We start from the raw sequence: 287,251 nt of genomic DNA on the forward strand, positions 1-287,251 counted from the left end.
GGGTCTGCGGAGGGAGCCCACCAACCTGTGTGACATTTTGGCTGGGGCACACATGCTCTGATAGAGGCAGGCACTCCTTAATGCTTAGCTTTATCCCTTTCATTTCTCTGGGCCTCCTTGACCTGTCATCGGTGTGAACATGAAGGCACAGCTCTGATCAGCTCTTCAGCACTACTGTGTCCTCTACAGTTGTCTATGCCCATGCTTCCCTGCGGTCTGCCCAAGGAGGGAGTAAATATATATGGTACCACTACACTACCATGCTGACAGGCCAGAAATTTAGTGGCTGCAATGTGGAGTGGGGGTAAATCTAGATACCAATTGGCGTAGGAATTCTCTCTCCTTTTAGCAGCAGCCCCTGGGGAGGCTTTGGTTTACAAGCTGCAGTCTGTTCTTTGATCATTGTTCCTCCTGGGCTGCCACTGCTGCCCATCCAATTGAAGGGCAAGTAAAGGGGGAAAAAAATAAAACCCAAAACCAAGGAGGGGGAGCTGCAGAGGGCTGAGCTAGAACACTTGCACAGCTCGTGGTCCTACGTGGCACTTGGAGCATGTCAAAACCACCCATGGATTAACCCTGGCAAGCCCCTTGAGATGGGTCTGTCTTACCAGCCCGTGTTCACTGCTGCTCCTCAATGGAAGGGAGGGGTGGCAGAAGGACCAAGCCATTCATCTCCTTGGAAAGGAAGCAAAATGGCAATGGATAATCAGGGAAGAAGAGTCTTGGGGTGTCCAACCAGGAAGGACAGAGGTAATCTCATCGGTACAGTAATCCTTCAAGTCAAACATTGCAGTTTCTGCTTTTCTGTCCAGCCTTCCATTTCCCTAGCAGCATTTGAGAATTACATTTGTGAGACAGGATCTGAATTAATTTTTCTACAGTTAAAATAGCTTTTCACAGGGTGTTGCAGCTATAACTCAGCAACATACTATGCTATCTACACGGTGTTAGTAACAGATTGAATACACTTCTGGGCGCAGGCTTACCAAAAGGGTTCAGGACACTTGTGTGAGAAGGCAGATGGCAGTTCTCTATATGCTGTTACTAGCTGGCAAATTAAGGAAGACAGTGGGAAAAAAAAAAAGTGAGATCTTCACTGCCAACACTGAATACAGCTCCCAACAGTTCCCTTTTGTTGTTTGCAGGAACAAACAAAAACTGATTAAAACAATCCCAGCACACTTTCTGTCTCTAACAAAGATCAATGGTTAGAAAGAGTAAAAAAAACCCTATTCTGCACTGCCATAAGGCACATCCTAAACAGATAACAACTGACCATCTGTGTAGTCCCTGCTTCTCTGTTACAACATGCAAGAGGCCTAGACCGGAATACCTTGGTTTTCACACTATAGTGCACTGTACAGCTCTGCAAGAAACATTGCTTCAGTAGTAGAGGAATGTACACTGATTATTTCGGCAAAGAATAGTCTTCACAGACTAAGTGAGTCTTTGTTCCATGGTCTTTGGGTTAGACAGTCTCTAGCTATCTCACCGCACTTAACAAAAAGCAGTAGCTCATCCCCATGACCACTGTGGTGAACTGGGACATACTGCATTGTGTTTCATCCTTCCATAACCAATAGACATCAATACACACAGTAAACAAGATGGACCATGTCCAAAAGTAATAAAAGATACAAAAGACAAACATATACCTGTCCACTCCTCTGGCAACATCATAGCTCTTCTGCTCTCTCCTGCGATGTCTCGCATCTCCCTGCTGTAGCAACCAAGTTTCCATTCTCTTAGTTCACAGATCCTTATCTTTCTATCCTGCTCTGAAGCTTTGCTGCTCTGAAGATCAAGGCAGAAATACAGGAGGTCTCCAGGCTCAGACTGCTTTGTAAATGAAATCACTATAGCCATCCCATAAGAGAAGAGGATACATTGCAATATCTTATGGCCAGGGGTCCAACGCAGGGCATGATCAGTACCACAGGGTGAGCAGGATGCAGTTCTAGGGCCAGCTCCATTGTGAAGAAAAGGTTTCTTACCCAGAAGTGTTTCTAGTAGAATGCAAAACATGAGCTCTATAGTACTGGGTTATCTTCTCTTAATACGTACATTCCTCTACTCCTGAGTTGATTTAAAGGCAATGAAATCAATCAGGTAAATAGTTTTCAACACATATGGAGCCAACAGTGTGATATCTACACACTTGCAAAACTATACTGATTTGTGGCAGTGCAAAATAATATGTATATATTACAAAACATATGTGTAGTATGGGCTGCCTAAAACCTATATTAAATGCAGTTTAGAGTAACAGCAGCAATTTGGATACAGTGCAAATTTTCTATGCCTTCTAATTCTTTAAAAATAACATCTATTAATTTTTTTTTTATATAAAAAGTCACTAGAATATATTGGTCAAAAGGTGTATAAAATTAGTAACCAACATGCATACTAACATGGTGTTTAGTAAAATAACATCAGGACTTTAGGTCTGCTTTACCAATATTTTCTTTTTCTATGTAGGCAAGTAATTTAAGCCCTGATTCATTTTTGATGCAGCTCTAGAAGTGACAGATGGAAGCAACTAAGCTCAGTGTCTTTTATCCTCCTTTGAAGAGAGACTTCAGATGCCTTGTACAAATGCAAGATCCTTTATCATGCAACAAGTCAACACAGAAGAGATGAGACAGTTTTACTCATAGATTGTCTTAGAAATGCATTCAGATACATCAAGAAATACAACAAATGAAAATGCTTGATTACTAGTTGTCATTCTCTTACTTCTCTAAATGACAGTAATGCATTTGAGAAGCCATTTATGCCCATAAAAAACAATATGGTACGGTACTTTTGTTGTCACAGTGTGCTTCCAGGAAAGACTCATTTCAAAAATTACAGACCTCAGTTACCCAGATGCTTTAGAACATCCTTATATAGGGCTAGGTTGCATAGGGAAGATGGCAGAGATGGTCTGAAGGCATTCAACTAAGTAGCTGTGCCTTTTCAAGTACTGGGCTGTGATTTGATGGAAAATACACTTAGGGATACGGACCTTTACATCTAGTACAGAATAGAGGTTTCTTTACAGCTGTGGTTTGCAGCACACCCCCTCTCCCCCATTATTGGTTTCCCACATCCTGCAAACTTAGTGAACAGCTTTCAGACAGAAACTCTGTCCCCTGTGGTATATGCTGGCACTGTTAAATTATACCAAAGAATGCCAGTCTTTCAGGCGGCATCTTCTGAAAACCAAGATTTATTTCTCCCTCTTTCAGGGGAATATTGGTCTTTGTGCAGGGTGATATTCTTCATGTCTCATTTCACTCAGCTGGCTACGCAAGATGATACCTCATTGCTGTCCAGAGACCAGTGCAAGAAATACTTACATGTAGGGGTTATGCATGTTGCAGAAAGCAAAGGTGGCTTCATTTTGTGGGCTGCCAACACTCAGACATTTCTCACTAACTGTTCACAGATATTCATTCATCACATACAGAAATCAGCATGAGGCATTGTAATAATATATCATGGTCTGCACGTACATCACTCGATGAAAGAGCCAGTTGGGTTACATCTTACCAGAGATTTCCTGACATTCTTCAGGAAGGGTTTCTTGTTTCTCCTGAAGTTAGTATCCTCTTCAGGAAGCAGACAAAACAAAGATCTGCTGTGCAGCCAGGGGCAAATCTTACAGGATTTGTGCAATGCACGAAGTGTAATGACTGGGGAATGTCTTGTTAACCATGTTCTGGTCCTTTCTCAGAACGAAAATTTATGGTCTTCTGAAGTGCTGAAACCCTCTTGCAGGTAGACCAGATGCCTGGGAGATCTCCACTGTTTTCAAGGATTTGTAAGAAATTCCACTTGTGGGGGAAAGCAGTAGCAGACAGCCTGACTTGCAACAAGAGTCTCTGGAAGCAACAAGCTGCTTTGCATGACACAATTTGACATCTGCCCCCTCTAAGGACACTTGCTACAGAAATCTCTAAGATCTGAAGATCTCATCTGGATACTACCATTGTAAGTGCTCTGTAGTGCTAATATGAAGAAGCAAAATCAAAAAGATGATGGCAAAAAACCTCAGGGAGATTTGGTGTGGCAGCAGTTACAGTGTGCTGACTACACATTTGAAATTGTCTTTAATTCTTAGCAATTTCACCTGCTCTCACCCAAGCCATCATTCAAAAGACCTACGAAACTTGCAAAGCCACAATTTGGCAGGAAAAGCCACCAAGTTTATTCTTCGGTATTTTTCCTAAGAAAGTTTCAGTAGACAAACGGAGACAAGTTTTGTGGGTCTGTGGATAAGAAAAAAAAATATTCCCAGATGATATTATAGACAAAATGTATTCCACCATGAATGTCTAGAATTAGAAATAGTGGAGAAAACACACTTTCAGGAGGGAAGACAATCCTGATTTGAATGGAGGGAAGCATCAGGCAACTGGAAGTGTGAGTACTGTAAATAGTGGCACCAATGGGATGTTTACAATTGCATTTGCCCTCCCAGAAGATTCACAGCTGTCCATCTCATACCTTGAAGAATGACACAGACATCCTATGTGTATTACATATATCTAACACAGCACGACCTTTTAAGAAGGTCATGCAAATAAAGCAAAACCGGTTGAAAAACATGAGGTGAATCCTATATAACTATCACTGAAAACAGGGAAAAATCCCTTGTTGTTTTCCTTCCCCAATCTCAGAAAAATGCCCAAATTTTATAGTAGAATGAGGGAGTGATGACAGTCAAACATTTGGACTTGGCAGTAGAGGAACTTTTCAAAGACCCATTCCTGACTTTTAACATGGTAGTACTTAAGACAGAGATCAGATCAATAACCACAGAACACTTGTTTTTTGAGACTGTATGCCTTTTGAACCTAACCACACTGACTACAGTAACGTGTCTCCTCTTAGTCTGGGGAAAGGAGACTACACTTTACCAATGCTATAAATACGGTGAAATGAGATTTTCTAAAATCCTCTTGCAGGGACATCAAACTGAACTGATATTCTGGGGTTACCTTCTATTCAACATCCTGGAACACCACTAAGCAAAAGACCAAGCACGATGCTGAAATTGCTTTTAGAGATAACAGCACCTCTTCCACCTGCCCCAAACAAATAATAAAAGCTCTGGTAATAAAAGATAGGTTTTGAATAGCCCCCAAATTCTTAACAATTGCATCATTTTTTTAAGGCAAATTCTATCTTTTTTTGTCTGATAGGTCAGATAAAGAAGCCACTGCTTTGAAAATAATAGCTCATTTTGTGCACTGCAGGCATAGACATGTAGAGAAGAGGCCCTGTTAAGTCTACTTTTCTCACCAGGGAAATACTATGATTCACTGAATACCACTGGCAAAGGCTTTACACCAGGGTCTCCACAGTGATCGGTGATTCTTTCCTTTAAATCGGAAATGCTTTTTCAACAAGGGCCAGTAAAATCCTTTTTTGGTAAGGTAACGGACAGAGCAGACTCCTCAGGACAGACTTGGTGTCTTGTTTGTCACCTTTAGTTCAGTGGAGTTTGTCCTCTGTGTTAAAACTGCACAGCAAGGCTATTTAAAAAACTCAAAATTCAGTCATTTTGGAGATCAGCTTGTGTTTCCAACTACTCATCTCTAAGGCAAAAGGGAAACTTAATCTCATTCTTTGGAAGAGGACAGTAGCGTTCTAAAGTGGGGAAAAAAGCAGTTACCTGGTACCATAGTTCTTTTAGATGTGCTGTGGGTGTTCACACTTACCAGGATGGTTCTCTGCACTTAAGCACTTCAGAAGACAAAGATGATGAGAAGTGAATGAGTAAGATAATTTAAGAGTTTCAGTTAGTAGCATTTTTCATATTTAAGCGATTAACCATTTACAAACATCATATTATGGATTCCTTCCACACAGCAATCTACTTTCCCTCCAAATCCCCCCTATCTAGAGGTGAATTATGGTGTCCCTTATGCTCTTGTAAGAGCTTCACCATCCCGAAAGCCTCTGCAATATATAGTGCCCACTCAGGTGGAAGTGTAGATAAACTGCATGTGACAACTTGGCAGATGTTAGCAATGGAGACTTTTCTTAGAGAACCAAACACCACAGAGTGAATTCTGGTGGAACATGCCGCTGCCATGGAAGGCAGCTTTGCCTTGGCTGTTCTATCAGGCTGTACTGCAAGTGTCAAAACATCCAGACTACAACACCATTTATCTCACTTCTCTGACAGTGGTCAACAGCATGTCTGACAGACAAGCTAAAATTTGGAAAAGCCCATTGTGCCACTTCCCCAGAACAGCCACTTGAAAAGTCTTAGAAATTCCCCACTTGGTTTTGAATTTTAATATTTAATATGCCCTAGTAATTAACTTTTCCTGGATTTGTCTACTTCTCTTTTCATACCACTTTTGCACTTTTTTGTGTTCACAATAAACTGACACTGAGTTCCACAGGTCAACTACACACTGTGGGCAAAAAGAAGAAAAAATCACACACTCCTTTTTCTTTTTTCCTTTGAATCTGATCTCTGTTAGTTTCATTTGATGCTCCTACTTCTAGTGGGCAAGACTGTGAATAATTACTTCCTTTTCACCTTCTCCCTTACAGTCCTCCTTGCCCACCTCTTTTCCAATTAACCACTTCCTGAATGAAGAGAACTATGAATGTTTTGTGCTCTATCCACCTGTCTCAAGGACTGTTTGACCCAATTCTGTAAAGATAAAATAAGGTCCTCCTGATGGTTGGCATAAACAAGGATGTCCTAGCTCCAGAAACACGAGGCTCTAGAAAGAAGGACATCAAGTCTCAAGTTTAAATAAAGTTCAGAAGTTTCTTTTGAAAGAAACTTAAGACAGATCCACAGAATAATGTGTCCAGAAAGGAAACAGTAGGAAGAGGATCAACCAGCCAGTTACTGCAACTAAAAAAATCCAACTATTGAAACACCAGCAAATAACCCATCCAGATTCAAAAGGTGAGTCCAGGATTATCATAAGCAGCAAATGTAGGGAAAAGAGTCTTTGGCAGTTTGATCAAGTAAACCTTAACAAAAATAAGTCAGAAGCCAGGTTACTTTTGTTTCCAGCAAATAATCCAGAATGACTGAACTGTTGTATTAGTAGAAGATACGGGCCTGAAAGAATGCAAACTGAGAATCCAGTCTGTTCTGTAAACTCATCTATAAGTCAATGATCTCCTTCAGAGGTAAAGAAGAGGAACGATCCAGCACTGCCAGCCATTCAACTCCATGCACATGGAGATTATCCATATTCCAGTATGAGGAAGAGGCACAGCATTAAAGATTCCTACTAGTAAACCTAGTAAACCAAAGCCTCTTGCCGCAGTGTGGAACCAGTATCAGAGACGCATGTTGATCTTCCAGGCATCATAATGACGAGCATTTCCAACAAACAATGATCGTCCAAAAGCATATCTTGTCTTGAGAATAGAAATTTCAGTATTTCTTGCTGGCATCCAAGACTAAGTAGTCTACCTAGTGTCCTAATATGATGTCCCACTGATGGCACTCACACGACTTGTGAGGCTGTTTTAAAGGCCAAGAGGAACCATGTAAAAGTGAACTTGATACTTCATGTACTGAGCACAAGTCAGCTGCTTCTGGAGAGCATAAAATCTAGTATCCTCCCTTAATTTTTATGTTGTGGTACACTCATCACTCGAACACAACACAAAATGTTTGTATGAACTCTGCATTACCTCAGCCTTCAGAACTCTGATGTGGACCTTACTCCTTTCAAGACTGACAAGACTGATTCTCTGTCATTGGAGACTCCTTAATGTAGAAGTGATGCAATCATCACTAAGCAGGAGAGAAGAGGGGGACCCCATGCTTACATTGTCCAGTCTCACCACTAAAGTAGATGATGAGAGATGTTGGAAGTTTCGTTTGGTAATTTTCTCACAGTGAACAAAGGCACTTTCAGTGAAACTCACTGATAAATACAGGGAAGTAAATCTCATAAAACAGAGATAAACTAATCCCCACTTGAGAAGCACATATATAACTGTACTCCCCTTGTGCATCTATTATAAATCCAAAGTGATTTGCTAGTCTCCTTTCCTCCCTTGTACTAGAAAACATTTTACATTCCTGTAAAATGCCTTCTGTCTAAGACATCCAGAAAACAGTTCTATGCCTCCCCATTAAATCTCTTAACTGAACCAGTCTCTTTTGAAAAGGGACAGACATGAAGGTAGCAGCTGCAATGAGACAAAATATGTATGTTATCCTTCAGTACACCATACCCACCATGCACAAAGACATACATGGACTCCAGGCTGAGATGGAAAGAATATGAGGCTGAATCACAGGATTTTTCCTCATTCTCTATTGCACGTGCTCCCAAGGTAACAGCATTTGTGCGCAGAGCTGGGATCAGCAGATACACGAGGCAAAGGAATACTGCTATTTCCTCTGATGCTCTGGCTGCCCTAAAACATCCTGAAGCTGAACAGTTCAGCATCTAGGTGTTTGGCTTGAGGTAAAGGACCCATCTTGAGATCCCTGTTTTGGTTTGTTGTTTTGGTTTTGGTGTTGGTTTTTTTTTTTTTGGGGGGGGGGGGGGGGGGGCGGTGCTGGGTTTTTGGGGTGGTTTTTTCTGTTTTGTTTTTTTTTTTTTTGTGGGTTTTTTTGTTTGTTTTTGTTTTTGTTTTGTTGGAAGCAGAAGAAAATTTTTCCAGGGACAAAGAGTGCAAGACTTCACTGCTCCTGGAGCTGACAAAATTCATCCCTTAAACATGAGGGTCTTAGACCACAATGTGCATTTCTCCAAATATTTCAAAAACCTTAGAGACAAGATGTCTGATACACTGATACGCAGTCACCACAGTCACAGATGTGGTGCTGGCTACATCCAACATGCAACGCAAAGTTCAGAAAACATGCTGGCTATAGCTGAGTACAAATCTATCCCAAAATGAGTGGGTGGGAGACTCGCAAAGCTGACAAAACAAGTAACCTGTGTTCATAATAAGCCAGCACTAACCAGTAATTTGCTAAACAAAGATGTAGGAATACTGTTTCTAACAATTATCCTATGAAGACAATCACCTTTCTGGGCTGTGAATTTAAATCTCTATCCTCCAAATCTCCTTATAGTTTTCAGTGGTGGCTATGACAACCTGAATGAAGAACCTAGAGGACAAAAACAGAGATGAGAGTTCCACAAGGATGTATATTCTACAGTTACTTAATCCTGCACATAAAACCCAGTAGAATAAGGATAACCCAGATCCCCCTAGGAGAAAGAAAGGAATGGAATCTGGCACTCAGTGAAGCTAAATCTTAGAGGGAAATGGCCCCATCGACAGTTCTGGAACAGAGCTGGAGGCTGTAGCCAATACCACATGTAGCAGTAGCCTGTGAGAAGTCAGACCTAAGGTCTTGAAACCCACAGCAGCTCAGGCTGTGCAGAAGTTTGAAGTAACAGCTTCTGCAAGTAACTTTTCACTAATCATGAGCCAACAACTTGGTGCACAAGTAGAACCACCTATCTCAGAGCATTCCATGAATGGAATTCAATGATTACAGACAGAAGAGACATGATCTGAAAGTAACTTCACAAGATTTTACAGATCTGTTGGTCACTGATGATATGTGATGGTCACACAGGCAGCAAACAAACGCTGTGGAGATTCTTGAAGAACATAGCTAAAAAACACAGAGAAAGTGAAGGGGAACGTGATTGTCTAGGAAATTAAAGAGAAACCAATGGAGTAAGAAAGGGAGCAGCTACATCAGAGAACTGCTTTTTGGACAAATGAAGTATTCAATGTCTGTCATACGCATGACTGGAGCAGAAATAGAAAAATGCATGTTCTGTCCTATGAATTTATGCCTGGAGCAAGCAATAGTGAAACTAATGGAGTATGAACATAATTATTTAATCTTCTCACAATTTATCTGGTCTGGGATGACAGAAAATATGCACAATCCAAGAGTGAACATGAACACAATCATTTTAAGAGAAAACACTTTTCTCCTGTAACACTGTTTCTTCTGTCAGCCACATTATCTACTTGCCAGCCCACTCTTAAGTACACTGACTATGCAGGCTAGAAACAACAGGGAAGCCGTGGAGTAAGAAAACAGATCAAACTGTTAGGATCCCATCTCTGAGGGCCCCAATACAAACAGCAGGAGATTCTACGCCCTTTGAAAATTACAATCATACCACTTGCTGTTTGACAAGGCAGAAGCTGCAAAATACTGATTTTTCCTGTAACCTGGCACCAGCAAAAAGCCAGAGTTGAAGCTGCTTCCTGTTCGTTTTAAGGATGGGTGGAACTTCTCTCCAATACATTTTCCAGCTGCTGATGTTTTCTAACGCAAGCAAATTTTAACTGGAGTCCTTCACCAAGCCACTACTGCAAGTGATAGGAGCCACCTGGGCCTTAGGGTTCAAGCTTGGGTCTGAAAACATCAGCCAATTAAAAAAGTTTATAAAGCCTAAACAGAAATCAAACCACAAAAATAAGCCACACAGAACATAAGCATCCACCAATGAAGCATAAAGACAGATTTAAAATCCCGTCTAACATAATGACAGCAAATATTTTGGGGGTGTGAATTAATAACCGAAATTATAACCAAAACAAACAAATGAAATGACTTGATTCAAACCAATCATTTCTATGGCTCTGTGCCAAAATTTAAGATGGCAACCAACACGGATGTCTCCAGTCATATGTTCTAATATTTTTCTCTGTTGTTGCCATGTGATGACAGCAGAGAATCTTGGCTGTTACCAAACTAGGACAGACGGAAATGGCTGAGCAAATGAGATTTTATGTTCAAACTTGGATCTTAGGAAGAACAATACAGACAGCTGGAGGATCTCTGTCTCATAGAAAGATCTCACAGTTTGTGATCAGGAAGAGGTCGGAGAAAGGGACCCCACGACTCAGCAGCAGAAGCTCTCAGAGGCAGTCATTCACCTCAGCTTGCAGATGTATAACCATCTACAGATGTTCAGATGCTCTCCTCTGTGGGTTGTCCTCTCACCAGGGCCTCTTCTTCACTCTTTCCTGGGTGTTTGGAAGGGTGGTGGTATGAGGTCACTGCTGCTTCTTCCTTTGCCCCATACTTGAAGCAACCCCCTGGATTCCTCACCTGGTGTTCAGTGTTAGTCCTCCTCTTCGAGCAGAGGCTGGAAAAAACCACAAAGCAAAGATTTTGAGTAATCACGGGGGGGCTATTTTGTGCACTGCTCTGGAAATCTCAGCCATCAACAGAAATCTGTATCTCCCTATCACACAACCTTTCTCTATGGTAATAGATGAGATCACAGATCAGTATGATAAAACCTAACTGAATAAGCTACTATGTGAAGAGTACTCTTGGCATTCATTTCAAGCCCTAGAATGCCTTCTTCACTCTTTGCCTCTCACTCATGTGACTCATCTCTTCACAGGCTCTTCCTGTAGCTCTTAATCCTTCTCCCGTATCAGTAGGCTTTGTCTTTGTGTCTTTTACTTCTTTGCTTACATGGGAATCTATTTTCCCACTCCAAAACATGCTGAGGACCTTGGTGCAGGAGAGATGGGGGTGTGAAAAGGCTGATCTTTAAAATAAACAAAATGGGGGCAAGGAAATTAAAATTTCTTCCCATTATTATATAGATATATTTTAATTCTACATACTGAGACACTTTCCTGCGTAGATAGGTTATGGGAAACAGTCAATGTCATCTTCACTTCTTTACTTAAAAAACCTTAGACAGTCCCTTAAAAAGAAAAACCTAAACAACTTTGAAATGTGCCATGTTTATTTTGGACAGTTTGCATTTTACAGCTAATGTGGTAGGTAAAGCTTGTCTTGTGTATCTAGCACATCAGCTTGCTTCTAAATGACAGTGTCATTTGTTGAGAGGTGTTTATTAAATGTATTGCTAAATTTAAAAATACATTCTCCTTGAAAGCCCAGCATAGAGCCAAACATCACATAACACAGAGGCTCTGGAAAGATGTTTAGAAAACATGATTGCCAGCTATGTCACTGCACAGAAAGTCTGGAACCTGAAATGGGAACCAAACTGTCAGGCATGTGTACTAAGATAGGATATACTAGTCCAGAAATCTATCCCTTGGCAAGATGCTAAAATTAAGGAAACAAAGGCACATGAGAAAGAAAGCCAACTTCAACCTCATCTTCCTGTTTTGAAGAGACTTTTGAGCTTTCCTTTTCCTACAGAAATGCACAGTTCAGTGTTTGTCTTTTCTCACAAACTCAATTAAAATCACTTTGTGTGAGTTCCTCTTGTATGACTACCTTGATGTCTCAACACAGAGAGGGGCATTCCTATGTCTACAAGTAAATACGCAGGTTCCTGCCATGAGTGCAACTCATGGCCAATTCAATCATTTCATAAATATTCATGTATATAATTCCATGAAGTTTTGTCACTTCAAAACTACCGGTGAGCATTCCACCTCCTTCTGGTTGAGTAGGCTGAAGCTCTGGTTGAGTAGAGGGGACAGAAAAAACCCTCACTGCCTACAGCAGCCAGCTTTGAGGGTTGATTTGCCCTTGTGATATGAGGCATTGTAGTGAACCACCACATACAACAGAAGGAATCTTTATTCTCTGCCTGCCAGGAAACGTTAAAGTATCTGCCTGTATATCTGTCCACATGTTTACATACTATTATGTCATCCATGACTGCACCTCAAAAACTTCAACACTTTTGTATTTAGAACAGCTACAGAGGGGGAAGAAAATTATTACCTCCATTTTACAGATACAATTCCCAGTCACAGGGAAATCACTGGAGTTATATAAAGTCTTCTACAGGATACCTGCACACTAAAATTCAGTGCTACATAGACTTTCCCAGCACAGATATACACAGCCTTGGTCAGACAGCAGCACCTAATCTACCCTGCTTCCAAGCTGCAGGAATGAGACAGAGCCGTACTAGGGCAGGAACCCATGCTAACGTTTTTTTAGAGCTACTTTGGGCTGTTTCATCGTACCCACAGCAAGTCTGTGACAGAACTGAGAAGCATGTCAAAGACCCCTGAATTTAGTGTTGAAAACAGGAACTTTCTTTCTCCCTGAAAAGCTCTGATAATCCTAGAAATTCAGACTTCTTTATCCCAGAGTAGAAGGATCTTAGACTGATGTCCAACATTCTCTCGATAACATATAGTGCAACTAAGAAAGGCAATAAATAGATGACGTTTATTTATATCCATGGTGACTGATACTAGCAAGCCAGGACAGCTGACAACTCAAGGCCAGCCTTCCCTCCCCCATCTTTTGGGCACAATTTCAAGTTGGCTTGCTGGACTGGGAAAAAGTGGCAGGGGAAAGCAGCAGTTCCAACTCACAAAAATTTACTTGGGAGTATGGAGGGTGGCACAAACGGTACACACGACTGCATTCAAGTGCAGTCTCCCTGCATGAAAAGAGCAGTGAGCGGCCTCATTAACAAGCGGAGGAATAGCAGTGAAAGCCAGCATGAGCCTTTCTGCTCCCCATGTTACAGACAAGACACCGGGTGGGCTCCTCACCCCAACTCCTAATGCCCTTCTGTACTTGACAACCTTCATTCTGATATCCCTTATTCAGCTCCCTATTCCCTGTTTTGTTCTGTCTCTTTCTTCTCTGGCTCTTCCCCGCATTTCATTTCATAACTTCAGACACTCCTTTTACCCTATTCACACACATTTTGGCATCTATTTTTAGTATCAATAAAATAATTCCAGATTAAAACAAAATCCAATTTGGATGGGCAAAGTTATCCTGGCTATAGGTAGCTTAATACCAAAGGGCCAGATGTGAGACAGAAGTAGCCAAGATATTATATAACCTCTCCCTAGTCTTTGCGCACCTGATCTGAAATGACATTTCCAACACAGCAAGGAAATACAGGCGGTTCGCCATCACCTAACTACTGAGAACAAGCAATGCTCAGCCTCCAGGCAAGCGAAAATGCCAACTGCCTGAAGTCATTATTTATCCTGTTTCAGAGTTTTCTTTGAGCCTGTCAGAAGTGAAGGCTCCTAAAATTCAAGCTGGGTTCTAGTTCTTCAACAAGGGAAGCCAATTTCTAGAGACTGACCTTTTCTCTTTCTCCTGCTTTCCCAGTGGTCCTGAGACTCAGAATATCCTTTCAGTGGCACAAAACCAGTATCAACAGGAAAAAGTTCATTCCCTTCATAAAAGAAAAGCAGAAGGTTGACTAAAAGTGTGAGAGGTAGGCTGCTCTCACAAGTTAAGGAATAAATGTCATTTCTGATCATTACAGGTGAACACTGACCCTCAGCTCTAGCTGAAAGGCAAAAGCTGAATTGGATATTATCTTCTTAACATCATCTGAGAAGGTCCTGGAATTTTGGCAGAGTTCTACACTCTGCTGGGATTTAATGAGACTTACACATAGCTTTCTGATAACTGGATAAACTCGAACAGTCATGCCCTGTTGATGATTTATATCTATTTTAAAGGTATTGGTTAGAGACATCAATGTTTACTCATTGCAAACATAATGGTTTACATAACATAATGGATAATGGTTCCTTGCTCCTTCAAAGAGTACCAAGAACTGGGGTAAAGAGAGGTCTTTCTTTACCCTTCTCATTTCCCTTCTGGCCCATCTGGTACTACAGCTTGTCTGTCATTATCTGATGTGGGACAGTTGCAACAAATATAGCAGGGAAAGAAATTATCTTTCCCTCCCCACTTCCTGTTTGCCCTCTTTGTGAAGCTGTGGAAGTCAGCAGGGGAGAGAAGATCCAGGATGTTTTCATGATGCATGAAAGAACAATGGCTTTAGTAGGATAATTCTAAGAACAAATGTGAAACCAAATATCCTCTGCTGTAATGGGTTCCTTGCCCTCTCAAATAGGGAGGCACAGTAGTAGGATTCACATCAAGTTTCACTGCTTTCCAAAATACACTAAAGTGGGCAGATTCCGTTTCTCTTTAACACTTTCTCTGCATGGAAACAGTACTAGAGAGAAAGATGCTGACAGAATGTCATTGCTGCTGTTGACACAGGCTGCACTGCAGTGTGAGAAGCTGCACTGGAAAAGTTTGATTCAAGGTGCTGGGTATCACACTGCTGTTCCCTTTCAGTGACCCATCCCAAGCTTCTCAGCCAGACAGGGGGTTCTAGAAGGATTTATGTGGAAGATGTCATCATTACTCCATTCCTGGAATAGGATAAGCAATCAGATGACATCAAAAGTTGTTCTTTTGTATCATAAGGTACCTTGTGCCTGAGTAGCCAAAGTAGTCTGAGGTAGAGGTTACTCATTTGAAGGTCACCATTTGAAGGTCACCTTTCAAAGTCAAGACCACTTGTGCAGTCAGTCACAGCAACAACAGAAAACCAGGAGGATGGCAAATGAAGGCTGGAATTAAAAGGATTAGTGGGAGGCAGGAGGCGTACCAGCAATGTGCTGTGCAGAAACCTGAGTGATTTCTTTCCCCAGCTGCTCCTGATGAAGGATTTGGATAGTGTGGTAAGACCAGCTGAAATCATAGCCAAGGTTCCTCTTGGGAATGTGGTAACAACATAAAAATAAATACATTGGTGTTCAACAATCTACTCCCTTTTGAGGCTGCAGGGGAGCCTGGCAGAAGCTGAGGGAGCCTGGACAAGGCTGGGCAGCTGGGAATTCCACACTACTGTAGCAAATGGCTGGGAGTCTGACACAGGCCATGTACAGTGGCAACAGTGCTTATCCCATCCCACCCACTGCCTTTACACTCCAAGAGAGTGGAGAGACACTGGCTTATGAAAGAATCCCCAAATCCCAGGCATTTTCTTCGTTTAGCTCTGGCAAACAATACAGATTGATTGTATGTGTCTTGCTTGAATGCCTGTTGTTTTTACTTGCCTTTTGTTTTGTTGTTTTGTTTTTTTTCCTTGCTGGTGCAGCACAAATTTGAAGCTTGTACTTTCACATACGTACTAAAACAATCTGTTCTTTCTTTAAGCTTATCTAAAAGCAGCTGCATTTCAGGAATAATATTAATTGAAGCAATGGGCAGACAACAGCCAGACACAGATTAGCACCTCCAATATTAAATCTTATTTCAGGTCTCTGATAACAGGACATACCTGACCTTCTTAGGAAGGACCATACAACAACCTTGGATATAAAAAACTTTAGAAATACACAGCCTACCTGTAGATTTTCTGTAAAATGAAAAAAAAAAAAACCAACACCACCCAACCCTGGAGCGTGCTACATGCAGAGAAGAATAAGTGCAAAAGTGTTCCTTACTACCACTAGTTTGCAAGCAGACTCCATTCATCGCTCTATACCAGACCACACTGCTTGCACATTCATCTTATTTGGATGGCATTCAGACACTGCTCTCCACCTTAGCCTAAAGAAGGAAATCACTAGAAAACTAAGAACAGCAGCCTGCTTTCTATGTGGATCAGATCCAAACCAGCTTATTAATCCCCATATTCTTTAGGTGGTCTCTTGGCAGTTCAGGATCTAGTTTTAAGCCCTTACAGATGACACACTATTACAAAGAGTTGCATAACTTCAGGACATGGCATTCATGCAGATACTGGGGCCAGGTGAATGTCAGAATAAACAGACAACTATGCATCATGCTGAAACTAAGCTGAGATACAGACCTGGGAATCACGGGGAATAAAATCAAGTCTATTCCACCTAGCTCAAGAAGTTTCCTCTCTAGCTTCAGACTGAGTTTTGACATTTACCTTCTGTATGAAGTATTCTCAAGCGAACTAGAATACAAATAAATTAGTTATGCTTTAAACAAGAGTAGGTAGAGATCCAAGACATTGAATGAGTTATTGGTCTTCACTGCTGTCAAACTCAGACAGCATATTACTAACTTTTACCTCCCCTAATGAGTAATTCTAATGCTATTTTCTTCTCCCAGCACATATAGCAAAAAAGCCATATGGACACTAGTAATGTAAACATTAGCACAATAAAACTACATCACTGTTAATCAGTCTATGAAAAGGTGAAAGTCCTGTCAAGTCTGGAGCCAGGCATTAGTCCTGCCCAGTTTTAATCATGATTCCTATTTGTTTGTAATTATACAGGTTATTAGCACATTATATTTTTGCAATAGCAAAACAGAATCCCAGAGGCATACTGTCTTCTGAAGCTTTTAAAATAAAAGTTTCACAAACTCTCTAGAAGTTGGCAGCAAATGAAAGAAAAAAGCACAAAGACAGAAGACATATTTCACTTGGAGTTGCTGTTACCTTTACAAACCAAACCAAACCAAATAAAATCAGCCAGGGTTGTCATCTTGTGCATCCACTCCACAACTGCACTGAGAGGTTAACTACATTTTCAGATTGTTCCTGTCTCCAGGCTCCTGCAAACAAGAGTCCAGCTCAGGAACAGAGAATCTGCCTGGGACTATGCTGTTGCATTTTCATAAAGTTCCCTCCATCCTCTATTCTCCCTAAAATCTGCTGCTTTGTCTTTACGTATTCAAAAAGGAAGAATAATAAACATAACAAATTTTAACTATGAGGTCTCCCATGTAGGTACGTAGCGTCCTTGATGTTTCTTGCCTGTTCTTCAAAAGCTAAAAACATGTAATGTTTTTTTAATCTAGAACTTCACTTTCTTGAGAAAAAGGATTCATGCACTGTTCACCTAATGCCACTAGAGAGGAACAAATATGGCAAAATGTCTCCATACACCTTACACTATTAATACATACAGCACTAAAACGATCAGCCTGTAGGTTCCTTCCTTCATCATCTGAACTCACCATATCAAACACAGCCTCATAAAGACAACCTGGAACTGGATAATCCACCATGCTACTTAGCTTAGCTGTTACTCAGCAAGCTATATTCTGAAGCGGACTTGGAAAAGAGAATTGATTTCTTAGTTCACAATCACCCTATTTCACTAACACTAATTGAACTGCTAACTTCTGTGAAGCAGGAAACAATCAATCAGTGTAATGTGGAAGGACTCTCAAAGTAACACAGAATAAAAAAAAGCAATGTGATAATGGTTGTATGTTCAGAATGACTGACAACCCCACTAGTAGCTAGGTGTTGAATTTCAGTGAAAAATCAAGTCAGAATGTTTCCTAGAGGTACATATTCTCAGTATTTCTTTAATAGAATAAATCCTGTTAAACTTTCAGGAACTTTGATAGGAATCTGACTGTTTAGACACTGCAAATAACCCCAAATGATAGCTTTCAGATTTATGTCCATAGATACTCATGAGAATCTCTGCCTTCTTTCTCATTATGCCAGTGGCACACACCTCACACACAACTTCTGCCTCTCCATGAAATGAGGATGAGGCCATCTGGATAAGAGACAATCACACTTTCACTGTAGTCACGGCTTGTTTCAGAATCCTGAGCTGCTTTGCAGATATGCTGATTTTTATTCTCCCTTTTACTTCATCTCAAAGAGATTTGTCCTCAAGATCTTCAGCCCACTGCACAACACTGTCTACAACTGGTGCTCTTTTACGGCTGTAGTACTAACCACCAGCGAGCTGTTTTCTGGACAATCTGGTTAAAAGTCTGCATACTGGCTGACTCTCTCTTCCTTTGATTATCATCCTTACTTTTGGTTAGACCACACCTTTATGTGGTTTCTCTGCAGAGCTCAATGGCTATCCTCAGATAGGTTGCTAGAGTCCTATTCAAGCTCCTCGGACATTTTTTAACATTCATATGTGTGTTTATACAAAGGTTCTTCCTGGTTCCTCTTATCTCTGCATCTTTTCACAGCCTTCTTTCTTTAAATGTTTACAGCTTATTCTGTAATCTGCTTGCTGACTTGTGTCTCCAACCCCTCTAGTTGGTATCTAAGATGCTAAATACATGTCAAACAGCAACCCCAAATAAGTTGCTGATGAGGGGAATCAGGGCCCTAGTATAAGTAATCAATGGAGAGAGTGAAGAAGAAAACCAGCTGTTCCTACAGGAAGGACCAGAGCAGTTTCTGAGATGCACAGACTGGGCACAGCAGCCTCTGACGCATACCAGCGGCTTGGTGCAAAGCTGAAGAAAGTATCATTCCCCAGTTTCCAAGAACAAACGTTTTCCTCAAGTTAGTTAAATCACTGCCATATTTAGCACTGTTCTGGGAGCGATATACCTCTTCTAGCAACAAGGAAGCTTTGGGTGACCCACCTACCATGGTTCTGCTAGCCTGCTCCTAGCCAAACTAGGTTTCTAAGTCCTCACATCCTTTGTTTCAGCTTCAGAGTGCAATTTCAGTACAGTGCAGCTAGCCTAGTCCTACAGAAGGAAACATGAGCGGATATTCTGAGTACTCACTGGATTACAAGTATTCCCAGAGAGGATGACTACCCTGAACTAGGGTTATCTAGCCTATATTCTTCCTGCTGCTCTGGCTGTTGTTTTTGTCATTAATGTTATGAACGATCTACATGCATGCTCTGCATAAATATTCACAGAAACAGCGAAGGATAGAAAAATGCTACCTACATATATCACAGAGATGATACATTACAACAATACCCAGAGGAGATGGAGAGACTCTCACAGAGGTTAAAATTACAGGGGCAACTATGAAAGTGGTCTTAAAACTGAAAAAGAGACAGAATTCAGAGCACAATCGCCTTCCTGTAAGTCTACTCAGCAAGCCAGTTTGGTCAATATATTCAGAACTCCATTTTTACATTTACTTCTAAATTTATGTGTAAACTTGCTTCATTTACTGTACTAAAATCGCAGCTTGATTTTAGTCTACACATTAGACCAGAACTTTTGCATCAACTATACATACACTACACTGTTGACAATTTTATGTAATTTTTATAATCCCATTATACTCCATTCCTATACTGTCATGTTCCTATGTGCTGTAAGGTCTTTTACTGACTATGGCCATTCACCCTATAAAATTTTTGGTAGGATAACTGGAGCTCTTGGCAGCTGTAAAGTGTGGGAGGCAGTTTGGATCTGTATGATAAGTGCATTAACTGAATGTTTGTGCTAGAGGATCAGCAATAAAATCACTGACATTAATAATGGAAATGCCATCTTTAAGTTTCAGAGCTAAACACTCAAGAGAAATTGGGTAGTTCACTCCTATGCAAACTTTTCTTTCAGCCTGTGAAAACACAGAGATCATTGCATTTTAGTAATACTCAAATCATGCTTTCAGGATTTTCACAGCAAAACAGAAAGTAAGAAACATTTTTTTTAAAGCATTCTAGGCCATAATTTGTCCATATATTCTATTACAGCACTATCATAAATTACTGTGGGCCATGGGTAATGCAGGTTCATCAAAACTACACTTTACCTGCTGATAGGTCTGCATCAATGAAAAATGGATTAGGTGCTCATTGACAGCAGATAAACCTGTTTGAATTAATTAGCTACTATGGAATGATGAAGAGTTGGTTCTACAAGTCTCAGTGATTTTCCTTTGGAAACTTTCACCTCTACTGATTGACTTTACTATGCAGCTGATTCACAAGTGTCAACTATGTCTTTCTGAACTGTGGGGCTTTTCTGCAAGACAGAAGAAAAATGTAAAGAATGTCCTGGCCCTTTATTACAGGCCAGGCTTAAACAACAGAGCATCTTTGAGCCAAAGCCTAAAGCAAAGCAGAGCCATATTAGCCAAGTATTTTTTCCCAGCCACATTTTTAGGGATCTTACTCTTCCAACTCTATGAAACTCAGCCTTTGCTCCCTTCTATTTAGTCTTTTTAATCCCAGGGGGAATAAATTCCCTGCACAGCTGAACCCAGACTGTTACCTAGGAACCACTACATGCAGGCTAGGCAGCTGTGTTTCTTCTTCTTGCTGAGAAAGTTTTTTCCCTGCCAGTTCTTGAGAAAGTTGAAAGCATCTCAGCATACCCACCCCCACTTTATTGGTCTTTGGCACTGGGACTCACCTGTGGAATTTGTCCCTGGCTCACAGGATGCATCACTGTCCTGGAATCGGTTCAGCTGCCTTTCAATGGAAGATACCCTAACAGATAAAAGCATCAAATTAGAGAGAGATAATAAGGGACACATCAAGGAAGAATAAAAGTCTCAACCAAAAAAAAAAGAACAAAAAAGAGAGAGAATTCTCCTGGTTTACATAACCTCACTGGGATTGTAGCTACAAAGCTGTGCCTCAACATGGTATGAAAAAGGCAGTGACAGCAACTGACTCCAAAACAGCAGAGCAAGGCAGATGAACGCTCAAGCCACGAGTGTAAAACACTTAATTATCCCACATGCCTTGGAAGCTGATTCTGGAGGATAAAAGAGATAATAAATGGCACTGGACCACTGAAGCACAACTCTGCTAGTAATGCTGTGGTTACCTTATTCCAGTGATATGAAGTAAAATGATTAAGCAACCTTAGAACAAAAATGCACACGCTGGCAAAACACACTACATTCAGAAGTCTTTGCATCTTGTCTCAGCAGAGACAGCTCATTTAGGAAAGATTTCTCACTTGTCTTGGAAATTGAGACATTGCATTTAGTCTCCAGTAGTCTAGTGCCAGTCCTCAAGCAGACGCTTTATGCAAAATCTCACCATTTGAGTTACAGTAAAACTATATTCTGTGGAGTACAACTGCACTTCCTTTAACTCTTATAAAGATTCATTACCAAACTGAGACCATGCCCTCCTACATAGAAAATGGTTCAAGGCAAGGTCAAGTTATATAGCTACAATGATCTATTATGTCCTTAAAATCTAGATAACTGATCCATCTATTCTGGTTTGTTCTCTCCTCCACATCCCTCCTGCCTTTCTTCCTCCCTGCCCAGCTCTACAGTGATCAATCCAGACTTCTGCGTGCACACTTCTGCCTCTCTGCCAGAGTCCTTCTTCACTCATGCAGCTCTACAGCATTACAGTTACTGTGAGCTTTTCTCCAGAAGAGCACCATACTCTCCAACCCCCATGGGATGCCCTGATGACTAACAGACCCAGGCACACATGTGCACTTTCTATAGTTTTGTCTAAAACCTTTTGCTTCCAGATTTCAAAGTCAGCAAGCTGCCAGAAATCCAGGTGCTCCTGGCAGCTAAAAGGCCAGTGAAGGACTCCTGTATTTTATATGTCAGTTGGATTTTAATGAAATAAATTGGAGTCCATACCGGAAGGGAGGGGGATGCAGATATAACATTTGCAAAACACAACTCCTTACTTCAGTCAGTCGTAAGTTGCAATGTTATTGTCAAATGAGGTGCCTGTTTCTATATTTGTTGTCTCTCAGAGAGAATTTTTGATCTGTACTTATGGTTTCTTTTGCTGCTGACACCACATGGTCCTTCTGGGAACTGAGAATCCAGATGGATCTTAATGCTTCATACATAGATATTCTATGCTCATAATTAGCTTGTCCACTTTGCTAACACAACTGACAGTCAAATTAAGCCCACCCTTTTGCAGGCAGAATATAAGACTAGTGGTTGAAAATGTCATCAAGAATGCCATCAAGTACAACAACAACAACAACAACAACAACAAACCCAAACAGGGAACAGTCACACTTCTACTTTGGAAGCATAATTTATGTTTAGAAAATATCTTTCTACAGACTTGCCCTTCTTCTTTCCTGCCTACACAGAGTGCACCTTGATTCTTGCAGTTGCAACCTGCAGCTCCACACAGCTCATCCTTAGATCTGGTTCTCAGTCACTGATCTCCCACCACCCTGAGCTTACCTGTCTTCCATCTCTGCTGGCCAGATGGAAGCTCCAGTGCCAGAACATACTCACTACTCAAACTGAGTTGGTCCCTTTCCACTTTCTTCCTCCTTGGATTGGCTGAAACCCTACTGCCTTTCTCAGTTTCCTGCTTGTAATATCTGTGTTGTTTTTGCTTCCACTCCTCTAATGCAATCCATTGTTAAAGTGTCCATTTCTTCTTCAATACCAACAAAAACAGCCCCCAATGTCTCCTCCACTTAAATATCTGTCATTGCCCTTTTCTCTCTATACAGCTATCCCCTCCTTGAAACTGATACTGACTTCCTTAATTCATGCACTAAACCAGCCTTAAGCTGCCCAGCCTACTATAAATTTGGAGGATGCTCTTGTTCCACAGGTGACAAAGAAATACTTCCCTAACTAAAGTTTGAACACCTTTGTTTTAACAGCCTATTGCTATAGGATGCTACCAACACATCTAATGGTCCACGGGGGACAGAACTGACACTAACAAATTCACATCACAAAACCCCCAGGTTTGACAAGAGGACAGCAACAGATGTGAACACCCAGAGCCAGGGAGGCTTGTTCCTCTTTGTTGCTCTTGGACGAGATACGTCTGCATGTGTATCTGTGTGTATGATCTGAGGCTAGCCAAGGGCTAAGAGCTACAGGCCCAGTGAGCCCAGCTGTGTCAGGGTGTTAAATCAAGGCATGCCTCTCAGATGCACTGCTTCTGCTGCCAAAAAAGTCTAAGGGTCAGGCAGCCTGATTAACCCAGATGCTCAGGAGCTAAAAAAACAATTGTGTCGCAGTACAGCAGTAGCAAAGAAGTGAAAGGGGTCCCAGTAACAGTTACATGCTTGCTCTCTTGCTGCCTGTCCTCTTTTCAGTGGGCACTCATTCTGTATGTGTGATGCACCCGGCTCACTTAAGACACTTCATGCATGCCCATGAATAAGTACACATAGGCAAGACAGGATACAAAGCAGAACCATAGTATTTTACAGGGCTCACTCTATGGCCATCATTCTACTTTTGGCACAACTGCCAGGCTTAGCCAGCCTGTCCTAGAACAGCTGGCTATTGCCACATCCAATTGCAGTCGGGACTCCACCCTGCCATGGGACTGATTTCCTGAATCCTGGAGAAATGCATCACGTCTACCCTATTTCTGTACTAGTTACAATAGAGCAGAACTTTGGTTCTTCTGCTGATGCCACCATGCAAACAAAATACACAAAGGAAAAACAAGGTAGAAAGATTTTGTGCTGTGATGTTGGGACTTGAAGGAAATATTTCTTTTGAAAGTCTTCCTCAATAGAGTCATTGGGAATGACATTTACAGAGAAGTTCAGTACATGAGATTATGCCATGTTGATCAACATTCCCAGTAGTCTGTGATGTTCCAGTCTATTGCTGGCAAAATCTGTGATCTTATTAGGCTCTCTGTCTCCCTCATAACATTTTGAACTATGGTGATTTTCTCTACCTGGCATTTCCTCTCTCTATATGGAGTGGTCTAATGATAGCTGAAGTTCCCTGACATCTTTCCTTTGACTGATAATTCTGTTCACAGGCTGTTCAACTTTGCTCTCCCTGATGCTGCTGTAGTTTGAGAGCAGGTTCCTTAAAAGTTACTTTAGGAATGATAGCACAGAAATGTGTATTTATTACAACTTACCCATTCCTAAAACTAGCAAGATTTTCTGTCTCCCACCTGTACCAGTTCACTCTGGGTTCTGACAGTTGAGCTAATATATTTTTCTACTTTGCACGCTGTCATCTGTAACGTGAAGTTTCAGTACACCAAATGCTACTTCTAGAGACATGTGCTTCATTCTACAGCTTATGAATAATGTATCTGTGATCTCTGTCTCAAAATGTTGCTCTCAGCAGGTCTCATCATGGTTCACAGACCTGCCAATAGTAGTGACAATACGAGCAGTGGAAAGAACCTAGTCTGACTCTTGGAAAGAAAGAAGAGCTTGTCGTGTTAACTGTTCAAAACACTTTCTTTTTGCTTGTGATACGAGCACATTTAATCAAAACTATGGAGCCCCATGAGACCATTTTGTCGGGCTACATTTCAGTGTAGAGCAAAATATTAAAACATTTCTCCCAGTTTGTCTTTTTCCACACCTTAACACAGGCCTCAGTTTTCCACTCTTATTAGCTTAAGCAAGGAGCCTGCTTTGGACACAATCCATTATAAAGTCAACCTACTACCTTTTACAAGTTGAGAGACTAAGAAAACAAGAGAGGCCAGGAACTGGAAAGACAAGACTGAATTGTCTGGCTGTTCCATTACTTTTTTGCATTATGTTTTAAAAAGTCCAAGTTAGTAGATAGTTTTTGAATTAGTCAGTAACGTTCATCTTTAGCATCCCATTTCTGTTTGTAGCTGAGTTTTCTACTTATTCTTTTCTTCCTCCTCTGGAAGCCATGTGTGCTGGCTAGGGGAGAGGTGACAACACATGCAAGAAAGGGAGAGGTCAAAGAGACAAACTTGATCTTAGCTTGTCTTCACAGTCCAGTCTCTGGAGAAGTTCTACAAACAACTTTAAAAAGATGATCTTTATTAAGATGTTAAATAAAAGCCAGGCAGTGCAAGAGCAGACAGAGAAATAAGGTCTGGCTTACTGAAATAAAGTGGGGGGGTTGGGGGGGGGGCAGGGGGAGAAAGAGATGGGGAGAGGGAAGAGAGGCACAAAAGCTTTAACAACAGAATGGGATTAGTTTCAGTGAGTCTTGTGGAAATACTATATAGTACTGAGATCTTCTTTGAGGAAAGAGATCAGGAAAACAGCCAACAAGTATTAGGGGGTGAAAGTGGGCAGCAAATCAAAAATGACCTGACAGAGAAATGAAGCAGCTAAACAGCCAGAATTAGATTAGATGTTATGGAGAGGGATATTTGCCATCGTCATAACATAAGGATACGGTAGTCTCACACTGAAAAGGACAATTCCAGGTGCCACAATGCAAGAACTCTGACAAACTGAATAAAATACAGTAAATTCAAGACAAAGTGTTAGCAAGTGGAACTACTATCTGAGGTTAACAAAACCTCGACAAGTCTAAGCAATGTTAAGATATTCCAAGAAGTAGAAGGATATTAAAAAGATGGAAAGTATTTGCAAGGGAAAGTGTTTAGGGTGGCTCAGAAAGGAGGAACAAGGTACAATAGGATGAAACAAAGGAAAAAATCAGATTACACATCAGGATAGACTTTCTGAGAATAAGGCTGTCTGGATTCTTAAATAGTCTTCCATAGTACATGGCGTGGTTTGTGCCACTGGAGGTTTTTGAAAGGAGGCTACACACAATGCCTGAGAATACTTCAGACAGAATAACAAAGAACTGTAAAGAACGGGCTGGCACATGCAAGACATCTTTTTCTTTAATCTGTATTCCTTTGACTCAGAGGCTTTTCTCCATTCACTCTCCTTTGTCAATGCGTCTCTGGTCTTTTCCTGACAACAATGAATGGATTAAATTAGGCTGAGACATAGCAGTTTTTAAACGATATGATCAGCTCTCAGTATGCTGGAAATATAGCTGGGCACTGCTGTTTTCCATGTAAGTGAAAAAATGTTACTGTAAGATCCCATGAATGGCAAGAATGGGTTTGGAGTCTTGTGCTGGAGACTGAAAGGCAACTTGGAAAGTATTTCCGGAGTGGCTCCTTGCAGCCTTCAATACTTGGATTAGTTTTCTGAAATTCTAAAGGAATCTTTTGCTTTTTTTCCCCCTTCTGTGCATTTTTGGTGCTGAACTTTTTCCGGTTTTCCCACACTCCTGCCTGTCACAGAGCAGAAACCACAAAAATGCAGCAAAGTAAAGTCTGTCCAAGGAGCTGCAATTCCATCTCACAAGGATAAACATTTCCTCTGCCAAGAAGTGAGCACAGCACACCGGCATCTTCAAATACACATCTCTGCTGCCCGGCAGAGAAACCCACTGACATAGCCTGTCACCTGTACTAACATGAGCTGCCCAACATAAAAGAGATCAGATAGCAAACCCACCAGCATATACCTGCCAGACCTGATGCTCACACCTGCATTTGCTGAGTTGATGAAGTCTACTAACATCTTCTTTTCTTTTTAAATAGTTTTTGGGGATTAATCCACTGTGCTATCTCTTAACATAGCAAGAGTACAGGCAGGAAACACACAAGCTTCCCCAAAGTAGTTCTGTCCAAGCTCCTTAAATACACTTGCAGTTCCAGATTTGATCCACACATGCTGACAGTGCCCTAGCATCTTCATAAGACGTCTTTTAACAGCAATCTTTTATGAAAACTTCTCTTTTTAGACAGGAAGGGAGCACAGAATCAGGAAATCTCACAGGAACCTGCTCTGAAAGCTTTATAACTCTTCTGGCTGTAGATGAAGTACAAGGAAGGAAGTTATGAATGCAGTTTTTACTCTTCAGTATTCAGGGATGAAACAAGTCTGAGGATATATGAGGAAAGACCTGATGAAGGATTTAGTCTAAAGCAGTTCTGTCATTTAAGAGGAGGTAATTGTTGAGGAAGCTACCAAGAAAAGTAACGGATAAGAACAAAACCCAGAAGTATTGTTCACATTCTCTCATAATGCACAAAAGAGAAGACACACCAAGAAATGGAAAGGAAGGAAACTTACAATCAGTAAGCAACATTTCGTAGTGGGTTGGGTTTTTTTAAATATAACATATGCCAAATCCATCTACCTTAGAATGGCAAGCACTATATAACTAAAAGCTGAGTAAAAGTTAAAAGCAGAACTTCTACAGATAATGAGGAAAGCTGTCAGTACATTAGGCACAATATAAACACCTCAAATGAAATACAACACTTGTGCTTGAAGCCATAAGTCAATCCTTGTGTGTTGTTTTATTTTTGCAGCCTCTTCTGAGCCATCAGATTCTAGGCCCCATCAAAGATTAAACATGGAGGGAGTGACTCAAGTGCCTAAACATAGATGTCTAGTACCATACTTGGTACTCTCGAATTATGTGAGACATCTGCATGGGACTGGCAGACACAACACAAGATCTACAGAAGACTTGTGCTCATCTGGAACAGCAGCTGGAAGGTCAGGTGGAATAGTCCTGGCCATCTAAACTGTCACTAACAACATGTATTCAGGTAACTGAATCCCACCTTGGATCAGATACTTCTCTGATTCAGTCTGGTAGTTCCTATGTCCTTATGTTTGTATGATGTTACCGTCTTACCTACGTTACCACTGTGAAATATGAAACTACACTATAGGGCACACCTATTTCAGTGCACACAGCTCAGGTTATTCTGAGATTTATCTTGGACAGCTTAGCTCAAAAGATCTATGTCAGTCACAAGTAGACAGGTTCTTCTCTGATATTCTTTCTTGAGGGAACCAGTGCCAGCTTGCTGCTGTGAATGGGAGGAGATAAAACTTACTTGGAAATCCTCTGGGCTGCAGCCTTGCTGACCACTGCCTGCCTGTGGTTTGCTGGAGGCTTTGGAATCAGCTGAGAAGGCGCACTCTGGGACGGCATCACTTTGTGCAAACTGGGTGTTTTCTGGATACTAGAAGTGGCACTTGATGTCTTGTGGGCATCAGAGCCAGCTGGCATAGGTATATGGCTGGTGCTGAATTGTGAGTAGTTGGCAAAGAGAGTCTGGTAAGAAAAGAAAAAAAAAAAAAGGGAAAATACCACAGTAACTGGTGATTACCTCTCTCAATATTGCTGAGAGCTGACAGAGGGGGTGACATTTTTATGAGGGCAACCCAGGGCTCCAAGGACAGTCCTACACATAGAAAGAAGAGTTAAGAGGTCAAATCAGTGAAGCAAGTTTTAGAGCTGAATTTTATACCCTTAGAAGCTGGGACTAGCTTCTAGGAAAGCAGACAAGCTCACTATTGCCACAGAATGGTACTATCCTGGATTAAAAAAAACCAAGAGATCCTATCCTCAACCGAATCTTGCAGTGGGCTCCATCCTCAAAGAAGTAAAGCTTTTCTTGCTTTGACTAACTTTCTGCATTTATCTTGCTAAATAATTCTCTGTGTGGGAAGTGGGATTGAGACAGTTCAAGGAAGGAAAAGAATAAGGTTATGGGGAAGATGCTACAGTGCCAGTTGTTCAGTTTAACCCTGTGGGTGCTTGGAATAATGAAAGGCTCTTGGGTGCCTTCTCTAAAAAAGGGATGTTAGGTCAGCAGCTGATACAAAGGAAATCCCCAGTAACACCAGGGAACAGAAAATATTTCTGTTCCTATAGCAGATGGGAGAGTATCTTGGAGACCTGTCACCAGGAACAAGAGAATCCACATGTTGAAACACTGGAGAACTGAGCAGTGCACTGTCAAAGCAGTGAGTGGAGAATGGTTCCCACAGGAGTTCTGCAAACTGCTCAACTCTTTTCAGAAAGGAGCAACCTGCTGGGAGTTCTGCCTTGTCTTTCCTCGAAGACAGTCAGATTCCGAAGGCAAAGAGGCAATAATACCATAACCATGCAGTTTGGCAGCTAGAGGTCAGTGACAGGAGATGAAGGGAGATGGAAGATGAGGGGAACAGCTGAGTGCTCACCAGTCACCTCAGCATGACCCTGGGAGCCTTGCCCTTTACTGCATTTGTCCTCAGTTTCTTCTCTGGTGAAAAATATACAAAGCCACTGTGAGTGGGCTCCAGGCTCCAGAGAAAACCACAGTCTGAGGGCTGACTGAGATCTCAGCACACAGACAGGAAAAGCCCCTCTCCCCCGCAATTCTCTGGCAAATGGCAGGGCAGTGGTGTGTGGGAAGGCGTTTCTGACAGGCAGAGCTCTAAGGAGAAAAGGAAGTGCAGGAGCCAGAACAGGCCTGTTTCCTACCTAGAGCTCACTGACAAGATGCCCTTGGGCACCCAATCCTTCTTAACCTCTCCCTTCCCTGGAGCTCTAACTTTATCAGAGATTTCAGATTTGGAGTAAGTAGCTCGTACAAATGCATAAGTCTGGAAAACAGCAGTCACACCCCACCTCACCCTATCAAACCAAACCAAACTGGAACTTGGTTTAGTCTCTTGCATCTCAGAGTCTGACACATGGGGTTGGGACAGAGACCTTCAAGTCACTGCAGCCCTTTCTTTTCCAGGGGTACATCTCATTGTGCTCTGTTTGATATTATGCTATTTCCTGTAAGTTCTTTTTCTTGTTGTTAAAATCACTAAGATGCCAGGGTCCACAAAGCATACAATCTTAACCCCTTCCCTGTGCTAACATGCAATGACAAGGAGGTCCATAACTAAAGAAACAGCAAGCATGGATGCTCTAACAAAGTCTGATCAGCAAAAGCTGGGCTGAGACCTACCTAAAAGAAGGTCATGGATGTTTTTCTTGGGGGCAACGGACTTCCAAAAAGGCCTTTTGTCTCTATGCTGTGCTGAGATTCTGGCTGCCTTCCAGGCAAGGATGGGGAGACTGAAAGCTGACACACACCATAGCTTCTGGATTCAGCTACAAAGTATACTGCCCCGCTGTGAACTCCATGGGGACAGGACAGGAAACCAGGAGAAGCTACTGTGCAAATAAAGAGGGCAGCTGGAGAAAGCAGAGCCTGACCACACGAAGAAAGGGCTGGGAAGATATTTCAGCATATTCAAAAAGTAGGAGACAGACCTCATCACTCAGGATTCTGAAGGGTCTAGGGAGAGCAGAAGCCCAAACAAACCCTGAGGCAGTCCTGAAGCAGGTAGCACCCTACATGTATTGCTGCTGCAAGTGCATTTGGAACCACGCTTCCCAGACTGGCAGATCTAACTTGATGTTGAAGAGACATTTGCTTCCCCAACAAGTTCTTAGGGCTACAAATCTGAAAAATAATTAGAACACCATGAGGCTTTTTAGTTTAAAATCAAGTACTGCACTAGTGAACTAATTATCCTGCACAACTTTCTGGGGAGGCAGGACAGCATTAATGCTGCCTTGAACATTATGAATGTTAGCACTGACACAGAAAGTGATTTCCCCTAAGCCACAGCAATATGAAAAGCTAGGTTGAGAGCTCAGAGAAGATCCTGACTCCCAGTCTTGTATTTGCCCCATTAGCCAGCAGCAGCTAAGCTCAGGCTGCTCATGATTAAAAGCAGGGTAGTACTTTGAAGACCAGCTGATATATTAATGATCTTCAAAACCAGAAAGAATGTTCCTGGCACTTACCATCCCTGTATCTAACACCCATCCCCAGCACAGTAATGGAACAAATGTTGCAAGCAAAAACATGTTCATTCTGTGACCAGAGGAGGTAATGAAGCTCATTTCCTGTGAATCTGTCTTGGGGCTGAATCTTACAGTATCTAATATAAAGCATGCCCCAAATTATGCCTCCTTTCATGGGTCTGGGGCATTCTTGGGTTGATTTTCTGCTGTCTAATTAGGAGTGGCCTCAAGCTGCAGCCTTTGCCTTAATCGGAGCAGTAGTTGAATCCCCTTTCCAGATACATGGCTTGTTATTTTCATAAAATTTATATGAAACATAGCCTTGAGATTACCATCTCAGTCATTCAGTTTAAACTGGATCACGAAGTCTGAAAACAAGGAAAGACTCGCCAATGTATGAGAACTGAAAGACAGATGCACACACGTGTATTGCATAAAGATCTGTGCAGCTAGTTCCAAATCACAAGCACTGGGAACTGAAATGTTTATAAGCAATAAACAATGATGAGGATTTAAAAAAGCAAAGAAAAAGCAAACCAAACAAAACAAACCCCACAGCTTTTAGAAAAGCAACTGTATTTCAGATGACACTGCAAAAATACAGAGAATTAAAAGGCTTGGAAGACCTTGGGGGTCATGCAAATTGTTTAGTGATTATTTTGAACACACATTAATGCATTCAGTTATATCAGTTTGGATGCAATAATCAGTTGAGTTGAAAATTCACAAAGCGGCAATAGAGAACAGGCTCAAAATTGACTGCAATGGTGCTAAACCGCTGTAAGAGGAGCATCTTGGGTCATCAAGAAATTTAAAGAAGAGGAAAAAATTCACGATATGCACAGGTTGTCCTGAAGCATGTCTTCCTTGGTAAATTCTTTAAAATGAGACTAAAATAGACTATAATGAGTTGACATGGTGCCTTCTCCTTTGTCTCTCTTTTGCTGCTGGGACCTCTCTAGGGCAAGGATTGGACCGTATCATTGTATTGGAAAGATACTTAACTCATGGGTGTTACCATAATTCTAATAATAGTGACAGGATCAGAAACTTGGTGACAAAATTTCAGCTGGTATAAATCAGCACAGACTACTGCTTTCAGAACAGTTGTTCTGCTTTACTTAGACTGAGACTTTGACTCACCAGTATCACAAGACTCAAATAGGAAAAATGGCAGTTAGTACATTTAGTGGGAAAACAATCTGAGGGAGAAAGCTGCAAAACAAAAATGAACAAGAGACTGAAGAGAGACTGCAGATCTGACAGCAGTCTAATATATAACGGTTTAGAAAACAGTTTAATGATGCTTAAGGCTGCATTCAAAGAGGCCCTGTGTTTTCAGGCAGGAATAATACAGTTCTAGGAATACTAGGAATATTACCCTGAATACTCAACATTCCCAGTCAGATCTAAATAAACTGCAAGGAATTCAGAAAAAAGTCACATACATTAAAAGAACACAATTTTGCTGAACTTCATAAAATGAGGAATATTTCAGACAATACACCATTTTTAAATGACTGAGAGAATTATTTAAGATTAATTTAGCCCTATGTTTTCTAGCATGAAATCTACTTAAACCCCTGATTGAAAATGTGATTGTGACTGACCACACAACTCATTAACATGATGCATGTATGGTTTAACATAAGCTTTTTTGATACAAGCAGGACTGATGGGGATCATTCCACTATATGACTGCCCTTTCCTTGTTTTAATTTAGCTTTTTTCCCATGCGAAACGTTTGGCATAAAATTCTAAACCCTGTACATGTTAGGCTAAGCAGACAGAACATAGCCACACAGAGAAGGAGGGACCTCCCTAACAGCTAATGGCATCTTTCCAGTACAGGAAACAATTAGAGAATAAACAATGATGGTATATTAGCTGCCTTGCCAACTGCAGCAGCGATACTAACATCTAGGTCATAATGTGTCACATGAAGTCTCTTTTAAACATTAAAATACTGCTATGAGCCCGTTTTTCTTGTCTTTTGGTTTGATTTTGTAATTCTTGTTCCTTGATTTTGTTGATCGCAGATCAACAAAAGCTTCTTGCCTCCACTTCCAAACTCTGCCCCTTTCTATTTTTGTCTCTTTTCTCAGATTCTGTATTATCTCTGTTCTTGAACCTTATCACTGCATCCATTTGTTTGTTAGGTTCTCATCCAGTCAGTTTGGTATTTCTCCTTTTGTCCAGGCAATAAAGTACCTATTCTGGCATCTGAGATCTATTTCCACCACACTACACTGCATGGACTAACTTGCACATACAATGAATGAAAATTGTTGGTTTTTATTCCTCTTCCTCCACCTACACGATATTTGCTACTCTGTAACATATTGAACTGGCTAATGTACAGGCAGAAGCATTTGCCTATGTTATTAATCTTGGTGCTTCTGTAATCTGTTCACATGCTATGCATATGCATATGACTCATACATTTGTCACAGATAGAAGACTGGCATGTAGTCATGTTGTATGGTCATGTCATATTCAAGGTGTGTCTTGAGATAATAAAAGCACTTCAGCTACTGACAAATAGCTAGCCTGCCTTCCAACAATAACAAGAACTTGAAAAGTCAGATGGAAGAGGCTTGGAGATATCCTGCATGTACTCCCCTAAGTAGAGAGATCATGACACTCTTTCAAGTGATAGGCTTTCTCTTTTGGGGGACAGATTTCTTCCATTGAGAGCAGGCTGAGGAACTTCAATATAGCAGGCAAGACAACAAAGGATGGAGTAGATCCCAATACATGGCAAGGAACAGAAGGGAAAAAGCAGGCAACAGGAGACAGGTAGCTTAGGTGACACTGACTAGGAAACGTGGTAAAGCCATGCAGGCCAGGATAAACTACATCAGCTGTGGCTAAAAGAAAACAAGGACAAATGATGGCCAGCAGGAAAAGGTGGGGCAGAAGTCAAAGCAGTGTTAGTGGGAAGGAGACAGATGTAGAGCAGGAAGTGTGCAAGCAGCAGCAACAGAAAGGCAGCTCTTGGGAAAGGCCAAGTCAAAGAACTGACATCTGAGAAACTAACTAGCAGGAGGAAGAGGTCAGTGACAGAAAACTAGAGGGAGCAGGGGCAGACAGATAAAGATGAGGGCAGTGCAGTGACTGGGAGAGGCGTCAGAGGATCGGTGCAACTGTGACTGGAAGGGGATGTCTGGCTGACAGAAGTGTCCAAGAGACAACCATTTTATTTAGAAGTTTTTCACTTCAGAAAGTCTGAAACTCCCCATGTTCAGAAAATACCTTTCTTCATTAATGGCAGCTTCAGTGCAGCCTGAGCCCTGCAGCAATGGCCTCAATACTGCAACTCCAAACTGCTTGGCTAAGAAGGAGAAGGGAGGGAGAGAAAGAAGAGGGATGTTGTGGGGGTGAGAGGAGGTTTAACAAAGAATCATTTTAACAGAAACTCCTGAGTAATGGCTCTGCCCCAGGCCAAGAATAACATCAGCTCAATGTCAGCAATCAGAAGAGGGCTCAGCCAGGCCCCGTGGCCAGCTCCAACCTCCTCACAGGCACAAGCCAGCTTACAGCCTGAACTCATGAACAGCCACAGCTGCCCACCCAGAGCCCCCTGGATGGAGATGAAAGGAAGACCTGCTCAGAGGAGGGGCAAGATGCCTGTAGGTGAGGGAATTTGGGGATGGAAACTGCATGGCTAAGTGAGGGCTTGAAGGAAGGAGTGCAAAGAGTAAAGGCAGAAGGGCCTCTTCCAAGACGCTCCCAGAAAAGTATGAGGGCAATCTGCCTATAACCTATTCTCAAGGACCCTGACTAGTGACTCATTTTCTTCACAGGAGGGAGAGTGGGTGTTCAGACCTCCACATGTTAACTCTGTTCTGGTTTTGTTGGAGTCCAGTCCTGCCAGACTGCCCAGCAAATAGCTCCTTCCTAATGGAGACCAGTCTTTTTTGAGTGAAGGTTTGTTCACTCAAAGACTTCCTTGCCTTTAGCGGGGAAGCTTTTTGGACATCACTCAGAAGAAAGAACACACATCCCTCTCCATAACAACAAAGAAAGGTAACAGTTGCATCAATGATCTCATTGTAACCTTGGAAACTTCCCCACACAGGATAGAAATGCTGTTCCAAACACAGTGGTCCACTCTTTGAATGTAGGTGTCATTCAGAACATGAATAATACAAACCTTTTCATATTTCCTCCAGTTCTTAGATATTTAGCCCATCTTTTATCCTTGCAATTATGACAAAGGAGTCACATATCCTTCAGACAGTTCCATGCAAAGAAGCGAAAGGAGGCCTGAAGAAGATTTTCAGGGTTGCAAGGAAAACCTGCATCTGGCATCAGGGTCAGTGGCTATGCCTTCTGCACAGCGAAGGTTCTTAAAAGAATTTAATACAATTCTTAAATAAATGAAGATTCTTCTAAATAATTTTTCAGTCCCCTTAGCATACTCCTCCTTTGATAACTGCTCTTTCAATAACTGAATCAAATCATATGAGAAGACACTAAGGAAGAGGAGAATTTACTCAAGATGAAACCTTGATAAGGTCTGTTTGACACAGGACACAGTTGTCAACACAATTTCAAGACCTTATATTTAGAAACACGGAAATACACCAGTGACCCAGTCTTAAGCACTTCCCAAAAAGAACTCGGGTCAAAGCAGGAACACATCATCAGTGATGAGATTAAGTGACAAAGAACTATGGAGACTGTAGACAGTTCTAAAACTGAGGGACTATAAGAGGATGCCCTGAACTGGTGCACTAAAGTAAGCAGCATGTCAGTAGCCAAATGAAGGCAAATGCCAGTGCAGTGCAAGAAGCCATTGGGAATTAAAGCATAAAAATATTATCAAAATCAGCGCAGATAATACCAGCTTTATTCCAACCCGCTCTAAGAGCTACTTCTTCACAAGAGCTGAGCCATATGTACTGGCTCTGGGTTGATTCTGCACATCTAAGGCTGTGGCTGTGCACATCTAAGTCAGCACTGCTACATCCCAGTCAGGATTGTTTTCTTAATTACCTGGTGCCTGGCCTGGCTTTGGTCCAACAGCCGTTGTGACTGAAGTTTAAGCTCCTGAAGTTGTTGCAGAGCAAAATTGAGATGGTAAGTTCGATGTGCCAGTGGACTCCGGGTCACCTTGTTGTAGACACTGTCCTCCATCTCTCCTTCCCAGGCAAAACGATGATTCTCTGGAGCCCTGAGAAAAGAAGAGCTATCGCTATCACCACTCTTCATACAAGGACTCCTGCTTACAAGGCAGTGCTGCTTCCTGAAAATCCCTTAATACTTAGCCAGCTAGGAATTTGTATTAAGTGGCTCCAGCAAGCGTATCACCTGCTAGAGGTGCCATGTGCCAACTGCCATCTTGCTAAGGATTTTCTTGAATTCCAGGGTGGGACTATATTACTAGCCATAACAACGTGCTTGAGAAGAACAAAGGAAAAGAGAAGAAAAACTCTGAACTGGAGCATGTCTGTGGCTGATTAGCATTGAAGAGAGACAGAGCTGCAGCAGGAAAAGATCTAAGGATTCCAACCACTAATGAGATAATTATTTATTTGGATTTGTAAAGGTTTTATTAATACACTAACATAAAGCTTGCACCAAGCACATACATGCTGCAGTGAGAGTGGAATAGAAGACAGACATGCAGTACAATATTCACAGAGAGGATAAAGGACTGGTAGGGTGAGGTTGCAACTAGAGCACATATTGACTTCATACAGTTACAACCCAAAAGACCCAAGGGGTCTGAAGACAGGCTCATTTCTTTCATCATCAGAGAAAAGTCTTTCCCAGAGGAGAAAAGACCTCCTGCAGAGAGGAAGGAGCTCTTACAACCCAGGCTTATATACTGGGAGTTCAGCTGTGGCCTGCAATGTGATAAGTACCAACAGGGGATCACTGGCTTGCTTTGAAGTTTGTAAGCCTTGTCAAGAAGGCAGCACCAGCACACTTCTCCACAAGGCTGAGGGGCTTTGCAGAGAGCAGGTGGCAGACTGACAGGACCACAAGGTGTCCTAAGAAGGCTACAATGGCCCAGCAGCTCACACATCCTCTGCTCACAAGACAGGATGCCACAGACCCACTGAATCCAGACACCGTGGCTAATAAAACCTCCAAGCTTCAATGCCTGAGCTTCCCAAGTTTCTACTGATCTTTGTCACATTTCTCTCAGCCACTCTTTCCAAATGTTTCTTTTGGATTCCCATATTAGACTTCCCCTTTATTTCCTATGCATGTCATAAGTAACTGGGATGTAAAAGACATTTGGTGTCTTTCATGCCACGACTCAGACTGCAAGCCATGGTTTCGGCAAGGGAATTAACTACAATCTACTTCTTTCAGGATCCTATCAAAACTCACAACCTAGATTCTTGGAACATGTCACAGCTTCCCTCTAATGTGTTGCACCTTCCCCCACAAGCTTCATCATCACAGGAAACCCCTAAAATTTTAGGAAGGATGTTTTAAACAAGATCAGAAGCAACTACCAGCCTTATGTTTTCTCCCTCAAAAATAACCTAATGCATCCCTTTCAAAGCAAATTGAGGTCAGGGACTCTAAATACTAAAGGGTCACTCTCCATGATTGGCTCCTCAGCAACAGAGTAGTAAGACAATCCATTGGGAAAGGAGTTCAGCTGCCAGCATCTCCATTCTGCATCCTCTGAGCCTCCTTCTGCTTGAAGCACCACTCTCTTACTGGCCACTGGCTGTAGGTAGCCTTCTCTAGACTACTTTAGAGAGTAGAGATCCCACCCATGCTTCCTCAGTCCTCTGCTTCTCCATTGTATCCCAGTACAACACCAGATAAATGACTCACTCCCTGCTCCCTTTTGCTATAAGATTCCCAGTCTCAGTTCTTTCCCTTTCACCAGTGGTTAGAAAAGTGACAACTGTAATGTTGCAGATAGTACACAGGCCCTGAAACCCAAACTGTATAGGTCCAAATGTGGCTCTGGGTTAATCTTGGGAGATCTGCTTCCTGCTTCTGAATCTGCTTTCCCCCTTCTGACTCAGTAATAGGGTGATGATCCTCTACTGCTGTGGTTTTACCTGCAGTTGGCTCAGCTCTGGATCCATGAATATACGTGTGTGCTGCTGGCCTCCCAGCACTGTTCCCTGTGCACAGGATGCCACAAAAAGCGTAATTCAAAAGGAGGAAGGGGCACAAGGAATCTTCAAAACGAAGCTGTCTCGTCTCCAATCCCACCAGTTCACCACATGGATTATCCAGCAGGTTCCTGTCACCTGGACTAAACTCCCATCCCATATCTAGTCCTTCCCCTGCATAAATACAGACTCCACCATTCATTCTTATGTTAAAGCTTACTGGACTTTCTCCTGTGTGAAGCAGATGGAGTCTCTGTTATGTTCATTCCCCCCATTTCCATGAAGTCAGCTAATGCTGCAGATCAGCCCTTGAAACAAACACCAGATACAAAGGTGAAAAGCATTCTGGAGCTCCATCAAAGTCATATTAGTGCTCAGTAAACAGCCTGATTAATTCCTCATCAATACTATTGAAAGATTATGATCTTCAATACATCTGTTTTGAACTAAACAACAATCGTATTTGTCTATTTGCCTGGACTAACTTCTTCATACTATCAGTGTTTCAGTTGATAAAATTTGGTACGTTCATTAAAAATGCTTCTAAATAAAGTAAGCCACAGTAGGATAAAGGGGTTACCTCTCATGAATTTCCTAACTAGTTAAAACACATGAAACCAGAGCTAGAATAAATGGGCAATTCCAAAATGGACGGAGATTACTGCTGGGGTCCCACAAGCATCTGAGCTATGGCCTCTGCTGTTCAAAACATTTATAAGTGATCAAAACATTTATAAGTGATCTGGGAGAGGAGAGGAAGGGGAGAAAGAGAGTGAAATAAAAAAAAGTTTGCTGTTGAAAAGCTGAAAGTCACTGTGAAGCATGAAAAAAAAATGCCACTACTGAATGATCAGAGATTAAATTGGTAGATGACATTCAACCTAATAACTACGAAGTCATGTACCCAGAGAAACACAATCCTGGTTCTATGTAGTGATGGACTTTGAACTACTTATTTCTGTTCAGGAAGGAGACCTTCTAACTACAATTATAATAGATTTGTCTATGACAACATCATTAAAATACTCTCAAAAAGCAAAGTCAATGTTAGGAATTATTAGGAAAGACTCAGGGAACAAAACCAAGAACACTTCTATGCTAGCATATAAGCCAAAACTGATCACCCCTTGCATACTGAGGATAGTTCTAACCCCTGTGCCTCCTACCTTCTCAAAAAGCATACAGTAGAACTGGAAGAAGTCCAAAGAAATGCTGTAGAGATGATCAAAGGTATGGAACAGCTTATATATTGAGCAATGACTAAATAAATAAGGCCTCTTCAGCTTGGAAAAAGGACAACTGACAGGAAATACAAAAAATATCTATAAAATCATGAGCTTCAGGAAGGAGAACGGGGAACAATTGTTCACTTCTCATGATACAAGATATAGGAAAACCCAAAAGTAGTCACCAGGTGGGCAGGTTAAAACAAACAAAAAGATGTAGTTTTTCCTCATAACATGTAATTAAACTGGGGATGTCTTCTTATTACAGGAAGTTAAGGACGGCAAAAATTTACAGGGGTTCAGAAATTATTAGACAAACTCGTAGAAGCAAGAGCCACTGACACTGATACCATCTCCTGGCCAGAAAATCACTGATTACAGAGTCACAGAGAGTATTTGCAAAGTATCACCATTCCATAACATCACCTAATGCTCTTCCCACAAAATCTTCCATGGGCTACTGTCTGAGCAGGACATTAAACCAGATAGTCCATCTGGTCTGTGAAAATGCAATCAGTCATGTATATGTATCAGGGGTCTGTAACTAAACCTATTTCAGGACTCAGTCAGAAGTTAGAGAATTCAATTAAGCATTCTTTAAGGTATTCAAATTATATGCTTGAAAATAATGTCTGTTCCAACTTCTGCCATATCTACCTCCAGCTCAGAACCTGCAATACATAAAATTTATCCTTTGAGCCAAAAGAATGCTTGGGAAGCTAAAGATTGAGTGAATTGTTCCAAAACATGAAAGTCAAGATGAAATGGAGGAGATAAAACTCTGCTAAAGTTGGATCTGCTGATAGCCAAACTGGCTTTGTGCCACAGAAATGATGTGCAGTGACTGCAGACTGTAGTACTGTGAGGGCCACTAACTGAAGGGCAAAACTTTAGTATCATTTCCCTTATCCTCATTTCTTTTGTTTGACACATCTAGCAAAGGACTTATTATGGAAATACCTATACTGAAGAATGATGGTCTAATTTTTAAAATGCACTGGGATTGCTGCCTTCAACCTTTGTCTACTTCAGTGAACTCTCAAATGCTTTCAATGGGTTTCTAACCTGTTTCAATCAATATATGACCTATAGGCCAAAATAAATTCTTTAGGATATATCACCCATATAAGGTTGGTTTAAACTACCCAGGAAAACCACTGCTGAAACTACACTTCTAAATCTTTAGGAAGAACTAAATAAAACAAACAAACAAAAAAGCCACAAAAAAAAAAAAAAGAAAAAAAAAACCCAAAACACCACAAACAAAACAACAAAATGCACACACAAAAAAATCCCAAACCAAAAACAAAACAAAAAACCCAACCAAACATCAAACAAACAAACCCACAAAATCTTTGGCTAACACTTTCCTGCAGCATAGACAGTCTTGTATACAACTCCCTGCAGTTCCAATACCACCTTCTCCACACAATGCAGCACTTAGTTTTTTCTAGATATGATACTGAAAACAGTGTTGCTTGCCTGAGTAGATTTTACTCTCATGGCCTGCAGAATCCTTCTGGATTGAATATGCTTCTGTGGCTTGTTTCTTTATAGTTGGAAATCAATAGAAATTCATTATACATAACTTCAACCTTTTAGAATATAAGCATTAAATATTTGACAGCATAAAGCCTCCATATTAGCAAGTCTTCAGATCACCTTCATGAAGGGATGTTCAGCTGCAGTTTTGGAAAGTCCTCATGTAATGTGTTGTCAGGTTGGTGATACTATATCTAAGGCAAAGCTTGCTGTGGTACAGGAAAACAGGGCTTAGGATCTGAGACTCAATATGCTGCTGCCAGAGACATGCTCCAACTCTTACTCTATTTGTCATGCTCACAGGAAAGCATCATGGTGCAGCTCCTAGTCTGTCTCTGCCTGTCAGATGATTTATCAAAGCATGACAGCACATTCACACCCTTCCTGAAGCTAGCTTTTTTGCTTAAGGAATTCTACAACAGGCTCAGCGCAGTATTGAAGGCTGGAAAAAAGCTGTAGAGGACCTCACACCTTAATAGATACTATGCACTTCATATGGTAGACAGAATATATAAATACCCCAAACTGAAAGAAAAGCTTTTTCACAACTCACATTGCTTTTGGCAAAGCCAAAAATAACCAGAAAAAAAACCCCTACACCCTCCATGGAAATGAGGATCATTGCTTGTTTTCAATTCAGGATTATTGCTTGAACATTAACAACTGACTGAACATTCATTTGTTCACATGTACAGACAACAGATACAGCCATAGATGCATGACAGATATAGGCACAGATGCACACGCATGCAAATGGGAAATAGAAATTCCTGCCTGTGCCACCAGAAGAGATTGGGTTTCGTTCTGTCAGCCAGGCTGGTTGTGAGCAATCTTCTCACAGTTTCCTCAGGATTATTTATGAGTTGCTTAGTTTAGAGACCTGGCCAGGATTCAAGCCTTCGCTATGTACAGGAAATCTCAGCCTTGGCATTACGGCCCATCCTTTGTAAGCAAGATTCTGTCCTTCCAGCAGCTCTTAGGGCTACTCAGCATTTTTGGCAAGAAACCCACTGTGTTCCTTTCTTTCAACTGTAGCTTTCATAAAGCCTGGGCCAAAATTCCCTCTTTCTTTTCACTGACAGTGCAAGGCCTCTCTGCTGCAGCTTTTGCACCACAAAAGATACAGGTTTGCCTGGAACACCACTTACAAAGGATCTCCACGCTATTATGATTACAACTCAGCCTAAAAGTGCTAGAACACCATGCACTCATCTCCAGATTTTCTGGTTCCAAATTCCCTTCTGCTCTAATTCTCTTTTCCAATGTAAGCAACCCCTATGCAATCAACTACCTACACCTGCCCTGGGACCTAATGCTAATGTACTAAAATACTAATAAAATGCTAATACATTTGTTTGTTGATTACAGAAAAAAAGTCTCAATGAAATCCAGCCTTCATACAGAAAGGATATTGTTATCAGCTCTTAAACGAAAGCAGAGAAATGGCTTCTGTTCCCACTTCAAACAGATTTGAAGCAAATACCAAGGATTGAAGCTGCAAACAAGACCAGACCACAGAACACCACTCACTGAGAAGATCACACTTACAAAGAATTATGTGCAAGTCTATACTAAAAGAATGACACCAGCAACTGCTACTGATAGCCCATGCTTCTCCTACAATCCATCATTCCTAATTAACTCATTCAAACACCTGACAAAGCAGGGTCTACTACACCACCACCACTGCTGGGATGGGTAACACTGCACTGTAAAAGACAAAAGCAGAGAACAACACAATCTTTACTAAAGTGAAACTACAAGGAAATAATCAGTAGAGGGGAAGACAATGCCAGAGTAGCAGAGATTTGGAATATAATTTTTTAGTGCGTAGCTTGGATAGAAATTAGGTCAAAAGCTTCCAATGTCCAAAAAAAAAAAAAAACCCAAAACAAAACCCCCCCAAAAAACCCCAAGCCCCAAACAAAACCCCCCAAAATTTAAGGATTTTTAAGTATCATCATATTACAAGTGGGGCTTTCATTTATATTTCAATTGAAGCCTTCTTCCAATGGAACAGCTGGGCAGTTGTTTGATACCAGCTCCTGTGTGGCAGGCAACAATATCAATTCATGAAGTATACTTGTGCTTTCTACATATCACTGACTGAGTAGGCACTTTTGAAACATTTGAAAAGTGCCTACAACTCATTGAAAGGCAATGCAACTAAGTTCACATTACTTGTGAAAATGAAGCTTAGCATTAATATTTAACCTTGGTTATGCTCTATATTTAACCTTGGTGAGAAGCAATAGGATGATGGCAGGAGTCAGTATAACTGGAGACCTAGCAAACTGAGAAAAGAATTATCCTCTTTTATACAAGGCAACAAGCTGACAATGAAAGTATTTTACATCCGTTCCTGTAAAGGCTGGAGCGAAGGATGAACAAGAGCCATGCTGGCAACAAGGGAATAGAGTACATTTATAAATTGGTGCTCCCAGCTTCCCACAGAATGCAAGGCAGTCTTGGATAGCAGTTCCTTTCCCACAGGGCATTCAGGTGGTATGACAAGTTCAGGAAGCTTCTAGTACAACACCTTGGTGGACACCAGCTGCTAGAAAGTAGTTGGCATAGTAACTAATGATTCTAACTAGTGTGGCAGCTCCAAGCATCCTGCTGACTTATGTTCAGGCACTCGGAAAAACACAGAACATTTTCTTTGGCACACTATACACTTCTTCCATCCCTAACAATAGGCCCTAGATTGGCTATGGAGCAATGATAAACACAGTGGGACAAAGCCCAGGACGCTGGGGGCCTGGCTGGGATGCAGGACTGTTGGGCTTCTCACAGTGCTACTTGCCTCAGGGCATTTCTTTGTGTTTTCTCCCTCTTTCCCTCCCCTCAGCTTCAAAAGCAATAAATTAAAAATTGAAAAACAGAGCAACAAGCCTTTGAGAATGGTTTGCTCCTGGCCTCTGCTGTTATCAGGAGTGTCTGTGAGACAGTGACTTTGGTGCAGTTTAGTTAGCAAGAGTCTACATTTTAGCATGGTCCATAGCTCTGACTGCTGCACCATACATGCCCCCAAAATATGCAGCAGCAGAGGTATCAAAAGGGAGCCTTCCAAGCACCCACAGGTGAACAAAGCATTTTTAATATTTCTCAAATGGCTCAGCCTGTGACTCTTGAGATCTGAGGCACAGGAGCTGTCCAGAACTCCCCTCAGTGCAGGTACTTGGAGACAGGGAAGAGGGAGGAAGCAGCTGGCCTGCTTAAAACAAGGGTGCTGTCACCTGGCCTGCAATCTGCTTTTGAGCCTTGCAAGAGAAGCCAAGGAAAAGCTTTTAAAGTTAATAAGCAGCCTGTCAAGGCACCATAAACTTGTGGAACTGCATTTTGGATTCACATCCAGTTCAAAGTGACAAATACAATCTCTCATGGTGAAGGTGCCACAAAGATGTGGGAGAGTTACTGTCTCAGACAGTAACATCCCTTCTTAGGGATGAGGCACAGATGCAGGCATCCTGTAATAGTTTCAGCCTTTGTTTTTCAGCTCCCCACTTTGCCAGCAGCTGAAGCTACTTCTGCTTACACAGGAGGCTCTTACCATCGGTATCTTTGTGCCATAAAACAACAAAAGGTCTACAAGGTACATGTTAAAAGCTTTAAGACTGAGATGGCTTAAGCAAAGAACATGAAAAGTTCTGTGGATTTAACTACAATTTCCAGATCCATTCACAGGTTAACTGTAATAGCTACCAGAGGCACAGTTCAAGCATCCCAGGACATTTTAATGTGCGTAATTACTAGCAAATGTCAGGAGTCCCCCTCTGCTATTCTCACAATTCCTCCTTTCAACTGAGAGTTGATATTGTTACAAGAAATTTATTCAAAAACAAAGATGTGAACAAAAGCATCCAACTCATCTCCTTGTGGTACAGAATTAACGCGTGTTTCAGTGGCTGGAGGAGTCCATGTGTCACACTTCGGCTGCACAACTCCTCAGGTAGGTACACATTCAGCATCAAAAATTCTCCCCTGAGATTCCCAATTAAACTTCCATTTTCTCTGTTTTATTGCATGAGCTTCACTACTAGAGCTATGCCTCTTTTGAGCTTAGCCAGCCTTGGCACACTTAACTCCCTTCATCTTTTTCCTCTACTTAGTCCCTTCTGGCCTTTGATTGTATTTTGCTTTTCACTGAACTTTTTCCACTTTATCGGTATTTGGGGCTAGGCAAGTGCTCAAAACTGAGCGCATTATTCCAGATGTGCATGCACAATAGCTGTAAAGGGAAAGCCCCCTACTTTCTTGCTCCTTTACTTTATTCTACAAGTAATATCAAAGTTCATGGGCTTCCTTCTTTTCTGGTATATGCTGCTGTATAATTTATTTCCTGCTTCTGAAGATTATTCCTGCCATTTAGAAACCTGGGGTTTAGAGCAAAAATATTTTCTTACAGCAAAGGCAATGTAGTGCCCACTCAGTTCCACTGTAGATCAGGAATAAAACGCATTTTAGATCCTGGGTCCCTGTATAAAGGCAAGGTCATGAGCGTATCAGGCTAGAAATGAAGTGCATCAGAATGGCCTCTAGCAGGGGAAGGCCAGGGTGCAATTATGGAGCACTGGAAAACCTCTGCAGGCAAGGCCTGATCTACTAGTAAAGCCCTTCCCCAGTCTTCGCTTGTGAAGCCAAGCCATCAATTCCTGGATTTAGCAGGCATTATCAACTTCTTACTTTCAGAAGCACTACACATGCCAGTCTTAGCAAATGAAATATTTACCTTTTGGGGGAGCCAGTTTTTGTTGGGCCTCTGGTAGCATCCTTGACTCCATGCCAGTTAGAAAATACTGTCAGTCTTTCTGAACTGGGGAATACTTGGCAGGTAAACAACACTGTATTTTTTATTTCTATTTACATATGGCAGCTTTGAAATTCACTAGTAGGAAGGCTAAAACAAGAAGAAGGAAACTAACAGCCAGCTGGCTGCAAAGCTCAATGCTTTCATCCTATTGTGGTTCATCAGGTCACTGGAGAAGCAATGAAAGCAACTGAGCATATCTTCTCCATGTGATCTAGATTAACAAAATCACATAGCCTTTCTACCCTCAATTAGTGCAAACATAGGGGTGAACTTTACTGAGTAGAAGGTGGTTCTGGCTTCACATTGCTTCCATATGCTTCCACACCTGCAAACACAGTCAGGCCCTGCAAAAACTTTTTAACAGTGAGACATACATACAATAGGACTAACATAGAAACCTGGTATCATTTTGCTCTCATAAGGAAGTCTTGGGGAAGATTACCTGCTTAAATCTGGCATGTGACTGCCTGAACTGTGTCATGTCATACCTGTCTCCCCCCAGTTTTAAAGTATTAATTAATGAAGTACAGACAGGGGAGGTAGACTCTTGAGCAAAGTTACCTCACTGTACTATTGTCTAGCTCCACTTTAAATCATTCAAACTTAGATGTGTTATGTGACACCTTAAATTTGATCACTTGTCCTAATCCAGACAGAGTTTCTAAAATGAATATATCACTCAACAGGATTCAAAGTAACAGAAGCTTAGATGCAATACTTCACCACTTAAAAACATGGGAAAGGTATTGCTTGTTACAGAGGTTTCACCGTAAAATCCTAGCATAGATCAAGTGGATCAAAACAAAACATGACTTGGACATACATTCTTTTCCTTTATCAATGTAGGCAAGTCTATTGAAAACCAAACTGGAAAAGACTGATGGACTTTATTTATTCCTAGCTATATATTTGTGTGTGTGCTTTATGCAAGCAGATTTTGCATTTTATGGGTGGATAACAGCAGTAGCATATGAGGATGAAAACAATAAATGGGCACCGCTGTCTAGAATATGCTTATGATTGGGTTTGTAATTAAAGTCACTAATCTCCCCTGGGAACACATATTCCCTACCTTTCTCCAGAGAGGTAAGGGTTAAGTCAGGACCAGTAAGTAGCTCTGCACCCTGTAATGCCTCTTTTGAAAAGCCGCTCACAGAGTTTACAGGGAAAGAGTGAGAGTGTAGCTGCTGTCCCAGCCAACATTTGGTTCCTATTACAGTGAATAAATGTCCCCCTCCCCCTTTTCTTTTATTTTCCCCCTTTTTATATTAAAAGTCCATCAAACACATTTTTTTCCTCCATATTTTCCATTAAGTTTCTTCCTGCGTAGCCTTTCCCAGAGTGTGGTTCTCTTTGCTATATATGCTCAAAAAGCAGCTGCAAGATCCCAACTGAATAAGAGAATGGGGAATAAAGCAAGCAGCTCAGGCCCCTTGTTCAAGTCTCAAGAAGCAAGTGAAAAGTTAAAGCTGGGCTAAACTGGTGAAATCTGGAACACTTAAGAATAAACAAACAAACAAACAAACAAAAAGCAGGCTGTTGAGTTTTGTAGGGTTAGGTCTTCTAACATAGGAGATAACAGAGCGCTCTGCCCCTGCCACCATCAGCCTCCCAAAAGATACAGCACGTTACAACACAGGGCCTTAAGTATTCCTCCAGGGTTGCGCTGTTCAGGTCTCATACCACTTGAGGCCCAAATAACTTTTTTAGTTGTGCTGTATGATTCATGCTCCTAACTCCTGGTATTTTGTTGTCTAAATACTACATATCAAGTACACAAAGAAACCTATAAAGAACATTAACAAGCTGCAAAGTTCTCAATTCCACAAAGTTTGCACTGAAGTTCATGAAAGCAACTGACTTTGCTGGATATCCAGTATGCCAATTATCTTGTTACGTTGTAGATGAAGATAACTCTGATGGAGTGTCTGTTAGAGGAGACTTAATCAATCTGACAGTTTAGACGGTCTGTCTATAGGGAAGAAGTATACTGAAGTTCCCTGATATCATGCCTATAAATTTCAAGTTCAAGAATTATAGCCAGATAATAGAACCTCACAGAAGTAGCAACACTTCTACATTTATAAGCTATACACCTAGAGGGAAGGCCAGAATCTGTTCTGCACTTCCAGAACTAAGATGTGCAAGTCCACCTATTCAGGGATTGTGGAAAGTGTCACCTGAAAGCTAGCTGGGCCACAGTCATATTAGGAGAAATGCTCCAGGTTAGAGAGGTAGAGTAGCAGCATGGCACCAGCAAGATGCATCTGCTGCTACCATTCCGTAACAGAGCTAAAGCTGTATACCATCTAGCTGATGAAATACAGTTAAATAAGAAAATAAAACACCACAAAACACAAACTGAAGGTCACTTCTCTGAGTCCTTGCTGTGAGTCTGTACGCTTGTGGTTAACAGCCTCTTGGATTTGGATAATTTTTCAAGCACTGATACAATGGCAGAGTAAAGGTCCTCAAAGAGACCTTTTCCCTTAAACAACTGAAATTTACCAACCCAGCTTCAGTGTAATGAAGCTAAAGGAGTTTCCCAGTACAAAGAAAACAGACTTAACAGTCCCCTAAGCACAATGGCACTTGTGTGCTGGCCAAAGCAGCATCTCTAGCATTCTTCTCTTCCCCATGTTATAAACTTGATTCTGTACGTAGTTTCTGTTTTCCTTGTCCCTCAAGTGAAATTAGATAAGGTAAAAAGGTATGACAAGAAATATACTGGGGATTTGAGAGTGATCTACCACCTGTTAAATAGAATATTCTCCTTCCTCAGGTTCTTTATGCAGTTCTATTAAGCTGGAGCTAAGAGGAAATTTCTTACCTCCACCTCCTGTACAAATCAACTCACATGCTGTGGCTCCCTGAACATTTAACAATGGTCAGAGAAAGAATAAGAAGAAGTGACTGTGTCTGTGTCACCATACACTTTCTAAAATTTATAACAAAGCAATTACATAAAATATAATTTGGGAGGGAGGGGGAGAAGTGTGGAATATGCTCAGATCCACAGAGAGAATACTAGCATGAGCAATTACCTTTGCAGAAGCTGACCCAGTAACCATAAGACTTCCTTGAGATTCCTTCTGTCCTGTTGTTCCCCTTGGTATCAGTCCACCTGTTTTCATACTTTTTTTTAGGAGAAAAGCTTTCAGATGGTCACAGAACTTTGGGGAAAGTTAGGACTTGTTGGAGCAAGTCCAGAGGAGGGCCACAAGGAAATAAGGGGGTTGGAGCAGCTCTTGTATGAAGACAGGCTGAGGAAGTTTGGGCTGTTCAGCCTGGAGAAGGCTGCATGGAGAATTCATAGCAGCCTTCCAGTATCTGAAGGGAGCCTACAAGGATGCTGGGGAGGGACTCTTCATCAGGGACTGTAGTGACAGGACAAGGGGTGATGGGCTTAAAGTGAAGCGGAAGAAGTTCAGGTTAGCTAAAAGGAAGAAATTCTTTACTGTAAGGGTGGCAAGGCACTGGAATGGGCTGCCCAGGGAAGTTGTGAATGTTTCATCCCTGGCAGTGTTCAAGGCCAGGCTGGACAGAGCCTTGGGTGACATGGTTTAGTGTGAGGTGTCCCTGCCCATGGCAGGGGGGTTGGAACTAGATGATTTTAAGGTCCTTCCCAACCCTAACTATTCTATGATTCTATGATTCTATATATACTGGATAGATGAGAGCACCCTATCACACACATTGCAGGGATTAAAAAAAACCTACTTATACAGAGACCACAGATAGATACTACACACAAACCATGAGATACAGACTTTCAGCCATCCTAAGAACAGCTTGGCACCAAAGCAATTCCATGGTTGTGGTGGTAGCTGTTTACAGCTAGCTTTTTTTGAATTCCTGCAAGCCTCACAATGGCCACACAGTGCTGTATTTGTACTGTAAAAGGTAAGTGCTATTTTTGCCTCGTTCCACTGGTTACCCAACTTTCTAAGACATAATGGAAGATACTTTCTGGAAGTGCTTATTTCAACCAAGGCAGCACAAATTCCTAGCAATGTTCTTCTCAAGCTAAAGCTGACAGAAGTTTTCCAAGTCAGTAGTGTTCCTTCTAAGAAACCTCCAGAGATACCCTACTTGCAAAAACTACTTTTCAGAAAAGAATTCTGCCCTAAAAATGCACAAGGTATTTTGCAAGCAAATTTGCTGCGTATTTTATTGGAAGCTAAAATGCAGCCAAAAAAAAAACCCAGCTTCAGAACAGAATGGCAGGGTCCGCTTTGAATTACGTTATCAGTATTTAATATAGAAAGAGAGAAAATTTTAGAATAACCTATAGCCAGCACTGATAAAAAACAAACAAAAAAACCCCAAAAAACCCACCCCAAACCTCCCCGCAAAAAAAACCCAACAAAATACTCCAAACCAAAGCAAACAAGAAAACCCAACAAAACCAGTGCACCTCCTTCCCAAAACCTCTTATGCATCTATTCCCCTCTATTGCCTCCAGAAACTGGTGAGGACATACCAGGACTGGATTATAAAGAACTGCAGGAAAAGAGTGGAAAGACTTGTTTTTACAAAGCTTCGCCTGAAAAAGCAAAGCTTTTCGAGTACTGCAGAGCAAGAATCTCCCCGTTTTTTGATTTTTTGGCACTTTTTCCTCCAAGGATTAATATTACAGAAGCATATTGCCTTGCCAGAAGAGACTATTCCAGTTTACAATTTTTGCCTCCTTCCTGGTCTTTTGTTTTAAGCTACTCAGAATACAGTCACCATTCCACTCCTGTTACTGTTCCACCTCCTATTGGGATCTATCTGCCTCTTTGCTGAAAACAGAGCTCAGCCTGCAGCATTTCCAGTTACCCAATATTTCAACAAGAACTATCACAGAGGAGGTCACATTATCACAAAAAAGTTCAATATTCAGTGGAATAAACTCAGTTAAAGCATCTTGGTTTTGGCAGAGAAGCTTTAAGTGAGTCAAGTAGAAGCTCCCAGTTAATTGCCTCCAGCAGATACAGCAGTGAGTGGTATCTGTTCTGGCATCTGTTTAACAGAGACCTTACATGAAGCTTTAGTTTAGCTACCACATTTCTGTGTCTCTTCCCTTATTGGAAAGATCATCCGGTCTCTTTAGTGTCAGCAAGGAGTTCTGGGGAATCACAAATGTAAATCTTTACCTATTTTATGTGCCCATTACAGAACAAAAGATGAAAATTACTATGATTATTTTGGGAAAGGACTTAAAGCAGAAGAGAGGTGAGGAAGCAGTAATTAGAAAGGCAAAGAAAACTGAAGTGAAATAGATATACTACTCTAATTGGCCTAAACAAGTGTGAGGTGCTTCACTGACATGTGGCACAAGGCACAAAGGGTAAAATATAATAAAGTAACGCTATTGCTACTGCCCACACTCTTGGTTTAATTAATTTTATTTCCCTCCATCCTGGCACTGTAAAGAAGAATGCAACACATGAAGGCTGGGGCAGAAGTGCTGCACAGGGCTAAGGCAGCATACCTGGCAGCTGCTAAAACAGAACTTCAAAGTCTCAGCTCCCTTTGAAAACCCATCAGGCAAGAACCACTCCTCCCCTCGAGCTTCTTTAGGAGCTGGTACACTTAACCACTTCAGCATGTTTGGCAGTTCTACAGCCACTTCCAAAGCAGGTGGTGGAGTGGAAAATTGTGGGAGAGCCCCAGATCACTCAGTTGTCTCCTTTCCCCAGCAGGCAGCAACTCACGTGCTGACCAAAGCAGGTCAGCTGACAGACAATTAAGCATAGGGAACAGGGAACTTGTGGTTACACCTCTGAAACTACAGAAAAGGCCCCAGCTTACTTCAGTCAAGTGGGCCAACTAACTCTTTCTTCAGGAAACTGCTAACTCCAATGACTGACAAAGGCTGTCATTAGAGGAAGATGAGTAAAAGGATACTCAGATAATTATATTGTACAGTACAAGGAGCTGGCACACTCTTAAAGTCAATTCCCAGACTTGTCTAGGATTTGTTGAAATCCTTCTCTGTCATCTTGTCTGCAAAAGATGGTCAAGTTGCACAAAATTTACTTGGATCACCTAGAACTTGAAGTCTTCCACATGAGATTTCTGCCTCTGCCTACAACTGCAGGCTAGAAGGTAGAGACTATAAGCACTGTTTTTATCTGCAGCACCTAAAAAAAGAGCTTTTAGATTCTGATTATTTGAACAGGCACCATATTTGTGATGTTTCTTCCTCCAGCGTGGAGAGAAGAGTCTATGATGCATAGGAATTTCATAGGAATTTGTGGTTAAAGATGAAAAAAAGTTATGCAATCCTATATTCCAGTCCAACCCAATCCCTTTTTCTAGAGCCAAAATGGAATTGTTTCCTACAGTGTACAGAGAAAATTGTATAATTAGTATGAAGCTCCCAGACTCAGGAACACAGATGGGAACCATGGAACCACTACCTCAGGAATTTCACCAAGTGATTGCATGTAATGCTAAGCATGAGCACATCAAAGATGCAGCTGCAGATGCTAAACTAAAAGGGCAGACTAAAATATCCCAGCCACTTAGAAGAATAATGCCCTTTCAGAAGTCCCCTCCTAGTATAGATAAGGCACACCAAGAGAACCATAACAACAGTGTCCAGTGTCTGATCAAGAAATCTCCATTCTATGCCACTTCTTTGTACTTGATGCCTTTTGTGATGTTTCAGCAAATGTTCTACGTAGCGTTGACTTTTCTTAAAAAAGCCAAAACCGATGCATTTAACAGAAAATGAGTCTATAACAGAGACAAGTAAGAGCCCAAACATGGCCTCCAAATGGCTTGCGCAGTGAGATTCATGTTGTGTACTGTGTTTATGGCTCTCTAGAGACTAGTTGGAGTACAAGACAGTAATCAAGCTCTCCCATAAAGGCAAATAACAGGCATCAGAAAAAATCTGAAAGTAAATGACAAGAGTAGTTGTTACCTAGTTTTGCTGTCTAACCATATACACCGTAAACATCAGTGACATATTGATAAACAAGATGCAAACAACCATACATTCTGTAGCAAGAAACAGAACAATTCTCAGGCTATGGAGTTACAAGGTATCAGGAATTTAGTTAATTTCAGAACAGACTGGGCAAAGAAGAGATTCAGAGCAGCCCTGCAGAGAAGGACTTGGGTGTGTTGGTCGATGAGAAAATGAACATGAGCCGGCAGTGTGCGCTCGCAGCCCAGAAAGCCAACCGTATCCTGGGCTGCATCAAAAGGAGTGTGACCAGCAGGTCGAAAGAGTTGATCCTGCCCCTCTACTCTGCTCTCATGAGACCTCACTCGGAGTATTGTGTGCAGTTCTGGTGTCCTCAACATAAAAAGGACATGGAACTGCTGGAACAAGTCCAGAGGAGGGCCACAAGGATGATCAGGGGACTGGAGCACCTCCCATATGAAGACAGGCTGAGGAAGTTGGGGCTGTTCAGACTGGAGAAGAGAAGGCTGCGTGGGGACCTCACAGCAGTCTTCCAGTATCTGAAGGGGGCCTATAGGGATGCTGGGGAGGGACTCTTCATCAGGGACTGTAGTGACAGGACAAGGGGTTATGGGTTAAAACTTAAAGAGGGGAAGTTTAGATTGGATATAAGGAGGAAATTCTTTCCTGTTAGGGTGGTGAGACACTGGAATTGGTTGCCCAGGGAGGTTGTGAGTGCTCCATCCCTGGCAGTGTTCAAGGCCAGGTTGGATGAAGCCTTGTGTGGGATGGTTTAGTTTGAGGTGTCCCTGCCCATGGCAGAGGGTTTGGAACTAGATGATCTTGAGGTCCTTTCCAACCCTAACTATGCTATGATTCTATAATTCTAATTTTAAATACCCAGCACCACAATTCTCTTTCCTTTCGCTGAACTGCTCCCTCAGTAACACAGGCCTAATGTCTACAGCCAGGTTCTGCAATGCTTTAGAGGTCACAATATGTTAAAAATCTGTTCTGCTTAGAAAATACCAATGCAGCAAACAACTGCACTATATGAATTGTATTCTGTCTCCATGCTTCATAACAACCTAGAAATTCATGCGTAACTTCCATTCTCTTTGCACAGATAGTAGAGGATACTTTCATATTTAAATCATTTGGGTTAGCATCAGCAGCAGGAAAGTGGAATTTCAGAAACAAATGAAAACATGACTCTCACCTTTGAAGAAGAAAAACCAGTTATACAAATAACGTCCTGAATGGGACAAAATATTTAAAACACTAAAAAATGGATCGGATCCAAGTTTCTTAAAATATGCCAGAATAATCCAACTATTAAAACTGGGCTTTCAAAAACTATACCAGTACCTATTAAGTTATTTTATTTAATATATAATAGGTGTATTTATTTATATAAATTAAAATAAAAAATTAAAATATTTGTGAACTTTGGTAGCTGAGAAAATTATTGTTCTTTTGTTTAATTACATTAATTCCACCCTAAAACACAGCTCCTTCTTGAGGGTTTTCAAATTAGAAGAAAGATTATCAAGTTCTCAATATTCAAAACCAAACCCTATGAAAGGCAGCTGTTCCAAAAATATTCCTAGGCAGCCTTTGTTGGAACTGTTCATATAGGATAAGCTCTGAATTTTCTTGATTTATTTTTTTTTTTAAGGAATTTTGAAACCAGAAGGCTAGGGGAGTGCTGTCAGCAGTCACCAAGATCTCACTCCTTTGGAGAATATTCTGGAGATATACGCAGTTCTCTATCAGAAAGAGATGTGTTATCAATGCACCTCATCGTAAGAACCGCAAAGTCTCTGAAGAAACACTTTTGGGGCTGTCTTATTTTCAAAAGCCTGTGCTTAGAACTTCCACATGCACTGTTTTTCTTGTTGATTTCTTCACAACAGATGAGGTTGTGTTCCCTTTGCCATGTTGACTGCCTGAGTTGAAAAGCCTTTAACCACTGTTCAAGTTATCATCCACTAGATATTTACAGAGAAGCAAAAATTTTTAGCATCATGAGACTGTCAAAGAATCTTACGCCCAAGTATCTTCTAGTGGAGCTGAGATTAGAAACATATTGAACAAAACATTCTAACAAGTTATTTCAAGTTTTCTCTAACACCACAGTTTGAGATCTTCTGGGAAACAGCCATGGGAAGTAGAAGTCACTACATTCTAGTAGTGACATTCATACATTCTACAGTATATTGTCTTTAATGAGTACTAAAATGTTTTTGTTTGAAATTCAGAATTATTGTTTATAAGTGATAGAAGCCATAAATCCTAGATACTTACTCATCAGTACCATAGAAGACCAACATAGGTGTCAAATCTGAACTTCCAACTAATATGAAGAATATTATTCTATTTATGCTGTTCTGTAGCTAAAATCTCATAAAAGAAAAATCCCAGAAAATGCTGTATTAGTTGTAAAAATAGATATGGATCTGGAAGTTCAAACAGTTTCTAGGAATGCCAAGCCTTCATTGGTGTGATTGTTACTTCTTTGTGGATCTACACTTGGTCACCACCAGCAAGAAACAAAAGTCTTATTCAAATTCAACTCTCGGCATCTGCAGCTTTTAAAATGCTAAGTGAAGAGAAGCTGACACCTCTTTACTCATTAGCATCTTTATCCCAGTACCAAAAAAAAGAAACAGATGGTCCAGACTGAAGGTGTCCTCCTCCTCTTCACATAGTCTACCAAACTGAAAGTTTTCTGAGCTAAGTTTCAAAGAAAACTCGATTTTGAACACTGAAGACATTCACAGCTCAACTTGGCTACATTCTTCACGGGGAATACTTTTTTTTTTCCCAGCAACAAGCAAATAAAGAATTCTCTGTGCATACAAAAGGTTAAGACCACATAATCTACAGCCCTTTTGCTCCAAAGTGTGACTCTTGCCCAGGCTAAGCATCCCTGACAGACAGCTGCCAAGCAGCATGTGCAGCACTGCCAGACAACAATCACCTTACACTAACTTTTCATTTAATCCCTTGTGCCAGATAGCAGAAGTATAGAAAGGGCAATGGAAGACATTTAGTGAGCCAGATGCAATCTGAAATTTGAGCAAAGAAGCCGTGCACCATCATGGACACCAGCAGCTGGGACATAAACAGTGTCTTTGATAAAGCTCTCTCATTTTGAAATTCCTTTTATTAAAGCTTGTTGTCTCAGGGCCAGTTTTCAGTAGACTTGGATCAGTCAGGCTGCCTTGGCCTCTCCCCACCTGGTTTGCTGTGGACAGTAATTGGATGAGAAATCTTAGTAAAAGTTCAGTGAGTGCAACAGGACAGTGTCTGGAAACTGCAGTATCCTTAAGCACTCCCTAGCTTTTTTCTCCCTTTTTTTTTTAAGGAGGATATCCATCTTTCAACTATTGTTACAGAATTAAACCCTAGAAATAACTGCTCGTGATAAAGGATGTGGCACTGCAGAGCCTACCTTAAACAGTGCACTTAAAAATCTTTGTAATTAGCACTGGCTCTGGACAATCCAATAACCATGTTTCTTGAGTCACCAAAATGTTTTCTTGCTCATTACCAACCATGTCCTCTTACCCAGAGCATTTTGATCAAACTGCTCACTGGCTGACAGTATACAGTGTTAGGTGAAGACTGAGAAAGTACTGCTAACTACAAATGTTACTCATTATTGTAATTCACACAGTTCCCTAAACAAAAAACTGGTGTTCCACTGTGTTGTGGCTGCCCCATCTTCACACTACATAATATACATACACTTCAAAAACCTATGAGCTAATGAAGAGGATCGCCACGTGCACAGGGACAGGGAAGTGCACAAGGAAGGTGAAATACTTCCTGACTTTTTTTTTTTTTTTTTAACACTTCCCTCTCCCCCTTTTTAAGGAGGTTTTTCTTAAACATTGAAGCCCTGCATGGCTCACACAGCTGCTGCTTGATACCTGCAGCCCAGAGAAGCCCAGGACAATCACAGGCTGTCATGGAGCCAACAGCATACAATTCACAAACTGTTGCGTCAGTTGCAAAACTTCCCTGTCTGAAAGGTGGGGAAAATTAGGTGACAAAGCAGGATCTTCAGAGGAACAGCTGACTAACACTTTCAGGGACAGAAAAGGGGTTTGTGCTTTTGGCAGGAAATTCCCATTATATAACAGGATAAAACACCAAAGAGTGGCATGCTTATCCTGAGCAAGCCAAGCTAAAGCATGACCTCAGGCTGGGCAGAAAATGTGAACGTGCATTGGTGGTGGAGCGTTCACTGTACAAAATGGAAGGTAGCCCCAAACCAAAGCCTAGCAGGAAGGAAACCCCTTTGGCCCCTTTTGCTACCTCCTGCTCTGGCATTTTTACTTGGTCACTGAAACCCTTAACTCACCTGAGCTTGACTCAAGGTCTTTTGGCTGTTGACTTCAAAGAGCTGCCCAGATACTACCCCACATGAGGGCTGCCTTCTGGAAAGGCTTTCCGCATGGATCTCTGATCACACTGTGCTCCCAACATCTGACAGGTTTACTAAAACAGCAAGATAATCCTAATTCAGCTTCTATTTCTCAGCTGTACAGCACCAATGTCTTCAACACAGATGTTTAAAATCTTTGCTTTCACGAGTAGCCAAACTTCCTTTCTAACACTACCCTGTACATAACATTTCTTGAAGTGAAAAGGTAGAGAACAGACCTGGAAATCTCCAAAATATGAGTTCAACTTCAGGACAGCACTGGAGAGCATAAGGCAAATGAAGAAAAAGTTGCTAAGCTGTTCTGTGCTTCATAATCCTGGCTTACAAAGGGGATTTCCATTTTTACAAAGCAGCATGCTGTTGTGTGTCTGGTAGGGAGGATATACAACATGCAGCTCTGAGATTTCAAAGTGCTTCGCTGTGACCCACAGGAATAGCACAGTTCAAAGATGGGACCATTCAATCCCTCTGTTCTTAGGCCAGATGGACCTGCCCTAAGATCAATGCCAGAAAGGACGCTCTTCTGGGAAACTTCCCAATACCCTCTCAGCTGCACAACTGTAATTCCAACAGCTATGGCATGGTAGCACAGCTTTCATCTCTACCTCACTACCTGCAAGATCAATCAATGGACAAAACTTGAGGTCTTTGTGTAGGGAAGAGTCAGGGATGGATAAAAATACTGCCAAAAAAAAAAAAAATTAGGAAAGGGGAGAAACCAGACATTCGTGGGATTCCCTGACAGCTCTGTGCAGAAGGAAGGGCTGGGCTGGAAAAAACAGGGCCCCAGGTTCCTGCCAAGCTGTCTGAGGCCCGTCCTTTCCAAATAGCTCAAAGAAACAGCCAAGGCTCCCTGGTAACCCTTTCAGAACTCCTCTAGAGAGAAAGGCTACTGTGACCAGAGCTGCTCTCACAGAGGTCCAGACTACTTGGTCCCCTCATTCCTAGAAGGCTGTAAGCATCAGAGTATATTTCCCCCAGAGAGTTACTGAAGTAAGATCTAGGGCCACATTAACCCTCTGAAAACCACTCTGGAAAGCAATTGTTTTAACGGTGATTGAGAGGTTTAAATAAATACAGAGGAAAGCAAGATCTGGCGGTCGCTTTGCAAATGAAATATCTAGAACCTATATAGGATATTTCAAAGAGATCTTAGATCAGGGATGGGTGTAGGGAGGTTATGAGTCAAGTCTTGCAAGACACTAAACTCAACTTGTTCTATATTGAATGAGATACTTATTAGAACAGACACCAGCACATGACTTCGGTCACAGCCAACAAAATCCTCTGGTGACAGCTGAAAGCAGGAAGAAAGGCAAGGAAGGAAGGAAAAGAAAGAAATGTATCAGCATGAACTGCCTATACCTGTTGCTCAGGTTTACATTTACTGCAATAATCAAAGAAAAACAGCTGCATATTAATAAAAAACTGAGTGTTTACCAAGGTCAGAAGCCAGCAAGATACTAGTATATGTAAGCTATGAGTTAGAAAATAAAGATACTACAGTGTTACGTACATAAAACCAGTGTCTTACTCCTACTTGATGTACTTTCTTGTCATTTCTATAAAGACAGCCAGACAATTATGAGAGGGCTGGGAAAATTTCCATTTAGAATTTGAACAGAATGGGACTGCTTAGCTTAGGAGAGACAAGTTAGAAGGGAGATGATAGAAACATAGAGAATAAAGAATGCAGAAAATAGATCAAGCATTTCTGTTTGCCTTCATGCAATAAGGGTGCAGAGACTTTCAGCAAATTTGAGAAGAAAATTAAAAAAGAAAACTTATGCCTAACATATGATCCAGCTGTGGAACCTCACTGCTACAGCTCAATGAGACTACAGTTTTTCCAGAAAGTAAAACTACATGATTCACAACAGCATCCACTCTAGGCTATGGTACAACAGAAACTATTCTGAGAACTACAAGCCAGCTGCTAGCAGTTGAGGGTAAAAAGCAGAGTAAAAACAAGCTGCCCCCCACCCCAGACAGGGAATTTCACTGCTGCCCACCAGAATTTCCGCTCTCTGTGCTTCCATTGAAGATGGTGGTGGTAGTTGCTCTGAAGCACATGACAGGAGAACTAGTTATATTTGTAGCCCAGTCCTGGATGGCAAATCCTATGTTTATGTTAGGGAAAGGTCAGTTTGTAGAGGCAGCTAAAATGAAAAAATACAAAACCATTACATAGTATTGACTTGGGGGAAGCTATGAAACCCCTGTCACTCCCTCCCACCTACCAATATGGGCTACTTGATAAGAATAATGGGAAAGATCCTTCTCAGAAAGGAAGTCATGCAGTGAAAGAGAAAACTGCCCCCTCAAATTTTGAGGGCTATTTGCAAAAGCCATAATTACTCAAGGCCAGCAGGCACAGGTAATGCAGACATTGTGACCCCTTGCTTAGCCAAAGCCAGTCCAAGGCAGGCCCCAGGACGCAGCTCCAGCCAAGTTTCCCAGAAGTAGCTGAGCGGAGACGCCACACTCGCACAAGTCCACTGGTACCCACTCTGCCCCACTGCGAGGCCCCAGCTCTCACCTCCAGCAAACAGACCCAGCACTGGCTCCTATGGTCCCCCTGCACACAGCCCAAACCCCCTTGGCCTCTGGAAAGGGTCCTGCGATTGATCTCACTTATTACCTCGGGAAAGCAACAGCGCAGCGGCTGCCAGCCAAGTCCGACTCAACAGCGTCTGGGGAGCCGAGGCTGCAGGGCCAGGCCTCAGACTGTCTGGGCAAGTCACGAGCTTTCCGCCTTTCCCCTCCTGGAGGCTCCAGGCAAACAGAGCCAAGGCCTAGCTGTGGGAAGCAGGGATCCTACAGGACGGTGCCAACACATGGTGCTGAGGCTCAGGGTGATTTCCGAGCAGGATGGAGAGTAATTGGACTTGCCATCACAAGTTTCTTCAGCGTGACCAAAAAATATATGTATAGAAAAATAAAATAAAATACAAATGCAAGCCATGTATTTCTTAAGTTTAAGTCAGCAAATTCACTCCCAGAGTTAACAAGTTGTCACCAGTGACGCTGTGGGATGTGTAAAAAAGGTTGCCAGGGAAGGGTAGGGGAAGGCTGCTACAGGCACAAATATGCACTGAGAGAGGAAGAATATGCACAAACAAGACACAGGACGAGTTGCAAGAATGCACAGTTGCCCAGGCAGTACTTCTATTTTTCGCCTGTCCTCAAACCTTCTCTGAAGAGAAGGTAGTAATAGAACAAACCCCAAATTCAGGGCTGTCAGAAATGCTGCTTATCAAGGACCACAGGCAGAATCATCAGAGCTGCTGAGGAGCTGGAGACAGGAGATCAGTCATGGAAAAATCACTGTACCTACCCTCAATTACTCCTCCACTTCAAATAAAGAAATTTACCATAATGCCTAAATTAATTCAACAGCTAAAGAGAAAAGGACAGCAGTATGAGAGGCAAGGAACAGACACGTGGCTATGCTGGCACAGGGCTGAACTCAGTGCTGTTGGTCTGCTGCTGCTCTGGCACTTCTGTGCTGCTTAGCTAAGGAGGTGTTAAGGTCAATGCAATCTGCTCAAACCAAACTGAAGGCCTATTGTACAGCCCCCAATGCCTGTTGCCTTCCCTCTTCATTTCCTCCAGAAGCATCAGTGCAGCAGTCACCGAGTTAGCTTGCACCTAGATACTGCACAGATAGGCTCTGACCACATGGCAAGTGCTGCACAGGACAGTAGTCGAGCAGCTTCTACCTTGCAAGAGACTGCAGGGAGCTTGAAACAAATGATTTGGAAGAGAATAAAGTCACTATCAACCCTTAAGATGTAGAACTACATGGCAACACATATGTAACTAAGAGAAACAGATTTATTCTTATTAAAACTTGGTGTTAGCTGCAAAGAACCCTGGGACTTCTCCTTACTTCTAGCTGCAAGCTCATATGTAGCTAGCTCCTTCCCAGGGCCCCTACTTTAACATCCATGCTGCTTCTGCAATAATAAGCCCACCCTAGCCTAGCTCCCGAGTCTTGCAAAAAATTACTGTCCCATCAGCTGCTCACCTTTCTACCACTCTGAGAATCACCTCACATATTAGCACATCTCTTGGCTATTCTAGTATCACTCTTCTAATAGCTCTAATAGCTCTTAAGATCCTGTCTAGTCAGGGTCCAAGCCTAATTTCTTATTTTACATCCCACACCTCCAAAATTTAAAATATAAACTGGGCAAACAATGAAACCACTTTCACATTCCCTTTGTATCAGTAAATCACAATTGCCCTCTGATATTTGTCTGGGGTCTTTCTGGCAAAACTCAGTTTCAGTGGAAACAGAGAAGCCGCTTACACCAGCACAGAACAAAGTCTCAAAAGAGATCAGAGACTCTTCCATATCCTCACATGTCCAAAGGATATATACTTAGCAATATCAGAGCAGAACATCTGAAATCTGGAACACACAGTACATGTACCCCTAACAGTAAATGAAACTGGCATGAAGCAGTGACACAGCAGTTGCAGATACCAGTGCCAGAAGCTTTCAGGAATGTCTTTTGTCCCCTCCACTAGGGTTTATGCAGCTATTTGCCAACAGGTACTCAAAAGTTAATTTAGGTTCCAAATCAACAAGCTTCATTCTCAAACACCCAATATCTTTACCTTTATTTTGCAACTGAGAATGCTTTCAAGAGAATGTTCTTCCAAGAGCAGTTCTGGCAAGGTCTTGGCTTCAGTGATGAAAAATTAGTTGCACTGAATAATGAGGAATCACTTCCATATTTGTTGTCCTTATATTACATTCATAAATAGATAAAACTTAGATATGGGATTTTAGATACTTTTATTACAAAACATACATACACACATTTACATACAGCAGAATGTGAAAGGGTGATAATCCCGCCTGATGGATAGAGTGAGAAGTTGAGATTGAACTGAAACAGGGCACTGAGATAGGACTAGTGTTAAAGTAGGAGAGCAGATACAGGACAGACTCAAAGAGCTGCAGAGGGCAACAAAGACAGGGCTGCAGCAAACACGGCAGAGACTGACAGTCATGTTATGGTAGTCAGAAGTAAGCTCATATATAACCCAGAACACCTCACCTCTTATGTAGTCCTGTAGGCTTCTGTGTCTGGGGCACAGTGAAAGTCTAAGCCATCACTGGAGTGGGAATAGCACCAATGCTTATACAAAGCAACAAAAATCTCAAAAGGCACAGCAATGCATATTTATAAAATAACATTTTCATGTATCCAGAACTGTTCTCTATCTCTATATTGCAAACTCAAGATCTCCTTTGCCTTTTGGCTAGCAGACTACTGATTTGGCACCTCATCTCATACAGCCAAAAAAAATCAACAAAGAAAGAGATACTTTGAGAAGCATTTAGGTAAGGCAGTTCTGGGAGGCTGAGAATTAGAAAGGAGGAAGAAGATTTGTCAGTAAGACTATGTTGAATCCTACAGATTGCAAGCATCAAAACAAAATTTTCAAATAAATCTCAACAGCAGTAAAATGGCTTGGTTTTATCACAGAGCCGTACAAAAACTGTAAGGACTGTGTTTCAGAGGCAGATGTTTGAACTGGAGCCAAGCACAAGCCAGATAAGAGACCCATTTACAAAACATTTCCATCCTTGCTGAATTCTACAACTGGTAGACCAGAACCTTAATGGAACAAAAACAGGAAGCTTTTTTCTTCAAACAGCCACCCAGCACTGAGCACAGGCTGACACCCACCAGATGACCCTCTATGAACTGCTTGCTCTAATGTGACAGATCAAGTAGCAAAAAAGGCATTTAGAATAGAAGATAGCCATCTCCATATATCGTGACCTTGGCATTCCTTTTGGAATTCTCCCATTAAATGAAAGTTCACAGCCCAAGTAATTCAGCACTGAAAAGAAACCTTTTTTTTTTTTCTTTTATTCCTAGGTTTACATGAAGCTTTTACCCCTGGTATTCTCGTCATTTAATACAAGCAGCCACAAAGATAATGTAATTCAGTAAAGTCTTAAGTTGTCTTTCCATCTCTTGTTCTGAGGATTAGAACAGAACAACTGAAGTACTGAAAAACTAAATGGTTCATAAAAGGTTTGAAGATGGGATCTTGTGCCAGTTGTGACCAGACAATTCTGAAGTACTTTTGGATTACTGTACAAAATAAAAGAGAATTTCTAAAGCCATTAAACTATGTGTACAATGCTAGATGAGGCACAGCCCTCGAAGTCATTCAGAGTGGAGTTCCGGGTATTAAATGATGGGTTCTTAGACCTATAGGTAACATAACTGAAATGGTTTCAGAGCAACATGGTAATTACAGTGACTCCTGCAGAGTTCTGCAACAGAAGATTTTGAGCACGCGTAATCCTTTTCTAGCTATGTGTGTGAGTCCATGCAGAGGTGCGAGCAGAGCTGAGAAAGGAATGGAAGCTCTAGGACAGCCTGCATTCTGCTGCCTCTCTCAAGCTATGTAGCAAGGGAAGGTAGTTTACACCTGCTGGATAGGTTCTTTATTTGGATTAGGTAATAGCTTGCCTGGCTGAGCTCCAAGAGCAGAATCACCACCACCTCTCTCAATAACTCAAAACCCCAGAGGCAAACATAATACTGGAACAGAAACAGGCCAGGAATTCATTTCTTGCATTCCTCTTCTTTAGGCAGGATGAAAAGCAGTGACTGATGAAATAAGAATAATTTTACTTCAGCTTGCCAGGTCCCATTCCAGTCCCTCTACTGAAGGACCCATTTGGGAAAGGATGACCACTCAGGTCACATGCCTCCTCTTCTGCACTGTGTCTGACTCTCCCACCTCCCTCCATTTTCTGGTAGTATTCAAGCAGCAGTGACAAGAATCAGTATTTTCATGTATACAGTGCTTTCCAGTCCTAAACTCATGTGCTGGAGAAGCTGTGCCTCCTTATTCTAATTTAAAAGACAAAAATGAAGGTTTAGACGAAAGAATAACGATATTTACTGAAGTGGCAAGGAAAGAACTCAAACCCCCAGCAGTTCTGGGCTGGTATTCAGCGTAGCTCACCCTGCTCCTATATCTCTCCTTCCAAGATCCATAATCCTTGGGGCAACCTTGCTGCTCTTTCAATCCCATCAAGAATGGTTTTAGTGCAGAATCACAGCCTTTGCCCTGAGTCCCATGATATTGGCAATAAATATAAATTCCAATATCCAAAATTAATAAAGACCATAATGAAGCCATCTGAAAAAGAAACTTTATAATATAAACACTGAAAGATACTGCTCTATCTTTGAACAATCTAAACTTGACATTCAAGAAAGAAGCATAAAGATGCAGCCTTACTGGAGATTTTTCTCAGTATCAGGTATAAGTTTGCATTCTGCACGTATGTCTCAGCACTAGCAAACCTAAACTTGAAGATGCAGGGATGAGAAATGGTCAAATAGACATTTCCTTTTCATTATAGATGTTCATCCATCTCCTTATTTCACCATGAACCCGAGAGCTCTGGGAACATAGCTCTATTTTGATAGGCCTAGTTTCTAGGATAGTCCTAAGAAGACGGGCCCTTACACAGAATCATAGAAGCATTTAAGTTAGAAAAGACCTTTAAGATCATGTATTTTAAATACCTCCAGGTATGCTAACTCAACCACTTCCCTGGGCAGCCTGTTCCAATGCTTGACAACACTTTCTGTGAAGAAAGTTTTTCTAATATCCAGTGTATCCTATCTATCCTATCTACTCTCTCCTCGAGCAACTTGAAGCCATCTCCTCTTGTCTTATTGCTTGTCACTTGGGAAAGAAGAGACTGACACGCCTTCGCTACAACGTCCTTTCAGGTAGTTGTTGAGAGCAATAACGTCCCCCCTGAGCCTTCTCTTCTCCAGACTAAATAACCCCAGTTTCCTCAGCTGTTCCTCATCAGACTTGTGTTCCAGGCCCTTCACCAGCTTTGTTGCCCTTTGGACATGCTCTAGCACCAGAGCAAGAAGCCACATACAAGTTACAAGTGAGCTCCTGAGTGCACTGCATTTTTCTTCAAAAAGCTGGAGCAGGAATTTAAACTTACCTGACAGCTGAAGAGACAGGCCTTTTGTCAGCTATATGGGCGTCTGACTGCACAGCCAACAATGACCCTCTTTTGTTGAGTGATGACTGGTAGCTCTGTGGGGTGGCTGCATTCCCCTTGCTTATAGCTCCACTTGCCAAGTTCAGGTTTGTTAACTAAAGGGGGTGGGAGGAGGAGAAGAAAAACAAAAACAAACCCAAACATCAGAAACAATTAAAAGCCAAGAAAAGAGCAAAAGGTGTCACTAAGTAAACTGGATAGACTATGTACTAAGAGGAATAAGACTACTAGAGTAAGCAAACATTCAGATGCAGGACTGTGCCAGTTGCATAAAGCAGTGGGAGAGATGACACCAGCCTCCACCATGCTTGAGATGAATTCAAGTATCAGCATTAAAAGTACAACCCTTCCATTCATAGAAGAACAAAGGAGGAAAGACAAAGATGGATCAAAAATCCCAGAGTAAGAAAGCAACATCACATTCCTGTCATGTGAAAACTTAACTCTACATGAACTAATCAAAACCTAGAAACTTGCATTAAACTGAGCAGTTTACCCAGTCAACATAAGCTGTTTCACTAAGCCAGCCATATACATTTGTCCTCTCTCTACCCCTCTCTATGCATCCATACAGGCATAATCCAACAGCATATGTACCTTGTATATATAATTCAAAACCAAACTCTATCACAAATGAAAGAAACTTCTCACACAACCACTTCCAATCTGTTTACACAAGTAAATATGCTAGCTAATGACAGGTTAAAATTGTGTTAGGTGCGTGTTTGTTATACCAAGCTCTAAAGAAATTATCTATGTGGATTTAAGCATACAAAGTGTATTCCATTGTTTGTCTCTCTGAGCATTCTTCTTTCACTAGTTATCTTCTTGACAGATCAAACTCTGCAAACAGACACTATCTGTTGGTTTATTGAAGAGAGCCTAAAAAACGTAATGAAGTGGTATCTACTACAGTAGGATAAGTATTAGTTTACATTTGGGAAAAGAAAAATATGATGAAGCTTACAAGACACTACAAAGCTTGCAAAGCATGGATTCTCAGTCAGGCATTGCAAGAATTAAGTTTATTACTACCTTCAATTACATGATCACATGTTGCTTTTTAGGAGCACAGAACAGAGCTGGGTCTGCACCAAGACAAAGGCCATATGGTAAGCAAAACTTATCTGTATGGCCCCTGCTTGCTTCTGTGGCAACTGGAAGACATATAGCCAGAGAGACACAGGACACAGAAGAGTCTAACACCTAATCCTACATCTGCTCCAGATCTCAAAGGTGATGCTTGTTAAGCCACTTAAGTATGACTTAAGCATAGCTCATGAATTCCCAGCTTTGAGACCTTAACAATGCTCTTTCACCAGAATTTGTGTGCAATACTCAAGTGCATACCAGCTTCATTGCAATACACTGCACTCATACCTACAATAGACTTAAGCAGGACTGCAGACTTCACTGACTGAACTCTGGCATGAGCTACTACTGCAACTGGCAACACAGTAGATTCCCACTTCTCCTATGGTTTAGTACTATGAGGCATCTAAGCATTTTGTAAATTCAGAAATCTTGACTCCAACTTCAAGTTATAGACAGGATTAAATTATAGCAGTTATGCAGTGGCCTTCTGCCCACTGCGCCAAAAGCAACCTTTTTTGTCTCATCCCTTCTGAGCCTTATCCTTTCCTGTTCTTACTCCTTGTCTGTGTCTTGTTATTCTCAGTCAGTCACAGCTTCCATGTTTTAGGTGTCATTCTCCATATTCTGCTCAGTTTCATTCCTACAGACTTCCAGCACTGGCTTCCCCACTACTTCTAGCCCCTGAGCCACACCATTTCGAGGCCAGAACTGTCCACGGGAGCAGTTGATTGATCTGTCTTCCCACACTTTTGTTCTTTGTTCCTCTTCCAGCTGCTCTTATGCCCTAGAAGCAAGCTTAGCCACAGGCAGTGCTACCCATCTTATATGGAAAATTACTAAAGGTGTCATTTTGGTGCCTTGACCTCACCCTTAAATGTTGTTGTCTTCTGTAGAATCTCATTAAAATTTAAAGCATTTCATTGCAAGAACAGAAAGCTTCAAATTAGGTTTAGTTCCAGTTGTGCCAGGCACTATACAAATACCTAAACAATGACAGTTTCTGGCCACAAAGAGGTTATTGTCTGAAAAGAAGCAAGAATGGCAAATGAGACAAAGACAAAGGAAATAGGATGTATACAATTCTTAGCTTGTCAGCAACAGTGATCACAACTTTGCTAACATATTCAATGTGTGAAATGAAGATGACTTTATCCATTTTTTTTCATCATCTTGATACTAAGAACCATTTAGCCTGATGAATTACCCCCTCACCCCTGCTCTATTAATGCAATCTGCTTTCCTCTCTAATACTGTATCATTGTTTATTTGAAAACTGTCTTTCTAAGCAAAGCACGTGAGCAAACAGCTTAGTATGGTAGTAGGGACATTTTACACATTCCACATAGACAGGTGTTTAAACTACAGCAGGATTAAATACAGACAAGGGATTCAGAATGAGAGAGAGAACATCAGTAAGAGCGTAAGGTTTAGCTGCAGCCAGCCCACCCATATAGGTGTAACTGCTTGTTACTATGCCGTGGGCTGAGATGTTTCAGCTGCTACAATTAGCTTGCCAGGATGTTGCCTTGGTGGATTGCTGGGACACCCCCAACATATTCGTGCTCCACAGAGTAGCTTCATTTTCTAGTCAGTAGTCTTCCTGTGCACCTGATGAAGCCATATTCTTCCCTTTATGCAGGCAAACACTTGGTAGCAAATCAGTTGTTACTTTGGCTTAAGATAATGGATAACACTTGGACCAAAGGACGTAACAAAATCTCCATAAATAAAATGTGGTATTGGGAAACAAAAACAAAACAAACCACCTCACCCTACCCCCAAAACCAAGAAAGGCAGGTTAGTGGGGCTCAGCAGAGAAAGTGATTATTGGTGTGCAACTACAAGAATTAAGCTAGTTTTCACAATGAGCTGTATCATGATGGGTTCAAACTCTCCTGCTTGGTAAGATTCCTGGTTTTCACTGGCAGTCAGGGACTTCAGAATATTTTTTCTGACAGAAGACCTGTGTGTGCTGCACTGCACTCTTCAAGCACCCCTATCTTCAAACATCTCTGCTCACATTAAAACATTTTCTGTGGAGTCTGTAAAAGGCAAGATAATACACAGCTAATACGTCTCATAATAGAATGATTCATGAGGTTTTACCACAATTTTTAAACTGTTGGGACAGCTGAAAGGAACATGCTGAGTGAACAACACAATGGGACAGTAAATCCCAAAGAGCTCTCATGGAAAGAGGAGAGCCCACTTTATGTAATTCTAGTTATCTAACATCAAGAAATAGGGGAGGAAAGAACATGTGGGTTGTCCCAGCCACATTGATAGAAAGAGCCTATTGTTAGAAAGCCAAACAGCATATATATGTACTGTTATAATTAGTTCAATACTAATAAGCCAAAAACCAAAACATTGCATAATGCCAAATTACTTTTACTGGGGTTTTTTTTAATTATTTTTAAGCATTGCAAGGTAAGTTTATGACAATACACTTGCCTTCTTGAGAGCAGGCCCACATAAACTTAAGAGAATTTGTCTCTACGGTTTTGCTTTATTCAGAGAAATCTATTTCTAAATAGATTTAAGATTGAAAGCAAGGCCACAACACAGAATGGTGTCAGAAAGTGCCAGATATAAGAGTTGAGATTTTTGGTTTTGTTAATCTGTTTTATAATTAAAATAGGAAAAATGAAATCTCCAAATACAAATAGGAAGAAAGAAAACTCCAGGATAGAATTTGGAATTTGTTTCTAATGAATAGCATTCTACAGACAAAGACCCATTGTATAGCACCTTTAAGAAATCACAGGTAAGAGTCAAAAGAGGAGCTTAATCTCTTTCATGTTTCTGATCTACATTATACTGTTCTTTCAATGTTTCTCATTATCACACTCAAAAATCTTTTTTTTGTATAATGTTTTCACTTTGAACTTGTCTAGTATTTCAAATAAGCTAAAGCAGAAAATGTCAACGGCCAAAAATTAAAAAGTATATATATACACATATATATTTATATGTGCTGCAGATCAGCCTCAACAAATTCAGTAAAAGCCTCTAAAAAAAGGCTCCTAAAAGCCTAAGTGTTTCTCTCACTGGTTTGCAGGAGTCAACCAGGGTGAACAAGGACACATCATCTCTAGAAGTTGCCCTCTTGGCACAGAGTGGAACAGTGACTTAAATTTTCATTACCAATACTTTGAACAGCAGATCCCGAGTTCCACTGGTCAGTGTGTTACAACTCTGAGCAAGCAATGCACTACAAAACCCTTAAAACTCCCCAGCTGGCAGTATTTTTCTACTAGAGGCCAGTCATAGCCTCTTGCCTGTAAAGTGCTGGGGACTGGAGAACTACAGTCTAAAAGATGACCAATTCTCTTACTTGGAGCCACACTTGAATCCTTTCCAGTTCACACATCTCATTTCCATTTGGATCTGACTGGTGAGGAGAAGAAGGAATCCAAGCCATATTTCAAAGATCAAGACATGATCAAAATGTGCCAAAGGAACACAGTGATCATAGGCCTACTTCATTGTTTCTTCCAAAAAACCTTCAATATGATAAGTTCACAGTCTGAAACAGGAGGAGACCTAATGCCACAAATGTACCCTCAAGAAGTTTCAAAGGTATATATGAACACTAACAGCTCACTGAGAAACTTTTGTCTTTAAAGAAAGATTGGACATGGATCACTTTAAGGATGTAAGATCATTTTACTGGTAAGATCACTCCTCCTCTGCCTTTGACCAGACCAGAATCTTTTGGTTTTGATACTTCATATAGGACAAAATGACACTGTATCATAAGCTCAAAGGAACGAAGCATTCCATTAGAAAACTGAAAGCATGCAAAATGTCTCATCATTTGCAATATATTCTCCTTTACCTTTTCATCTGTTTTTTCCTGTGTGGTCTGTTTGACTCCTTCAAGACCCTTCAGTCAATCCCTAATTTTCCATTTTAATACTGTTCATCCAGCAATGTCATCTTTATCCAACAGCTGTAAAAGAAATGTCTTTTCTTCCATTACCTTGCTTCCATAGTCACTGTATTTTCACCTGCCAAGCCTCCCTCAGACACACGTACCCCTGGGGCTTTTGACATCAGTGAGATATTTATATTCCCAGGAACAGAGGGGAAGAGCTAACAACTTGTCATAAAAAAAAATAATCTATAAATAAAAAATTGCAGATTCTTTCAGTTATATTTTTCTTCTTTCAGAGGTGACTGTGACTAGGTGCTAGACCAATAAAAATATTCAGTGTTAACTTGTCATCTCCCCAGTCTGCAGGCTGCATGTTTTTGACTTCACCACAGAGCTGCCATGTACATCTGTGATCTAGTGCACGCTAGCAGGACTTGGTCTAACAAAACAGAGCTCCCAGGTCTTCCAGTACTACTGGAAACAGTCCACCTGCCTTGCCTTACTTAATTCATCGAGATACTGGAATCCAACAGGCCATCCCAGTATGGGAAACATCACAGGATCTTAACCTGCCTCTTTCCTTAAAAGGCAAAGGAAATCCCAAACCGCAAATCTCACACACACACACACACACACACTTTCACTGCCTGAATAGCGGCACAAAATATACCTACTACAAATTCCTTGAAGAAACCATGTAATACAAGCAGATTTTCCTAGGACCACCTTTTTGTTACCCAGGCCAGCTTTCTGACCACACCCCATACTAAACCACCTTCATTTTATGTACAGATTTGAATTTGCAGGAGCAACCAGCCAGAAGGGAAAAACTGGGGCTAACAGCCTGGGAAGTGTGAAATCTGTGTGCGTACCAAGTCTGATCTGGCCAAAGGCCTCTGACATTCCTCCTCTGCTCGTGGAGCTTACCAGCTTACAGGATATACATATGCATACAGAGCACAAATGTTCCCGTCTCCAGAAAATGTTCCAGACAAAGACCTGCCAGAGACATTCCTGGGAAACCTGACAAACTTAAAAATTCCTTTGTAGTGTCTCCAGCATATGCATCCATTTAACAACGAAAAAAAGGAAAAAAACAACAAAACCAAAGTTAGTGCTGCTGCTGTGGATGGCTGTACTCCCTTCTTCCTTCTCCTGAAAAAGTCAAGCTTTCATTTAGATGCTCTCTGACTCAAAAGCTCCTAGTGGGAGTGATTTTGATAAGACACAGTCATGCCAAACATTTGATGATCAGGGTGTAATCTTTCCTATAACATGCATTCTATTTGCTCAGCCTGGCCCACTTGGTGACTCTCTACAGATGTTACTGCATCCTAAGAAAAGCTTCTGCTCCTATTCCCTTTGGAGCCTCAGAGCAGAAGGGGTTCAGTTTGAGCACTGTCAAAACTGCATTGCCATTTTCACTTCCTACAGCTTCTTCTGAGACATTACTGCTGATGCTACAAATCAGTAGTAGTAAAAGTAATTCCAGCTCCTGTGTGAACAGCCTGGAGCTGAGGAGGAGATGATACCCTGCAGCAGTGCAGAGCTGTGTGAGAGGAAAGAAAAATATCCCTTAGACTTCATCTCCCACTTTCTTGCTCCTCTTCCTAGTCACACTGAGATGCCCTCTTCCTTTACACTTCCCTTCCCCTCCATCAGTAAAAAGGTAAAAGCCAACCAAATGCTTAAATGAGGAAAATAAATCTGATTAAGATTCAGATAAAATTGTTCCAGTCAAAGCAAGGGACTAACACTGAAAAAAACTCCTTTGTTAGGGAAAATATCCTCACTAAATTTCTGCAAATCCTTGCTGCACCCTGAGTTTGTGGTCTTTTTGCAGTCACCATGTTGCACTGCTCAGTTCTAGAACTAAAAGAGCTGATGCCCACTGGGACCAGTACAGTACATTCTGGCATTTTGGCCATTGGCTTTGTGGCACTTTTCCTCTGCTGAGGACAAAAGAAGCCAGGGTACCACACTGCATAATTGAGACAGATAACTGAGGGTTACTGTGGGTTCATATATTGTTGTAGCTGATATTAAGCTGAAACTTGCTATTTTGCCTGTGGCATATTATTCCCACAAGGTCACTCTGGGGCACTGTAAAGAGCCCATTCCAATTGCTCCTCATTCCTTCTCCCCTGTCCTAAGGTTTAGGAAACTCATCTGCTTCTTTCTAATTCGTACCTTCTGTCCAAATGAAAAATGTAGAGTGAGAAAGTACCCCACCCTCCCATGGATCTATCAGCATGTTTGCAGGAACTCTGGCTGCTGGATCTTGGGCACTGACTGGCTACATAGCAGAGATAGAGGCAACTCGGTATAGCCTTTGTCTGGGTGGTCTGATGTTATCCCTGTGATTAAACTGGCTGGCTAGAAAAACTGGAGCTATTCCTAATGATAACCAAGTCCTGAAATCTCACACTCTCCCTCACAGAGAGGAGCAGAGCTCCCACCAGGCTTCCCCTCCTCCTTCTCTTCCTCCTCCTCCTGGTGAAGCTGGCCAATTCAACACATTCTTCAGTTCACTAGCAGCAGTAACTACAAAGTACTACAGCCTGGTAGGTATCAGCTGCAGCCCCCCACGCCAGTCAGTGATAGGGACCTCACACAGATCCATTGCAGAAGAAAACCTTCTTTTTACCTTAGAGCATATTTCAAACATAAGTAGCATGCTATCCACAAAGAAAAAATACATATCCAGGATCCAGCCCTCTGGCTCTGGATCTACACATATGCTGTGCATTTTACTATCCTCCCCATAGCAAGTCCTGCAATACAAGCACAAAGAAATATTTTAAGCTAAGCACATGTGAAGTAAAGACTTTAGGATTAATGCCTGGTAAACAACACAGAGGGAAAAGAAGTCTGGATTATTTTGTTCACAGCCTTCATGTATCTATCCATCAGGAAAGACCAGTGGCTAACAGTAGGTACACACATAAATATCTCTTCATTTAGCTGTCCAGAAATAATGATGTAGCCAGTAAGGTCCCCATATCATAAATCAAGACAAGAAAGGCAACTATGTCCCTATACAATGAAAGGGGTTTACCAATCTGAATTTTCAGGCTTTATTCCCCAAAACACCATCAATGTATATGCCATGATTCTTCAATAGTATCATTACTATTTTATACTCATGCTAGAGAATGGGCTAACTGAACAAGAAAATTTCAGGACAACTGAAAAACTAAGTATCATTAACACATTGACAACACTGCAGCTGAAGCACCACAAATACCAACAAAGACATCCCTCTAAAAATAATTAGCAGTCATTTGCATGCTATAACTAGGAAAATCACTATTTTCAGATACCAACTCCCCCACAAATGTCGCAGTAAATCTCTTATCATAAAGGAAATACTTAGCTTGACTACAGAAACGTAATGCGGCAGAGAAAAAGTCATAAATATGGAAGAAGCAGCATGGCACACATTCCTCAGTATTAAAGACAACACATCAGTTCAGAGCAATGGATCAGCAAACTTGCTACCCTGCCTGACACAGTTCACAAAATGAAAGGAATCTTGGTTTCCATGCATCTAACTGAAACATCTTATTGATAAGAAAAATTAATTTGATATTTCTGTATATTAAAAGCTAGGGGTTTATCATTTGCAAAATGCTCATTATTCAACTATGGCCTGTTAAGTTATCTGTCCTAATGCTATCTTACTGCATGAAGTTTCAGAAGTCATGTGATTATTCTTGGCAAGGCAAGTCAATATTCTGTGACAATAACTATTCACTTTTATGATCAGTTTTTGTTCTGATGTCTTCCTACCAAGATGAGTATCCCCTTCTTACGAGAAACATGAATAAGTCTTTATTTACCTGGTCACCCATTGTTCTATATAATTCCTTCATACCTATCTCCTCCCTAAACAAACAAGCCTAATATTTTCACTTCCTTATTAAAAATGTATTTTGCAGTTAATTGTTGTAGTCACTCAACTGTGAATCCCAGTTATTTTTCCTGAATTTGCCTTAGAAATGACAACCAGAACTGAAAACAGCTTTTCAGTGGAGGGCCTGTAACTGATGCTTACATGGCTACATACCATTTCTTACCCTGTTCTTTAAACATACTACTAATTTTTCTTTGTTGCCTTTACTACTTGACTTAGAACAGGTATCTCCACTGAGCTTTCTAGAACAAAACTGATTTTTTCTTCCCTGGATGATTAAAGTATATTACTTCAAGTGGTTAAAATTATTGCTTGTCACATAATCAGTTATTTATAAACACTGAACTTCATCTGCCATTGCTTTTCCCAGTAAATGCAGTTGTTACATTTCTCTTAGCTTTCCTCATGATGATCAACAATTGTACTGACAAATGATCAGGAGGTAGGCTCAAGTTTAAGTTTATAGCTTAAACACAACTTCACAGTAATGGAACATCTGGACACTTGTAGACTACATTACACTGAATGTAACAAGAAGTTACCTCATGTAGTGAACATGAGCTGCACAAGTATGTATTCACATGGGTGCACACTGTAAAGGAGTTAATCTACTGTAAATTCACAACCCATGTTACTTTGCAATAACTTGCTTTCATATTCATTCTTTAGGGAATAACACGCCAACCATTATGAACCTCCTCCTTTCAAGCCTCTAATTTTACAGTCCATCATGTTCATTCTGCATTCTGTCTTCAGTTACACACTTGCCGTATAGCAAACCAGATACTCCTTTGTTTGCTTTCTGCCTGCTTTCAATCTGTAACAAAACTTTACCTCTCACCCTAGAGATACCTGTCTTGCCTAACAGTAATTCTGAAAGCTTGTAAAAAACCTTTTTGTAAATTGGAAGAACAAGAACCAGTTCCACTAGATGCTATTTTTCTCAGTTCAAAGAATTCTAATAGATCAAGATATGGGTTGGGTGTTCTGGGATTTGGTGGGGCTTTGGGGTGTTTTTTGTCTGAATTATGTTTACCTGAGTGAATTAAAATTCCATTTTTATTTCAACTTAATATATATCTGCTAACAGAGCAACGCCATCTGCTTTAACTTACAGGAAACTTTAGGGTCCTTAATTACACCCAATGCATTTAGAATCATAGAATAGTTAGAGAAGGGTTGGAAAGGACCTTAAGATCATCTGGTTCCAACCCTGCTGCCATGGGCAGGGACACCTCTCACTAAACCATGTCACCCAAGGCTCTGTCCAACCTGCACTTGAGCACCGCCATGAATGGAGCATTCACAACTTCCTTGGGCAACCCATTCTGGTGCCTCACCACCCTCACAGTAAAGAACTTCCTCTTTATATCCAATCTAAACTTCCCCTGTTTAAATTTTAACCCATTACCCCTTGTCCTGTCACTACAGTCCCTGATGAAGAGTCCCTCCCCAGCATCCCTATAGGCCCCCTTCAGATACTGGAAGGCTGCTATGAGGTCTCCACGCAGCCTTCTCTTCTCCAGGCTGAACAGCCCCAACTTTCTCAGCCTATCTGCATACGGGAGGTGCTCCAGTCCCCTGATCATCCTCGTGGCCCTCCTCTGGACTTGTTCCAACAGTTCCATGTCCTTTTTATGTTGAGGACACCAGAACTGCACACAATACTCCAGGTGAGGTCTCACAAGAGCAGAGTAGAGGGGCAGGATCACCTCCTTCGACCTGCTGGTCACACTCCTTTTGTTGCAGCCCAATTTACAGTTGGCTTTCTAGGCTGCAAGCTTACACTGAAGCCATTTCATGTTAAGTTTCTCATCGACCAACACCCCCAAGTCCTCCTCTGCAGGGCTGCTCTGAATCTCTTCTCTGCCCAACCTGTAGCTGCACCTGGGATTGTGCCAACCCAGGTGTAGGACCTTGCACTTGTCATGGTTAAACTCCACAAGGTTGGCATCAGCCCACCTCACAAGTGTGTCGAGGTCCCTCTGGATGGCATCCCTTCCCTCCAGCATATTAACCGGACCACACAGCTTGGTGTCATCGGCAAACTTGCTGAGGGTGCACCAAATCCCACTGTCCATGTCAGTGATGAAGAAGTTGAACAAGACCGGTCCCAACACCAATCCCTGAGGGGCACCACTCATTACTGGTCTCCAGCTGGACACTGAGCCCTTGACCACAATTCTTTGCATGCAGCCATCCAGCCAGTTCTTTATCCACAGAGTGGTCCATCCATCAAATTGACGTCTCTCCAACTTAGAGACAAGGATGTCATCTGGGACAGTGTCGAACGCTTTGCACAAGTCCAGGTAGATGACATCAACTGCTCTAATCCTGTCCATCAGTTCTGTAGCCCCATCATAGAAGGCCACCAAATTGGTCAGGCAGGATTTCCCCTTAGTGAAGCCATGCTGGCTGTCACCAAGCACCTTGTTGTTTTTCATGTGCCTTAGCATGCCTTCCAGGAGAATGTGCTCCAAGATTTTGCCAGGCACAGAGGTGAGACTGACTGGCCTGTAATTCCCTGGTCATCCATTTTCCCCTTCTTGAAATGGGGGTTATATTTCCCTTTTTCCAGTCATTGGGGACTTCACCTGACTGCCATGATTTTTCAAATGTGATGGACAATGGCTTAGCAACTTCATTCGCCAGCTCCTTCAGGACCCGCAGATGGATTTCATCAGGTCCCATGGACTTGTGCACATTCAGGTTCTTAAGATGGTCTCAAACCAGATCCTCTCCCGCAGTGGGCCTAAGGTCTTCATTCTTACAGTCCCAGAGTCTGCCTTCTAAGACTTGGGTGGTGTGATCAAAGCATTTGCCAGTGAAGACCGAGGCAAAAAAGTCATTCAGAACCTCAGCCTTCTCCCAGTTGATTGTAGCCAGTTCTGCTGATAGCTTCTGGAGAGGGCCCACATTGTCCCTAGTCTGTCTTTTATTTGCAATGTACCTATAGAACCCCTTCCTGTTATCTTTCACATCCCTAGCCAAGTTTAATTCTAACTGAGCCTTAGCTTTCCTAACCTGGTCCCTAGCTTCCCAGACAACATCCCTGCATTCTTCCCAGGCCGTCTGTCCTTGCTTCCACTTTTTATTTGTTGCCTGTCTGTCCTCTATACCAGCTTTACCACTGACTCCACCTTTCAGCAGAAACTTTGTCACTTCACTCGCATTTCTGAACTCCTGAAGGTAAACCATCCAGCCATGGAAGTCTCACAGAACATTTTTTGCTTATCTTTTCTTCTACAAGTTTAACTTCATTACCTGGGAAGAAAAATGTATCCCCTCTATACCCAGTATAGTGAAAAATGCAAATTACACATCCTCCAAAAATTGTTTCTACATACCTAGAATATATCCCCATTGAATTAACAAATTAATCTATCAGTAGCATATTTAAGGAAATCTAATTTCATGTGGCATTCCCATGTGTCTCCCTGGCCAATAACCACATCATTCACAAGTCTGCTGCCTATGATATAGTAAAAATCTTCCCTCCCTGAGTTCCCTTAAATAACAAGCAAAAAACAGCACATACTGTAGCTAGTTCCAAATTAGCAGTGAACAGGCGAATTTATACATGCACTCTCACTGGATAGGCAGCAGTCCAAAGAGAACAGAATATTCTGAACTCCATTTGAATTTCACCCTTGACTGAAACAGTCACGGGTCTTTCACTTCTCTGCCTCTAACACTTTTAATGAAAAAGGTAAGAGCATATTATCTTCAAGACTAATTTAGTTGAAACTTGGGGAATTTGGATAGGAGCTTTCTCTTTCTTGTTTTCTTATGACCTTCTGAGCTCAGATACCTCCCTTATTACCCTACTTAGCCATGAACTCACCAGGTTAATGCTGGATCCTCAAAGGCACACATGTTCTATTACAGATCTCTCTCTTGCTTTCTCCCAAATGTATGGGGTAGTTCAGTTAGAGGAATATCTTCTTGTTTTTGAATACTATGGGTACTACAGCTCTTACGGACAGAAGCACATAACTCTACTGTTTGTCATAACCTCAAAATCAGTTTTACTATTAGATTTTATGTAGTCACAAAAACATTGTAAATACGTGATTTTAAGTAAATAAAATGGAATAAAATCCCTCAGAAGTAAGAGCCAACATTCATCGTTACAGCTATATTAAACAACGAAGATTCTCCCTAGCAGCTATGCTGTATTAATTTTTAATGCTGAATATTTATCTTTCATAACCTGAGATTGTCCTACTCAAGTGTGTCCTTAAGATAAGTGCAGGAAAGACATTGCCATTAAAGACAGTTACAGAAGTAAATGCTGCTCCTTTTCTAGTCTAAGATACAATAATACTGCGTCTCTTTTCTCTATACATCTCTCTCTCATTCCTGCAACTAGGCAGTAAGACATCATACAGTGATGCAGGGGATTAAGTGATGATTTTCATGGGTTCTAGATCAGTATTTCTATTGTATACCACTGTGAAGGCACCCTTGCTTTCTCAATCTTGCAAGCATGAAGATACACTGATGAAATTTTATACCATATAATGAAAAATATTTTTCAAAAATACAAATTAGTGCAAGGCAAAATGTTCTCACACACCTTGTGAGACAACTCAAAAGTAACCGTACAAGGGAATGAAATCACACATCAGTAATGCTTTACCTTTCTACCATCTCCACCTTCCATATCACAAGAACTGTTCATTTCATGAACATTTCCTGAGTATCACCATGAAATTGCCACCTGGTGTTTCAGAAGAGAATGGAGAGGCCTGATAAGACAGAAAGCTGATGTAATCACAAAAATCTTGTTTTCTTAAAATGACAGATTTTAAATACCTTGTTCCATGCTCATAAAATACTTAGGTGTAAAATTTTCCATTTGAATATTGTAATTTTAGCAGCCAATTGGCTTAACAAATTAAACTGACTGAAGAGTCAAATTGAATTGAATTTAACTGACTGAATAAATTAAACTGATTGGAGTGTAAGAGAGAAAAACATGAAACAGGTGCTTTAGGCATAGGTAGGAAACAGCAGGGATTGACAAAGGACAGAGGTGGACTCCCAGCCAGAATGGCAACATCATTCCAAGCACAGCTGTTGAGCCTACATTCCTGGGTACCCCAGAGACCCCAGCTAGTACACAGATACCAGAAGCAATTCTCACAAGAACAGGAACAGAAAACAAGCTTCCCAGCTGCTCTTGGAAGGAGGTAATGTATTCAGAGAACCTCTACCCCCAAGACACAGCTGGGCATAACACAGAAAACCAAAATACAAAGGCATTCAGCTCTCACATTATAGTTCTTGCCCTTGGAAAAGAAACAGTCCACAGCAATAACAGTCTTTTCAAAAGTCTCTTGCTTATACCCTCCCTAAATCAATAGCATAATCTTGCCATTAAACAGGATTAAATTCAACTATCAGGTCCCTTTAATACCAGCCAGGTACTTTCCAACAAGGTAGACTAACTCCAAGTTTCTGGAATAGTTTTAAACAATTGTACTATTTTTATTATTTAGGTAACTGATGTTCCCTACTGGGGGTCACGTTATCATAAAGGAAATATTTATATGTACAAACACTGTGTTGCTCAATACAAAATCTCACTTGGAAATAACCTACGTTGTTTGCTAGGAGCTGGGACGTTGATTGTTTTCTGGTCACAAAGAATGGAATTAGCACTTTCTTTCTATACATTTCCCACTCTTCTGTGGGGAAAGTATCTTCAGAGAGCCCAGAAACAAAAAGCAATGCAGACACATTTAGCATGACCAACATATTGCCAGAGCTTCCACTGCACTTCATAGCCACTTCCAGACTTGAGTATACCTGCACTGATAGGTGACTAAACACACTTCAGCCTCCACCATCTGCAATTACCAGAGGATGCTCCTCTGTCAACCAGCACAGCTCTGCTCAGGAAGCTACACAGCCCTTTCCTCATAAAGCTTTGTGAATTACTCTCTGGATTCCCCCTCCTATAATTCCTAATTTAAGCAGCAGTAACTAGCTGTGGTAGGAATACAGAAGTTTATATAGCTATTAGATGATTTTTAAATGGCAGCAATAGGATAACTTGGTTCTCTAGATGGACCTAAGAAACCACAGCAGTTGGAGCCAAGCGGGAAATGAGTGGGTTTAGGGAGAAAATCTGTTAATTTATTTTTAAAGTTCTTTTCAGAAAAAGACTTAGATGAAATAGATACATTTCCTTTTTCCCCAGATGTTTTTTTAGATGCTATTTTTTTATTCAAGGAGGCAGCTTCCATCATATATTTAGCTTTCAACAAGTCAGCATTTCCTGAATGAATGTTCGTTTCTCTACTAGATTTTTTTTTTATAATTTTACTGACAAAGTCTAGCTTTAAAATGCTGAATTCTGATTTCACTAAGAGAACCAGACTGACAACTCAGAATATTACTGGACAAGCAAACAAGCTTCTCCCAGTGTTCCTCATACCACTTCGGGCTTTGAAAGATCAGATTCTCTAAGCAGGGTCTGGCCTGATGCAAGATCAGGCCTCAGCATCACTGGTATGTTCAGTGTTCACATTCTCTGCTGCATCATCAGCAAGAAGGCACTTTGGTTTTGTGACTTACCCTTTAAAGTACAAGACCTATCTACAAAGACCAAAGTGCCTGTATTAGTTTTGGAACTGCCCAGGCTGAATCAAAACCTTGAACCAGATGTAGAAGAGTCCAAAAAAATCAGTTCAGCTTCCTAGACTTACAAATGCACCTCACCTTTTAAAAAAGAGATATTGCCAATCATCTAAAAAGATATTCAAAATCCAAACAGAACAATAAAATTGAAAGAAACAAATAGCACCAGCTACTGCAACTATTACAGATGCTTCAGAAAACTTAGCAAAAGACCACTATTAAAACAATATCTCCAAAATCCAAGTATCAGAGCAAAGATGACAAGTGCAGGGACTGTGAGAATGAAGCCTGTGACAGCCTTTTCTGTAGTGACAGGGACTCCAGCTTTACTGCTTACATATCTGCTGTATAAGGAGACTGATGCGGTGTGGTGGGGAATGCTGACATCCTACCTGCTTTTCTGCCACCTGCTGCAGTTCTGCTGCTACCATACTGGGGTTATTACTATTGTCCTGGGAAGAAGCATCTTCTGCATCTTTGTGCATCCTGGCTGAGCCCACATGCTGTCCACTTGAACTGCGATTGCACAAACCTTCCAAACAAACATTGGATATGCTTAGTAAGTGGTATATCAGACTCTCTCAGCCTGCTGATCACAATACAAAAGCAAATATGATACATTCTGCATATTCAAGGGAGAATACAGCGTTCTATTCTGCATCATGGCAGGGGGGTTGGAACTAGATGATCTTAAGGTCCTTTCCAACCCTAACTATTCTATGATTCTATGGGTATTGCCTACATGAGCTTTTGTCAGTTCAAAACCCATATTCTCTTCATCATAATGTATCTAATGACAACCAATTCCAGACAATATTAGCTGCTGTTACCCAAGTTAAATCTATAATTCTTTTCCTTAAAAACAAATGGATTAATTTAAACGAGCTATTCAATTAGGAAGTCAGATTTATTTTAATGCCAGAAAGGTGGTCAATATACATACATATCTAGACAGCAACCCAAATGAACATGTGCTGACCCTGATACACAATCTAAAGCAAATGTATATCATTAAAAAAAAAAATCAGGACCACAGTTGTTAGCCTGTGTGTGGCTCCCAGAACTCTCTCAATAAAGTACAACATGTATCTAAAATTTCTATAGTTTCTTCTACTCCCCAGATTTGTTACACTCTGAAGTTGCATTGCTCAACTATGTTCTACCCCAGCATGGTAAATGAGAAGTCTCTAGATCTTGGTTTTAAGATACACTTGTATAAGTCCATGCTGAAAGGTCCTGAAGAAAGAGATACAGTAATGATACATTCAGATCGTTTGGGTTTGGAGGTCCTTACACACCTTTAATTATTCAACAATTCTGAGGTTTTGTTAAAGGATTTCTTTGCATGATAAACAGAGAACTAAGAAAACATGGACTGAGACAGGACTTCTACTAACCAAAACTAGATTAATACTACTAAAGATTAAAAAAAAAAGAGCTCAGTAATAGAATCAGGTAAATATATACAACACTGTATTTCCCAGCTCTTTTCAAACAAGTTCAACGGCTGAGTTCAAGGCTGAACTCTCTACAGCTACCTGAAAGGAGGCTGTAGCAAGATAGGTGTGGTCTCCCAGGTGAAAGTAATAGGAAAACGGCATCAAATTGCTCCAGGGGAAATTTAGACTGGATATTGGGAGAAGTTTCTTCATCGAAAAGGATGGCAAGCACTGGAACAGGCTGCCCAGGAAATGGTTGAGTCACCATCCCTGGAGGTATTTAAATGATGTGTAGACATGGCAGTTAGGGACCTGTTTAGTGGTGAATTTGGCAATGTTAGGTTAACGGTCAGACTCAGTGATCTTAAGGGGCTTTTTCAAAGTAAGTGATTCTATGATTCGCTGTTCATCTGTTCAATGAAAGGGCATCTTTAGCGAACAAGGGCTGCTTCCCACACTCGTTTCCATGAGAAATTTAGCACCATTCAACAAGACTCATAATTCTGGAAATGTAAAATTTCTACCTACTCCAGAACAGAAATTACATGATCTAGCAGGTTACTATGCACCCCAGAACACTCACCTACTTTTGCAGAGTACGGTCGGGACAATCTTTGGCTGTAGATCTGCGCAGCAGTCTGAAAAGACGAGAATGAGCCAACAGTGTAGCTACCAGAATGACAGCAATGTGATAGTGCAAGGCTAGACAGAAGCCTCATTGGGTGCTGGGTTTATGAAGACAGAAGAGCTGTCAGGAGCTGTGCTCTGCAAGGATGGTAGTGGGGAAGGGGCCTGAATCAGCCTGGGACCGGCTGGAGAAGCTGGCAATGGTGACCAGGTACCTGTGATTTTTCAGAGGCTGAAGGCTGAGATGGTGTCCAGGAACTGCTACTTCTCTGGAACATGGCACCATAGGTATAGGAAGAAGCACTAGAAGGGCCACACCGAGGTAATTTCACTTCAGGGTTTAAGGAGAAGATGGGTTCTTCTGAAACTACACAAAGATAATGAGAACACTAGATGAGAAAACATTCCTTTTCAGGTCCTTTGGATAACATTAACACACCAAAGATGCCTCTACCCAGACACTCTGAATCCAATATGACCTCATCTACTGGCAAAGACAAGAAGAGGCTGTACATGATGAATATCCTCTTCCAAAGCTTGTTACATATCTTGATATTTCCCCACAGTAGAGCAGCTAACACTTTCAAACCGATGGCTCTACAGTACCTTCTCTTGGGTTTATACAAAAAAAACAACAAACACACACACACCCCAACCCTGAATAATCCCCCCCCAAAATTGGGCATTTGAATCCCTCAGTATGAACCCAAAGGTTCCAATCTTTGTTTAAAACAGCAGATGCATTCATTATTTCTTTATTGATGATGATTTAAGCCAGTTCACTTTACAGGTTGATTTACCTTCTTTGGGTTTACAGCCTTTTAATGTTCCTTCTGCAGGCAGATCTGCAACTGAAGTTTTGGACTGATCACCTTTTATTTTTTTCGCCAGCTCAGGATGCTCTAGAAAAAAAAGAAGACGTTCAGAAGGAGAACAATGCAAACTGATATCATTAAAACAGGACTGCAGAATTTAAAACCTTGTTACAATGGATTTTCTTACTAATATTTACTGTAGACCATGCAACTCTATTGATCACAATTGTGCTGTCATGTACAGTAGCACAGACTACTGAATTTATGGCTGGCACTGCATATCCTTCCATGAACACCTTATTAGGCTCAAATAGACAGACTCTGCCCTCCAATAGGTATGCTGACTGTAGGCAGCACAATTTAACAGGCCTTGATTTCTCTCATCCCTTACTTTGATTTTGGGATCCTCTGCTCATTTCAGTGCCTTCAGTTTGCACATCATTGTTTCAGTCATGACCCACCATATCTAGCTCCTTATAAATGCTAGTCCAGATTCATCTCACTTTACTTCTTTCTATAGACTTCAGCTAAATTGGATTTATCTGGCCAAAGCCATCGCAGAACTGCCTGCAAAACTTACGCTCTGGAGGCTGTTTCTCTGACTCATTACTGGTGTTGCTGCATTTTCTGCTTGAGGAGTTTTTTCCTCGGGAGACATTTGCTGACCTGTTTTTCTGTGTGTAAAATGTCAGCACTTCCGCCAAGTCACTTTCACTACAACAGGGAGACAAGAATGGGTATAAGTGAGGATTCTAAGCTTTTCTGCATACACATAACGATGAAAGACAAGGAGCAACAAGGAGACTGAAAAGGGGAGTGGGAGAAAAGGTGAGGCCAGACAAGTTAATAATTTCCTCAGTTCTGCAGGGTAAGAGCAGAAAGACAGGAACACAGCTTAGTTAAACCCGAGATTCCCACTGAAATGCCATTTTTCTTGTACAGCAGAAAAAACGAGGCATCCAGGAGCCTTCCCAGGACAAATAAAGAGCAAGTGAAAATTGCAAACACATTTTTGGGGAGATTCAGTTCACAGCTGAGTTTGTCAATCTTCTCCAGGTGCTCTCTAGAACAAGCAGTTATATTTTTCACGACACAACTCAGCTCAGCCTCTGTTTTATAGTCATCTTTAGTAGTTTTAATTCAGTAGTGGGGGGAAAAGAGGAAAGAAGAGGAAAAAGCTTGTTAATTAGCCAAAACTGCAGGACAAACAAATAGAACAGCCAATATTTTCATGAAGCTCACAGAACCACCACGTATTTCTCACTTTCTTTACAACAAAAGAGTTTAACTGCTCCAATGTCCTAAGCATCTATTGGTCCCAAACCAGTATCAGTTACTTGGCCACTCATATTAAAGAGCTTGTTCAAGCTGTACTTCTGATTGTTTTGGTACCTAATATGCTTTCCTTTTGCTTTATAGTGCTGCTCAGAATTAGTGAGTGGGTATAAAGCAGAGCAAACACCAAAAGCAGGAAGTATAGTGAAAGTAACAATACAAGTAACAAAACATAACACAGGAATATAAATTAGCATAGCAGCAGCTATAATCCTTCAAAATGTCTTCTGCACATCACACTTGTACTAGTCTTAGCTAGCCTGAGCTTTGGCAAAAGCAAAGTATAAAGTTGGAACATGCTACACATCCCAACAGAATATAGACCTTGAGGGTATGCTGCAAAGTTCACCCTTTCTCCCAGACCAATGACAACAAAGGTGAAGAGGAAATGTAAGATTAATAGTTGTTGGTGGAAAGGTGCTTTAAGCTTTTAAATGAATTTACCAGTGTAAATATATACTTCTACATTGCACTGAGGATGTTTAGGTGTAGTTGTTGTAGCATATGTATAACTAAGTACAACGCTAACCATGCGATAGCGAAGTTAGAAAGTCAATGAGACAACCCCAATTATTAAGTGGCAACATTTATTACCTGTTTTCTCTAGTGTCGCATTCACGGTACAGCAGAACTACTTAAAGTGAAAATCTATACCCTTTGCTTGGCTCCAAATGACTAGTTCACTGATTTAAGCTTTAAGCACAGTGCAAAGTACCATCACCTTATCAGAATTTTCAAACGTACCTGACACCTCATGAGAAGCAGAATGATCATCACTAGAAATTGTCTGATCATTGGCAAACTGGCTTTTATTGTTCTTTATCACACAGATGATCAGATGATCCAGCAAAAATCTCCAGTTCCAGCCTAAACTGTGCATCAGGCCATGATGGTATGGTAGCCAGTAACATAGAAACAGAAGAGTTCTGATCCTAACAGGCATATCTTGGCATTTTTTGCAAAAAACAAAATGACCTGATCTAGGATGCAACAGCCATTTTAGTGGACAAAGATGACAGAGTCAAAAGCACGCTGTGGGCCCATGTAACCTGCATTTCTAGTGAAAGGAGAAGATGCTATGGTATAGGGCAGTCAGACATCTTGAGTATCACTCTTTTACAGAACTATCTGAAAAGCAGTGAGATTCTTCTTGGAGCCTGTAAATCTGTTGCAGTAATAACTCCATCAATTACACTAAAATGTAAAATTAATTGGTTTAATGAGAACATAGCTCAAAAAATACTATAAAGCCTCTTGAACTTAGTTAAAAAGCCTCAGCTATAACTCACTTTTAATCAGTCACTAAGAGTGCTATCCAAACAGAGAAAAAGAAAAAACAGTTTCATAACTGATCATGAAAAAGAAGCAGTGACTGTCAACCTCCACAGAGAAGATAGAAGGCTGTTAAAAAGGCAGGTGAACACTACCTGTCCACATACTGACAGGGGTCCTTGCCCATACAGGCATGTCGTGCATATGTAAAATAAAGCAATCAAAATTAATCAGGTTTTGTGCTCAAGAATCAGAAACTTTGAGGGCATAATTCCAGTTCACTGAATAATTTCAGACCTCTCCATAGTTAGATAGCTATAATACCATTATTTTTCATAAAATGCTATAAGGCCATGAAGAATATTTATCTATTTTCAAAATACATTTCCTGTTAGACCCTTGTAAGTTTAAGACACACAAAGTTCAAAGCATGCACAGCTATAAAATGCTAGTGTTTCATTGTGAAAGTAACTGCTTGCCCTAAACTGCCTTAGCAGACCAGATAAGAGGCTAGGATGAAGACAGAGAGTATAACCCCCTTCTTTCCTCATCTAAGAAAGTCTAAACCTGGAGAGTTCCTGAAGATGGGCAGCAAGCATGAGATTTGTTTCTGAGAGCAGAAACTTGAGAGCCAGAACCACAACAACTGTTCAACCTTAGCAGTTCAAGGCCATCTGAGCAGCAGCTCTAGTTTCATTCTCCTTCCAAAATTAACTCCACATTTGCTCCAGCATCACAGGAGGGACACCATTAACTCACCAGCATTGCTTTGAAATGTACAGAGAGCAGGGCAACCATTGCTGCCCTTTGGTAATCTACTTAATGGTGAAAACATCTCTTATATGTCCTTCTCTAAGCACCAGATGCGGATGCTACAAATGTTTGGTTGCTGGAGGAAAAGATGAAAGACAAGCTTTTGTCCCCAGCAAGAGCAGGAGGAAGTGCTATGATCAATAAACGTATTTAGAACCCTTTATATCAATCAGATCATCTTTAGAACAACCCCATCACTTTCAGGGCTGCAAGATCCTTTATCAAAAAGAGTAAAATCCATTCCTACCTTGCTTTGCTAATGAAGTTCTGAAAAAGTCCAGGATCCACTCCCTCCTCCTCTTCCTGTTTCTGTTTTGATTGCTTCTGAACCATCTGCTCTGTTTCCTGTTAATAAGCAGTATCAGTAAGCGTCTCTGTGTAGTGACTTTATGTTCCATGCATAGCTACAGCTCAAAGACAAAAACCCAATTCCATGGCATCTAATACAAAAGAACATCAACTCCGAAGAGCCAAATTTTAAGTATTTCACTGTGGGCAACAGAATAGATAAATATAGATAGCCTGAGAGGCAGCATGCTGAGTATACACTGAACCTGATATAACTTATTAGAATTGATTTGCTGAGAAGAGAGTAGTCTTCACAAATACATGCTCTTCTCCAAATGTAGTCTTTGCTTGGACATAAGGAAATAAGGAAAGAAAAAATCTTTCTAGTTTTGTTGTTTCTGTCATTTACAGAGTTCATCAGAGTAGCTTTTATTTTAGCATCTATCCCAAAAGGAGTTTTTCAGAAAGGACAAAACCCACAAAATTATACTAGAAGAAACTCAACCAAGTAGGCCTGCTGAGGGCATCCACACTTCCTACTGTAAACTAGGAGCTCTCCTCTAGAGTTAATTTCTTTTGTCATGCAGTAAATAGCCAACCTACACATCAAAAATATACTGCTTCAGCAGAAGCAAAGAAAGTAAAACAGTTCAGCCTGTGGCAAATATGCATTTATACACTAAAATATACCAGTGTAAAAGATGGTGAACCTTTGCGTGTTAAGAACAGGAGCAAGTTCTCAGATGTAAATGATCTTTCTGTTTCACACCAGTGGAACTTGTTGACACTAGCAACTGTATTAATACAAACATTTTTGTTAATTAAAATTAAAAAAACCTACAAGCCTGTCTGAAATACCAACACTAGCACACAAGCTTTATCTGACCAGATTTCACCTCCACTTCATTACTTCCTTCTGCTACGCTGAGCATTCCCAGGACAAAAGGGTCAGATAAATATTTTGAAAGATAATTCAAGAGGGGGAAGAAAAAGCCACTCTGGGACATGGTTCCACCCTTCATTACTTAAGTAGAAGTCTGGACAATATGTGATCTCTTTTACTTAGCTTGCTGGAGGTAGTTTTTCTGATTCTGTGTCATTACAGAAGATACATAATGACTAGTAGGAGTCCCTACTAAATCTGAAGTTACAAGTCAGTGAAAGAAGTCTATATGATTCTAGCTGGAATCAGACATCAAAAAAACCCTGCGTAGCCAAAGAGTCTCTCAGTGGCTTAAACATGTATGTCGTAAAACCTCAAGTGATCTGTTGTCACTTGTTTTAACCTAGAAAATATGTTTATGCACTGATATATTACCCATTACACAGCTTTATTTTGTGAATTTACTTTAGAGTTAGCAGAAAATCCTAATGTTTTAATATAATTTGAGTGGAAATTATATTCAAAGCAGCTGCATTCTTCACTCACCACAGAGCCACCCGAGCGTTTTGTGGTTACTCTTAACACAGTATTTCAATGAGCATTACGCATAGAAGACACGCCCTGGAACAGATTTAGTTCAATACCAACCTTGCTTTGACAGACCAAGTTACTAGATGCCAGTTCTGACAAGGTAATGTAAGTGAACAACCTCTGCTAATGAGAAGGAGCTCAGAGGCCTATTTACAGAGCAGTGTCTGAAAGCAAAATTTAAACTACCCTTGTTCCAACGCTAAAGAAATGTTAGGAGGCAAAGGAAAGGGGAAGCTGTTCTTGCAAAACAAGGATTACCATGATACCTCTATGCTAAGAACGGCATATTCTATATCTAAAGAGGTGAAAATTATTAAAATTAGGACCTGCTTCTTACTGAGCATGCAGAGTCCCATACTGCAGACAGGTAGCAGTTCCTCAGTATATCAAACACGTGGTAAAATACATATTTCGTATTGTTCTACATGAAGAAATATTATCTCTAAAGAAGCACCATAAAAACAGGGAGAAATGGGAAAAGGCATTACAAAACACTGGAACTGAAGACTAGCCAAAGAGAAAAAGCAAACTGTCAATTAAATTCCACTTCAACACTTCTTTTTACTTTCATGCACATGATGACCAGACTGCACATATAATTCAGTACTACTGTAGTCTCTCTGACAATTTGAGCAGACAAACTACCATTACCGGATGCACAACTGCAAACAAGCTAAGTAAATTACACAACAGAGCCTTTAAAACACACTGTAGTCTTGACTACGACAGCAACCAGCACAAGATACTTTAGAACAGAAACCAAATGAGCTATCAAAAGAAGAAACAAGAAAGAATTAGTCACCTTGTTATAACACGTTATGAATTTGCCCAGCTGGTAAGCCAGGATACGACGACGATCGTTTATTCCTAAATGACGTTTGGGGAGGAGCATCTTCAAGGACTGCTGAAGATTGCTGGCAGCTCGCCTTAGGAAGTGTACCACAAGCTCCTGCAAGAAAGAAAGATGGCATTAAGAATGGAGCAGGTGCAAGATGTGGTGAGAAGAGAACAGAGGTACTACAGGAGCTACTGACTGGCAAGAACTAAACATACAGTCCTGAGAAAATGAGAACACTTGAGGAGGATTTGTTTAAAAAGCATGACAGATGAAAACAAAAAACAAGCAGCAAAAAGCAACAACAAAGAATCTCCTGTAAAGTCTAATACCTTATGAGAACATTTCCAAAAAACAATCTGCAATCTGATACAGATAATCTGCAGTGTGTTAAAGAAAGCCTGTGATGAAGCGCACTGACATGAAACCCTGAGCACTATCACAGGGAAGGGGATCTCGGTCAGATATCTCCACTACAGTGATCTAAGCCCTATTTCATCACTTTTCATGTATGCATACTATTGCCACAGTCTCTCCACAGCAACAGATGACTACGTCTATAGCCATGTAATTCCAATCCCCCACCATGTCTGTCTGATGCATCCTGTGGGTGTTTTGAACCCTTTCTGTCTCCTGTCGGAATTTGCTTTTGGTTAGGAGCAATGCTAACGCATAAATGAGCAGCCTCACAGCCAAACTATTGGATTTCACAGCTCGCCTCTCACTGCCGTTACTCCAGGCTGGTTTGATCTGTTATTTTAAACATTATTTTTCACAGTACAGCAGACAAAGTGACTCTCAAAAAGCCAGTTTTAATTTCCACTTGGAAAGGGCAGGGGTAACATTTTCCACTGAGTCGACTGATTATTCTTGACACACAATTTTATCTCCGAACTGCACTGGCTCTTTCCCTGCAACATGTATTCAGCAAGAAAGCTCAAGAGCCTACTGTACAATGCTGGTTTAGGAAGGCTTGTGAGGGGATCTGGGCTTGCTGCACTCTTGAAAATGTATATACATCAAATATAGAGCCTTAAAATACAGCCCACAAAAATTAATCCCATGGTTTTAAAATAAAAAATAAATACACAAATAAAAACATCTATGCTAGAAAGTAACTTTCTATCCTCAGCAGTTTTTACTTTCTTCTTTTTCTTTTCCTCTGTCTCAAATACAAAGAAGATTCCTAAGTGCAGATGCCAGCAAAGGGTAAGACAGGACACAAGTGAAAAAGCTTAACTGGTTACCTGTTCTATTTGAGTAGATATATACTTTAATGCAACAGAAACCAGACACTACCAAGCTATCTTAAAAACCTTAGAGAGAAGAATTCAAAAGCAAGTAAGCTCAGAGATCAGTGAACAAGAATCAGTGAAAAATCTGAGCAGCTTGAATATGAACCACATTCTAGCCATTAAGAGCTGACTACTCTTACTGCTGCTTAGATGTCAGTCAGCAGCCCCACCTTGTCTGAATATTAAGAATACAGCACTGGCAGCTGGACTACAATAGACAACTATCATCTCAGTCAGACTTCAGCTCTTCCAAGGATGGGAACTGGCTTCAGAACTCTCAAGGGAGATTATAGCTTGGCATCTCAGTCTGGACGACACAAAGCTTCTTACCATTTGCTCATCTTCTTTGGCAGTCCAGGCAGAATTCTGGATCTGGTCACCAGCCTCCTTCATCAGTCGCAACTGAACATGCTGTAGATAGGCAGAGAAAGCCCTGCGAGCTTGCACTTTGCTGTGGACCAGAAGAATCAGTCAGCTATCTTCAGGGTAGTAATGGAAAGAGTTATAGCAGTCAAGCACAGTTTATGGACAAAAGTACAGTCAGCAAGGACCTCCTAGATGCACCAATGTTGAAGCTCAAGGGAAGGAGGACCCTTTCACCCTGCCAGTGTTTTCAAGTCCTTCAGCTCACCAAGATGGGGTAGGTATTGCAGGATACACAAAAGACCAGACACCCTCCAAGATCATCTCTAGAAATTGAATGGTCTCCGTGCTTTTCACAGCCTTAGCTACTCTCCTCGAAAATCCAACAATGTGAACATCAGCAAACTGTGTATTTTTAAACCAAATTCAAGACACTCTTGGGCCTCTGTCTTCACAAGCATTTTGAACACCGCAACAACAGACCATAAAACAAATAAATGGCTTGGTACTGGTGCCAGAGCTATAACAAAGACCCTGCAATTCCCATTGGAAATGAAGGAATTAAATCTGTGAAAGTGAGCTCTTCCCTGCTGGCCCAAGGACACAAGCCAAATTTCATTGAGCAAGGCACCACTGAAGAATGAAAGAACATCAGCAAAATCTGCTGTGCAGCTGGCTGAACATGTTAGGAAGCTGTGAATGTGAACTGAGGAGAGTTCACTGGGGTAGGACTGGGTGGGACATACTGCTTCTCAGTCCCTCACAATGGTAGTCATTTTAGTGTACACATCAACTTCTCCAACTGCCAAAAGCTTTGCCCAATTCTGTTCATTCTCATCTTGGCCTAAACCCCCTCTTCCAACATTCTGCTCTCCCAGTCTCCACTCTTCCTCATAGTTTTCTCCATAGTCACTACCAGCTGTCCCTTGAATTGCAAACATAATTTCTCCTTCCCTTTTCGTAAGAATGTATAAGTAAATGAGCTTTAGTGTCAGCTACTCTTCCATCACAGGCAATGTCCTAATCTTTTCTGTAAGATTACCAAGTTTCATCTTAATACAGTTTTCAACTCATTACTTTCCTAGAATATTATTCCTATTTTAATTATTAGGAACTTTCCTTTATTACCCAGCCTAACTTCCCTCATGAGCAGTTTATATTTGCTTTTTCTTTCTCCAGTGTTGTCCTGTATCTTAAATAATTTCATCCCTCATGGGTCTCCTACCTTGAACATATTTATCAGCGATTACAGCCTTCCTTAGTTTTCATTTTACTAGTGTGAACTATCCATATCTTTCAGTGTCTTCTAACAAAGCACCCACACTGGTGACATGATGAGACTAGCAGCTCATCTCCACCTGTCCAGTCACAACTTACCTTCCATGAACACATGCCATAGCCGCTGTACACAATACTACACATGAAATCTCAGAAGTATCTCAAGTGATAAACCCTAGACCACATTTGGTGTTTTCATGCATACACGAGCTAGAGCTTCGCAAACCTCCTGTGATCAGAAAGCTTATATTTTTCCTTATAATTTCCAGTTGATAAACACCCAGTTGATAGAATTTCTGCTGTAAATTATTAGTTCTTAAAAGCATGTCCTTGAACTTTGTGCTACTGAATTTTATCCTGGCTATATTATTCCTATTCTCAAGTTCATCCAGCTCTTTCCATGTTTATTCCACTACATTTCCCTCATGGTAATACCTTCCAAATCTTTTCCATCAGCAAATAAAATTTGCACATCTCTACATTTTGTGTCATTCTTGAATCACTTATTAAAATCAGCCTCAGACCGATTCCTGAGGAACCTCACCATTTTTTCCTCTACTTCCTCTCTGCACCTTAGGATTATTCTCAGATACTTTTATGGTCCTCATGACTCCAGGTACACAAGCGTCTGAAATTTTATTAAAAACTCAGTTCACAAATTGTCTTCTGTTTTATATGTCTGTAAATTTAATGAGCACTTTGTTACAATGTTACATAGTAACATACAACATAGTAACACTTATAGAGAACAATGTATCGATCTAGGTAAGAACTGAAATTAAAACCAAAATAATATACATTAAAAGTATCCATGCATCTACTTAATCATTAGCTTTTGATGCTTCTGAAAGACCATGCCAGGCCCAAAGGGGGAGAGGGGTGAGCGAGTGGCTGCATGGGACTTATGTGACCGGTTTGGTTTAAACCACAACAACCTGTAACTCAAACATCTTGTGACCAAGAGATCAAGATTTGTGCTGGTAAGAATTAAGGACCCCATTATCAATATTGGCACAGTAATAGTTCTTTGCCTGCACCTAATACTTCTGTGATTACAAAATGGGAAACAGGGGAAGTTCAGGTTAGATATTAGGAAAAAGTTCTTCACTGTAAGGGTGGTGAGGCACTGGAATGGGTTGCCCAAGGGAATTGTGAATGCTCCATCCCTGGCAGTGTTCAAGGCCAGGCTGGACAGGGCAACATGGTCTAGTGTGACGTGTTCCTGTCCATGGCAGGGGGGTTGGAACTAGATGACCTTAAGGTCCTTTTCCAAACCTAACTATTCTATAATTTGATGAGGAAAGCGCTTGTCTAACACTGCCTCTCCTTTGGTGTGTGGAATATTGAAACCTGAGTAACTCCCTTTTAATTTTATTTCCCTGGTAATGGCACAGTTAGGGGAACATGTTTCATTCGACTGTCACCTCTTCACCAGTAACACCCAGTGTGTGGAAGGCAGAGAAACTGCCTCATCAGGCTGACTAAAAAGGAGAGAGAGGTGTCCTATCACTTACAACACCTGACTGGAACAAGCCTGGTTTCCTTTGGATGAAAATTTCATCACTTCAGCTCTTCTATACCTGTAGCTTTCACCAATGACAGATCAGATTGACCAAGCCAAGCACAATCCTGGAGCATGAGGTCACCAGAAGCCTTACTTCTGTGGGGAATCGCAACAGTACTGTGTCCTGTGCAAGATTCTGCCACAAACACCAGAGAGAGCTTACATTCTTGGCAGAAGTCAGTTCTGTATATAAGTATATGACAGCACTGCTATGTTCATCCTCAAAACAGGTTTCAGAATCTTCCCTGTCACAACAGCAAATGTCCTTGCCACAAGAAGACATCAGAACAATTCCAAAATCCATTTGAAAAATCATAAATCCTCTCAGAAACTAAACTAAGGAAGAACAAGCAACAATCATTTTCCCTACCTTTGGACATTTTTCACAAAAAAACAATGCTGCTTCTCATCTAGAAGATGTAAAATCCTTCTGTACAGATTACATATTATCACTTTCCTTTTGCCCTTCCTGTCCACCTGCAAATAGATAGTTTCACTATCCATATTTAGTGGGAGGATCATGCTTCCAAACATCTAGTAAGACCCTCGTTGGTGTTATCCTATAGAATGTCCTCCAGCACTTCTCTTTTTTTCAAGCACCAGAGCCGTGCATCAGAACATGATCCGTTCCACACTGTCATACTCAACAGCAGGCAATAAGATGTTTCAGTAACTTGTCACTCTCAGATGACCTCCTACCTTGCTCTCAGGAGGTGATTGAGCAAACGTTATTATCAGAGGTAAAAATGCTAACACCATAAATAAGAGCACAAAAATGAGACAACTAATGTTATGGAGAGGCAGCCAACATTTCTTGGATAGTTTAACTTACGTTTATACTCACTTCTTTGTAAATGCAAAGAAAGAAAGATGAATTTTAGAATTCAATAGCAGGCATCTTGCAGTAAGACAGAGAGGCATTTAAGAAGCCTGATTTGACCAAAGAACAGCTTGCAACACCAAATTGAAGAATAGCAATGGTAACTATGGCTTATCCATTATACTGATCCAACATGTAAACTGTCAGTCTTTGCAACGAATCTCCCTTCTGGGCCAACTAGTTAAGGCAGTCCACAGTTAAGACAAAAATCCAGACCCCTTTCTCTAGGGTCCATTTATCTCCTAACACTCAATCATAATGTGGCACTAAGTGTACATCCCCCATATTTTAACCAATATTAGCTGCAAGTCAAAATTCAAGGCAACATGCAGAAATCTCTCACCTCAGGTTTCCATGCTTCTGAAGAGTTTGCAGCAAGTTGATCTGAATGTTTTTTTGAGGAAACGGCTCTCCTCCATCTCCAGGTTTCTTGTCAATTTGTTTCGGCAACCTCTCCTTACTAGCAGCTCTCACCAAGTCAGAGAGCTTTGGCTTACTTTTCACCTCACTGTCCAAAACAGAGCCAACAGTTCTGTCTAGCTCATCTTCATCTGTATCTACCTCCTCTTCTTCCTCACCTTCTGCATCTGACTTGAGGGACAACTTTATTGGTTCTGATGTCCCTGTAGTAGAAGAGAAATCACCTATGCTTGTTAAAAAAAACGTAAAAAGTTGGAAAGACTGTCCTGCTATTTATGCCCTTTGGTTTACCTCTAAACTCTTTCCTGCTAGGACAGAACACCACTAGTTTAGAATAGCATCTTAACTATCGCTGCCTTTTATTATTCTATCTTTCTGCTTGTGTATCAAAGAGTTGAGAAGCCCCTTTTCACAATATCAGAGAAGACATACCACAAGTCTTGTCTTAAATTTACAAATGAAAAAATAATTAAAGAAACAGGCATTTTCCTGTATTTTATACTGATTCTTACGGATGTATCGAAATGTATAGACTCATACTTGATGTATACGCTAATTTTTTGTAATTTTGTGTGTCAAAAACACCAAAGCTATGAAATCTAAAACTTCCACAATGTGTCAATATGTGTCAATATTACGTGTCAATAAAGATCACATACATTAACACAGCACCAAAATAATTTTATAACATACAATCTCTCTCATTGCAGTCAGTATCACATAGCTACTAGAAAGAGTTTAGATAATGGCTTCAGGAAGAGCCGCTTCTGAGGATTATTTGCCTCTGTACCATTTTAAGTTTTTCCTATGTCAGACTGGGTAAGAAAGACCTCTCTTTCCAACAGCTTAGAGACACTGCTGTGTAGGAGAACCAGCCTTGAAGGTGTCCCCTGTTTTCATCTTTTTTGAAAAGGTGGAGGACTGTAAAGGCACACATACTGTTGAATTCTTGTAACCAAAAACGCAACTGCAAGATCATCTTCAAGAAAATATTGATTATCTTTAGTCATTTACATGGACATGTGGAATCATGGGAATGAAATTCCAGGCACTAAGGTGGCATGAAGCTTGTAAGAGAAATGAAGTGAAAACTATTAACACTTGACATGAGAACTACTAACTTCAACCTCTGAAACCCTTTCGGGACTACAAAGGCCACAACAAACCCATTCACACACATTTCAAATGAAAAAGTCCTTGTGTATTTGGTTTTGACTGGCTGCTCATCTAAGACTTAGCCATGCATACCTGGTGATCCTGTCTGTGCTGCTTTAGACTTGCCACTGCATCGCTGGCGCTTCCGTAACTCCAGTGAAACAAGCTTTCTCTCATAAAAGAGAGCATGAGAGTCTATAGCTTCCAGCCTCATATCCAGCTTTTCATTAAGACCTGCTCTGGGAAGTATAATACAGAGACATCCTCAATCTCCCTTTACTCTTCCTCATGACAAGAGAGACTTAATAGATTAATTTTCTTCAAGAAACAATTTTCCTGACATGGGGAAGAAGTAATTATGATCAGTCTAACTTTGCTGTATTTAAAGCCTGCAAATGTTTGAAGTGAATTTTGGAAGTACTTTATAGAATATCATCTCAGAGCCTCATGATCTATTGTCATGCTTTCATGATTGAGCAGCTTCTGTCCATCATGCAGCTCAAGCACAGTTAATAAGGAAAACTGAATTTGAAGAGTACAAAACCATGGAGGGGAGTGGGAAGACAGCAGATGGATCCCAGTCCAGCCTTCCAAACCTTTTATGTAGACAGCTTGCTCTTCATTGTTTGCTCAGAGTTAAGAATTTTAAAACAATCTAAATGAAAACTTACAACCTTTCCACAAGTTCTGCCTAAACCAAGGGAGAAAGAGCTCTGACAGATTCCTTAAAGGGAACAAACATAACCTTCTGCCAGTGCACAAAGATCCAGCAAAGTGCTCTTTATTATGTAAGTGGGAACATCCCCAGGAAAACCCTGTTGCTCCATTTATCTTTCAGATCTAGCAAAGTGAATACACGGGTAAATGAAATCCAAAACCCGCATGCATTACAGGATCTTTAGAGAGAACTCAGTGATGAGGTTTATCAATACAGTCGGAATGCCAAAGTAGGAAGCCTAAAAGGAGCAATTTAATGATCCACTACATAAAAACTTAAGCTCTCCACATGCTGGGATCCCCTATGCTCACTGTATTTACTTTTATAAAATTAGTTTGATAGATACCAGATAGAAAAAGTGTTGACCGAAGACTTGGAAAATGAAGCTGTAAAATCTAAATTTAGAATAAATCCTACAAAGTACAAATTATTTAAGAAGCGATTTACCGGCATCTCCCAGTGGGGAAGTCTCTTTTCATCTTGCCCCTACAAAGGGAAAAATGGCAAAAATTACCTTCTGACTGGATTAAAAAGCTCCAAAGTCTTTCATAAGTACAATGAAAAGGTCACATTTACAGAATTCCTTGTGAGTTCCATCATAAAAAAAGAAAAAAAAGAAAAAAAAAGAGCTCCAAAAGAGGAAATCTGAACAGCTCTTCTACCACTGATGCTTTCATCTGTCTGGCTTAAACTGAAGAAGGTGTCATTTGGAGCTACCCTCCAGACACCTCTCTGATACTACATAGCAGAAAGAAAAAAAAAAAAGTAAATTTCGGTGCTTACTTTACATGAGGACAAGCTCTAACGTGATTTTAAATTTGAAACAAAAGGTAAGCAAGGACCACCTATAATCCATTCATAAAGGAGCATAGGTGCTTGAAGGTTGTTCATGTCTATAGTAATATTTTTTGTATTGTTCTCTTTGCCCTTGGATTCAGAAGTGCAACACATAAAACCTCCAGAGTCACTGGCACACAAGAGAAGAGATGTGCAACTATGACCACTCCTGTAAATCAGAAGCTGGTGTTTATAACATTGGATAAGTGAGAAATCAATCCTTTTCACGCTGTTTGTGCCTTCTGCTTCCATCCCAAACAGAAAAACTTTCTACCTGTCCTTAAACAGATGTGTAGCCAGCATGTAGTTCATTGATGTCTTGTACTGTAAAAAGGATCTAGAAAAACAAAATACAGGAGGTATCAAAATAGAACTCCACACAATGAAAGGCAGCATAATACAGAAATAATAATCTACTAAAAATATCCCAAAAGTGGATTGAGACAATATGCTGTACCATAACAGAAAAGAGGAAAGGAGGAGACCTATCACTTCTCAGCTGAAGATCCTGGTGAGGCAAGAGACACAGAAAAATATTACAGACTGGAAAGAATCAGAAAAGCATAATATAGTATCATTCACATGCTGAGTCTTACATTGAGCTTATGGCCTAAGGACAATACACAGTATGTGCAGCTCTAGGATGTAAAAGAAGATAGCAGGAATGGAATATCTGAAGTGAAGACATTCTTATTCTGACAGAAAGGCAACATCAGAAACAATGCTTGACATGCAGTTAGGCAAAGCAGCAGCAGTTAAAAACAAGGGATCAGGAAAAAAGCAGAAAAAAAGCATCTTCGACACTGAAATAAACTCTATCAGAACCCTCAATATGTGTCTTTTCCAACTGCTAAGTTGGTTGACCTACATGCGTCTAACACAGAATTTCCCTCAACACAGAGTATTGGTGCAACACTAAGTCATCCTATTGGATTCTTACTCTTACCCATAAAGTCCCCATGTTAATGGGGTAGGGAATATCCGGATGAAGCCTCCTCTCCGTTCATTCTCCTCTCTCACTCGACAAAGAACTTTTATCTTCAAGTAAAAAGAGACAAAAAAACAAAAAAAAAACCAGTAATCTAGCAAAATAGATACAATGAAAAATGAACCCTAAAAAAACCTCTGAGTTTCAGAGGACAAGACTATTACTGCAGTCATGGGAGTGGGTTGGGTACACATGATATCCTTAAGCAATTTTAATTCTGAAGGAATCTCTCACTGCTTGGAGCTCATATGGCATGACTGAGGATAAGGGAAGTACCAGCAGTGAAATCCAACAGTTCTATTTCAAGAAATTCACTTCTGTCATGTTTTTCATATACATGCACTTGCTCTTTGCTGAGCAAATAACCACACATATTGCTTGAAAGCCAAGGTAAATAAGAGAGATTTAATAGCCTACTTACCTCTTCCACCGAGAGACCTAGCACAGAGGTGCCTTGCCTTCCTGTTACTTTTTCCCTGCCTGAGGGTATTGGGTTTTTCACTTCAGCATCACTGGCAGACAGAGGACGGGTACGCTGTAGAGACGGTATGAACCCAGATTTTTCCCTTTTCCTCTCTCAACTTACTTTAAAAAAACAAAAGTCACATTCAAATTCCAGGACCCCATTCCCAGCAGAATCTACACTCCAGAGTACTACAGCCAGAATTCACAGTTCCACACTGCAGTGTTGAAAAGTCCACACCCCAGTGCGCACTAAGTGTGACTATTCACATTCCCAGTTTTCAGCACAACAGGACTCATGATTCAGGCAGCAGTGCCAATATTTACACCCCTGGCCCCTTCTGAAAAACGTGAAACATACCCAAAAGCACCAAAGCCAGAATTTCATACAGAAAAATCCTCACCCAAAGGACATTAGAGGCAGCATTCACACAGGCCCCAGATACACTTGGATTAACACCTCAATGGTACCAGAACCACGACCCTCTGTTCCAGTTGTTTTGCTACACTAGAACAGAACTAGAATTCAGTGATGAGATAAAGCTGTACAGAAAAAGTGAAAAATTCAGTTCACCACCTGTTATTCTTCTGTTACTATACTGCTGGATCTCAATTTGCTACTTCTTGCACTTAATGGACAGATCTGCAAGATCATGCAAATTTAATAAATAAGAAAATACTTTGCAGACAGTCTCTCCGAGGTCATTCTTAACCTGATGAGTAGTCCTATTCAATTCTAACAAAAGACAGGAATACAAACTGTCTTCAAATTAGCAGGATTATCTTAAAATCCTAGCAAGACTGAAATCTTTGAACAAGTTCTTAGGCACATTTTAGCTGGTCTTAGGCCCAGTTCAGATAAATTGCCTGTTAATACAATTAGAAGAGCCTAGCTAGGAAGGTCTTGTGACTTTATACAAAATTTAAGTTTTCTTTTAGTGTTATACTGAGCAAAGAACACAGAAAGAGCCTTCTTAATCCAGAAAGAAACGAAAAGCATGACAGAAACCTTAAACTGGATAAATCCAGGGGAATATCCCATGCTGCTCAGATATGACTAATTCACGGCAAGATCCGACAGTACCTTTATTTGTAAGAGCTGTTTCATTAAAAATTGCACATAGCTACTCAAAATCTTCAGATGAAGCAATTGCAAAAGCAACAAGCATTGCACTAGAAAAGCAACAAACATTACACTGCAATGACCAACACAGAAAGGTCCAAAGAGAAAACAGATACAGCACGCGCCAGCTCAAACATTGTTAAGCATTAAACTTCAAGCTTTTTGGTCTCCTCCTGCTCAGTAAACTCCTGCTTGGTAAACTACTCTTCAAAAACATTTCCTGACACTATGATAACAATCATCATGTGAGAACTGCTGCTCAAAGATAATATCACACTAAAGTTTCCATCTTATCAGATGATCTCTTTTACTAGGAAAACACCCCAATGAAATCATCTCCAGAATCTCAATACAATGGAGATAAGTGCATTGATTACAAACAGAAAATTTATGCCTATGTATTGGCAGCTGTGGTTCCTACAGCTGGCAAAGCTCCGACTCCTACCTGAAAGTAAACTACACTACTGTCAAAATGCTAGAGAAAAACTAACTTTACGGAACTTCCTGCACAAACAGTTTTTTCAGTGTTTCACTACAGAATCCTCTCTGGTTGTAGTACAGAAATGTCTCTAACTTCACAAAGATTTTGTTCCCTCTTTGACCCAGCTTATCTTTAGAAGTACAGATAAATCCAACCACTTTGTTTTATCTCCAAATTCTGCAAACATCTCTGGTTCTCACATCACCATTCTAATTATACTAAGCACTGACAGCAGTTGGCACAAAGACCCTTCCTATTCTCTATGAAACCTCATTATTCAATAAGACTCTCTTCTCAGCTAAACTGTCCTCAGCTAAACTTCCACAGAATGACAAATGGCAGTGCCTAGAATTAATTAGGTTCTCAAGACGATTCCATCTGTCCTACCTTCATTCCTGCTGAGAAACCTCAAAAAAAGTCAGAATCATCACTATTACATTCCTACAGAAAGCCTAGCAGCAAAATAATGCCTACTGTGTCCCCACACAGCCAGGTGCTTAAAATTGTAAGCTAACATTTATTTGTTCATATGGCTTGAAAGGAGGGTGCAAAATATAACATTTAGAAAGGTGGATCAGTTTGAATTATGCTAACAGTAGTTCTACATTTTCCATTAGCTTCAATAAATCATGCTTATCTTTATCTATTTTGACCCAGCTCACTCTCAAGTTTTTGCAGTTTCCTGCAGATGACTGCCTCACAGAAAATAATTACTTCTCTTATGGGGCCTCCTAAATTCTGTCAATACAGATTCACCTGTGCCATCCATATCATTCAGTCTCATTTCATTCCCTGTAGTACACAAGACAAAAATTCCTCCTCCCATTTGCTGCGACACTCTTATTTGCTGCTGTTTTCATCAGTTTTTGCACTTTCCCTTTCAGTGACCTACCAAATCCCAAACACTGCTACCACTGTCTTCATCATTTGATGACCAAAATGGCAACTTTATCTTTAAACATTTATATCCAAATTCTTCAAAATGCGGTTCAGAAATACTTGTAGGCTTAAAAACTTTAAGGGATTTAACCCAGCTGATCTTGGCTCTCAGCACACATCACCCACTCTTTTTTTAAGTTGCTGGAACAGATGTAAATATTTTTCCAACCTTTGCTCTTGCCACATGGAAACATATGCCAGCACCCAGCCATCTCCTTTCTTCTTCCTCCCCACCCAGGCTACTTAGCTGAAAAATATATTTTGGGACCAACTGCACTGAAAGTATTGTACAAGGTAATATTTGAAACTGCATCCCTTATCCTGGTGAAGGGAGCTGAAGGGCACTTATCAATTTAGTATTTGCTGTTTGTGATTGCATAGACACAGGACGCTGCAAGAGACACACAAAGAGAAATAAAAAACTCATGTTCTCCAAGACACTATCATCACTGCCCAAATTGCAGAGGAGTGATGAGTACCCTAAAGTAAAAGGATATAACTGAAGTTTAGTGCGAGGTGTCCCTGCCCGTGGCAGAGGGGTTGGAACTAGAAGATCTGTAAGGTCCCTTCCAACCCTAACCATTCTATGATTCTATGAACTTTTCTTTTGGGACAGGTATCATCCTTACTTACAGTTACCAGTCACAGGCTGCTAATCCAGTGATAAAGTTTTATAGCATGTTTTTGACATGTTTTTTGCTAAATGCATTTTATCTCAGATTTTTGAATCTTTGATAACTTCTGTTCCCATTCTCAGTTGCAAAGGCTGCTTTGAACCTCTTGTTTTTCTTACTCCTTCATGATGTCTTAAGTTTTGGTCATTCATGTAGGGCATCTTTAATGCCCAGTGTTCATGGTCATGAGATAGTTATTCTGTTTTCTGAGTTTCACAAGACTGGACTGCAAGTTCTTTGTGCAATTTCTTCGATTTGACCCTCTGAGCATTTCTCCCTCTAGGGAAATTAACAATTTGGCTGTTTCCTTTGTAGCTTATTGTTTGTTTGGGTAGGAGCTCTTTCAATTAATCATAAGCAATACAGAGACCTCGACCTCTCTTGTATAGACCAACTGTAGACAAGAAGTTGGTAGTTCTACAGCTTTATCTGAAAATGATAGGCTCTGTACAACCTGGCCTTGAAGTTAAACCCATCTCATAAACACTGTTCTGTCATATGTATCTTCGCATATTTCAACTGGCCAGGCCTTACACCTATTTGTGAGAGGTTTTTAAGCAAAGTAAAAGTTTAAAGCCACATTAAAATTCAATGCTTCCCAATGGCTTCATTTTCTGAGACTTCATTTTCAGATAAAACATGCAATCAGATCCCAAAGATTTGTCATTACTCTAAAAGAGAAGGTTATTTTTTCTATATGGTTCCTGATTTATCTAACATACATTTTGTCTGCCACAAAGAAGATCTTTAAGGTCATAGGGATCTGTATGAAACCATATCTATTAAAATGGCCTTAGAAGCTTTGGACTCAGCCATGCATCCTGTACTCAAATCTCAACTTGCAAACTATTCACCTCTCTCACTGTGAGTCAAGACTCCGAGTTTTAAAAGAAGCAAAATGTTGCCATTTCTGTGAGTTTTCCCTGTACGAAAATCGACAATATATTGGTACTCTGTCACTGAAAAAATTACTTTTCATTTCCTAATTGAACTTGAGCTACACAGCCATTATGCATGTCCCTCACAGTAACATATTTGTCAGCTGCAGAGTGTGCCGAGATACGCTGTTTGCCTATTTACCTGAGAAGAAATGCATTTTAAAGTCCGACACAGGAATTTTCCTACTTTTTCATGTAATCTCAGACTGGTTTGGGTTGGAAGGGACCTTACAGATCATTTAGTTCCAACCCCTCTGCCACAGGCAGGGACACCTTCCACTAGACCAAGTTGCTCAAAGCCTCATCCCACCCAGCCTTGGACACTTCCAGGGATGAGGCAGCCACAGCTTCACTGGGCAACCTGCTCCTTATATCTAATCTAAATCTATCCTCTTTCAGTTTAAAGACATTACCCCTTGCCCTGTAACTGCTTGCTCTTATAAAAGTCCCTCTCCAGCTTTCACAAAACAGAAGTGGCTGAACAGCCCATAGCCCAGGTGGATCCGCTGAGTCTCTTCTGTAGTTATGCTAGAAACCCAGATAACTTTACTCACTCACCTTTTCTCCCACCTGTGAGCCAGATCCAATGAGAATAACTTCCCTGCTATTCTCCTCAGCTCTAGCTGAATTAACTTACCTGCAGCTTCTGATACAGATTTCTCCTGACAGATTCAGATGAATAATTGTCCCGGCTTGAGCGTTGGCTTGGATCCTGGCAGACGAAGCCTGTGGGCATCAGAGGAGCCATGTAAGAACTTCAAGTCAGGCAAACCCTGAGATACAAACCTAGCATTCCTGTTAATTTATATACATGACCTTCCTGTCCAAGGACCAAAAATAATACTACTCCTTTTTACACCTTGCTTTGTTTAATCCCAATCTGTAAACTGCATCACACTTTCTTGATTAACACTGAAACTTTCTCTCAAAACCAAGTTACTGAATAGCAGCATAGAGATGGGGTCTGTTTCTTAAACTGCTGAGCAGGCTACCTTATGACAATTCTGCTTCTTTCAGTATCGGGGCAAATTGCATCAACTAACTGAACCAAAATGTACTATGGATGCCTAAAAGGTGCTATGCACTAGCCAGTCATGCAGCTTTCACAATCATGACTCCTCTTCTAACATATGCTAACCAGAATCCACACAACCTACCTAAAAAAGAAAAATATACCCAACCCCCCCCCCAAAACACCAAAACAAAAAACAAAAAAAAAAAAACCCACAACCAAAACCCACCACGCTAATTAAAGAGAAACAAATACTGAACTAGGGACTCTATATACCACCTAAACATCACAAACAGACAGATTATTCTGAAGCAGAAATGTCCACATACGACACCCCAGTGCTAAATACAGATGTACTCCTTAACTGGAGTTCTCCTCTACTATACACTAATAACATTCAGCTCATAAACCTATCTTCTATTGGTTCTAATGATGGGAAGATTGAAGGAGCTTATTGTTACACTTACCTACAAGGGTAAACATATCTGAGAGCATGCTAGCTTTGATCTTCAGATCCAAAGGAGCATCACTACCCCCACATGCAACAAAGGACAACAGGCATTACTTATCTGGCATTAAATGAGAGGAATGCATCAATATCTCAAGACATCTTCCAATACAGATTTTTTTGTATTGGTCCTTAACAAAGACATAATCAACATGGGAAGAAAACTGTATGATTTTCACACCAGTAAGATTAATCTGTTTCCATTTATCCTTTTTCACCACTTTAGTCTTCTAATGCAGCAACATGCCACCTTGTCTTAGCTCTGCTTGGCTAGAAGCATTTGCTTTGAATGTATCTATACGACATTTCAGGAAGCGGGTAGAAGCTGCTGTCACAGAATTATTAAAAAACACAATTACCTCTCAGACAGGTTAGTTCTAATGGATGACAAAAAATGATTAGGGAAGGTGATAAACATGAAAAGGTCAGACAGTGGGTATAGATGGGATGCATTCATAATTTTATCCAGTGGAAAAATCAATGGATACAGTTCAGATCAGACAGACAAAGTTTGATTCCTTGGAAGCAGAGAAATCAGCCATGTTCTGCAGCACAGTGATAGATGCCAACAAAGAAAAATGCCAAGCCTGGACAAAGAGAATGGAAATCATAAAGCAGAACAAAGGATGCAGATGTGACTTATAGTTTTAAATAGTAAAGGATGCAAATAATTTGGCGTGTATGCATACAAGCACAACCAACCAAACCAGGAATATAAATGTTGTGGAAACATTTTAGATGCACCTGAAAACAAAAACAGGTAGAGGGGGGGAAGGGGGGGAAGGGATGCCAAAAGGAAGGTCAGATATGGCTATTCCAGGAACATTTAACTTAAAGCTTATTTATACCATCCTAATTGAAGTATGACTCACACTACAAAAGTGTGTTGTGCATGTGTGTTCCTGTAAAGCTAAATAGTAGTCCAGGAAACACACATAGTTGGAGATCTACAAAAAAGAATAAATCCTGAAGTACGAGTGTCAGCATAAGGGCCAAGACAACATTCACTATTCAGATTTTAGCTAAAGAGAGTACTAGAAGAAAAATCTGAGCCCAAACATATACTTATGTACTCAAGTCAAGCACAATGCCTGAACTCTGCTTAGACTCTAAAATCTTAGTTTCTACTCAGCAAAGGAGATTGAAATCCCACATTATAGTCTGGAGAGTTTCAAAATTCATCTCTGATGGGAGATTTTGAAGTGTTAACAATGACAATGGACAGTGGAGGAGAAAGAATTAAAAGGAAAATGGAATCCCAACTGGGTTCTTTCAAAACTTATTAATGCAATAAGTTTGTTTACACGCAGGGAAAAGCAAAGGACTATCCTCCTTGTTAATCAGCAGTGGAACAAATACTCTGCAGAGCTTATGAAATCCTAGGCCCTCCTAGGACCACAAGTTCCAACGACAACCATCATTAGCAACAGTCATATTAAACTCATATTCCTCATATTAAACTGTGAATCACTCACCAGGCCAACGATGGGGATAGGTTTACTTCCAACAGCCAGGGCTTGAGAGTGTCATCAATAAGGACATCAAAACCATACAGCTCTGAAAACACAGTGGATATTCTAAGTTTACCTTACTGTACTTTTAAACATTCAGGTAAGGTCCATCATTAGTATCTATCAGGGCATTTCCATCTATATAATTTTATGTTAAATCCAACGAACTCCCTTGAGCGGAACAAATAATAACATTCGACAAGCGGGAAATTTCATTTCCTTAGAGTCAAGATTAAACATATTCTGTTTGTGGTGGAAAGAGGGAAGCAAAAAATGTGTCTTAGGAAAGTGTTGCTGTCCACAAAGTGCAGTCCATGCAGAACTCTACTGCTTGTTTTGCGAAAAGAGCAGGTCCAATCCACTTCTTCTACTGGATCCCGGAAACAACAGAGCCTCATCCTTTGCACTTTTTAATGCCTATATTCATTGTGCCAGTCAGCTATAGAAAACTTTGCTTCTTTCAAGCATCAGCTCCTGTTGTACATGTTTCCCCAGTATCCCCACAGAAACACAGAAGTCTTCTCCTCGGCAGCTTCATCTACATGGACAACCCTCTAACTTTTTATCTTACTGAAAGCTTGCCACTTTTCAGCCAACCACTGTAGAAATATTTTTTCCTTAGTTTCTAAAACATTCATAACATATTACATCTGCTAGATGTGTTCTGCTCTACACGGGTCAGATTGAAGCCAGCTTCCCATTCCAATACTGTTTTTAATATTTCACTCTATACACATGTTCTCCCTAGTCTGGAAAGAGTTGCAAGAAGGATGCTACAGGATAAATGTAAACCAGAAGTTGGCATTAATGCAATTCCCTCTTTCAGCATTAAGAAATAAAGTTAATTGATCATCAGGGCAACTTATGCACATTTTTTTCAAAATGCAGCATAACAGGGTGTTGGCAGAGAAGAAGAATTTCCATGGAATTAACCAGTTCCCTAGTGCTTGGAGTGAAAGCAAGAGAATTTCTTTGCCACGATGCTTTCCTTGAATTCTGGTCTTAGCCTTTTGTCACCTGCCTGACACTAATGTTGGCTCTGGGGAGCTGGACTGCTTGACAAGATCTTCCTATGCAGACAGCTGTACAAAAGCTCATGTAGCTTATAATGGGAAGTTAATGAGCTGTGGGGGGACTTGGAAGGGGAGGAAATGGCAGCACAGCAAGTATTGCCTGTTCACTTTTCTAGACTGTGTTGCCAGACATTGAGTGGGAAGCAAAACAGCAGAGAGTTAAGGGGTTGGTTCACTCCAAAGAAATGCGGCTGAATTTAAGTTTGGCTCTCTTGCTCCCCAGACAGGAAAGGCTGCAGTAGAGAGGAAAGGATGAGGTGGGGATTATAAGCGTAAACATCAGCAAAGCATTTTGACCATAAGCAGCTTCTGATTATTTCAATGCACTGTTTCAAAATACAGTCTCAGGTTTGGTAAAAACCTATGACTCTTAACAGCATAGCCAGTGACAGGCAGCTCATCCCTGAGGCACAGAAGCAATGACCAGGCCTGTGGCAGCTGCTGGTCTGTGACCTTCCAACCCCAGTCAGGAAGCAGAGCATTCTGTTTTGACTAGCTGCCGCTTCTTTTTCTGTTGGAAATTCCCTCCCTCTGCCCCTCAGAGGACCTTTGCTAGTATTTTGGCTCCTTTGACTTTGTCCTCCTCTCCTACACTTTTCTCCCTTCCAAACCACTTGCTCTTTAAACCTCCTTCTTTCCCACACAGTTACTCACTCTATCCACTTTTACAAATACATATAGGAAACCTCTTGCCCTTAGCTAGCTCTGACCATGCTGCTGGTGCTTTACACTCCTTTCCCTCATTTCTGCCTTGTTTATTAGGACAGTAAGTTCCTTGGAGTATTGCTGTTGACTCAATTCCATTATTAAACACAGATATCTCATGCCAACTGTAATGCCTTAGATTCTCCTAGGAACACTCCACTGCTGCTCCATAATGCCCCAAGTCTCAAATTGTAGGTCATGCCTACAACCCCTAGACCGATGTCTCTGCTAACATCAGGACATCAGAAACTATGCAATATCCATATTCTAGCAACAGAATAAAGCCTCACAGGTTCCCAAATGGGCTTATCACAAAGGGCTTCTCAAGTCTGTTTGGGACACTAGGGCACAAACAGAAGATAAATTATCTGCGGTTTCAGCTATCCTAGAAATGTCTCCTTGGCCCTCTTCCACATTTGGAAAATGCACTACCTAGATTAAACATAGAAGTACCCTTTCTACTGTGAAACTCCACTCTAATTTGTGAAAATAAAAACAGGCAGCACAAAGATGTAGAGTCATATGAGCATAGCAAGATCAGAAGTATAGCCTCTGCAATTACCAACTTAAGCAAAACTGCTATTTCCCTCTGTGGGGACAATAAAGAAAGAACTGAAAGACAAAAGGAGAGTGACCAGCAGGTCGAAGGAGGTGATCCTGCCCCTCTACTCTGCTCTCATGAGACTTCACTTGGAGTACTGTGTACAGCTCTGGTGTCCTCAACATAAAAAGGATATAGAACTGTTGGAAGAAGTAAAGAGGAGGGCCACGAGGACGATCAGGGGACTGGAGCACCTCCCGTATGAAGACAGGCTGAGAAAGTTGGATCTGTTCAGCCTGGAGAAGAGAAGGCTGCGTGCAGACCTCATAGCAGCCTTCCAGTATCTGAAGGGGGCCTATAAGGATGCTGGGGAGGGACTCTTAGGGAGTGTAGTGACAGGACAAGGGGTAATGGGTTCAAACTTAAACAGGGGAAGTTTAGATTGGATATAAGTAAGAAGTTCTTTACTGTGAGGGTGGTGAGGCACTGGAATGGGCTTCCCAAGGAAGTTGTGAATGCTCCGTCCATGGCGGTGTTCAAGTCCAGGTTGGACAGAGCCTTGGGTGACATGGTTTAGTGTGAGGTGTCCCTGTCCATGGCAGGTGGGTTGGAACTAGGTGATCTTAAGGTCCTTTCCAACCCTAACTATTCTATGATTCTATGACAAACAAGTGCTTCAGGCTGTGGCAATAGCAGGTTTACGACAACCCACCTTGCACCATTACTTTTATTAAGGGAAGAATACAAGAAACTAAGATACCAAGTTTCCACAGTGCCTTCCCTTGCTCCCCTTCTCTTGCTACTACAGTCCACAAAAACATGTTTCATCCTTGCAGTTTGCTAAAGAGACCAGAATTATATCAGGAGCTGTTGCCAAGACTAAGCAGAAACAGCCTGCGTCTCCCCTCCAACCCCCATAGAGAAGTCACTGCTGACCAAGCTTCCCATCCTCCCAGAAGGGCTAGCTCCAGACTGAAGTCTAAAAGCAACAGTTCAGCCAGAGATTTTTTTGCCAATGTCATTGAGACTAAGAGAAAGGCTAGAGACACAGCCTCAAGCTTTCTGGCTCTGGTTAACTACCACGTATTCTAAGTTTGTCTTACAATCCTGTCAAAGACTGCACTGTCCCTCCCCAAAGAATTTACTACAGTCTGTAAGTCAAGAAATTTAGTCACAAGTGGTAGCACAACCAATGTTTTCATGATTTTGTGTAGAATGAGTAAGCTCAGCTCCCAGATGGTGGCTATAATTCTGGTCTTTATTTTCAGCTTGTTCACTAAGGAAAAAGAAGCAGCTTTACTGCAAAGCACATTTTCTGCAATTGAATGTAGGTGACCTGAGGTTATGAAGGGATACATACACGTATACACTGAAAAAAAAAGATGCATAGTATGCAACTCTTGATTTGGCAATAAAAACAAACCAATTGCCTCACTTTATGTAGAAGTATATTTACAGACAATTGCCTAATGTGAGGAACTATACCTGCTCCACTGAAATGCAAGTCTTCCCTTGTTTCTCCTTACTTTCTCTGTGCTTTATATACAAGTATCATGCAGACCATGCCTGTAGACAACATGTATCAAGGAGCTCAAGTTAGAAAAGTTAACTGGGCTACGGTTTCATCCACAGCAGCTATCAGTCAGTACAACGGCGGAAGACTTCTAAGAGTATAGTGATGGATGTCCTGCTTTGTAGAACGTATTGCCAAACTTGATGCTTTAGAGACTACATAATATTTTGTAAATGAACTCCACCACTTTATCAATCACTGAATTCCATCACTTTATTTAGTGATGATACTCTACCTGCTTCAACTCTGGTAGTTGATCTTAACAGCTATGGGGACATGAACAAATCTACATCTTGGAGGCTATCACAGTCAGGTCACAAATAATTCCTGCTAATCTAGAAAAGGACAGCATAACAATGTAGGCTTTAATAAGCAAAAGGCCACACTGTCATATCAAATAGCAGAATAGAAGCCTCTACTCTGGACACCAAAGGCTCTGGGGAAAGTACTGGTGCTGTTGGCTTGTGTGAGAATTTGCCTTGCACTCCAAATAATACAGCTTAACTCCCTTTCTAAGAGCACTTTATTTTAACAGAGGAAAGCTTTATCTCTCAGTGTTGTTATAGGAAAGGGCCCAACAAGAGGGGACAGAATTATTCCACATGTTAGTGCTCTTGACTGCTCCACAAGATGCAGCCTATGCCTGCCAAAGTCTGTCATACTAGTTTGGCCAAATGTGTAATTACCTCACTTAGAGGCACTTTCTCCACAATAGGTAATCAGAGAAAATACATCACTTATGGCTTCTCAAGCTTTTTTCCTACTACTGAAGTCTGAAGGACACTTAGCTACATTCCCAATAAGAGTCTTCAGAAGTGAAATTTCAGGATGCCTACATAGAGTCATAGAACATCTCAAGTTGGAAGGGAACCATAAAGATCAGAGTCCAACTCCTGCTCCTCGTAAGATTATCTGTAACTAAATCGTACAACCAGGAGCATCATGCAGATGCTCCTTGAACTCTTGACAGGATTGGTGCTGTGATCAGTTCCTTGAGGAGCCTGTTCCAGTGGCTGACCACCACTGCAGCGAGGAACCTTTACCTAGTATGCAATTGGAACTTCCACTGATGCAGCTTCATTGCATTTCCTAATGTCCTCTTGCTGGTCACCAGATAGAGGAGATCAGCACCTCCCCCTCCTCTGCCCCCTTGAAGTTGTAGACTGCAATGAGGTCACCCCTCAGGCTTCTCTTCTCCAAGCTCAGCAAGCCAAGTGACCTCAGACGCTCCTCCTAATTCTTCCCCTTGAGACTTTTCATCATCTTGGTTGCCCTCCTTCTATATTACTTTCTTTTGTGAAGATTACAGTTGGGTTTATCACCTATGCCAAAATCAGAATCATCCTTCTACTCTTAAGTCAGAAAAGCTAATTAGGCTGTCTTCAAGGCTAACATCAAAAAACAGGTGTCTTAGAGCAAATTTGGCTGCCTTTATAATCCTAGTCTTACAAGGTAAATAAATTAACACCCATGAAGGGGAAAGTTCTTCAACCCAGCATGCGAGATCATAGGCAGTGAAGATGCTATCATCTCAGTAAACACCTCTGGACATCACTTCCCTTACACCACTGAGCAACAGACAAGTAGATATGTTGCTATTTGTTCTTCAACAAACTTAGGTGGCCAAATTTAAGAAAACATAGTAGCAGGTAGATCAAAATGAAAGCAAGCTGACTCCATAGATACATGAGGTGAAGGAGAAAGAGAGCATGATTCCCGAACTCATTAGCCAAAGCTCTTCTGATTTCAAGCTCCTAAACTCCAACAATCTTAGCCCCAAGCAGAGGTTGGGGCTAGGAGACAAGAATAACCTCGTGTTCCTCACTTCCATGTTCTATCTGCTAAAGACCCTAATGTCACTACACAAACCAAATAGGCGATAGAAAACAGAATGAGAAGCTAGGGATATTCCAACTTCGGTAATACAAGTCTACTGTTAAATAAGTTAACAATGCTTGTCATTTCTTTACAGATGTTTTTGGAGGAGTTAATTCTTTCTAAGTCCAAGCACCTTGAGAAAAAAATAAAAAAAAAAAAACCAACAACCTGGTACTACCAAGCACCCTACTCCTAACAGGAGCTATTACTAGAATATCTATCCCTTGAACTTGTTTTACCTTTCAGGCTTAGCTGACAGTTTTGTTAAATTCTGAAGATATAATTATATTACAAAATCTACTCATCAAAATGCTGAAAGGTAGAGGGCTCCTGAATCTGAAAGTAGCAAGAGGACTCTAAGAACAACCTTTTTCAGATTCAAAATGGCATCTTTACATACTGGCTTTAAAGCAAAGACAGAGTGTAGGGAATACCTGTTCTGCTTTTCCTTGACATGTCATCCATAACAGCATAAAAAGATAAACGAGATGTGTATGGTAGATGTACGGCTGGCATAAGGCTCTAAGCAGAGACTTACCTACACTCATGTCAAGCACATCTGCATAGAAATTCCTTAAGTATGTCAAATTCTAGTGCCCTGCAAAATTCATTATGGAGCAGGCCATTCCCCCAAACAGGTCAACTGCTACTACTAAGAAAATTCAATGCTTATGAACAGCAGACACAGGTGTTTGAGAACTGATGATTATATACAAATGAAGACTTTATTCAAGCTTTAGGTCCAGATCAGCACCCAAGTAGTACAATAATTTATGGTTTGCTCTATACCATCTTAATGTATATGTGATTAGAAGCATAAGTCCAGAGTAGCTAAGCAAAAAACTCATTGCTTCGGTGGGATCATCATGACTATTATCCTATCCTGCCGTCTCGATTTCAGAGGAGTTCAACAGCTTCATGGCTGGGTTGACTAGAGCTGGGACTTAGATCTACAGCTCCTTCAGGCTCATGCTTCAGTGGTTATAGAAAACAGTGTTACACTGGACACTAGCAATAGGCCACACAATCAGGAAGACAGTTTGGATAACACCCTCTATAAGCAAATGGGAGCAGTTTCATGCTGGCAGGCCCTGGTCCTCATGGAGGACTTAAACCACGCTGATATCTGTTGGAGAGACAGCACAGGAGGGCTCGAGCAATCCAGGAGGTTCCCCTGAATGTGCTGATGACAACTTCCTCATGCAAGTGAAAGAGAAGCCAACAAGGAGAGGTGCCGTGTTAGACCTCGCACTTACAAACAGGGAAGGGCTGGTGGGGAATGTGATGCTCCAGGGAAGCCTTGGCTGCAGTGATCACGAGATGGTGGAATTCAAGATCCCCAGGGCAGTGAGAAGGGCAAGCAGCAAGATCACTGCCTTGGACTTCAAGAGAACAGACACTGACCTCCTCAGGGACCTGCTCAGTAGGGTCCCATGAGACAGAGTCTGGAGGGCAGGGGTGCCTAAGAATGCTGGCTGATATTTAAGGATCACCTACTCCAAGCTCAGGAGCAATGCATCCTGACAAGAAGGAAATGAGGCAAAAATGCCAGGAGGCCTCCATAGATGGACAAGGAGCTTCTGAGCAAACTCAGAAGAAAAAAGGAAGCTTACAAAAGGTGGAAGTGAGGGCAGGCAGCCTGAGAGAAATATAAGGACACTAGGACATTAGGGATCAGATCAGATCAGGAAAGCTAAAGCCAGATAGAATTGAGTCTGGCCAGGGATCTCAAAGATAACAGGAAGGGCTTCTATAGGTATGTTGCTGAAGAAAGAAAGACTAGGGATAATGTGAGCCCTCTCCGGAAGGAAATGGGAGACATGGCTACCCTGGACTTGGAGAAGGCTGAGGTTCTCAATGACTTCTTTGCCTCAGTCTTCATTGGCAAGTGCTCCAGCCACACTGCTCAAGCCACAAGAGACATGCAGGGGCTGGGAGAGTGAAAGCCTTAAGTCCACTACAGGAAAGGAACATGTGCACAAACCCATGGGACCCGATGAAATTCATCCATGGGTCCCGAGGGAGCTGGCAGATGAAGTTCCTAAGCCACTGTCCATCATATTTGAAAACTTAGGGCAGTCAGGTCCTTGACTACTAGAAAAAGAAAAATATAACCCCCATTTCAAGAAGGGGAAAATGGATGACCCAGGGAACTACAGAGCAGTCAGTCTCACCTCTGTGCCTGGCAAAATCTTGGAGCAGATTCTCTTGGAAAGCATGCCAGGGCACATGAAAAACAATGAGATGGTTGGTGACAGCCAGCATGGCTTCACTAAGGGGAAATCCTGCCTGACCAATTTGGTGGCCTTCTATATGGGGCTACAGAAATGATGGGTGGGGCAGAGAAACATACTGTCTACCTGGACTTGTGCAAAGCATTTGACACTGTCCCACACAACATCATAGAATCATCCTTGTCTCCAAACGGGAGAGACATCCATTTGATGGATAGACTGCCTGGTAGATAAGTAATTAGCTGGATGGCTGCATGCAGACAGTTGCGGTCAACGGCTCAGTGTCCAAGTGGAGACCAGTAACAAGTAGTGTCCCTCAGGGGTCGGTGTTAGGACCGATCCTGTTCAACATTTTTGTTGGCAACATGACCAGTGGGATTAAAGCGCCATCAGCAGCCTTCCAGAATCTGAAGGGAGCCTACAAGGATGCTGGGGAGGGACTCTTCATCAGGGACTGTGGCGATAAGGGGTAATGAGTTCAAACTTAAATAGAGGAAGCTTAGGTTAGATATAAGAAAGAAGTTCTTTATTGTGAGGGTGATGAGGCACTGGAACAGGCTGCCCAGAGTAGTAAATGCTCCATCCTTGGCAGTGTTCAAGGCCAGGGTGGACAGGGCCTTGAGCAACCTGGTCTAGTTGGAGGTGTTCCTGTCCATGGCAGGGGGGTTGGAACTAGATGATCTCAAGATCCTTTTTAACCCAAACCATTCTGTGATTCTAAGACAGTTTTTACTTGGGGCTTAATTTAACATGAGGAATTATTAGCTAATCATAAAGCACAAAGCAGAGGCTTGAGACCACAACATTAATAACAAGGCTGCAACAAAACGCAGTACTTATACTGCTTTGAGTAAATACACCACTTCAGAGGAACAAAACTACTGAGCATCCCAAGTCCTCCAACGAGTGCTTATTACTAGATTGCGGTACGTGGCTCACACGACATGGCCAAAAGGGGACTCACTACAATCTTATCACAAATTATCAGCAGCACTCTGCTTTGACATGAGAAAAAGCAGCATTCTCTCACTTCCTAGTCAAGCACGGGTATTTGGAACCATACAGACTGTCTCACTAGTCTTATTTTGCAGCATGAAGCAGCCACAAATTGAGTCTTTTCCCTTAAATCTAGAAAGCAAGTATATTACATTAAAACAACATATACTTGGGAAAGGAATGAAGGACCAGGAATGCAAAACAGTTAGAGAGATAAAGTGGGAAACCTAGGAAATAAGTATTTGTGATTTAATTTTTAGCAAGAATGTGGCAATTGTGCTGGAGTCCTATTCCCAGAACAGCATTAAAAAGACTAGAGGAGAATACACATTCAGTTAGTCATATTTTTCTAGAAGCTTTCCAAACAGGGTCTACCTCTGTATCTGAATCTCAGATCCAGGTTTCTGAAGTCTCAGATACTTTTCAAATGATCAGTCTCTCTCAGCGCACACATGTGGTTTCATTGTTCACAGCCCAGAATGAAAAAAACAAAAAAAAGAATCTAAAACCAAAAAGCACTCTTGGGAGCCTCTACATGCTGTCTTGAAATCTTCATTCCTAGTTTTCTCCCTCATGTTAACAGCTATAAACTCAGCCATTCGGAATACTTCCAGCTAGAAAAACTGTCTTTTTTTTTTTTTTACAACAAGGTTAAAAGTGGCACAAGCAAAGAGTCTCAAAACAAGACACAGGATGAAGAATGATCCATACAGCATGACAAAGGCTGTTCAAATCCTTGGGACAAGGACCACCACTTAATTGTGGGGGAAGGTGGCAGAAAGTACTGAGCTCTGGAAATGCCTCAGGCTCCCTAGGGAAGCAGTATGGCTCTTACTTAAGCTCCCTTTCCTGGGAAGCTCTTAATTTCTGTTTACACTGAAATAAATGGAACAAAACAGTTTATTTGTGGGGGAGCATCTGAGAGGGTGGTTAGTGCAGCCCTGGGGAGGCAGCAGGAAGTGGGATAACCTCAGAGCCAGGCCCAGCAGAAAGTACACGAGGAACATTAGTTTCAACATACATAGCTCAGAGGAATCTAGAAACACATCTCAGGGAAGAAAAGGAAGAATAAAAAAAAGGGGCAGTTACAGTTTTTTGGTGTGCCTTTTTTTTTTTTAACCCAGTAGTTGATATTTCTGGAGTAGCTGATAAATTTTACTAAAGCTAACTCATAAATCTCCATGTACACCAAAGTTCTCCCACTTAGAATAAAGGCAGAGTCAGTCAAGAGAAGCTAAGGCCAGAGAGGTAGCGAGTTTGGCAGGTAACTAAGAAACATTTTAGCCGGCTCCTCCTTTATTACTGTCTCATCACCCTAAATATCCAAAGATGACAGCATTTATGTTAAGAATGTTGAAAGCTGCCTAATTGTTAATACCCAAGTGCAATGCAGGGACCACACAAATGAATTTACCTGTCACAGCAGCTCTGAATGCAAGTCCCAATACCTAACACAGCATACCTTAAACCAAGCTCAGTCTTTGGTTTAAGCATTGAGTGAGACTAATCCTAGACTCATCTTCCCTGCCCCAAGACTCTGTGAGTGTATCCACATGAGCAAAGGGCAGCTCGAGCAGGAGGAGGCCTCTTTAGGGAAGGCTGGGAAGGAGCCACTGGAAAGCGGGAGAAGGCACACTGTGGTACCAGCCGCTGCTTTCTGGACCTCGTCCCAGCATCTGCTGCCAGTGAGTTCTCAAATCCCTTTGCCAGCACATAGTTCTGCACCCAGCTTCTGCCAGAAATAGGCTTTGACGCCACCATGCGGTACTCTCACGCAAGCACAAGCCCAGAAATACCACCACCACCGCTCATTCAAGGGACTGCTTCACACATTCCTCCCTCGTCCTCAGATGCATGCAGGACAGCAGTTCAGAACTACATTGGGCTAGATCGCTCAACAGAAAATATTAAATGCTCTAAGGAGATGTTTAATAACGGACAGCCATCCTTTTCAAGGCCATTAGTGTGTCACTAACTTCACTGTTCCAGCATTTCCTCAGTTCCCTTTCAAGTCCCTTACCATCACATTTTCTAGCATGAGATTCTGATGAATGACACTGGCACCAGGGCAACAGAGAGTCTGTGTCCCCTGCCCTCACAGAGGCCTATACTGAGGGGAAAAAAAAAAAACCAACCAAAACAAAACTGTCTGGCTTCCTTGCAATAGGGAATATATGTTTCCTTGTAGCATCAGAAAGCTGGAAGTTTCAAACAAACTTAAGAGCCAATCAACAAAGATGCCCCCAGTACCTTACCAAAGCAGGTGTCACGATGTGAAACGAAATGTTTACAAGCTGTGGCAATGGCCAGCTCAGCAGAAATCACAGTCTTGATAATCAGGTCCTCCACACTGGCCATCAGTGCTGCAAGAAGGGAGGGAGAAAAAAAAACCCAACAAAATAAAAAACAAATAATAAGGAAAAAAAAGGTTGTGAAGTAACACACAATGTCTAAAAAATATGAGAATATGCGTATGGACAGATACCTTTGAGAATCAAAGCATGTGAGAGCTTATGGAAGCAAAAGATAACATGCTTGGAAATCCATGCAAGCATAAGTATATAGATACATGCATAAGTATCCTAGTGCAAAAATACAAATGAGAATGACAGAAATGAGTATATGTACGGTACGAGTAAGCAGAAACATGTGGCACGCACATAAGCACAAGTCAGCTGGAGTCTGATCATCGCCCACTCAAAGTATTAGGAAGGATTAAACAAGAGCGGGTCAGTGAGATAAGCCCTCAAATTACAGAAGCCAAGTCACAGGCACTGAAATACAGAAATTTTTCTTGTGGACTTTGAGGAGATAACTGTTCTGTGATTGCACCTTCCTCTAAAGCAGCTGTTCCCATACCATGATTCACAAATCATTTCAAAATTATATGCCTGGTGACAGCTCCCAGTCCTGCTGACCCATAGATAATCTGCAGTTGTAGTAAAGGAGCTCTCTTCACCTCCTTTATGAGCCTGTAAACACAGCTCAGGAACAGGAATCTGACCTGACAGAGGGAGCAAATGGCAAGAAAGGATGTATGCTAGATGTAGACCTCGATTCTAGACTGGGTTTGGGCTTGAGACACTTACTTTCTGTTTTCAAGGACAAGCAATAGAGGAAGGGATGAAAGAACACTGGAGCCCTGGTCTGAAAAGTTAATAGAGACCACAGGACATGCCTCAAAGGGAGGTTCAAGCAAAGACCTAAAGCAAAACCACACAGACATTGGGTAATCCCTGTTCCAAAGAACATCCAGTACAAACCACTTGACTAGAGAGTTCAATTTAGGCCTACGATTACTTTTTCTCATGTTCAGATGATGACACGCAGGGACCTGAAAATTAGAGGACCTTGCAAGCAAATTCAGATGTGAGCTTCTGTGCCAGAAGACAGCTAAGTGGAAGCAATACAGCATGGGAATGTCCAAGTGCACATAAACATCCCAGAGCACAAAAATCTTGCCAGCCCAGACAAGGCCAGCATTTCCCAGCCAGCATTCTGCTCCTTATGACCAGAACCAGATGCATCAGAGAAAGGTGCAAGATGCCTTGTAATGGATAGAGAAACCTGCTTGCATTGCTCAGTAGTTTACTTAATTATTAAGAGTGCATATTTATACTTTAGGTTGGGGTCTGGAAATGTATAAATATAAATAACTATGCGTACATAGCTTAATGAAAATATACTGTGCAAGTGATCAGACAGCAATGCACACACATGATGGGGGAAAAAATATATCTATTCCCATCCAAAAGCCAGATTAAAATCCCCTTCATCCAACATCTAATCGTCCCCTGGCAACATCTGCGATATGGGCATAGCTGCTGTCAGTAGTGTTACTGATGCTTTGGTATCACAGGTAATTTATCCCTTAAAGGATATACCTGGATTCTGCTCTGCAGATGTACTTACTCCCAGCAGACCTGGCAAAGGAGTGGAAGAGGGAGCTGTTTTATATGAAACACAGACTGAAATGAAAACACCCAGCAAAAACCTGAGCCATGGAAAGATGACACCACATCCAAGAGTCATTCAAACTGGCACAGTTCTCCAGAGGTTGGTCACTCATCAGACTGAACAGGCCATGGGAGCAGTAGTGGGAGGGAAGCTTTTAGAAGAAATGGAATGACCTTAAGAAACGGGAAATGTAGGTAAAATATTAAGAAACACACCCTGAGAAAGTCTCAGAATATTATTTGCAAAAGGGAAGGGAAAGGCCTCATCTCTGGGGATAGAGAATAAATTCACAGCTCTAGTAAGTAAGCTGCAAGGGACAATGCTTCCCTCCACCCTGCTCTGGTGCTAAATGGGACCCACTGTTGCTCTTCCCTGACTTAGGATTCACACTAGTGAGATGATTAAGATCCAACAAAGGAATACAAGAACAAGATCTGTACTGACCTGCAGTGTCTTTCCCCTCTTGTTTTAAGTACCTCAGCATTGCACTCATGCTCCACTTGCTCCCATAATCCTCTACCTCAGGATCATCACAGCTAAAAATAAGTGAAAGAAGCAGGTTGACACCACTGACCTTCCTTTAGAGACTTGCATCAGCCTTAGACCAATCTACGTAAATTGACCCAACCACTAGAGATCAAGTTCCATTTTCCAGCCAAGTACCTGACATAATCTCCACTCTTCTTGTTGACACTGTAATTGGTCAGGTGCATGAACTGGTTTTTAATGTTCTTGGATGCTTGGTCATACCTCACTGTTGCAAACCTGTAAAGAGGGATAAAGATTCTCAGTATTTCTTGAACAAGTGACAGCCTTGCTAAATATGGCCTATTACACAGACCACTCAACAGCAGCAGCTAGGGAGAGAATGCATGTAATGAGACTTCATCAAATGCAACCGTTCCTCACAAAAAAAACCCACAGTTTATTCTTAAGGGCCACATCCAGGTGCACTTAATTTCTTTTCCGGAATCTTAGAGCAGGTAGCTCTATTTGTTGTCCTTAGAGTTTTTACAGCCTAACAGTGTACACAATAGGCACATTTTTTTCCTCGACTGCTTAGATTTATGGTCCTCAGGCATTCTGGCCAAACATGCCACTCCATTTTAGACAGTCAGTGTCACAGTTCCTTCAAATTTCACAATAGGACCTACCATGAATATGTAAGATCCACTGGTCCTGGGAAATGCACACATTCAGAGCAATCATACCACATACGTAGTCAATATTTCCTGAAGTCTCATACAAGCACAGCTCAGTTCTTGTGTACTTCAAAGACGCCTTAAGAAAGGCCGAGGCCAGGAACATATTCTATCACCAACAACTACACACCAGCCTACAACAGCCGATCCTCTTTCTCAAAAGGCATCCGGGAAACTAGGTATAACTTGAAGGCCAGACCGATTTGTCCAACAAGGCAGCATCTACTCCAAGGTGCTGTCATTCTCAGGGACTATGCAGCCCTTCGGTATCTCAAAAATGTCACCTAGCTGTGTACAAGGAAATGGACTGTAGGGAAGATTGGAATCAGTAACAAGACACTGCTACAAGCTTATTTAGTGTCCATATGAGCCCTGTTACAGCCATCAATATTACAGTTAAGTCAGCCTACTTATTATGGAAACAATGATGATCTCCTGATCACCAAAAAGGCATTACCTGTACTGTAACCAGGCACCCCATCACCACTCCCTTAGCCACACACTACCATCATGGATGTTTGTGTTAAAATGAGTCAATAAATTGATCCAGCTGAAAAATAGCCCAGGATTTTGATTTGTAAGGTGGTTGAAGGATTTTTTGTTTCGGGGTTTTTTGTTTTGGTTGGTTGGTTTTGGTTGGGATTTGTTTGGGTTTTTTTCTTTGGTTCGTTTCTTTTCTTTGTTGTTTGTTGTTGATTTTGTTGCTGTTGGTTTTGGGGGCTTTTTTGTTGGGGTTTTTTTTTTGTTTGGTTGGTTGGGTGTTGGTTGGGGTTTTTTTTGGGAGGGCTAGGGTAGAGTTTTTGCATGAGTGTGTTGAGGGATGGTGATGTTCAGGGCCAGGTTGGACAAAGCCTTGGGTGACATGGTTTAGTGTGAGGTGTCCCTGCCCATAGCAGGGGGGTTGGAACTTAATGATCTTAAGGTCCTTTCCAACCATAACCGTTCTTGTGATCCTATGGTGCGAGAAGGGTATGAAAGGACAAAGGTAGATCAACTCCCTGATCCAGCTACAAAGCTGTAACTTTATAAGCTTAACTCCCCACAGCGGCTACACAGACTTGAGCTATCTGTACTCTCTTTCCCCAACTATCCACCTTCATTTTACCTGCAAAATATGAGCACAAGAGTGTCTGTCCTGCACAGAAGCCATCTAAAACCAGCCTTTTGTGCTAAGCTATTTATCAGACTAGTTCACTGCATGAGTACAGAAATGCTTGTGGTAACACAACACAATGGACATCACAAGCCCCTAAATGACAACAGTAATACAGCTCAAAATTGCACTGAAGCAATTTAAATAGTAATCTTATCAATAGCACACCTCTAAGAGGAGATTGAATGAATGCTGATAAAATATAAGCTTCTGGGAGAAGGGAAAAAGAACTTCCTACAATCAGCTGCTAGTACAGTTGCCCATGCTACCCATCCATTCCAGTTTGCACTGTGCAGTGATAAGAACTGATTATATATACCTGTGACAAGAAATGAAAGGGTCAACATGAGAATGGAAACAACAGCCAGGAAGAGTGCAGGACTTTTCCTTGATAGCTGTAAATTTAAAGTGTTTACATCTTGTGCAAAAGTTGTTTTCTAAAACGTGTAGTTGCACCGTCAGCCTTTGTCAATCTAAGGATGCGCTGCAGGTGAAAGCTCATCACCCACCCAGCTGCACACTCCAGCTACTTGATCTCCAGAAATTACATAGCCACAAGCAAGTCAGGTCACTTCATAGATCTGACTGAACAGCCACTTGAGCAAATACAGAAAGATTCCAATTAACTTTCAATCAGATGCAGGTACACTCTCTTTCAGAGATAACAGTGTTAGGATGCAGTCAAGACAGAAAGAGGGCAGTGACTCCATTTTAGGAGCAGGCCACAAAACATCTTAAAAGAAAAGAAAAAAAAAAAGAAAAGTAAAAATAATTGATCAAGCATTAAGCAGAGTATAATACTATTTGTGGTGACATTTGCAAAACCTATATCCAGCCATGGGAATGCCAACAAGTTGCTTATAACATCACAGAACAGTTCTAGTTGGAAAGGACCTAAAATGACTGTCTAGTTCAACTGCAATAATTTTCTTATTCTGCACATAAACAATTCCTATTTCAATGTATATTTTAGGCCTCAGACTTTGGAGAAAAATATATAAATCAGAAGATTGAGGGCAGAATCCAGGGCATCTATTTGGAGAATGACCAGCATAAGCCACTGTTAATCACTACAACTCATAACAGTGAGCATGTTCTAGCTTAAAAAAAAGCCAACCCAAAACACACAAACTAACAAGGAAAAAAAACCCATACCCAAACCCAAATAAAAACCCAAACCTTTTTCACTCTGACCATCCTCCTATACCACAAGATGCCAATGTCTTAAAGACAGAAAAGGGGTAAAGAAAGTGTAAAAGGGAAGTCAGACATACAATACAGTAAGAAGCCCTGGCAAGAGGGAAAGAAAGTACAGAGAAGTGCAGGGCTAGTTGCAAGAAAAGAAGAGTAGATTTGGATGAAGCCCCAAAGCAGGAAAGGGAAGGCAGTGCTCAGGAAAAAAATGGAGGAGGGAAAGAGGGAGGGGAATTTGGAGCATCTGGCTGTGCAATTAAGTTAATGTCCAGAAAAGAATACATCCCCAGTTAGCTTTATTGTCATATCTCTTCATCCGTTCCCTATTACTTTCTGTAGTTCAGAAGCTGAACTATACCAGGATATCTAACAAGTTACACACAAAAATTCCTTCCTTTAGAAAATACTGAAAAAAAAAAAATTCTAATTTCTCAGTGAAAATGAAGACACTACTGCCCTCACTTGGTAGCCACTGTAGAACTAGCACTCTCTGAAGAGCTATACTAGCAAATCTATGAAGACACTCATCAGATTAAATCTATCCTTAAATACACAGGTAGCAGAAGCAAAGGAGAAAAAAAAAAAAAGAAACATATTTCCAGAGCTTAAAGTATTTGAATTTCTTTTCAGTTTAACTGTAACTTTCCAGGATTTAGCACTGAAATAGCACTTGTTGATAATGTGCTTTCAGCCAGATCTTGGAAGATCCTGAGCACAAGCAGCAAGCTATTGCAGAAAGACATGGGTATTTCATGAAGCAGAGGGCAATGAGGTTCACCATGCTCACCTGCTTCTTATTTTTTTAAGTATGCACATCATCAGAAATACGAGGATATTAACCCCTGGCAGACATAGACAATACATCTAAACAGAATTTCCTTACCTTGCAAATGTTTGCATTAGCTTTCTACTACAGAGACCATCCTTAATTTTTAGGTGGTCTGAGCTCCACACCCATAGAATTTACTTTTCCATAGGAACTAGTTATTCAAAAGGGATTCCAATGGCTTCTAGGGCACTCAGTATATAAACTTTCTCTTCTACTAGGATGCTGTTATCTTTAAGGGATATCATGGGTTAATTCAGCAATGCATTAAAAACCAACCAAACAAACAAAGCATTTAATGACTCAAAACAATTAGCAAAAAAGCTTAAGCTTTAAACAACAGTATCTAACATCAGCTTAATACATTCTCCCAGAGCTTTGCTTTGGTTTGACAACCTTACTAGCCTCAAGCACAAGTCTGCAAATGGAAATGCAAGTTATTTCTACAGCCTCTATCAAAAGCCTCTGGATGTTAGAGGAGTGATACATCACAAGTACAACACTGGCAATAGCGCACATCCTTTGCACTGTGTTTCACACTTGCTTGGGATGCAAGAGTGTTACTACTCCCAAAAGAGTAGCTAGTGACCTTCACTCTCTAGTTCTACAGCTTTACATACTACACTGTATCTTTCTTCCACTGTAACAAAGATACTCATCCACCACACTTGTTCTGGGCAGGAAAGCCAGTAGACATGCATTCTACAAAGTGTCCTTTTTTTCAGCAGAAATTTACGGGTTATTTCTAGAGACATTAAAGTCAGAGGAAAGGGCTTACACTAAGAGTGAGAAGTAGAATAACTTCAACCCCTTTAAATTCTTTTAGGTGTTAACCCGACATCAGTATAAATTCTTGAGATACCTTACAATCTTACAGAGGACAATTTTGTTCAGGGGGCACCACTCTTTGGGCAATCTCATTCCAGGGACCCTGCTCTTTTGACAATTTGACTTGAAGGGGCAGGAAGGGGGCATTCTTTCAGCTATTTGCCTCAGAGGGGTCTGCACTCTTTTGTCAATTTCCTTCTGTGCCCCTCTCTTTCCCAGTTCCTGGCCAGTTCTAAGAATAGAATGTTCGTCACCTAAAAGGGCCAAAATCCTAAAAGCAATTTATAGAGACTACATGGTAAGATGGCACAGAAAATAAAGGGCAAGCCTGATGTTTTCCCAGTAACACAATTTAGAACAAGCACATACTGCAACATTCTGCACGAGCTATTTTCCTAAGCACTAAAGGCTTCATGCCCAGGTATCTCATATTCCTATAACCCAGCCAAAGAGTGATGAAGGCACAAATAACTGTGGCCAGTTCATCATCTGCCAGGATAGGACTGTTTCCTAGCCAAAGCATTACTCGAGGGCACTGCTATGTGGGAGCATGCAATCAGCCAGGAATCCAAGAGTATTCCTAAAGGGGAGGATGGACTGTCCACATGTGGAGGCGCACCTTCAGCCAACAGAGACTATTTCATCAAGTGAAATTCTTCAAAATGCCATCTTCTGCTCACTAATACAACCTCTTACTGCTCTGCTTCAAACAGCTCTTATTTCCCTCCACTGTGATCTGATCTTCTCCAAGTTCTGGACTACTCCATAGACCTTGCAGAGACCAAACGACACTGCTGCGTATTGCTGGTAGTTAAGTGTGTGTGGTCTGAACAGATCGACAACTGGACTCACATTGCTCTTTTTACGAAGAATTTTCCTGTAAGGCTTCTTAAGTGGAAAAAATAAAAATAAAAATAAAAAATAGGAACAGGTGAAATTTTCCACTATTAGACAGGAAAACTTCCTGCCACTTCAGTGCATTCTTCTGACCCCTCTTAATCTAAACCAGCAGCTCTTATTGTTAACAATGTGAAACATTACAGAGGTAACCAAGAAAAAAGTGGATCTCTATTCTGTAGCCACCATCCAAAGGATATCAACTCTGGTTTGGCCTGAATTCAGATTTGATTTCTCATAATGCAGCTTCTAACTACAGGTTTCTAAAGTTGGATTTCCCCTGTATTGACTGAGCTCTCTTTCACCAGGCAATGGACTTGACGCAGGCTGGGGAAACAGCAGGAAGATGCAGGAGAAATGGTCCCCTATCACAGTATTACGCTTGGGTCACCTCTGTGATAGTTAACACATAGAGATAATAGAGCTCACAGCAGCAAGAACATAGGAAATGCTTCCTCCATCTTTATGTTACGTACTGCTTCTATTCACTTTCTAAACTGAATTAACAAGTGATATCAAAGATATTCACCTTCATTAACTTGTTTCCCTGGCCTTACTATATTTCCCTTCTCCGAAAGATCCTCCCCATCTAATGAATCCTGTCTTTTTAAAACCTGAGGAAAGGGAAAGGACACCTACTAGGATGATACACAAGAGATTAGATTCCAAAAGCCTCTAAGTATTAATACCATGGGACATCTTCTACCCCAAAACTGGAGCTGGAAATTGGAAGGGTTAAACTGAGGCTGGCTGTACATAGTTCAGTTTCCACACAAACTCCTGCCAACAATACAGCCTCCCTGGCAGCAGCAATAGTAGAAGCAGCAGCAGTATTGCTAACAGCCCTGGCAACCTCCCTCCCTTTTACTGCAGCTTCTCTTTCCACAGCAGGAGAGAGGACATGCCCTTCACTTCCAAGTCCAAAATTTAAACTAGAAAAGGGACACAGGTCTATTCAACTGTTCTGACACACCTGCCCAAGTCTCAGCTACTCACAGCCAAGCCACACAGGTGCACACCAGCTTGGATTAAGACAACAACTGGTTCCTTTTACCAGCAACTACACAGTGCTACAGAGCTTACTCTCTGTACAACAGCACATTTGCCTTTCCTCTGGCTGCACTTTCTCTTGGATCAGAGAGAGGGGAAAAGCAATCAAAAGCAAGCACTAAGGTGGCAGTAGTGGCAGCAGGAACAGCAAAATCAAGGGAGAACTCCTTACTAATTCCTTCAGAATCCAGAAGTACTCTCAACCTCCAGACTTAACAGTACATCATCTAGAGGCGTCCCAGCTCTCTGCCTCCCTGTCACACCTCTGACTTCCCCTGTTAAAAGTCACCTAAAGTCACCTATGGCATTCAGATCCTGACAGATTACTGCCTTCCCTCCCCAAGTTTTACAAGTTCACTATAAGTCTGACAAGCAAGCTTGACCTCCACCTTCAGCAGGCCACCTACTACACAAGTGAGATGCAGCACTTCTCCCTGTTGACCTAGCAATCTGCAAAACACGTTACAGAAGCCACACTTACCTCCAGAAATACCCAAATCCATCACACCACATCAAACTTGGATCAGACCCTAACCCACACTGCTACACCTTCTTAACCCAAACAACCTACCCTTTCACTACCATGCATTCAGGGAGAACACTACCCAACAGGTTATACACAGCTCTTTGCCTTATCCCCAGCATCACTTCAGGAAATTGTCCGACAAGGTAAAGCTTATCATATGCAAGTCATTTTGGAAATATATAACTGGATCATTAAATATTTACATAATATGTTACATGGTTTTGCATGAAACTTGGCAGCTCTGGAATGCTTATTTGAGACATCTCACTGGGGCCTGGAAAAGGAGGTGGAGAACTAAAAAGACCCTCAACTGAAAAGACGGAAAAAACCTTTCCATAACCCTTTCTCTCAAAAAGGGGTTATGGAAAAAGCACACATTACGATAGCCTTTTCCATGGCTGCACACAGAGTTCCTGTCTGAACACCCTGGAAATAACCAGCGTAGTGTTTCTACAAGCACGTTCTACACATCTTATGCTTGAAGTCACATTCTCAGACCCTCTTCTCTCCCCTTCCCATGTATTAGACTTTGCTTCCCTGTTAGTCTGTTAACCACCACTTTGTTTAGGGAATTAACATGACATAGAACATTGTTTGCACCATTCAATTCTCTTCTTGGTTCCCACTAACCGCTGTTAAAATCAGGATGAAAAGAAACAAGACACCCTAAGGGAATTGTTCAATGGACTAGAACTGGTAGAGGAAATATACAGATATTTCCATTTTTAACTCTATTAAGTTCTGGACTCCAAAAAGCCACCTGCAACACAGTTCCCTTGCAGTACAGGACAGAAAACAGAAGTCTAGACACCATCACAACCCCTTTCTCTAATATGATTATTTTCCACAACATCCACCTGATGTATCAGTTAGCAACTGAGTATGAATAGGAGCCAAAGCTTGTAAGGCAATAACTAAACATAGAAAGAGCTTTTGGTAATATCTCTATGATTGCAGAGTTTCTTTAACCAGAGATGGAGAAAATTATTCAAATAGTTCACAGGAACAACACAGAATAATTTGGGTTGGAAGGAGCCTTAAAGATAACCTGGTTCCAAGCCTCCTGCTATGGGCAGGGACACCTTCCACTAGACCAGTTTGCTCAACGCCTCATCCCACCTGGCCTTGAACACTGCCAGGGATGAGACCAGAACTCTGAGTGTGACCACCCAGCCAACTCCTTATCCAGCAAGCTGTCCATCCATCAAATCCATGTCTCTCCAGTGTAAGGGACAAGGATGTCATGCAGGACAGTACCAAATGCTTTGCTCACGTCCAGCGAGATGACATCAGTCACTCTTCCCTTATCCACTAATGCTGTCATCCTATTGTAGAATGCCACCAAGTTTGCCAGGAACAATTTGCCCCTACTGAAGCTATGCTGACTCTCACCAACAACCTCCTAATTTTCCATGTGCCTTAGCATAGTTTCCAGGAGGATCTGCTCCACAGTCTTGCTGGGCACCAAGGTAAGACTGATTAGCCTGCAGTTCCTCAGGTTTTCCTTTTTTAAAAATGGGGGCTATATTACCCCTCTTCCAGTCAGTAGGAACTTCACGAGACTGCTGTGCCTTCTCAAATACGACAGAGAATGGCTTGGAAACTTCATCTGCCAGTTCCCTCAGGACCGATTGTTCTCATTGTGAAAAATTTTCCTCCTCTTGTCCAATCAGAATCTCCCTAGGAGTAAATTGTGCCCATTATGCCCCTGTCTTTCCCATGTGACTCCTTTTAAAAAGGGAGTCTCCATCTCCTTTGTAGCCACCCTTTAAATACTGGAACATGGTGACAAGGTCTCCTCTGAGCCTTCTTTTCTCAAGACTGAGCAAACCCAGCTCTCTCAGCCTTTCCTCATGGCGGGCTTCCCAGTCCTTTGATCACCTTTGTGGCTCTTCTCCAGACCCTCTCCAGCCTGGCCACATCTTTTTTGTATAATGGGGACAAAAACTGAACACAGTATCCCAGATGTCTGGTGTCCTCAACATAAAAAGGACATGGAACTGCTGGAACAAGTCCAGAGGAGGGCCACGAGGATGATCAGGGACTGGAGCACCTCCCGTATGAAGACAGGCTGAGGAAGTTAGGGCTTTTCAGCCTGGAGAAGAGAAGGCTGCGTGCAGATCTCACAGCAGTCTTCCAGTACCTGAAGGGGGCCTATAGGGATGCTGGGGAGGGACTCTGTCAGGGACTGTAGTGACAGGACAAGGGGTAATGGGTTAAAACTTAAACAGGGGAAGTTTAAATTGGATATAAGGAGGAAATTCCTTCCTGTTAGGGTGGTGAGACACTGGAATAGGTTGCCCAGGGAGGTTGTGAGTGCTCCATCCCTGGCGGTGTTCAAGGCCAGGTTGGATGAAGCCTTGTGTTGGATGGTTTAGTGAGAGGTGTCCCTGTCCATGGCAGGGGGGTTGGAACTAGATGATCTTGAGGTCCTTTCCAACCCTAACTATTCTATGATTCTATGATGTAGCCTGACAAGTACTGAGTGAGATAACGCCATCTTTATCTCCACTGGTGATGCCCTTGTTGATGTACCCCAGCATCCTGCTGTCTTTGCCACAGATGCACACTGTTCACTCAAACGGAGCTTGTTGTCCACCATGATGCCCAGGTCCCTTTCCACAGAGCTGCTCTCCAGCCAAGCAGATCCTAGTGTATGCTGTACTCTTGGATTGCAACTACCCTGGACCAAGCTTTCCAAGACCATCTCATTCTCCCAACCCATACCTTTGACGCAAAGGTCCCAGCTGCATTTCTCCAGGATGTGAATCACAGATAGCCCATCTAAACAATAATTGCCCTTTCTAGCTCCAGATTATGAAATATCTACCAGCTTCACAGATGTACAGCAGCATACTGTCTACTTTTTAAGTATGTACTAGAAAACTGTTCAACAGCACATTTGTTAATCCAACAGACAAGGATCTTAAGTCACCTAGTGCTGCTTTATGCCTTAAGTACAGCTTCAGTGTTATTTCACACTTCAAGAGGGAAAAAATAAAAAATAAAACCAACCACCCCACTCCTTCCAAATAGATCACTGAATATCCACAAATCAATCTATTAGCAACATTACTTCTAGAGGTGGACTAGGTCCAAAATATTCAAGAGAAAGCTTGATAGAGTTTGAGGGAGGCAATACCAGAAAAGTAGTATTGTAATGAAAGATGATAATATAGAGCACATTCACTGATACTATACTTAGTAACACTACAGAAGCCTGATACCTGACTCTGCTGACCTAAGACTCCATCTCTACTAAATACAGCTTATTCCAGGTGGAAATGGCTACAAAAGCAACCTACTCAACATCAGCACTAACTTCTACCCAATATTCTTTCAGAGGATACTTCAAAGTAAACATTTTCTACAGTCTTCCATGTGGAAAGTGAGACAAGTTACACATACTGGATTCATAACCCCTTCTTCTCCTCAGCACTGAAGCCTCCAATTCCACTCTAGACTATATCATGAACAGTCTAGCTGTGCCAAGAGAAACCAGACTTAAGGAAGTATCTAATCAAACATCACAAATGTGTGTTAAAGTCTGTTCCTTTTAAAGATCATTATATTTAATGGTTTCCCAAGAGCACTCTTCTTGTGGCAGAGGTCATCAACTTCACTGAAATAGTCAGGGTCCTTTTCTACTTTGAATACGCAAAGCATAACACTAGAGAGGAACATAACCTTTCAGCCAAACTAAGAAAAAGGGGAAAAGAAACTTAAAAGAACAACCCATGAGGTCACACTGACTATACTTCAGAAACTACCTACCTTCAAAAGGCAAATTCAAAAGATGGAAGTCACCATAGTGCACCACAGCACTAGTGGAGGTCCTGAAAAAAGATTCTTCTTGCCTGCTGGTGGGTTTCCCCTCAGATTGCTTCAATACACCCACTAATTACAGGTCCTGATCTTACCTCCCAGTTCTCTGCTTCAAATTGCTTCCACGTTCAAGCAGTGTCTTGTTTGGGTTTTTTTCCTCAAGAATAAAAACCAGCTTCACTCGCAGCCATTAAAGCATTCCTCCCTCCCTGCACAGCTAAAATTTTGGCCTAGCTTTAAACCATAGCATCACACTGTGTGAGGCAATAAAAGGGTCTCTCACAGCACTTAACCTAAATTGTTAAATGGAAAGCAGAAAAGCAACATAGGAAGCCAGAATCCAGTAGCTCCAGGTTCCTTACCTCTCCACCAACCAAATTTGAAAACGGTATGGGAAAACCCAAAACGCTAAAGCTAAGGACTACTAGTGCCATCTGGAGGCCATACAGAACAGCCCACCTAAAGTTTTCTGTCAGCCTCTAGAGAGCAACACTCAAGCATGAGCAACAAGAGCTTGCCAGCACATGCTGCACAAACATACCAACTCTACGACCACAGAAGAGGGGGAAAAGCTTTAGAGTAATTAAAGATATTGATTGGAATAAGCTTATACCTTTAATCTGAAAGCATTCAACTATAAGTTTTGGTACAAGCCTCTAGCCATAGCTGAGGCTACAGCTGAAATTGTGTAGTGAGCAGCTGAAGTTCAGTAACAGAACTGTAAGTATCCTCCAGAGTCAGGACTGTCCTTTGACCAGAGATAACATCTCATTATTCCCTCTACACCATCCCACAGTTATACTGGTAGAGCTCACCATATCACAGAGCAGCATTAAGATACCAAGTGCCACATTTAGTCTCCATATACTAGCTGCCTCTCAAAGAGAGCTGTAAGATGGGATGCAATTTGAAGGAAAGACTAAGTACCATTAGTAACACTGTGGTGTCCTGAACATATGTTCCACTTGTCATGTATGTGGACAACACATGCTCTAGCTTTGATTATAGTTTAAACAAATGGAGTCTAAACACACTAAAGACTTAAGGATTTTGGAACACTGAAAAGTGATTTACAAGTACTACTGCCACATGGGATCTTACCCAGATGGAGAGTCTAGAAATATTAAGAAAAAAGCTTTTGGATGGATACCCAGAAAGAAAACTTATAGTTGCAGTAAGTTTCTACCTATCACTCAAAAGGATTCAACTGAAAAGTGGTTTCACAAGGGCCATTTGAGTGCTTGAGTCTCAAGCCATGCCATCCACTGCTCTCCCTTTGTCCCCTCTACATCATGTTAGCTACATGACAAGCCTAACTGTGCAAAGAGAAGCCAGACCTAAGGAAGTATCTAATCAAACATCATCATGTCTATGTTTTATATGAAGTCTGTTCCTTTTAAAGATCATTATATCTTATGGTTTCCCAATAGCACTCCTTTTCTGGCAGACCACCAACTTTACAAAACAGTCCTCTTCTATGTGGAACATACAAATTCAGTTGGTGAGAGATAAGAAACGCGGAGCCACTGGATTCTTAAGCAAAACATGTTATTCTGCTGTTAGAGACAAAAATGTTATTTATCATAGACTTTGCACACTTGCCCCAGAGTAGAACATTTGCCTCTTACACGGATGGATTTTTCCAGAAGTAAACTCAGTTATAACAGGATCAGCAGAACTATTTGTAAGACATCAAGAATGGTGCAAATCGTATTTGGGAGGCCTGCTATGCACTCCCCATTTTCAGAGCATCCTAGCAATCTACTCATATATTCAATCAATGGTATCGTTTCCCTCTTCGCTTGCCGCTAACATTCAATATTAGCAACTAATAATTTAATTGTTGATTCCCAAGAGTAAACTCTTACATGCCAGGCATGTTTAAGGCTCCTTTTCTAAAGTGAATATAGTCATCAAGTTTTCCACTAACCAAGATGAGCTACCCCTTCCTGTTCTCCTTTAGGGAAACAATCTGTTCACATTGTCTTTGCAGGCAGGGGCACAGCACAACACAAGCAGATCCCCTTCAGCTGTCAATTTAAAGGAGGATATTTCTTCTGAGATCATTATTAATATATCCTTTTGGATCCAATATCCACTTTGGATAAAGGTAAGTTGGATTTAGTATCTGCCTAAGTCAGAGCTATGCAGGCTCGAAACCCAGAGATATTCTTTCTGGTATGTCAGATGTGCTTGTAAGATTCAGCGTTGCTTAAAACTGTTGCAGACAGTTCTATGATGATCTCTTCTCAAACACTACTACAGTTAAATTTCTGATCTGTTGGAAATTCAGAGAGGTGATTATTTCAAATGTACTAGTTACTGTAGACAGGTATTTAGTTAAACTTTATAATTTTTGGTAGGTAAGTGTTCCTCCTGGGAATCTTAAGTATCTTTTCATGACTTGTATGCAAAAGGAAACTGACATCTTGCAGAATAAGAACAGTGAACTAGTCTAAACCCACTTACTCAACACTGTAGAAAACAGGAACACTGACCTAAAATTTAGAAGAACAATTGAAAGTAGTAAAACAAAAGCAAATATAAACAACAGGTCTTCAACACCTTTTGTTTTTAGGATTAAGCAGGAATTGAGAATGTTTAGACTCCCTTCACCAGAGTGGATGGATAATTGGTGCAAAAACACCAAGAATCCAAAGACAGTCTCAAGAAGAACCCAACCTTGAAAGTGAAAACACCAATCATAGTGTGTGTGGCTGTTCAACATTTAAGAGTTGAAAGCTTGCTTTATTTATTATATATGTAAGAAAGTCCCTCACTTAAAGATCCTATAGTCTATATAAAGTTATGGACACAGCATAATGAGGTATGATATATTTAAACTTCGCAGAACTCCTTAACTGGCACTTCCCTCATTTGCTATTGTGTCTAGATTACAGAGGCAAGCCAAAACATCTCTGGATCACAGCAAAAGAAGTTTTCCTTACCTGGCCAATCCTTCCTCATAGAGATAGATGACAAGTGGATCATAGGATGTAACCAGAACATAGAGGCGCACATCAAACTTGAAATCTGAAATACAGTTGTCAAGAGGCGGTGACTTAAGTATTTTTCAGACATCGTATCCAGATGAGGAATTTCAACAGACCCCAAGAGCAATAAGCCATTATCTGCTATTGGCATAGATGCCTGAAACTTTTCCAGTTGAAAAGCTTCTAGATTTTAAGGAATTTTCTAGTTACATTTTTCCAGTACCAGAGAAAGATAGACCACCCAATTATTCAACTAAGTTCCTGCAAAGGTTGCAGAGATCCTCATGTGTGGGGCTAGGAGAAGAGAGAAAAGCAATTCCTAAACATACTTACCATCTATGAGCAAGGGGTTGCTGATGTAACGAGAAACCAGGATGTTGTCTTCCAGGACAATCTGGCTTGGCTGCAGAACAACAAAGAATACAAGACTGGAAAAACCAGGAGACTTAAGGAATAAGTCAACTAGATCAAAACCACCATTTTTTCCAGCCTTTCCCTCCTAAAACCATTCTGTGTCAACAACTATGTCTGAATCAAATGAGCACACACCACTGTCAGTCACAACATACTTAAGGTAATTACATCCAAACCAGAAGTCCGGGAATGATTACATTGCTGAAGAAAACAACAACCAAAAAAAAATTAAAAAATAATGCCATTGACTCTTCCAGGTCAGTGCTCCTTAGGGTAGGATACAGATTTAACAGCCACAAGGCATTGATTGTAAAATAGGCAGGAAAACACGCTCATCTAAGAAGTAACTGTCACTCAGTTTGCTTCTCAAGTGTTTAACCAAAAAAATAGTAGAGGGGTTAAAAAGACACTGGAAGGATACAGCTGGTGAGCACTCACACAGGGGGAAAAAGAAGTCTCCTCAACTTGCAATCTTTACAGCTAGATCCTGAGCTGGTATCCAGCTTTTTTGCCTACATGAGTAAATACCTTCTTATGAGGTTCAGTTCACAGCAGAGGCTAATGATAAGAGGAAGATGCTACCCTTGTAGCTCAAAACAGTAAGCTCTATCTATGACAAATACATCGCAAAGTCACAGGATCTGTTGAAAAAAGCTTTTACTTTTTGCTATTTACGAGACTTTCTCTTGTAACCAGTTTTAACTACTCATGCAAACAGTTTCTTGCAAAACATGTGGCTCTTCTGCAAGCTGAAGGCAAAGAAGAGAACCCCATCATCCTGCCTTTATCCAATTTTGCATGTGTTCACCCCATCACCAGCAGGAGCTGGTGTTCACATCATAAGCAGGAAGCCTAGACATACAGGGCATACAGATACAACGCGAGGGGAAAAAGGTCAACTTCCCTCAGCACATCACACAACAGTGACAGACTGATTTATTATGGATCAGCAAAATCCAAAGCTTTGCTTTTTTTTTTTTTTTTGGAGGTTTCTGTTGTTGTTTTTAAACACTTTTGTGATGAGACTCTAGAAGACACTCCCTTAATGGCATCACACTGAGAAGATTTAAATTATCGGGCCAAACCAGCTGAAGTGTTTCTGGAACAGATATACACAAAGGGAGATTGGTCCCAGAAGTGTCTTTTCCCCAGTTCATGGCCGACTGCCATATAAGCCTGAGCTCATTCCTCTCTTTCAAGCAAAGAAAAAGCTGAGCACAGCTCTGGAAATACTTACCTCATACACTTGGCAAATTTTATGGGAAATGATCCAAGTAGGGAACAGATGAGGCAGCATGACCCCTTCAGTACAGAGAAGGCTAAAGGGGTTCGAGTGAGTGAAAACAAAATGACTCACCAGTCAGTTTTGCTGCTGAGAGTATTTATTGGAAACCCCTTGTGCATTTGGCTCCTGCCCAGATGTACGTGTTACCTATGACAACTTAACTCCCTGGAAAGCCCAAAAAGGGCAAGACACTATAACAAGCACACTGAATTCAAAGAACCACTCCCATTACACCTCAGTAAGGGCACACATCTCTAAGATTAATACACTAATATTTCAATTTTAAGGTTTCATTTTTATCTGGTCTTTTCCAGGGGGAAGAGGGAGTCAAGAGGACTGTTTAGGTCACACAGGGAAACAACTAAAGAGAGTTCTGGGAATCTTCTCAAGGCCAGCCTATACTGTCAGCCACTAGGAGAACACAAAAAAGCATAGCTTCCCAAAAAACTATTCCAGGAAGCATGAACTTGCTCTTAATAAGCTAACACTTGAAAGTGGGTTGCACAATAACAACAGAATAAAAAGAAATAGACTGCATTCGGTTACACAACATATGTTCAGGAGGACATCTGTAAATCGATGGGTCCGGATGGAATGCACCCACGGGTGCTGAGGGAGCTGGCGGAGGTCATTGCTAGGCCACTTTCCATCATCTTTGGTAAGTCGTGGGAAACGGGCGAGGTGCCTGAGGATTGGCGGATGGCAAAGGTCACACCAATCTATAAGAAGGGCAAGAAGGAGGACCCGGGTAATTATAGACCGGTCAGCCTTACCTCCATCCCTGGAAAGATGATGGAACAACTTATTCTTGACTCCATCACTAGGCATATCAAGGATGAGGGGGTCATTAAGAACAGCCAACATGGTTTTATGAGGGGGAAGTCATGTATGACCAACCTTATAGCCTTCTATGAGGAAGTGACTAGGTGGAGGGATGATGGTAGAGCGGTAGATGTAGTTTTTCTTGATTTCAGTAAGGCATTTGATACTGTCTCCCACAGCATCCTCATAGATAAGCTAAAGAAGTGTGGGCTTGACGATCAAGTAGTGAGGTGGATCGAGAACTGGTTGAAAGGAAGAAGGCAGAGAGTTGTGGTCAATGGCGCAGAATCTAGCTGGAGGTCTGTGACTAGTGGAGTTCCTCAGGGGTCGGTGCTGGGACCGGTGCTGTTTAATATTTTCATCAATGACCTGGATGAGGGAACTGAGTGCACCCTCAGCAAGTTTGCTGATGACACAAAACTGGGAGGAGTGGCTGACACACCAGAGGACTGTGCTGCCATTCAGCGAGACCTGGACAGGCTGGAGAGTTGGGCGGGGAGAAACTTGATGAAATTTAACAAGGGCAAGTGTAGAGTCTTGCATCTGGGGAAGAACAACCCCATGTACCAGTACAGGTTGGGGGTTGACCTGCTGGAAAGTAGTGAAGGGGAAAGGGACCTGGGGGTCCTGTTGGATAGGAGGATGACCATGAGCCAGCAATGTGCTCTTGTGGCCAAGAAGGCAAATGGCATCTTAGGGTGCATTAGAAAGGGAGTGGTTAGTAGGTCAAGAGAGGTTCTCCTCCCCCTCTACTCAGCCTTGGTGAGGCCGCATCTGGAATATTGCGTCCAGTTCTGGGCCCCTCTGTTCAAGAAGGACAGGGAATTGCTTGAAGGAGTCCAGCACAGAGCCACAAAGATGATTAAGGGAGTGGAACATCTCCCTTATGAGGAGAGGCTGAGGGAGCTGGGTCTCTTTAGCTTGGAGAAGAGGAGACTGAGGGGTGACCTCATCAATGTTTACAAATATGTAAAGGGTGGGTGTCAGGATGATGGAGCTAGGCTTTTTTCAGTGATATCCAGTGATAGGACAAGGGGCAATGGGTGTAAACTGGAACATAGGAAGTTCCACGTTAACATCAGGAAGAACTTCTTTACTGTAAGAGTGACAGAGCACTGGAACAGGTTGCCCAGGGGGGTTGTGGAGTCTCCTACACTGGAGATATTCAAGGCCCGCCTGGACAAGTTCCTGTGTGATGTACTGTAGGTTACCCTGCTCTTGCAGGGGGGTTGGACTAGATGATCTTTTTAGGTCCCTTCCAACCCTTGGGATTCTGTGATTCTGTGAATTTGCCAGCTGCTGCTCACCAATGTATGCGGTGAAATCCAGGGCAGGGCCAGTGTCTGGTTAGATGTTTCTGTACCCCTTGCCTGGAAGCTGGTATAGTTCCACAGACAATTTTATTAAAGAACAGTCCTTTTGCTGAACACTTACATTGTTGATAAGGTAGACACCTCGACCCCTGGAAGAGGCCACAGGCTTCACTATCCATGGACCTCTGTCCTTAGAATAGGTACCTGGTTAAAAGAAAACAGCACAAGTCTGAAACATTTTCCATTTTGCTTATTTACAGAGCAGCAAGAATCAAGAATGTTGTCTACAGCAAAAGCTTCAGAAAACTCCACGAGGAAATTAAAGTCTACTTTTTTTAATGTTCTATTTTACCTCCTCTGATTCACCGCAATTATTACTGCCCATCCCTGAAGTCCCTCCTGTTGCGCAGATAGATTTTCTTGCTCTATACCTCCTTTTAGCACTTCTCTCTCTTCAGAAATCCCATAAATCATGGTTATGGTGAAGTTGATCACCAACAATAATGTGCACATAAAGGCTCAATTCTGACCCTTAAGCCCACATCAGCTTCTTGAGGACTTAGGCAGGCACGAAGAAAGCAGTAGAAATTATACAAAGAAACTGTGGGCCTTCTCCACTGTCTTTCCAGCTTCCTCTAATTCTGTTGCCTTAACCACTGGCATGCTCAACAGGCTAGGACATTAAACATAATTCCCTTTATCCCACCCATTTATGTTGCTTTAGGTCAACCATTTACTTACTGCAGAAGTTCTGGTACTCTGTTGGGAGGATAAAGGTCCGAGGTAAGATATGGAATGTTTTGAACCCATGGGCCAGCTGCATACGACTGACATTCTTGTACAGTCTGTCCTTCCGAGTCAGTTCATATGACCTGAAGTCCCAAAACAAGAGACTGTATTTCCCTGACACACAAAAAAGCAACCCCACACACAATACAGCAACCTTTTGTCCTAGCTACTAAAGCATTTGTAGCCCTGTCAGATGTTTAAACCCTAACCTGCAACTACTCTTCAGTTTTATTGTCTCTATCCTGTGGCCATATTAATACGCATTCCCAAGACAGACTGAAGCACAGCAAACTATTAGAACAGTGTTTGTAAACTTCTGCAGGTGACATATGACTATTTCCATAGCTAAGAACCCAAAGCCCAGAACATTTATACCACCAAATGCAGAGAAGGAAAAACAAACAAATATTAAAACAAACAAACAAACGAAAACCCCAAATCCCATATTTGGGCTAAAGACAGGCACTTCAACTCTCATCTCCCCAAAAAGACCATTTAGAATGAAGACAGCATGTGGCAGAGGCCCTGTGCATTTGGACTTTCTGGTAACATGCATACTCTATTTTTTTTTAGATCTATCCATGTTCAGATTTTTGCAAACCATCACAAAGGTGTTCAGCAAAACAAGATATCAAGGCCTTACCTAGGGAAGTGATTGACTTTCTGAATATCTGTAAGAGAACGCAGCAAGTAGGTCTTCAAGTGTGATCCTGTCCACATGAGATTGTAATCACTGCTACCAGGCTGCGCCTAAAAAGCAGCATAAAACCACCACACACATAAGAACACAAAACTGATGAAAAGCACCAACGGTTGTTCTATGTTGGTGCAATTCTTGTTTCAGACAAATCCCCTTTATCCATCTCCAGTATTAGGGCAACTCTAGACAGACCCTTGTCCAGTAATCCTGGGAAATAACCATGTCATTTTTCTAAACAAACATGTGGATTCGTTCTTTTTACAGACTGTTTAAACACAAACCCTAAAGCACTTTAGATTTCTTCAGGAAACTTGTGAGACCAACAACTTGGTCTTATTCAGAAGAAAAACCACTATATATACACATCTTTCACTGTCTTTAGCTGCACATGAGACATCCTTTAATGCAAGACATGTGCCAAAAGAGAAATGTAAAACACTACACCAATGCTTATGTGAGCTTGCAAAAGCTGAGATTACATCCTATGGATCTTTCCAAGTGTGAGAGATGATGCTTTAAAAGCAAGAGAAAAGACACATGGCCGACCTTCAGCATCTCTTTTTTCCCCTAATTTTGCAGGCTTAAGGCTAAAGGGTACTTCTTCAGGAGACCAAATCACAATATATTGCCTGTCTGACTGGCAGAGTAACACAGCAACTTCTAATACCTTAATCAGAGCTGAATGTTGCACTTACCTCATGGAAACCGTGGGCAGTCAGAATGCTTCGAACCAGACGGCCATCTGCTTGCACAATCTTATAGGACAAGTGGTAGCGTTCTGTTAAGAGGGCAAGAGACAAAATATTAGAGTCTGCACCTCTGCCTATACTACCTGATCAGTATTAAAAATAAAATACAGGACATCCTAACAAATGCCCAGCTTGGGTTTGCTTTAAACAGCTCTTTATAGAGATTGCCTTATAACACTCCAAACACAGTATCAGCATTTTCTTTATTCAAGTTTTGTATTCCTAGCTGAAAGTAATCATCCCACATGCCCCTCACTGACACGGTTAGCTATATGTTCACTTTTTAGATCTTGAAAACTCAAAATAAACAGCTGAATTCTTCATACCTCATTCACCTGTACTGATCTAACAATAAATAAGCTACAAAAAAAAAAAAAAAAAAAGGAAAGCAGGAAATAAGGAAAGGACAAGGAAAGGAAAAAAGAGAAAAATTACTATCCAAGTAGAAGGTCATTAAAAAAAAAAAAGCAGTAAGCAGCATTGGAGGTGGAAAATTAACAGAAAGCAAGCAGCAAGATCATAGGCCAGTTGCCATACAAAAGGATGTGGCAATGCATAAAAGTTCAAAGAAAACAGAGGAAGAAATTGCAGTGTTAGAATCACATGGAGAAGGCACTTTAAAATGGTTCAAACTGAGAATAGAAAAATGAAGATTAAATTAAACCTCAGGAAATATGTTCTACCAATTAAAGTAAGACTAAAGAAGAGAGTAGAAAGTATAATCTGGGATTGGACAAAGCTCAAGGGAATTTAACAAGTTGCACTATTCAGCAGCAGACTTTAGCCATGAAAAGCCGCCATCTCCTGAGAAAAATCAGACACACTGCACTCCAGTCAAGATATCAGTTACAATTACCATCAGCTCTTCTGTCACCATTCAAGTATGTATTTAATTCACATCAAAAGGATCAGGAGTTTCCACATACAAATCACCTTCTCCACCCCTTACCCCCAAGAGTCAGAAGCATTTCTGCTTGAATAAGATATTAGAAATGAGGGTGCCAATTACCTAAGAAAGGGAGAAGCAAGAGAAGAAAAGCAGTGTCATCATCTTCACAAAAAGAAGCTGAGTAGATTTAAGCTTTTCTCCAACTCAGCACATCCTGAATGAGCTCCCAGCCGTACACACCCACAGTGTACACTCTCACAATCCAGTGACTGTTTATAACAACTCTCTCTTAGAGGCTCTCCCTTTTTTGACACTAGATGGGTTTGGTCTCCTCACTCAAATGCTGCCAGAGCAGCAATCATTTTTCTTATAGCCTTACCCGCAGTTGCGAGGCTGTAGATGCAGAGATTTGTTGCCACAGCTTACTACTGTTATTATCACTGTGGGACCGGCTGCTTCACACCAGTAAAAACCACTCAGAACTCATTGTAACGATTAAGTTTTTTGCTACAGAGTAGCAAATTTCATCAGCTCTAGCATGGCCTCCAAGTTCAAACTGCAAGCAAGCAGTTCCAACTCAAAATACGTAAGGACCCAGTGGAGAGGCAAATACAGACACTTGTCACAACCCAAAGACATGATAAACATTTACCAGCTGGTCAAGAGTTCCTGACCACCTCAGTGCTCAAAAGACAGAAGACTGTCATTTCCTTCCTACCATGTCCTCTTCCCCCTCATAAAGAGAAGCAAATAATCAAGGTAAGAGGCTTCCACCTCATGCCTTCAAGCCAACAGCTGGCACATAGTGGCACCTACCTCCAATTAGGCGGAGGTAGCTGTCATTGGTCAGAATGGCCTCTGCATGAAACACTAAGATGGGGATCCGCCTGCAGCCGCCACCAGTCCACTTGATACATGGATGATCTCTGAAACAGCAGGATAAGTCAGTATAAGCAATTGCTGAATCTCACACACAGTAGTTACTTACAATGAGGACACAGCAGTTCTCCATACTTGCCCATGCTTGCTAACCTAGCCTGTGGGCAGGACACAGGCAAACATACTGTATGAAAAGAACGGAAGACTGGTGAGGAAGACTGTAAACATGTTTAAGTGACTTGCAGCTGGGGTGCAGAAAGACACATATAACACCCTAATTCTTGTCTATCCTTGTGTGTTTGACAAGTAGAACATCTGTGTTCAGATAACATAGCCCTGTGATAGACTTAGAGGCACCCTATCAAACATGGCTAAGATTCCTGCCCTGCTGTGGGAAAGATCAAAGCACAGTGCCAAAAACTACATCTGTGTGAATCCGTGGAAAACAGGCACATACAGCAAGTTCAGCAAACCTCTAGCAAGGCCTGAGCTCTGTGGTCCCTGTGTCCCCACTCATACACTTCTGCCTGGGTGCTGCTTCAAGGATCCCCCAGTTGGTGAGGTAATGAAAATAAACTTACTCTTTGCATTACAGCTGTGGCTTTGTGGTTGCTCTTGTGCCCTGCCTGTGCTGACTCACACACACACGCTTGATACTCAGCTATAAAGGGAATCTTCCTTCTTTTGGGTTAGTCTTGCCAGTCTAAGCCAGAGTGCTGTTTAAGCTATATTTATTTTACTGAGTATAATTTGTAAGAAAACCCATGAGTTTTCACAGCTACAGTTCTTTGGATTTGTAGCCTGAAAATAGGATCTATAATTCTGAGTGAAACATAATTGCCGGTATTCACAACCAGACCTTACAATGCAGGTTCCAGTCTCCAATTTAAGAGCGGCAAATCAGTGCATGCTCCCTGGTTGTAATGCACACAAAAAGGCACTCGTGGAGTTTGAGAGACTAGAACAATAAATAAACTTGTGTGTTCTTTCTAATTTCTGCCAGATGCAGTAGAATGCAAGCTCAGATCTCAACAATGACACCCTCAGCTAGCCACTACAGGTTCTGAGATACAGTCATCAGTTCTGTCCAAAACAACAAGACTATATCGGGAATTATCATCTCAGAGAAATTAAGGACACACACACACACACAAAAAAAAAAACACAAACCACTTACAATCTGTTACATAAAATCCTAAGGTCACAGAAAGAAAAATTGTCAACCTCCCTAAGCAAATAAAACTCTGAATGCTTATTATTTGCATAATATCTACACAGACAAGAAGAAATAAAAAGACTGGCAGAGATATATAGAAGCATTTGTCTACAGAAAGTGCAAAATCACTACAAAAGGTTTGGAGAAACTACAAAAGACAAAACACTTCCCACACTTAGAACACAGGAACAGATGTAACAGGGCAATTTCCTGATGCTAGGACAATTAAGTACTCTTAAGTGCAACCTTGGTCATCCTAACCAAGTTATACCATTATCACCCAGACAGATTAATTTCACAGCACTGCTTTCACCACCCCTACAGAAAAAATAAAATAGAAAAATTCACTACAGGGGTTTAAGTGGCTGTTCAGGCTGGAAGGGACCCAAGAAGCTTCCAGAATTTATAGTACAGGCCAGAGCCTTATATAAGGTGGAAATGAGCTGAAGCAACAAGATGGGAGTTTACATTAAGCCTGTCCTGAGGATTTGCAGTAAGGCTCAATCCTCCAGGTGACAGTCATTCATTCCTAGCATGACCCTTTGTCACTTGATGCAGACACACTGTTGCAGCTACATTCTAGATGAATGTCAGTCCTAGACTTTTCCATCCATGAGGGTCTGGCAGGTCTGAACCAACTACTTGGTATGAAACAACATTCCTCTAAATGCCTTAAGTCACAGCAGTTTGCAACTGAGTACTCAATAATAATGTGCACCCAAAAGAAAGCAAACAGGACATTTGAAAGCAGGTCCAGCTGAAAGAGAAAAGAAATTCCACTCTGGAAAAGAATAAGTAAAGATAAAGGAAGTTACTAAACTAAGGAACGAACGCACACTAGTAAGTAATAAGAACTCTAGGAGTTATTTTTTTTTAAACAAGACAGTTTATAAAAAAGGACACAAAACATTGCATATCAGTCTACTGTAGCAAGTAAAAACTAGAATAAAAAAAAACACCCTCATTTATTTCCTTCATTTTCTTAAATATCATAAAGAAATTTTCCAGCTTCAGAACATGATAAGATGACATCAATGAAACTACAAGACTGTAGAATAGCCAAGAAGAGCTGCTCCTCTAACCCTGATGAATAGATGAATATGGTGATCCTTTAGGCTACAAATGTAAGTACCCTGCCCACAGACTTCCGTCCCAAACTACCTATCTTTTGCTTTATAGATAGGAGGAGGATAAGGAATGTAACTTTTTTTCAGATTAGTACAAATCCTGCAGGAAGCACAGGGGGATAGAAACAATTAAGCAGCTGTTTTCCTACTTACTCCAACTCATCAATGACATCTTCTTCTTCCTCCTCCTCCTGCTGTAAGGATGAGCCAGTTTCCTCCAGACCTCGAGCAATCCCAGCTGGCATTTCCCCTGCGAGTTTTCATACAACCCAGTCCCGGTAGCCTCTGAGACTCTTTCCTACAGATTCAAGGGATCTTGCAGAAACAGTTGCCTGCAGTAAGGATTAAAAGCATGAATGCACAGCTGAACAGGACAGCAAGACAAATAAGGTAACTTAACTCCCACCTCCTGTCAATACATATTTCTCACAGAACTATCACCAAGCTTGTGACAGGCAGTAAATCACCTCCTAGCCAGACGAGTGTAGGAAGAAGCATCACCTTCCCGCAGATTTTTCCCCACATGCCCGTGAGAGTCATTCAGGCGCTTACCGCTGAAGCGCGTCCCTGCCCTGCCCTGCCCTACCCTACCCGCGGCCAAAGAGCCGCACCAGGCTGGCCAAGCCCGCCCAGCCCAGCCCAGCCCAGCCTAGCGGGAAACGCCTGATCTTCCCTGGCGCCGAGGAAACGCCTAGGGCCAGCTCCAACACCAGCACGGGAACAGCTCTGCGGCCCGGCCGCTTCCGGAGGGGAGACTGGGGCCCGGCCTACACCGCGGCGGGCAGGCCCGGTGACCTCCGGCGGCCCCAGGAGAAACACGAACCGCGGGGAACGCCGAAAGGGCCACGACTCCTGCTCCGGCGCCAATCACCCCTCGTACTAAGGCGGCAATTCTCCCAGCTCACCCGTACCTGCTCCCCCATTGCCCAGGGTGGGGCGCGCCGGGCCGGGCAACCGGACACAGCGGCCCAGCAGCCACAACCCCTCCCTCCGCTTCCCCGTTACTACAACAACCCACCGGCTGACCCCGCCTCTTCTCCATTGCTCATGCGCCGACCACCGACCGGCAGTGCGCAAACGCAACAGCCGTGCCAGACACCCAACCTCGTCTCCGCCTACTGCCGCAGTACCGCCTCCTCCCGCGTGCTGGGCGGGGCCAAGGAGGGGCGGGCCCGCCTCCCGGGCGCTGAGCGATTCGATTGGCGGTGGCAGCCCACTCGCCAGCGTGGTGCGCGGGTGGAGTGGCGCGACCGCGGCCAATGGGAGTGCCGGATGGCGGCGTATGCTACGGGAGGGGGCGGGGCTCCGGTAGCGGGTGGTGTGGTCCTTGCGGGCAGGGATCGTGCCGGCGGGGAGAATGAGTCGGTTCTTGAATGTGCTGCGCAGCTGGCTGGTGATGGTGTCGGTCATCGCCGCCGGGAACACGCTGCAGAGCTTCCGCGACCACAGCTTCCTCTCGGAGAAGCTGTACACCGCCAGCCCCGGGCTCGGTAAGAGCCGCGCAGGCGGCTGCAGTCGGGCCCGGGAGCGGCCTGCTCCCCGGCGGGGGTGGGGACGGCGGGCGGGGCTGTGCGTGGTTTCCATGTGCTCTCCCCTGTTTGCGCAGTGAACGGGCTCCAGGCTCGGACTTTCGGCGTCTGGACCCTGCTGTCATCGGTGATCCGCTGTCTCTGCGCCATCGACATCCGCAATAGGACGTACGTAATGGAGTAAAGGAGCACCGGGAAATCCTTGGGTTTGTTTGCTAGTCACAGCCTCAGCAGTAGCTCACAGGGAGGAGCGGAGGAGATTGGGATCAGAAGCTGTGCCTCACCTTTCTATAGGGTTGAAAGCGTTCTCGCAAAAAAAGCCTAAATAGCAGTGTGGGATTTGTATGTTAACTGGTGCTTCCTCCTGCCTCTGAGGGGAGAGCCTGCCCATTTGAGTTCTGTTTCTTAGCTCAGGCAGAAATTGGTAGATCTGAGAACTTAGGTCAAAAATTTCTGAGCTCCAGCTTGGAAAGCATCTTCTGATGGCATTGCTGCCGTGCTGACATCAAGCAATTGCTGATGCTGTGGTCTGGCTGATAGTGCTTCTTCTGTGACAGCCCAGCTAAAGACTGTGACAGGTTGAGATGCCCTTCAAGAAATCTTAACCTGCCACCTTCTTCCACGTGCTCTTACTGGGGGTTAAGGACAAGGCCTGATGCTGTGGTGGGAGGAAGGCCATTTCCCCCTGTGTTAACAGAGGTATTTCTGAGAGGAGTTTCCAAGCAAGCTGACTGTAGGTCTGTGCTAGCAAAGCCTGAGCTGGAGGGTGCTTAGACTCACTCTTCTGTCACTGGCTCCTCCAACCCCGCAGCAGAAGTAACTGTTAACTTGGCAGCATGTCCTTGCTTTGCCTTGGCTTGTCTGTGGTAGGGAGTTGGAGGGACTCAATTATCTTTTAAGGGGTGGTGACAATGCCAGTTCCCAGTGAGCCAGTTGTTTCTTTTTGGACTTGCTCCCTTCAACAAGCTGTGGCCCCTAGAGGGTAGCAGAGCATAAGTGGGAAGTTGTGTTGGGTGATGCAGCCTGGAGTCAGCCCAGTCCTGCCACCCTAGTTCTCAGTTCATCCAGTTCTCACCTTCTTTTCGTGTGCACACATGCTTCTCACATCACCAGTGCCTTATCCTTGCCCTCCCCTCTTCACCTGTCTTCAAGTGAGATAACGCCTGTGATTTTTCAATGTACCACACTGATTTCAATGAACACACTGCCTTGCTCTCTCAGTTGTTACCCAGGCAGCTTTTGTGCCTCACTAGGCAAGGGACCCTAACTGCCCTCTGTGCTACCACAGTGCGGACAGATGGGGAAGCATGCAGGTATGCCTTTTTTCCACTCAGCCATGCTCATGTTCATACTATGGGCTACATGGTAACTTAACGTCTTTCTGCTCTCCAACAGCCTCTATTACATCACACTCTTCACCTTCTTTTTGGCCCTTGTTCACTTCCTTTCCGAGGTCTTCATTTACCATACTGCAGCCTTGACAATTGGAATTATGGCACCCCTCATGGTAGCAAGTAAGTAGAGCTCTGCATCCTCTCCCCACAAACTCTCCTTGGAGCTGTGACCCCCCAAGTAAAAAAGTCTCTATGGGGCTATGACATAAGATCAGGGAGGCAGTGGTGGGAGGAAATACCTCATTCCCTGGACAAACTCATGCAAACTCATCCTGTATGTCTGTCACAGGTTTCTCTATTTTGGGGATGTTGATTGGGCTGCAGTACCTGGAGGTAGAAGCACTGTCACAGAACAAGAAGAAAAACTGAAGCTGAGGGCCGGGTGTAGGTCAGCGTTGTCTCCTATTTTCACTGCCAAACTTCCACTAAAACTCTAGGACACCAGGTCCACTAGTGGATCAATGTTGGACTGTCAATGTTTCACCATTACTACGGTTTTTTTCTTGTCCGGGGAACATTTCAACTGACTAATGTCAAAGACCAAGTCCCAGAGGAGTTTGTGTTAAAGCTTGCAGGGGTCAGTTAGTGACTGCCTCCCTGGAGAGCAGGCAATGTCTCAGGCACATCCAGTGCATTAAGGACTTCTCTCCCAGTGTGCAGAGGAGGTGTACAGCTACCCAGGATCAACTGAACTCTTCAGACCAGAGAGAGAACATGTACTGCCCCTGGCACTGCTAAGTAACTTGCATGTGTGTGTTCTTCAGGGGCCATTTCTAATAAATGGCAGAAAACTACAAGGTGCTATGTCTGTCTTTCTGCTACACAGCAGCAGGTAGAGGATGTACAACCTCAGAGCAAACAGCAGATTCTGCTGTATGCTTCAGGATAAACAATGTCTTTGCAGTAAACCCTTTCCCTGACTCCTTCCCACAAAGCTCCAGGTCTGACTGCTCACAACACACACAAACACACACAAAGAGAATTGCTCCAGCTCTTACTTGCGCAGCATACTGGTGACAGCAGACTGCATGCATCTGAGCTACCTTTACTGTGAGTTAGCACTACATAAGACAGAGAAAACAGGATGAGGTTGCTTAGACCTAGGTGAAATGGCCAAAGCAGATGGGCAGTGCACAGAAGGCAGGAAGGAAGCAGCAGGATCTCCTAGCTGGGAGGACAGTGCATGTGCAGAAGAAAAAGAAAAACACAGAAGGAAGGTAAAGCACAACAGTAGCATTGGGCAGAAAAATTCCTTCTCCATTCTGCAGAACATTTCAGGCTATTAAAAGAGCCAGATGTAGACTGTCTCAACCATTTCATATGAATGTGTCAGATTTCATTGTACACTTTGAATGTTTTTATTTTATATATATATATATAAACACTTCTATTGAAAAGCCATTTTAGACCCTCACCCTCAATCCCAAACTATGAGATAGGAATCGGATCTTTTAACATGTCAAAGACTGCAGTTTCACACCCACACACAAACGTTTTGTCAAAAATTTTTTGTCAGAGAGGACTATTTTTATCCATTCCACCTGGTTGTGGCTTTGCATTTAAGGAGTATGAGGACACCTGATGTCTCCACCAGTGGAGGAATGCTAGAAAAGAAGGAGGATCTATATTTGTGTTAAGAGAAACAGCAGCATATAAAGTGGCAGTGTCTATGAGACACAAATGCTGGTAAGAGGGCTTCTCCTGTTCTCTATTACAAAGTGGGAAGCTTCCACACTGGAGCAGATCTGGATTCCAATCATACTCAGCCTTGGCTGGTTACCTCAATATAACACTTCACGAAAGTCTGTATGTAGCACTGAAACATGCAAAAGGCACTTTATCATTAAGGAGGAAGACACAGTCCTCAGCCCAGGGAGCTTGTGGTTTGACTCATTCCTGTGGCTAGTGTAGTGATGAACTAGGCTTAGGCTACAGCTTCAACATAAGCTACAGAACTAGTCCTTGCCTCGAGGTAGGAGGATTGGTGTCTCTCAATTATTCCTAACATATAGGAACATCAGGGCAACCTCAGTGAATTCCGAGCAGAGGTTTATCCATGAGAGTACTTCACCTGAGACAGCCACGTAATAAAACCAGAGCCAGCACTTGCTGGTGATGTGCTGAGGCCTCTACCATCACCTGTGCAACACAGAGCATCACAGGTACCAAAGCAGAGCAATCCCTCATCCTGAGAGACAGCTGAAAGCTTTTCTAGGGCTGCTCACAGAGCAAGCATGGTCCAGCTTCTGCAATTCATGTCACAGCTTGCCTGTGAGAGGAGAGACAGACACATCCAGGGTGCCACCCTCATGTTCTCAGGGATAGCCTGGACCGATTCTCAGCTCTGTGCTTTTTCAAGCATACACGTTGGGGTAGGGGGGGGAAACAGTGGGTTTTCCCAACTTCTCTTCCCAAGCAGGAAAGTCTCCAGAAGAGCCCCATGCAGACATGTAACTGAAGAGAGCAACTACCTTCTTGTTTTGCTCTTCCACACTCTTCACTGGGCTCCTATCCTGAGGCTTCCCCCCACCACCCCTCCCATGGTGTGCATGTAACAGGAGGATGGGTTTGGTAGCAAAGGTGGGAATGAGAGGGACTGCATTCCCCTGAATGGAGCCACCCCTCCATTCACAGCTTTGATTCCTCAAGGACTATGGGATCAGTGCAGGCTTCTGGCATCACTTTCTGCAAATCAAACAGAGAGAAACAACATGGTTAAGATCTTGGTTGGCCAGACCCAGGCTTCAGAGAGACTGGCTGGCCAGAAGCTCGCTAATTCGCAACTCCCTGCTCGCGTGCAGAAATCCCCAACCAAAAATCACCATCCTGAGAGTGCACCTGGTTCCCTTCTCCAGACCCTTCTATTGCCCAGACATGGGGCACTGGGGCAGAAGGGCAGAGCAAGGGTCCCACTTCCCTTAAGCTACTTGGTGTAGTCTTCAGACCACAGTTAACTCACAGAAGCAGTACAGGCCCAGGGGTCAGCCCCACAGCCAGCTCACTGAACGTATTTCACTGTGACACAAGATCAGCCTTGAAGCGTCAGGGCCTGTTCCCTGGGCAAGGGAAGGAACTGGGAACTCCATGTCATGGGGCAACACAGTGTCTATGGAAGCACCACAGAGAATCTGCATCCCGTGCTCCCTCAGGAGGCTCAGCACAGCATCTAGCTCCTCTCTGTCCTTACTCTGGCTTGCCTGAAGGTCTCTAACTCCCAGACAGATTGCTGGTTCTGCTCATTTTCAGGTCTTTTCGTCCCCACCCCTCATTCAGGGCTGCCACCCTCTGCCCCATGTCTTCCCATGTCCCCAGCTTGGATTTATGGCTGGAATAATTCCAGAGTGGTGCACACAAGGCCTTCAAAGTTCATTACTTGTATCTTAAAGAGCCATAAGAAGAAAGAGCCAAACATACTCAAGTTTGGGGTTTTTCTGGCATAAATACTAGAGAAGAATTAGCCTGATTGCTTGAACCATCCTAAAATTTCTTAATATCTTAAATATATCTTAATACCTTAAAGACAGAGGGAGCTGTAATTTCCTAGAGGAGGAAGGACAACCAAAACTGCTGTCCAACTACCACCCTATCCTGGGCTGCATGAAACAGCCAAACTTTTACAACTCCAGTTCAGTGTTCCTGGCTGGAGCTTGATGAGCTTTTCTACTGAGCCATTCTGGTGTGTGTTAGGATTAAACCCGAGACTTCTTCCTCCAGAGGATTTCTGCTTATAGTGAGACGCCCCACTTGTCACTGATTCAGAAGACAGCATGCAGACTTGCAAGGGTAAATGTGGTGTATCCCATGACCTGGGCTCTAAGTTAGCTCGCTGTGGGGCAAGACTGACTTCTGAGGCAGGAGTCAGGGGTGTATAGCAAAGAAGTTCACATCCCCAGTGCAGTTCAAGAGAAGTCCAGGGAGCATGGAAGCAAGAGACAGTAAACAGTTTAATTTTGAGTTGCCTCTTACACAACTGCAGGTAAAAAGGTTTTATAGAGGTCAGCAGCAATATCCCAAAGCAGAGGAGTGCCATCAGGAAAGCTTCAAATTGGTGCCTGGAAGCAAAAGCCAGGAAGTGTATAGAGGGAACTCATACCAGCAGGAGGGGTAGTGGGGTGCATGAAGTAGTGCCAGAGGTAGAAGTAAGGGGAAAGTTGCATTTAGGCTTGGGAAACCTCGACAGAATGCATCATGGAAGAACTCTGAACAGGCTCTCCAAACACCTCTGGGGTCTAAACACTACTCACCTGCTGAGGAGCTACAGGAAGAGAGGTTTTAGGAGAACAGCCTGCCTCAGGGCTCCACCACCTCCGGAAAGGAAGGCTGCCCTCACAGCTGGGAGTCACCGCGCTGGAAAAGGGTATGCGAACAGCCTGATCATGGCTTTGTGACAGGAAGAGAAGGCTGCTTGCCACACAGTAAGCACAGAAAGGGAGCAGGCAAGTCTGGGGAGCAGAGGATGCAGTACACATTGTGCCTACTACGCAAAACTCTTGGCAGTATTTCACTAGAGTAAGCATGCTACAACTTGCAAGGAACTCCAGTAAGCTACTGAGGGTGGATGCTTGACCTAAAGCCCTAAGCTGGTCTAAATCACGCTGGCATTGGGAGAAAAAAGCAACATGTTTTTTGGTACTGCACTGAGATCCAGCAGATGAATCTTTGCATCCAGGCAAAACGTACAACTAGCAAATAAGGTACTTGCGCCTGATCAAGTCCTGAGTTATCCAGGACATGGTTTGAAGACACAGCAGGAATTCAGTCCTGTTTTAAACAAATCCCTTGCTGTGGCTGTACACCTACAGCAGGTCACTAGTCATCCAAAATTATCCACTCATCCATGCTCAGCCGTGCTGGTGGCATTAACACTCCAGACAAAAGATTTTAATTTCATTACAATTAAGAACCAGGACAAAGTCTGAAACCATTTACTGCATACTCTCTGCTATCAAGAATAGGTTCTTCACACACGCACACGTGCGTGCACACCAAAAACTGCATTTATCCACCACTAAGATAAACAGTGTAAGTCCAGCACAAAGTAGTCTCAAGTGCTTTGAACACACATAAACCGAATTTGAAAGTTTCAAAGAGGCCTAGCAAAGCCTGGTTTGAACTTAAATGCAGTCCTGCCATTTTGGAATCCTGCACTCTATAGGATAGTTGCCTTCTTAAAAACCCACACAAGCTTAAAAGTATTTCAAACAAATGTTGCCCAAGGCTTTTCTGGAACAATTCACTCCGGAGTCAAAACAATCCATGGAAACTCAGCAAAGATACTTATTTCATAATGCAAAGCACAGGAAGGTTTGCATGGATGCTGGATGCCAAGAGCAGATGAGTGAAAGCTGTATGCAGCTGAATCAACTGCCTCTATTATGAAACCTTGAGGCACAATGTTGGAATGGCTTCAGATGCACTTACAACAAAGGCAGCCCACAAAGAGACTCATTATGATGTAAAACGGGCATTTGATCCAAGTGTGCTGAGACACAGAAAGCTAACCCTGCTGGCACTCTCTGAACTGAGGCAGACTGAAATGAGAGGATTGCTGGAGCCACACTCCAGCTTTATTACTAGAGGACAAGATGTCCACAATATCATTCGGCTAATTTAGTTTCCACTACAAGTTCTACTAATTGCAGTATCTGTTTAATTACAATCATAAGCAGATAAGGGCACTGATAGCAGACAAACTGCTTGTGAACACAAGGCAGGTCCTGCAGAAAGGGAAACATCATACAGCATGGACACAGAGGCCAAAAGCTCTGACAGGTGGCTGCTGCGGGGCTGATTCCTAGGCAGAGTCTCAGAGAAATCAATACCAAAGTTCTGCCCTGCTAAAACTGCCTCAGACTGCAGCACAGGCACAGCTTCAGAAGCACTCATCCTGGACTCAAATCTTACCCTGTCCATGGGACTCTTCCTCACGCTTGCATTAAAGTGTGGAAGCTACCCACTCCTGTAGCACACACTGCAATCTTAGCAGGATTAAGGCTGTTCTTCCCAATGGACTCACTCTGCTTTTGCCTGTTAGTCCTGTTGATTGTGGCAGTAAGTGATATACACACTCAATGAACACCTTGAAAAGCAAAGGGTAGCGTGGTTAATTTGGCAGATCAGCCAGTCAGTGCAAAGCAGAGGACAGTGAGTAATAAAGCATTATACCCTGAGCAACAGCTGAGAAAATGCCAAGTACTACTGAGATTCACACATGAGCAAGCATAGAGCTTTACAATTTTCATTCTTATACCACAAGGCACCAACTCAATGACTCTGTTGTTGCTAGATGTTTTTAAACTTCTTTCTTGAAGTTAGCCATGCACCCTGGCTGTTATCAAGCCAACTCTTCTACAGGGCTCCTGGTATCACTTCCAGCCAAGAATCTGGACTGTAAAAGTAATGTCAAAAAAGATTCGCCAAATGCCTGTACCTCCTCTCCCCAGTAACTTACTGACAATTCAGATCTCCATCAGCTCCAGCACCAGTCTTTGCCTTGCTACACTTAGCTGAATCTCTATGCCCCTGTCTAACATGAGTCTGGTGGGATCTCAACTCTGCTGGTGAAAGCTGTCTTGTCTTTCCTCTCAGATGGGTACCTGAGAAGGCCAGAAAGATTTTCGGTACTCTACAGCCATTGCTGTCACCCCAGAAGTGCCATTGGCTTGGTGCCTGTGTCACCTATAAGTGTTCAGAGAAGCAGATTAGTATGATTCTCCTACCTTTGCGTATGAGCTAGTGAGCAGGAATGGGAATTGATGGAGTTAGGGTTACAAGATACAGTCCCATAATCCATGATCTGACTGCTCCCTTGGAGTCTCTGTAACAACACCCACAAGTCACCATACCAGAAAAGATGGAAGCAAGTAGGGAGGGAAATGAAGGGGGGGGGGGGGGGGGGGGCCAGAGAGGAGGGGAGAGATAAATAAAGAGGAACAGGCAAAGCAAGAAACTAGTAAAATCATGTAAGTAAAAGCATGTGTAAGGCAGCTATCTCATGTAGAAAAATTCCAGTACCTGACTCCAGAGCATTCCACAAAGGCAGCACAAAATGCCCAAGCCCCACTGGCTGCTCCCCTGACTGAGGCATCCATGTTAGTGCAGAACACCAGGTTCAGCCTACCTTCAGTTGGCTGAGCACATAGGGTTGTTAAGCTTGAGAAGTACCCAGGTGAATTCAGCCTTGTGGAGGCCACGTTTGGGGATGTGGTGGGGTGTCTGTCATGACTCCCTCAAAGCACAAGTCCTCAGGGGGAAGGAGCTGCCAGTGAAGTTTTTGCCTGACTGAGTCCTGTTACCTCTCACACACCCCTCTAGTTCTTACTGCTGTCAGTTCTGGGGGCTTTTAGTATTCTAGAAATGATACCTGTACCACATTTGCTCTGGTCTCAATGCCCTCTACTCTCCAGCAGCAAGCTTTTACAATTGTATTTATACTAAAAGATTTAGACTAAAAATGGCTTAAGTAAAAGCGTACAGTTCATCTGGCGAGAGAAGTGACTGACAAAGGGAAAAGGCCTTACTACTACTAAGCATCATGCCAGAGGACCTTGCTATTTCCTGGGCCTTTCGCATACATGGTATGAATTAACTCACAGTGCCACCAGCACCTCTCATTACAACCCTGCTGCCTCAGAGCTTGCAGAGGATGGTTTGGTCTTACAACTCATCTTTTGTCTTTGACTTTAGCAGTATTAACTTCAGGATACAATCAGTTTTGCATATACTAAAATAGACTGGTCTTTACCCAGGCTCAGCTTAGCTAAGCGTGTTCCAGTTAGTCCCATTCACACTAGAATTCTGGCATAGCAGTTATCTTCTAGTTGTCCCATAGATCGTGATGCTCACCACTGCTAAAATCACCCAAACTTGCAAGCCTCAGAGCAGGGGAAAAAAAAGCAGGAATTCTTCTTAAGTTATGACAGTGGGGCAGGAGGAGAGCTGCTTTACCCAAACCAGATAAATTGTACAGTATTACCCCAACCCCACCTCGTCTAGAATTATATTTGCAAGATTACTCAAGGTGACATTAATTCCCTTCACTTATCTTACTGTCTTTGTGCTCAGATAGTTCAGTAAAAATAAATGAAAAAATAAAAACCAAAATAAAAATAAAAAGCATATATTTTGTAATTGAAAATCCACCTCCCTGAGCAGCCAGTCGGAGCAGAGCAAGACGTTCTGGTCTCTCTCCAGATCAGACTGGTTAGATTAGCTGGAGGAAGGCAGCACTGTCTTCTGAAAAAAGCTGACTCGAGCCAGCAGAGAACTGAGCTTATGCGCTTTGCTAGTCATGGTTGCTGATGGCTTCATGAACGTTGAGTGGATGTCTCTGCTAGCGTCCTAGAAGAGGAGCCCAGAGCAATAAGAGAACCTCAACCACCAGTCCCCTCACTTTTCATGCAGGGAGAGCTTCTAAGAGAGTTAGCAGCTGAAGCCAGGGAATAAGGTGAATAACCTGCCTTCCCAGGGGACTGGAATGACAGTTACCCAGCTCTAAACAAGGGCAAAGCGCCGGTAAGCTCAGTGCTTTGTCAGGGGAGAGAAGCAAACAAGCACTGCCCTATATCTGATCCTAGCTGACACAAAGATGTGTGAAGCCCTGCACACTCTCTGAGGACCAGAGCCTACAGATTCTGTAGTAAATAGAGGCCCCAGCAGCTGGCAGAGCTGGGATTACACCACCTGTCTTAAAATGCCAACAAGGAGCTTCCCCATGGGCTAGGCAAGAAGTGGTGGGATAAAAGAATCACAGCTGCAGTCATAATTTGGAAAGGGCCAGCCTCATTCCTAGAAAGGAGAGAGGTTGGGTGTTGTCCTGAGCAAATACCAGGGGTGCAGCAGGGATTGAAGGAAGATTTACTCACTGTTTGTTGGTTATCCAAATTGGCCTGCTGTCTTCGGAGATCAGCCTTAATGAATGCTGGAAAAGAAGGAGGAAGTGAGATGTGAAGGCAGTTAAGTCACTATTCAAAGCCAACATCAGTTTCTTCAGGACTCAAAAGGGCAGCACAGGCCAAAGAGTAGACAGGAACATATTATGGTGAGCAAGGGAAGCCATTCTCCTGGATGAGGCAGACAGCTTTTCTGAAACAGGCAGGATAGAGACTCCTTACTGCACCATGTAGAAGGTGCATCTTTGAGACTCCAGCCGGCAGCCAGGGCAAGAAGCCTTGGATCTCCTTTGTAGCACAGACCAGATGCTTAAAGCAGCACAGCAGCTACAGGACTGCTCTGTGACTGCTGCCCTTTTCTGCACGTACCACTGCACACAGAAGCTCTTCAATTCATATGCCAAGCCCAAGGGGAAGAGTCACAGCAGAGGAACACTGAAAACTTTAATTACCTGTCATAATGGTTCCCAGGAACAGGAAGGCACAAAGAAACAGGTTTCCTGCCTTTGTCCCAAAGCGATCCATGATTTGCCCTTGGCCAATGGTGAAGGCAATACCAAAAATCTACAAACAAACAGTGGCAGTGTCAAGCTGTACTGTTATTGTAAAGCAGCCCAAACAGCTTCCCAGCTTTACTGACATATCAGAGCAGACAGGCCAGCCAAGCTGCAGGCCTAGTGGGGATAAAGTTTGGCTATAAACACATAACCAAAGGCACCTCCTTACAGCTGATGGGAAGACAGATGACCCTTAAGGCTAGAATGCCATCTCTCACTGGACAAGAGCCTGTTAGGGGCACTGCTGGAAAAGGCAAGGATGACTAGCATTCTGACATATTTTCCTAAGCAGAAACAGAATGGGCGCCCATAGAGAAATGCCATGAAGAACATAATTCAAAAAGCCAGGGTGCTTAGATCTGCAGTGCATTACAGTAATCATGGGCAAGAAATAGGAGTCAAGACTGGGAGCTACAATTTAACCTCTCTGCCTATGAAGAGGCAAGCAAAAAGAAAACAGCACGCCTACCTGTGCTGAGACATTAAGGAGCCCTGATGATGTTCCTTCTGATTCTGGGTATGTTAACTCTGCAGCAAACTCAAAGCCCAGGGGAAGGTATCCCGTCATGAAAAACCTGTAAAGAAACGTGCACAGGAAGATTCAGCAACTACAAGAAGGAAGACTGAAGAGACACAGTGTAGCCCGTATTTCTTTTGGAGGGCTTCACTGCCTGCACAGGGTGTTTTCCCTAGCATTGTCACAGCCCAGACAGCTGTCTCGCTCCCTCACCATGGCACAGGTCTTCCTCCTACCAAGAAATACCTTTGCCCACAGTCTCAAGGCACAGAGGCAGGCCAGCAGGGAGCTGTCAGTTGCTACAAGGAATTAAAAGCAGCATCTCCCACAAGTAACTCTACAGGGCAGCATCCCCAGCACAGTCAACAGCCACCCCGGCCCACATGCTTTTCATTCCTACCCATGGGTGTCGTGGTTTAAGCCCAGCCAGCAACCCAGAACTACACAGCTGCCTGCTCACTCCCCCCCCTTCCTCCCCCCACTCCAAACGTGGGGCACGAAGCCAATGAACTCAATTGTATGCTGTTGCCTGCTATGTAGCACTTTTATCGCCCACCAACTAGATGTCTTCAGGTCACCAGTGACTGGCCCTGACTTCCCTCCGACCATCATTCCAACAAAGAATGAACTTTGATGAAACCAGACAAGCTCAGCAGTGATGAGCTCTGCGGTGTCATCAGCAGGCAACAACCCAACACTGCACACTGTTTCTTCTGCTCTGAAAGACTGTTACAAGAGATGGAACCTGACATCATGGTCTGGATGAACTCAGCAGCTTTATAGGGATTGGTCCATGCACTAAGGAATGATATCTCTCTCTTTGTGTGTGTGTGGATGTATATATATATATACGAGGCATGAGTGATGGTATATTGAAAAATGTGGGATCTGAGCATGATGTGAATGGCATGGAATAAGGGGTGGATATTGTCCTGGGTTCAGCAGTAGCAGTCATTCTTCTCCTTCTTAGTAGCTGGTGCAGTGCTGTGGTTTTGACTTTCAGCCTGGGAACAGCGCTGATAACACCAATGTTTTTAGCTGTTGCTCAGTAATGTTTAGTCTGACCAAGGACTTTTCTGAGTCTCATGCTCTGCCAGGGAGGAGGGGAAGCCGGGAGGAAGCAGAGACAGGACACCTGACCCAAACTAGCCAAAGGGGTATTCCATACCACAGCATGTCATATGCCCAGTATATGAACTGGGGGCAGTTACCTGGAAGGGCTAGATCACTGCTCGGGTCGGGCTGGGTATTGGTTGGTGAGTGGTGAGCAGTTGTATTCTCTTCCCTTGTTATTTCCCTTACCATTATTGTTATTGGTGATAGCAGTGGTTTGTGTTATACCTTAGTTACTGGACTGGTCTTATCTCAACCCGTGGGAATTACATTCTTTCAATTCTCCTCCCCATCCCTCCGGGAGCAAGGGGAGGAAGGGGGAGGGAGTGAGTGAGTGGCTTTGTGGTTCTGGGTTGCCGGCTGGGCTTAAACCACAACAATGGGTCATTTATGAGGCTGTGGTACCTCTCATTTCCCAAATACTTTCACTTGATTAACTGGAACATTTAAGGCAGCTGAGCAGGGCCATGCTGATGTCCCTGACTGATGAAACACATACAAGAGACAGATGGGAAGAGCAAATAGTTTTGTCCTTAAACCACACAGGAGCCACACACAGACTATGACTATCTCAAATGCCACCATGATCTTTGCCTCCCTGCTCATCCCCTAGCAGCTGACATGTAGAGGAAAGCAGCCTGCTTGTGAACTTACCCCAGCATGCCTGCAGTCACAAAGACCACCCAGAGGTGGCCTAAGCTCAGAGTGAAGGTGTAGGCTATCATTCCCACCAGAGACATGATATAGACGGCAAGTATTGTCTGTCTGCAAAGAAAAGCAGAGTCAGGGCTTTATTTAATCCAGTCCTCCTTTTTGCTCACAGATCATGGTATAGTTTGCATAATGTGGTTAATAAATAAACATTACAGGGGGCTTTGTTCTCTGTGCAGTTGGGTTACATCATATCTGCAAGGAGCCACCTATGAAGCAGCCACAAAACTCAGATCCTACCATGGGCTAACAGGTCCTTGGTCATATACTGTACATGCCTCTTGAGAGGCAGAAGGAGAGACAAATAAAGAGATCATTAACCTTTTTTAGGCACCCTCTGTACTGTAACCAGTTGGACACATTTACTTTTAAGTAGGAGCTAAGGGGGATTGAGTACTCCCAAGCAGGAGAGCAAAGGGAAGTGGTGACAACACTGCTCCACTGTTATAGGCCTGTATTTTTCATCACTGTCCAAAACACCTTTCATTGCTGCTCCTTTCTGTGTTTAAACTGCCTACAGCTCTTGGAGAGGTGACGTGCAAGCCAAGTTGCTCTCACAGCCTCACCCTCAAGCGAGGGAAGTGTTTAGCGGGGATAGTGCTAGTTCCACAGCCAGTGGCAGCTGAGACACAAGCTTTCATCTCTGGGCAGAGGGGACAAAAAGATCCTGTGCCCCAAAAGCATGCCAGGTAGGTCCTGGGAAAAGCCAGATCCTGGAAACTGCCAGACCTGCAGCCTGCCCACGCAGAGGAGTGTCAGTGGGCTTGGTATTGAGAGACACATAGAATCATAGAATCATAGAATGGTTAGGGTTGGAAAGGACCTCAAGATCATCTAGTTCCAACCCCCCTGCCATGGACAGGGTCAACTCTCACTAAACCATCCAACACAAGGCTTCATCCAACCTGGCCTTGAACACTGCCAGGGATGGAGCACTCACAACCCCCCTGGGCAACCGATTCCAGTGCCTCACCACCCTAACAGGAAAGAACTTCCTCCTTATTTCCAATCTAAACTTCTCCTGTTTAAGTTTTAACCCATTACCCCTTGTCCTGTCACTACAGTCCCTGACAAAGAGTCCCTCCCCAGCATCCCTATAGGCCCCCTTCAGGTACTGGAAGGCTGCTATGAGGTCTCCACGCAGCCTTCTCTTCTCCAGGCTGAACAGCCCCAACTTCCTCAGCCTGTCTTCATACGGGAGGTGCTCCAGTCCCCTAATCATCCTCGTGGCCCTCCTCTGGACTTGTTCCAGCAGTTCCATGTCCTTTTTATGTTGAGGACACCAGAACTGCACACAATACTCCAGGTGAGGTCTCACAAGAGCAGAGTAGAGGGGCAGGATCACCTCCTTCGACCTGCTGGTCACACTCCTTTTGATGCAGCCCAGGATACGGTTGACATGCAGCAGCCCAGGCCAGCTTTACCGGAACTGAAACATTAGCAATTGTCATTCCTGATTAGACACCAAGGAAACTCTTCCTCCATCCACAAAACAAAGCTTTTCAGTACAGGAGGTAGCAAGCAGCCCTTCACAGTACATAGGTTTGGAAAGGAAGGAAAGGTAAATCCTTTACCTGAATTAAGTTCCACCAGGATCTTGAAAGCAGAACAGTTACCAGAGTTGACAAAACTTTTTGGCCATTGTCTTTTAGGAAGAAGTTAAATGCATAACCACAAGCTACTTGTGTACCCTCTACCAAATTTTCATCTTAAACCATTAAAGAATGTGTTTGGTATCAGGTCCTAGAATTTTACTAAAGAAACTAAACCTCAACCTATTTTCACTTTTTTTTTCTTTTTTAATGCAAATGACTGCTGTCAAAATACAAACCCAAACAAGCATATTGTGTAAGAAAGTATTTCAGTACACTGTATTGCTACAGATAAAACCAGAATGTTCCAGCTAAATTTCTGTCCTCCCTCACTGCTGCAATGACTGAAGTCAGTGGAGCTCATGCTCATGTGTCAATTCTTATCCAAATAGAGGCTTGAGAAGCAAATTTCAGACTTCCAACTATTGACTCATACTTACAAAGATTCACCAGACACATTTAATGTACTGAAAAGCTATACACATTTTGCTGTGACAAGTAATTGTGTTTTGTGTCAAAGGGGTAGGCAAATTCCTTAATCACCAATGCTGTATCATTTCTAGGATATGTTTTTTCCAGGGCTTTCATGGAGGAAAAAGTCACTAGTGAAGCCAGCATAAGGGGGCCACTTACTTCTGCTATAACCCATTATAGAGAGCTTCTACATGGCTGGCAAACAGTCTGGAGGCTGCAGAAGGAGAAGAGCTGAAAGACTAACAGAGGAGTTAGAAAGCAGCCCCAGAAAGTGAAACAGAAGTGCATAAAAGCCTTTTTCTGATCAATACAGGTTCCTCAGATGTCTCCCATGAATTGTTGCTCCTCCCATCCCCTGACAAGCAGCCACAGAATAACAGTAATGACAAGGAAAGGGGCTCAAGGCTGGAACTACAGTTCCCTGGATTGCATGGACCAAGTCTGAACTGCGTGCTCCTCCCATAAACAGGAGTCTCCAAATACATGGCAGTCAGTGCTACAATACAGTGCAAGCCTCCAAGAGGTGGCTGTGGCCCTAAGAAGCTTAGCCTCTGCCAGCAGGGACACCTGGAAAATATTTTTTTTTTATCCCTACAGCCAGTTTTTGTCTCAGTGCAGAACTCTTAGGATAGCCCCACAAAATCTCACACAGGTTTCCTAGGCTTATGGTTCAAGTATTCCAACTAGTTTGTATCTGATTCAGTCTGTCCTGACAGTTGCTAACAGTTGCACTTTGCTCCTCATCTCCAGCTAAAGGTGATGAACGAGTTAGTGACCAGATGTGGTCAGGACTTTGTTTCACATTGATGCTATGTCATTAGTCAAGCTGCAAGAAAGAAGTTCCCAGAACATGCAGCCCCCCAAATAAGAACTAGAATAGGCAGGCTCACAGAAGCAGGCAGCTGCTGAAGGTGTTCTCCATTGGAACTGCAGAACTAAATGGGAAACAAAATGGAGATAACTGTTTGACCTTGGCATGGGTACTTTATCTACCACACGTTAGCTAGCTCAAAGAGACTACAACCTTTCCTCACTGACCTCCATGAATCATTAGGCTCCAGTATGACAAAATGAATCAACAGACCCTTATGAAAGAGCAAGGGCACGTGCTTGAGTTGTATGAAAATCATGCACCAGGAAGCATCCTGAAACCATGCACTGAGTGTCTGCCTGCTCACCACAGTCCCTAACTGGGACTTGAGCAGACAGCCCTGAATGCAACTCCTGCTGCAGGAAACAGTCTCAAGCACACAAGCAGACTTCTGCTAAACCAGACTTTAGCAAGACCCAGCTCCCCTGTGCTTAACACTGATGACAAAAAAAGATTTAGTGTCCAGTACCCCAAGCAAGGCTCAAAGGTTTCGAAAAGGGTTTAATTGAGACACAGGTAGACACTGACGTGTAGGGAAACAAAGAAAACCCTGGGAAAGACACCAGCAAGTGGCCTTTATCACCATGTTCTAGAGGACAAGAATGCTCTGTGGACCCTAGGGGCATGGAAGAATGCCCAGTTCTCCTTGATAAGCCTCTTATCATAGCCATAAATCTTATGGCAGAGATAAAAACACCAGTGAGGAGAAGCAGATTCCTGGCATTCTGGCTTTAGCAACCTGTTCCCATGATGGCCCTACAGGGACTGATAATTGTAATTCTCTGGAAGAGGTACCACCTGTCTCCCTACAGGCTGAGGAGTGCAGTGAGTGCAGACTGGAAGTTAATGCTGGATCATCTTAAGACAACTGGGGTTAACCTACCTCATTGCCCTGGGATTTGCAAAGAAAGCCCAGTGCACAGATGTGGAAGATGTGGAAGCAGTGCTACAAAAGCACCAGCTGCCAAGTCTCTGCGGGAGAGCCAGACAGACATCCAAAAAGGAGCTGATACCCTCATCACTTTGGTGAACCTTAAAGCTGCCCTGACATTTATCTGCCCTCCCAACCACATTCTCTTCCCTTCTGTAGAGACAGAGTGCTCACACAGTGAGAAATGAGACCTTGGGGAAAAAAAACAGGCAGGGCCAGCACCAGCTGGGACTGAAATCGAGAGCCCAACTCCTGCTGTTCAGCCAGCTTCAGAGGAAGCCTAAACTCCGTGTGTATATTGGTGTTTCGCACACCAGGTAATAATCCTGCTTTTGGGACAAGTAGTGGGCATGGCCCAGCCCAGCAGCATCTCACAAGGTCACTTGGATAAGAAAAGCCAAAGGGACAGGACCAGACTCACAGGGGACTGAAGATGCAAAAACACTAAAGGCAAGCAACATCTAAAGCAACAAGTGAACAAGGGGCAGGAGGCAGGCCGCAGCCACATGCCACAGCTTTAACGGCTTACTGGGATGTTGTGTGCAGCTCCAGAGTGGTCTCCTGTACAGACTGGGATGACAGACAGCCTCCACAGGCTTTGCCATGATCACACTCCAGCTTGCGCAAGACTCTAAACAAAGGCCTTGTCCCTGTACTTCCAGGAAGATCTCGCTGCTAAAGACACTGAAGTTAAATGTTGGAGAAGGGAAGAATTAGAGAGGGCTGGTTGGGTTTTCACCACCCCCTCATCCTTCAGTATTCAGTTTCTGTTGCTTTCTTCTTGTATGAAGGTCACAAAAAGAGGATAGACTTGGTAAATCCTCTTTTGAGAGAAAGGCATATGTGCTACACAAGGACTGACCTGGAAAAGGGCTCCAATAAGATGATCCAAATTGCAAGCCAGGCTAGGCTGAGAAAGCACCTTTGAGTAGAAGAGACCCAAGTGCCCCCCATTCTCCAATATCCAAGACTTTCCTCCCACCCCAAATTTTGACACACTTTGGGCCTGTACAGACCTAAGTTTAAAAAACCACTTGTGGTCCTTCGCCTAATCAATACAGAGAGATGAATATTTCTGACATCCTGATTTACACAGATGCAATGATGACAGCAGAGTGTGCTGCCTGGAACCTGCTGGACCCGAGGCCATGTGGACACTGCCCCTGAAAGCAAAGCATGGCCAAAGAGATGTGCTGCTTACTCCAGTCCCCAAACCCCTGATTCTAAGCCAGACTCCCCTACAGATACCAATAAACCAGCAGTCTCCAAGTGTCATAACTCTCTCTCTCCTCTAGGACACAAACCTGAAGGATGTACATGAAACCTCATTTAACTGGATGTCAAAATGCATTCTTTTGAAGAGGTGGTTGTTTCCAAGAAGTCATCCCACCAGAGGCAGCCCCAGTTCCGGGACTGCTTTCTCATCACAGCATAACTCACGTTTCTGTATGGGCCAAATCTGTGCCTGCTAATTCCAAAAATAAGAATAGCACAGGGACTTGCGTGCCAAATAAAAGCAAGAATGCAAGGCCATTTGGTGCCTGAGCATGACAGATGGGGAAAGCCTGACTTAGCATAGCCTTACCCTTTCAAGGAACTGCTGATGGGACAGTAAAGATCAAACACGCATGTAGAGCACTGTAATTCTTTCTCTCACTAACCTCCCCCTGCTTCCCTCAATCACAGCTGGATCCCATTCATTTGCTTCTCCCTCTCTCCACACTGACTAAAAAAAGGACTTGGTATCTTTCCTTCCTGATTTTCATGTGCTTACCATTTAGTTCCTGACACTATCTGAGCAGCAGAGGGAAGGGGGAGGGTACCTACCTAGAACATCTGGCATCTTGACAGTTTAATTTTTAAATAGACTTTTAAATGGGGCTAAATAAAGACTCTGTAGCACTCAAAAATTTTGCTAGTTCCACATAAATCCACTTTGTGGGCTGAAATGGAGAAAAAAATTCTTAGCTGTGTTTTTCCTCACCTAAGGCTAAATCTATCCCCAGATAATCCCTGGAGACTGCAGGGTAATTTCCATAACCCTATTTTTCTGCACTCTCAGTCAGCTGTGCCTACCTATATGGTCCCTTCCAAGCAAGCAAGCATGGTCTTGTTTTCCTAGCCTAAGATACCAGGTAGGATAACAGCAGTGGGACTCCCCCAGGAGAAAAGCTGCTGCAAGGAAAAGAACTCCAAAATTGCCTTCAGATCATCACCAGTGAAGTCCAGTTAAAAGATTATAGCACAAAGAGAGCAGAGAACTGTAAGACTATTTACATAGACCCCAACATAAGCCAGGAAAGGCACTGTCCATCCCCTGGGAGACCCTATAGAGGTCTGTCAGTGAGATCTCAGTTCCTCAGGACTGGGAGCTCCAAGACACCCAAAGATTATTAATTCTCTCTTCACAAATGGCAGGGTATGCTGGCCAGATCTGCCTTCCCAAACCACCAAGCAGCAAACCCAGAATCATCCACCTGCTACCCCAATATTCCTTATGCCTGCCCTAAATTCAGCAACGCGCCCTCACACAATGCCTCTGGGCACTGGATTCAATGTGCCTTTCACTAAGCCGGACAAAGATTCACAGAAGCTGGATTGTAAGGGCTGAGAAATGGTCTGGTACAGTCTTGATTCTGCTTGTGCCAAGAACTCTCTCATCCCTGACAAAGAGGCTACTGGGCCATCTCATCCTCTCCCTATGCCTCCCTAGGGACCACTACTGCAGGTGCAGGCTAACACACAGCTTTAAACTTCACTTTAAACTAACTGGATTTTGAAACCAGCATTTTTTTCCTACAAACCCTCCCTAGACTGCTGACTTGCAGCTGCACAGGGTTGCTCCTTGCACAGTGTGGGGAAACAGCACAGTCATTAGGCAAACAAGGAACTTACTTGTAGGTTTTGGTTCTGTCCAACCAGACACCGGAGATCAGAGCCCCAGCCATACCCGACAGTATAATGGTGAGTCCAATCCTGCCAGCATTCACCTCCTCCCTCTGTGGCAAGACATACAACACACTCACACAAATGCAGGAGCGAAGCCATAGCCAACAAGGAGCAAAATACAGAGAACTCAGGAAGAGACACCAACGTTGGTGTCCATACATGACTTCTGCTGGTAACACACTAACCAGAATTAGCCTTTGCAAGAATACTTTGGAGCCCACTGTGAGCCAATGCAATGCTCTATTCTGGCCCATGAAGAAAAGTGGTTTGGCACTTTCTCTGAGCCAGGCCAGAAAAAGAGGTGAGCACTGGCCAGTGTGAACAAATACTCTCAGAGGAGTCAGCATAAACCCTATGACGCTTGCTATGTGGTGTTAGGACTTGGGCCAGATCAACCAGGAACCACTATAAGACAGTACAGAAAGGAGCTCTCTGGCATGCAGCCCCTGCAGTAAACTTTATTTAGCTACTGAGGCACCCCACCCTTCTGCCACCAGAGCACAAGTGTGGGCAGCCCCTGGTACAGATATCCCGGTAGAAATCACTGTAAGAACAGGGTGGAGGCAATTGCTGGAAGACTTTCTTAGACAAAAATGCTGTCATTTAGAGTGTAAAGGAGCTGTCTTTGATAGGGCTCGCCAGCTTTTGCACAGGGTGGTGTCGAGAACTAAAGGAACTAATGCTCTCTTGCCAGCCAGCCAACTTGTGCCAGAGCCAGTCAAAAGTGCTGTGGCATTGCATTTCTCACAGACTATCCTTCAACAGCTAGTGCAAGCATCAGAGGGTCATGAGGGTTGGATACACTTACTGGGTAGTGATGGATCACCATGCGGTTCAGCAGAGTGGACAGGGCGTAGAAGCAACCTGCATTCAGACCTGAGAGGGGGATAAAAATGCAGCACATTCAGAACCTGCCACTCTCCTGCTGGGTAGCAAAAGGGTAGAAATTCAGGGAGAGATATCTCTGGGAGCAGTGATCTATAACAAGGCTGCTGACTCTCAGGAGAGCCAGCCAGACTGGCCAGGCACAGGTTACTGAAAGAAAAGCAGACAGACCAAAGACAGCCAGATCTCAGCATGCACGAGGAAGCACCCTGCAGTTTCAGGATGGTTCTTACCTCGGTAGCTAGAGGAAGGGCTGTGCATATTACTGGTACTGAGAGGGTCTTGAAAGTCCTTCATAGGGTCTCAACTCTCCCTCATACCCAGATCCATCTTTAGCATTGGAGTTTTCTCCTCCCCCCAGTCAAGGTAAAATACTAGAAAAGCACCTGCCTCAGCATTACATCTTTAGTAAGGACCTGGGATTCAATTAACACCAGTGCCATTGACCTGTGTGGTTTCCTCCAAGATAAGAGCCTGATAGCACTCTCCCTGCTGAGAGCCAGTAAAAATCCTCTCCAAGCAGAGAAACACCAGAAGGCAAATAAGAGCGGAGCCAATGGTGAAGCACAGACAGCACTTCCCCCAGGCACATGGTGGGGGTGTCTGCATGGGAAAAGTGTTGCATTTTAAAAGGTATCACTGAAGCCTGAAAAAAACCCCAACTGTGAAAGTAATTGTCTTTCTGAAAGGGAAGTCAGATTAACTGTTACAGGCATCAGCCACCTGGTGAAGGTTTCTCAGTATCACCCAAGGTGAGAATGGAAACCGCTGGGTTGATACTGGTCAAGCCACACTTAGACACTCTGCTCCAGCTTGCATGCAACTCTGGTTAAGTTAAATGTCTTCCCAAAGAGCACAGAACCCAAGAGTTTTGCTCACAGTACAAGAGCATGCACAGAGATGTCAGAGCAGCAGTACTGCAATGGCCACACTCTCACCTTGGACGATACTGAGAAATCCTCCCCAGGTGGATGAGGTCTGTAATAGTCAACACAACTTTCTTCTCAGAAAGTCATTTACATTTGCAGTTAGTTTCTCTTCAAGGTTTAGCGATCCTGATGGGGGAGGGATGGGGACACAGATTTCACTACTGCAGCTCACACATCTATAGGCTCCATAAGGAGGCATGGGTTTAAAAACTCTGGCACAGATGCCCAAAATCCTGACAGAGCAGATACATGTCAAGTTCCCACTTCCTACTTTTCCTTTTTCAGCCTCAGCTAAAATGAAAAACATCACAATATAAAATACAGAAGTGCAGTCTAGCAGGCAGAGCTTTGAAAAAGGGAACAATATCCTGAGCTTCCCAGGTCCCTGAAGACCTCCAGCTCCCCTGACCCTAAAGTACTTGGTAATCTGTGCCTAGCCCATCTTCCACTGGGACACTGGATACCCATTGCCCTACACAGCTCATGAAGTACTGTGAGGAGCCACAAGATTGGCAACTAGAGGGGACATCACACTTCCTTCACATGCCCTCTCTGACAAGATTAAGTAGAACTCACTCCACAGCTTTATGGCACAGAGAACAGATGATGAATCTTATGCACGGGATCCCAAATAAGTCAATTTCCTGTGACAACACTCCCTGCTCTAAAAGCAGGTATCAGGAGATTACAGGATAGGCTAGTAAACCGAGTGATAGGCTCTTTGGGTGAGAGGAATCCATCCAATCCTTTCCAAGAGTTACTCAGAAGGGCTGGAAATTCCAGCAGGGCCAGCAGTCAGAGAAAGGGAGATCTTGCAGCAAGGAGGCGCCCTCCAGCCTCAAAAGCTGGCTCTTTGCAATACTGGGCTGTGGCAAAACAGCCCACAAGAGCTTAATTCGACTTCATCCTTCCTCTGCCTCTGGAGCACATTGCTCACTGGGAGACACCACAAACTGCAATGCCAGGACACGGAAGTGTGGCAGATCAGCACCATCCCTACTACTACCCACTACTCCTTCACTTCAAAGCTGGACATAAACAGTTCATTTACCAGTCATTTGTGTTACCTCTACTTCTCACCCAGCCAAGAGAACAGTAGGCTTGTGGGGACAGCCAGATGCTGCTCTGGTAGCTGATGCTGTCAGTACGGCATCTTCACAGCAGCTCTGTGAGGCATGGGATACCCAAGAGAAAGAAGGGACCCTGCTCACAGGCTGGGCAGAAAGTAATGTAGAGTTGGCACCAACACTTGGCACCAGAGTCAGGCAAAATATTCTAAGAATCAAGACAATGTACTGAATTTGCATTCTGAGGGCTGGCAAAAGTCGTAGGTATTCCACATGTCACAGTTGCTCAGTGAAGTTTCTCTGTAAATTGCATCTGCTTGACTGCCCATAAAACAGGCAGCAGTTGTTTCCAGTGGGGTAGTGCCCATTTGACCAGTCTTTCCCACCCATTTCCTGCCTACCGCCTCCCAGGAGCAACATGCTTTCCAATGCAGAGCCCAACCCAATAAAGTCATAGTTTGTTAATACCCATTCCGGTTTATGTCTCAGCTTTATGGAAGCAACATCTGCAGCCTTTTGGAAAAGCCTGTCTGAGGGCTTTCCTGAAAAACAGCTCACTAGCACTAACATAGCCACAGTGCCACCAATGCTTCCAGTGCTGCAAGTCCTACCCCGGGAAAGGGGTTGGCAGCTGCTGGTAACATCAAGACCTTAGAGATCTGCAGACCTGTTCTGAACTGGTATCGTGTAAGGGCTCCCATTCTTTCTACGGCCAGGGAAGATGAACAAGAAGCAGGTTTCCCTGTCTCCCCCCCGACACCCACTATGCGAATACAAAAGGCTGCAGCTATCTGTGTTAGCTAAGAAGGGTGACTCTTGCACTCCTGTGGCTGCAGATGTCTTACATCTTGGCCAACATAACTTTTGACTTGAGTAGGAAAAACTGTCCCCACTTTCAAGCCAGACTAATTAAAAATAGTTTCACTGCACAGTTCCCTCTCTGAGTAACAGTCACCGTCTCAAGTCAAGCTAGAGATCGACGTGAGGCTGATTACAGAGGAACAGAATAAAGGCACAGACCAACAGAGACTGAATTAGAAGCCACTGGACTGCCTTTCCACATCTTTTTAACAGCCAGAAGGGAATTATCTCAGGGAGGTCAGATTCTAAACATACTCTTCACACCAGAAGCCCTCCTCTCTCCTCATTTACATCTACTAGAACAAGTGATTTCCCCTTTTCTTTTATCTAAAGGGTGTGAACCGAGCAGATGACACAATCCAATTTTCAGATAGTCTGCCGGACAGTTTTTCTTATCTCTGCTTTCTGAGAGGACCTACTATGAAACAAAATAAAACAAACAAAAAGCCAAACCAGCAACTGCAATGCAAACCAGTAGAGCTTAAGGGTGATTCAAGAGGGGCATAGAAAAGGGAGCAGAGAATTCAACAGCTCTGAAGACCATTAGCACCCTCAGCAGGTACAAAGCCACAATCTCATTCACTCCAACCTGGCTACTCACCCCCCAGGTTCTTTAGGCACAAATGGTGGCAGAGCAGCAGAACTTCCAGCACTAATTAACTTTCCCCCTGAGGAGCTTCCATAGCAAGCTGGTAGTAAGTGAAGACAGAACTCCCTGCAGACTAGCTGGCTACAGTATACCCTACTATGCAGCCAGGTATAGACCACAATGACCTTTTCTACTAAAGAGAAAAATACTTTTCAGTGTGACAATTCAGCATCTGGAACAGATTCAACACGTCACACTGCCCTCAAAGAAACAGACCAAGACTGCTGAAGAGAAGCACCCAGCAAAGCCAGTATGCACAGACAGATGGCAAAAGATGACATTCTCCAAAATTCTTCCTTCCATTTGCTTCACATGAGGAATGCCATGGAAGCTGATGCAGTGTGCACTTGTACATACTCCATGTGACCTCCACTGGGATGCCTGGCAGCCATAACCTTGCCTTGGGAAATTACCTTCACTCAGTGCTGTGACTTGCCCCTGCTTACACATAAGCTCTATACATTTCTTAGGTAAGCAACTAAGATTAGTTCATTGCAAGTAACTAACAACAACAGGATAGAGAAATCCCCCGAACAGAAAACAGTCAAAGACCAGGAAAACACTAGGGGAAGTATATTGTCATGCGTGTGCTTGCCTTGCTTTTGTTATTCTCCAGGCATTTGCTTGTAATCGCTACTGGAGATTACTGTGCTAGAAGGACTTCTGGTCCTTATGCATCCCTAAAACAACCCAGGCCATGTACTGCCCCAACAGATCATGGCGAGGGAGGGAGAAGCTAAGCATGTCTAGCAGCGACAACTGCACAGAACAAAGGCCAGACCTTACCGTAAGTGACCATAAGTAGCACAAAGTTGGCATTGCGAAACAGACGGAGGATTGACTGCATGTAGGAATACTCCTCTGTCGGTCTTGACTGGATCAAGGCCTGAGCTCGGCTTGGAGGGTGCAGAGGCTTCTCCTTGAAGACTGAAACCAGACACAAAGGACACATGTTTGTAGCAGCATAATCAGGGAGCCTGAGCACCCACTGTGGGTGTAGACATTCGAGGTATGGCAGAGGAGCTAGTAAAACCAAGTGTACAAAACACACCATCATCATTAAGCTTTGATCTCCATACACGAATTTATCCAGCAGTAGCAGAGAACAGGGTCTTTCAAATAGTAACGCCTGCCACTGGGAAAACACCTTGTCTTCAAGTAGCTTTTTGTGTAGGCAATGCCTGGCAGCAACAAAAGAGTTCTCAGAACTAATGATGCCTTTGTCTCTAGGAGGGTGGCCAGCCAGCAGCTAGTGTTGCATGGAGTTACAAAAGCATAAGTGAAATGGGAAAAGCAGCTGGCAAAGGTGGCCTGGTGCCCCGCAGTGCCCAGTGCCTGCAGAGCAATGACCTATGCCAGGTTTTATTTCAGGCCTGGCACTCCTTAGGCTGGCCAAGCTATCTGCTGTCCGTAACTAGGAATAAAGTAGCATCCAGAAATCCCAGTCATGGGTCATACTGCTGTACCAGGTGCTAGACAGCCATTTCTGTACCTTGCCTTTTCCTTACCCCAGATTCTTTCAAGCCTACACCTGATTCAGTCACCAGGCAATAGGAACAAGCTGGCAGGAAAAGCCTAAAACAGCCCAAAACATGGATTTTATCAGACAAGTTCTGCTCTCCAGTGAGTGTGCCAGTCTTTCATGCCAAAGTTTTGGCTTCCATGTCACATGTTAAGCAGGGGAGTTGCACCTCTGGTGTCCTGATACTGCTCTTAAAGACTCCTTCTCTCCACTCACAACTGGTTATGTTTTTTCTCCTGGGAACAGCTTGCTCCAGTGATAACATATAATCTGACTCTTCCTCCCTTCCCTTTGGAGGTAGTTAGGTCCAAGACACAAACCCAAGTCCCAGCACCCTGTTTGCAGGCAAGATGATCTGTGAACCTTAGAAGATTTCTGTTAGCTTTCAAAGGACTTAACATGTGCCAGGGTTTTATTATGCAGGCAAAGGATAAATTTAACAATTTGGCAGGTGCTCCCAGCACTTCTGGTACTCCCTTCTACATGCGCTGCTCATCTAGGGCTTGAAGCGGCAAGATATGGTATTGTACAACCCCGCCAGCTGTGCGCTAGGACACATCCCAAGATGACCTCCCCAGCCCATTTCCTAGCACACAGGCCCCTCACACACAGGCTGATCTTCTCAGTCCCACCTAGTTTCATTATGCCACCTCCTTACCTATGACGACTAGGATGAATAGGGCTGTTGCTACACCTGCAGTCATGAAGAACATGATGCTGATGTGGTAGGCCAGCTTCTCTGCATCATCCACATTGGGAACCAGAACTGGAGGGACCAGAAAGCCCACAGCGATGCCGAGCTGAGCAGGAGAGGGGACAAAGAGAGGTGTGACATGGAACCACAACACTGCCACCACCCCACAGCTCAGCCCCCTGATGCCTACTAAGGGCTCAACTGAGCCTAATCCGATTTCACAAACAAGGTGAAAATCTTCTTTAGCATCCAAGAGTTAATAGATAAAAGCCAGCTACCCATTGCAATCAGGCCATGAGAGGTCCCCCCACTGCACTCACAGCTCTCAGGATATTCAAGGCAAGGTTTTACAATAGAATTGAACAGAATGACTACCCACCCCTATCGAAGTAGAGGTCTTGCTACCCTGTCCTCCCATCCACACATGTTCCTGTCCGCACACACATCCTACTCCTTATCTTGCACCTGCTTCTGGTGCTGGCCTGATGACCTGGGAATCCAATTTTGCTCATTAAAAATGGCAGAAAACAAGACCGTCAAAGCACACCACAATTATTTGCTGTGTTAATGAGTTGAACCAAATTATTTTCCAGTGAGAGAAGCGCAGAACAGAAACTTGCCTACTCCTAATGAGTGAGATACTCATCTGGCACAAACACTTTATGACAGTTTCCTAATGAGCCCCCTCCCTAGACAAGGCTCAGGCTATGACCACTAGAAGAACCCAGAAAAACAAGGTTGAGAGCAAAGGAAGTGTTGATGGCATGTACCCTAAACATCGAGGCTGCGTGATGGGGCTTGGCAACTGTCCCTGGATAAAATGCTTGGTTCCAAAGGGCTCCAAGAAGACACCCTGCAGCTCTAGCCTCTCCTGTGCAGAGCCACAAGGTGCAGCTGAGGGGCTCCTGCAGTGACAGCGCACACTTTAGTGAGGACATTAGAGTTTTTAACTCCACAACTATTTTTCCAGGACAGTGACAAGGAGCTGGAGCAGCACAGACTGCCACACCAGTAACTGCAACTGCAACTGACAGTGGCACAGCTCTTCAGTGGCACCCTCAAAGAGGAGAGGGAGGAAATAGTCACTTTGGTGCTTAGGAGCACACTCCTCACAAAAGCGGAGTCAAAGTGCACTCAGTACACTCCTGAGTACTCTAAACACAAGAGGTGCCTATAAATGCCACTTTCTCCCCTTTGTGTTGCAGGGTTTGTGGCTGAGCTCCAATCACTGGTTCCCAAGTGTATTTACCTGTTCCCCTGGCCCTTCCCAGCACCTGCAGCCCTCTCAGACGTCAGAGAAAGAGCCACACTAGAGCTCAGCTCTTGCTTGCTCCCAAGGCTCTGCACACTCACCCATTTAGGGCAAAAGCAGTTTTTTGTTTTGGCAACACCCTCATTTTTGCTATTTCCCAATTTAAGCCTATATTGGCTGTTGTGGACAATGACAAGGCACACACAGGATCCTCCAGTAGATGAAAGGACTGAGAAAGCACCCAAGAGAGAGATGCCAAGTGGCCATGCAGCTGTTCTCATACTTGCTTGAAAGAGATTTCCAATCTCTTTTGCAGGTTGTACCATTTGCCTGGAGACAGGAAAGCACCAACAGTACCAGAACAGCGCTAACTGAACCAATGCAGACCAACAGCGTAAAAAAAATCCCACCCACAGTGGTTATTCAGCTACAGCAATACAGCCTTTATAGAGCCACTGCCCTCATCACAGTAAGAGTGGAGGTAGAAGGTATGCAAAACATAGACATGAGGATATAGTCAAATTAAGCCCATTGAATTTACTGTTTCTTTATAGGAAACATTAGATCAATAGGAATCAGCACCACCATGACCTGTTGTCCCTGTACAATGGACTGTTTATGCCTCACTAACAACTGAACAGCAGCAAGACAGCACCACTAGCCAACTGCTGCTACAGAAGGATTCTGCAGTGCTCCCTGTATTAACAGTCCCCGGAAAGGGTCTACTACTGCACAGGTATGGAAAGCAAGGACTAAAAGAGGCAAGGACTATCCCATCCATAAACTACATCCAAACATGTCAGCATACAGAGCAGAATGACTCAGGAGCCCCTTAACCCAGGCATGAGCTCAGACATACTGCTGCATTCTAGCAAAAACTCCTTGTGCTTTCTGCGTGCTTCCTCTGACGTACCTCCATGTTTCTGGGATGCCGATGGAATCATTTTGGAAGACCCACTCACTGTCCAGGATCAAGACCACAGAACAAATACATTTCAGGTGCCATATCTGGTAGCAGTAATAAAATCAGCCTGTGCTGTTCAGCCCCAGAAAACTCTCCACAAACTCCCTCCTCCTCTACCCAGCTGGTGGCTTTCTGAGGCAGGAAGAACACTTGTTTCAGTCAGAGCTATCTGCTAGACGCAGGCACCCTATTTAGCTTACAAACAAGTAACTTTCAACCACATCTGGCCAAGTTTGTCTTGTGTCAAGCTGCCCTGCACTTGGACCTGGCATAGCCTGGGTCAGGATCAGCAACAGGCATCTGTGCCAAGTTCATTTTTGGTGCTGGGTCATTACGGGCAGCCAGTTGGAAGAGTCACCAGTCGATTATAGATGTGCCCCATAGGTTCAGGACATTGTCAGGAATGAAAACATTCAGGGTTGGCCCCAGCAACCATAGTAACAGAGGTTACATTTTATGTTTCAGAACAACCAGCATCTTTAATTCTATGAAGATGAGGCCCCTTGACTTGACTAAAACTGAACATTTCCTGCAGGGTGCTCATAGACCCTGGATTATTCATACTGTTTTTAGCAATAAGTTAACCTCTCAAAACCACGATGAATATTATATGGCCTTACCTTTCACAAGGAAATTTTTAGCCTGGTTCACAGCAGGCCAGTGTCCACATCACCGTCAGCCCCACAGCCAACACTGTAACTGGTTCACCAGAAAATTTAAGGATGCCTTCACAAAGGACAAATAACTTTTCTCCCTTCTCCACACCTCTCATGTCTGGGCTGGGAAGATAAAGCAATGTAAAACCAAGGATGGTTCTGCAACAATCTGTGCTACCCTTCTTACAGAGATCATTGGTCATTAGGGTTCACAGTGCAGGCCCTCTCACCAGCATACAAATTAGCATCTCCAACCTTTGTACAGGCAGAAAGCCTCCAAGACCTGTACAGATAGGATCCAGTTACCCAAACTTGACAGAGCACACAGCATCCCCACTCCCAAAGCACAGACCATTTTCCTGATCTCTGTGAATCTCTTCTCACAAGCCAAGCTGGGACTTTATTTTAAGGCAGCTTTAAAGTAATTTTTAAACTGAATACCAGGGAAATCAACAACTACAGCAGAGCACACTGGTCAGATGACTTATTATTTAAAGGCTGATAAAGCATAGCAGGAATGTATTTCCTACCTGAATTTTTGTCAGGGGCCAGTCCCAATAACATCGTATGCAAGATTCAAGTGTATACAAGAACAGGCAGCAAAACCAAGAGCAAGTGGCTAGTAAGATGGTATAAATGTACCAAAAGTTTTGAAATGGAAAATGGGATGTCTAATTTAAATTTAGCTGTTTGTATACTAACAGTCTGCTGAAGGAAGATAATCAGTGCAGTATCAGCATAAAAACTGTAAATGCATGATCAGTGGAGGAGTGGGTCTTCACCTTAAAGAAAACTAAGAGTCAGCAACAAGAATACAAAAGCCCTGTAAAATTCCATAAGTAAGCACAAATATTGACAGAGAAGGCCACCAAACCCAGAAGATCAATTAAAGTGTTAAAAAACAGAAAGAGATGTGGCAAGGGCAGAAAAAATACAACAGTGAGAAATTCTGACAATGCCCTTGCAGGCTGAATAAGCGTGATGACAGGGATGATGCAGAGACTGCAGTTTTGGATTCCATAAATACTCTTTTCTGATGAGAACCTTTAAGAAGCAGCACAGCTTGTGATTTAGACCCAAAGCAGCACAGTGTGACCATGCTCAATATTACAGAATGGTTCTGCATGGCACTCAAATTCAGCTTCCTTGCAGCAGCAGCAAAGAAAACCCCCAGTCTCCAGAGAACTATGGCAATATTCAACTCAAGAGGGAGCTGCCTAAAAGGAAAGAAGCTTTGTTAAAGGGAAATTAAAAAGAAAAAAAAAGTAAAATTAAATGCTTTCAAGTGGCATTACAACTGTGTAAAGACACTACATTGGAGGTGTAGTGTAAGCCTACAGAATATAGCAAAAGATCTTAGAACACCTTTACAGACTAAGTCAAAACTCTTCAAACAGCAAAATCAGGAAGCCTGTTAGGAAGACTGTAGGGCCAAAAGATGATCACTAGGAGAAGTTTCCACATAAACAGAACCTCTTCACATCACGAAAATCTGAAGCACTGTAAGCGGAAGATCTTAATTTATTTCAACTAATTTCTTCTATGAGGCATCAGGACCAGATGGTCAAGATCAAGCCAACAGAAACCTCCCATTACTTGCACACAAACACGCCAAACTGCTATCTCCACTGATACCAAATATTCAAATCAGGATGGATGGAGGAAGAGAAAAGAGATCTGAATTTTTAAGAGGCCGAGCACAGGCAGGCATCCCAGGAAACCCTTGGGCCAGAAGGCCTGGGGTTGGCCAAATGGGCATAAACTGTAGAAATAAAAAACCTGACATTTACACATTGTTACCAATACAAAAGGCTTTTCAGGCACTATGATTTCAACAATCTCAGCAAGTTCTCAAACCAAGACTTTGGAGAGTAAAGAGGACACACTCTTTTTTTAGTGTTTTTCCCTTAGCAGTTATCACTGATTGGCATGGAGCTGCTTGACAAATTTGGCCTGACCGAAACCAGATGCTTCCCTGGTGTGATGTGTTTGGAAAGGCTTTTGGGGGAAAACAAAAAATTAAATTCAATAAAATCAAGGGCTTCACTTGCTCTCAGCAAAGGGAGCTCATTGCAGTTGTCAACACAGCACTGGAGCTACCCTACTGTTCCACTCCCATAAGAACGACCTTTAACGGGGCCCACACTCCTTCTGAACTGGGTCTCAATCAAACAGACATCACGCACACCACCACCCCAGATCAGCCTGGAGAGCAGAAACAGGAGAATCTAGCTACCCACCGCAGACCTCTCTTCGAGGGACATTTGTGCAACTCTAAATCAATGTTTTAAAGCATGAATAAAACCAACCCTTGACCCGTGCCAAAGACTTCCCTCCTGGCAGAACTACACTGAGCCACCCACACAGGGCCACTGCCACAAGCCTTCTGAAGGTCACACTGACACAACCCCTTCATTTCTAGTGGAGCCTCTCCTCCACTGCTTCCAAAAGCAGGGGAGGGGAAAGATTCATGTAGCTGCTGGGGAGATGCAGTACCAGTCTTGAACCATTTAGTTACAATGCACAGCATTTCCTTACAACGCCTCTAATCCTCAACATTCACATCAACTGAGGAGATGAGGAATCCTTTAGAAAACCAGAAGGACTATCATGCTCTGGAAGAAAATGACTGATATTTTAATTGTTTTAACAAGTCCATCCTGCAGTACACACCGATGTACTGGTTTTCTGACAGACATGTTTAGGCCTGTAGGGCTTCACGCTTTCCAAGATGTTCTTCTCCAGACAAAATAGCAGAAATGGTTTTGGGGTTTTGTTTTAGCTTGGTTTGTTGCTTTGGGTTTTCTTTTTAGTTATTCTTGATTTTAATACAAATGGCTTTAGATAACAAGAACTTAAAAACAAATCCTATGAGATTCCCCAAATGAGTGATGAGAACTGGCCCAACAATGTTATCATCAGAGAAGCCAAGATTCTCAGTGAAAAGTCAACAAAGCCAGCCTGCACACTGCAACTATATTTCTTCTAGAAACCTCTATCTCAGATAGCCACCACAACAATATATTGTCTCTCCAAAAATCTTATAGACAAAACACACAAACCAAGTTCAGCAACATCCATGCTGTTCAGTAACAGATCAGGATGTCATGTAGCCCACACTAGCTACCATGTAGGGAAGACCAGTGCAGAGATGGAGAACATAACTGGCAGTGGCAAAAGGACACATCTGACAGGTGGGAAGAGGGTGAAGTTGCACAGGTTGCTGGATCTGAACAACACTCCTCTTGTTGCAGTAGGAAAGCTCTTATGAACGGGAACAGAAGGTCTCTCTTCACTACATTGCTTTTAGGTGTATGGGGGGGGAAATATGAACCAAGCTCAATACATTCAGAACTCATGCCAGATGTCTCTCCTACAGTTCTGCCAACATAATTAAATGCATCAGACCTGGATCTCCATTCACCCAGAGAACCCTTTTGAGGACGTAACTATTGCAAAGCCCTGGGCTACACAGCCTTTTCCCCTACTCTTGTCTGTGTGTCAAAGCTCTGCCCTGCAGTGCTCCCTCCTTTTCTAACCACAGGTTCCTCCCACACTAACCATGACATTTCATAGGAGCTAAACTTTCTGACCCTACAATGCACGTATTGCAGTCTGCAGAGAGCAGACAGCCACCCTCTTCTCACACCCTATGACTCCTACTGCATATCAGCTTCCCAATCCTCTGCTATTAGCATGGGTCCCAGCTGCCTTTCTATACAGAAGGCTACAGGAGAATTGAAAATACACAACCGAAGAGCTGTGTAAAGCAGAAACTGCCAGTACTATGGATTGCTGTCCAGAATATCATATAATCATAGACGGTTTGGCCTGGAAGGGACCTTAAAGATCATTTAGTTCCAACCACCCTGCCACAGGCAGGGACACCTTCCACTAGATCAGGGTTCTCAAAGCCTTGTCCAACCTGCCCTTGAACACTGCCAGGGATGGGGCAGCCATAACTTCTCTGGGCAACCTGTGCCACTGTCACTGGCAGCAAAACTGAAAAGAGCCTGTTGAAATCTAGATAGTCAAGAAGTTAACATATGTAAATGTCTGCAAACCACAGCTTAGACACCTTTCTTGCAATGTTTTAAAAAGCAGAAAGGACACAAGTTGTGAGAGAAAACATTATAATCCAGGCCCTGTGGCAAGATAAGATAGGGCTATGGCTCTTTTTTCTCTCCCACTAATGTGAGAGATAATGTATTTTTTCAAACTGCGCTTGCACAACCAAAGCTTTTCTGGAAGCAAAGCAAACTCCCTTCCTCATCACATTTCTGCTTCTGTGGCACCGTCTCATGCTGCTTAATATGATGCAATGCCGTATGATGAAGACTACTTCTCTATGCAAGTGATTCAGGGCCTCTCAGCCTTGAATGCACCTTCCCCCAGTTTACTGGGAAAGAAATGAAACACTGCAAAACAAGCAGAAGAGAGGTTTCGGCTCTGACAGCTACCTCAGCTGCTGCTGGAATCCTCAGTTGGGTTATAATACTTTGGACCTGCCACTGTCACTTAACATGGCCAGCCCCAGGGGATACTGCAGGGAAAGTGCTAAAGGTGCCATAGGACAGCCCTCCCAGCAAAAACACTGCAGTCATTCATTTAACTCCCATGCAACTTCCACAGAACATAACCTGAAAGCCAACAGCTTCTATGAGGGAGAAAGGAGAGCTGCCTTTAGTCTATGGCTGGACCAGATGAAATGGGCAGAAAAAGTTCATTTCAGGCTCCAGTGTCCATTTACAGAAACTTAGGCATTCCTGAGAAAGCCACGTTGCTATTTGCTCAGCACACCCTCCCACACTGAGCCACATCCACAATCTCGGAGACAGCCACATAGCACTCCTTGTGATTCAAGTGCTCTGATCCACCCTGCCCTTCTTTCACAGAGGGAGAAAGATGCCAGGGCTAGAGAATGTCACACCCTCTTGGTTCCTTGCTAAAATCTTCTCTATTCTGATAGCTAAAACCAGGGCCAAGCTACAGAGTGATGTGAGGCAGACGACCACATGCTCCTATTTCTAACAGGGATCAAATCTCACTTGAAGAGTTGGGGAGCCCCCAGCAGGGACAGAAAGGCCAAAGAGATCTAGAAGTCCACTCCAAGACAGAAATTCTACAGGACATGCTCCATCTCCACAACACTTTTTAGACTTTCCTGAAGGGCGAAAGGTACAGAACACAGTTTGTAGTGAGGCATCAAACAGCAGCACATGCTCAGCACAAAATAGCACTGCAGGCTCATCAGCACAAAAACAGCGGCCATTCAGATGTTCAGATTATTCGGCAAAACCCTCCCCACCCACTACCCAAGCAGGTTCTTTCCCCAAATTCAGAACAAGAGAAAAGGACCCACCAGGATTCTTTTGAATTTCATTCATTCCTTCTGCTAAATTCATTCACAGCTTATCATCCAGTTCCTCCACTTCAAAAAGCCATCACCTAATCACTTGTAGACTGGCACTCCCAGCAATCTCCAGATAGCACCTATAAGCCTTGCCTAAGGCTGTTTCTGCTATGGAAGCCTTAGATCTCTAAAGTCACATGCCAACTGCATCAGAACAAGGACAGACCTCCCCCTGAAGATCAGTAAGGTGCAGCATCATTTTTCCCCAGAGGCAAAGATTAACATGGAGACGAGCTTTCTTTCCTCCCAAACCACATCAACACCTTTTACCAACCCCTGCTAAAAAAAAAGGAATGCAAAATTACAGCAGAAAGATCATTTAACACACCTGCATCTTCCCTCCCAATACTATCAGCTGTATGCTTCTCTTTGTTAGAATGGCAAGAGCCAGGAAAAAGGTCTCTTTCAACCAAAAATGGTAACAGTCAGGCTCACCTCTGTGCCTGGCAAAATCTTGGAGCACTTTCTCCTGGAAGGCATGCTAAGGCACATGAAAAACAACAAGGTGCTTGGTGACAGCCAGCATGGCTTCACTAAGGGGAAATCCTGCCTGACCAATTTGGTGGCCTTCTATGATGGGGCTACAGAACTGATGGACTGGGGTAGAGCAGTTGATGTCATCTACCTGGACTTGTGCAAAGCGTTCGACACTGTCCCACAGGACATCCTTGTCTCTAAATTGGAGAGATATCAATTTGATAGGTGGACCACTCAGTGGATAAAGAACTGGCTGGATGGCTGCATGCAAAGAGTTGTGGTCAAAGGTTCAATGTCCGGCTGGAGACCAGTAACGAGTGGTGTCCCTTAGGGATCGGTGTTGGGACCGGTCTTGTTCAACATCTTTGTCAGTGACATGGACAGTGGGACTGAGTGTGCCCTCAGCAAGTTTGCCAATGACACCAAGCTATGCAGTTGGGTTGATACGCTGGAGGGAAGGGATGCCATCCAGAGGGACCTTGACACACTTGTGAGGTGGGCTGATGCCAACCTTATGAAGTTCAACCTTGACAAGTGCAAGGTCCTACACCTGGGTCAGAGCAATTGCAGGCACAGCTACAGATTGGGCAGAGAAGAGATTCAGAGCAGACCTGTGGAGAAAGACTTGGGGGTGTTGGTCGATGAGAAACTTAACATGAACCGGCTTCAGTGTGCACTCACAGCCCAGAAAGCCAACCGTATCCTGGGCTGCATCAAAAGGAGTGTGACCAGCAGGTCGAAAGAGGTGATCCTGCCCCTCTACTCTGCTCTCGTGAGACCTCACCTGGAGTATTGTGTGCAGTTCTGGTGTCCTCAACATAAAAAGGACATGGAACTGTTGGAACAAGTCCAGAGGAGGGCCACGAGGATGATCAGGGGACTGGAGCACCTCCCGTATGAAGACAGGCTGAGGAAGTTGGGGCTGTTCAGCCTGGAGAAGGCTGTGTGGGGACCTAATAGCAGCCTTCCAGTATCTGAAGGGGGCCTATAGGGATGCTGGGGAGGGACTCTTCATCAGGGACCGTAGTAATAGGACAAGGGGTAACGGGTTCAAACTTAAACAGGGGAAGTTTAGATTGGATATAAGGAGGAAGTTCTTTACTGTAAGGGTGGTGAGGCACAGGGAAGTTGTGAATGCTCCATCCCTGGCGGTGTTCAAGGCCAGGCTGTACAAAGCCTTGGGTGACATGGTTTAGTGTGAGGTGTCCCTGCAGCGGGGGGCAGCAGGGTTGGAATTAGATGATCTTAAGGTCCTTTCCAACCCTAACTATTCTATGATTCTAACAATATTGGTAGCAAAGCAACACAAAGTCACAAACATACACAAATGTCCCTTCACTGCCCCTGAGCAAGTTACACACTTCTCTGCATGTTGCCCATGTCCCATTCCCATCAAGTGATAACAGGGAGATACAGCAGTAAGAGAGGCCTAAAACCAATGTGCCTGAAGAAGCGTGGCCCAGGACGAGAATCCAATATTCTATTATGGTTTGTTTAGGCTTTTTTAGAAGATATTTAATATCCAGCCTGACTGATTCAATGATTTACTGCTCAGGGCTAACTTTCAACCTGAAGGTTACCATCATTCAGCAAGCAGCAGCAGTGTCTTGAGCAGATACTACCCCAGCAGAACCTAGATGAATCAGCAGGCAGGACTCTCCTCAGGGCAGTACTGCCTAGCTGAGAGGGCAGGAGCAGAAGGCAGGCGGGTGTATCAAACAAAAGAACAGCGAGAATGCCCCACTCCTCCATGCAGCTGGTTGCAATTCTTGACGGAGCAGAATATCAGAGCTTGGCATTCAATAATCATGATAACTCATGACAGAATTTTCTGCCTTGAGGAGATGAAACTGAGTGATGTGGCAAGGAAAGGAAGACCATACAGTTTTAGGGGAATGAGCACAGGGAATAATTTGCCATACTGCCATACTGCAATTACAAACCCATTGTATTATAACCTTTGCTAACACTACCTAAAAGACAGTCTTTAACTGCAGATTCAGGAAGAAGGAATACCTCTATTTCTTTCCCCTGCCCAACATTACCAGTAAACAAAATAGCGACTTTTCATTCACTCTGATTATAGACCTCAAGACCATTGACTAAAGGAATTACTAGGTTCTTCCTATGAAGTACGCCCTGCCTTTGCTCATTGACATTTCTGACTTCTTTGATGCTCTGAAAGGAAAGCCCGGGCTTACAAAGTAGACTATGTACAGAACTGAGGTCTCATTGACATGTCAGTTCAACCCCCAGAACAGTGTTCAGCACCAAAAGTGCATTGGAAATTTGCTTTTCGTAACTGTTATCCTAACCCACTCCTTTTAGGACAATGGGGATACCACACAGGCATAGAGCACAGGCTGAAAACCTCATTGTTTGGATTTCTTATGCACACTGTTGAGTAACTCCACCTGAATAATTAAAAAAACAGTCTGACCGCAAAATGCTCAGTTACTTATTTACTCCTAAATCAGCAGAGTGCTCAGGCCAAGTTAAATGCCTTCCACTCTAAAGATTCATTTAAAACACATAAAAACCAGCCCACTAGCCTGGCTGATAAGAGCAAAGAGGAAAGCTTAGATTCACTCAGAGAAAGATAAGCATGTTTTTCCAAAAGACATAAACAAGAGACTCCTTAAATTCCCAGCAGCGTTCCAAAAACTTCAGTTCCTCAAACACCATTTCTGAGCATCCACCTCTTTTTTGCCTCAGCAGTATCTAAACATAGAAACCCAGGAATGTGGGGAAAGGAGACCTTAAACCCACTGCACATAAAGTTGTCTGTGAGGAAGAACCTGCATTAGAAAATACCTGAATTGCAAACCATTCAAATTTGAATAGCAGCCATTCACAGGCTGAATCGAAGATGGTCCAGTGTGGTGCAAGTCATGTGTAGGTGAACACATTATGTGCCAACACAAGGGGCACAGGTCCAGCCTAGCAGCTAATGCCAGGTTCTGCTTCCCTCTTCTTCATGGCAGCATTGCACAGCCAAACTCACTTCACCGATGCCATATTGCATCAGTATTGGCGTGTCTGCTTCATTCAGCAGGGATGAGTGGGTGTTCCAGTGCAAGGGTCAAGCTATTTCCCCGATCCTTTCAAAGCTGTGGAAAGACACTACTGCTGCCCTCCAGGCCCTACGCATCTCTTCCCCCTCCTTGGTTCACCCCTCAGCACCCCAGTCTCTGGCCAAGCAGATAACAGCCCATGCCTGGGCAGGCCAGACACCCATTACCTGGTTCCCAAAGACAGCGACGGAGCAGGCAGTGGAGACCTCGTGGGAGCCGAACCAGACGGAGGCGATGCGCGAGGGCATGCCCAGGATGAAGACCTGCGAGAGGGAGCAGATGACCTGCCCCAGGACGGTGATGGGGAAGAGGTGCGGCTTCATGCTGCCCAGCTTCACCCAGGCACCCAGGGCATTGAGGGCCGAGCCTGCCAGGGCGATGAGGCGCAGGCCCCTCTTGTCCAGCAGCCAGGCGACGGGGAAGAGCAGGGGGATGTAGGTGATCATGTAGCTCATGGACAGCCAGTCGATGGCGAAGGCACTCACTCCATAGAAGCGCGCAAAGATGTTGTTGATGCTGCCGTACTCGATCCACTGGAAAGCGTTGCACAGGGAGTAGCTGCTGAAGAGCAGCAACACGACCCAGCGAAGCCGGGACAGCTTCACCCCGGCGGTGGCAGCAGCGGCCTGCCCCCCCGCCGCCAGCACCGACGCCCCATCAGGCTCCTGCTTCACCATGCTGGCAGCACAGGCCGCCGGCTCGGTTCGGCTCCGCTCCGCTTGGTTTGGTTCGGTTCGGTTCGGCTCGGCTCGGCTCGGCTCCCCGCCCCGCCGGCACCCACCTGGCCGGGAAGCCCCGCCCGGCCGGCCCGCCGGGCTCACTGGCTGCCGCGCCGCGGGGCGGTGCCACCGGCCCGGCCCGGCCCGGCCCGGCCCCCTGCCCGCCCTGCCCCGCCGCCTGCTGCCCGAGGGCGCCCGGCCGCGCCGGGGTCGCTGTGCAGCGGTAGCTCAGGCGCGGGCCCTGCGGAGGAGCCGGAACCTGTCCCCGCGGCCGCCAGCACCCTGCCATTAAAGAGAGGCCCCGGCGTAAAACGGCCTCGTGCAGGAGAGACCTCAGGGTGTAAACTCTGGGTGATGAACCCGCCGTGGGCTGACCCAGCACAGCGTCTGGGGCTTGTGTGCGTGAGCGCAGCGCCTGACCCAGCCGGAGATGCCAGTGTGGGCGCCCGGACGATGCCGGTTTAGGTTTCATTTGGGTTGGCTTCCAGTGGGTTTTTTCAAGAGATGGCGCACTAGGAAATGGAAACAGCCAGTGAAGTCAAAACACCTCAGTGGGACTGAAGCGCGAGAGCCAAAAGTGATGTTTGTTTTCCTCCTCCTGGGAAACCTGCAGTTAATGAGTCAGTTCTTGTTTTCCCATAACGCACAAGTCTGACAGGTATCTGCCTGGAGATCACTTACGATCTACAGTTCATTTAATTAGCAATCTGTTATCTGAACTGTACAAACATTACTCAGCACCAGCTTAAAACGTGGACTTGGTTGCATGCTGGTGTTGTTCAGCTCTCTTCCAGCATTAAACACAGCTCAAAGTTCACTCGTAAAAACGGCAGCGATGAGCTGTCTTTAGGATGTTGCCTTCCCGAAACAAAGACACCTGGATCAGGAAATGAAAAAGTGAAGTTTCTCTGGCTTGTATTTACTTTGTGGAATGCTGTTGGAGGTTACTGACGCTTCTCTCAGTTATTCACCTGACTACTGCCAGGAGCCAAGGCAGACAATCAGCTTCAGTGCCTTTATGTTCTTATTTCCCATGCAAGGAGAAAAAAAAAATGCTTTGGACAAATTATTCTAAGGAGAGCAAATGTCACCTTGACTGTTTCTTGCTGTGTATCCTCACAGCTCACTGCTTGCCACTCACTTGGGTGTCCTACTCCCAAGAGAATGGCCAAGGAGCACAGCTGGAGACAAGCAAAGCCTTCACAGCCTTCTGTATGCGCTCTGCTGAAAGCATCACAGGGCAGAGCTGCAAACCTTCCTGCTCTCCCCCTCAGCAGCCCACAGCTTTGCCAGTCAATATCCAGCCTCACTGGAATGCTCGTTAGGATGGTACAATGTAACCATAGTGTAGTCCTTTTATATAATGAACAAGAAAGGCAAATTCAGAAGCAAGAGCCAGAAAAGAGGTTTTCAGGCCCATTTATTATTAGCTTAGGCACCTAAAGTTACTCCGAGCACTGTACTGAGACAATAGAAAGAACAGAAGAATTTGTTCTAATGCATTTATAATTTAAATGTGTCAGAAATGCAATAAGTTGTAGCAGTGCAGAAAGTGCAGAGGTGAAATGGAGCAGGAAAAGGGCTGTCATGGTCCAACAGTTGCATAGTCTGAGGATATAATAGTAAAATAGTACAGAAAGTTAACTTTTAGGTTCATCAGGTTTGAAAAGGTCTTCATAAATTCTCCACCAGATTATGAGGAAATCAAAGTTAGCCAGAGGTAATCGCTATAATTGATTAAAGAGTATGTGAAAAGCAAGTATCAGGAAAAGAAATAAACAGGCAATTTTTAGCATGGCAAACTGGGACTGCTCAGAGTACCATCAGCCATTCATAATGGCAAAAGCAGAGCAAGGAGCAAAATTTGCAGATGGTAAGACATTATTTAATTTACTCAAGACTAACTGAAATAGGTCACCTACGTGTTGCGTTTAGGTCTGTTTGACTTTAATCGGAGTTCTCATGCCAAATTGAATGCTTTACACTCGAAAGATTCATTTACAGACTTTAGGACTGTATCTGCAGCTATCTGTAACTGAAAGTGCTGCCACAGCCCATGGCGCCTTTAATTTGTAAACTTGGATAAATGCAGGATAGTGAAGTTAGTTACTGTATGGCAGTCTGCTGTAGTCAAAGGTCTCTGGGCAGCAGAGAGGAGGATACCAGTGACTAACAGGGACTGAGTGTGGTTCTCAGGCTTAAGTTACAGAAAAGGAAAGGTGGAAAGAGTATAGATAATAAGGATTTGTGGAGACACTGTCATACATTAAGAAAACACTCAGAACAGTTAAATTTTTCTATATGTGACTAAAAAAAAGAGCACACTCCTAGAAAAATCTTTTAATATATACAGGAGAATAAGAAATACAAGTTGAGCTCTTGGCCTCCTGCCAGCCCTGCTCCAAACTGGAGTCAGAAACAGTCTGTCATCCTGAGTTTTGTTTCAGTTCCATCTTCAGCTCCTGAATTTCTCTCAAAAATCCTCAGTTTTAGCCATTATCAACAAAAAATCCATTGCAAGCCAGAGCCTGCCAAGCAAGGAGCTATTTGCTCACACTAAACCAGTGTCTTAGTCAAATCAGAAAAGCCAAACGGTAAATCAAGAATGACTAAAACACAGACCCTGCTGAAAAGGACAGCTAAAAGCAGACGGATGAAAGTAGCACCCAGCCTCTGGTGACTGCAGCCAGAACATGAACCAGGCAGGGAAGCAACTTTGACTGACCCAGAGCTGATTTAGCCAAGTGTTTTTCATACCTCCAGGCCCACACTTCCCGGAATTCTCGTCCTCATATCTCAGGACTGTTTTGTTTTGTTTCTGCTTCTGTGAACTGTTCAATCACCCCTTTATATAATTCGCTAATTTCTGGACCAAAATAAAACCCCTGTGCTCTGCATTTCTCCCTCTCTCCGTCGCCGCATCTGTTTCTACTCAGAGGAACGTTTTCCCTCTTGAAGCAACACAGCAGCTGCTTTTGGATTTCCCTCATCAGAGAATCCTTATATAAAAAATTCTTAGGCATGAAAAATTATTTATATTTCAGGACAACCCCTTGAAGTGGATTTAAAAGCTAGAGGGAAACCTCTTTTACATGGAGATTGACACAAGTGCTAAGGTTATAGGATCCTGGGGTCAAAAGTATCTGGGAAGGCTGCAAAGCACTAAACCAGGGGCAGAAGCAGGGTCCAAATTAAAGGTAATGGTACAGGCCATCAGATAGAGAGTAACATCTCTGGTTTCCCTACTGATCTCAAGAAACACAACTTCTGAATATACTCTGCCTTTATGACAGGTTTCCTTATGTTCTGTAAGGACTGAAGAACATGCCTTGGAACAAGTTTGGTTTTCTCAAAGCCCACCCAGTAGATGTAAATGCTGGCAATGATAATCCACCTTTCTGATTTCTAGTGGATGGCAACAGGCATCGGTGACAAGCAAGGCCATAATGAATGGGTTGTGAAAATCAGCTTGGAAAGTGTACAGAAGGCATATTAGAAACTTTTTGTGAAAAGAATAATTCCTTAATGCATTTTTTTCTCCCACACTGGATCGGAGGTTCAAGGAGTATGTGGACACAAAGTGAAGGTTGTCAGGGGAAAGTACTCAAGGATCTACTGGATCTTCAAGCGATGCAGTTCCTTGCAGAGACTTCAGAGCATGCTTAGGCTCCCTTTAAATGGGAAATATTTAAGCTCAAAAGATCAATCACAGGATGTCCATTGCTCTCAAACTCACATCATTGTGATTTGTGCCTTTATATCTCATCATTTCACCCAGAAGACCTAGCAAGTGCAGTTCTTAAGTGGCCCTAGCACATTTTAGCTGATAGGATTAAGGTCGAGAAGAGATGTCAGAAGATCTCCCACACAGCCTTTCACAACAGACGTTGCAGGGAAGATTACAACATCTTTGTTGGTTGAGAGAGAATGTTTTATAATGGCTTCAACACACAAACTGCTTTAGTGGAGGATTTCAGAAGTCACCTAGTTTTATCATTAGACCAAATGGCAAGACTCGAATAGCTGGCAGAACCACTCACTCCTGTTCACACCTGGATGCAGTACACACCTGGGGACACGGGGCTGAGCGGTTGGCAACGGCTGCCCCGTGGGACAAAGGCTGCTACCGTACGGAGGAGGAAGGCTGCGAGCCCTCTGCTGGCAGCTATAGCTGTCTACATCCCAGGAGCCACCAGAAAGCGAGATCCAGGGTACAGCTTGTTTACGCAGTGGATTAGGTTCTGACAGTAGGTTAGATACACAATGGATATCCTAAAACCTTATGAATCTTTCCTATTACATTTCCGGTGTAAAAATTCGTACAGTGATGGGCAATTACCTTTATAACAGTGCAGCATACAGCCTCTGCAGCATTCCAAATCTTGCAAAATTTACCTTCCCCTCCAGAAAACATGATGGCTTAGTTTCATAATCTAAAACCCCATCTAAAGAAGCCTGCAGACCTCCAAACCACCAAAACTGTGCAGGAGCACCAAACCTATCATCTTCAAAGTATAAGGCCTTTTTTCAAAAGCATAAATCAAGGAAGGGAAGGAACATTTTGCTCCCCTTTCAGCACATCTCATATGTAGCTCTCGGAGAACTTCGCTGGGGATGCATCACCTACATCTATTTTACAGGGGAAACAAGTCCTCAAAGAGTTAAGGAGATTTGCCTGTGCCCCTTTCAGGGGCAGAACTGTTGCTCCTGACTGCCAACCCTGGCTGCCAGTAGCATCTTGAACTGCCACCTCTTTGCAGATCTAATCTTCCTGTTCAAAGCCTGGCTTTAACACAGCAATGACTTTAATTTAACCCTGTCCAGTTCAGGTGCAATATCTATATGGATGAATTATACAGGTCTGAACTGCAAAGAGTACATGGGAGGGCATAGCTGAAATGCTAATATTCGCAGCTGCCTTCTTCCAGCAAGAAAAGGATGTAAAAAGGAGTGTGTAGCATGGAAGACCACTTGCACCCATCCTACTTCAGATATGCTGGTTGTTGGTTAGAGGCACAGGGTGGCTACACTACCTCTACATGGTCTTCTGCAAACAGATGTCAGCTTGCTCTGTCCTATGCTCTGATCTGGCCAGATGAGAATCAGCTCTAATCCAAAAGCTGTGTAAAACTGTGGTTAGCCTGCTGCGCTGTTCAAGCATCTGTGCCTGGCTCTCAACCTTTGCTTGTGAAAAGCTGTGAAGATACATAGTTGTAAGGAGAGCCATGCTTAGGCACTGTTTGCTCTGTCATTGGAGCAAACCCACCTCACTCTTCTGCCTTGCACATGCATGCACTTGGGACCTGAATATCTCTTCCCTCAGCTTAGAATAAAAGAAGTGAAAAAAGAGCCAGCTAGACTCAAAACTCAGCCACAGTCTAGATTTACATCCCCAGTCCAGATCAGGGTCACAGATTAACCCCAAATACCAAAAGCTCAAAGTATATAAGCCTTTCTTAGTCAGCATCCTCCAGCCTCCATCTCATTGAGTCATATCACTTCATGCCAATGACACAAAAAAGGTTTTCATCTCCTACCGCTTGCAGCTGGCATTAATAATTAAAGAGCACTGGAAATGTGCATGGCTCACTGGTGAACTCAGGCGCATTCCTCTTCTGCCTCCCACTCACACTGCAGCATAAGAAGACAAACCTGGGAAAAGTCCTGGGGACCAGGACACCACACCATCGCTGCCACAAGGGGAGAAAAGTTGAATGCATCTTAGGAAAGAGCACAGAATTGGTGCAGGAGCTGGGATGAACACACACTCACTCTGCATGGATGTCTCTGAAGCAGTAGGGCTCTCAGCAGTTGGAGTCTGCAACCTCAGTTGCAACAAAAAATATAGTCTTGTATAGTAAACTTAATGCACTGGCAAGAAATTAATATGCATTTCCTACTGTTTAGTCTGGTAGATTTCTGATTAACCTAAAAAACTTCATGTGTACACACACTGCTGCATCCCTGCTCAAATCCCGTCCAGACCACCCATCAATAAGGTGATGGCAGAACAAGAACCCAGAAAAAGTGAGCACAGCTCTGATGCCAGGAAAATCTCACCATTTCATGCCACGCTGTGATTTTCTCTTCTCACCAGCATCTGATTCATAAAAATACTTTGTCTCTTAGTGATTTCTGATCGTCTTTGATCTTCGTGCTGAAATATTAGCATCCAGACAACATCCTTGCATGACAAGCATTGCTTTAGACACTGTGATCATTGTAAGAGGCAGAAAGAGGGTCTCTTTTATGGGCTGCTGCGTTGGTTCAGTATGCAGGAGATTATCCTCTTGCTGATGCAGGCTGGCAGCACTAAGAGAACTGACTTCTGAGATGAGATTTTCGAAGCAAGTGCATAAATACTTTGGAGCCACAACAAAGTGGGCAACAGAGCTGCTTATTCTGACCTTTGCCAAACTGAAGACATACCTCTAATTCTCTTCTGACCTCCATGCATACTGTGCTTGGGTATTACCCCTTCTTCTGTCCCTCAAGGGAGAAAATTCACATGTGAATCAATTTAGGGGGAGTGTATCATAGTGATGACAGCTGGGATCATAACAGCTTCATACATTCCCCTGGAGTGGCTGGCTCTCTCTTCACCTTGGCACTTGGCACACTGGGAGCCTGCAGCTGAGCTGAGGAAGATTAAGCAGGAAGGGAATACCGGGCATAAAATATTGCCGTGGGCTTCGCATCTGGGGAGATCTGTCAAGCTTAAGTCAGCACCAAATCTTGTATCTTTATTTATCTTACCATAGAAGCAATCCAGAAATGCTGATACTGAGTGCTTGTAAAGTGCTGAGCCTGTGCTTTTAGATGGATGGAAAGGGAGAAAATTACTGCACCTGCCGCATTGTGTGACTTGCTCTGCTTCTACACAGAGTTGCCAGGATGCCTTGTGAGACCAAGCCATCAGGCCCTAGCTGAAATAACTTTACATTTTATCATGAGTATGCCTTAGCACTTAAACGTGAATGCTCGCTCAACAGGCCCCTTGGAGGGTGGGAGCCTGCCCTTCTGGTGAGGCATGATAAACAATGCATTAGAATTAGGGCCTGTAGATAGCTTGCATCTGCTTCTGTTAATTGCTTTGAAGCAGGGGCATCCCTAATGGTAAGCTATAATAACAATTTGAACAAAGAACTAAGCATGTAGCTCCAGGTATTAGCAGTTGAAAGCTAAAACATAACCAATAGACTGTCATTGTAGCCCTAACCCACGTGTGCAGTAGGATAAGAGGACTACAGTTATATAACTTCCCGAATTGTATCTGTGGATGCTTTAGATAAAATTGTATCAAGATGAGAACGTAAAGTATAAAAACCCCTGAAATTTACTGTGCTTCAGAGATGTGTATGGAGGTTTGAGCCCCCACGTGCTCCCAGTGCCAGTAAAGGTCTGTGCTTTACTTTGCAGTGCACACTGTGAAGTGATTTCTTTGAATCACTGGACCTGTAGGAGGTGTTGAGATTCAGTGAAAGCCGTAAAGGAAAATGTAATTCTCATGAACCTTGCTTCCCATCTCCACCCTCAGATTGGATCAACAGATGTTTGCCAGCCACCTCTGTTCTGTTTGCAGAGGAGATACCAGCCAGCAAGTAATGTGGAGGCAGTGGTCACAAAGCCTTGGAAATCACCTGCCGCAGCTGCCTCCCAGTGCCGCATTCCACCCGCTTTCACTGCTCTCCCAGCCCCAAACCGCTGGGGTTTTGGATGGCTTTGTACAGATCCACAGCAGAGTCCCTGAGACAAGGCTGCTGGGCAGAAATCCAGCCCAAGTGCTTCTACAAAAGCTTTCCTGCATATCAAAACACTGAAATCCACGGTTCTCATCTCAGGTGTCCGTGCAGATGATTATAGTTCATGAGGGCTGCAGCCAGAACTATGTTTATTTAAGCTAGTAGCTGTTACCCCTCCACCTGTGACGCTTCCAAGTGCTCAGTTCCCACTTCCAGCCCAGCACTTGCTGCATGCAGCTTTGCAAGCCCCACACGAGCTGCTGATGGCGAAGCGTGATTGCAGCCTGGGAGAGCTCAGCCTTTGCCCAGCAGAGGCCAGCACAAACACACGGTAGGCTGTGCTGGCACGGAAGGGTTGTCCCTGGACTTCCTCTGCTTGAAAAAGTCTCTCAGCCTCCTGTAAGCCCTCATCTCTTTTCTGCTTTAAAAGAGCTTTTCAGTGTGGGTCAGTAAGGCACTGACATCCTGCTTGGGTAGGGACAAGCTGCCACAGGCCCAGCCATCACCCAGTTTCTCCACTTGTGTGCCCAGAAGCATCCCTTGGAGCAGCAAGCAGCACAATGCTCCTGGAAGCTGGGCATGGCCAGATAATACTTACACAACACTTTAGAAATGCCACATGCCATGGAAATGAAGTTCGGAAGAAATTGCATTGCAGGTAGGAGCAGACAATCGAAAGCAAACAGGATGGTTGCCCTGGCCACCACCCTGCCCTTTACTCCTCTTTTGAGCTCATGAACAGTTCATTTGCTGACAACAGCGAGGGCTACACGAGAGGACAGGCACTTGGCCACTTAGAAATAAAATAGGAGGAGAAGCCTTGAGTAGAGGCTAGGAGCCTGGGAAAGAGAAGCAAGAGGCAGCACTGGTACAGAAGTGAAGCAATCTCCTCACACAGCCTGATCAGACTGCTTGTGCAGCTCTGCAAATAGCCTCAGGAAAAGATCTTTTATTCTGGTCAAAATGGCTGATGGCCCTGAAAGCACATGTTGTCCCTCGTTGCTCAGGTGATAAGCACAGTCTTCCAGGGGAACCATTCTTCATAACAAAGAGAAACTATATTGAGACACCCAACAAGCGCCACGCAGATCATCTTCTGTTATAAGGGTTTTGAGGGCAAGACTGGGGCAAAGACAAGTCAGATTGGAAGATGTGTCCTTTAGCACCAACATGCACTCAGTGCTTGGCCAAAACAGCGGAGCACAGCGTTGCTTGGAGGCCTTCCAGCACACAGCCAGCCATGCAGAGGAAGGGCACCTTAACTGATGATGCCAAGAATGCTCTTTAGGTTCTGGAGAGGATGTTGTTGCAAACCCGTCTCCCAGTGTCACCGCTTACCACTTATTTTCGATCTGAGTTGCAGTAATAAGTCTGAGATGTTACCAGTGAGTAGTCTAGCAATTCTGTGGGCATCCCACAGAACCCCACCCAGCCTGCAGGATTGCAGATTTCAGCAGCTCGGCAACAAAAATACTGGTTTTGAGGCTCTATGAGCGTAAGTGATATACATACATCAGGGTATGACCTTCTCCATCTGCGGCTAAAACCAAGCTTCACATTTTATAGCCATGGGGATGGAGGTTTCGCATTACTGTAGGCAATACTACGCTTTAAGACAATGCAAGCTTTGCTGGAGCTCTGCTGCATCTACCAGTGAGGAGCATGAGCCTGCAGTGTCCTGCACAGCAAATCCCAACAGCGATAGCAGTAGCTTTCTTCTTTAATTCTATGTAAACCACGAAGAATGGGACCATCAGTCCCATAAGGAACAGCAAGTGGAAAATCTGGGAGCAGACCTACAAGAAGCTGAAGGAGCAGAAGCAGAGCCTGTAAAAGCAAACTACTCTAGAGCTGCAGCTAGTCGTCTCTCCCAAGCTTAAAGGGCCAAATCCCAAAGAAAAGCAGTTTGGAAAGGGCCTTTGTAGCCTAGGTGGCCCAAACCATCACATGTACAGGGAATCAGTGGCTCTGGTTCTTATACTAATGGTTTGGTTATCATCTCCCTAGTGTAAACCAGACTGAGAAAATGGGCACAGCCCAGCACATGACAGACTTCCTGACCACTCTTGAGGGCTATGACAATGAAATGGGCCAAAATCCATCCGGAGGTTCTCTATGCATGAAAGAAGAACATCTACAAATTGAGTCAATTAAAAGCCTATGTCAGCAGCACTGCTTGTGGTACCCTGTGATGAAAAAATTACAGCTGATGCTCCTTGGAGATGGCAGCAGCCCTAAGCCAGCATTAGCAACAGGACCTACACTGGCAGGTGGGCTTCAGCCTTGTGTTTAGAGTGGGACTGATAGGCAGACTGCTGGCTGGTGGAGTGTTAGGTACAGAGATCCCCACCGTATGGACCAGCTTGTGTTTCCAGTAGATAAGATGCAGCAGAACTAATGCACTATTCATTGACCTTTCAGCTTTCATCTGCTTCAATGCATGAGATAACACAGCAGTCTTTGGTGGAGCTGTGACTAGCGCGGAAGGGAAAACAGCGTAGGCTGCAGCTACATGCCTTATAGCAGGGTGCCTTGGAGCAAGGATCCTGCTTTCCCCTGTGTGCCCCAGCACAGCACCCTCTTCCACACTGCAGTGCTCCTTCCCAGCTGTGCTGATCCACCAGCACACCAAAACCCACATGTGGGGTAACACAACATGGCAGCACACCTCCACACGTGCAAAGGAGCATACAGAGGCGTAGCCATTGACAGCAGGGATTCAAGGGGGACAGCAGGGAAGAGATCTGTGATGCTATGTGGCACACCAGATCCATTAACCAGGTCCAGGCCTGAAGCAAGGAGGGATGCATTTCCCTCCCTGGAACTACATCACCCCACAAACCATTGCTCCTAGCTCTACCCTCCTGCTGCCTGCATCATTCCTGTGTCATGCTGGGCCTTAGGAGTGGCTCAGGTCCTGTTTTGGAAACAAAGAGTTAAGCATTTTCAATCTTTATTTTACAAAAATAAACCAGTTTTGCCCTGGAACTCTGTGGCCCCCCAACTTTCCCCTCTGCCCCCACTCCGGTTCCTCTCCCTGGAGCTCCAGCCGTTGCATGCTGCAGCCAGGCACTTGCATGGAGGCTGCCAGTGCCACATGATTCTGCGAGCATCCCCCAGCAAGCAGCAGGGAAAGGCGTTGCTGCCCTTTTGTGAATGCCTCCTCTTCCCAGGATCCAAGCTGGAAACTGCCTGAAGATGCCTCTTGGTGGCTCTGCCGTTTCTGCACAGGGAGAAGATCCTAGGCGAGTCGCTCAGAGTACACACTTTAGGAAGGGATGTCTGTCTGTCCCTCTGTCCCTCTCCCTTGGATGGAAAAGTGAGCCCCATGAAGTTGCTTCTTGCAGTCGGTGGAGCTGGCAGGCTGTCATCCCACTGGCTGGCTCAGTGCTGGAAGCGTGGGGAGCTGATATGGGGTTGGTGGAATGAGTGTGTGGCGTAAAGCACTTCTGGAGGCGGCGGAGGGCACGTCAGGATGGAGCAGAGCGGCTCGTGGGAGCTCAGCATCGAGGTGAAGTGCTTCATCTCCTCCGTCAGCTGCTTGATCTCCCGGCGCAGCGCAGCGTTCTGCCTCTCCAGGTCTTCGCTCTCCTGAAAGGACAGAACCACAGGGGCTTCCTCACCACGGGAGCTGCAGGGGGTGCAGCCCCGCGCCTCTGCCCCGCAGTTTCCGGAGCGGCATGTTTCCGGTAAACCCCGCGCGGAGCCGAGCCTGGGCAAACCCCCCTCCCCCGGGCAGCCGGGGCGGGCGGGATGCTGGCGGCCCAGCCACGCTCCCCGGGCCCGGCTTACGAGAAGTGACTGCGGCGTGCTCCCGCCCAGGCTTTCTCGCTCCCTCTCACGCACCGGCCGCTTCCCGGGCCGCCCGGCCGGGGGGAGGGCGCGCTGAATAACCGCCGTCTTTAACCAGAAAACCACCTGCCACAGGAAACCTGTCATTGCCCTGGAAAGAAAAGACTCACTGCTTCCTGCTAGCAGCCGGGGAAACCGGCGGCACGGTGGGGAGGAGGGGGGATGCTTGAGTCAGAAGAAAAGAGAAACTGAGGCCTCAGAAGAACTGAATTAATACTGTTGTTAATAACAACAAAAGGGTTAATAGTGATGCTCAGCCTTGTCCCAGTGATCCCAAGAGTACTGAAGCTTTTGCTGCCGCTACTGCTGCCAAAGTGCAGTCAGCTCCATCCAGCCTGGAGCATCCCCGGCAGCAACCGACCATGGAGCCAGCAGCCCGGGCAGGACCAGAGGAGGGAGAGAGGGCACGGCAGCAGGCTCCGCAAATTCAGCCAAGACAGCTAAAGCGGGACGCAGCACCCCGAGACCTGGAAAGCTGCACCATCACCTCGGCGAAGCAAACCTGCCGCCCCCCTGCTGCCACGCTGACCTGTGACGGTGCCCGCGCTCTGCGCACAGGTTGAGTGAAACACTCGGCAGTTACAGCGGCTGTCACAAGAGGAGCTCACACAGCAAAAGAGCATCCCTGATGTGGCTAGATGCTTTGGAAATCACGACTGACGTTGAGCTCGGGAGCTGATGGGAATCACCCAGGGGCCGGGAGCTGCAGCATCCCATGACTCACTCCCCTCAAAACACAAGCTACAAAGCCCTGGGGCAGACAGAGCTGCTGGCCTCTTTCATCCCACCAGAGCTCAAGCTGAGCCTTGCTCTTGTAGGCAGAACCACATCAGAGAGGTGAAGTCCCTCATGCAGAGCTGACCAAAGGGAAAGAGCACTTAAGGAATGAACTCAGGAACAGCAGGGGGTCACTGCCCACCAGGAACCGGAACAGCATTAGCAAAAATTCAATCCATCCTCTACTTGTCTCCCTGCATTTTTCTAGCTGCCTGCCAGGATCCTCTCTGAAACAAACTGAGCTTAGCCTCTCTGCTGCCATCCGCCCGGCATGGCAAGGACTGTGTGCTATCAAAGCTAGCTGAGCAGTAGTAATCTTGTAAGCCAGTGGTTTGTCATCTGCTCTAAGAGCAGAGCAGACTTTTCTTGATGCAGAGCTAGGCATGATTTTCCTGGGAGAGGATCAGAGTCCATATCCACTTCTAGGATTACCTTGGCTGGCTCCCAGGAAGGGGTGTCTCTACAACCCTCTCAGGCACAGTCACCCAGACTATCATTGCTGACAGATATAGTACAGACCAGAGGCATCTCAGCTCCAGAAGGATCATCAGCTACTGAGAAAAGAGTGAAGTCTCCGTCTTAAACCCAGCTCCAACTACAGCCTGAGGGTGCTAAATAAGGAGGAAGGTTCAGGACCATTTTCTCATGAATTTTTCCCAAAAATGAAGATATGAGGGAATATGAAGACCACTAAGTCAAAGGATGTTTTTTCACTGCACTTTTCAAAGGGGAGCTGAACCCAGCACAGGGATAAAGATGGCCCCTACCCACTGCAGGTTGTGTGTTCTGCATCCTGCCTGCCAACGGCCCAAAACACATGGCACAGCACGGCACTTACCAACATGCAAAATGCAAAGGAGCTCAGCCAGTGTGCTCCAACACTAACCACATACCCCTGCCCAAACACAGCCAGAAGTGACCATCTCTCCTGAAAAGCAGATGTCTAATTCTTCATACTACGAAGAGCCACAGGAGTGCCCATGGTACCACAGGAGGAGAGCAGGGCATCAAGGCAAAACCAGAGAAGAAATCCACACTAAACAACAAGAAATGCCTTCAGGAATGCTTCCATGGAGAAATATGAAAATACTGGAAGACTATTAGTATTTAGGCTGCGGAGCCTGTCGGGGAACAGACCAGAGGACATGTCCCATTCAGCTCCACGTTGCAGTATCATCCATACTAATGAATACAAATCTCAGAGAAGCATCCTTGTACACTGCTGCACCGCTGCCTAAGTGATGACATGCACAAACCTGGGGAGAACCAGGCCGGGTGAGCCTTTGTTTTCAAAGAGCTTCTGAGTGAGTCAGAAGAGGTTAGGAAAGGAAATCGGTTATGCCAGACCGAGAGATAAAGGTGGATTTAAAGTAGCTCTAGCTGCAAAACTAAATGCTTTAGTGGCAGTTGTCCTGGGCTGTGTGCTCTTCCTGGGAGCACTGACTCCTACATCCTGCCCTGCCTTCACTTTTCCTGTCCTGGCCCAGCTGAGCATCCCTGCTCCAATTCCCCATGGGAAATGCATGCTGTCCCCATGTGAGCCCTCAGCACTGGGGACAGAGAAGGGTGGGAGTGCTCACCAAGTGCAGTGTGTCTGCTTTCTGGGTCTGCCTCAGGCGGCTCTTCTGGGCAGCAATGCGATTCTTCTCCCTCCTTTGGACTTTCCTCATGTCATCAGAAGAGTCCTAGGGAAACAAGGCCTAGAAATGACTGGGCATCCCCTCCCTTGCCATGCTCCTGCAAGGCAGTAGGTGGGAAGGGGCACAGCAGATAACATAATTGAAGCACACGACATGGGATACACACCCTTAGCACCAGGATAAAGCCATACCCCAGGGGTGCGTGATGCTTTTGGCATCCCCATTGCCAGGAGGGGCAAGTCTGATACCCTTGGGCATCCTAGTAAGCTGGGAAATGACCACTCTCTTTACCAAGACTCAGGCCTGCCATATGCCTTGAAGGACAAGAGCAGGAACCTCTTCCCAGAATAATTTGAATTCCTTGTACAGAAAACCTTTCCCTTTCCTGTCTTTCTGTGGGGATGTGGCACTGCAGAAATTCCAGCTCCTTCACTAAGCCATCTTTACAGAGATTAACCCTGCATTTTCCTCCTTTCATCCCACTAGGTCCCTCCTCCTCTCCATCACTCTCCTCCTTCAAGCTTTATTTGTCATAGACCCTTACAGTGCAATGTGGCCTCTGCTTTGTTTAACTAGACAGACTCAGAGCTTTTGGTTTTCACCAGATCTCATTTGCTCCAGCTCTTTGATCTCCATGCTTGCTCTTTTCTGGAGTCCCTTGGTAGGAATGCCTGCAACATTGACTGCAACGTTTCCAAGACCCTTGGGCAGGGGAGAGCACAGGTCTCCAGGCTCCAGATCACGAGCTTCATGCAGTAGCTGTTCTCTGCTGAGATCTGGTCCTGCTGCTGCCTTCTGACAGTTGAAACTGTCACACAGACTCTTTCATCTTCTATTTTCATATTTCACTGCCTCTTTTGTGGACTCTTTAACATTCACACCACCACTTCTCCACAGGACTACAAGACTCAGCCACAAGAGTTATCTACCCAGCCCATCAGTCTGTCCACATCCTCTCCCCCCTTCACCCCACCCAGGATCTTTTCTTTTCTTTGAACTTAACCGTTTTATCCTTGCCTACAACATCCTACAAATGCCTCAGATAGAGCAGCTCCCACATCCTGCACCAAGTCCAGTCCCTATCCTTTGTCAACCCCTGTGCTTTATCCCCTTCTCTAGCAGGATGCCTTCCCACCCCTGATTGCAAGCCCAAAATCATCTGCCCTGATCATCCCCAAGATTTCTGAGCAAAGTCTCAGGTACTTGCCTGTTTGTAGCCCTAGAGAAATGAGAGATGACAGGTATAATAAAGTTTAGACAGAAGAGGCAGTGGAAATACCTCAGGCTTGTGTCAATATCTGCCAGCAGACAACCTACCATTAAGGTACTTACTGCAACAAACCAAAATCCCTCTGTCAAGCATTACCGAGATGAAAAATCTCCGAGGCTGAACAGAAAAGAGAGCAGACCCAAAGTGGCAAACCTTTTCTGGGTCCCAAGTGCTATCCACAGCAGCAGGAAGCCAGCAGGCTTCTCCTGAGCCATCCTGTCCATGGTGAGGAGGTGCATGCTCAGGCTCCTCACCAAAGCACTGACTCTCACAGACGCCTCCCCAGCATGTACTGCAGGGCTCACCATGCCCCAGGGATCCTGGCCCCGCAGTTGCCCTGGCATAGCACTAGGTAACCAGCCCTCCTCTCTCCATCCATACCCAGCTCCATGGCTGAGGCTCCTGCCAGGACTCTTGGCTCAGCCTCATCCCTCTCACCACAGCTGTTCCTAGAAAGCCCCACCATAGAGTGCTCTGAAAATGCTAGTGGTGGGTGCCACCCTGCCTCCTGCCCACCGACAGCCCATCTGGAAAGACTCTCCATCCAGGGAATGCTGGGGAAGGGTCCCCACTTTACCTGCTTGCTGGGAGGGGGAGACTGGCTGAAGCTGCTGGAGTCACTGCTGTCGGAGCTGTGGGGCATGGCTCCCGTCTCCGGTTCCCAGGGCCTCTTCAGCTTCCTTTGTACCCTTGGGGTGCCTGCCTTTTGTCTTGTTTCCCTTCCCTCTCCCCTGCCCAAGATGGCCCTTGGCTTCCCAGCTCTTGCCCGTCCCGGAGGCACACTGTCCTCCTGGCCTGTGCTCTGCCGCTTTCTCTGCTCTCCTTTCCGAGCCTCTGCACCTTCCCTTTAGGTCTCAGCCTCCTGTGGTTTCTCAGAACCTCAGGGATGTAAGCTGAAAGTCACGTGGCCGGAAACTTTAAGGCGAAGAAGAAAAGTTACAGAAGATAAAAAAAAAGAAAGAAAGAAGAAAAAAAAAAAAAAAGCACATCTGGGAAAAATGAGCTTCAAAAGAGCCTGAAAAACCCCCGAAAAACACCCTCGGGCAGTTGAAAAACAGTGAGGTGGGTTTTCTCTGAGATAAACAGCGGAGATGGAAAGGAAGAAAAGCCCCAGCTCTGGCTGTGAAACCTGGACCCTCAAAGGAGGGCAGTGCGGAGGAGGTGCTGCCAGGAGCCCCAGAAATTCCAGGGGTACCATGCACCGTGCCAACCCTGCGCGGGCAGGAGATCATTCCAGCCCCGGGCAGCCTCCACATCCCAGCCCAGGGGGAAGACTCCCGGGTAGCCTCCCACCTCCCCAACACCACTGACACAGGTGCCAGGGAGGGACGGGAGCCCTCGGCAGGTGCCATGCCAATACTGGCTGTGCTGATGGCTCGCATGTGTACGATGGAGCGCTTTGTACTGCCAGTCCCGCTAAGAAGAAAGGCTCAGGATTGTAGAATGTTTGGACTGGTTCCAGTAGGGCTGGTATTTTCTGTGAGGCAAAGCTTTTTAGTGCTTTAAAACATTCAGTAGTACCTCACCACTGCCCTAAGGGGAGTATCAACCCTGGTACATGAAGTACTGTAATCATAATGGCCTATGGACCCAGAAGTTAAACCTTAGACCTGATTGTCACTCCACATCATGGTACGGGTTTAACTACACCCCAGGGGACGCAAGACTGTCATACTCCCCTCTATCTGCCTCTTACCACAGCTGTCAATATTCAACACAGGGTAGAACTACTGAGAGACAGGAGCATTATGGCACATTGGAGGTAATTTCCTTGCTATTTTTCTGCTGGCACCCAGCTTGAGTATGGCCCATAAAGAAGGCAGCAAAAGGAAGCTGCTTTGCAATGCTTTGTTTCTCCCCTGGTCTATGCTATGTGGGACTACATCCATCCTTAGTAGGAGCCTCAGTAGTCTGAAGACGTGCGAGCAGCCCCTGAGACAGCAGTGCTTCAGGAGGTCCCTCACAGTACGCCATGCTAGCGGCTCTGGATGTGACAGTGCAGGAGCAGGGAGTGTCAAAGCAGGAGCCATTTCCAGTCTATCTGCTCGTGGCACCACAGCCAACGGGATGAACCAGGGCTACAAGACAATAGGCTCTCCACCCACAGACAGGAGCACATGCCTTTGGAGCCACTAAGTTCTTGCATGCACCATGAGGAGAACATGCAGAAACAGACATGAACCCATCCACAGTAACCCACTTCTGTGGAAAGCAGCAATTCCAAGTTCCCACCTGCATATCAATGTTTTGGCTGAGTTTCTTCTGCCTCAAGCAGGAGCAGCAGCAGGGCATCAGCACTTGAGATGCGGTTGTCCTCGGGGCAAAAGCATGAGTAGCTTTCAGTTTGCACCCTTATTGCAGCATAGAAAGCGCACGCTCGGGGCACAGCGCAGACTTGCATGAGCATTGCTGGCATTTCTCCCCAACTCTGACACTCATGGAGCCAACACAGAGGCAAAAGCAAGAACTGTGCTGGGCTGGCTATGGGCTGGGCAGCTCAGGGAAGTCACCTGGCCTAGCTCCAGAAACAAAACTGCTCCATTTTGGCCCATTTCCCTTATTAGAAACATCCCATGTCACTGCATTATCCACCGTTATCTGAACACTCCACAGCCTGGAGCGTGTATTTTTCTGCCAGTGCGCTGTAGGGAAACGCAAAGATCTTCCACACTTTGAAACGTGGCTGCAAGGATTTGCTTGCTCAGCGTGAGCCACCCTGAGGGCCCCCATCTCCTGGCCACACAGCCCTGTGTTGCAGGCAGGGCTCTCCTGGCGCGGCCAGCTCCGGGATGGGAGCAGCCAAAGGCAGGGTGTTGAGTTCAGGCCTTCCAAGGCTCCAGCACAGCTATTGAAGCATCCATTTGCTCGCTGCATCACTACACTTTGTCTGAACTCTGCAGCCCTGAACAGCACTTCCTTTACAGGCAGCATGCCACTGGATTCCCACTCTCCTGAGGAAACCCACACTCCTCTTCTGGCAAGTGGGGCTCAGAGACCGCCTGCCCTGCTCCACAGGCTGTTGTTACTCAGGGCAGGACAGAGGGAGCTCTTTCCTCAGGGAAAAATATCCTTGTTCTATTACTGGACAAATGAGCTGAATTTCTTCCTTTTGTACCTAGTGAGGCTGGCGGCGGAAGGGAGAGGATCGGGAAGGCACTGTGGGCATTGGCAGGAGGCAGTGCAGGGAAGCTGGATGTCCTGGTAGGAGCTGGGTGGTCAGTGCAAAACGGGCAAGAACACAGCTATGGCAAAGGCTATTGTTCGATCCACAGGAGGAAAGCTTTGAACTGCACCCTGGCGTGCTCAGAGCTGGGCTTTTAATCAGCAGCTGATAGAGAAATCTCAGGAGAGTCATCGAGGGAGAGAGTTTGGACACTTGGTCTTGCTGAGAAGGAGGAAGAGAGCATTCTTCTTCCCTCCTTGGCCAAATACACCCTTTGCCATCAAGCTGACTACAATGCTGATGAATTTCTGTCTCTTACGAGCAGTGAATAAGTGCTCTGTGAATGACAGGGTCTCCTAGTGGAGAGGCGAGCAGAGCCTTCACTGTGCTCCCCGCGGCTGAGCACTCTGGAGAGAGCTGTGACCTCCCAACCAGAGCAGCAGAAGCCACCAGTTTGGCTTCACCAGCATCTTCCCCCAGCTTTCCAAGGGCTGCCCTGGGCACCTGCTGCAGGCACAACATGGGGAGCCAATACCCTGCTGCCCCTCCCAAGGCTAGCCCTCTCCCCTGCCACATGACAACAATGTAGGCAGCCTCCTATTTCTGTGCTTGATTTAAGCAAGTAAATTTATGCCATGAATAATGTCCCCTGACTTGCTCTCTGGGATCATTTAGGTTTTCTTGACCTTAATCAGAGTAGCTGCAAAACCACTGCCAGTGGCACTGGATGAACTCACGTTAGGTTATTGCCATACCAGCAGCTTGATGGAGCAGGAATATTTCCCAAAGATTTTAGGGGAAGGATGGTACCATCCAGTGTGTCATTTGTCCCTTCTGAATAACAGCAGGTACTGCTGAAAGGAGTCCTGTTCACCCCAGAGAGAGGGACTCTGGAGGCTGGGCTTAGTGTGATCTCAACTACTTTAGAAATGGTTTGAAAGCAGCAAGACGCAGTTCAGCAAGAACAAATGCAAATGTAAAGCAAAGTGAGATTGTAGGTAGACGAACTGGGGAAATAACCAACTGGGCAGCAGAATGGCAGGGAAAAATCTGGGGGCTGCAGAGCATCATAAACCAAAGCATCACCAGCAGTGTGGAGGTGTTGCAAAGGGACTGGGTATTGGCCTGGGGTGCTGGGCGTGGGGCAGAGGTGACAGCTGTCTTGTGCTGCCTGTGCAGGGCCAGGACCCGTTCAGAGTTCGAGGTCCAGAAGTGAAAAAGCCCAAAAGAAAACAATACAAAGGATAAATACACAGAAAAGGAAGAAAGTCAGCTCTAAGAGAAAGGAGTGAAGAAGATGGGTCCATTTAGCCTAGAAAAGAGAAGTCTTGGGGGTGGCAAGTAGGTGGAGAGGAAGGAGTAGTCTCTGATATGTTGTAATGGAAAGAGTGGTCAGCCGTTCTCTGTGCAGCCAGCACAAGGTAAGAAGCACCAAGCTACAGCTGCAGCAGAACAGGTTCAGGTCTGAGGTTCAAAGCAAGATAAGATTAGGAAGACCTTGGGATGGGCAGTTTGAGAGAGTTATTCAAGCCCCTTCATATAAAGTAGCTGGGAACAAACCTCTGTCACAGTCCAGGTTGAATCCTGCCTCTGTAGGACATGTTAAGGTTATGTTTCCAGCATTTAAATAGGGAGGAAACAAAAAAGTAAAAAAGCTACTAAGATAGGCTGCTCAGAGCCCAGAGAGCATAAGACACTTCCTAGCCTTAACTGCAGCCAGTCCCTTCACCTCCAAAACCCAGAAAGGTCCCTGTATCCCACCTGTGGAAATGGCTTCCTCAGCACAAGTCATCACTAGAGCTTCCTTGTAAACCTGCTGCAGGCTTATGGCAGCAACATTCAAAACTGCATCTCGCCCCATCCATCTCACCCATCTTGTTTGCATGGCCACCCTGTGCACAGTGCTATTTAAAAATCCAACCTAGAGCAACTACCAACTTCAGCCTCCTGAAAACCACCAAGGTTGCTTCTGCTTCACATGTAGTACTTCATGCAAATGATTTCTTACATTATTTGGACAACTGCAACAGTTTGCTTCTCATTCTTCACATGAGTTTGACAACTGCTTTGTGGAATTCAGTGCTGATAAGAGATGTTAAATGAATGGTGGTAAATAAAGTCCTTGCTCTCTACCAGACAAGCTCCTGCCATGTCCTGTTCTGTCAGCAGGTGTTGGCCTTACCTGTGATACAGGCAGCTTACCCAGCTAGCAGGATGGCTTGTCTCCATCACTATTTCAACTCCCCTGAGCTGAGTGAGTGTGAGAGCAAGTTTGTAGCAGGAGAGCCCAAGAATAGTTCCACCAAATTCATCCCAGCTAGCAAAGAGCAAACACCCATCACCATCACAAAGGGCTTTCAGTCCTTACTGGGCACAACCTGCCAATACACAGGAAAAAGATACTTTACACCCAAATATCTGACAAATGGCAAGGGCTGTAATTCAAGCACACTTCACTAACACCTTCATACCACATAACATGCTGTGCTTTAAAACTGCATGACCCACAAAGGTTTCTTCCCCAGAATAGCTGTGTTACCTTCATCATTTGTCCTGTAGTTACAGCCTCCTCTGATACCCTACTTCTTCATTTCTACCCTTCTTCCAGCTTTCTAGTGCTCATCACTTCAGCACTGAGTGCTTCAGGGCTATTAATAAAGCTGTTTTGTCAGCCACCTTTTCAGGTGTGTGTGGGTGGAGTTATCCCTATTTAACAGATGCAAAACAAGAGGGATCCAGGTCATAAATACTCATTCACTTTGGGCTTAGTTTAAACCAATTAGGATCTAATTTTTCAGTGTTTTTTTTTTTCCTATACAGCATTTCATTTAACCAAGCCCTGGCTCTTGATGTCTGTGACTGCAGCTGCAAACTTTAAGCACTTCTGTAAATCAGCTCCTGCAAATGAGGAAGATGGGGCTACTCCTGTGAAAGCTCTTGTTTATGTGGCTCACCGACCTACAGAGTAACTTCGAGGCCTGTGCAGACACAGACCCAGCTCTCTAGGGAGGCACCAAGTGTCTACCCGGGAGACCCTACTTTCTTTCTGCAGTCCCTTGCTTCACTGACTGGGTAAGAGTTTCCCAGCCCCGCTTAGAAAGGAGGCAGCCTAGCTGACCACCTCATCGTTCCCTCTGGCTGAGGTCCAGCCTGGGTGCTGAAGAGGTGGCAATCCAGGGCAAAATGCAGGAGGTGACCACATGCACAAGACAGCTGAAGCCAGGTTGACCAGGCAAACCCGCTTCTGGCAATTTCTTCTTGAATACTATTGGTAACACTTTTTATGTCTATGTTTCGAAAGAAGGAAACTATAGAAAGGAACTGCAAAACGTGCTAGCTTTCCAAATACAGACGTAGAGCTCCTCATAGCTGGGGTCTATCTATCCCCATCTGGAGGGGGAGAGAAAGCCTGGCCAAAGCCTCCCAGCTCAAGGGTAGGCATGAGGTTGGCAGGGTCTGACCTCTAATGTAGCAGTTTCAGTCTTAAGACACAGATAATTAGTTCACCCCAGGCTATTGAAAGGGTGAACCACTGTCACCTCCTCCTGTCCTGTACATATCAATTGGTTGGGCAATTAGTTGCACAGCATCTAACCTGTTCCTGGCAAGGATTTAGCAGCTCATGAGCAAGTATTCAGATGTGCATCTACGTGACTCTCCAAGATCAGCAGACCCCAAATCCTGGTGGAGTACATCCATTTAGGGCCAAACTTGCTCTCACTGCTGTCTTCACAAGCCCTATCCACCTTCTGGGATCTGGTCGGAAATGGACCAGATCATCCAGCCACAGTGGATATGTACACGCTTGGGGTGCCAAAAAGGCTCAGCCACCAGATGCTTCCCCAGTCAATCAGGGCTTCTTTGCTTCCGCTGCCTGGGCTGAGCCCCCCGGCTGAACTATCCATGCGCATGGACGGGGCGTGCGGAGGGTGCAGATGTTGTCTGACGGTTTGACTCATCTGTGTGGCAGTCTCGTTCAGTGATGGCGGGGAAGGCCCAAAGAGGAAGGGCAGTGACCCGTTTAACCAGAAGGGCTGATCCACTCAGGGGTAGACTTACCGGTACTGGTAAGGAACCATAGCCAAGCTTCCTTTGTGCTGCCCAGCATGTGAATTCCAGGCTACACAAGAGCAGGAGAGATGTGTGGCTGTCCAGCCCTGCCACTGTGGCAGCAGGACCCGACTTTGTGCCTCTGCTAGTGCTGCAGCAAATCCAACTACATCAACCAGGCAGCAGAAAATTGTGCTCCCGGGGGATGATCATAGCCTCACAGGGCATTTGATGTTCATTGGACATTGGCTGCAGCCATGATCCATGGCATGGGGGTGGAGGGTGAATGCGTTACTTGTCTCTTAAATTAATATATGACTCTTGAGTGTATTACGTGGCTACTCCATGACTCCATTCGGAGGGAAGTGTTCTTCAACACCACCCATCACCATAAGACATGTTCAAGCCTCCTAAGGATTGAGTACAGCTTATTTAGGGCATGTTCTTGCAGCTAGACTCTGAGACACCCATCTCAGCAGAAGATAACTGTAAACAGCACTCATGTTAGTACTGTACTCCCACCCCAATTGGATCTGCTTCAGTTTTGGCTTAAGAAGGGTGTATAGACTGATTCTCCCTCCCCATCTGGTGGGAACAAGTGCTTCCCAGACCCTATGGCTCATGCAGTGTGGTTGGAGGAGGTGTTCAGCACAAGTAGCTGTGCTGATGGATGCACGTGCAGCGAGCTTGTGCCTGGAGCTGTGTGGTGCTCGTACAAGCAGTGCTGGAGCACAGAATGTGGGAGGCAGCACAGGTGAGGACAGGCAGCATGGAGCAGGGTGGCTGTGAAGAGAGGGCAGGGGAGCTGCGCAGAGGGCGTGCTTGGCGCCCGTGTGAGAGGCACTGGTTGGCAGCACCACGCTGGCATACAGCCTCGTCTGCCCGGGCGCTGCACTGGCTCACGCTGGCACAGCCGCCGGCGGGCACACACAGCGCTCGCCTGCTGCCAGCAATCCGGGACAGCAACAGGGTGCCACGGGAGGCAGTGGCAGAGCCAAGCCCCTGCAGTGCACCGGGCCTGTTCTCCAGTGTCCCCAGCCGGCCAGCTAAGGGCTCCTCATGCCTTCTTCAGAGAAACACGAGGAGGGATGCTGATGGCTCACCGCCTGGTGGTCGCGGAGGGAGGACCTGTTTCATGATGCCTATTTCAGAAGTTAAGGGGGCTCATGAACCCCCACAGCTTTCCCGGGGGCTCAGAGCAGCAGATGGAAGGAGAGAGAGGGGGCAGTTTCAGATGACCATTGGTCCTGTGCTTTCCACCGTTGCATTTCTGTGCCCCAGCATAGAGGTGACATGACAGAGGTGCTCCCTAACCAGCCTACCTGCATATGACTGCTGTCACTATGGTCTTGGCAGTGGCTGACAGCACCAGTGCCCAGACACAGCTGACCTGTGGGCTTTCGGTGGCACCTTATCCCCAACAGTGCTTCGGAGGTGGGATGAAGGACAGATGCAGCACCCTAAGCTGTGCCAGCAGTGCTGCTGCAAGGCCCTGGCTTAAACAGCCAGTCCTCCTGCTGCCACTGACTGCCATACTGGCTTCAAAGAAGGGACAGGAAAAAGACAAACTCCTTCCTGCTCTTCTTTACCTGAACCCCAAAGTAGGTGCCCAAGAACCATGCCATCTTCTACCTTTTCTTAAGCCAAACTTTTTGACTTGAGTTCTGGGTATCCTTGGTTTTTGTATCAATACTGGACCCCTTGTGAGCCGTCTGAAACTGCTGACCAGCGAGGCCTCTTGTCCACCTGCACAAACCAGTTTGCTGGCTCTGTGAGAAGTGTGTCAATTTACCAGTTTGAAATGAGTTGTCTTTCCATTTCTTTGAACATCTTGTGAGGGGGTGAGCAGACAAACAGACTTATCTCTAAGCCAGGCATTGCTCTGCACATCTCTATCACGTGGCTTCTCACTAGTTTCTGCTCCAAACTAGCAGGACTTTTAGTCTCCCCAGAGGGAAATTTTCCTGCAACCTTAATTTAGGTCAGCGCCCATCTTTGGATGTCTCCTGTTTTCTCAGCAGGGCAACCAGAAGCCAGCACAACACTCCAGGAAAGCTGCCTCACAGTCATCTACAATGGCGCTATGATTATAAAGGATGATGTACTCTTCTTTCTCCCATTCTTCATGCAGCTCTCCTCCTTGTCCCGCTGCTGCACAGTGAGAAGGACCCACCAGGTAGCTCTACCCTGAATTTGGAGCCCAGCCTTGAACCCATTGGCACTCTCCTCTAAACCAGCTCAGTGCCAATTGGCACTTAGGCATGCACCAGAGCACAGCTAGGAGGAGAAATGCTGCTACACCAGCGCACAAACCCAGCCATCGAGCATCCTCAGCCCTTGCAGCCGCAGCGGATGGCTGCTGTCAGGTGAAGAGATGTGCCCCAAAGCCCTGCCTGAACTAGGTTCCATGTCACACCCATGGTGGCCTGGCAGGGTACACTGGCAGCCTGCACTGCTCCTAAAACTTGTGCACATGAGACAGTGACCTACGGGCAGCAGAGCGGGTGCCTGCAGCCACATGTAAAGCAAGTCTGCACCTCTCCCTCGCAGGCACAGTGAACACCTTGCACCTGCACCTAGGGGCGCTTGTTTGAACCAGTGGCTTTGGTTGTGCCAGCCTGTTAACACTGACAGCATGCAGTGCTATCATTCTGGCTGGGCACACAGCAGTGCTAGCAGGCATCAGCAGCCTGCCTGGCTTAGCTACTCACCCATCCTCTGCTGGCTGGAGCTGATGAATGAATTAGGTCACTTTGCTTACAAGGAAGGTCTCCACAGAAGAAAAAGGATGCTTCACGCAGCAAACATCTACACAATGCAGGAGTGACTCTGCCTGGCACCCACGGAGTTTGCCTCTGTGCAAATGGCAGTAGCCTATGTACTGCAAGGCACTTGTTGATACCCACATGTTAGCTCTTGCTGTCTGGTCACCAGGCATTCAGCATCACCTTGCAATGAGCTGTCAATAGCCATTTTATCCTCAAACAGAAACTATGTGTTAGGCTCCCTAAAGGCTCCACTGTACTGGGGAGCCCGCAGGCCTGTGGCTAAGCCTTGCTGCCCACTTCCTCCTGATGACCCCTGGCCATTTCAGCCCAAGCGGGTATCCAGCAAATCCAAGCAGCCTGGATGATGCTGCTGGAATTGGGGCCATGGCAAAGCAGAGGCAGGAACTGCAGTGTCAGGAACTGCAGTGTCAGGAGTCAGGACTTCCCCTGACGGTGCCACAGATGACAACGCAGCAAGTTCATTCTGCAGAAACTAGATAACATCAGCACAAGGTGGTGGTTACTGGCAAATGATCCTGTTCCTGAAGCTTCATCTGAGACGTGACAGGCTGCAGCGAAACCTCCCTGTCACACAGACCCAAACTCTGCTTTTGCTGAGACTCACGCAGGCTTCTGGAAGTAGCTTCTTGCTGGTATTTCCTAAGAACTCCAGCATACACCACTGGGAGTCAGGGCTGGAAAAGCCCATCAGCTGGCAAATACGGGGTCTTTTTGTTTAGTAGAGTCCCTCGAGCTGGACAGGGATGTAGAGCGGTCAGTTCTACCCCCACTGACCCATCTCCTGCCTCAAGTGACAGGGCTAATCTTTCCCCAAGCCCCTGGGCTGGAGTCCACTTGAGCCAGTCACTCCACTTAAAAAAGCCACTTTAATGGAGCATCAGGACATCTGGTGGAGGGTTCTACACCACCACACCAGCCTACCGCTTTAGCTAACTTGGGTTAACTTTTTCACACCTTGACAGATAAACCCAAAGGCTTAGTGATGTTAAGCTCACTCATCCCACAACCACACACTGCACCTGCAGCCAAGCTCTTACCTAAACTCTGCCACAGACAATGTCTGGGCTGCAGAGCCCAGTTTTGGCCTGGGCGAGCTGATCTGTGCCTCTCTGACAGCCCCACGCCCAGCTCTCCTCCTCTGTTTCCCCACATGTGCAGTGAGGAGATGAAAAGTGCCTTTGCTGGGCAGGAGGCCCTGCTGTGTGCAGGCAGAGCCACTGCCGAGGCTGGGGGAAGCATCAGCTGTGCCTGGAATGAAAACCGAGTTGCAGTGGGGGAGCCAGTCCAAGCTCTCAGCAGCTCCAGGGGTTCAGCCCCAGAGAAAGGCCAACCCCAGCCGTGCTGTCACTGGTGCCAGCCCTTCCCAATGGCCCTGCCCCGTGAGAGCCAGAGAGACCCCCAGCTGCCCGGAACGGTTTTTTTCCTTGGACAGAAAGGGTTCGTGGCAGATCCGCTGCCAGTGAGCTCCTTCCTGTCAAGGGCTGGTGCCATCTCTGGCAGCACCCACCCTGCTAAACCCATACAAACCAGGGTTTGGGGAGGCTCATGCCCTTGACCAGGGGCAAGGGACCCACCCGGCTCTGCCCTCCAGGGCAGTTTCCCGAGCCCAGCAGGAGCACAGTGACTCCACAGGTGCAGGAGGTGACTGCGGTCCTATTCCCATGTCTGGTGTCTGCCTCCCTCTCCAGTCACTGGCAACCAGTGATCACAAATAAGAGATAAGTGCACAGAGGTGGGAGGAGCCAGCTGATATTTCCAGGCTGAGGGAAGCAGTGTTTGTTTTTTCTCATTCCTTTGCAATCATCCTGGCAGCATAGCAGTTTTGCCTGGTTCTGGTCCTGCTGCCCAGCCATGGGCCAGTGCCACTCAGTGCAGGCTGGCATTCACAGTAATCAAAGGAGTTTCCATATCTCTTGGTAAATATCAAGGCTGGGGATTTCTGGGGCTTGTTTTCCATTAAGTGGAGTAGAAGAACCAATGAGGACAAAGACAAATGGTTACCTGCTGCCCTTGGCTCAAAATGAAACAAGAGAGGCAGGTCACTGTCAAAGGTTAATTAATACTGCTTACCGCAGTGTCGCGGAGTCCCTTCAGCCGCTACTGAGAAGGGCAAACACAAAGTGAGAACAATACCATGAAAAGCTGCAGAGTAACGGCCTCCAAGCATCCTTTGCCCACAGTGGACCACAGGATGGGGGGGGCTGGATGCCCTTGCACACAGGGGGCGACATGGAGCAGTGAGTGGAGAGAAAAGGAGGAGGAAAGGAAAGGAGCCATAGCTGAGCTCTGGGGAGCACAACGGGCTGCTTGACCGCTCTGGGATGCGCTGGTTGCAGGAGAGAGGGGTGAGGAGCTGGCAAGAGTGGGGATCCTTGTGGGGAAACTGGGTTCCTGCTGCCCATGGGCCATGCCACTTGCCAGGAGTCTGGTGGGAAGAAGGGCGTCAGGCATGGAGCATGGAGCACTCACACCAAACTACAGTATCTGGACCCCCAGCCCATCACCCCAGCACTGCCTCTGGCCTCGTGTTTTGAGGCAAGGTGGCACCCAAATTTTCCTGGGGAAGAATAGGTGAGAGTGGCTTTGCACAGGGAATGGGGTAATACAGGAAGGACATCAGGGAATGTCCTTCATCAGGGATAAGCATCTGTGCAATGGAAATGTGATGGGACTCATCTGCCTGGGCTTCAGGAAAAATGTGGTATCATGCCCTGGGGAAAGCGCCTGCCTGAACTGATGAGTGTAGGAAGGACCCTGAACGAGGATCTCTCAAAACAGGAGATGAGCATGTGCGAGAGGGGGCTGGTGGCACCCTGGGAGTTACCGCTGCTGGTCCTGGTTGTCAAGCCACCTCAGGTACCCTGCAAGCAGAGGGGCCTGCAGGTGAAATGGCTGGGAAATGGCTCACATCTCTGACAAGAACCATCTGACATCATGGAATGGAACCACAAACTATCGGACGGTTTGGGTCGGAAGGAACCTCAATGATCCCCTAGTTCTACCCCCCTGCCATGGGCAGGGACACCTTCCACCAGGCCAGGTTGCTTAAAGCCCTGTCCAGCCTGCCCTTGAACACTGCCAGGGATGGGGCAGCCACAGCTTCTCTGGGCAACCCGTGCCAGTGCCCCAGCACACTCACAGTAAAGAGCTTCTTCCATACATCCAGTCTAAATCTACACTCTTTCAGTTTAACACAGTTGCCTTGTGTCTTATCCCTACACGCTCTTGTAAGAAGCCCCTCTCCAGATTTCTTGTTGGCCCCCTTTAGGCACTGGGAGCTGCTCCAAGGTCTCCCTGGAGCCGTCTGTTCTCGGCGCTGAACAAGCCCAGCTCTCAGCCTCTCTCCGCAGGAGATGAGCTCCAGCCCTTTGTGCCTGCTGCCCGGTGCCCGGCGGGGAAGGGGCCGGGACCGCCGCTCAGCCCGGAGGGGCCCCCACCGGCTCCGGCCTCCGCGGCCCAGCCCCACTGCCGCCGGCAGGTGGCGCATCGGCCCGGCCCCGCCGCTCCCGCGGCCGCGCAGCTCCGCCTGCCGGCGGGACGGGTTTCCGCCGCCGCGGCCCTCAGGGTCCCCGGGCTGCGGGGCGGCGGGGGTGCGCGCCGGGAGCGGGGCCCGGCCGGGCGGCTGGCGGCCGCGGGGCACGTGGCGCTGGCGGCGGCCTCACGTCCGTCAGGCCACCAGCTCCGGCACCAGTGGCACGGAGCCGAAGTCCCCGATACCCGCAGCTCGGCTGCGATCGGGGCCTGCAGGACACCCCGCACAGCACGGGCGGGCGTGGGCAGGCCACGAGGTGGCTGGATGACCCTTGAGAGGTGCCATGGAATCAGCTAGGCTGGAAAACGCCTGTGAGCTCATCAAGTCCAACCTTTACCCCAGGGCTGCCAAGTCCACCACTAAACCTTGTCAGGGAGGGCCTCATCTACGCGACTTCTGAACGCTTCCAGGGATGGTGATTCCACCACTTCCCTTGGCAGCTTGTCAGTGAAGAAATTTTTCCCAGTATCAAACCTAAACCTCCCCTGATGCAGCTTGAGGCTGTTGTCTCTTGTCCTATTGCTTGTTACTTGGGAGATCAGACACCTCCTCTCTCCATGTTCCTTTCAGGTAGCTGTTGAGAGCAATGAGGTCCTCCCTGAGCCTTCTCTTCTCCAGACTGAACACCCCCAGTTCCCTCAGCCGTTCCTCATCACACTTGTGCTCCAGGCACTTTGCCAGCCCTGTTTCCCTTCTCTGGCCCTGCTCCAGCACCTCAGTGTCTCTCCTGTAGTGAGCAGCCCAGAACTGAACACAGGGTTCGAGGCGCAGCCTCACCAGTGCCGAGTACAGGGGGATGATCACTGCCCTGGCCCTGCTGGCCACGCTATTGCTGATACAGGCCAGGAGGCTGCTGGGCTTCTTCCCTTGTGGTTTTGTGTCCCTTGCATTGTCCAAGCAAGTCTACATTACCAGCAGAAGGGGACCCAGGTGGATGGACGTGGCCACAGGTACAACAATTGCTCTTTGGGTTTGGGAGCACCCTCCTGGCACACGGCAACATGGGCTATGCCAGGCACATGCCCACTGCTCCTGTCCATACCCAGGAGATGCCACTGTAATGCAGCAGCCTGAAAGGTGTCCCTGGCTCACATGGCAATATTTGTGCCTCTGCTCAGGGCGGGTTGGAGAGGACACATGGTAAGAGTCAGGAATGTCAAATAGCCTGTCTCCTACAGGTACCAGGAAGAGTTTTCAGCCCAGGGCTGTGCAGAGATGGAGCCTTTTCCATTCAATACTCTCAGGTTGTGACTTATGGGGCAGAGGTTTTAACTGCTTTAAACCCTCCACTTTAACTTCATTGGGTCTTAAACTAATCAAGTCCCCTGAAAAGAAATGTCCCAAACTGAGTGGCAAACCTCTTGGTACTGGCTGGAATGCAGAAGGAGGCTGTTTGGATGATATACAGGAGACTGGGCAAAACCCCATCTGGGCACTGCTGGGACTCGGATACTGTCTGCATAAGCCTTGGCTAGAGTACCTGAGCATTAAACTGATGCTTGGTTTCAAAGGGCACCTTATTTTTCTCTTGCAAGCCAGCTGTTTTCACAGCAGGAAGTTTTACTGCAGTGTGGCTGTTTGCCACAGAAGGGCCATGCAAGCACAACCAGTGCTGCTGGAAGGCGTGTGGCTGGTGGGTGAGAGTCCCCCCATGTGGAGATGAGTGCACAGGCTCCCCAGATGAGCAAAAAGCATGAGATGCCTGTTGCTGGATCCTCTGACACACCATGCAGAGCTCCCACTGACCACCCAAGAGGAAACTGATACTTGCAGGAGCCCGGGAATTCACTACCACGTACATTCTGCAGAGAGAAATAAAGCTCCTGAAGAGAGGAGCAGGCCCAGCAAGTGCTCTGTGTCCTTCCAGCAGAGCTCAGTGAGAGGCATTGTGTTCCTCTACATATGATGACTAGCTCCAGCTAGCAGCTGAGAAATGGGTCTGAGCCACCACTGCAGTGTCTGGGCAGAAGGAAGCGCAGAGGGACAGCTGCCCGGTGGGCGGTGGAAGCCAGGCCAGACACTGCCTTTCTCCACCAGCTTTGCTTCAGCTCCTGTCTTTGTACATCCCTCCAAGCACCTCAGACAACTAGTCCTCCCAGGGCAAAAAGTTCATCTGTAACACATCCAACGTGCTTCAAACTAAATAAGGCTACTGGCAGCATTTTGGGAGAGTCCTAAAACCAGAATTTATGGAAAGGCAGAGGAAATCCAGGAAGAAGCATGAAACAGGGAAAGGACTAATGTCGTATATCCCTGGAGGTTAACAGTTGGAAAAGGAGACTACACAGATTGAAACATGCACTAGAGAAGCAACCATGCTCAGGGAAGGCCTCCTCTCATGCTGTTGTCATGTTTAGGTTAAGCTCATCTTCTCCCCACCTGAAAAAAAAGCTGAAAGCTTCTTTCATTTGCAGTTTGCATCTAAGTAGCCTCATCCACACTAGTAATGGGTAGGACACTGCCTGGGAAAAGACTACATGCACCACTGCTCCTCTGAGACAACCCTCCGTGGATGCTGAGATATGGTCTGCTCGGTCCAGATCAAGGTACCTTCTCACTGCCTCCATATCTAAGAGTCAGGAACACAGCAATAGTGTCAGGGCTTGGTTATTCGTATGGGGATGCTAACTCTTTTAGTCCTAGCACCTGAAGCACACCTGGCTGATTATCTTCTCAACCTCCACACCCCTGTGCTCAGCTCTGGCTGAAGCCCAGGGAAACCTTTAGGAGCTCTCCCAGCACATCAGTTAGGGGCAAGGCTCGGACCCAGCAGAGACCCAAAGGAACTGTTCTCCACCTTCTTCCATGAAGGGATCACCACCACAAGGACATTGTGATAGCTCCCCCATCTCTTTTTCATCCCTGAAAGGAGTTCAAGCTGCTGTGTTCAGACTTCAAACAGGGAGGACCAGGTAAGGATGAGATGGTGTCCCTGTTTCACACCTCTGCATTTCCTGCTGGCAAGCCATGCCCTGCAGGCCTTCTTTGGTGCAGCACTGAGCTACTTCTTGCTTGACAATGGTCAGAGCTTTCTCCAAGGTTCCCAACTTCCCCATGGTGAACTCCCCTGGCCCATAGCTGCTACTACAGAGAACCACCAGAAAGGGATCAGCTCCACCATCCCACTCAGCCAGGAATGACCATGGCCTGGTCAGACCTGGCATATGCTGCCACAGTGCCATGCTCTGGCCAGAGCCCACCATGGCCTGACCTGGAGAGAGCACAGGAGGACAACATACATAAAGGTAGCATTTACTGAGAGATACAGAACTGAGTATTATGAAGGACATACATGGATGGAGAGGGTAGCGACACCACTGCAGAGGGCAGCTTGGAGCCCCTTCCCAGCATGCTGGGAGAGAAGCCAGATGCTACCAGACAAGTAACACAATGGAGATAACTGTGGCATATGCATTTGTAACAAACAGACCATCATAACATACATTTCTATGGGATCACATCTAGTGATTATATAAATCCATATAGAGATCGCTGTATAAAAACTTTGTAAAAAATACTTTAAAAAAGTGTAAAAATGTGCATTCAAAAGCACGGCCGACACGGACAGCTGGGCTGTAAACATTATACTGAGTGTGCTTGCGGGGGGCGCCTGCGCCACCGAGCCCCGACAGGCCTGCCCACCACACGGGGCTGCATCAAGTGTTTGTGGTTCTTGGGTGCGGGATTCCCTCCGGAGCGTGTGCCAGGAGCAGCAGCAGCCGCTGGGCAGGGAGCTGGCGGGCACCGCACGGCCCTCTCCCCACGGGGCATGGGGTCGTCGCGGGACGTGCTGCGGCATTGCGGGTCCCGAGGGCCGTGAGCAGGCTGAAGGGCCATGATGAGGTATCACAGGGAAGTTGCCCTCACCGGCGCCACTAGCCCTGCTCCTGGGTTCAGCCTCAAGAGTACATGGTTGAATGTTCCTGATCTTCTCTGTCCCCATATTTGTTTGGTCCATAGTTCCCAAGGAAGCCCACTGGGTGCTGGCTGCACCAGGCCTGGGTGCACAGTTCTTCATACAGTACATACATTAGAGACCCTGGAAGACCCTGCGCCACTGTCTCCTCCTCCTGGCCCAGTGCCACCTTCACTTCTTCTCTAGCTGCTCCAGCAGCGGGTTGGCTTCGCTCTCGGGCGTCTTGATGCTGTCTGTCCGCACGATGCAGGTGGGACGGTGCCGGTTCAGCATCAGGATCAGCTGCTGCCTCTCCTGTTTCAGCTCTTCTATCTGTGCCTTCAGCTCAGCATTCATGAGCTCCAGACGCTCAGACTCCTGGCAGGACAGAAACACAACCGCCATGTGACTTTACTTCAACAGGACAAGACAGAAGGAGAAACAATTTGTCCAACAAGCCATCTCTGCTCAGCACTGTCCTTCAGCCCCTGCAGCACAGAAGCAGCCTGAGGACCTGCCAAGGCACAGGTCCTACAGGCAGTTCATCCCCACTGCCTTGCATTACCAGTGTTACCACAACAAAACACAGAGCCACCCCCTAAGACAGGTCTCTGCTGCACCACAGCAAAAACCCTGCCTGGCTGCTTTCCATGGTCTGGAAGAGGGTTTGAAAACAAACCCTCGTTTAAGTTTTTACCCCCCATCTGCAAGGATTTGCCCTTGTGAAGTGGCTCCTTGTCCTCCACTGTGTCATTTGCCCATGTCCTACCACCCCTTGCAGAAAAGCAGAGAGGTGCTGCAAGAGTTTTGCTGCCTTGGGGTCACAGGTGAGATGGCATTTGGCCTCTTAACGGGGAAACCTTCAGGAACTTGGGCAGGAGGCCCACATGCTGTCAGCCCCTATCCTGTGCCACACTCCCATGGGTGTTCCTGCTAACACAGGGACACTATCAGCCCTCCTTTAGCCCTCTGAAGGTAGGTCCCAGAGCCCACCTTTAGCCCTGTCCATGCCTGGTACCATGGGCACAGACAGGGATGCTTGTAAGCTCTGCCTGGCCACCACATTCACAGCCTCGTGGAAAGGGGGTCACTGGGCTTGTATTTTGCCAGTAAGAGCACAGGAGCAAGAAGGGGCAGTTCAGGAAGGAGTGCTGCCGACAGCTAGGGCACCTTTCTAAGGAGGTGCTCCTGCCAAGGTCCCTGCTGTGCCCTGGCAGAGGTCAGGGCACCCACCCGCTGCAGGAACTCCGTCCTTTCCTTCTTCTTGTTACGACATCGTGCTGCTGCTACTTTGTTTTTCTCCCGGCGCCTTTTCCTCCTCTCCTCTTCCTCATCCAGCTGCAATAAGACAGAGAAGCCCAGGTGAGAGCTGGCATGTGTGGGGCAGGGCAGGAGGTAGGGATGAGCACCGCAGCCCCATCAGGCAGGACAAGGAGAGGGCTGGCAGCCATGTGTGCCAGTGGCCACCAGTGATGGGGACTAATCCTCACCAGCAACCAAGCGTGCTGCTGCCATGGCCTCTAACTCCACCAGTGTGGTACCCACAGCTGGCAGGGGACATACAACTCTTTGCAGGGCTGCTCCCTCCCTGGGAGATGGTGGAGAGAAGGGGAACACAGCCCCAGCCCACAAAGACAAGCACAGTTCATCACACAGGCACAGCTTTGTGAGCACAGTCATTCGAAGCATCACGCACAGAGCCCAGCGTGAGAGGCAGAGAAACCTGCAAGGTCCCCCAGCTGGGCCTGGCTGCTGTTTCCCCCTTCCAGTCCGTGGGACTGTCTGCTGCAGCTTCAGCACTGGCTGTCAGAGGGCCACCACAGTGACATGTCCTGCATCCTCTGTAAAGAAGCAGGACACAGCAGTGCCTGCACTGTTCACCATGACTCAGCTGCTCTGTGATGTCTAATTCAAACCACAAGCCCTATGGGTTAGAAACCCATAATCAAAGTATTTAGGGATATTTACTACAAAGCCTGAGGAAATGGCCTATGGCATGCTTACATCTGAGAACCCAAACCAGTTTCTTCAAGAAATATCCGAAGTGCTGGAATATCCTGCAAAGTCAGCATCCAGGTTATGCTTTGTAGCATGACTAAAGAAGTAAAGGTCCCCAGTGTCTTCAAGCACATTTGACGTGGGACTCTGAAATTTGAGATGCCAGACTGAACTGCCTCATGCCTATCAACAAATACCTGACAGAACAAACCCTTTCAAATGCAGTGGCAGGAACATTTGCTTTATAAGCACTTCCACACTCTATTTGCACCTTCTCTAAGTGCAGCTCCAGTCAGAAAAGGCATGTCCTTCCCTTAGTACCTTCCCAAGTCAGTGTGGCTGAAGGACTTATCTCCCAGACGAGCCTCTTGCGGCACACACCATCTGAACAGCCTTGCTGCTCTAGGGCTGGGCTGAGTCACCTCAAATGAAAGGTCAGAGATTTCCGGGGCCACAAAGCAGTGGTGGGAGTGGGGGACCACCAAATTACCACCCATGGAGGTACACTGGTGGTATCTGCAGGAAACAAATGCTGTATGCGCCATCATCCACAGCAGGCTGTGCACACTGCTAATATCCACAAGAGTCCAAAGCCTCAATGTGATGTGCAAGGTCAGGATAAGACATTGACTCAGCACAGTTAAGGTGAAGGGGTACATTAAGGAAGCTGCATGTCCAATATGCAGCATGTATAGAATGCTTTAGAAAAATTATGTCCAGGCTTCCTAGCACTAGTAGCTTTTGCATTTTCTCTACCTTACTTCCCAAACATCATTATTCCAAAGTTGCTATTTCAGCCAGGGCTAAAATATTAAGCAAAGTCAGCACAACCCATGCATAGACTTCCATAATGCCGGGTTCCCAAGGCAGCGCCATGGGCATCACACACCATGCTTGATGGTGCATGGGAAAGCCAGGGTGGCAGCTGCACTGATGCCCCCAAGTCCAGCTACAAGTGACCAGCTCTCACTGCACCCATGTAACTCAGGCATGGCAGGCATTAGCGCAAGTGACCAGGAAGGCTCTAACTCCATGCTCTGCTGCCTTTTCCTCCTGGCAGGACCAGGATACCCCATAGCAAAGGCATAAGCAGCTCTTAGAAAATTACCATGAAGAGTTTAAGAGGAGGTGGACACCAGGGTAGCCACCATTCCCCTCCACTCATCTACCCCTTGGATAGCTTCTTGGCCCTTTAGTTCAAGGATTATTAGCAGGGTGCAGAGAGAGGACACCTGCTCAGAACTCCAAAGCTCAATACACACAGCCCAAACTTTCCTGCAAAGTACCTCTGGGGCTGTAAAACAGGAACTGGAAGAGCCAACAGCAACTGCACAGGCCCCACAGTATCCCTGAGAACGTTTCCATGCCCAGTTGCTCCATTCAGTAAGAATCAAAGTGACCTTTCGCTGCCCCTTCAGCTTCCCCTCCACCCCACAGAGGGCCCAGCAAAGGGCCATGTCCTTTAGACTGGGTACAGACGCTCAAGGAGGATAGTTCAGCACAGACAGTGGCAGCTTGAGCTCTTGGCTCTGTTTCTGACCATAGCTCCTATAACTTCAAGCAGGTTTCCCCCTTTTTGCTTCTGGTCGATTTCAGTTCAAAAAGGTTAGATGACCCTGATGCTGGGGGTTAGGACTCTACTGTATGAGAGACAGTGATGGTGTATCACCCCACAGCATGTTTCAGTAGCTGATCTCCAGGGGAGCCCTGTGGGTCTGGGGCTGACCCAGACTTGCTTCAGTCAGCAGCACCAGGGACCGAGGTGATCACCAGCCTGAGGAGCCCAGCAGCACTTGTCCCAGGAGAAAGGCAGCCTGCGCAGTGGGGCCACCCATCACCCTCCGGGGTGGGTTTTGTGTGCAGTCCCAGGGACAAACTCCTCAGTGGCAGGAGGTGTTGGTCCCCCCAGTACAGCAGAGGAAGCTGCCTGTGCCCCAGCTCGCAGGCGCTGTGCAGAGCATGGCATGCTAGTACCCAGCGTCCGCTGGCTCTGGCTAGAGGAAAGCAGCCGCAGGCTGCATTGCAAAATCATGCGTGGGCAGCTTCTTGGCTGCTCATGGGATAAGCAGCTACTGCTTCAGCTCCCAAAGGCTTTCACTGCAAAGCCTGTGCCAGGGGCAGCTCCATTTGCTGTCCTCAGCTCCACAAGCTATGCAGGGGAGGAACTGGCTGCAGGGACAGTGGCTACGTGGGGGCTGTCAGTGGATTTCCCCCTATCTTCACTCCACATGCCCTGTCCCTGCTGCACAGAGGCCAATTAGACTATATCCCCATGCCTACCGAACAAAAGCAGCTGTTAGAGGGCCAGTTCAGAGGTGCCTGAGACACCCCAAGGAAGGAGCTGTGCCTGGGAAAACAGCACAATTACATACTCCCTCTTTCTTCCCCAAGCCATGGAGCAAGATGGGCATTGAATCCCATTTGCTGTAGGATACCCAGGCTGAGAGCTTGGGACAGCATTTGGCTTCAGCTGCCGACCCATGACTGCTTTGCCATAGAGAGACCAAAGCCACTAGCATACCCCAGGCCCTTCCGATGCTTTCCTATAGCATCTTCGCCTCAGCTCTTGCCATTGCAGAACTGCTCAATCCTTCTCCAGGTGATCTCCATGGGATGCTGCACAAGCTGATTGCACACCCCCTTGGGTACAAAGCACCTGTGCAAGGCTAGCAGATGGACTCCAGCATACCAGCTCTCCCTGGAGGTGTCCATGGCAAGGGGCTGGAGGTAAGGAACAGGCACCCTCCCCACAGGTGGGCCTGGGTGATGCTGAGCTTTTGCCATGAATCACGTCAAATCACGTGTCAGCACCATTTAGAGATCAGGCTGCTCCATGGACCTGATGTTTTACCCCCTTCAGCTCACATCTCATCACAGTTTTTCACATCATCTATCACTGCCTCACAGACTTCTCTAGAGGATGCACATCGCTGCATCCTCACATGGCATCATCTGAGGTATCCACAGCAGCAAATGCACTGTTCAGAAGGGCTGTTTATCAGACCTTCTGACAGCAGCCACCACCCTCACCACCACAGGGTCTCTGAACTGATGGGTTCCCTGCTCTACCTGCAAGCAGTGTGAGGTGCAAACATTCACCACCAGTACAGCAAGGGTCAAGGAGTCAAAGACTGGACAACCAACACATGAGACAACCACACAAGGAGAATGCTGTGCAAGCATCTCCCAAGTCCCCGCAGCCTGATTCGGACATGCCAGCCTGTGGTACCAAGCAGAAGCTGCCACCTGCCCCATCCCAGGAGCAGAGCAGCAGGGCAGGGTCACTGCTGCTGCTCAACAGCACTGACACACACACCTTGTCCTCATAGGAAAGGCAACACCAACACCAGCAGCACCAAGGGCTTGAGGTGGGATGAAAGCATCGTGCAAATGATGCTTTCATCAAATGATGAGACCTCACTTGGAGTATAGTGCACAGTTCTGGTGTCCTCAACATAAAAAGGAACTGCTGGAACAAGTCCAGAGGAGGGCCACGAGGATGATTAGGGGACTGGAGCACCTCCTGTATGAAGACAGGCTGAGGAAGTTGGGGCTGTTGAGCCTGGAGAAGAGAAGGCTGCGTGGGGACCTCATAGCAGCCTTCCAGTACCTGAAGGGGGCCTATAGGGATGCTGGGGAGGGACTCTTCATCAGGGACTGTAGTGACAGGACAAGAGGTAACAGGTTAAAACTTGAACAGGGGAAGTTTAGATTGGATATAAGGAAGAAGTTCTTTACTGTGAGGGTGGTGAGGCACTGGAATCGGTTGCCCAGGGAAGCTGTGAATGCTCCGTCCCTGGCAGTGTTCAAGTCCAGGTTGGACAGAGCCTTGGGTGACATGGTTTAGTGTGAGGTGTCCCTGCCCATGGCAGGGGGTTGGAACTAGATGATCTTAAGGTCCTTTCCAACCCTAGCTATTCTATCATTCTATGATTCTAAATCCTCTGACAGGCTGCATGGCTTCTCCTTTGGGTGCGTGCCCAATCTAGGACCATGCTGGCTGCACCAGACTCCACAAGCAGGCTTTTTGTTCAGCTGGTTGCAAATAGCTGCATGGGACCAGTCAGGTCTGGGACACTGAGACCAACACTCCCAGCCCATGCAGCAGGGACATAGATTCAGGCACAGGGAAGAGGCAGTTCACGGAGCAGCCACCAACACATGTGCACATCACCAAGCAGGCAGCATGACATGCTTATAAAACACATTGCTGGCCACCCTGGCAGGAAAGCACCCTGTGCTTGGAGCACAGGCAGGAGAGAAAGCCAGGCAGGTGAAGGCCATGGCCCCTCAGGGTCGTCTGCAGCCAGCAGCCCCCAAGACTCACCTCACTTTTCACGGGCTGGGGTCTCTTTCCAAGCTTCACCTCCAGGAAATGGAGCGGCGAGATCATGGCCCCGATGTTGCGGATGTCGGCGCACTTCAGCTCCTCAGCGGTCAGGGCTGTGCCAGGCAGTCCTGTCAAGGGGCCGAGCCCAGGCAGCGCGCCTGCCGTCAGGGACGGGTCGGGGATCTGCCCTGGCATCATAGCAGGGGAAACAGCGCTGTAGGCTGGAGGGAGAGCGAGACATGGCCCGTTACAACCCAGCCACAGGACCTCACAATGCATAACAAGTCAAATTTATTCTGCAGCCCCATCACCCAAAAAACCCAGCCACCCCTTCCTAGTGATAGCAAAGGCAAGGACTAAGCAAAACCTGTGACAGAAACCAAAATACATGAATCCTGCTAGGAAGGATACACTACTGCTGCGTACATCAGGAAGGGAAAAGACCTGAGGGGCAAAGCACCGGAAGAGCAGGAGCTGGCTACAGCAGTGGTCCCATGGGCTGGTTTTGGTACACCTTTCTCTGGAGTGCAGAAGACCAAGGTTTGCTCTTGAGTTCCGATTAATGTGTAGGTTATTAGGACAGGAACAAAATGGCACAAAGAGGACCATAATATGCCCTAGGCTGGGTTTCTTCTGGACAGGCTCAGACCACTGGTCAGGGCTGGGACAGAGCACAGGTACCAGGGATAAAACCGCAAGAGGAAAACCTGCCACAGAACAAACATCTCCCAGCACAGACAGGAGGAAGCAAAGGCTGAAGGGGAGGGGACATGGAGCAAGGTGCAAAAGACTCCTTCTATCAGGAAAGAAAAAAAATGCAGTGCCAGCAAGAATAGGATCAGGACAAACCTTGGCAAAGTCACTTATGGGCAGAAGAAACGGAGTTACCAGAAACATGAAAAACAAGCAGTTAAGAGATAAAGAAATAAAATTTTACCCAAAATGGGAAGCCCATAAAGCTGGAACTGTTTTATCAGCCAAAAAAACAAAGGGAGCAGGTGGTTGTTTGCTACAGCCCAAGTACATCCCTACCTGTGTAAGTGGCCTGGGACACTCAGAAGTGACCCAGTTACTTCCATTCACACAACAATCATTTTTCCCCCTACTCAACTCAACACAGTCTGTCCCAGTGCTTGTGCACTGCTCTCCTTGTTCTAGCCAGGCAGACTGGTACCAGTACCTTCCAGGAGCCTCCAGGCATTCACCCCATCCTGCCCCTGTGCCAGGAGGCACCCACTCAGCAGAGAGAGGGACCAGTGATGTCAGGAGTGAGAAACAGGCCAATGGAGTGGACTCAACATCTCACTGAGCAGCTTCTTATGGAAGAGGGGTCCACAACGGACCATCAGTCACACTAGTCTGCACACACACCTGGAAGCTCTGACAGCACAGACTGCCAGAGTGAGGATATGCATTAAGCGGCAGGTAACATACCCTTGCCCTGCTCTTTCCAAACCATCCACTCTCAGCTGCAGAGAGACCAGGTAACAGGTGACGCAGACGTTTGGTCCAGGCAGGGGAGCTGTGCTAAGCTTAGGCACACACACACGTCGTCAAGCCAACTGTCACAGTTGCTCAGCACTTCCCATCCTGGGGTGACAAGTTGATGTCAGTATCAGGCTGAAAACTTGAGTAAAGCTGCATGCAAGATAGGACTGCTGGGCCACGGAGTCACAGAACAGTTGAGGTGTGGAGGGACCTGGTCCAACCCTCCTGCTCAAGCAGGGTCAGTGGGAGGAGGTCGAACAGGGTTAATCATGATAAGCAGAGAAGTTAAGGATTTCTTGGTGTTGGCACATCTCTATCCAGGAGATTATGTGGTATGTTTGCTAATGCGAAGGAAGAGCAGATGAGCTGCAGAAGGGAAGGAAAGCCAATCATACAGGTTAGTCAAGGGTAGAAAGGCTTATGCAAGCCCCACAGCTTCCAGCATGGGTGCTGTGCAAGCCCTACTGGCATGACAGACAAGAGGATTTGCATCAAAGAGCACCTACAGGCTGCAATGTGCTGTGAGCTGTCATATGCTTTAATCTGCCACTGAAGAGGTCCAGGTCAGTGCAAGATGTCCATCCCCAACTTGAGCAGTTTGGGCTCAAGTCTCCCTCCTGCAAATCCCATGTATGAGCTGCTATGGCACACACTGATTTGGGGCCCTGGCCCACCCTTTCACAGGCTTTGGGCTGGGAACTGATTGATTTGAGCCCTGCTCTGGATGCCTAAATCCATTCCGGACTTGGGGACCTGGTTTTCATTTGTTATCTTCCATCCCAACATGCAGCTGACAGCACTCAGGCCCTGGGCTGGACAGTCCAAGCCCTCAGCTAGACAAAGTTCAGGTCACTCCAATTTGTGAAACAATGAAGGAGGAGAAATCTGTTCTCGGCACTGTGGGACTGCCTGCATCCCTGAGCCTGGGGCAGTTCCCCATGGACAACTGGCTACAGAACTGAGAAAACATTGTGTTTGCTCTGGTCCACCTTTTCCCTCCGCCTCTTTTATCTGGTAGGTTACTATGCCCTGAAATAGCCTCCACACCAGCGTGACACCAGGCACAGGTCAGAGCGAAGGAGCTGGCCCAGTACCTAACATGCTCTAAAAATTAATCCTGGATGTAGGGACTGCAACTGCCAAAGCCCACATCACACCTGCATCAGTGTAAACTAAATCTAAAACTGTTCAAACCACAGCACCAGGAGCCACCTGGAAGAACATGAACACGCACATTAAGATGAGCTGAGAAGTATGTGGGAAGGGGGCCAGTGACTTCTGCAAGAAGTATCTTGCTTAGGGGGTCAGGAAGCTCTGGAGCACTTAAGGACTGCCAAGAGTCAAGCTGAGATAGACCTCAGAGAGGAACATAAAACCATTCCCAGCACGACTATAACCATGGGGAAAAGAATGGAAAGAGGAGAGATGCTGTCCCTCTCTGCAGAGCAGGGGTGCAGTGACAGATCATCCCACCCAGCCCGCAGTGCCCCTCAGCCCCAGGCACTGTCACTGCCTGCTAGTCAGAGCCTCTGTTCCTCTCCCTCCTGTAAGAGAGGCTTTCCTGTCATCCAGAGTCCCAGGTACTTTCACCTTCTTTTCTGGTTAATGCTAGAGGTAAAAAGTTGTACTTTGATCGTGTCAAAAAGCCAGTGCATGTAATTCTATTTAATACTTCAGTCTTCTTCCTGAGGCCACTACCCTGAAACACATTGACATGCCTGCCTATAGCTCCAGCATTTTTCTAACACATTTGCATGGTAGGAGAGAAATAACACTGAAGTTCAAGATGTGAGTTTGACCCTTAAGTTTCCATTTTTCAACAGCCACATCTTGCTGGATGGGGTGAATAAGGCTGGTGCCTTGCCAAGTCCTAATTCCTTTCTGGATATTCCAGTGCAGTGTTTGTTATTTCTAAGGCACACGAACCAGCTCAACTCTGTATTCCTTCACTTTCTAACACAGTGCTTTAGCTGGGATTCTTACTAGGTTTTTTCTTTTCAGAACTGATTATTAACACAGTCTTTTATTCCACATTGCCAGGCAGCCTTTCAATGTCTCCTTACATGAGCTAAGAAAGGTATCTTCAGTAAAACCTAGCTTATGGTGTCCTGCAGCTGAACCACACAATTCCTGCATTGTATCAGCTATGCTTTTTCACATAATGAAGCTAACAGCAAAGCAAAGCAGCAAGGAGAAAGAGAATGTGCAGCCTTATATATGACACTGGGATCTGCGTGACACCATCTGCTTGAGTTTACATTCACCGTAGCTGTGCCTTCTGCACTGATGCTATTCATCACTTTGTGCCATGACATCAAGATGCTCCGGAGCGAATTAGAAGACAGAGAAGGCTTTCTTAAAACTTCAGCAATGAGCAGCTTGTGTCATTCAGTGCTCTCTTCAGCAACTATCCTTGCAGCAAAGGTCTGGTCAGCACGTGATTTCATGGGTCAAAATTCAGTTTGTATTTCTTTAGCTTTGCCTCTACACTCCCCTTGTTCTGGTTAAAATGCTGTAACACAAGACTTGACCCCTTGCCAATATGTCTGTAAACTCTCCTAATTATTACAGTCACTTTTGCATCCTTGCTCTGCTCTTGTTGTGGTATTGGTCAGCTCAGTTATTTTAGCAACTGTCTCACCCACACAAAGCTGACAACAGTTCAGCTTTCTTTGCTCACCTTTGCTTTGCTGCATCTTCCCCAGCAGCAGCAAGTATTTTGGTGCTTTGTCCCCCACTTACATCCTTATGGTCACCAGTCTGCTGCGCTGGTTGATTTAATATTTCTTAAAGACAGTGCCCATTACTCAGCTTTTCTCCTATTGCCAAGGTCTGTTATCTTCTGGAGCCAACAACAAAGTGAGAAGAAGCTTTACCAAGCTGTTACTGTCCCATACAGTTGCTCAGCTTCCTCAGTGACACTGTCCCTGTGTATCACAGAATCCTCCTATTCTTTCTGCTGCAGTTCATTTGGAGTTTTGGGGTGGTTTGGTTTGGTTTCCCTCCCCCCCCACCCGATTTTGCTGCTCCTTTTTCTGAGGACCCTTTTTTCGGGGGGGGGGGGGGTGCTGGGAGGAGGGGTGTTCGGGGTTTTTTGGGGTTGGTTTGGGTTTTTTTGGTTGGGTTTTTTTTTGTTTTAAGGAGCTGATGTTTGCATAGCAGTTATGGCATAAATCTAACATGCGTAGGCATAATCCACGCAATCCAGTGTCCCTGGGGGCTTGTACTCTAGTTGCTAACCTATATTCACACCCCTCCTGACTCCTCTTCAGTGCTATTCTTACCCACAGACTAAAACAGGCACAGGAATATCTACCCGTGTTGAAATTTTACGTTCATTTCCCTGTGCAGAAACTGCCTTAGTCTGCATCCACTGTTCCCTCTTGACCATCCTACTCATCCTCACTTATCCAGAGGAGCTGTTTGCTTCTTTATGGATCCAATGCAGATGCTCCTGCTGCACCAACAGCAGACAGGACCACAATATCCCAAAGCAGGCTCCAACAGTCACATTTCAATTTAAATTGCCATTACTGCCTTATCTCTGTTGTCAGCTACCTTGGCAAGAATCAGAGCTGTTTGCAACCTTATTTTCAATCTTGCTGTCTATAAATCACAGTTTCTTCCAACAGAAGCTATTTTACACGGTCTGACATCCGCAATGGTTGATCCAAGTGCTCTTCCAATGCTCAGAGAGCTAGTCTAGCACCTAATATTGCCAGCCAGCAGATTCTGACACTCTGTAAATACCAGCATGTTTCTCTCTTGCCCACGTTAAGTGCGGCACTAACATGGTCCTATCAGCCCTTCTCTGTGCTTGCCTGTTGTGCTCTCACTCAAGGCTCAACTGGGGTGCCTGCCATTACTTGTCAGCTGCCATGCATCAGAGCACTGCCAAAATCTGTGAGCCACCATACAAGCTATCTTTGATCTCTTCATTAGCATGTTAGCACTTAACATACTGTTGCCATTTGTATGTACTGTCTTGGAGCACCTAAGTCACAGCAACTGGCCTTTCATCTGCTCCTGGCCAACACACAATAACTCTGCTGTGGAGATCAGAAGTAGTGCTACCATCCATGAAAAGCAACTTACAGTTCCTTAGATTTTACTGAGGCTTTATTGTAAGTCTTTACTTTTTTTAGCTCCTGGCTATCAAGTTTGCTCAGCCTGTATGTCATACATTGCATCTTTCTAGTTCCTTCTGTTGGCAGAAGGATGATTTACATGAAAACCCTTTCCTGACATGCCCAACTTCTCATGTCTGAAGAATGTAACTTCCCAAACAAAGACAGGGCAGTTGGCTATCACTCCTCTGAAGCACAGAGCCATTGCTTTTTTTCCACCCGGACTCTTCTGGCTGGGGAGGCTACATGGTGCTGGGGGTCACTGGAGCCTACAGACCTTCTTCAACGTCAAGCTTCAGCCCCCAGTGAATGCCAAGGGAAGCACAATGAAGTTGAAGGCAGAAAGCCACTACCCCGTATTCTCAGTGCCACAAGTACCTACCATGCAATTACAGGTTTTTGCTGTTGTCTAAAATACAATACTCTCCCATTCCCACACAACTGCTGTCTGGTCTAGATGCATCTGATGCATACAGTTTTGAGTTATGCCTTACAGCAGGTCGCCCTGTCTCCTGTTTGGCCACTTCTGGTCTGCATTGTCAAAAGCAGTGACTTGCAGTGCCAGCACCAAAGGCCACATTGATCAGTATGGAAGTTACTCGCCAACCACCAGAGCACAGCTGCAGCCAAGCCCTTTGGTTGTAAGCAGTCTTTTCAGATATCCATGCAGTAGTGCTGGCAAACACGGATTTTAACAACTGCCACTGTACATTCATTCATTCATTCATTCACTGGCTGAAGCTGTGATGCCAAGGAACCCATCACCTGTAGTGTATTGAAAAGCTGAAGTGACACCCCCGGGATAAAACTGTGCATGCCCTCTCTTTACCAAGGACCTAACTTTAATGTTTTATGGCATCAGAGAGATTCCCCTCTATTTAAAGACCTGTTTAAGGCACAGTCACAGCATGGCTTACCAAGTGCAGTGAGCTGCAGCATGCCACCTCAGTATGCCAGACACCATCGTACCTCACCACCTCTACACTCCCATTCCAAGCGGGAGAGACAGCTCCTGCAATCAGTCCCAGGGTGTGCAAGGCCAAAGAAGCATCTGCACCCTTCCCACAGACACCCCCAGCTGCTGCCCTTGCTGTTCCCTTCATCCCACAGGCAACCCCACATGGTGGGAGAAGAGCTGCAAGGTTTGTGAACACCAGACATGTAATGTCCCATCCCAAACTCCCAAGCTCCAGTTAGTGGGCTTCAGGGCCACAATGCTGAAGAAAAGAAGGAGCTGTTCCTTATGAAATGGAAGTCTAAACTGATTTCATGAGTGGGAGCAGCCTGGCTCAGTCCTGTACATCTAGTTTCACACAGATGGCAGGAGGAATGTGCAAGTCATTTACAGACAGAAGGCTATGAAAAGCTTTCTGAAAACAGGAACACAGAGCATCTTGCCGCCTCCCTCCTCTTATCCATAAGGGAGGCACAAAGCTCCCTACACTGTACTCACAGGGCAGACAGCCCCCCCTTAGCAGAAGTGCAGTTTTGCAGCCCCCCATAGCTGATTCCCACCATCAGGCCCCATAGCTGCCCGTCTGATGCTTTGACTCCTTATCCCATTACGAAGAAAGGTAACACTGGTCCTCCAGTCCTCAGCTTTAGAAGTAATGCCCCCCTTGCCATTATCAAAGCAGTCACCTCGCAGACCTCCTTTTCCCCTGAATGTTTTCCTCCATACCTTCACAGGGTAGTGCAAAGCTCTAGATCAGCATTACACTGCCCCCACCACTGCAATGCAGCGACTGACTTGTAAGCAACCTGTGACAGCAGGGTTTTGTACAGCACCCAGCATGGCAAGGCTCCTGTACTGCAATAGTTAATCGCAATAGCTGCAAAATATTGCAATTAATTAGCACAGCACTGTTATTAGAGACTGCAATTAATTACTTGCGGCAGACATTTAATAATGCTGCACCACACACCGGACGGCAGCACAGAGCAGGAAGGTAAAAGCTTCTGTTTCTACCTGAAGCAGCTCAAAAGGGATTTGAGGAGGAAAGAGTATCCTGATCTGAGCTAGGCTGCAGCACAGACACCGAGGTTAGCGACTGAGTTGTTGAAATCCCTCAGGACCGTCCATGACCACACATGGTCATGGCTGGAATCTTCTTCAAGAGGACGTGAGAGCACAGAGCTCTGCCCTCAGGGGCCAAGGATGGCCTCAGAGATGAGAGGCTCCCCCTTACAAACTCCTCAAAATCATGCCCCGGATGCCAGGGTCATCCACAAAGACCATACAAAGAACAGCTCTGGCTAGTCTGCAACAGCCCTGCTCAGCTGAGAGGCTCGGATGGACCTTCAGCTCCCTGGCAGCACGTTAAAATAGCAGTGGTTGGACTGATACTCTGAACAGTCCAATCAATCAAGAAATCCACGCAAGCAGCCAAAGACAGATGTCACCAGGTTTGCTGTGCCCTCTGCTTGCAGCAGGACACATGCATGTCACTGCAGGACACATGCAGGCTGGCAACGGGTCCATGCCACACACCATGGCTCTGTCTCCCTCGCTCTTGGGGCCAGCTCCACCAGGAACAGCCCACTGCGGTGAAAAGAGCCTCTCAACAGCTTCACACGCAAGGCACTGCATGCTGTCAAGTACCTGACCCAGGCAATGCAGCTGAAGCAGCAAACACTAGCATGGGAAAGGAGTCCACAGAGCTCGCACTCAGTGCTGCCCGTGCTTCAGGAGCTTAGCTGGACACACTGCTCAGACAGAGAAGGCAGGAGGAGGCAAGAGGTGTGAAGGACCATCTACTCTTCCTTGACAAGGACTGCAGCACAGAAACCTCTGCATCTTGTAAAGAGGGAAACGCTCAACGCTCAGCCATGAAGAGGAAGGAGAAGCATCCATTGATACCTCAGCGAGGAGACAGAGGCAGCAACCTGCATGTTAACCCTCCGCAGATCTTGTTAACCCCCCAGACCCCAGGAGCCTGAGACAAGCAATTGCCACTCAACACAGGGACGGTCTGGATGGTGCTCCAGCTCCCACACACTCAGCCCCCACACGGGCAGGTTTTTGCTGGATTAAATGAGAAGGAGTCATACTAAGAACCCGAACTGTGGTGACCGGCATTCCCAGGTGTCCCCACACAAGCACTCACCAGAGAATTCCCGGCGTAGACGCTGAAAACTGCCTGCAAGTTTTCTCTAAACTAGCTAAAAAGTCCTGGTGTAAGCTGCAGAAGCATTTGTTCTGCTGAGCTCTTGGAGTCCAAACACACACACACACATGCACACACACACAGTTTGGCAGTGGTTGTGTTCCAGGGCTGGTAATGCAAGCCATGGAGCAGGCTGCCAAGACAAGCAAGAGAACGAGCCAGGCCCCGTTTCATTGGCCACCATACGCTGCATATGGCCCTGGAACCAGCCAGCACTGTGTTCTCACCCTCCTTGAAGGCATAGGAGACCCTGTGTTTTCAAATACACCTCCACAGGGCCTTCATTAAAGGAAAATGGAAACATAATGTGGCTCTTGCTCTTTTGGTATTTCTCCCTCTCCCCCAATTTGCTCTCAAACCTATTTCCCTCCCATGGAAAAAGAAAAGTGCCTCCCGGAGCAGACCTTGCAAAAGAATGCAACTTCCATTCAACTCCATGCCTGACTGCTAAAGCGGACTTGGGACCGAGCGCCTCTCCTTCCCGGGGCCCCGCAGGTGGGAGGGAGGCCCGCAACGCCGCCCCCCCCCCCCCCCGCAGCACGGCACGGCTCAGGGGCAGGCAGCCCGGGCCCCCCACCTGCGCCCCACACGACAGGTGAAGCGGGGACAAGCAGGGCACCGGGCGAGGCAGCTGCCACCGCGCCTGCGGCAGGCCCGAGCGGGACAGCGGCCCGGCACCCCCGGGGGCAGCCCCGACCCAGCGCGGAGCTGTCTGCGCGGACAGCCGCGCCGCCCCGCGCCGCCTGCGCGGCTCTGCCCGCTGCCGCGGAGCCTCCGCCCGCGCCTCCCCCGTGCGCCCGGCCGCGGGCAGCCGGATCCCATGGCCGCCCGGAGGGCAGCACCCTGCCCGCCGCCGCGGGGGGCCGGGCTGCTCCTCCGGGCAACCCCAGCCGCCTCGCCCGCCCGTGCCGCAGTCCCGGCCCGCCCGGCGCTCCCCCTCCGCCCGCGCCCGCACCCACCGTGCAGAGGGACCGGGCTGCCGGGGTGCCCGCGGGGCCCGGCCGCACGCAGGGGCAGGGCGCGGGCTGCAGGCTCAGCCCCACCGCCTCCGCCGCCCGGCTGCGCGGCTCTGCCCCGACCCCCGGGGCCCGCCGGGTGCCGATGTCGGTGCCGGCCGCTGCCGGGGCGCCTCGGGCCGCCGCCGCCGCCGCCCCCCGCCGCCCCGGTGCGCGCCTCCCGCGGGCTGTGGCAGGCGGCGGGGTGGGTTGCATCAGCCCCGGTTATATAGCGGCCCCTGGGCTGCGGGGAGGGGTCGGGAATGCGGAACCGGCCGGGCTGCCAGCGCCACACGTCAGGGAGGGCGGGGGAGCGGGGCCGCGGGGCGGGGAGCGCCTCACAAGGGTGGGACCAGCCGGGGCACCGGCAGCCCGCAGCCCGGCACCCCCCGGTACCGCTGTGCCCTCCTGCTCCCCACGGCACCGCCGGTGCCCTCTGGCCCCTCGGCGCTCCCGCACCTCGCACCCCCGACCGCGTGCGCTCCAGCTCGCTCTCAGCCTTCCAGCCCCGCGACCCGTCCCGGTGCCGCCGCCGTCCCGCCCGGCCCAGCCCGCAGGGGCAGGCTCTGTGCGGAGACTCCGCTTCTCAGTGCCGAGCCTCGGAACACGAAGGCCAAGGTCCGGAGCGAGTGTCCGTGCTCCCCAGCACCAGCCCTGCCTCCCCAGGGCAGCAAAGACACGGGGCAGGGAGGGCTGCAGGGCAACTCCGCAGCCCCGTGGAAAGTGAGCTCTTTCCCATCTCATCCTACCCCAGCCCGGCCGGCCCATGCCCCACACGATGCTGTCTCTCCTGTACACGGGTCAACGGCTGTCAACCCCAGCGCCACCAACACGTAGGGTGGGATGGAGAGGAGCCAAGAGGAAGCAGAGGGGTTCAAGACTCCCCTGCCCAGCTGCTTTGGTCTTCTGTCCTTATCACCACTGGGACACCCCAGGAGGGACACCCCAGGAGGAACATTGCCCTAGGCAATGGTGTCCTGTGCTCTAGCACCATGATGTCAGGTGGAGATGGGGGAGCAGGTGGCAGGCTGGAGCCTTCCTAATAACTTATTTGCATGGATTTGAACTGTCTCCTTCCTCGTTGTCTCTAACATTGGCCTCTTCTCACCTGCATGTGCCGAACTGTTCCAGGAAACAAAGCTCTGCACTGCCGCAGGGCCGCACTGCGTACTACTACACAGGTACTAGATGCTCTAGGGCTGTCGCTCCTAAAGCATTGCATGGAAATGCTGCTTTGGAAAGAAAATATACTAGAGTGGCCAGCAAAACTGCCGGGCTGAGCAGCACTGCTCAGCTCCCTTTGCCTGAGCCTGTGCCCAGGGCAATGGGGAAAGAGACGAAACATGTCTCCCAAACAGGATGAACCACAGCGAGGAGTCACAACCACCAAATTCCTTTGAGACCTTTGTGTCCCTGGGCCCTGTGGACAGGTCACTACAGACAAGAGGAGTCTGTCATGGAGCTGAGCAACACTGTGATCTCTTTGACTTACCCTCCTCACCCACCCAGCTGCACAGAGGCACCATCTGCCCTACCCTGTTCTCGTGGCTTGTCAGTCAGGGTGTCTTTTCCACATTCACCAATTGAATTTCTTTTCACCACTGAGGATTTATCATCTGCAAGGTCTCACCACCAGCACTTCCAGCCTTGTCCTCTTCATCTGTGCCTCAGCAAGAGAAAGAAAACTCCGTTGGGGTGCTGGAACAGGGGATCAGGAATGCTGCATTTAATACAGGCTATACTTTGCCCAAGCTGTCCTACAGAAATAGGTAACAACCAGGTTTGGCAGGACACTGCACACGCACCCTCATTCCTACTCTCATAGAATCATAGAATGTTTCAGGTTGGAAGGGACCTTAAAGATCATCATATTCCAACCCCATGCCAGGGGCAGGGGCACCTTCCACTAGACCAGGTTCCTCAGAGCCTCGTGCTGTTGTTCTATTACCTTTTTGTTTTCAGAAAGGCAGAATACTTTCTATACACCTTTGCAGAAACCCCCAATATTTCTTTAATCTTGGCACCTCATCTTGGGGGGAAGGGAGAAGTGCAAGCTGAGATGTATTCTTCCCATGTGCATTCCTCCACCTTCCTGTATCAGATAGAACGGACTTATCCAGTGCCTTAAGCTGGAGGGATCCCAATGTGGTTGACAAACAATCTCACTCTAGCAGTTCACACAAGTTGCCCTCAGGGTATGGCAGCTCCCTCTGAGCTGCTTGGTCCTGAGGAAAAGAAGAGGGAAAACCAAGGGGATTTCAGAGGAGGCTAATGACCTGGCTGAGCAAGGTCCAGTCCAGCACGTGGCTCCTCCTGCAGCCTTCCCTTCCATTCCCTGGGGAAGGTGGGAAACTGCCATTTCCCCTTATCCGCTGGGGGCTGGAAGAAAGCAAGCTCTCTGCACTCTCCTCCACTGTTTTCCCCTTTTTCATTTCCCTTTCTCTAATGAGAAGAGCTGGGACATCTCACTGCAACACAGACATATACAGCCGCACGCTCGAGCACTTCATGGGTGCTTTTCCTGGGTGCTCTTCTTCCCCAGCCAGCCCTCATGGAACAGGAGCAGGGACCCCACGCCTGACCAGCACTTGCAGCATGTTTGCAGTGCACTGATTCCAAAGCTGTGTACCCAAGAACGTGTTGAAGAAGGTCGGGAAGCAGGGAGGAGAGGGTGTAGCTGAATCCTACCCTTCAGCCTAAAGTGTCTTTCCTTCCCTGCTTCCCCTCTGCAGGTCCCGGTGGCAGCCGAGCCTCCATTCTTATGACAATCCAAGCTAGTCCTAACCGGGACTTGTTTCACTTAACTGTTGAAGGACTAGTTCCAGGGAAGCATCTTTGCTTACGCACATGTTTAAAGGGACAAACTTGCATCACTCCTTGAGTTGGGAACTCTTGTCTCACAGGGGAATTTTCCTCGTTCTTGCAGCCGCCTGGGCTTGAGCTGTTCTTTTCCCAGGCTGGGCTTTGCCTCGTGTAAACACCAAACATGTTTACTTTTCAGATAGTTTCGTTCGGGCTAGAAAAGGCGTAAGAATTCATTGAGAATTTGTGGCTCCAGTGGGTAAAGGCGAACAGAAAAGTCACCAAGAGCAGGCTGCTTGCCGAAGGATGTGGAGCGGTCGGGTAAACACGGCTGGCCCTACCAGGGACGGTCAGTCTTGCCACTGCCGTGGAAACATGTGCTGACAAAGACAAATTAACCAAGCGGGAATGGCAGCATCCGCAACAGAGGCAGGAGAGGCTGAGGACAAAGCAAAAGTGCCACTGCACAGAACATACAAAGCCGTGGGTACCTTGCTGTTTGGAAGATGGCTTTCTCCTCAGATGAAAGGGATGGTAAGAATATTTTTGTCCCAAATAAAGTGTGTGGAAGGCGAAGGCTCATGGAGGTGGAAACACAGTCCCTGCAGCACAACACAGGGCCAGAAAGTTATCAGGAGCAGAGCGAACTCTAGAGCAAAACAGAGCTGCACCAGCACAGGAGTTTGATAGCAAAGGAGTTGTTCTTAGTCCTTGGGACAAGCCTTTGCTTTTTGCACATCAGCACTCATTTCTCTGCCTTCTCCACACGGATGAATTGTGCAGCTCAATTGCTGTATGCAGGCCTAGGCCAGTTTGCCATGTGACAGCATGCCAGCCATCCTTGTCCTTGTCACCCCTCTTCTCTGGATGGTCTTCTCTGGAGGGTCTGGTGGCCCTCTCACAGCAGGAGTGGGTGCTGCCTGGGACAGGCCCATGCCTTCTGAAGGCAGGCAGGGCAGGCAGAATCAGTACTGGTTCCTCTTGCCAGGTTTCTCAGCAGCACCCTTGCTGTTACAGCCCTGCCTATGGCAAGCAATGTGAGCCAGAGCTCTGACAAGGCTCCTGATGGGTCCCTGACATTTAATGTGCCGTGTCCTCCAAGTGCACTGGGAGCCTGTTTAAGACTCTAGCAATGAGGGTCCTTTGCTTGCCCTGTGCACCTTCCTGATGGCACCATCAGTGGAGGTGAGTTCACAGTAACCTCCCTGGGACGTTCTCGGCCAAGAGGCCAAGAAAGCCAATGATATACTAGACCTAAATATTTTTGTTGCATGTCCAAACACAGTTTCTTTGCTTGATATTAATATTCTAGGTCTAATCAGGATGTTAGCAACCCCAGTTCATCTCCCTTCTGTAACTTCTTTCAGGGCTGACCAGCACAACACACATGGGATGTGCCTGGCAGACATCAAGCCACATTGATTTCCCAAATGTAGAATTCCCTCCCGCAATGCCTCTTCCTGCAGGCAGACCGGATTAATGATTCCCCACCCCTCAGGGCTCAGAGAGCTGTGCTGTGGCTCTGCTAACCCGGTATTCCTCAGACCTGCTCCTTGCTCCCACACTTTCTGTTTGACATCTGCTACATGAAACAGTATTTTCAATCTGTCACCCATCCACCTAAATCACCCAAATCCTCATGAATCTTCTTCCTGTTTTCCTGATCTTTGCCTTCAGTATCAGGATTATCTGCAATCCTGATGGTCAACACTGAGAACTACCCACTGAAAGACACAACATAGAACTCACGTGTTCAAAGTCCTGTAAATAAGAGTACAGCACCTACCTGCAGAGAGAGCGAGCTTCAGCCTGCAGGGGAGGGTGGTGGTGATGCAAGCCAAGATGCAGCGGCCCTTCAGTCACCTCCGGCTGCACGTCACACCATCCCCGCCGGGCACCGCGCAGCTCTGATTTAGCTGTTCCCTTCATGCACCCCTACCTCATTTCTAGTCTGACTTTTCTTTTAAAAAGGTACTTCCAGTCACTTTGCAGAACTGGGCAAGGGAGAAAAGAGACAGCTCACACGAGCAGTAGGGCTGGGAGGATGGTAAACTGCCCGAGTCGCTGCGGGGAACGGCTGGGTCCAGGCTGGTGGCAGTGCCGAGGCCAGAGCAGGCACCACCACAGCAGCACCCTAATGGAGACAGGCTGACAGGCTGATTGATCCCCAGGCTGCTTGTTTATAAAACCGGGACTGATTAGATACCAGGGCTGGCAAATGCTGTGTGAGAGCTTTGACAGTGCTGGATTCTTAAACTGAATAATCTTTATGTTGGACAGTTGTGGAATAACCTCTCCAGAGAGGAATTTCCTTCTTATCTTTGTCAGTTAGGCATTGGCTTAGACTTTGAAATATAGAGTCTTTCCTAAAAAAGTTATAGTGCTAGTTAATTCATATCCTTTCCCCGTTTATTGTCTCTGCAAACTGATATGTTGCATTCCTTGCAATCCCTGCTCACATGGAAGAGGCTTCATCTTTTTAGTAAGTTTCTTTATCTGCCTGAATCTCCCGTTTTCCCCAGCAAGGGTGATGGGAAGCACACAAGAGTATTCCAGCTGAAGGTTTATCCCAGACTCACACAGTGGCAATACAATATTCTCTGGATTAGTTTCCATCCTACTACTGCATGGCTCCCAGATGTGAACTGCTCTGAGCCCTCGGGGCCTACAGCTTCTGCTTCTTTGCAGTATTTCAGCAATGCCAACACTAATCACCTCGTGGCCACTTAGCCTCACGGAGATGCTCCTGTGGAAGACACTGTTCCCAGGTTTTGAAAATCCATGTCCTGCTGTTATTTCCCACAGCAGGAAACACTCCATAACTTCTAGCAGCTGCAGGAGCAGGATTTCCCTTGGCAGAGGAAAGTGAGCTGCAGATTTCTCACTGCAACACAGCAGATCAGGTGAGTGCATGGATTCACCTGGGACTGAAATGAGAGCAGTGTCCGCAGCTCCTTGGCTCTCTCTGCCCTCCCCTATTTCTGCACACAGCTGCTGGTCTCCCGCACTCTGATCCTCGGGGGCTGGTTCCCAGTCCTGGGGACGGCTGTTTTCTGAGACACCAGCCTTTGCCTTTGTGTGTTCTCGGTGCCTAAGGGTGCCTTGTCTGTAGCAGCTGAGCTGCACTAGTAGGGGTGTTCATCCATTTTTGCTTTTGCTATGGGAATTACGTAGCTTCTCTGCAGTGCTGCAAGCTTCCTTAGCTGCTCTACTTTCTTCCCTGTTCCCAGAAAACCTGGTAGCCCTCTCCCAGGCTTCCTGCTTCCAACAAACTAGAAGAAGGTCCTGTATTTTCCGCATCTTTGTGCTTCACGTTCCCTCCTTACCCACCAAACTGCCATCTAGCATTTTCCCTGCTGCAGCCTGTGCTCCTACTGGCTGCTCTAGGCTTGGATGTTCATTTTCTGAAGGATCTCTTTGCCTTGAATAACCTCTCATGCCTTGTGTCCTAGACAGATGGGGGGGATGTTCCCTGCCTTGCTCTGGATATTGCTGTCTGCTGCAATAGTGTTATTAATAAAAGAACCAATGAAAAAGCTCTCCTGGATATTTATCCGAAACTCTTCCTCTTCATAATGCCCTCTATCCTCCTTCCCCATTTCATTCCTCCACCACCTCTTCCTTACCCCGCTCCCCTGCACACTTTGCTTTCTCACTTCCCTGGCTTTCTTCATCCCTCCCCTTGTACTCCCTCCTTCTTTCCCTGCCTCCCTCCTTCCCTCCCTCTCCTTGGCTCAGTATTCAAAATCCCTGCCCATAGCGACGAAAGGAAAAACAACAACACAACACTCCAGCCTGAGGAGGCCAGAGCACGGGATTCCTTCCGAGAAAACTCAGAAACCAGGGAAAAGAGGGAAAGCAAACAGTGAGACCAGGAAGAAGCGTGAAGAGAGCAAGGATATTTCAAGGGGGAGGGATGAGCTGGTATCTCAGGGAAACTTGGTGGGGTCTGAGACAAACACAGAGACACGATCACAGATCCAACCCAGACAGAGCAGTGCAAGCTCTGCTTTCTGGGGGAAGGAGCTGGGTCAGGAAGCCCAGCTCCTGCAGAAAGAGCCGCAGTGCACAGTTATGGAAAGGGCAGAGACAACTGTACAGATGGGGAGCGAAGAGAAAGCCTTGACTTACTCTAGAGAGTGGATGGGCCAATGCCCTGGGCCACAAACAGGCGAAACCCCTACACCAGAGGCAGAAGGGCTGATTTCCCCAGGGATGGTGGGGAATTCTCCGTGCCAAAGGCAGACTGTGGGCCCCGGGGCTGAAGGGTTAATACCCCACAGGAGGGCCCTGGGGAATCCACTGTAAATAGGTGTGGTTTTCTCTGCAACTCCAAGAGGCATTTTCTCTCTGTACCAGTCTGGACAGGTGAGAAATCGGAAGAAGTTGGAGCCTGTGCTTCCCACTAGCACAAAGCAGGGCTGTTAGCACAGGTCTCGATGTTTGTTTGCACACTCCAGCCTGGCTGCTTAACTCAGTAGTAGCCAGTGCCAGGAATCTCTGGCAGTCAGCATGGTGGTCCCCCGGGTACAAGCACCTGCCTGTTAATGGAAAGCCACAGATTAATGGTGCAGCACAAGGAGCCTTAGTCAGTTACTCATTGCAGAAAGGATAAATTCAGTGATAAGCAAAAGAGGCAAATACGGTATGTGCAGGAAAGGCGACTCTCTTCCTTCCCTCTCCCTCCCACATCTCACAGGCCTGTGCCCTGCACCCCAGTACTGCACTGCCCCTCCTTCCTTGCCCCATCCCTCACAACCACCCTCCCCAGGGCTCTGCCTTGCCCTCCCCATGCCACATCTCCGCACTGAACTACAGGAATTCTCTTTCTTTCCACAAGCCAGCCTCCTAGCTTGCCCTGGCTCTGCAGCCTCCCAGCTTGCCCTGGCTCTGCAGCCTCCCTGCTGCTAGGCAAGGAGAACCAAAAACCAACGTTTTCAGTCACCTCTGCTCCATTTTCCACTCTTAATTCAGGACATTCAAATCTTGAGGATAATTTTCCCTTCTTCAAATGAATTTTAAACGTAGCTGGCTCCCAAAAAGGTAGAACTGGAAGAGACGCAGTATCACTAAATCCAGCCACAAACTCTAGCAGCGTCACTTATATAACCCCTGTTCCTACTAGAAAGCTGCTCGAGGATCCTACTGCTATGAAAGGAAGAAATATTCTGTTAATCTCCAGCCTAAATTTGCTCATTCTCATTTGTTCTGGCAATAAAAGGCAGCACCCAAGCAGCAAAGTGCTGGGTAGGACATAAGCCTCAGAACAGAATTCAAACAAACCAGATTGAATCACAAAGAATAACACCAAGGAATGAAAGCAGAACTGTTTGCAAAGCCATCAGTCTCAGGCTTGGAAGTGCTGGTTTCCCCAGCCATTTCAGACCTCAGAAGCTCCTCAGCCCTATAGAGTCCCCACATCTCTTTGATTCCCCAAGTGCATATTGGAGCCATGACCCCACTGTGCCTCTGTACCAACAGCTCTTACGAAAACTGCTTCCATGGAAAGACATTTGCATGAAGACCTATCCCCCACCCAATTCCCAAGTCCTACCTAGCACAGCCGCTGCCAAACCGTAGCTGAGCTTTAGCCCAGGAGAGCTGCACAAAAGGAGAATACCAGTGTCTGCAGAGAGGACAAGGCCCATATTGTCTAAAGTGCACCATATAAAACAGTGAAATGAGCTTGCAGAGCCCTGAAAGCTTAAGGAGAGATACGACAAAGCCCTGGGAAATTGAAACTGCAGGTGTTGAACCCTCCTTCTGCCCACTGTTCATAGACACCACTGAAGTCAGCAAGAAATTGTTTATTTTAGGCTTTCGGTCAAATTCTGTTTGCAAGAAGCCAAAACGGTGATGCTAGACGCAAAAGCATGTTATATCCCAGCAGAAACATGGCTCCCCAGCTTACATGGGTAGATACAGCCGGGCCACAGATACTTGCACTGAATCGTAGACTCCTGTCATCCAGCTGTGGATGAGGATAATGGCAAATACAGCAGAAGAGATGGGGGAAACCATCTGCTCCTCTCGCTTCATTGCGCTGTGAAACTGTAGGCTCTGTTTGGGATAAAACAGCACTTATTTCCAAGGCAACAAATTGCAGTATCACAAACAACAGAGGACCAAGAGATGCCTGCAGGTCGGAAGCTGAAAGAATGTCCTCCACGGAGGCACAGGCAGACTGAGCAAAGATGGGGCAGGACTCTGAGCCCTTAGCCAGGGCATTGGTTTTTACTGGTGTATTTCTCTACAATCTGACTGAAGGAAAAGCCATAAAAGCTGTAGATGCAAAGGGGCCTTTTGGTGCCCAGTGCTTAGATCTAGAAGCAGTTCGGCCAAGTCATAGCAAAGAAATTCCTGGTACAAACCCCCTGTATTCTGCTGCACCTCCATGTGACAAGTGATTATACCCAAGCAAGGGATCATAAAGCTGGCCCTGATGGCCTGACATGGAGAAGACAGAGCTGGACAACTATAAAGCTCTGAGAGATGTAACATAAGCGTAAGCAGAAAATAGGCTTGAGTAGAAGTGACTGAGGTGGATAAAAGTTGGAGGAATAAAACTGCAGCAGGAAGAGGAAGCCTTCTTTAGGGGAGGAATGAGGCTGAGCAGGAGGAACAGGAGTGATAGGCATAAACGACACTGATTTGGGTAAGCTACTGAGTGCTAAAGAGATAACACGCTGCAGAAGAGCACAACCTGTTCAGGAGAAAAAGATAAACAGGAGAGCTGGGCTATTTCCTGGGGATGGAGCATGTTCTCTGTGGGGCAGATGCACCAGCTAAGCACACATAAGTTCAATTCATGGGGCTAAAATGTGGGGTGCAATGAAAAAGGGGGAAATAAGTGTGTGAAGAGAGGGAAGACAAACCAAGAAGAAGAAATAGGAGCGTGACTTTAATGACAGACAGCAGAAACTGTAATCACAGGAGATAGAAGCCACAGGGATTTTGTCAGCTTAGGTGTCTGTTTAAAACACAGACTTGGGATCCAAAAGACCTGAGTAAATTGGTCTCTGTACACCCAGCAGCAGCTTGGGGATGCCTTAAATGCCAAGGAGCTTGAGAACTCCACAGCACCACTGCTGCAACTCCTGAGATGCTCAACCCATGTCCTCCCAGCACTCCTGGGACTCTCAACCCTAATGCCCCAGGGTGGGGCCAGGGGAGTTCTGCTCCTACAGAGGCAGCGAGCAGAGCACAGAGCCAAGGAAAGCCACTCGGTGCAGAGGCCAGGAAGAGAAGTAGCAGAAGGGTCGGGAAGCTACCCTGGAAGGGTGCTGAAGACCTGTAGGTGAGAAGAAGGTCATGCATACGAATGGACATGGAAGAAAGTGACAGAATGAAATGGAGAAGGGTAAGCACAGAGGTGCCAGAGATGACCTTCTGAGGCTGCAAAAGCAAACAGAAGAAACCTGAGAAACTGGAGGACATGAGAGGAAAGTCCAGGGCTGCTACTGCCCATGGAGAAGGGAAGACAGCTGGGCAGGGGGAAGGTGCAGCTGCTCACAAGCGAATTTACTGAACGCTTCTCTGAAAAAGAACTATCAGAGTCTCAGAGTGAGAACAGTTAATGGGTTACAGGAAAGATCCCAAGGCAGAATCAGATGGGGCAAGCAAAAGATTCCATTGTGCAAGTTTTCAGTGGGGCAAACTACAGTTCCTTGATGAGTTTGGCAGTGGAACAAGGGGCAGAGGAGAGAAGCAGAACGCCATCCCTCGAGACGCCTCAGTGATCGGCATGCTCCGCAGTTAACGGGCTGCCAGGATGACCTGCGCGAGCCAGCACTGTTGTACAAGCTGGAGTGGACTTTCCTGGAATCAAGGAAAACCACAAACTGCCTTTGTGACGTGAACGAAGCACTCGTGGACCAGACAAATGTCTTGGCTCATTCCAATTGATAGCCATCAATCTGTTCCCCGGAAGGCTGGGGCAGATATATCCCATGTGAGAGTGGACTCTCCAGTGCCACCAATACATCGGAATTGTGAAATCAATTTTAGCCCATGGCAGCAAGAAGGAGTCACTGGCCCCTCCTGGGTTTTTCCCATGAGGAGAAATGCAGTACCTCCATTTTAGAGTGGGAACCGTTTCTGTCCTTCCTTTCCCTGCTCAATTCTTCCATACAAACATCTTCCTCTGTGCACTCTGTGATGGCTTCCTACTAACAGACTCCTGTGAAAAAAGGAAGTCTTCCCTTTGTGCACACTCAGCCCTGTGTCACAGCTGTTTGGATCCATGCTCCAGCAGTCCCGAGGAAATCCAGTGTGGGATGCAGCTAGATGCTGCACGGTAAGGTAGCACAGCACACAGAGGCAATATACAGATTGCCTTCGGGTGTGCGAGGGGTTAAGTCCACCAAGAAACACTTCTGCCGCTTAAACCAAATTTACTCGATTTCTTCTTTTTTTCCCTTTTTATTTTTTTGTTCAGGAGTTCATGAAAAGGGTGAAAAAAATGCTGCTGTTTGTTTTGCCCCTGCTGGAGCCGTGAAGGCAGCTCTGCAGAGTGGACAGTACAGTCACTGTGGCATCGCAGCAGTGAGGGAGCTGAACTGGGAGCTGTGAGGTGAAGGTCCCTGTTTAACAGCTTTCCGTTTGTTTACCGAAAAAATATTGTTCCATCATAAAAATTCCCAAAATAGTTCAGGTCTTGACAGACTGACTGGCAGCTGCCCAGCTCCGCAGGATCCTGCTAAATGAAAGGAAATAAAAAGAGCTAATCTGGTACCCACGGCCCAGCGCTCGCAGCTTGGGAATCCACACAGACTCAGGGCTCAACTGCCCCAGTAGGTGCTGGGTACTGTACGGAGTTCTCTGGTCAAGGGCTGGGTTTACTGATGGCAGCAGCTTTAACGTGGCTTCTAGGCAGGCTGATGAGGAAGGCAGTGCTTGCTTTGTAACGAATGATCAGCTTCTGCTTTATTTTTACACCAAGTTTGATTTGTTTTTTCCCTTCCACCCAACTCTATAAAGCTTTACCGTGACCTGACAGGCTGCCCCACACTAATGGCTGTATCCCTCTGAGGTCTTCAGTTCCTAAGAGCTATCAGTGGCTCCTTTGGGTGTATTTTTCATCTAGGCATTGTTCTGGCCCACTGCAAGAACACCCTGGGCCAGCTAATGTATTGCTTGTTGCTGAGAATATTTTAGGATGACAACCTACCGCTGCTGCAGATCACGGTGATCTTATTGCACATGAATGGAAAGTGTCAAACGGCACATGGCAGCCAAGTCAGAGAGAGTCATCCTCTCTAGGAAGAGCAAAAGGCCACCGTGAAGTCCTGCAGCCTGCCACGGTGACCAAAGGACCATGCGCACTGTGACTCACAGCACAGAGAAGCAGCAAATCCAGATTAGCTCATGCAGAATTATCAGCCTCTGTGGAAAGAACCTATCCTCGCCAAATCGCAGATGTCTCCCCAGCTGCAGAATTAACTTCTCCATGGCCCTCACAGCGCCCAGGGCAGGTCTGCTTTAGGGAGGGACAGGGGAAATTTGCACTCCAGATCATTCCCAGAATTGGCCTCATGGGATTCTCCATTCGTTCCTTAGACATTTTGGTACACAGCCTCCAAACCAAGCCAGGCTCTAGCCATGGATTTGGTGGAGGGTGCAGGGATGAACATTCCCCAGTGCTTTCCCCCATTAATGGTCTGCAAAGCCAGGCTGGCTGGTGCTACAGGGTGTGCGGGGCCATTGCAGGCTGCAGTGGCTCCTCTTCCTGTGACAAGATCAGTTTGGCCTCTTGTTGCGGGGCACTTCTGAGCAGTGTCACAGCCAGACACGGGAGCTGTCTCAGTACTGGTGAGCTCAGCGCTACCCAAGCTTGCTTGGGTTAGGTACCCCTGTCACAAAAGGGAGGTGAGGCTGGTGGAAACGGGACAGCTGGTCAGCTCTCAGCCAGGCCACCACAAACCAGTCCAAAGTGACAGGTGACATTGCTAATGGGTTTCATGTGATTTTGAGGTTCCTTTCAAGCTGCATGTGGTGCGCATGCTGTTGGCTGGGGCTCCCTTCACCTATCTGTAGCACCAGGGAGAACAGCTGACAACCAGTTTCCACCGGAGGTACACTGTCACTGCAGGCTGGCTCTGTCCCATGATAGGACACTTTTATTGATCCTTTTCCACACGCTGAGTTGACTCCAGGTGAACCATGTGGTTTCTTACAACGGAAAACAGACCCATGGGCACTGGGTATTATTTCTGTCCTGTCAGCCCCAAGGACACAGGAGCTGAGCCCTTCACAGCACAAAGAAGAGAGCCTTTTGTTGAGGAAGAGCCCTGGAGGAAGAGGAGGTATGGTTTGCACATCAGGGCAAGCTGGAAGCATCCTCAGAAGCTCCTATAAGCAACACACAGCTTGCAGCTTTCCCACATGAGCCTGGGGAGCAGAGAGCTTCCAAGAGCTTTTATCTGTGCTCTGCTTGCCCAGGCTGGCCACCACATCCAAGCCAGCACCCACTCCTCACCCTGTCCCCTCTACATTCAGCTCTTCCAAGCTCTGCAGAGGGGTTTAACAGGTGCATGGCAGGAATATGGCGGGGCTCTGGTCACTGGGTGAAGGCAGAAGGACTAGAGGGAGAGGAAGTGTCTCTGGAACGACGCAGCCTATTTTGGGATAACTGTGGACCTGGCTGTTGAAGTGCCTGATCTTTACAGGCTGTTTTCCTTTTGTGCTTGCTTTCCTACAGACTGTGAGAGGACCCCTTGTGCGGCTGTGGATATACTCCAACAAACCTGCTTCAGGATAAAAAGTGACCGCAACCTCCAGCGCCTTCTCTTGTCCTTCTTCCACACATCTGCCCGCTCCTCATGTTCACATGGACAAGCGCCTCTGGTCTGACGTTTCTGTGAGGCGGCGCTGATGAAAGGCAGGGCTGGAAACTCCTCTCCTTCAGCCCTCACAAAGCTTACTGGGGGACAGAAGCAGACCCCCATGGATTGCATTTAGCCACTCTCAACCCAGTAAGGCAGTTGCCACCTTCCTTCTGCCCCTGCTGTGCTCCCAGGCCCTGAGTCACCCATTTCCTCTTCCACTGGTGGGGCAGGTGATGCACAGGACTGGTACAGTTCTCTCCCAGTACCCTCTCAGTCATATTTTCCCTCTTATGACTACGACTTAGGACATAATCATTGGCAGACCAAGCAGGCAAGGGCACAAGCCCTTGTGAGAGCATGTTCCCCTTCCACATTATAACCCTCCAGGGCTGGCACTACAGCCTACGCTAAACAAAACCAAGGCTTCAAGTCTACAAAGAAGACAAAATGCTGCCATATTGCTCCAGGGTTACCAAAGCAAATTATGGACTCATCATTCACCAAAACCAAAAGCCCCAAAACATTAAAGAGCCCCAGCCTCAACCCCATCTTTTTGAGTAGTGTATAAATAGGAGATTGTTGCTAATCTCTTTCCAAGAAATAGCGGCTGAGAAACCCATGGGCTTGGGCCCATAATTTGGGTATCTGAGGCTCACTTGGGCCCACAGACTCAGTTGCTTCTCTCATCTACAGCCCTGCTTGCTCTGTAGATGTGAGTGTCCATTTAAGACCCCACTTCAGGCCTTGGCTCGTATCACAGAACAGCCCCCAACCGAAACATACATTTGCCTTTCTGCATTCTTTGCTTGGAGGTCCTTCCACTCCAAACAGCATGGGAGTGAAATAAAGCTGGGGGGAGTGGTCTCTGGGATCCCATTGCCAGGGCACAAAGCACAAATTGACCACTGCTGTACCAGACTCCTTCTCCCTCAAATGAAAAATCACAGAGAAGGGGCACAATTATTGAACTTACCTCTGCTCCAAAGTATTGAGTGAACAAAAGCCTAAATAAAGGCTTTATGGTTCAAGGAAGTCAGCAGAACTCCCAAGCGCACCCCGTCAGCACGAGAAATCCCCCACGTCCCACCCTGCTCATCCCTTGGCTTGTGCATTTGGTTGCTATCAGAGAACTCTAGCTTGTTATCAAGACTCATTTTACATTATTTGTTATCATTACATAGCAAGTAATCCGATCTGTTGTTACTTATTGCTGTTCCCATCTTGCCAGATACGGGACTCCCACCCCCTCCCGGGGGAGACACAGTTCACTTCTAGGAAGTACTTTCCTGATGCTCGGTCTCAATTTTCTCCTTTGTTACCATAATCTCCATCTCCTCACAGATGTTTGGAGACAACACTGCTTCCCTACCTTAGTCATCTTTTGGCTAAACTGGTTAGCATTATGCTCAATCTATCTTCCCTGTCTATCAACAGCTCCAACTACCCCCGGTTCAGGTCACAATATTTGTTGAACTCTTCAAGGAAGATTCCCACTCTCCTCCTCAGAGAGGAGAATCACACTGACATTTTCCATAGCCATAACACAACACAGACCCTGCCTGACTTGCTCCCCACTGCTATCCTTTGGACGGCACTCCAAAAATCAGTGAAAGTTATTGGAAAGTTAATTTCATCCCTTACCTTTCTGTTTCCATAAGAATAGGACCATGCTTGCTACAAACCTGATGCTCAGAAGCATAAACAAATTATCACAGTCCTTTTTCAGCCAGTCTGCAGGCAAGTGTCCGTACTGGAACCGGTGAATCCAGGACATGAGGTTTTGTGAAAACTGTAGTGGAGGGTCGTTATCTGCTTTGTCCCTTCCTCAAATTGCCCATGACATTGGCTCTTTGGAGAGCAGGAGGGCGGGAGCTCCACATTGATCTCATCCATCACAGATGGTGGGAGGAAGACCAGCCCAAGCTCCTGAGCACTAGGGAAGGAGAAAACCAAGACTATGCATTGGCAATGAGCAACTGGTTAAAAAAGAAAGCTCCCCCTGTCAAAGCAGCTTAATGGGCCCTACTTTCATCCCTTCTCAGTGCTACACACCAGCCCTGTCAGTCTGAAGCTCCTGTTGCGTGAAGCTCTAGGGAGAAATATTTCACACCCATTCTCCACATTTCGTTCTGAGAAAAATCACAAAGATAATTGCCTAGTTCAAGCAGTCACTGGCTGACATCATTCTTCACGCTCCCTGTGCTGTGTGGGGTATTGCTCACTTAACTCACATTAACTGGCTCTAGCTTTGGGCTTCTCCTTCCCACCCTCCCAAGGATCCTGTGATAGTGGGTGGATCACATTAAAAAAGCAGAGCTGACAGCACCTAAGCAATCTCTGCGTGGTATTGCTTCCCACCTCCAGAAAAGTCGTGCTTTCTTAAGCAGGGTGGGGGATGCACTGCACTGGCCACAATGAACGGGGAAAGGACTGCAGTCAAGCAGACCTACAGTGCTCCACCAGGGGCTGGTGGTCATGCAGGACATGAGACCTATGGAGAACTGCAGAGAGAGAGAGCAACCACAAGGAGAAATAGGTTGGGAGAGCTGCTGCAGAGCTTAGTCTGCTTTTTGCGTGCTCTGTGGCAGCACTGAAAGCACCACTGCTTGTTTATCTCTCCTGGAAGTGGATTAAGCAGAACTGCAGGATGGTATGCAGAGTTCAGCGTCCTCGCAGGGAACTCGTGCAGAACAGCCACTGCTCTCACACTTTCTGCTGTCAGCATTCTCTGCTACATGTGGTAGAGACATGGCAGAACCAAGGAGAAATTAAAAGAGAAAGAACTGTCTCTTTTCATGCCTGGTGGTGAATGAAAGCCAGTTCCAAGCAGAGCAATGGGGATGGGAACACAGAGCATAAATTCCTCTCCTTTAGAGATTGGGAAAGGACTTGTGAATGTTTCCTTTCCTGCATTCTGCCGTTAACAGTTCTGCAGGGTGATATCATCGGGGCTTTTTCCAAACTCAGAGCGTCTCAGACATTACAACACCAGGTTTTGGCTGCCTGTACATACCACCAGCTACACCCACTCCAGCCCCCTCCCTGCAGCACCCCCGGAGGGACCAGTGAAACCTCTCGCTGCCTCTGGACTCCTGAGAGTTTTGCTCAGAATCCCAGCAGCCACAAGCACCCTGTGAGACCTCACCCCTGGACACTGCACCTACTCTTACCCAACTGCTCTCGAAAGCAGCTCAGATAAAAATAGACTCTACTTGCTCCAAAGAGTCTAACACGCTGAGCCACACTGGTTTTAAGCCAAGAGAACAAGCAGCTCATGATGCCAGGCACCAGGATGCTGATGGGTGGGTTTGAAAGTAAAGAGAGGAAGGAGGAGAGCAGGTGCCTCTGAAGATTATCTCCAAACAGGCCATGGTCAATGCAAAGGTCCATTTCCCTACCGCTGTACAGCAAGTGCTGCGGAAATCAATGGTCCCAGTTTAAAACATACTCTTGTCAAAGCCACTTGAAAACTGGAGGAAGGAGAGCTGCTCTCCTTAGTCCCCAGCAGTTATGTGCTCACATTCTGCACTCCAGCAAGTTCACCTCTGTTGCACCCATCTTGCTAGCTGCAGCAAGGGAGAGTTGCAGCTCTTCTCTGTGTATGGTGGGGGCTCATGTCCAAGCTAGCTCTGTGCCAGCATAAGGAGGAAATGTCTCCACTGACATTAATGAAATTACTCCAGTGTCAAGTCAGGCCAAGTGTGAGCAGAACCAGGGTACATCAGTATGTTGGAGATTTGCTACCACAGAGCAGCCTATCAGCACAACAGACAAAAACAGCGTGTCAGGGAAGAGGTTTTAGTTTCAATTTGTCCAAGAATCACACACACACACACAAAAAAAAAGCAGCAGTTATTTGAAAAATGCCTGAGCTGGGTTCCTCAAAATAGTGGGAGTTTCATGTAGTGCTTACCCCAAGCAGTGTGTTAGCAACGCGCTAAGGCAGCCTTCTGTAAAGAGCGAAAGCGCCAAAGGCAGAAGGAAAATAAACAGACCAAATGCCTGGGCTGTTCCACTGGCCAGCCCAGATGTCAGCTTTGCTGTTAATAACACCGATGATCTGACCTGCTTCCCTGCCTGCAGTCATGTCCAGGAAGGTGTGAGGAGCCCCGGAGGTGCAGACAGCATGTGCTTGACATGTGAGAATGGTCCCCCAACGGGTTTGCATGACAGCCTGGCAGCTCTCCTCTACAGATGTGCTCTGTCAGTATAAAACCTCCCAGGGCTGTCAGCCTGCTCCCAGCAGTCTCATCCACTCCCCTTATGCTTAAGGATCACAAAACTACAAGGCTGTCTTCTGTTTACTGTAAGGAGATGTTGCCTGGATCCTTTTTGGATGGAAACTCTCTGCTACTTTGCTCTCTAGCAACCCTGGTCAAGGTTCCCCAGAGCTTTTTCCAGCCCACCGGACAGTTCAGTTGCTCCAAAACAGGACTGGTTTGATTCAAAATCCAGTATTTGATCCAATGGCTTAGCTACATTCCTGCTAGGATATTGCCTTCAGTATCACCACTCCGCCTGTTTAGCAAGCAATCCACGGATGAGAAAGACAAGACCATGCCAGCGGTTACTGGGTTCACCAAAGCAAACTAACCACAAAGGTCCAGAGCTGGCAGCCATTAGTTAGAAAGAGATCTGCTCTTAAGGCTCTGCTCTGCCATTGCTCGGGCAGCTTTCTGCTGCTATTGTTTCCCCTCTCTCTTCAAAGATTTATTTTGGTACTGACAGGGACACGGCAAGGGCCTTTCTTTCCCCTCTCCATTCTAAAGCACTTTATTTTCTCTCTCTCCCACTCTCTGTGTAAACGAGAGAGCCCATTTCCCTGCCGTGATTAATTCCTTTTGGCCTTTACAACTCAGAAAGTTCTTCTGTTACTGCTGGTTTTGTCCCTCTCAGATTCAATACGCACCTTGCATCATATAAGATGGCTCCATGCACTTCCCTTTGGGAAAATGGGTTAAAATCCAGCCTAAGCCCTCAGAGTGGACACTCAGGGAAGGACACGATGGATAGGGGTAAGAAAAGGTATAAGATGCCAGTGTACAGCACTGGCAAAAGCATTACTTCCCTGCTTTAAAAGGGATGTTGACCGCTGGGGAATGAAAGGGGAAGAGAGACTCTAACGGCTGATAGCTGCGCTATTTGCTCCATTGTAAGCTGAGCCTGTTTGGCCTCTCAAATAGAAGAACATGCCTTTATGCCAATGCAATCCCAGGGAGTAAACATGGGGCACACAAAAAGTCTTTAATCTTCTAAGAAAGGAAGAATGGGAACCACAGCCAGATGCCATAACCAGGCAATATCTGATTAGAAATAAACCACTGTTTTGTAGAGTGTGGCTGAGCAACCCATGGACATGGTAGATTCCCTGTCTCCACTCGATTCTGCACTGAGGCTGGTTAACTTCCCAAAAGCACTGCTGGCAAGCACATATTATTGGGTGTGGGACAGGGGTAACTACATGAAATGAAGGGGCCAGTCTTATACAAGAGGTGAGGCTGGATGGTTGCCTGTCAAACCTGGGGAGCCTGTGAATTACAAGAGCTCTCGTTTTGCCTGTGGCATTTCTGTAAACCTGCCACTGGTGCTGGTTCAGTGCTGGCACGTGTCCTGGAAGCACACCTTCTCCAAGCTGCTCGTTGTTCCAGGTCTGCTGGAGACTGAATTTGCTCCCCTGCCTCTGACAAGAAAGTTTTGGCTTTCCTTGTATAACCTTGCAGAAGTAAGGGCCATGCTAAGACAAGAGGCCATGTGCTCTCTATTCAAACGGAGAGGATGGTGGCTGGTCAAGGTGACCCAAAAACCACAGAGCACACTGAAGACCCAGGAAATCAGCCCCGATAAGAAGCACTGCAGTGTGGCACAGGTGAAGGAGGAACCCCCTGGGTGTGCACAAGGAACCACCAGCATCAGTTGTGCAGCAGGAGATCCCCTTGCAAAACAGAGCTACAGCGCTTCCAGAGTAAAGCGGTAGGATACTCCATAAAGCAAAAACTATGGTTCCTACTTGGGTATGAGGTTGTTTATGCCAAAAAACAACCCCAAACATAAGGCTGTGGGTGCATGAACTTTCCGCATAGGCAGTATCCATGGTAAACTTTACCTGTAACGTAATATCCCCCTAGCCTTAGCTGTCCCATACACCTGAGGCAAGGGGACAGCACATATTGAGCAGGCAGCAAGGACTTCCCAACAAAAGAAGCCTTGCCACCTTGGAAATTTGCCAAGAGCTGGTGGGCTGCACCTAAATCCCCCCCAAAGTCCCTCTGGATGGAGCCACCATTTTCAAGCTTCAAACATGGTCAAACAGGAGCTTAGGATAGAGCCAACTGAATCTCACACTGACTGTGTGAAGGTAGAGGAGCATCTAAATCTTCACTCATGAGCACAAACTGTCTAGATTTCTTTGCAGAATTAAGAGGCACAGGGTGGTCTGGATAAGGATCTTGGAACAGAGGAAAACAGCTGGTGAGCCAATTTCTACATTGGTGTCCTTTGCCTTTGTATGTCTCTTTTGCACTACGTTAATCCTGGCTTTCTCTTCACACCTCTTCCATTCACTGCTCTGGATAGCCCTGATGTATGTGTGTGCTGGCTGTGGTACCAATGCACACAACAACACACCCGACATATATGGGTCACAGCTGGCAGTCTGTACCAGCTGTGCTCTCCATGCCTTTCCCATGGTGTGGTTCTGAACTGGGCCAGATTCTTCTGTCCACCTCTAGAGCATCTCAAAATTTGTACAAATGTAACAATCTCAGAGGTTTCTACTCTTCTCTTTGGCTGAAACTGTCCAACCACATTCAAAAGTTGTCGAAAGGGCCCACGGTAAACATAATTACATAGGCTTTGTCACCTTAGGAAACCAGCCAGAAACAGCTGAGAGGTCCATACACTACATCCACAGCCCTAGAGGTATTTCGCTGCAACAGGACATGGAGAGGAGGTGTCCCATGTCATGAAGCACAGGCATCCGGTTGTTGCAAGATGTGTTGCTGCCTTTGCAGCTCTCACCTGCACACTGTAACTTCAACAAGAAATCAACTGCTTGTTAAGCAGCGACCCCAGGTTTGCCCGGTTTTGTTGATGGTGGCTGTCGATCCTCACTGAAATGATTCATGACTCGACACTCTTCTCTGTGCTCCATTTCTGTCTCCTGCCAGAGCGCCCAATATCCCTGGCTCCCAGCCAGGGTGCAGGGTGAGTGTCTCACTTGTTTATAGCAGGGCTGGGGGATGTTTAAACGAGGGTGGTGATGGGAATCTTGGGAATTTCACAGCAGACAGAACTGCAGCTACAGTCCTCGTGCCACTGACAAGCTGCACTCGGGGCAGGGTATAGAAAATTCTTTATCTAAAGACAAATCCATTGGCCAGCTACTAGTGGGAATGAAGGCCTCTCAGGAATCATACTAGTTGCAAAGCAAATTTAAAACCCATAATCACTCACGGCCTGACCTCTAAACGGCAGGAGTCCAAAGCAACAGGACAAACCGTGCATGCAGCTGCATGCTTAGTTGACATATGCAGCTACCATGATTGCCTGCACAAAGAAAGACTTTGACAGGAGAGAAGAATTCTGGCCCCAGCCTCTGTGGCAAAAGCCCTTTGGAAAAGCAGGTCCATGTTGAACCATGCAGCACTGGTGGTGATGGTGTCCAAGTACAACCCCAGCTTTAACACAGAAAAATTCTCCAGTCACTCATTTAGTAAGGAAGCACTACATCTTATTACTAAAGCCGAAAGAATTTGTTTAGATCCGCGCTGTGTTTCATTGTGAGTGTTTATTTTCTTTCAGCACGTCATTCAGCTTGGACAAGGACACCAAGCTAATTAGTTTCACATTTGTGCATACTTTGAAGCCCTTCTCATTTGTAGGATTTCATGCCTGCAATACCAAGTTTGTAAGCATGATGAGCAAAGGCACTTTATACGTTTCCATTCAAGATAACACATGCAGGGTCTCTGAAGGACAGTCTGTCAATGATCATTTTCAAAAAAGCATTTGGGCTCCTTACAAGACACTCTCAAACACAGGAGTTTGGGAAAAGCTGGCAAACAACGCACTAGAGTGCAGGAAGCTCCTTTTTGCATGGACAGCTCTGTCTGAAAGTTCAGCTAAGCGCTGGTTCAATGCTGGACCGCTTATTTTCCAGGAATGCAGCACCAAGCACAGGGGGCCTACATCCGTCCCTAGCCACAAGTGCCTCACACAGTACCACTTAGGAAAAGACAGACCCTGAAAGGCAGAAGGAGCTGGGCAGCAGTGCACTGTAACTGCTGTCTGTGCTCCCTGCACTGGCACCACCACCACCGCTGGCAGCAGCAGTGGCACAGCAGGCTGTGTGCCGAACCCTGTGTCACTTTCCAGGGTCTCAGTTCCACCTTGCCAGACTTATCATTGCTGGGGAACTCCTGGAGCTGCCACATCTCCAGCTACCACATGACACCCTCAAAGTGCCAACGCGGGTTAGGCTTAGCTCAGGTAATTCCACAGGGCAACACTGACCTCAGCTGCCTGTTTCTCCCTGGATCCACACCAAGGGGATGTGCTCCCCATAAAAGCCAATGTCACAGCTCTCCTGCGCTCCTGCAATTACCCTGTACCAATTCTATCTTCTCTTCTCTCTGCTTCCTTCCCACATTCTGCCCCAGCTTCTGTGTCTTGCCTTCAGTAATTTCTATTGATGGACAGTCCTGTTACACATCAATCCTGACCTTTTGAAGAGTAAAAGCCCCATACAGCTATATCTCGAACAACCAAAGATCCTACATTGCATAGATGCAAAGTCTAGGCACTCTTGCTCCTTTCATTATACACATCACAAGAGCTGATCCATGCACTCGCAACAGCCACCTGCCTGCATACCGGCATGCTGGGGGCTACCACTGCGGCTGCTTTACCACATTGCCTAGTGCCACAGCTCAGGCCAGATTACTCACAACTGCAGTAGGGCTGGCAGGTCTTACCACCTGATGGTGCAGCATCACAGTGATGGCCTGCATGGGGAGACAAGTCCGGGTAAATCTGTAACAGCTGAGACTGGGTATAAGCTGGAAACAAAGTCTATCCTGAACCTCACAGTGGCGAGAATCCGCTGAAGCCCTACAAAAAAGGGTCTTGCTGAATTGCCTGAAACCCCCTAAATCTTCCTCTTCTGCTGAAGGCTATAATAAAGAAGAACAAAAAAACAGGTTTCCTATAGCAGAGACCAAGAGACAAAATTCCCCCCAGAAGAAGTGCAGTATTTTCCATATACTGGTGGCTGTCTCATCATGGAAAGACATCTGAGACGCTTCATTAGTCACTGCCTGCAGTTTGCCTCCTTAAACATGTCCCCAAAGCAGTAGAGACCACAAATACAATGACAAAAGAGGAATCTCCTTAAAATGTGGAAATAAAGCAGTTTAGATGCCAGGCAAATAGTTTCTCCGTGTATTCTACAAGCCAAATTCTGACCTCTTCTTCAATGCCATTTTCCTCTGCAAATAACTTCTCCAGAACAGGGGCCAGATCCAGAGCTGCACTACTGAAAAAGCCCAGAAGTCATTTTTTCAAGCAGGTGTCTTCAATAGTAAGCCCCAGTATTGCAAATAATTGGAAACTGCCAGTTCTCACTGGAGCTTCTCTCCCAAGTCTGGAGGTGCACTGGTAAAGAAGCCCACATGCTGAAAGCTAGGCTGGGTGTGAATACTCAAAGCCCTGCCAACTGTCCCCCTAAAAGGGACTGCAAGTCTTCACTGGCAGGGTCAACAGAGACCACTGGAAGACCCAGAAGAATGGAGAAAGCAGGAGGGATGGAAGGCAGTAACTCTTTATAACTCAAATTTGTATTTTATTAAAATGATAAGAAGCAGCAAGGTCCAGGACAGACACCCCCCTTTCAAATCTGCCCTAGGCCCTAGTCTGCACATACAGCATCAATCCATAAATGAGACGAACAAAAATGCCAAGTGAAGTATGGAAAACAGCTCAGTATCTTTTTTGAACTCTGAAAAAGGGCAAAATCATGATGCCACAGTCTCCCAAGCTCCCCCGCGTTCCATGGTTCTTGTGTGTCATGCAATCATCACTTCGAAATCAAGGAATAAAATTGGACTTATCTTCTGGCAAAGACTGCACGTGAGAGTGCTGCCCCGGGAATCACAGAACTACAGAACTGTTTAGGATGGAAAAGACTTCTAAGATCCGAGTCCAACCCTTAGCCTAGCACTCCCAAGTCCACCGCTAAACCATGTTGCTAAGGGCCACATCTACATGTCTTTTAAATACCTACAGGGATGGGACCCAACCACTTCCCTGGGCAGCTGTTCCAATGCTTGACAACCCTTTTAGTGAAGAAATTTTTCCCAATGTCCAATCTAAACCTACCCTGGAGCAACTTGAGGCCGTTTCCTCTTGTCCTATTGCTTGCCACTTGGGGGAAGAGATCAGCCACCTCCTTGCTCCATCCTCTTTTCAGGTAGTTGTAGACAGTGATAAAGTCTCCCCGTGCCTCCTTTCCTCCAGGATAAACAACCGAAGTTCTCTCAGCCTCGTAAGACCTGTGCTCCAGACCCTTCACCAGCTTTCACTGCCCTTCTCCGGACCAGCTCCAGCAGCTGGTCTTTCTTGTACTGAAGGGTCTGAACACAGGATTCAAGGCGCAGCCTCACCAGTGCCAAGTACAGGGGGATGATCACTGCCCTGGCCCTGCTGGCCACGCTGTTGCTGATACAGGCCAGGAGGCTGCTGGGCTTCTTGGCTGCTAGGACACAAGCTGGCTCATATTCAGTTGTCAGTCAGCACCCCCAGATCCTTTTCCACTGTGCAGCTTTCCAGCCACTCTTCCCCAAGCCTATAGTGTTGCATGGGGTTGTTATGTCCCAAGTGCAGAACCCAGCACTTTGCCTTGTTGAACCTCAATACCACTGGCCACAGCCCATCGATCCAGCCTGTCCAGATGCCTCTGTAAAGACTTCCTATCCTCCAGCAGATCAACACTCTTGCCCAACTTGGTGCCGTCTGCAAACTTCCTGAAGGAAGGGGTCTCCAGAGCCAGCCAGGCCTATCAGAGCAGCCAGATGACTTGGCAAGAGGGAAGCAAGACCCTGGTTTCTACAGCAGATTAATTCATTATCCTGGCAGTCAACCCCTGCTCTGCTCTTGCTTGGATGTCCCTCCCTGAGACTGATGCAGGGAGGGTTCCAGCAGGGCCAAGCCGGGCTGCAGAGCGCACTGGCAGGGCAGCTCCCAGCCTCCCTGTGTCAGTACGGGGAGCGCAGCTTTGTGCTCCGCGGGAGCCGCAGGCCGCGCCCCGGTAAGGCAGAGGAGCCCCCGCTCCCGGAGCGCTAACAGCAGCTCTGCCGCGCCGCCCCGCCGAGCCCCGCGGGGCTGCTGGCCAAGCCCGGGTTAGGCTACAGACCTGCGACCGCGGCCGCGCTCGGGCCCGATCCTACGCGCCCTCTACCGGCCACTGGTTGCAGGTGCCACCGGGGCCGCGGCCATGGCAGCGCCCGCCGCCCTCGACACCGGGTCCCGGCGCCGCTTGATGGTATTTCTAATGCTAAACCGGACTAAAACAGGCCTGGCGCCTGCTTTACACACCACGAGACTAACCGCGTCCTGCAGAAGGCACAGAGGGACCTGCGAACGCCTCCAGTCACGCCTCTCCAACTTGCCTCACTTCCCACAGGCAGGCTGCACTCCCCTTTTAGAAGGGCAGCAATCCTCGCTGTATCAGGACAAAGGCATTGCGTTTGCTCTCACAGCCACTGCAGGCTCTTAGCTTTTGTCACCAAATCTTCACTGCAGGGTATTCATCAAGCACAAAACAAGCGTGCCTTGCTAAACCACAGGGCCTGGAGCTCCTACCACTGGACCAAGCATGCTCATTTTGGTATGAGAGGCTTCACCACCACAAACCTCTGCTTAGGCACATACAATGCCCTCAGTTCTCTGCAGCCTCAAGAAAAGATCCAAGGGGTTTCCAAAAAGGAAGCAGATAACTGAAAGTGGGCAAGGGTGATGAACGGTTTTCCTGGTGGGAGAACACCCACTACTTGACCAGTTCCAACTTTCTGGGGGGGTGGGGCCCCACAACATTCCCCACAGCTGGCAAGCCATGGTCACTGCAGGACAACATGCTGTGATACACATTATCAGCCCCAACACAAAAAGATTTGCCTTTTTCCTCACCCCTCTTCTACAGGCCAGCTAGTAGTTCCCAGATGCAGCTAACAGTGGAGAGCCAGTTACCTGGAGGTGACTGGTTGCAGTTTCAGACTGCAGTCAATGGCACTCACTGGCAATCCCTCCCTCCCTCCCTCTCTCCATTGATACTCCTCCCTCCAGTCACCAGAAAATGCAGCAGTGCTCCCTTCTGCCTGCCCCCTCTCTCTTCCTTCCAGGCTACTCCTTTGGAGAATTGGCTCCACAGCTGGATTGTAAAATAATCCAGCTGTTCCTATGACAACGTGCTGGCACTGGGCAGAGATGACACCAGCACACAGTGTTGGCCCATCCACTACCAGCACCCAACTCTGTTTTGGTTTGGGATGCATTTGTTTTTCTATGTGGGCAGCTCTGCGGAGTACATTTCTGAAGGCCGGAGGGGCAGGAGGAGCCACAATCCCAGAGACGCCAAGAAAGTTGCTGGCTCTGTGATTTACCCTTCTTTTTTTTTTCCCCAGCTCCATCTGATGTGAGGATAAAAACCCCTCCAGCAGTCTTGCAGCTGCACCCAATCTTTGCAAGACTTGATCCAGAGCCTCAGCTAGAAAGCACAGTGCAAGACTTTGCGTGTGAGGCTTCCACAGGAGGAATAAAGAAGGAGAAGGAGGAGAAGCCTTGGGTAGCATCAGTAGGGACTACAGGGACCATGCAGCCTTTATTTTAACATCTTGCCTGTCAGCAGGACTGCAGTGTAAAGGGAAGCAAAGGAAGAACTTACCTTTCATGAAGCATTAGCCAAACACCTGGCTGCACTGATCCAGTGTCTTCAGCTTCGGTAGGAGCTAGCCCATGTCCTGAGGGATGTGGGCAGAGGCCATGAGCTGGAGCAAAAGGACCTTATTGCAGGGCTCAGCAAACGGAGGCAGCTCCTCAGGTACTGCAGCTTTTAGACCTCCCCAGCAGAGCTCGCTCCTTCTGGAGACACCATCTACAGCTTTGTGACTCCAATGACAGGGGTCCCCAAGGGAAGGGCAGTAAAATGTGTTTGTTACTGCCTGTACATTTCACTATGTCTCCATTTTTATTCTGAAGGTCTTGAGAACAGAGTAGAGCTTGTAAGATAGGCTGGACTCTGTAGTTGCATAACTGCAAACAACTGTTTCCTTTCAAACCCAGGTAATTAACCATCATTACAAGCACAAGAGTGGCCATTTCTGTTACACGGCTGACTGCAATGACCAGGGCTCCCACTGCTCTGCTTTCAACACGCTGAATGTCAGCAGATGGGGGTGAAGAAAAATAATGCTCAGCAAGAAAAGAAAATCATTAAATTAATTATGCTGGTTCTAAGAGAGAACTCCATGGGCCACTTGGGAGACAAGACACAAATGGCAAATTAACCCAAGCGAGTGCAATGAAGTGAACGTTCCTCAAATACAGGGTTGGTTCTCCGATCTGGCATAGCGAGCAGCTGGACACAGCAGACCCTCAGGTACAAGGGAAATCAAGAGATCAGATCAGCTTAAACCTATAGAGTCTTCTTTGACAACAGCAAGGAAAGAAGAAGAACTAGAAGCATGAATGTTCCTGGACATGCCTTAGAAACCACAGGCCCCAGAAAGCACCATAGCATCTATCACACAGTGGTCAGCTGCCGTTGCACAGACATTTACAAGCTCAGGACATCAGAAGCTTTACCCTTCTAATACTGCATCCTCGTGTCACTGCTGCTTCAGGGTGCCTCACCTCCTCACCTCTCCACAGCCATCTCCAAGCTGCCCTCAGCAGCAGTCCCCTCCCCAGTTTTCAACCATGTAAAAGTCCCGGCCATGAGAGATGGCAGCAGCAGCAACTGGTCACTGCTGGGTCCAGAAGAGTGCAAGAACTGAAGACAAGCTAACTTTTGTGCACCAGTTCCAGTGCTGCTGCTTACAGAGCAGGAGGTTCTACTGTAGTACTTCACCAAAAGTCTTATCCAAGTCTAATTCCAAGCTTCCCTTCATGCCACACAGGAATTTCTGTTCTGCATTTAAAAGATCAGAAATAGGTATCACAAAAGCCATATACGGACAGGGCTGTTTTCTTGTTATCCGTTTTGCAAGGACGTAAGTAATCTAATAGCAGTTTTAAGGCACCTTTCACCAGGGCTGTATTTCCCTACCTTTTCACTTACTTTAGAAATCACCCTCAACTTGTACACACAGCAAAATGCTCGAATCCAACAAGCTCTACAGCCTCCTTTATATCCAAAGAGCCCTTCAGCCCCAGTGCCACCACAGTACCTCCCACTGCCAGCACAGTAATAACAGCAAGACCATCCTCCAAGGTTGCGGCCTCTGTCAACCATTCAGTATTGAGCTCTCTCACTGGCCCAAGACAGGCTTAGCCCAAGATCTCCCAAGCCTTTCCTGCAGAACACAGTTCAAGCAGTCAAAAAACAGACTTCTCAAAATTAACAAAAGCAAAGCTCTTCCCTTGACTAGCACAGCCCGTGGGAGCCCAAGCTCCTCATGTGCTATGCTGCAGTCTTCAGCACTCCTCACAAGTCCCTGATCCTAATCCTACAGGTGCTCTCTGACATTTTACTATTCCCTAAGGCAAAATCTGATAAGAGGCTGCCATGGCCCCTGGTCTGCATGGTGTTTACAGGAAAAGACCATTCTATCCAAAGCTTCGTTAGGTAAACTAGACTCAACATCAGCACATGGACATATTTGAGAGGATTAAGAAAAAGATTTCATCAAAAGGTATTTCAGTTATCAGACTGCACAGCAGATACACAGCAAAGCAAAGGACTCCGAGAGCAAGTCTGGCCATGTATCAACAATCTGTCTGTTCCAGGAAAATCTACCTGCCTCCCTGGTCCTGCTCCATGAAGCACCCTTGTGAGGCTCACCAGTCCCTGGGAAGCAGGTATGTGGGAGCAAGGAGGGCAGCCTGAAAACAGCTGCAGTGCAGATGGATTGGGGTAGAGGTTTTGTGGAGAGGACAGGTGGGTCTGTCTGGGGCAAGCGGCACAGCGGGCTGCTGCACTGGCAGCGGGAGCACCAGCTCTTTGGTTCTGACTGAGCCAGTAACTGACTTCAGTGAGGCTCTCAATGCCACTTCCCCTAGTAACCTTAAAGCCAAATTAGTGAAATAGTCACTGGGTACGTGAATAATAAGCTGGGTTGGAAACTGGCTGGACCACCAAGCTCAAAGCTAATCAGCAGTACAAAATCCGAGTGACAACCAGGGGACTCAAGTGGCATCTCTTGAGGTTCAGTACTGGGGCCAGTGCTCTGTGATGCATTTATTAACACCCTGAGTGATATGACAAAGCATACGGCCAGCAAATTGATGCACAATACCAAATCAGGGATAGTGAGTGACATACTTAGAGAGTGGTAGCATACTGCTACCACTTAGAGGAATCCTAAGAGGCCAGATAAATGGCTGATAGGAACTTCATAAAGTTCTGAAAGAATCAAATGCGAAGTCCCCCACCTGGGAGGGAATAACTCCATGCAACAGCACAGGGTGCCACCTGGCTGAGAAGCCACTCTGCTGAAAAACAGTTCGAATTTGTAAAAAGTTGGGGAAAGCAGTGGGTAAATATCAGCACTTCAAAGCATGTCCCAGGATCCTGATTGTCTACTATGAAGCTGTTCAAACACTGAACCAAGTTGCCCAGAAATGTTGTAGAGCTTCCATTCCCAGCAACATTCAAAATCCAACCAGCCAACACCGAGCAACACACTCCTGTTTGACTTGCTTTGAGCCGCGGGCTGGAATAACGCACTCTGGGGTCAGAGCATCCTGATTCAATACTCCTCAACTAGAACTACTCGCTTCTGCTTTTCCCCCTGCAGTGCTCAGCTTGCTGAAGACCAGCAGGGAGCAGTGAAAGGCGAGGAATGAAGACTCACCCACCGGACCAGCAGCATTCCTGCGAGGCTGTAAAGCATGCCGGGACCGCCCACGGCTCCAGTTCCGAGTGCCCACCCAGGGCAGCGAGGCAGGGACTCGGCCAGCGTCAGGCATTGCTGGGCGCTGCTGCCGGGCGGGGACGGGACACAAGGGGCACGACTGGAGGCGCAGAGGGGCTGGCGGCGTTGCCTTCGTCCGGGGAGTCAGGTGGAGGGGACACCCGGGGTGCCAGCCGACGAGCCACATCCACAGTAACTCCCAGGATCGGCTCGATATTGTTGCTGCAAGTGTGGCTTGTTGCTTCAAGCGCTGAGGCTGCAGGGTTCATATTGCCCAACTCTCCTTGTTCTCGAGATCTAAACGCATGCTTAACAAAGCCCAAAATTTAAACTGTTACATAACTACATGACTCGAGGCACTGGGATGATGAAATCTCAACTAGCACCAAGACTCCTCCGCTGACACCGGACGGGGAGGGGACCACCAAAACCCAGGAGACACAGGCAGCCCTGTGCCATTTTACTGGACAGCTTTGCTCAGGATCATGCTCATATCCATCATGCAACTGAACAGCAAGGCCACAAAGACATTTACATGCTTCTGTCAGTTCCATTAAAAACTATAGCACATTGCTGTCAGCTACAGCCCTTTATCCACAAATAACAAGTATGGAAAATCAGACATGGGGAAAGAAACCCCAGTGAATGGGTGTCTTGGGACCCCAAAGACCTGGATTTAGAGGTGGGTAAACCTAAAATGACTGCCTCAGGGGTCTGACTCGTGTGTTGATACAACTGGCTGGGGTGGTTTCGGGCATTCCCATGCCAGTCTCTCCACCCCGCCCTCCTGGCCTGGGTTAACCCAGCAGTTCCAGAGGAGGCAGAAAGGAATAAGAACATTGACCTTTGCTGCTGGGCACTCGGGAGCTCTACACAAGCCCTGTTCCTCAGTCACTTGTTTAGCTAACAGCACTGGGGACAGGGGAACACAAAGCACAAGCTCCCTTCTGTCACCTGGGAAAGCAACTAACTCATTACAAACAGCAAAGACAGCATTTCAAATTGCTAGTTAGATCTGTCAGAGCATGTCATGTAGATATTGGAGATGCTCATACATATACATAGAGATGTTTCATACATCTGGAGTAGTTCCTTACCACAAACCTGTGTGTTACCACTCAGCTGCTTTCACACACACCACCTCTACTCTCCCTGTCCCAAAAACTGATCATAGACCAAATGTGTCATGTAGGTTGGAAGAGGTCTCTGGAGGCCACCTAGCCAGTTAAGAGTAGGCTGCCCAGGGCTTCAGCCAGCCAGGTTTTGACAACCTCCAAGGCTGAAGGTTCCACAACCTCTCTGGGCAACCTGCTCCAACCTTCGATCACTCTCATGGGAAAACATTAGGATTTTAGCACACGATCTGAAGACTGAGCACTCCAAACTGAATTTGAGTAAATCACTTAGGCCATCAATATGCTGTTCCACAGGAATTTATACAACTCTGTCAGCTACAGGGTCTGCTTCTTACATTGCTCTAGTATAAGCATTTGACTGATTCTTCAGTAATTTTGTTCAGCGACTCAGATCAGCTGGAACTTACCCCTCCGCATAAATACATTTGTTGTGCCACTATAACTTCTTGAACCATTTCACTGAGAGGTCAGACAAATGACTGTGTAGAAGCCAGAAAGGAAACGGAATCACACGGATGGGAGCAGAGAAGATAGCAGAACCACGCACATAGATTAAGTTGAAACTGTAGTGTCAGTGCCACAATGTATCTGGCTATTAAGATGGGATCATGTTCTTCACCTGCTTCATATGGCTCTCCAGTACAGCTAATTAAGTCTGTGAAAAGCTGAGACTTTCACCTTCAAGGCACTCACTCAGTGGCCTAGCACCAGCACATCAAAAAACAGGTCTCCTGAAACATTAAGGTAGACCATAGGCAACAACCCTGACCCTCTGGCACAAGACAGACTCCGCAGTAATGTAATACACGCCTGTGCAAGAGACCCTGTTTTCCAAGGACCTGTCCAAATTTGGAGGATGAGCTTCCTAGGGACTAAAGATCTATCAGTACCTGCCCGTCCAAACTGCAAGCAATGCTGCTTTCACCCGTAACACAAGCACACTGCAACACAAAATGCACCGGGGAGAGAAGCGAAGAACAAACCACACATTTGCGTATTAGTCACATTTGAGGTTAACGGGAAAGTACTTGGATGCTGCTCTGAACGGCTCACGCAAAGCTGCAGAATAGAACAGAACACTTCAATCATTAGTGCCTATGTGGAGCTCCAAGATCCTCAGGTGGAAATCATTATATAATAAATACTTTGTCCTCATAAACAGATGATTATTTCAGTGCATAATGTATCTTAAAAGGAAATACAAACCTTTGGTTAAGAGTCAGAGCTAGTCTTTACCACATTCTGTGCCTGATCACCTGCAGGGCACAATCTGTCATGCAATATCCAGTAATTAAGCTATATTTATGGGAAGACTGGAAGCTGTGAGGTCATTCCCTGTGCAACTACACGTGCCTTAAATTAGCTATGGTAATCGCTCTCACATGCACACAACAGTTCAGGCTTTTAGCAGCCGCCAATGTCTGATTTACAACAGCAAGTGATTGCGGCACAGAGAGGAAAAATATCACAGACTTTGGTCATAAAATAGTTCGGAAAAAGGAGATTTTGCTGGGGTGTGAGTGCGTGGAGTTATACGCATTTCCAGCACAGGGAGTTGGTTGGCACTTCAATCACAAATAAACAAGTACCATCAGTTCCAGAACTGTCATATTAATATCTACTCTCTACGAGGAATCAGCAAATAAGCTGCATTTATTTTTAGCATTAAAATACTTGCACAGTAAAATGATTCTCTAATTGTAGGTTCTAAAAATTATGGGAAAAGAAAAAAAGAGCATTTCAGTTCTGAAGTGCTAAAGCAGCCTTCTTGGCAAAGATGACTTATGTTTACATTATATGTAAACTGCATACACTTCTGGCATCCACAACATAAGAAGGACATGAGGAACACCAGAGGAGGGCCGCAAGCATAAAGGGGCTTGAGCACCTCACATACAAAGTCAGGCTGAGAAAACTTGGGCTGCTCAGCCTGGAGAAGAGAAGGCTGCGTGGAACAGAACTTCCAGTATCTTAAGGGGGCCTGCAAGGGTTCCAGAGAGGGAATATTCATCAGAGACTGTAGTGACAGGACAAGCGGCAATGAATTCTAACTTAAACAGGGGAGATTTAGGTTAGATATAAGGCAGAAGTTCTTTACTGTGAGGGTGGTGAGGCACTGGAACAGGTTGCCCAAGGAAGAGGTAAATGTTCCATCCCTGGCAGTGTTCAAGGCCAGGCTGGACAAAGGCTTGAGCAACCAGGTTTAGTGGAAGGTGTCCCTGCCCATGGCAGGGGGTTGGAACTAGATGATCTTAACATCCTTTCCAACTCAAACCATTCTATGATTCTATATGACAGGTTCATCAAGAAGTTACCTTAATCTTGCTCTGCTGTAATGAGCAAGAGTCTTGTGCTCCTGTCGTACCTTTCCACAACAATAACTAAAGCTACAACAAAAGAAGTTTCATTAGGAAAGCGATTACAGGTTCAGGTCTTAACTAAATGTGCTGGGACTAAAAGCCAGAAGCCATACCCAGTGAGGCATTTACCCTCAGCAAGGTCCCTCAGAACACAGAGGTACGTGGATTATACATAAAACTTTCCTTAAATCAGTGTTCCTAATCGGGAGCATGCCTTCTGGGGAAGGTAGTTTGTGAGAGCATCATTCTGCAGTCTTAAAAGCTGTGGAAACCATGCCATCAGCTTGCAATGCCCCTCCGCTCCACCCCCAGACTGAAACAAAGATCTTGAAGATAAACAATCAGGTAGAGTAACATGTTTCCTTATCTGCTATTTCACTGTATGTGTCTCCAATTACAGCTACGTATCTACCTTTCTGTGGAAAACATGTTTTCCTTAAATCTTCCCACCCAATTTCAGGATGACTTGGAGGTAGCACTCCAGCACTGCAGTCATGAGGATTCCTCCTGGAACCTCACCTTTATGGTGAGGTAAATCCTCTAAGCTGCCAGAGGTCGGTTAGAGTTGTAACACAGGCAGTATCTACAGCAGCAAATGAAACAGGGCTGGGAACTGTTCTGTGGCAGAAGGGACAGGCAGTACACTCACCACATCCACACTACACAGTACTTGGCCCATGCTCACCTCTGAACTACATCCAGGTGTCCCTGTAGCCCTAAAGGCATAAGTCTTATATGAGGGGTGTTATTTCAAACACCCAGAATTGAAGACATGAGGGCTGTGCTCTAGCCCAGAGGGGACATTTACAGCATGAAGCAAAAGAACTTGCCATATGCCAAAGCACAGAGGTGCACTGGACAGTCTGAAACCTGCTAGGATACTGCTGGATGACCCAATAGAGGGAACCCGGTTTCATGTAGTTTGCCACTGCCCATTAGACACATGCTACTCTCGGAGCTACACCCAAACACCATCTTGGAGATTCCTAGTTGACACAGGCCACGACTGTTTCAGAGACCTGAACTGTTACTGTATAGTAGAGCAGGGTGGAAAATCAGCAGTCCAATGCCCAAACTTGATACCTATCCCCTTCGATTTAGCAGCACAGGAATAGCCAAGGAACCCAGACTTGTGGCACCTGGAACTTGCTGACAAACACTAGAGAAAAAAGGAGGAGAGGATCCGAAACTCCCATGAATAAAGCTGTGAAGAGCTGAATTCTTTGAAAGTCTCAGAGTAAAATCCTTATCTGTGCCAAAACCCCATTCTTGGCTTTGCACTCAACTCTTATGTAACGCCAGCAAATTACTTTGGTTTATCTTCCGTGGTGTCCTCGAGGTTAGTGACACATCACCATTAGGTTATGTTACTATTTTAATTCAATTGCCATATCACATGCTTAAATGCTGTAACATAGCTTGTCCTTCTTTCTGCTGTGTGCTACTGGCAACTGTCATTTCTCCTACAATTAGAGTTCAAATGCTTCATAGCAGGAATTGCATCATTCTTATGCTGAAGCACCCACTATACTTCAGAGGGCTGTCAAAATAGTGTTTTACTTAAAAACCTTAATAACCTGGTAATTGAATCCTGTATGTTCCAGGTTTTATGCTTTAAAACTGACACCGCTACTGTATTTCATGGCCTTTGCAATACTGTTACCTATTCAAAACAAATACTTAGTTTTGCAAACAAATCCAGATAAATACTATGTTACCCACTGGTTTCATTTCCTTTATTCCCTCATGAATCATGAAAAGATTCAAGATGGCTATTTAAAAAGAGCTAAATCCTTACCAAATAGAAGATACAATGCAATCAGAATTAAAATTACTCTCTTGCTGTTGCTGCTGATTGTCTTTAACCAACAGGACCAAGTTACAAAACATTTGTATGTATAAAAGGAGAACTCAAATATAATTAGAGAAGAGGAGCTGAAAGAGTTCTGCAGACTGAAGATGTGAGGAAGGCAGTGGGGGGATGGGACAGCATAGGAGCTCCATAATTGGAAATAATGAAGATACTTTGTCCACATGCTAGTTACGGCCTTCTTTTGTTTTCCCATGATATCCTGTTGATATAATATCCAGGTCCCTTGTGGACATCCGGTGTTTCCAAATGAGAAGAATGAGTTGCTAGTTTCACTTTAGCACCTCATCGGGTCACCAGCCTACCTACTATGGCTGGAAAGCCTGCCCAGAAGCAGCGTCAAAGAACAACCTTATCAGCAAAAGATCTGAGCGGATGAGGAGCACGGACACATGAGATCACATCTTGTGGCAACTGAAATGAGTTTCAAATACCATTACCATAAGGAAGTACAGAGTAACAGCAATAGTTCAGCTAAGTATTTAGAAACCCACACCGTTGTCCACAATAGTCATAGTTGGTCAGATCAAACACCCCCTTTTCCCCTCTCTGCTGCCAGCCACAGTCTCCTGACACTGCCTGACAGCGACCACCCAAAGAAGGTTGTAGGGACAGAGTGCAGTACTGCCCCCACCCCCCGCCCCCCCCACCCCCATAATGGTATTCCCCAAGGCCCCAGAAACTTACAAAAATCAGGAATTCTGCGGCCAAAGGAAATATTTTTCTATTTAATAGTCCTCATCAGCTTTTTGTTCTGTTCATTTCCTGGACTACTTTTCAGCTCAAACAACCCAAACCCTCGTAGTATCCACAAAATCATGCACAAGTAACCACAATACAGTATGAACAACCTCATCACGTTTGGGTTTAACCCACGTTTTCCCCAGGTTTCATTTGATGCACATTATTGTTGTGGTGAAAGAAACCTCCCCTCACTCATGCCTCTAAGTCTGGGGAGTCCTAGTTAATTTATCTGTTTCTCACACAGGCAGAAGCTGTTCCACACCGCAGAACACCCATTTACTTCTCTGTACCTCTTACAGTGCTCTATGTCCTTCTGAAGGTAAGATCAGAGCCATACACAGCATTCAGAGCACTGGCACACTGCAGACTCAACGCTGCTCTCTGCTTTGTTCTCTAGCTCTTCTTTCTTACCTCTTAATATTCCAGTTGCTCATTTACCAAGCCTTGAGGTGAGATTTTTCACAGAACTATTATTATTCCAAGATTTTGCTCCTAAGTCGTAAATCAGCTTCCAAGCTGTTTCTGTACATTTGAAGTTCAGATTGCACATCTCCCACTAAAACGCTTTACATTTATGTACATCCAATTGCATCACCTTACTTTGTATTGTGCCGGTTTACTCAAGCTCCTCTCAGGCCACAGGCTCCAATTCAGATCCTTGTGGAACTTCACATATCGACTCCTTCCACTGAGACAACACTTCCGCTCTGTCTTACAGCAGCCTGTCTTGAACTCAGTGTCATCTACCCATGCAAGAAGTCCTCCTCTTATTCCATAGTTTCTTCAGGAGCTTTTGGTATTAGATTTTGAGTGTTTTTTAGAAACCCAAGTAGGGTCCATCAGCCCAATCTCTCTCATCCACATGCTTTTCCAGCTCCTCACAGGACTTCAAATGAGGTGTGAGGCCACACTTCCTGTAGAGAAACTCTTAACAGCTCTCCAGGTACACCGTTTTCTCCACACACCCACTAGCTCACCTTTTTAAGCAGTTTTCATTACCTTGCTGGTACAGACGAGAGGCCCATCGTTCAGTAGCTCTCCAGAACTTTACAAGCCACTTTTTTCTAATCAGCATGTTACCCATCTTTCCATTCTCTTTTACCAAAGCACTTCTAAACACAGTGTTACACAAAACCATTAGGAAGCAGCTCACCTGGTTAAACCTTGACTTCTCCCAGAACTCATGCAGTCCAACCGTTCAGCTTTTTAACTATTTCTCTCATGACCTTTTCTACAGACACTTCACCTTAAGACACACTGATAAATCTTTCATATAATCAAGCATAAGCACAGGAATCTTCTGAATTCCTCTATAGTGAGCACTGAACAAAACTCTAGCTGAAGTGTTTTCTAGAACCTTATCTGCTCTGAACAACCCATTTATTTTTGACTGTCCACTGGCTCTGACGACTTTTTTGGCAGGCTTCCCGTTCTATTTTGACTGAAAGCAGAGGAGTCGGATTTAGCGGCAAAGCAACCACAGTAAGAATGACAAGCGAAGTGGCAGAACACGCGCCTGGTCACCTACTGCACTGCCGTCAGGTTTCACAGGGTAGCTGACTATTTCCTTTCAACTAATTCCCTGTGGCGATAAAAGCTAATCATTATGCTTTTGAAGTTACGCTGAACTGCATCGCCTTTGACTCCCGGCCATCGCAGGTGAAACTCTTCCAGACAGGAGCCCATCACGGAACGAAACGCCCCTGTTGTGGGCAGCTGTTCCACATGCACCTGCCTGAACTCAGGGCCCAGCGCTGCGGGGGGCCCAGGCGCGCTCCCCCAGAGGGGAAGGGGAGTGCGGGAGGCGGCGGACCGGAGCCCACCGCGGGCACCTTCCCGCGGGCTCTGCGCCTTCCGCAGGCCGGGGCAGGCACGAAGCGAGCAGGCCCTGGAAGGCCGGGACCGCGCCGAGGAGCAGAGCAGAGCAGGGCCGGGCACCGGGACCCATCCTTCTGGAACCTTCCTGCCGCAGCTCCGCACGCGCGCCGGGAAGCCGGGCTCCGCCGCTTTGCCATATATGGGCACGGCCGGAAGTACTTGCGTCATGGCGTTGGCTCGCAGCGTCCCCGCGGGGAGCGGGACGTCACGTCCCTGACGTGCCCGCCGCGCGGCGCCCTGGCAACCAAACAGTAAACACGGCGGCGGGGAGCGGCGGCCGGCGCGCAGGCGCGGTGGGGTGCGCTCCGGAGCGGGCGCAGGGGCTAAGAGCGGCGGTGGGGCCTCTCCGGCCGCCGGTGAGGGGACGGCCCGGCAGCCGCGGCCGCAGCGCAGCGCGGAGGGTCCGGGGAAGGTCCGCCCCAGGGCCGCTCCGCCGCCGGGGAACGCGGCGGTGATCTCAGGTACCGGCAGCGGTGCCCGCTCGGGGCCCGCCTCCCGGCTGTCGGGGGCAGGAGCGCTGGAAGCGAGGGGTGCGGGGTGGCGGCGCGCACAGGATCGTGCGAGGCCTCTGCCAGCATGGAAGCAGTCCTGGATCCGCAGCACCCTCCCGTGTCTGAGGGTGCTTTGCTGTGCAGCCCTTCTTTACCCTATTGTAAACGCATTTCAGGCTCTTCGCGTTGCTTTACAGCTCTACAGTTTGTAATTCACAGTAACAATTCCACTGTTCCATGGCACTGTGTTGCAGCTTCATTTCTGAGAGTTAATTACACTGCTGCCCTCGATGGGATCGGGAGCACAGGAGGCGTCAGAAGTAGCACCTGATCACCTGGTTGTCTTATCTCATTCCATTGTTTAGTTTCACAAAGCTCTGTACCGATATCTGTGTGATGTATCAGATACAGCTTGTAGTTGAAGCACGTGCATGTAATCCATTCCAAACAGAGACTGCTGCATTATTCCCCCTCGTGGTTCTGTTGGAGTGAGTGGCAAGATTCCCTCTGATTTAACTGAGATTTCACTACAGAGCTCTCCAATGGTAAATAAATCATATTTGTGACATGCTACAAATTTTACATAGCGTATCCTGAATTGTGGATCATGCCAGGCTGAAGGCAGGGAATAGGGCTGGGGCCTGGGGTAAAGCACATCGTGTCTCACATAATGCCACCCCTGAGTTGGACGTCATTGTGTAACAAATACAAAAGCTGACACTCATGCTTGGCACTTGCTGTCACTGCTGCTAGCAAGGAAAGCCTCAGTTAAGCTGCAGGACTACTGTCCCTGAGAACTCAGCACTAGTCCTTGCTTCAACCTGTCCAGTGATCATGAGAGATGATGGGACCAGGATCACTCCACCTTGTTTGAGGGGACCATATTTTCAGTGACTGTTTTGGGTCTCTGTACACCCCTGCTCCTCCCAGCCTCTCTGCTGAGCATCTGGTGATTTCAGCAGCGCGTGTGGGCTCTCTGAGACCCCTGAATTCTCTGGCTCTGAACCTGATGGTCTTTCAGCAGAAGGCGGGTTGTGATTCCAGATTTACAGACTTCACAGGGTCGCTCATCACATCAGCTTCAAACTCTTGCAGCTGCGCCTACACGACTGCTTCAGGGGTCAGGGCTACCATGCATTTGCAGTGCCTGGGTGTTGCCCTTGTAAACCCGAGCAGCAATGTGAAAGTAGCTGCTTCTCAGTGGGTGGTATCTCAGTAGCAACTGGGGTCATTCTTCATCAGTTTTCAATGCTGCCTTCAGCTTAGTGTTGAAAGACGGGAAGCCAAGCACGTAATATTTGTTTCTGCACAGGGCAGGCCTTGTTGAGCAAGCTGCGAAGCTGCAATATGCACTGCTGAGATGAGATATGTCCTGTGCGTGTTCTGATTAGGGAAGGGGTGAAGAAAGCAGAGCCTGCTTGCAGTGACCAGGAAGTGTGGAGTTACACAAACCCAGCCCCGAATGACTGCCTGCAGAGATTGCATGAGAGCAGTGTCAAGGTGGCCTTCAGCAGGATGCAGGTTTCTACACGTGGAGAAAGGGGTTCTCAAGAGCTGAAGAAGCAGGGCTGGAGGCCCTTAGGGAGGTCTTACTGCTCTGCTGGGTCTCATCACAAGGAAGCATTATGGAGGGAGCAGACACTGCTCTGCACACAGGGGTAGCTAACCCCAGCTAGTGCCCTGCTAGGGGCAGGTGTCATGTCACAAGCAGCAGGAACAGCAGAGGGTAGCAGCCCCTCTAAAGTAAATCAGAGTAACCGTGTTGCATAGACCCTGGGGGGGAATATATTTGCAGAGCAGGGGGAACATGTGCCATAACTCACATTCAAAGGCATGGACAGCTTTAATAGTAACTAAGAGGCAAGGGAAAGGGCAGCAGTTTGCCTTATACCACTCACCCCAAACTGAGAGGAAAGTACATCAGTATTTTCTCCTCCCCTCATGGCCAAAAGAAGATATCCCATAGCTGCTCCTAGAGGTGCCAGACCAAGTCCAAGGCAGGGAATGCCCACCCTCCTGAGGCAGGGGAGGCCTCAAGCTTTTGGGCTCATGCCAGTGAAGAGGTAGGAGATGACCTCCTTGCTTTAGAGGCATGAACACACGTGCCCCTTTCATCTCCTTTCCAGTGAAGCCTCCAGCTTGCTGCTGCAAGGCCATAAGCAGGTTACAGAGGGGAGGAGGAGGGGACCAAACCCTGACAGATAGGTGAGATAAGCCATGAGGATGGGTGGGAACAGCAAAGCCACAGCCAGCCCATACTAACCCCAGGAGGGGCACAGGCCCAGCCTGAAGTAACTCCTGCCCTGATGCACCCTACACCTCAGGCCACTAGCACCAATCTGCTGTTAATAAAGCCCAGCTTAAATTAGAGGTTGGGGAACCCCTTTAGGGTCACAAGGAAGTGATGCAAAAGGTAACACAAGGACAGCTCCAGCAGTCAACTTAAATGCTTTTATTGACAATGTCTCTGAACAATAATAAGCAAACAATGCTTAAGTTTCATCCAAATTCACTTTCCACATGTCAAAAAAGACCTCAAGGTAGAAAAAAATAAAATAAAAATATAAATATCTGAGAATCCATCTTCATAAATAAATTAAAAACACAATAAAAACGTTTTCATGGAAAACTTATGTCAGAACATTCAGACCACCTCAACAATGCATGATCAGTAAAGTTACAATGAACATCAATGTAGAACTACAGTACATGGATATAGCTATTTACCTACCTACTATAAAATAAAATATAGTCTCTTTCCCCCCACGTAAGATGGGTCATTGCTAAGTCATCAGAACACGATATTGCCAGGAACACAGTAGTTATTGTTAATCAGCTGCACTAGATACGAGTTGGAGATACCCAGCACCAGGTTAAATTCCAATTATTTAAAACCAAGAGATTAATTAGTTAATGCTAGTGATACTAAGGAGGGGAGGGAGTCACCTACCCAGCCATGTGGCACATGCTACAGACTACCAGCTCTCATGGATGGGCCATTGGGGACAAGACAAACTCCATGCGATTTGCTACATCTCTGGAAGAGGTACGAGGCCTCGGTGCAGGGTGCTCTGCCAGGCCCCGGGGCACCAGGCCAGGGGGGTGGTGATGACGGGGCCCTCCCCAGGCCCGGGGATCCCCATGGGGCGCAGCGGTGAGTCCGTGGGGGTGGCAAGGGCAAGGGAGGGGGCCCGGCAGGTCAGTCAGTGCTGGAGCCCCTCACAAGGCCAGGAGGGTGGGGGAGCTGAGAGAGTCGGACGAGGGCTCGTTGCTGCTGCTGCCCTTCCGGTGCGCAGCGGCGCAGCTGGGGAAGGCGTCCGCCTCAGGGTAGGTGAAGACGAAGGTGGAGGTGTAGGTGCTAGGGCACGGGGTGCACGTCACCACGGGGGTGCAGAGCGGCTCCAGCTCAGTGCTGGTCCCAGCAGCCAGCGACTCCCAGTCCGAAGCATAGAAGGATGAGGCCCCAGGCAGGTCCATGTCAGGCACGGAGCGGGAGGCCTCCCGCGGCCCCGTGGAGAAAAGCAGCTCGTCAAAGGGCTCAGCCTTGAGCTCCAGCCCACTGCTGCCAGTCTCCTTGGGCGGCACTGCCGGCGGCGCCTCAGCCATGAGCGGCAGGGCAAAGGCAGCCTCCTCAGTCACAGCAGGGCTGGGAGTGCCCAGGTCCAGCGCGGTGGCAGCTGCCAGCTCCTCGGAGAAGCACAGCTCCTCAGGCATCTTGCAGGCGGGCCGGTGAGCCGCCAGGATGAACTCCAGCTTCTCCTTCTCCTTCAGCAGGTTAGCTATCTCCGCCTGCAGCGCGGACTTCTCCTCCTCCAGCTGGTCGGTCTCCTGCAGAGAGCGAGCGAGCGGGGCTGTCAGCCACGGCGGGCACCACCCCCGGCGGGAGTCCCGCTCTTCTTACCACCACCCTCTCTCCCCGAGTACACGCACACCCCCTTCCCCCCCCATTCCCGGCCAGCACTTACCGCCTGCAACGTGTCAGTGAGCTCCCGCCGCCGGTTGCGGCACTTGGCCGCTGCCATCTTGTTCCTTTCCCGGCGGATCCTTCTCTTCTCCTCTTCCTCAGGGGACAGCTGCGGGCAGAGAGAGGCCGCTCAGTACCACCTTCGAGCCTGGTGCCTCCCGGCCGGGGCAGCCCACCGGCCGCGCCCCTCTCTCTCCCATGCCCCCAAACAACCCCGGCCCCCGCTCACCTGCTCGACTTTACCCCTGCGGCCGATGCTTTGCCCGCGGCCGCCCGGCGCCTTCAGCACGGCGGGGCGGGAGTAGGCAGCGGGGGTGGGTGCCGACACGCCGTAGGGGTGCCCGCGGCTCTGGGAGGGGGCCACCGAGGAGATGAGGGTGGGTTGCACCAGCCACTGCAGGTCGGGGCTGGTGAAGATGGCCGTCACCGTGGGCACGAAGCTGGCGCTGGAGACGGCCAGATCGGTGCAGAAGTCCTACGGGACAAGGATAGAGGGGGCTGCCGTCAGCGGGGCGCCCGGGCCGCTCCCGCAGCCCCTGGGGCCGCGCCGCGCTGCCAGCGCCGGCTCCACACGAGAGCGGCTTGTTATAAATATCTCTGACGTCCGCGCTGACGCAGACGCTGCTCCGGAGTCTCCTCAATGAACTCGCGTTTTATCAATGAAGCCGCTTTACACACCCGCCGCAGAGCGCGGCCCGGGCCACGGCTCCCCCCGCCAGCCCCGCCACGGCACCGCTCCCTACGGCCGGTCCCCAGCCCGGGGGAAGCCCGCCGCGGCCTGCCCTCCTCTGAGGGCGCCGCCGGGCCCCGCGCCGCCCGCTCCTGTCCCGCGGTCCGGTGCGGTCCCGTCCCGTCCCCTCCCGGGCGCTGCCGCCCCACGGCGAAGGCACAGCCGGCGTGCCCAGCACCTCACCTGCGGGTTGACGGGAGAGCCCATGCTGGAGAAGGAGTCCGCCGGGGAGGGATAGTAGGTGAGGCTGTCCCCAGCCGGGGAAGCGCTGCTGCAGCGGGAGGAGGGCGCCTCGTACTCTCCGGTGAAGCCCTGGTACATCATGTCGGATCGGCGCGTGTAAGCCGGTGGTGCGGGGTGACGCGGCGGTGTCGGAGCGTCCTTGGGGAGGAAGCGAGGAGGGGCCGGCTGCGAGCGTCCCTCTGTCCGGTGCACGCCTCGCGTCTCTCCGCTCCACTGCTGGGGCTGCCTCAGCTGCTGGAGTACCGCGCCGCGCCTCCCTTTTATACCCTCCCGGACAACGTCACTGGGGACGCGGCACCCGCGCCCGCGGGGGGGGCCACCCGCCCTACGCCCGCCCCACGCCGCCTCCGGGGCCGCTCCGAGAGCCACCTGCCACTGCCCCCCGCGGAACAGAGCCGCGACAAGGGGCGGGAGGAGGCCGCTGGGGAGGGGGGAGCCCCGCTGGAGAAGCGGAGGGGGGCGGCAGAGGGTTCTCCCCCCCCGCGCGGAGTGGTACGGCCGGGCTCGGGAACCCACTGACGCAGATATCCTTATATGGGATACATCCTGTGCGAGGGGGCGTGACTGACGGGAAGCGCTCCAGGCTGCAGCCAAGTGCGGCGGGCGGCGCGCGGGACGGGACGGGACGGGACGGGACGAGACAGCCCCTCCCCACCCCTTTCCCCCTCGCCCCCCCCCCCCCCCCCCCCACGCCTGGCGAGACCCCGCCGAGGGCCCCGGCGTTGCCCCCGCGGCCGCCGTCCCGCCGCAGGTGACTCCCAGCTCGGGGGGCGGCGGCGCGGCGGGCCCCCACGGAGCCCCACCGCGGAGCGGGGTGCTCGGGAGTGCCGCAAGTAAAAGTGCGGCCCGCAGCACGGAGCAGGGCCTGCCTGTGACTGGCCACGAACGTGTTACTCTCGTGTGGCACTATTCACTTGTCTATTATGTATGCAGAGGAATAGTCCAGAGCGAGGGTAATGGCACGGGGTGTTGGGAAGCCCTGCTAGGGAAGGCTGGGGGGCCGCAGCGCCCCCAGGAAGGTTGGGAGAGCTCAGGCGCACGGGTGCTGGGACACCCGCCAAGGGCACGGGCAGGGGGCCACCAGGAAACCACCGGCGAGGAGTGAGGGGTGAGGCTCGTCCTTTCCTCCAGTTTGGGTTTTGTTTTGATCCTTGTTGCAGCGAAGCCCGGAGACACCCACCCACGATGGGGTTGTCAGGCAGCTCTGGCTCAGGTCAGGCTAAGGTGGGAGCCAGACCGCAGACTCGCCTTGCACGGGAGCCAAGAGATCGCGGCTATAGATAGTAACAGGGAAGCTGCAGCAGCGAGTGTGTTTACAGCAACAAACAGAGCCTGCAGCGCAGTCTCCAAGCAGGAGCGTCACCCAGCCAGGCTGGGATCCTGCTGGCAGCTTCTCTCGCTGTTTGAGCTCATGGGCTAAATGCAGCGCCTGCCGCTGCTGCTGTTGCTGTTGCTGTGCGAGCAACCTCCGTTCTTCGAGATCTGGGCCACGGGGGCGGGAGAACTGGGCCAGCTGCTATTTCTGAGCTGCCCGTCAGAGCGGAGGGGACAGCCAAGGACTGCCGCAGCTCACGGCCCGCACCGCGCCCCGGGAAACGACCCTCGGGGGCCAGCACTGCCTCTGGCCAGCGCAGAGCCGGCCCGTGGGCTGGCCCCTCTCCGGGCAGCCGCCAGCCACTCCAGGTCGTGTGCTGCCGGGGGCTCCTCGCCCTGCCCAGCACTCCCCCATGCTGGCTGCCTAAGCAGTGGGGTGAGCATGTCCCAGGCTGCAGGCAAGGAGGTTCCCCCACAGCACTGCACATGGGAGATGTGCCAGCAAATTAGCAAAGTCCACCCTGCTGTCCCCTGCCAGCGGCCCTTTCCCCGGGAGGGACTGGGTTGACACACTGGGGCCCTGCATGGGTGAAAGCCTCCAACACAATTTCAAGTCCCAACCATTTGCCAGCACATTTCAGTAAATACCCACTTAGCCCCGGTGCTGTCTAGAGACTGCCCCACGGTTCCTCTAGCCAAACTGCCCCCCTCTAGAAAACAGGGTCTGGAAATGAGGGAGGGGGACCCACTTCACCAGAGCCCAAAATATTTTCGTGGTGCCCATGCAAACCATCTGTTGCCATCTCCGCTGGCGACCGAATGTGCTCTGTTTGTACCAAATGGAAAGTGCACAGATGCTGCACATTTCTAACACGTGGAGGCAAGGAAACAGAGAAAGCGAAAACACATGACGTGGGTTTGTTTGCTCCGAACGTGGGGTGCACACGTTTTACCACAGCCTGTGTGAGAATAAAAAGAAAAGGGAAGCAAGCGGTACCGCAGGGACAAAGCAGAGTCAGAGCACAAATCCTCCTGCCCGCGTGACGGGGTTGTCCTCACCAGTGTGCTGCCGGAGCCTGACGAAGGCTCCTTGCCCCCATCACAAGCCAGGAACAGGCAGAGGCGTTCAGCCCTTCCAAACTAGCACAACCTGAGGACAGACCATGAGTCCATCGAGCACTACAACATTATTAAACCTGTACATCCAGAGCCAGCAGGGTTTTGCCAGGCTCTGGCAGTGCTCAGCTGGGCCTCAGCCATAGGGGTGCACCATTTTAGGGACTGGGATTCTCCTCAGCCCAGGGGTAGGTGTTCCCCGTCCCAGCATGATCGGCTCTGCCAGCTCCATACAAGTCCATGTCATGGCTGCATCCTGTGTTGGGGAGGAAGAGGTGGCTGCTGACCACCCTGGCAGGGAGATGGCTCTTCCCATATACCTGGGCAGAGAGAAGAGGCCATGCCCTCTGCACCGCTTGGGTATCGCAACGGTGCTGTCAGGGCAGAAGGACAGCACCCATCCAATGAGGATCTTGTATTGGGTACCAATGGGCCCCTCCATCTGCCTGGCCCCCACTTTTCTTCCTGCTAAACAGGGAGGTGGTAAAGCTTGCAGCTCCTGGGCTTACAAGGTTGCAGTGAGCTCCCCAGCCACTGAGTGCAGCAAGGGAACTTGGCCCTGCTGTCACACCCCTCCTTCATCTGAGCTTGTGACTGAGCCTGGGCTTAGAAAACCACAGCAGATAAGTGCCTGAGGCATGTGGGCCAGGGCAATCTGCACAGCCAAAACCCACGTTGGGGGCAGGAGATGGCTGTGCCTGAATTTGGCCACTCACCAGGGGAAAGTTCATACCAGCAGTGTGGCACTTTGGCAGCGATGTGACAGCCCTGACCCACCCTCTGTCACCAGCACTGACCACAGCATGGTTCCATGTTCCCTTTTTGGGCACGCACTGTGCCAGACGTGGGCCTCCAGCTACCCAGGGGCTGCTGGGATGGGTGGAAAGGAGACCTGGAGGCCAGAGCCTAGCAGCAGGGCTGGCATGCAGGGGACACTGCGGCAGGGACCAAAAAATAGCTCCTCACTGTAAAATATCCCTCTGCACTGAGAAGCCACCACTGCCTGGCCACACACCATGCCCATACCATCAGAAGATCCATGCAATAGCCTGAACACCCATTGTGGTACAGCCTTCATGAGCAGGCACCAGAAGGATTAGTGATATTCCACCTGCACACCAGCTGTTCTCAGTGTCCCTTGCCACATACACTCCCAGTGCAGAACGAGGGACCCCCTCTGCCTGTCTGGCCCCAGGAAGGATTGTGGAGCTGGGAAGGAGGAAATGGGATGGAAAAGCATGAAAGGGGACTGATAAACCAGTGGTGAGGGCCTTCCCCCTCTCTTTATGTTGCTGGGGAGCAGGGGCTGGAAGAAGGGCTTTTAGCACATTACCCAGGGGCCTGAGCTCCCCATACCTAGCCTGGGAGCCTCCATGAGGGCAGGGTTCCCACCTCTGCTGGTCTTTAAAATGCAGTGCATAGCCAAAGCAAAGTATAAACAGTAATTAATAATCACAGCCGCTGGGTGTGTGACAGGGACATCCTAAAGAATAAACACTGCAAGCAGAGACATCCCGGCATCTTGTGGTCGTGCAGCCGCATGCCATGGGCTGCCAGTTACTGCAGATGATGCTGTTGAGCCCTCCACCCATTCTCACCACTCTGTCTTCTGCTTTCACCTGCACCATGGTGGATGTAGATCACCAGGCATGGTTGCACCTCACTCCACATGCTCACAAAACCCCACGCCACTCACAGCCAGCAGGTCAAAAGGCAGCTTCACCCACTGTGGCACTTCCTCTGTACCCCATTGCCCTGGGGCCAGGCTGGCAGCTGTCACCCCACGAGCGAGGGTTCATAACCCAGAGTAATTCAAGCACAAAGTTCTCCAGCCACAGCTCCTGCTGCTGCCGACGCCATCCCTTCGTGTGGTGCAACAGAGCCAGAGCAATGCTTCCAAGTTGCCGCTTATCTCCCAGTCGTCTCCAGTGCCATAGGCCCGTCCCAGGGCATTGTGCGTGCTCATGGTTATAATCCGAGGGCACGAACCCACCAGGAGGAGAGGGGAGGAGAGGAAAACACCTGAAACTAAATGACCCATACATTTGTGGAACGACTCGACATTCAGAAGTGAAATCCCAGCAATGAAAGGCAAGAAGCTTGCACTCAGTGGGAGGCAGCACGTTCAAACCCAGTGATAGACGGGCTGATGCAGGTCTTTTCTGATAATCAAATGAAATCTAAATGAGGCAAGCACAGCTGTGCTTTCCTCACTGGAACCCCGCAAGGAGCCTGCAATAAAACCCCACGCAAGCAGGAGAAAGCTTGGGCTTCTCATTGCATCCAGGAGCTTTCTGGAGGTGGCAGCTGGACAGCCCCATTGCACAGGCTGCCTCCTTCCCACGGGGCTGGGCAGCTGCAGAAATGATTGTGCCATGGCATGGGCTGGGGGCTGGGTGAAGGGGTCCTGCTCCTCCATCGGTGTGGTGGCTCGTGAAGAAAATGGGCCAAGGGTGGCGAAGGAGGAAGTGCTGAGATGAAGGAGGAAAAAGGCCAGTGTGCTTAGCTAAGGAGATTTTGTTGCAGGCAGAGAACAAAGCAGCAGAAGTGAAGGGACAGGATGTCAAAGACTGCTTGGCTCAGAGCAGAAAGAAACCTTCTAATTGTTATGACTGGGGAGTGCTCTGGAGAATGGCTCAAGGGGACGCTGGACAAACAAAGGATCAGAAAGCTGAAGATAGCCTGGGAGGGAGTGGCACAGTCTGAGGCTCTGCCACTGCCTGGAGAAACAGCCCTGTTTCACTGGAGGTAGTGCCCGGATCACCTTCCTCCTGTACCATTTGGTGTCAGAGACCAGGACACAGGGAAGGCTGCCCGAAACGACAGCCACTAACACAAGCAAGGTCTCTTCTTGAGTCCTCGGCTCTCTCACAGTGATGGGGCTGTTGCAGGGACTCACAGAGACTCAGCCCTGGTCTGGGGAGAGTCACATTCAGTTGCTGCTGTTGAAAGGAAATGGTGATATTTAAAAGCAAGGTGTTTGCTCCCTGCTCTGGGTGAGCTGTACCTTGGGCTGGACGGTCAGGCTGCACACAGGGCAGAGCCGAAGGAATCTCTGTGGAAAGATGTTGCCACTGCAGGAATAGACACCTCAGTAACGTAAGAGAATAAATGACAAAGCATGGCTATATGGAGAGTTGGCCTCCTCTGCCATAGGAACAAACACTGGGAATACCCCAGGAAACTGAGGTTCCTTAGATGGTATTTAAGAAATGTAATACATACAAAAATCAATACTATTAAATAGTATGGGGTTAACAGTGCCATAAATATACATACATGTAAACAGCGTGGAGCACTGCCAGCCCAGCCCCGAGGCTTCGATCCTCCCCAAGGATCCAGGTCCAACGAGCAATTTGATTTGGTTGGGGAGAACTGCCGGGAGGGGGAAACATCTTTAGTGTTAACTCATCCCTAAGTATCTGCGCAGCTTCAGCAAGAGCTAAGCATATGCTTGCGCAGAGAGACCTGGGAGGACTATGAGATCTGCAGATCAGGGTGCTCTGCTCTCTCTCTAGGTCCGGAGGAGAGTCGCTGCTGCTCACTGCTCCCAGCCCGCAGTTCATTCCAAGTCAAGGAAAGCACTTGCCATTACCCAGGTCCATACCAGCACCTGAAGACACTGGCCATTTCCTTCCCTGTTGAGGTCAGATGAAAAACACGTAGACAATAAACAGGGCAGAGAGTACAGGCCTGGAACTCAAGTACCTACCCCTAGAGAAGAGGCTCAGCGATCCACTTTGGGACCGGGTTTGACTGGGGATGGTTGCACACAGAGGGCTTATCCTCTTCTGTACCCCCCTCTCGGAGAGCTGGGCTGCCAGTGGGGAGAGGTTAACTTGCTCTCACCCTGCTTGCTTTAGGATCTCAGCATAGCTCAGTGGGCTGCAAACCTGGCACCTCTCACCTGCAGGAAATACCCTTTGACAGCACTGGCCTCTCCGGGCACCGAGTGCGCCCGCGCGGCTGCGGGCCGGCACCGGCTCCGAGACAAAGGCGCCCTGTGCTCCAGCACGCAGCCCCGGCCAGCGGCCAGGAGAGCTGCCCGCCCCCAGCTCCTGCACACAGGGATTCCCTCCTGCCTTCCCCAGGCAAGCCCTGCCTCCCGGGGCCTGGACACAGCCCGGGAAGCGTCCCTGCCCTTGGGAGGAAGTGGAGGCTGGAGATGCGGGGTTGGGGTCACGCAGCCGAAACACAGCGCCGGGCACAAGGGGGGCACCGCAGCCTCCCGCAGCACACGCCGCTCTCTCAGGGCCTACTGCCTCCCGCCGGCCCATCGGCGGGGCTGCCCGGGACCCCTCCGCCCCTCCGCGCCGGGCACTGGAGGTTGGGGGCGGCCGCTGAGGCCGACGTCCCCGCCGGGCCGGCCGCGGGGCCGAGCGGGCACTCGCCGCACGGCCGCGGGCTGTGGGAGGGCCACCGGCCCCGCCGCCGCCCCTGCCGGCCAATCGCGGCGCTGTTGCTGGGGCCGGGCCGACCGCCTGACGTTGCCAGGGAGACGGCGGGACGTTGAAAACACACAAACCTGTTGACGTCGGTGCGTGGTTTCCGTAGAAACGGGACGGCAACGTCATCGCCCTCCCCCTCCCTCCTCTCCCCGCCGGAGCTCGCGGGCGACGCAGGCGGCGGCGTCAGCCGCGGCGGGAGGGGTGGAGCCCCGTCGCCATGGCAGCGGCAGAGGGTGGGGCCGGGTCGCCATGGCAGCCGGAGCGGCTGTTGTTTGTTTGGGAGCCGCCGGCGACGGCCCCGGACCTGGTCCTCCTCGGGCGTCCTGCCCAGGCGGCGGCCGGCGCCCGGCCCGAGCCCCTGCCGCCCGCCCAGCGCGGGGAGCTCCCAGGGGCGTACGGGTTAGCAGCGATGCGGTCAGCCGGCAGGCCCGGCTGAAGCAGCCGTGCTTCAGGCAGCTGGTGGCCAGGAGGGCAGGGGTTTGGTGACCGAGAAGGGCCCGGGGTTAAAAGCAACGCTGCTGGAAAGGGGTATTTACTTTTAACCCGGACCAGCTGTGCGGCCCACTGCTCCGGGGAGCCTGACTGTGGGGCTAACAGCCCGGCTGGAGCAGAGCTGAGAGGAATGGACAGATGGACAGCCAGATGGATGCATGGGCAACACTGATGGATGGACAGATGACTGGCCAGCGGCCACACTGTAGGCACTGCTCTGAGAGGAGCGGGCACAAGCTCTTGCCCCTTTGCACGCACGGGCACGCAGACGTGCCGCAGGCCTGCCATGCTTATTGCCTGCGGTGCTGAGTGGGGTGTGCATGTCCAGCAGCGCTCAGAAATGTGGCCTCAAAACAGAAAGAAGGGAACCAAAAAGTGAACCGCAGACGTTGCAGTGTGTTCTGGTCCATCTCTTGAGGAGTGGTCGGGTCCATCCCAGCAGCATCCTCTGCAAAGCCTGCTCTGCCAAAACCACGCGGCAGCTGCCTGGTGCCAGCGTGTGCTCCTGCAGCCTGCAGCAGCGGTACCCAGCAGAGGCCAGACAGACCAAATTCTCCTCCCTGTGTGCCAGGGCAGCACAGGCTGCTCCAGGGAGCCCCACTCGCAGTGCCCTGCCTCCAGCCCGGCTGCCAGCCTTTGGGTGTGCTCTGGGTGTCCTTTCCTCTGACATCAGCTTCCTCCCGTGCAACACATGGCAGCCAAAGGCCTCCCAGGTGAAATGCTGTCGAGGAGAGTGGGGTGGGAGGGGGCATTTCCCCCCACGCCAGGGCCGGTGTGTGTGTCACAGCAGCTGGGGCTCCCCACAAACCCAAAGGCTGTCTTCACACCGGGGGTTGCACAAGTGCCACAGGCAGATGGGAGAGGAGGGAACCTCGGGGCCGCCCTGGCCTTGGCACGGTGTCGGGTGCCTGCGGGGTGGGAACTCCCAGCGCCTGTTCCTGCCGCCGCCATCTGCTGAGGCCAGCAAACTGGAAACCAGCTGCTTGCCCAACCCTCGCCGGCAGCCAGGCTGTTGTCATTGTTGCTTGCTTTACATCAGCTCTGTTTGGTTTGGCAGGCGGAGAGAGCAGCAGGTTCAATCCGGGCAATTTTATGAGGGCTGGTTCCTGTCCCACACCCCTCGCTGGTGAACACGGTGTACATTGAGGATACCCTTGCCCTGCAGCCCCGGGGCAGGAAAGGGTGGGTCTGGAATTGGTGTTTGCTTCTCAAGGGCAAGCCTGAAGTGCCTGTGTTTGGCAAGGTAATCACCGGGCGTGAGAAAAGGCCTTCTGCATGGTCACGGCAGCTCCCCGCGTGCTTCGGGTGCTCGCTCACCGGCACCCAGGGGCCGCCGGCTGTGTGGGAAAGGGGTGGGTAGATGTCCAAAGGCAGGGATCACAGCTGGCGTTTGGCCAGCTGTAGTGCAGAGTGTGCCCAAAGTCACCTACTGGGGTGACTGAGGCCAGCCAGAGGGGTGTCCCACCAGGATGTGAGCCCTCCCCCAGCCCTTGCCCCAGGCAGCACCTCTACTGGCACTGGCGCATGGGGTGTTCTCCATCTGTGATGCATCTTATCCAGGCAGATGCCCAGGTACCCGTGGTAAGGGGGGTGGTTTCTCCATGTTTCATGCTGAAGTCAGGAAGAAAAAGTGCAGCTAGTTATTTGTGCTGCTCCCCTGTTCCTGGGACAGGCTGGCTGTCCCTGTCTCCCCATCCCAGGGAACAGGCAGCAGGGCTGCTGGCACAGGTGCTTACAGCTCCTAGACTGCAGGGAGCCACAGAGGCCAATTAGCCCAGTGTCTTCCTCCTCGCTGACTCCTGCCTTATCTCAGTCAACCAGGTTGCCGCAGTGCTGAATCCCGACAGTCTGTGACCCCGCCGAGGCTGGGGTGTGCGCCCGCCTGCTGCAGGCCCTCACCTGGGGGGAAGGCACATCCGGGCAAAGGACAGGGAGGGAGCAGTGGGGCAGAGGACAGGGTTCAATGCATGGCAGCAGTTGCAGTTACGCAGCCCTGCCCCTTCCCAAACCTGCCCTGCCCGGCGGCACACAGGCCCAGCTGAGCAGTGACACAGCATGAGAGCAAGCAGCTGGAGATCTGGGGTGTAAGGAGGGTGGTCCTGTGTCACCCCTGGTTCCTTCCCACCAGAGCCACCTATTTCTTTCCCTTGTGCTCGCCGTAGGGGCACACAAGCCAGTTCAGATAGGTGACCTGGCTGGAAACAGAGCACTGTTTCAGAAGGCTGGAAGTCAGCTTGGGCTACTTGCTGCTCAGACTTGCCATGGGTTGAGCTTGCCTCTCCTCACTGGTGACCCTATTCCCACTCTTTACTGCTGCCCCGGCAGAAAACCTTCTGCTGCTTGCTGTCAATCAGTCCTCCACCAGCTCAGCAAGGTGAAATGGCTGGGAGCAAAGTCAGGAGTCAGCAACCAGTGCAAGGCAAAGGCTGGGTGCCGTGCCAGGAGGAGTGGGAAAAGCCAGCCTACGGCAGCTGGGCTCGGACTGTGGCAGAGCTGCCGCCTGGGTGGCTGGGCACTCACCCATCATGTGCCGGCATGATGCAGGGTGCGGTGCTGCTCAGCTCCCTCTAAATCAGCTGATCCAAATCTGGGAGGAACAGGCGGTGCCTCCTGAGCGAGCAGTGGTGCACGGTGCTGTTCTGGAGCCCTGCGATGAGCTGTGCCGGCAGACAGCTAACCCCTGCAAAACAAAAGACGTAGGCTTTTCTGCTGGATCGACTCCTGGGTCTGGTTTGCCAAGCAGCGGTGCATAGTGATGCACTGGCACAGAAGAGAGGATGTGGGCGAGTGCTGAGGAATTGGGATTGCTTGGGCCTCTTTGAACAGCCCATGGCCACGTAGATGACCCCAAGCTAATAGGACTCCAGTTACCTGGAAAGACTGGCTCCAAGCCTGGGACAAATCTTTACTGAATGGCCTCACTAGGACAGGCTTTAATGAGGGCTGGAGCTGAGCTCTAGCAGGAGGGTTGGGGGGGGGGGTAGATGTCACCTGCCCTTTTGCACAATATTTGAATGCATTTGCAATTTCCTGCAGAACTGAGGGGGGGGCGGTTGGCTGCTCTCCCATTCCAGTTTATCCTAAGTCCGTAACACTGTCACTCCC

The 287,251-nt window shown here is 46.0% G+C and overlaps 6 protein-coding genes and 1 long non-coding RNA gene across 23 annotated transcripts; 2 read left to right on the forward strand and 5 right to left on the reverse strand.

Annotated features, from left to right (window-relative positions):
• Positions 1–9,836: 9,836 nt before the first annotated feature.
• On the reverse strand, positions 9,837–145,193 carry TTLL5 (tubulin tyrosine ligase like 5). Of its 9 annotated transcripts, none has more exons than XM_065686066.1 (36): positions 145,121–145,193; positions 144,256–144,434; positions 141,697–141,806; positions 139,938–140,020; positions 139,186–139,292; positions 138,495–138,625; positions 137,875–137,957; positions 134,253–134,322; positions 133,875–133,959; positions 120,089–120,190; positions 119,870–119,961; positions 119,353–119,391; positions 117,724–117,831; positions 106,433–106,514; positions 104,917–104,978; positions 104,075–104,163; positions 99,242–99,355; positions 98,779–98,870; positions 98,107–98,169; positions 97,443–97,481; positions 96,371–96,516; positions 95,046–95,325; positions 90,948–91,068; positions 89,290–89,436; positions 86,973–87,070; positions 83,886–84,019; positions 83,291–83,392; positions 82,706–82,857; positions 82,447–82,501; positions 80,817–80,956; positions 64,826–64,980; positions 35,775–35,952; positions 28,033–28,253; positions 20,840–20,916; positions 11,081–11,117; positions 9,837–10,995 (listed from the first exon to the last, which is right to left on the reverse strand). In XM_065686066.1, exons 2-36 carry the CDS (start codon positions 144,345–144,347, stop codon positions 10,986–10,988), a joined length of 3,696 nt encoding a protein of 1,231 aa, XP_065542138.1. In that variant the 5' UTR covers positions 144,348–144,434; positions 145,121–145,193; the 3' UTR covers positions 9,837–10,985. The 9 variants fall into 9 exon arrangements, 8 of the variants coding, with proteins under 8 accessions (XP_065542138.1, XP_065542136.1, XP_065542137.1 ...); XM_065686064.1 differs by lacking the exon at positions 145,121–145,193 and adding an exon at positions 145,014–145,111; XM_065686065.1 differs by lacking the exon at positions 145,121–145,193 and adding an exon at positions 144,655–144,685.
• Positions 136,177–138,458, forward strand: LOC136017631 (uncharacterized). The gene is made up of 2 exons (XR_010614021.1): positions 136,177–136,276; positions 138,014–138,458. It is a non-coding gene; the product is annotated as an uncharacterized LOC136017631 (long non-coding RNA).
• A 196-nt stretch (positions 145,194–145,389) lies between the features above and the next one.
• On the forward strand, positions 145,390–147,822 carry ERG28 (ergosterol biosynthesis 28 homolog). Of its 2 annotated transcripts, XM_065686078.1 has the most exons (4): positions 145,395–145,592; positions 145,709–145,799; positions 147,027–147,145; positions 147,315–147,822. In XM_065686078.1, exons 1-4 carry the CDS (start codon positions 145,460–145,462, stop codon positions 147,392–147,394), a joined length of 423 nt encoding a protein of 140 aa, XP_065542150.1. In that variant the 5' UTR covers positions 145,395–145,459; the 3' UTR covers positions 147,395–147,822. The 2 variants fall into 2 exon arrangements, with proteins under 2 accessions (XP_065542151.1, XP_065542150.1); XM_065686079.1 differs by lacking the exon at positions 147,027–147,145 and having other exon boundaries at positions 145,390–145,592.
• Positions 147,823–148,359: 537 nt separating this feature from the next.
• On the reverse strand, positions 148,360–184,900 carry FLVCR2 (FLVCR choline and putative heme transporter 2). Of its 3 annotated transcripts, XM_065686075.1 has the most exons (12): positions 184,242–184,900; positions 172,203–172,344; positions 170,809–170,949; positions 166,440–166,507; positions 165,578–165,681; positions 158,758–158,868; positions 156,943–157,048; positions 156,369–156,480; positions 155,890–155,945; positions 153,745–153,842; positions 151,270–151,372; positions 148,360–149,710 (listed from the first exon to the last, which is right to left on the reverse strand). In XM_065686075.1, exons 1-12 carry the CDS (start codon positions 184,749–184,751, stop codon positions 149,654–149,656), a joined length of 1,608 nt encoding a protein of 535 aa, XP_065542147.1. In that variant the 5' UTR covers positions 184,752–184,900; the 3' UTR covers positions 148,360–149,653. The 3 variants fall into 3 exon arrangements, with proteins under 3 accessions (XP_065542147.1, XP_065542148.1, XP_065542149.1); XM_065686077.1 differs by lacking the exons at positions 148,360–149,710; positions 151,270–151,372 and adding an exon at positions 149,717–150,916 and having other exon boundaries at positions 153,746–153,842; XM_065686076.1 differs by lacking the exons at positions 151,270–151,372; positions 153,745–153,842.
• Positions 184,901–194,391: 9,491 nt separating this feature from the next.
• Positions 194,392–205,874, reverse strand: BATF (basic leucine zipper ATF-like transcription factor). Of its 4 annotated transcripts, none has more exons than XM_065686083.1 (4): positions 205,777–205,865; positions 202,307–202,388; positions 198,745–198,849; positions 194,392–196,126 (listed from the first exon to the last, which is right to left on the reverse strand). In XM_065686083.1, exons 2-4 carry the CDS (start codon positions 202,364–202,366, stop codon positions 195,920–195,922), a joined length of 372 nt encoding a protein of 123 aa, XP_065542155.1. In that variant the 5' UTR covers positions 202,367–202,388; positions 205,777–205,865; the 3' UTR covers positions 194,392–195,919. The 4 variants fall into 4 exon arrangements, with proteins under 4 accessions (XP_065542155.1, XP_065542153.1, XP_065542157.1 ...); XM_065686081.1 differs by lacking the exon at positions 202,307–202,388 and adding an exon at positions 200,652–200,989 and having other exon boundaries at positions 205,777–205,858; XM_065686085.1 differs by lacking the exon at positions 202,307–202,388 and having other exon boundaries at positions 205,777–205,874.
• Positions 205,875–216,844: 10,970 nt separating this feature from the next.
• JDP2 (Jun dimerization protein 2) lies at positions 216,845–233,728 on the reverse strand. Of its 3 annotated transcripts, none has more exons than XM_065686088.1 (4): positions 233,573–233,728; positions 223,829–224,052; positions 218,737–218,841; positions 216,845–217,881 (listed from the first exon to the last, which is right to left on the reverse strand). In XM_065686088.1, the coding sequence occupies exons 2-4, from the start codon at positions 224,027–224,029 to the stop codon at positions 217,696–217,698; spliced, it is 492 nt and encodes a 163-aa protein (XP_065542160.1). In that variant the 5' UTR covers positions 224,030–224,052; positions 233,573–233,728; the 3' UTR covers positions 216,845–217,695. The 3 variants fall into 3 exon arrangements, with proteins under 3 accessions (XP_065542160.1, XP_065542158.1, XP_065542159.1); XM_065686086.1 differs by lacking the exon at positions 233,573–233,728 and adding an exon at positions 225,266–226,056; XM_065686087.1 differs by lacking the exons at positions 218,737–218,841; positions 233,573–233,728 and adding an exon at positions 225,266–226,439.
• Positions 233,729–274,271: 40,543 nt separating this feature from the next.
• On the reverse strand, positions 274,272–277,028 carry FOS (Fos proto-oncogene, AP-1 transcription factor subunit). Its single transcript, XM_065686092.1, has 4 exons — positions 276,717–277,028; positions 276,033–276,278; positions 275,805–275,912; positions 274,272–275,667 (listed from the first exon to the last, which is right to left on the reverse strand). The coding sequence occupies exons 1-4, from the start codon at positions 276,855–276,857 to the stop codon at positions 275,059–275,061; spliced, it is 1,104 nt and encodes a 367-aa protein (XP_065542164.1). The 5' UTR covers positions 276,858–277,028; the 3' UTR covers positions 274,272–275,058.
• Positions 277,029–287,251: the final 10,223 nt, after the last annotated feature.

This window comes from Lathamus discolor, chromosome 6 (genome assembly GCF_037157495.1).
Source record: "Lathamus discolor isolate bLatDis1 chromosome 6, bLatDis1.hap1, whole genome shotgun sequence".
Lineage (NCBI taxonomy): Eukaryota > Metazoa > Chordata > Aves > Psittaciformes > Psittacidae > Lathamus > Lathamus discolor.

Excerpts from the sequence above, each read along its gene's own strand:
- ERG28 (XM_065686078.1), top strand. The coding sequence starts at position 145,460 with ATGAGTCGGTTCTTGAATGTGCTGCGCAGCTGGCTGGTGATGGTGTCG. Across the intron at positions 145,800-147,026 it reads ATCGACATCCGCAATAGGAC|CCTCTATTACATCACACTCT; the intron begins GTACGTAATGGA and ends GCTCTCCAACAG. Across the intron at positions 147,146-147,314 it reads GGCACCCCTCATGGTAGCAA|GTTTCTCTATTTTGGGGATG; the intron begins GTAAGTAGAGCT and ends TGTCTGTCACAG.
- FLVCR2 (XM_065686077.1), bottom strand. The coding sequence starts at position 184,751 with ATGGTGAAGCAGGAGCCTGATGGGGCGTCGGTGCTGGCGGCGGGGGGG. Across the intron at positions 170,950-172,202 it reads ATTCATCCTAGTCGTCATAG|TCTTCAAGGAGAAGCCTCTG; the intron begins GTAAGGAGGTGG and ends GTCTGGTTTCAG. Across the intron at positions 155,946-156,368 it reads CCTGGGAACCATTATGACAG|CATTCATTAAGGCTGATCTC; the intron begins GTAATTAAAGTT and ends CTTCTTTTCCAG.
- TTLL5 (XM_065686066.1), bottom strand. The coding sequence starts at position 144,347 with ATGCCAGCTGGGATTGCTCGAGGTCTGGAGGAAACTGGCTCATCCTTA. Across the intron at positions 82,858-83,290 it reads AGGCTGTAAACCCAAAGAAG|TTTCAGAAGAACCCATCTTC; the intron begins GTAAATCAACCT and ends ATCTTTGTGTAG. Across the intron at positions 82,502-82,705 it reads CAGCCTCTGAAAAATCACAG|ACTGCTGCGCAGATCTACAG; the intron begins GTACCTGGTCAC and ends TCGTCTTTTCAG.
- BATF (XM_065686081.1), bottom strand. The coding sequence starts at position 200,717 with ATGCCCCACAGCTCCGACAGCAGTGACTCCAGCAGCTTCAGCCAGTCT. Across the intron at positions 198,850-200,651 it reads CTCCCCCTCCCAGCAAGCAG|GACTCTTCTGATGACATGAG; the intron begins GTAAAGTGGGGA and ends TTGTTTCCCTAG. Across the intron at positions 196,127-198,744 it reads AAGCAGACACACTGCACTTG|GAGAGCGAAGACCTGGAGAG; the intron begins GTGAGCACTCCC and ends CTGTCCTTTCAG.
- FOS (XM_065686092.1), bottom strand. The coding sequence starts at position 276,857 with ATGATGTACCAGGGCTTCACCGGAGAGTACGAGGCGCCCTCCTCCCGC. Across the intron at positions 276,279-276,716 it reads GCTCTCCCGTCAACCCGCAG|GACTTCTGCACCGATCTGGC; the intron begins GTGAGGTGCTGG and ends CTTGTCCCGTAG. Across the intron at positions 275,913-276,032 it reads GCAGGGGTAAAGTCGAGCAG|CTGTCCCCTGAGGAAGAGGA; the intron begins GTGAGCGGGGGC and ends CTCTGCCCGCAG.
- JDP2 (XM_065686086.1), bottom strand. The coding sequence starts at position 225,290 with ATGGTTTGGAAAGAGCAGGGCAAGG. Across the intron at positions 224,053-225,265 it reads TTGGAAAGAGCAGGGCAAGG|CCTACAGCGCTGTTTCCCCT; the intron begins GTATGTTACCTG and ends CTCTCCCTCCAG. Across the intron at positions 217,882-218,736 it reads GGACGGAGTTCCTGCAGCGG|GAGTCTGAGCGTCTGGAGCT; the intron begins GTGGGTGCCCTG and ends CTGTCCTGCCAG.